The sequence below is a fragment of the Equus caballus genome, chromosome 7, assembly GCF_041296265.1.
Source record: "Equus caballus isolate H_3958 breed thoroughbred chromosome 7, TB-T2T, whole genome shotgun sequence".
NCBI classification, from domain to species: Eukaryota; Metazoa; Chordata; class Mammalia; order Perissodactyla; family Equidae; genus Equus; species Equus caballus.
In genome coordinates, this window is record NC_091690.1 from 1,648,744 (window position 1) to 1,874,284 (window position 225,541).

At 57.5% G+C, this 225,541-nt stretch overlaps 5 protein-coding genes across 12 annotated transcripts; 1 reads left to right on the forward strand and 4 right to left on the reverse strand.

The window, feature by feature from the left end:
- Window positions 1-19,768: 19,768 nt before the first annotated feature.
- Window positions 19,769-145,864, reverse strand: GNG7 (G protein subunit gamma 7). 4 transcript variants are annotated; one of them, XM_023644376.2, is made up of 5 exons: window positions 145,741-145,859; window positions 113,356-113,413; window positions 50,657-50,696; window positions 26,620-26,737; window positions 19,769-23,048 (listed from the first exon to the last, which is right to left on the reverse strand). In XM_023644376.2, exons 4-5 carry the CDS (start codon window positions 26,698-26,700, stop codon window positions 22,923-22,925), a joined length of 207 nt encoding a protein of 68 aa, XP_023500144.1. In that variant the 5' UTR covers window positions 26,701-26,737; window positions 50,657-50,696; window positions 113,356-113,413; window positions 145,741-145,859; the 3' UTR covers window positions 19,769-22,922. The 4 variants fall into 4 exon arrangements, with proteins under 4 accessions (XP_023500144.1, XP_070128539.1, XP_023500145.1 ...); XM_070272438.1 differs by lacking the exon at window positions 145,741-145,859 and adding an exon at window positions 138,398-138,469; XM_023644377.2 differs by lacking the exon at window positions 50,657-50,696 and having other exon boundaries at window positions 145,741-145,864.
- A 2,096-nt stretch (window positions 145,865-147,960) lies between these two features.
- On the reverse strand, window positions 147,961-156,828 carry DIRAS1 (DIRAS family GTPase 1). 4 transcript variants are annotated; one of them, XM_070272440.1, is made up of 2 exons: window positions 156,729-156,828; window positions 147,961-151,231 (listed from the first exon to the last, which is right to left on the reverse strand). In XM_070272440.1, exon 2 carries the CDS (start codon window positions 151,161-151,163, stop codon window positions 150,567-150,569), a length of 597 nt encoding a protein of 198 aa, XP_070128541.1. In that variant the 5' UTR covers window positions 151,164-151,231; window positions 156,729-156,828; the 3' UTR covers window positions 147,961-150,566. The 4 variants fall into 4 exon arrangements, with proteins under 4 accessions (XP_070128541.1, XP_070128542.1, XP_023500147.1 ...); XM_070272441.1 differs by lacking the exon at window positions 156,729-156,828 and adding an exon at window positions 155,014-155,154; XM_023644379.2 differs by lacking the exon at window positions 156,729-156,828 and adding an exon at window positions 154,285-154,389.
- Window positions 156,829-161,698: 4,870 nt separating this feature from the next.
- SLC39A3 (solute carrier family 39 member 3) lies at window positions 161,699-167,231 on the reverse strand. The gene is made up of 4 exons (XM_023644380.2): window positions 167,125-167,231; window positions 166,421-166,528; window positions 165,465-165,792; window positions 161,699-162,667 (listed from the first exon to the last, which is right to left on the reverse strand). Exons 3-4 carry the CDS (start codon window positions 165,669-165,671, stop codon window positions 161,933-161,935), a joined length of 942 nt encoding a protein of 313 aa, XP_023500148.1. The 5' UTR covers window positions 165,672-165,792; window positions 166,421-166,528; window positions 167,125-167,231; the 3' UTR covers window positions 161,699-161,932.
- Window positions 167,232-178,670: 11,439 nt separating this feature from the next.
- Window positions 178,671-196,213, reverse strand: SGTA (small glutamine rich tetratricopeptide repeat co-chaperone alpha). 2 transcript variants are annotated; one of them, XM_023644389.2, is made up of 12 exons: window positions 196,054-196,213; window positions 189,546-189,683; window positions 188,180-188,286; window positions 187,845-187,929; window positions 186,387-186,486; window positions 185,242-185,346; window positions 184,121-184,259; window positions 183,329-183,391; window positions 181,849-181,886; window positions 181,254-181,343; window positions 180,902-181,024; window positions 178,671-179,928 (listed from the first exon to the last, which is right to left on the reverse strand). In XM_023644389.2, the coding sequence occupies exons 2-11, from the start codon at window positions 189,643-189,645 to the stop codon at window positions 180,910-180,912; spliced, it is 942 nt and encodes a 313-aa protein (XP_023500157.1). In that variant the 5' UTR covers window positions 189,646-189,683; window positions 196,054-196,213; the 3' UTR covers window positions 178,671-179,928; window positions 180,902-180,909. The 2 variants fall into 2 exon arrangements, with proteins under 2 accessions (XP_023500157.1, XP_023500155.1); XM_023644387.2 differs by having other exon boundaries at window positions 187,845-187,953; window positions 196,054-196,210.
- Window positions 196,214-197,647: 1,434 nt separating this feature from the next.
- Window positions 197,648-217,993, forward strand: THOP1 (thimet oligopeptidase 1). Its single transcript, XM_001493535.6, has 13 exons — window positions 197,648-197,897; window positions 200,684-200,896; window positions 203,395-203,543; window positions 204,719-204,826; window positions 206,439-206,541; window positions 209,695-209,855; window positions 211,471-211,606; window positions 211,975-212,341; window positions 212,611-212,812; window positions 215,524-215,710; window positions 215,930-216,058; window positions 216,917-217,053; window positions 217,532-217,993. The coding sequence occupies exons 1-13, from the start codon at window positions 197,882-197,884 to the stop codon at window positions 217,685-217,687; spliced, it is 2,064 nt and encodes a 687-aa protein (XP_001493585.4). The 5' UTR covers window positions 197,648-197,881; the 3' UTR covers window positions 217,688-217,993.
- The last annotated feature ends 7,548 nt before the right edge of the window (window positions 217,994-225,541 follow it).

The window sequence follows — 225,541 nt, forward strand, 5'->3', positions numbered from 1 at the left end:
CGAGTGAATAAGGGACCACCCCATCCCCCCCCCCCGCCCCGGGGGGAGAGGGGGAGGGAATCCCTGGAAGGGTTGGGGGAGGGGGATTCGAAGTGGCGAGACCCAAGTCCCAGGGCTGGAGGGGGAGGTGAGGGGGAACCCAGACGGGCTGGGGGGGGCGGGGGAATTAGGTAGAAGGAATCCCCGTAGGGGTGGAGGGAGGGGAGAGAGGAGACCTGTGCCGCAGGGGGGCGATGAAGGGAGCCTAGGGTGGGGGGCGCCGACCCCTGCTGGGGTTGGGAGGTGAGTTGGGAACCCCGAGGGGGAGGAAGGGAGACTCCGAGGGAGCGGGGAGGGGAGAGACGGGGAGATGGGGAGAGGGATCCCTGAGATGGAGCCCAGAGGGGGAGGGGCCCTCCGGAGGGGGGGCCAGAGGCTATGGGATCCCCCCACTGGGGAAGGACCAGTGGTGACAAGGGTTGGCCCAGCGGTGGCCTGGCTCCTGCTCTTTCCCCGAGGCATCTCCCTGCCCGCTCCACCCCCGGGCATGGGCTGCTCTGTCCCCATGTGACCTTGGCCTTCCGGAAGGGCCACATGACCTCGAACCCTCTCCTCCCTATGTCCCCTGTGCCGTGGGGGTGAGACCCCAGGCTCTTGGGCCCCAAGGAGACCCAGGGCATGGGTAGGACTCCAGCTGTGTGACCCTCAGGGGGCACCTGAAGTGTGTGCCTCAGTTTCCCCCTCTGAAAAGCGGGGCTCCAAATGCTGCCTGTCTCATAGATTGTTGGGGAGGCTAGAGGAAACATATTCCTTAGATTAGTGCCTCCGACAGAAAAAGTCTAAAAACCATTAGCCACTATTATGCGGATGACTACTGTCACTGTCACAATGATTATGTCCCAGGCATTTCCAGAACCATCTCTCCTTTAATCCTCCCACAGCCACCCTGTGAATTAGCAGAACCCAGATGAGGGTGAGTCGGGCAAATTTCGGGAGCAGGCGCCCGAAAACTTAGCCAGATGAAGGATATTTTCAAGCAATATTTTTTAAAACTCGAATGCAAAAATAAATAAATCCATAAAATTCCCCGGTGAGCAAAATTGTCAATGACAAGATTCACATCTTATGTTTCCCTTCGCCTCGGCCGCCCTGGTCCAGCTCCTGTCTGATTTAAATGTTTGCTGTTTGGTTTGTTACCTTTGTGGGTGAAGGACTGAGGGCTCAGAGAGGGGCGTGGCTTCTGACGACTGCGGACCAGCCCGGGGCTGGATTCTGACCCGGCTCTCTCCACCGTCACCCGCGTGCACGTGGAGGGCCGTGGCTCCTATGTTCTGACAGTAGTTCTCTCATTACCATTATTATTTTGTTGTTGTTGTTGTTGCTGTCATTAATAAAAGTACCCGTAAGTCTTCCTGACCCAACACAAGGGTGTCCAGGAATTGGCTTCAAATGCTGTTGTCTTGTGAGTAAATAATAGCAGGTGGGTTTATCCGGGCTTCCCTGGGTATAAACACCCTTAACATCGACCTCGGACCTGCGAGGCTGACGCTGTCGTCCCGTTTTTCCAGAAGAGGAGCCTGAGGCCCAGAGCGGAGGACCCACAGCCTGGCGGAGTCTCGAGTCGTGGGCAGCCGGCTAGTGGGCCCCTGGGAGATGCTTGGGGTGGGGGCCAGGTTGCACCACCCCCAGCGCACACTCCTCCCACCCCCGGAGTTCACGCTGGGTCAGAGAAGGTCTCCAAGCCCCCTTTCCATGTCTGTGGGATGGACACACGGCCTCCCACACGCGTCTGTCCATCCGCGTACACACACGCGCCACAATGGACACAGAATCGTGCGCATGTTGATGGGTGTGTAAACATAGAAGTGCTCCCTGCCCCCTGGGCCTCGACAGGTGGTAGGATTCTAGCCATTTCCCTGAATCCTCCCTGCCCGGGGAAGGGGGGATGGCCTTGTGAGCATGTCATGAAGCACATAACATGTCCGGGGACTTGGGGACCAGACTGGGGGGCCGGGAGTGAGCCCGCCAAATATGGGCCGGCCCTTCCGCCCTCTGTTTCTTGTCATCCTCACAACGACTCCCACAAGGTAGGTACTGTTATTATCTGCTTTTTACAGAAAGGGGACACAAGGGCTCAGAGAGGTGCAGCGGCTTGCCCAAGGTCACACAGCTGCACAATGGCAGAGCCTGGGACCAGGCCAAGGCCTGTGTGATTCAGAGTTAGAACGTTCTATCTATTTCTATTTCTGTTTCTATGTAGTTGAGACAGAATTCACATACCATAAAACTCACCGCTTTAAAGTGTAATTCAGTGGGTTTTAGTGTTACACAAGGTTGTGCAACCATCACCACTATCTCGTGCTAGAACATTCCATCACCCTACAAGGAAACCCAGTCTCCGTGAGCACACTCCCCATCCTCCTGCCCCACCCCCTGACAGCCATGAGCCCACTTTCCGTCTCTGTGGATGTGCCTGTCCCGGACATTTCCCGTCAAGCGAATCACACGCCACGTGGCTTCCTTCCTTTGCACAGGGTTTGAAGGGCCCTCTGTTGTAGCACGTGTCACTGTCCAAGCCTGACCTCGTATCGCCCGCCCCGTGTCTGTACCCTCCCGTGTAGACGAGGACACTCAGGATGGCCCTTGGAGTTGCATGCTCAGTTCTGTTTAGCAAGCTCCCCTGAGCGTGGGCGGGCATTGCACACTCCCAGCCTGGACCCAGACGCCACTCGCACACCTGGCCCTCTCCCCTCCAGCTCGTGCACATGCTCGTGCCTCTGCCTGGAACCCTTCTTCGCCACCTTTCTCCAAGCTAACGCCTAGTCACTCTCGGTTCTCATCTCCGATGCCCCCTCCTCAGGGAAGCCGTCTGGATGGGACCCCTGGGAGCCTGTCTCCCGGCCCCATCCGGCTCCCTGTCCTGGCACCTGCCCTGTTTCTAATGACATCTTTAATGGCTCCTTGTCCGTCTCCTGTCTTAGGCTGCGGACTCCAAGCAGGCTGGGAGAGGATTGTTGTCCTCACCCGCAGGCCCCGCGTGGCTGAGCTCAGGGCCTGGGACCCAGCGGGCACTTCATCAATGCTGGACGCATAGACTCAAGCCGGAATCCCGAGTCGCGTATAACTAGACACTGACCCCTCAGTGACCTCCTTCTCCGGGACAGACTGTTTTGTCCCTAAGTGACACGCGTTGACCTGCCAAGTGCTGGCTCCTGGCAGGTACAATGACACCACCCAGCACAGGGAAGCAGGAACCCGTGGAGGCGGCCGCCCTGTGCCCTTGGGCTAGTTGCTCCCCCTCTCTGGGCTCAGTTTCCTTATCTGTACAAAGGGGTACTAACAGGAGTGCCCATCTCTCGGGGCTGTCACGAGCATCGAATTCGCGAAACTGTGTAAGGCTTTTTAGAACAGCCGAGAGCCTTCCAGAAGAGCTGTTATTGTGCGAGTCCGTGTGCGACCGTTTCCAGGATTCTTTCTCCCTGTACACACCTTGTCTGCCTCTCTGCCTGTGTCCCCGTGAGAAGGAGGTTGTCTCTGAAGCTGCACGCAGTGTGTGGGGGCTGGACGACCCGCGCTGGTACACAGGGGCGCAGCAGGACACGCGCACGTCTGGCTGGGCCTCGAATTCTTGGGGTCCCCTGTGGGAGCCCACCGGGGTCCCACGATGACACCTCACCCCAGCTCAGAGATGCTGATGCTGCAACATGGCTTTGTGTCTCCCTGAGAAGTAAGGTGGCCCCAGGCGGGGCATGACCTCTGGGGGGCTGGGGGTAGCAGATATGGCTGGTGGCCCGAGGCCTGTCTGTTCCATGTGGGCACCGATGGCCACATGGATGCACGCATGCACACACGTGAGCCTGCACATGCGGACCGCATGCACTCGTGCTCAGACATGCAAATGCACACGCACATCTTCGACATCCACACTCTCCTACAAAAATACCCAAAACTCCCAGTCACACATGCAGATGCTCGAGAGCCCAGGCTCACGTTCGGGAGACGGGCACACACACGCAGGTGCGCCGACAGACGCTCTCCCAACACTAGCCGGGCCCTGGGGCTCCGTGGGGGGTCCGATGAAGACTGAGTGTTCTCAGGAGACACAGGTGCGGGGACACACCCACCTCCAGGTCAACACTCGGGGCCAGGAGGGAGCGGGGCCCTCATCCAGTTCTCCACAGGCGCTCACTCTCCCCACTGCAGGCTTGTTCCTGGGGGGGGGGGGGGGGGCGCGGCAACTCCCTGGTACTGCCTGCCCACCCACAAGGGGTCTGGGAAAGCCCCCAGGAAAGCTGGCGGGTGTTGGCAATCACCCCAGGCGACCTCTGGGGTGGCCGAGGGGACATGGGGAGCATCTCAGGGGGCATTCCGGCCCATGGGCATGGCACACACCTCTGGGTCCCTGCATTTGGTAGGTAACATGGTGCCCCCCGGGGGGGGCGGGGACCCATGTGTGCGGGAGACTGGTCCCCCTTTCTAGGAAGCGGCTGAAGGAATTCAGGGCCCTCCTGGGCAAAGTGTCCGGCCTGGCTTCTGACTTACTTCTTCCCTCCTCGCTCCCAGGGGTCAGCCAGAGGTCCGGCCCCACTCTGGTCTGTCCCTTGACTCCACAAACCGCGCCAAGCCCTTCCCAGCTCTGCGGCTTGGGCCCCTGGTCCCCTCCGCTCGCCAGGGGTACCTCCCCGCGGCTCCTGTTTTCTGACCCCCACCCCCAGGCAGAGGGTGTGGCCTCTCTGCTAGATTGTCAGGGTCCCAGGAGCGCCCAACTCCAGGGGGTGGCGAGGCGGGGGAGGGGCGCGGCTTTATGTGTTGGAATTGAAAGTCTGGGGATGACGCCCCCAGAGTCGTGCAACAACCGAGCCTCCGCGACCGGCCCGCTGCCCCCCACCCCCCGCCCCGGGGGAGTGAACAAAGCCCCCGAGTGCACATGCATGCCAGTGACCACAACCTTGCAGATATCCAGGGACCCACGGTGACTCACAATGACCCAGGCTGACACACAGCGCGAGGGACACCCCCTCCCCAAGGACGCGCGCCCGGGAGCCGGCAGAGACACACTCACAGACCCGCTCAGAAGCTCCCTCTGGAGAGGGGCGGGGGGCGGTTTCCTCTCGCAGCCCCTCCCTGGCCTTTCCCTGCATTGTTCGTCCCTCCGCGTTCCCACCCCACCCCCTCCTCCCGGGCACCCGAGGTTCCCAGGCTCTGGGACTGGGGTGGGGTGGGACGAGGGGCGTCTCGGGGCAGCTGAGTCCCAGCCAAAAACCCTCGTGCACACGGGGGTGCGCCTGCCCCGTGCGGAGCACGAGCCTCCGATCACATGCGTGCACGCGCCTGACGGTGTTTCTGCCACGGCGTACACAGCAGGCGCGCCATAAACGCCTGTGGGCTGGCCGCCAGGGCGGGTGGAAGAGGGGCAGAGTTCAGGCCACACGGGGATGGACGGCCGCAAAGCTTTGGATTCGAATCTCACCACCGCAGCTTACTAGCTACCGCGGCGGCGCGCAGCAAGGGTGACTCAGTTTCCCCATCCATAACAGGGAAAGTCTAGTCGCCCTCCCACGTGGCGAGGACAAAAAGCAGGACGCTCGGTCCTGAGAACCCTTATTACGCCGTCCCTCCACCCCACCCTCCCGCCAGACGCTCAGCGGGTGGAGAGGGGCGCTGACCCAGGCCCCAGATGCCCCTCCCTCCGTCTTTAAATTGGATAATTGGAGACAGAGGCGGGTGCGCGAGAGACAGAGAAATCCCCGAGTGGGCGAAAGGCAGGGGCCTGTCCGGCTCTTTCCCCACGCCCGAGGCCCGGACCCTCACCAGCGCCCCCTCGGGTGCGCCCTAGGCGCGCAGCCCCTGCACACCGGAGCCCCCAGCGCCGGCCGCCGACCTCCTCCCGTGCCCGGCGGTGCCAGCCTCCCTCTGGTGCCCGCCAGGCGCGGTGTCTGCGGCCGCCCCCGGGGCGGGGGGTGTCCGCGCCGGCGGCGGCCCCGGTGGCGTCTCCCTGCCCCCAGCCGCTGGCGGCGGGCGGCCGGGCCGAGGGCGGGGCGTCTGCACAGACCCTCCTTTTGTGAGCGGCGCCTTCCCCGGGCGGCCTGGCGCGCAGGGCCCGGGCACCGCGCCAGCGCCCGGAATAGCCTCCTGCCCCGTCGGCCGCCCCACGCCCCGCCGGAGCCGCCTGACCTGCCCGGCCGGCCGGGCGCACGGGTGGGGAGGCCGACTTCGGGGACGCGGGCAGCAACCAGCGTGTGCCCGGCGGCACCGGGTGTGGCCGGCATGCAGCAAGTCCCACTGTGTGCAGCCCCTCTCCTGCGTGCAGACACCCACTGTGTGCAGACCACGGTCTGCATGCAAAGCCTGTGTGCAGACCCCCACCTGCGTGCAAACACTGTGTGCAGACGTGCGCCAGCATGCGAGACCCACTGTGCAGCCCCTCTCCTGTGTGCCCATTGTGTGCAGACCCCCGCCTGCATTCAAACACCTACAGAGAGCAGATACTCTTATGTGTGCCAATGCCCACTACGTACAGACACATTCAAACACCCACTGTGTGTTGCCCCTGAGTGTGCACACACTCACTGTGCACAGACACACTCACAAATATCCATTAGTGGAGACGTCCCATACTTTCCAATGCCCTCATCTGTGCATGCACTCCTTTGTGGTTAAACACCCTAGTGTGTGCACAGCTATTCTAACATGCACTGCGTGAGGTCATCAGGATGGTGCGAACATTTTCCCGGGTCGCAGGGTCACTGTGCAGAGCCCCTATGCCTGCAAACACCCACTGTGTGCAGAGATCCACATGGCGCGGGCGCCGAGGCCATGAAGGGTGCACACACCGACGTGGGGTGGGAGCGGCATGGGGTGCCCAGCAGAGAGCTGGGACCTTCTCCTCTGGTCCCTCGTGTATGCCTCAGCTGACCCCACTTGCAGAGACTCTGCTCTGCTGGAGTCTTCTCTGGTCTGGCCGTCAGGGGCTCGGAAGGTGTGGGAGGAAGTGGGTTGCACACCCCCCTGCAGTGTCTGGGTCTGTGCGGTGGACTCAGGCGTGCAGCACTGGGGGCGGGGCCTCCCGCGGCCTTCCTGGAAGCTCGGGGCACAGGTGCAAGGGCAGGCGAGCTCTGTGGGCAGGACGCCAGCGGGTGGCTTCCCTGAAACTGGGCACAGCAGCTGGGAGAGGTTTCCGGGCCTGCCCGGCCCCACCTGGCCCCGGGCACTCTCGGCAGATGGGCAGGGCGGGCGGGCAATGCCAAGGAGGGCCAGGCTGCAGCTTGCACATGCCCGCCCAGGAGGCACCTGTGGACCTGTGCACGCACGCTTGTGTGCATTCATGTTTGTGGGCCACGCGGGTGGGAACTCTGCACCCTGAGTACAAACGTGCATCCTCGTGCACACACAGGTTTACGCCTGCGTGCTGCACACGAACCACAGGACACATGCAGTGGCCCGGGGGGGCCTATATTCGTCCTGAGGCTACAGGACAGACATCTGTCGGCTTTGCTCACCGCCTTGCTTCAGTGCCTGACAGTTGGTTGGCGCTCCATAAATATTTGTGGAGTGAACAAAATGCACTAACGGACACATCATTTTGCAACTATGTACTGAGTGTGTAAGATGGGCTGGGCGCTGCTACATCCGGGAACAACAAAAACCTCCTTGGACCGGCATTCTAGACACGTACTCAGGGGTGTGAACAAGCTCACACCTGCACACACCTGTGGGAACACACGCGCATTGATCAGGAAACACCTGAGTCCGCTTGAATTCATTCACCTGCAGGAAGCAGGGCCAGGTGGATGCACACACATTTCTGTGCACACAATTTTCCCTCTTCCCTCTCTGCAATCTGCTTGTGCTATCCACTCGGCCACCCCCTCGGGGCCCCCCTTCAGAGGCCACTGGGTGTCCGTGCCTGACTTTGGAGGGGTTCCTCAGGGCGCGGCGAGCCCCACACCCCACTCCCCAGACTCTTACCAGGTGGCTTCATGGCCTGGGGTTCCCACCACTGGAGCTTCTCCTGGGGCCTTGACTGTCTGCCGAAGGCTCCAGAAAACATGCAGCCAGAGTTGGCAGGATCAGAGCCGTGCAGGATGCGGGCCTTGGAGCAGCGGCTTCCGGATCCCCCCCAGAAACCATCCTTTGATTTTGCAACATGGGAAACTGAGGCCCAGAGAGGGGCGGGCCTTCCTGTGGGAAGAGAGGGGGAGGCTGTGAGGAGCAGATGCCCCTGCGGGGCCCCCCTTCCTTCTCATCCCCTTGCAGCCAAAAACAGGAGGTTCCCACGGCCGGTGGCCGGCAGGGTGGGGACAGGATGGTGGAGGACAGAGCTGGGAGGAGGCGGCGGGGGGGGGGGGGGGGCGGGGAGGGGAGCCTGTCTGCGTCCTGGAGCCAGACACAGAGGCCCGAGGCCCAGAAACACCCACCCCGGCAGACAGACACACACGCGGCAGACAGACCCAATCTGGGACACACAGCCACTCGACACTCGCAGGCCCCTTCCTGTCACAGATGCTCCCTCCCCAGCCTCCAGATGGGGCTCTGGGAGCCTCTCCCCTGCCAGGGAGCACGTGTGTATGTGTGTGGGTGTAGGTGACACGCATTTGCGCCTGTGTATGTGTGAGTGTTGTATGCACAATTGTGTGTACGTGGGTATTTGTGCAGGTGTGGTGTCTATGTGTACGTGTTTTTGTGGGTGCCCATGGATGCACACACGTGCCTTTGGGTATATATACACATACGTGTGTATGTGTATAAATGTGCGCATGCATGTGTGTGAATGTGTTTTGTGCACGTGGATGAGCACACACATTTCTGTGCACATGTATTTCGTGTGCACACATGTGCTTGCGTGTATCCGTGTGTGTGTATGTGTGTGGTGTTTTGAGCATATGTATGTGTGTGTTGGGGAGGTGAGGCCAGTGCTCCAACTCTCCTTAGAATCCAGGCTCCACATTGGGCAGCTAGTTTCATGCCCTTGGGGCACACGCGCACACACACACACACACACACACACGACAACAACGACAACGGCAATAATAGTCACACTTATCGTCTCCTGTTTCTTTTCTATGTATGGGGCATTTTTCTAAACACCTCACATTTACTTTTTAGCGAGGTTTACTGAGGTATAATGCACAGAGAGCAAAGTCATGGTTTTTATGTGTAGAATTGATGCGTCCTGACAAACGGGTAGTCGTGGAACCCTTACACAGTCAGGACTAAGAGTGGGCGCCTCGTCCCAGGGCCCCCTCCCGCCCCTTTGTGCGGGCAATCCCCTCGCCCCATTACCAGCCTCTACAGCCCCTCATCAGCTCCGGCTCGATGGTTTCCAGAAGGTCACAGACATATGATCACACCGGACGCAGCCTCATGAGTCTGTTCCTTAAATTCACCGTAATGCTTCTGAGACCCACCCACGTCGGCGCATGCCTAAGTAAGTTCCTTTTTCTTAAATTGTGGTATAATTCACATACCATAAAAGTGACCCTTTTAAACCGTGTAATTCAGCGGTTTTTAGTGTATTCACAGTCATGCAATCACCACCTCTAATTCCAAAACATTTTTATCACCCAAAAAGCAACCTGTCCCCATCAGCAGTCACCCCTACGCCCTCCCCAGCCCCTGGCGCCCACGAGCCTGTTCTCTGTCTGTGCATCGGCCTGTTCCAGACGTTTCCCGGCAATGGGGTCACACGCCGTGTGTCCATCTGTGTCTGCTTCTCTCCCTGAGCATGGTACGTTCAGGGTTAGTTAGTTTCTCTTTCCTGCTGACCAGTCGTCCATCCTGTGGACTGACCCCCACTTGTCCTGGGTAGCTGGGTTTTGGCAGCTGTGGATGACTGGGAATAAAACTGCTGTTAGCATGCTCCTCGGGGGCTCGGTGTGCACCCAAGTTTCTGTTTCTCTTGGATAATACCTAGGGTGGGTCTCATGATGAGTAAATGCCTTACATTTATTAATTCATTTATTCCTCATAATCTGGGAGGTAAGTACTCGATGAGATCCATTTTATACAGAAAGAGAATACAGCTCCCACAGCTCGCTCTCTGCCCTACCCCCCCCCCCCCCACAGTAGACAGGGATGTTGCCCACATCGCCCACCCGAGGCCCTCCAGGACCCACACAAATGCCGAGGCTCCTCATGGCACACACAGCAGCACGGCTGTCACGCCCCACTCCCCCGGAACAGACGCCGGTGGGGCCTGCAGACCCAGACGTGCTGCAGACACTCTGCGATTTGTTCATCTTTCCAGCCAACCCGTCTCCTCCTGATAGTAATTAGCTCCCAGACTGGCGGAGAGACGGTGAACAGGCTCCGAGTCATCGCCGTGGCCCCACGCCCACAGGCCACGGGCTCCCGGCAGTGTGTGTGTGGGTCCAGGCTGGGTGCGCCCCCCACCACCCCAGATATTACAGACAGGCCCTGGAGAGTCAGGCCAGGGGTTCCCACCCACTTCCTAGAGCCAGCCAGGCTGGTGCATGCACGCCCACCGTGCGTTCCACGCGGGATCGCGCCCCGGGGGTTTCGGAGCATGCACACGCACGCACGCCCATGAGCTCGTGCACGCCTACACACCCCAGACATGCAAACGTGTCCGTGCACTGAAACGGTGTCGGCGCGGGGGCCCGGGGCACTCGGCGCCCGCGGAGTGTGCACATGCGCGGGTGGGCGCGCGTGGAGAGGGCGGCGCGCGCCCGGGCCGGCGGGGGGTGGGGCACCGTGCGAGACGCCCCGCCCCCAGCCTGCCGGGCTCGGGGGCCGGAAGACCTGCGGCGGCGGCGCGGCGCTGGCGTCACGGGTTTCCACTGGGGCCCCCGCGGGGGCCGGGATTCCCTGGCGCAGGAACGAACGCCCGTGACGGTGGCGCCGGCCTGCGTCGGCCGCGCTGGGAGGGAGGCTGGACCCGCCTGGGAATGACATCAGCCCTGCGTCTCTGGAACGTTTCTGGAGCGGGCCTGGGCGCGGAGGGGGCCCTGGAGAAATTAAAGTCACTCCGGCCGCCGCCGACACGTGGGCTGCGCTTGGTACCCGCGCTGAGCGCTGCGTTCCGGCGGATCCGGGTGCTGCTCGTGTCCCCATTGCACAGATGCGCAAACTGAGGCCCGCGGGCTCTCATCTGTGAAACTACTGTCAAGCGAGGGGCGCGTGCCTGGCGCATGGGCAGGCGGTTGCCAAGTCCCCATCTCGGGGTTCTCAGAGAGTCCCCCAGTCCAGAGTGAGGGGTTGGGGCTGGAAGCCCCCTTTGCCCAGCGCCGTCTGGTGTCCAGACCTCTTGCCCGCTTGTCTCCCTCTCTCTTCTGCAGCAAGCAGGCTCAGAGGGGGCGTGTGGATGCCCTGGCGCCACCCAGCAAGTCGGGCGCTCAAACCAGATCTGTCCACACTGTTGGTCTCTCCCCAGCTCTGGCCCCTGCAGTGGCCAGAGGCGGTGCCCGCGTCCGAGCCAGGGCGCCCAGGCTGCCCGGCGGGGTGTGCCCACCGGCTGGCTGCCTTTGTCCTGAGGCCTGGGCAAATGGACTCTAAAAATAGCCTGGGAGGAGGCGAGGGCTATTTTTAGCTTGAGTGGCTAGGGCCCTCCCAGTTCCCGGGTCAGCAGCCCTGGGGCCAGGGCCTAGGGAGGGGGAAGCGAGTCTCCGTTTTACAGAGTCCCCACCCTCCGGATCCCGGGGTCAGCCAGCGGGCCCTTCTGCCACAGCTAGCCCCGGAGAGGACAGCTGGGGAGAAGGGGCTTGGAGGGGGGCTGCCCGAGGCCACCTTTGCTCAAACCCCACCCCCATCTCTAGCAGCCGGCCCGCCCTGGCCTTTTGTTGGGCCGGGAGCCTGCTTTCTATTTGGGGAAGGTGTTGGAATAATTTCCCCGGCTATTTTTAGCTGGTTTGGGGATTCCTCCACCCAGGCTGGCCGCCCCGCCTCTCCGCCTTCTCGTCCTCTTCCTCCCTTCTGACCCAGGGCTTGCCGCACTCATAAAGGGCAGTCAAGGACACACAGCCCCCTGGAGCAGGAGGTCTCCCCCGGGGCAGCCCTGGAGTGGAGAGACCCCCATATTTCCTGGTTAGTGGGGGAAAGGGGACTCTGAGGGCGTTCCCGCGTTCCAGGTGAGCCAGCCATTCCGGTCTCAAGGAATCCGTGACATGTCGCATCTGAATTCCATCCCCAGGGCAGGGTGTGCTCCTGGACTCTGACCTTTCACCTCCTTTCAGGGTTGTGACAGGTCTGCCCTGCTGGGAACAGATCTTGACCCACCACACCCCTTGGCTGGAGGGCTCCCATGTCCCCAAGCAGAAGATCTGCTCCCTGGGAGGAAACTGAGGCCCAGAGAGGACGCAGGCGTGGGCCACATCTTAGGCTCATTCCTTGATGGTTTCATCTCCATCCACACACTTAACAGCTAGGTAACCCTGGGGTGGTGGCTTCAGCTCCCTTCTCAGCTGCCTCCTTCTGGAAAATGGTGTAATAATCGCAATGGAGTTATTGTAAAAATGTGAGTGCAGATATTCAAGATCTTAGAATAAGATTCTGGCAGGAGATGGAGCAGGTGGGCGCAGAAAGGATGCTGAGATGGGTCTGGCCGGAGCTGAGAGGAACATTTTGGGTTCTGGCTGGCTCCACACTGAGGCGACTCTCCTGTCACCTCCTTACCCCTCAGAGCCCATGAGGCTGGCAGGAGTGACCCCACGCTACAGAAGAGGAAACCGAGGCCCTGGAATAACTTCTTGGCCCAAGGGTCTCATGACTGGTGACATACGGGAGGCCAGCACAGTCTCCTGACTCTTGGCTCTGACACACACTGTATTCCACGGCTGCCTTCTGCATCCTTTCATCCGTTCCTTCACTCATTCAGCAAATATTTGTTGGGCACCGTATGAGTTTCCAGTAGCTCCTGTAAGAAGTCATCACACATTTAGTGCCTTAAAACAAACAAATTTGTTCCCTTACCGTTCTGGAGGTCAGAGGTCGGAAATCATTCCTACTGGGCTAGAACCAAGGTTCCCACAGGCTGTATTCCTTCCGGAGGCTCCCGGGAGAATTGGCATCCTGCCTTTTCCAGCTTCCAGAGGCACCTGGGCTCGTGGCTCCACACCACATGCCTTTTCTCTTGCTTCCATCTTCACATCACCTTCCCTTTCTGACAGATCCGCTTATAAGGACCCTGGTGATGAGAGTGGGGCCCCCCCCAGATAATCTAGGGTCACCCCCTGTCTCCAGATTTTCAATTTAATCCCATCAGAAAGTCTGGAAAATAGTCACAGGTTCTGGGTATCAGGCCATGGGATCTTGGGGGGCCATTATTCAGCCTACCACTGGTACCGCCTCAGGTCAGACCCTGCTGGGCACCAGACAGACAGGGAGGAACGAAAGCTGGCAGGTGCCTGTCCTGCTGGAGCTCACCGTCTGGGGTCCATGGCCACGTGGATCAGATGGTCACCATGATGAACAAAAAATTGTACATAGGGTTGCCCGATAAAATTTGAATTTTAGATAAATAACAAGTAACTTTTTAGTATAAATTTGTATTAATGTATAATATATATAAATTTATTATATTTATTATAAATATAAGATATATTTATAATATTTCTAAAATAAAAATATTATAAATATATAATACATAAATATACTATATAAAAATATAAATTATATATAATATATATAAACATAAACTATTTAGTATAAATTTGTATAAATAGTATAAGTTTAGTATAAACTTGTCCTATGTAATATTTGGGACATTTTAAGTATGGCTCATGTAATACTTGAGTCATGCTAAAAAAAATTAGCTGTATAGTACTCCCATGTGTGACTAGACCACAAGTTAAAATTCATCATGGATGGTTTAATCAGAGACAACTAATCAGCTGATACGTGTGTTAGATCACTCGGCCCTGGCAGAGAGAACACAAGAGTTCCATGTCCAGGTGCCCACTTTGTGTGTTTCTGGACGTGGCTTCCTGGATTTTATAGCTTCGGAGTGGGCGGGCCCTATGAAGGCTCCACCCCCTCATAACTGCGCATGCGCATCCGATCCTTCAGCATCCCCCACAGCCCCCTCCACCCGGGGAGACGCTTGGCCAATCAGAAGCCGAGCCTTAGCGTCAGGTTCTTAGGATGCGCTTGCCTGCGTTGCCCTGGCACCTTCTGCGCAGCCTGGAGGGGGCGGAGCTTCACTCTGGCACCTTCTGCGCAGCCTCGCGGGGGCGGGGCCTTCTAGTGGGCGGGGCCTCGCTCTGATTTCCCGCGCAAACGGCCCTGGAGACTGTCATGCACACAGAGCATCCCCGGGGCGCCAGGAGGAAGGAGCTACGGGCTCCCTTCCCGGGCTCCTGGAGACCCCCGGGTGTGGCCGAATGGGGATTAGGGCCCGTGGGGCCGCCCAGCTCCGCTCTGAATGCCCCGAGGCTGAGGACCCCCACCCCTGCCTCCCTGGCCTCGTCCTCCTTTTGCATCGCACCGCATCTCAGCCGCCCTGACAGCCGGCCGCGTCTTGAAGTTCATTTTCCGTCGGGCCAGTTGATTCCTGCGTCTCTCCAGGAGAGGACAGTCTGGGGAGACAAGGCCACGCGCAGAGAGTACCTGGGGGTTCAGCCTCCAGCAGGAAATGCGCTGGAGTCAGAGGATACGCTTGTCCCTTGTTTGTGCCCCAGTGAGATGTCGGCGACATTCACAGCATCTGAAGACCGTCCGTCGGTTTTACTGCTGAATGCTTATTCTGCACTTTGCGCCGATTAAACGTCTTCACGACAGCCCTGGTGCAACTAATTATCATCGATGACAGACGAGGAAACCGAGACGGGAGCCAGGAGATGCTGGAAGTCGCCCAGCCAAGATGGTGGCAGATCCTGCCTGGCCTGTTCCTTTTCCTTGCATTTCGCCTGCTGCCTCGTTGGAATGCTTTCAGAGGTCGTGCGAGAGAACCACTGCGGAGCCATCCTGCCAACTGTCACGGGAAGATGGTGGGTTCCACAGTCCGGGGCCTGAGCCGGCTGCAGCCCTCCGGATCTGAGTAAGGAGCCTGCAAGAGCCCGAGGAGGGAGCGCGTCACAAGGTGCTGGGCAGGAAAGAGACCAGACGTGGAGGGCATTTCCTTCCTCCCTCTGTCCCCAAGGTGGCCAGGATGAGGCTGGCGGATAGACGAGGCAGCAGGAGTGTGGGGAGGACAGCAGTGGCCACCGCTGCCTCCCAGGGCCGGATGTTGCTGGGAGCACTGCTCCATGACCCAGGGGTCTGGCCTGGGCTTTCTTTTACCCCTAAGCCAGCCCTTTTCATGCCTTCCACTAGACGGGTGTCTGTGGCTCTGACGCCATCGTTGTGCCCACATTCCCATGAAACTTTTAGACCCTGGTCTGAGAATTTCTCCTTTCCAGAGGCAGCTCCACGTGGCTTTGAGGATGGGGACGTGAAGATTTGCCAAACTCAGAACCGTTCTAGAGTCTTCTCATACTTAAGGAGTGTGTTGGGGGCAGATAAATTACCTGGCAGAGCAAGTCGGGCTTTTCTGGAATGTTCTCCAGGAATTGCCTTTCTCCAGCTTAAAGCTGATCTCTTGCCCAGGGTTTGAAGCTTGAGAAGGGGAAGTGTCACTACGACTTGCTCCAGAATCCGCATGCCACTCGATCTGTGGCTGTACATCTTCTTGATCCTGGAAGAGGGGAGTAAGGAGACATCACTGAGTCGTCTCTGGAAACCGAAGATCCGAGAAGGGATGTGTTTGCCATGTGAGATCACAGAGCAGATGAGGGGTGGAGCTGGGATTAAGAGCCCAGACACCTGTTGGCTAGCCCAGTTCTGCTCCTCGCCCTGGTCTACTTTTGTGTAGGCCGACCGACTGCATTCTGACCAGAGGAAAAATTCCTTTCTCAACCCTGGGCTTGGAGTTCTTCCCAGGGTGATAAATTTCGGTGAGAAAGAGGGCCACATTCTTCAGGCAGGCTCGCCAGCGAGGCCTTGCATCACTCTTTCCACTGTAAACGCTGCGCTGGCTTCTACGCATCAGCCACACGTGCGCTGCAGAAAGCGCTGAGCCTGCTGTGGCCACCCAGGGGGACGCCCCCGAGCCTGGAGACTTCGCTGCTGCCTCCGAGGCCCCTGATGTGGGTTTTTTCCCCTCATCTCTTTGGATCTCTGGAGGGACTGAATCCTGAGCCGCCTCATTGGCTGCCCGGACTTCAGAGCCCAGCGTTTGCTTGTGAAGGATTTTCTTGGAACCGCACGGACCAGCCAGGAGGGCTGGGGCGGGCTTCCAGAGGAGGGAAGGTCGCCGTGGGAGGCTTCTGCTGCTGGCAGCGGGTCAAAGGTGGAAGTCTTGATAGAGAGGATCAAAGTCATCACTGAGGTCCCCACTTTGGTTCTGCACCACGGCCTTAGAAGAGTCTCGTTTACCCCTCCTCTAGCACGAAATCCACCTTTCTGATTATTACAAATAAAACGTGTGCAACGCGAAGGGTGGCTGGCGGTGCTCCGTAATCCTCCTCTCGTTTGCGTCAGTCAATTTCGAAAGGGTTCCCCTTCGTGGAGCTGGTTGGTGCCAAATGTTTATGCCTAGAAGAAGGTTCAGCAGGAAAGCTAAAGATGGACGAGGCCGGCGGGCGTGGGGATGCGCTGCCCACGTCCCTTCGAGGGAGGCCGGGTCGCCCTGGCCTCTGGGAGTGTTGTCTGTGGACACCCTTCAGTGGCGAGCTCCTTGAGGAAATGCTTCGGCGAGCGGCAGAGAGCTGCGTGGCCCGGGTCACAGGCCTCTGGAGGCAGCCTGTCCGATGGCCGCTCAAGACGGAGATAGAAAGGCCTGCATTCGGGCCCCACAAGGGCTGTTCTAGCGGGGGCGGCCTGAGGTCCCTCCCTCTCCCTTCCACATGTTTTAATCCCCAAAGTCCCCTCTAATAAACATCCTGAACACAAGGCAGTCTGCTTCCTGGGCAACCGGACCTGCCCCTCCAGCACTGGGATACTGCACTCGCCTGTGTGCACCCTGCATTTCCTGTGCAGGGCGGTGCATCTGAAGTTACAGAAATGAGGAAAGAACGTTAGGACTGGTCTTCTAGAACTATTGCAGGATCCTTGCAGTTCCTACAGTTCTTGCTTTTGCTTTTTTTTTTTTGAGGAAGATTAGCCCTGAGTTAACATCTGCCAGCCATCCTCTTCTTTTTGCTGAGGAAGACTGGCCCTGAGCTCACATCCGTGCCCATCTTGCTCTACTTTATATGTGGGACGCCTGCCACGGCATGGCCTGCCAAGCGGTACCATGTCCGCACCCGGGATCCGAACCGGGGAACCCCGGGCCGCTGAAGCAGAACGTGTGCACTTAACCGCTGCGCCACCGGGCCAGCCCCGCTTTTGCTATTTGGACGCGGTGTTACTGGTGTGGCGCTTCCTCTAGGTTGTGACTGCTGCCTTTTCTCATTATCAGGAACCCCTGAAGGTCTCAGTAGATGCTTTTGACCTTGCTTTCAACTCTGAAATTAAACACCACTTGTTCGAGTGACTTGCCCAAGGTCACAGGGAGGCTGGGCTGTTTCCACTTGGTGAGGTTTTAAAATGTATTTAAAAGAAGAAGAAATACCAAAACAGGATAAAGACATTGCAGAAGAAGAAGAAAAACAAGATTGCAGAAGGAAAAATAGAAGACGCTATTCACAAACTGATGACGCGGTTTATAAAGAGATGAATTCGTCGTGCCCTGCAGGTGGTGGAGTCTGGTAACGGGACACAGATTTAAAATTGGAAGATGAATACGGTCTTTCAATCTGGTCAGTCCACGCCTCACACTTATCATTTCTTTGGGAGATAACACAAGAGTCTAAAGAGGCTCTGAGGGGCCGGCCCGGTGGGACAACGGTTAAGTGCATGCGTTCTGCTTCAGTGGCCCGGGGTTCGCCGGTTCGGATCCCGGGTGTGGACATGGCACCGCTTGGCAGGCCATGCTGTGGTAGGCGTCCCACATATAAAGTAGAGGAAGATGGGCACGGATGTGAGCTCAGGGCCAGTCTTCCTCAGCAAAAAGAGGAGGATTGGCAGCAGATGTCAGCTCAGGGCTAATCTTCCTCAAAAAAAAAAAAAGTAAATAAAGAGGCTCTGAGCTCAATTACTGAGCTGGATAGAGATCTGGCCTCTTAAGTCAGTGTTCTCGCTGCCACATTCATGTCCCTGTTGTGCACCGATCAGTATTTGGTGTCCATAAATTAAAAGAACGAATAAGCATGATGTGTTTGAACAGCCGTGGTGCTACGGACCTGGCTCTGGATACAGCTGTGACGTGAGTGTGGTATCTCCAGGCACCTTTAAAAAATGATTGATGGAGCCAGCCCCGTGGTTGAGTGGTTAAGTTCCCGTGCTCCGCTTCAGCAGCCTGGGGCTCGCAGGTTCAGATCCCGGGCACAGACCTAGCACCGCTCATCAAGCCACGCTGTGGCGGCGTCCCACATAAAGTAGAGGAAGATTGGCAACAGATATTAGCTCAGGGCCAATTGTCCTCACCAAAAAAAATTAAAAAGTGACTGATCCTGAGTTAAAGATTAGCCTCTTAATTTCATAAAATGCAGTCATTTTGATTTGAAAGGGATTCGGGACCTTTTTTTTTTTTTTTTTAAATTTACATTGTCTCCCGAGCAAAGAGGTTTTCGTGAAGGAGAACTCAAGGTCAGTGAACACTTTTGGCATTGCATTTCTTGAAAAGTTGGTTGCAAATGCAAAGAGGGTCCCAGGTTCCCTCGTTCTGAGCACACTGTCTTTGAAGTTCCTGCATGGGGAGGCAGGACATGTGGCCTGTGGGGCCTTTTTTCAGTGCACAGCTCAGCGGCGTGAAGCACATTCACACGGTTGTGCCACCGTCCCCTCCATCCGTCTCCAGAACCTTTCCATCTCCCCAAACGGAAGCTCTGTCCCCATGAAACACTGACTCCCACCCCTCCCCCAGCCCCTGGCCCCCCATCCACTTTCTGTCTCTGTGGATGTGGCTCCTCTGGGGACCTCCTGTGAGTGGCCCACACAGTGTGTGTCCCTCTGTGTCTGGCTCACGTCCCTGAGCATCACATCCTCCAGGTCCGTCCACGTGGGAGCAGGTGTCAGGACCTCCTTCCTTTTCACGGCTGCGTAATATTCCAGGGTGTGGACGGACCACATCTTGTTCATCTATTCACCTGCTGATGGACACTTGGGGTCTTTCCACTTTTCGGCTGCCGTGCAGTTGTCTGTTTGGGCCCCTGCTCTCGATTATTCTACAGGCTCAGAAGTGGAACTGCTGGGTCATGGAGCCGTTCGATCTTTAGGTTTCTGAACTGCCTTCTCATTTTATATTTTTTGATTCATAGGAGATAATGTTTACGTCATTGAATCTATAAATGCTTGACACAGAGAAAGCTCTTCTCTGCTCAGAGGTCAGAATCACCCATTTACAGATTTATTATTAAAAATGTAGCTTTTTTTCCTGGTACAGTATGAGTCAGGGCCCTGACTTGCTCGACATCTGGGGGTCAAGGGTAGTCTCTGGGCGATGGGAGGGCAGGGAACAAGCCCAAAGGGGTGAGATTAAGATCTTCCCAGGCTCCAGGCCCTTTCCCATGTCTGTACCTGACAGCAACGGTCCTGAACTGTGGGCCCTGTGGCGCGTGCGGATCCTGAAGTAGCTTTTCCCCCTGCAAATCAGAAAGCCATCAGAGCTAAAGCTTACTCATTTGGGCTACTGTCCGAGGCCCGGGTCCATCCATGTTGCCTCTTTCCCGGGTAGCCCCTCACCTCTGCCGGAGCCAAGCCAGGTCATCCCGCCCCACCCAGCAGCCAGAAGAGAAGGAAGGGCCCGGAGCCGGGAGAAAAGGAACACTGAGCTGCTTTATTGTGGATTAATTCACTTTGTATTAACGATTCCACACAATATTAAAACACTGCGAGAAACTGGGTGTGGCACACTTGGAATTTTTTTTTTTTTAAAAATCGGAAATAAAAACCACGGGACATCCAAATGCAGACGGGGTGGAACCTGCTGGAACCACAGATCTCTTGCGAAAACCAGGGACTGGTCTTTACAATGTTTGGCAATGGTTTCCACGGGGGACAGAGAAAGAGGGCGAGTGACCCGCATATGGCTTCTTGTCCAGGGACCCCGTGGCGGGCTGGCTTTTTATAAGAGTGACCTTGGTGGCCTCACCTCAGCCTGAAAACGGCCCTGGTTACTCGTGCTTGGGGCGGTGGTCCGATGGCCTTTTCCTGCCCGCCCCAGAGCTCGGGCAGGGCTGCAGCTGGTCACATATGGATGAGCTGCCTGGAGGCCTGCCACCGTCCCCACTCAGTGGCCGGGACCTCAGAAGAAAGACAGCACCTTCCGCCTGGTGTGGCCCAGCGGCTACTGTCCTGGGGCTGGAGGTCACAACCGAGTCCTTTAATTCTTGGCCTGGGGGTCACCTTGGGGGAGGGTGGCGGGGGGGGGGTGCACATTCTGGCTCCTTCCTGGAGTGGGGGAGGGGAGGGGAGGTGCCCCCACGGTCAGGGGCTGGGCGGGGCCCCCTGGAAACACTGAACAGGCTGCAGAAGAAAGGGGGGCTCCGTGTCTCCCACCCCTGCCCTTTTTTGGGGGTGCATGTGTATCCTTCATCACCCCCCCATGACATAGTTTCGATGGTGGTTTCCCCAAGGTCCGTGATGCTGCCACCACCGCCAGCCCGCTGCCTCGCTGGGCAGGTACAGTCCCAAAAACCCCGTTTGCACGCCAGCCGCTCTCGCCAGGACAGCACAAGTGCACTGGCGCTGAGATCGACTCTAAGGGGTGGGGCGGTCCTTTTTCTCAGCTAGAAGGAAACCCATGGTGTGGCTTCTGTCCATCGCCCCCTCCCTGGGGTCTGAGGCTGTGGGCATCTGGGCTCAGGGGGAGGCAGCTGAGCAGGTGTGGTGATGGGGCGGGGGCCCGCCAGTCCTTGTCCCTCGTGGGCCTCAGTTTACCCAGATGGCTCGGTCTCTGGGGTCTCTGACTGGGGAGCCTCCTCCCGCCCCCTGGCCTGGGTTCGAATTTGCTTCCGGCCTGGGGGGGTGGGCGATCATGCCCCCCCTCCCTCAGCCGGGGGTCCTAGGGGGCTTTGCTTCCTGCTGGCTTCTTCAGGGTCACTCGGCTGGGGACACACGGCGGGGCTTGGCACAGCTGGCACGGCAGGGGACGAAGAGAGGGGAGGGCTGGGCCCCTGGGGCGCTCCTGGCTGGAGTCAGGACCTCCCGTCCGCTTTGGGGCCCAGTGGCCGGAGGACGGGGATGCTGGGGGACGCAGGAGGAAGGACGGGCGTGCAAGGATCTGACGCGGGCTCAAGGCATTAAGGCTTCTTTCACGGAGCAAAGGGGGGGCACTGGCCACCAGTCACCAGACAGCAGGTGGGAAGGGCCGGGTGGCCGGGGTCACCCTCGCCGGCCGACGTGGCCTCCACGAGCCCGGCTCTGCCACCTGCCCCCCGGCCCCCAGGCGTCTGGGGGTTAATCCCCGCCGCGCCCCGGCCTCCCCCTGGGTGCGCCTGGGTTTCCAGAACAGTCTTTTGTTCCGTCCTGCTGCTCTGCAGGGGGTGGGGAGAGGCGCCCCCAGGCTGGCGGCTGCAGCCTCGGGGACCCTTGGTGGCGTCCCCATCCAAGCGCAGCTTTGCAGGAGCCGGGCTCCCCAAAGCCCCCTGGGGCTCCCGGACCTGCCGGAGAAGCTGGGCACTGGGGGCTCGGCCGTGCGGTCTGCGCCTGCGCAAGCCGGCCGGCGGGGGGGAGGGAGGGGCGCCCACCCGCGCGCACTGCATCCCACCCGACCCTCCCGGCGAGGTGAGTTCAGAGCCTGGCGCTGCCCCGGGGGCTCGGGTGAGCACGGGCACGAGGCTCTGGCCCCCGAAGGCGAGGATGGGGCCCTCAGACTCTGCAGAGCTGGACCAGTTTCTCGCCACCGGGCCCAGGGTGAGTGACAGGGCGGGTGGGGATGTTCAGGGCTGTGTGGGGTCCCCGCGGCCGCCGGCGGGGGAGGGGGTTGCTCCGCGGCTAACAGGGGAGAAGTCATTAAAACAGGTTCCCTGGCCCCAACTTGTCAACTCCAGGATGCTTAGCTTGCCGAGGCTGCCGGGATGCTGGAGAATTCTGCTCAGAACGCCCCTTGCCTCCTTCCAGACAATCGCACACCTTTTACCAGCCGCCCAGGCCCCAGCCTCCCCGGGGTGCATTTCTGTCTGAAAAACGCCCAGGGTGATGCTACAGCCACCTGGGTGACACGCGGGGTCCCCAGCAAAGGGCGGGGCCCACGGTGTGGCGGTCGAGCGACGCATGCCACAAAAACGCCACACAGCGGGGGTGCACTGGGCGACACGGGGTGCGTTTCGCAGACAAAGCCCCCCTGGCGGCCGCAGAAACCCACCTGTGCATGATTACGCGGCACAGTTAAGCCTCAGCTCAGCTGTCAAGGTCTGATTTGAGCAGTATGCAATCACAATTTTTTAAGAAGGAAGGAGAAATTTTCCCAGAAAAGTTCCTTATGTCCCTCCCCTGCCTCCCCCCACCCAATTTTACTCCGCTCAAGAGAAAAAAAAAAAAAAGCACAGCAGCATCGATCTGGCGAAAAGTCTTTTCACAAACGGCCGATCGTGCGAGAATCGCGCGGGCTGGTGGCAAACTCACCCGCCTGCGCCCCTTCCCGGCCCGGCCTGGCTCCGGGCCACCAGCTCAAAGGGCAACCAAGAGGCTTAAAAAATCGCTACCACATTGCCCGGCACGCCAGTGATTCCTGGTCGGAAGTGGCGGGAAGCCACCGTCCCATCCAGCCGGGCCGGGAGAGGCGCGTCGTTGGGTCTGGAAACCCCAATAAACCCAGAGGGTGCCTTTTACCCCATGTGGGTGGTGGCGATGCTGTGCATTTCTTTTGGAATTAAAAGTTTTGGGGACTCGAGCTCTTTGCTTGACTACGTGCTGAATGACACCCTGACGGAGACAGAGAGGGGCGGGGGACACACAGGAAAGCAGAGCTATAGGATAATACACGGCTTCTTGTCCTTAAAGGGATTCTCGGAGGCAGGGACGCCGACCAGCAGGGGGTCGTTGCGGGCGTGCTGCTCACAGTAGCTCATGAGTTCCGACGAGGCTTTGGAGACCTGGGTGTGGGGACAAGGACGAGAGAGCAAAGATAAGAAGGGTGACACACGCAGGTGCACAGCATCGTACACAATGGCCAAAAGGTGGACACAACCCCAGTGCCCATCGACAGCTGATGGATCCACACAATGTGTCCATCCACACACTGGAATATTACGCAGCCGTGAAGAGGAGCGAGGCCCTGACACAGCCGCACGTGGACGGACCTGCACACATGACGCTCAGAGAGATAAGCAGACACAGAAGGACACACGGCGTGTGACCCCATTGACATGAAACGTCCAGAACAGGCAGATCCACAGACAGAGAGCGGGCTTATGGGTGCCAGGGGCTGGGGAAGGGGTGGGGGTGTCTGCTGATGGGGACGGGGCTTCTTTGGGGTAATGGAATGTTCTGGAAATAGATCGTGGTGATGATTGTGCAACACTGTGAATGTCCTAAATATCACTAATCGCTAATTTTATGTTATGTGTATTTTGCCCCAATTTTTAAAAGATTTAAAAAGAACAATTCCTTCAGCAGGAGTTGCCCAGATTTTGAAGAAAAGGGTTGAGGGAGAGACGGATTTGGTCAAGGACCCCCTCCCGCCTGAGAGAGGTCCGGACAGACAGACCCTGCCTGGACCTCGGCAGGACCGAGGGGGACGAGACAGACGTGTTGCGTTTCATTTCTGTGTCGTCTGAGCCCTTCGGGGTCTTGGTGACCCCAGCGAGGGGGCTGACGCTCGGGACCACCTGCATCACGGTCCCCGAAAGAGGAGGGAGGAGATGCCGGGGGGTCCACCCCAGCCCCTGGGACAGCTGACGTGGGAAAAAGCGGTGCTTAGTGTCCAGGGAGCTCGGGGGTCATCCCTGGGTCACGTGCCCCATTCCTCCTGGGGGCGCGTTCAGGGTGCGGTAGGAGCCGCCCCCTCTGCTCACCCCGCAGGGCTAGGGGGCTGGGGCGCTGGTCTCGGGTGTCCCGGGCCGGGGTGCGTGGGGCGCCTGGATCTCACCCAGTGGTGGGAACTGTGTTGGTGGACTTGGATCGCCTTTCTCAGCCCCCACACTTTCTGACCTGTGAAGCGGTGGCTGTGCAGGGGAAGTCTGAGGGTAAGTCGAGGCAGGGCTGAGAAAAACGCTTTGAAACCTCTCTGTGAGCTGTGTCTGCACCCAAGACCCTGCGACCCTGGATGCCAGGACGGCCCCGCTGCGTCCCCTGCTGCCGAGAGCCCGCGGGCTTCTCTGGGTTTGCCCCGGGGACACTCCTGTCCTCAGAGACAATTGCCACTGTCGGGAGCCCACGGGGCCACTCCCGGCTGCCTTTGATGACCGCGGCGGCGCTGGGTTTCCAGAGTTCTGTCTGGAAAGCATTCCTCCTAGACGCCAAAAATAGTCTCCAGACCCTGGAAATAGCTGAGGTCGTGGGGCCGGCGTGGGGCCCCACCCGCCGCGTCCCCGGGGTGACAGCAGGCTGTGCCCAGGGCTCCGGGCTTTCCAGGCCGTGGGGACGCTTGCTGGCCGGGCCTCGGCTGGCTGGACTTGCAGACATGATGCCCTGTGGTTCCGGCCGCCAGGCTGGGGGCACCGGGAGGGAGAAGGGGTCCTGTGCTGACTCCCTCCTCGCGGCTTTCACGGCCGGCCCAGGCTCCTCCTGCACAGCAAACGGCGGGTGAATCATTGCCCTGCGCCACGGGCCTGGCTCTTTCTCCGGCCCCAAGGAATGCTTTGAATGTGCAGAGTTCTGGAACATTCAGACACCTTTTGGGGCAGCACCCTCCCCGGGGCAGGGGTTACCACAGCCCTCCTCCCCACCTGGCTGGGCCCATCACAACGGCTTCTGACTCCCTTCCGCTGTCTGGTCGTCAGGGGTGAGTCTGTCTGCACCGGGGGCCGGACCATCCCTCCCTGGTGAGTTCCCGAGACCAGCAGTGACTGGGAAATGACAGGTGCTCAGGAAATCCGGGTCTGAACAAACACATGGGGTGATGGGTGATTTTGCGTCCACTTGACTTGGCTGCGGTACCCAGATATCTGGTCAAATACCGGTCTATACGTCTCTAGGAAGGTATTTCTTAGATGAGATTAACATTTAAGTCAGTTGACTTTGAGTAAATGACCCTCTGTGAGTGGGTGGGCCGCATCTAATCAGTTGAAGGCCTTCAGAGAAGAGACTGAAGTCCCTCGAGGAGGAGGGAATTCTGCTTCCAGATTGCCTGGGGACTCAAGCTGCAACATTAGCTCTTCCCTAGGTCTCCGCCTGTGGTCTTGCCTTGCAGATTTGGGACTTGCCAGGCCCTACAATCTCATCAGCCAATTCCTCAAAATACGTTTACCTCTCTCTCTCTCTCTCTCTCTCTGTCTATATACACACACCCTGTTGCTTCTGTTTTTTTCTGGAGAACCTTGGCTACTCCAGTAGGGAGCTGGAGCAGGACTGATCTAGACATGTAAATGGCTCAGGTCTTCCAGATGGAGACTCCTTGGTCCTTACCTAGCCACAAAGGTGACTTTGAAAAGTGTCAGAAGCCATGACTGGCCCGCTGGTCCATGCCCTTTGAAAGGGGGAAACTTGTGAACCCTGGATGTTGTCCTGATGTCCCCTCGTGGGTTTAAAATTCATCTACATAAACACAACATTGTCCCCCCACACGCTGGAATATTACGCAGCCGTGAAGAGGAGCGAGGCCCTGACACAGCTGCATGTGGACGGACCTGAACACACGACACTCAGGGAGAGACGCAGACACAGAAGGACACATGGCCTGTGACCCCATTGACATGAAACGTCCAGAACAGACAGATCCACAGACAGTGGGCTTGTGGGTGCCAGGGGCTGGGGAGGGGGTGGGGAGTGACTGCTAAGGGGAACAGGGGTGCTTTTTGGGCTGATGGAATGTTCTGGAACTAGATGGTGCTGGCTGCACAGCCTTTTGAATTCACCAAATGCTGTTCAATTGTGCACTTTAAAAATGGCTAACTTCACGGGATGCGAATCGTAAAGAAAAAGCCAGTGTGCGGAGCTGGCCGCCCGGCCGTGCGGGATCTCATTTTGCTTTGCACGTTCCTGGTCTCCGACGGGCTAAGCGTCTGCAAGCAGGAACTGTTTGTCCTTTTTCTTTTTTTAGCCTAAAAATCAAACGTGCTTATTGCAAAAAATTCAGTCAGCACAGAAGTGAAGAAGGGAGCCCATGACCAGCCCTGCGTCCTTCCTTCCCCAGGGCCGGGTCTCTAACTTCTGTCCCCATCTGTCGTGACGAGGGAGCTGGACACAGCTCTGCAAATGAAGGGACAGAGAGAGAGAGCAGGGCCTGCTTCCCGCTGACCCTTCGCTGGGCCGTCCGGGGCAGGATCCCAAGGGCTGGGGGTCGGGTTCACAGAACTCTGGTCCCGCTGTGTTTATGAAGCATTGTGGCACATTGGATGGCACAACAACCCAGAATGAAGGTTTACGTCAACTGTGCCTTTCTGCTGAGAAAACTGAGACTCAGAGAGGTTAAGTCAGCGGCCCAAGGTCACACAGCAAGAGGCCCAGCCGGAGCTCTCACGCTGTGCCCGAGGGTCTCTCCCCTCCTCCGCCTGCCCGGCTCACCTTGATGCGCTCGATCCCGGCTTCGATCCGCAGCTGTTCCACCAGCTTCCGGGCCTGCGCTATGTTGTTAGTGGCTGACATTGTCTGCCATCAGCTCTGGGCCCCGGCGTCCAGAGAGCTGTGGGGAGAAGCAGACGGACGTGAGCCGGCTGGGGAGGCCCCGGGGCCGCGGGCCGAGGACGGAGCGGCAGCACGCCCCGCTCCTGGAAGCCTCGCCAGCCCGCCGCCCTGCAGCCACGCTGTCCGCGTCCCCAGTCCCCGCTTGCGGCCAGCTGGGGGTAAGTGCTCTCAGGCAGCGACCTTCGAGGGCCCCAGGAGAGCCCATGGAACAGCGGCCTCGGCTCCTGGCTGGCTCAGAGGGAGAGGCTCGGCAAGGAAGAGCTGGGGTCGTCTCTGATGGACGCTCCGCTCCGGGTCTCCCCCTTGCACTGTGACATCGGGGTTGGGTCACTCTCTGGGGGGCGTCCTGGGCACTGGGGGGAGTGGGCTGACCAGCATCCCTGGCCCCACCCACTCGATGCCAGGAGCACCCCCAGTGTGACAACCACAGATGTCCCCGAACATGGCCCAGGGTCCCCTGGGGGGCAGGACCACCCCGGGTGAGCTCCCTGGCTCCAGATCACCTGGGAGACGGCACACTGTGGCCCTGGGTACGTCACCCCTACTCTGGGGGGCCTGGCCCTATGTCCTTCCTTCCTTCCTTTGTCCGCTCGTCCAGCAAACTGTCACAGAGAACGTCCCTACCAGGTGCCCCACGCCGCTCTGAGAATCAAGCCGACGCACGGAGGCCGCGGGCCCCACGGGAGCCAGCTCCCCGGTTCAGACCCCCGGCCTGTGTCCGGGGCGTCCCCTCTGAGGACACAGCGGGAGCCCGGGGCAGGAAGGGCTGCACAGGAGCGGCTCTGGGTCGGGGGGCGGGGAACAGCACAGGGGAGGGGATCACGTCAGAAAGCCCGGGAGACTCAGGGACGGCGGTCGCCAGAGGGTGAGGGAGCCCAGTTGGTTTTGCAGGGTTTTCCAGAACTTTCCAAAGTCTGGGGCTAATGTTCCCTTATTAGTGTCCTGGGGTGGCCCGGACAAATGACCACAGGCGGGGCAGCAGGAAACAACAGGAATTTCTTCTCTCACATTCTGGAGCCTGCAAGTCCGAGATCCGGGCGGGCACGGCCGCGCTCGCTCCACAGGCTCCAGGGGGGGTCCCGCTCGCCCCTCCCAGCCTCTGGTGTGGCCGCCATCCTGGGCGCTCCTGGGCTGGGGCCGTGTCACCCCGCCCTCGGCTTCTCCCCCGTGCGGGCCTGTGTCCAGATTCCCCTCTTCTTATGAGGACACGAGCCATAGTGCACTGGGCCCCGACTCCAGGGTGACCCCATCTTCACTGATCACGTCTGCAGGGACCCTCTTTCCAGATCGGGTCCCATCCTGAGGTTCTGGGTGGACCTGAATTGGGGCAGACACTATGGTTTCCTTGAGTGAGGATGGTGAGCTTGGACGGGTGGATGGTTCGAGATAAACGCTCTCCCCACAAGCCCGGGTGGACCTCCAGCCACCTCAGTGCCAGGACGAGGAGGCGCCTGCTGTTTCTTCTGCACTGAATCCCACCATCGACCTCTTTACCTCCACGCGCCCTTGGGAACTGGGGGTCACACATCCCAGTGTCGTGGGGTCAGAGAAGGCCAATCCTGCATTGCACCAATAATTCCTACTTCGCTATCGTTTAGGATGATTTCTATTTTCTTTCCAAAATGTTTTAAGTGATTTGTTTTCAATGACATTTTAGACGCTGAGATGCCCATAGAGTCACACGCAGCTGTGGGAAATAACAGGGAGGGAGCCGCGATCCCTGGATGGGTCTCCCCCGGCGGCCACATCTTCCCAAACCGCAGTAAGGTCACGACCAGGACGTTGACACTGACACAGGGAAGATCTGGGGCATCTCCACCCCTGGCCCCTGGCGACCACCCAGAGGTTCTCCTTTTCGGTACTTCCGTCATTTTGAGAAAGTTATATAAACGGAACCATAGGTATGTAATGTTCCCCCCCCAACTATCTGGAGATCCACGCAGGTGGCTCACGTACGGCTGGTTTATCCTTTTTCACTGCCGAGTAGTATTCCACAGCACGGGTGGGCCAGAGGGTAACCTGGTGAAGGACATCTGTCTGGGCCGACTCCACTTTTTGGCTGTTGTGAAGAAGCCCGCTTCATTGTGTAAGCATTGAGCAGACACGAGTCTTTATAAACACCCAGGGATGAACGCCGAGGAGCAAGACTGCATGTTTAACATTTTAGAGAAAACACCAGACTGTTTTCCAGAGCGGCTGGGTCATTTTACTTCCCACCGGCAGTGTGCGAGTGATAAGTTATCATTCAGTTATGCAAATTTTTTATCTGTTCCTGGAGGCAGTGAAAATTCTACTTTTTCCACCCAATCTTCATTTAGTGGTCCCTCGTGGTTCTCACCCGGGGTGTCCCTGCCCCCAGGGGACAGTGGGTGACGTCCGGGGACATCTGTGGGTGTCACACTGTGGAGGCTTCTGGCATCGAGTGGGTGGGGCCAGGGATGCTGCTCAGCCCCCCACAGCGCCCAGGACGGCCCCCCAGAGAGTGACCGGGCCTGATGTCATCAGTGTTGAGGCTGAGGAAACCCCCATGAGGGTCAGTGCTGGGGGGCCGTGCAAGGCCCCAGTGCAAGCAGCCTGGGAAGCTGGGGACCCAGGGGGCCGACATTTAACTGGGTAACTAAGGAGCACTCAGCCTTCCGCGTGACACACTGTAGCTCTGTCTGTTCCATGATCAGAGCCAGGTAGCTCCAGAAAATCAAAGGCAGATTGCAGATTTTCAAAAAATGTCCTATTGATGGGGCTGGCCCGGTGGCGCAGCGGTTAAGTGCGCACGTTCTGCTTCAGCGGCCTGGGATTTGCCGGTTTGGATCCTGGGTGCGGACATGGCACCGCTTGGTGAACCATGCTGAGGCAGGCGTCCCACATATAAAGTAGAGGAAGATGGGCACGGGTGTGAGCTCAGGGCCAGTCTTCCTCAGCAAAAGGAGGAGGATTGGCAGCAGATGTTAGCTCAGGGCTAATCTTCCTCAAAAAAAAAAAAAAATTTCCTATTGAGCAGTAAAAAGGAACGGACTGTTGACGCACACAACCCCTTGGATGGCTCTTCGGGAGCTCTGCTGGGTGAACGAGGCCAATGCCCAAAGGTCACACTTAGAGAAGGTTTCAGAGAGGACCCGACTGTAGCGATGGGGGTAGATTCAAGGTTCCCGGGATCAGGGGCAGGTGGGGGGGTCTGGGGAGCGAAGGTGACAGGAGTGTCCTTGCGGCGCTGGAAACCTCGTGTCTGGACCGTGGCGGTGGATGCACGCGCCTGCACGTGGGATCAGCGTGCAGAGAACTTCACGCTCAGGCAGAGGAGTAACCTGCAGAAAGGGAAAGGGGCGGGAGGATGCACAGCGCCAACAGCCCGCCTGGGCTGCTGGCCGAGTTTGGACACAATGTTACCAGTGGGAGATGGACTGAAGGATGCAGGGAATGTCTCTCTGGGGCTTGTTACAAATCCCATGCACGGCGATCGACAGAGATCTCCACACAGGTTTCAATTAAAAACCAAACCCGGCCACACGGCTGGCTCCCCGCACCCCGGCAGACATCCAGACCCCCCCCCCCACCCCGGGGTCAGTAGGGGCCGGAGTGTGTCTGCCCTGGGCGCGCGGAGCCCACGTGTGGCCTTCCAGAAGGCTCTGATTCAGCAGACAGCTTCAAAGCAGCCACAAAACATCCAGCTCAGGGAAAACCGCCCTTGGTTCTGCTTAAAAATACTGAAATTACTCAGCGCTAAATATAGACGCGCACAGAGAACAAACGGGTGGGCCCCACGGCGTGTTTCCTTGGAAGGCGGGAGACCTGCTCAGGGCCGCACTCAGAGGTGTCCACCGGGGCCCTGGGGCCCGGCCACCCCGTGAGGCCACCCCAAACCGTGGCCGTCCCCGTAAGCTTGGAGCCCGAGCGCGGCTGGCTTTCTGCTCCAGGCACCAGACCCTCAGATGCTCCCTCTGAGCCTGGTCATAACCCAGACCCCGGGGAATGGCCAGAGGGCTGCAGGGTATGTGTGTGGGTGTTTGTGGGTGCATGTGTGCATGTGTTTGTGTGCATGTACATATGTGTGAATGCACGTGTGCACATGCGTGCATATCCGTAGGTGTGTTCGTGCATGTGCACATGTGCAGGCGTGTTTGTGCCCTTATATCCGTGTATGCATGTGTGTGTATGTGTGTCGCTGTGTGTGTTTGTGTGTGTACCTATGTGTGAGCGTGTGTGCATAGGGGTATGTGTGTGAGCATGCCGAGAGGCTGAGACCCAGACGCTGGCTGTGTCACCGCAGCCCATGCGGCAGACTGAAGCCCTGTGCCAGCCGGTGTCACCTCCAGGCACTGACTCAGGGCCCGGCCGTGCCCCCCGCTTCGGGCTGGAGCGGCAGCATCGCTGAGTCAGCCGAGAACATTCCTCACCGGCCGGCTCGCCGCAAGAGCACGTGACGGCGCCGGGCACCCCTCCTCGCCGGCCCGCCCAGGCCCTGCAGAGCGTCCGCCAGCCCCCGGAGCCGGCAGGGCCTGGGGAAGCTGGGGGGAGAGGGCGGAGGGGCAGCTCCAGGAGGCAGGGGCGGGTCACTTTCTGGACTCCGGGTTTGCCTAAAATAGAACCTGAACAGACGCGGCAGCATCAGGCTGGCCTCCAGGAGGGGCGGGGAGGTCACGGCAGGTCTCAGCCGGCTCCCGCAGACGGATCGGACAAGCGTGTCCGACGGGCAAGGATGGGAAGGCCCCCAGTGCAGACCAGTATGTACTGTGAAGCTGCGATCATTATCAAGGAGGGTATCGCCCCCGAATAGCACAGATCTGAGCTGAGACACGAGGCCTCAGTGCTGGGCTGCGGGGATGGCGAAATGGGGGACCTCGTTCAGAACAGGGTCTCCCCCCTCGGTACTGTGGATACTGGGGCCAGGTCACTCCTGGGTGCTGTGGGGGGCTGGGCTGCATCCCTGGCCCCCACCCACTTGATGCCTGGAGCTCCCCCAGTGTGACAGCCACAGATGTCCCCAGATGTCACCCGGTGTCCCCTGGGGGCAGGACTGCCCCCTGGGTGAGACCTTTGGGTTACATCAGACCTATTTCACACCCAAAGAGATTCCACATAAACAGCTATAGAATGACAACCTGCACGTCAAGAACCACAAGGCCGTCCTCTCCAATCCCTCCATCGGGTATTTATCCCGAGGAAAAAAATTAAAAGAAAGAAAACGCTCCATACAGGATGGCGTTTACAGCTGCATTATTTATAACAGTAAAAAAATGAGAAGGAAGCTGCACGTTCTGCACCAGGGGGGACGGCTGATTCGATGGGATGTTTCCCGGTGGAACATTATACAACTGTCATAAATGATGCGTAAAGATGTGGAGCAGAGAGGAGGCATTGTGTGAAGAAAAGGCGACGAGCCAGGTCCGAAGGTGTGATTATTTACCGTTGTATTGAAAAATACGTGGATAAAGGCGGAAAGGGAACCTCAAAGTGAGTTTTGTCAGTGACTGTTTTCATGATTTCCTTTACTGTTTTTTGTTAAGGTATAATTTGCAAACAGTAAAATTCGTGCTTTGGGGCATACAGTTGATGAGAATTTATAAACACAGACAGTCGCGAAGCCAATACCACCATCAAGATACGGAACGACTCTATCATCCTAAGAGACTCCCCCATATTGTTGCTCTGCAGCCAGCCCCTGCAACCCCCCGATCAGTTCTCTTTTCCGATAGTTTCGCCTTTTCGGGAAATCCTATAGATGGAGTCACCTGGTACGGAGTCTGGCTTCTTTCACTCAGCACGATGCCTGTGCGATGTGCTGTTGCACTGTGTTGTGTGTGTGGGGGGTCCATTGTTCCTTTTTCACTGCTGCGTAGTACTCCACTATGCGAACATCGCATGGTTTGTTGAGCCATTCGCGAATCGGGCGACATCCGGGTTGCTTCCAGTGAATGAAGCCACGATGAACATTCACACACAGGCTTCTGTGGGAGCCTGAGGTTCCATTTCTCTCGTGTTTATCAAATCCTAAAGGCGTGTGATCTCTGGTACCCAGGGCAGGTGTATGTTTAACTTCACAAGTTAAACATTTTCCAAAGTCCATGCGCTATTTCGTGTTTTTGAAATAACCACAGACTCACGCGCAGATGCAAAAATAGCACAGAGAGCCCCGTGCATCCTTCTCGCCCGATGGTGACCTTCTTGCATGACTGTGGGACAAGATCAAACTGGGACATTGGCGCTGGCCTGATGCTGTGACACGCTCGGATTTCCCAAGACTCATCTGTGGGCCGAAGGGACTTTCGTCAGCACTGATTGTCCCTCCAGGAAGGTCTGGCCTAAACATCGCCTGTCCCAACCACTGTCCCTGAGCGAGGGCCGAGCCCTGACCCCCTGCGCCCCTCATGGAGCCACACCACCTGCCCGCAGGCCGGCCCCCACGCTGCTATGAGCCCCACGGGGCGGACTGGGTCAGGGTCAATGTTTGCTGAGTGGCTGGATGGGCAGATCCAGGCGAGAAGTGTGACAAAAGTGGTGACAGGGTCAGGGAAGAAAGTCCAGGGCTCCAGTGTGTCAAGTGGCTCAACTCTTGTGTTCATCAAATCCTAAAGGTGCCTGATCAGCAGTGGGGGAAACAAGTCACCATGGTCCAGGCTCCCACCTCGCACTGTGACATCGGGGCCGGGTCATTCACTGTGGGGCTGTGGGGGGCTGAGCAGCATCCCTGGCCGCATACACTCGATGCCAGGAGCTCCCCCAGTGTGACAGCCACGGACATCCTCAGACATCGCCCAGTGTCCCCTGGCGGCAAGATTTAAGGCCTTCATGGGACTCCCTTATCAGAGGAAAGTCTGCAGCTCAAAGAGGTTCATTTTGGCAAAATGCAAACAGTTTGGATGGAAACGGTACTGAATGAAACAGAAGCCTGTCTCCAAAGGGGGTTCAATTTTCTCAGCATCCAACGACCCCGTGTGACTAGGAGAAGTCACACAGGGCCACAGCTTCTCCTTGAACTTGCCCAACAAGACGTTCGAAGAGGGTGAGACCGCGACTCCTGAGGAGGAGAGAACCTCAGGAGGCGGAGCTGCTGTGCAAGGCAGCAGACCTGGATTCTGCCCTGGCTCCCAAAGCTGTGTGGCTTTGGGAAAGTTACCTCCCCTCTCTGAGCTCCAGTGCACCCCACTGGAATGCTCAGAGGGGCACTCCCTCTTTGCCCTGAGCCTGACAGACCCCCAGGTCCCAAGTTCCTGTGCCAGGGAATGGGGGACCCCAGAAGCCAGCAGCCATGGAGAGGGCCCTTTTTCAGAGACTTGTGGCAACTGCCAAGTATAACACAGCTGTTGGAGAGAAAGAACGAGGGACAAGGTGACCCGGACATCCTGCACCCGGTGAATGTGGACGGGCCGGTTTGCTGGGAGCTGTTGAGAAATCCCACTCTCCACGGAGCTTACTGCACTGTGATGGCCACTCTCCCCACGTGGCCTGGGGAGACCTGGGCAGGGCCTGAAGTTAATCATCTTCAAAACAGGAATGGATGAAATGAGTGGGAGAGTCAGAAATGGAGAGGCCTAAATGGTCCATTTTGTGTCTGACGATGCCTGCAAATTCCTCCCCTTTCGGAGGCCATAAAGTCAAGGTGAGCTTGGATTCCTTTAAGCTCTGCCGTGAGCTCAGAGAGTCCACGATGTCCGGTCAGGCCCAGGTCACCTCTGTGACATCCGTGGACACGATTAGCGGCTTCTTGGCCTCTGGTGACCCTGAGTTGCATGAGGGTCCTGCTGAGCCCACTGTAATTTCCAGGGACCTCAGTGCAAGGGACAAAGGCTGCCACCCGTTCCTGCAGATCCAACAGACAGCACCACGTCTGGAGACGGGAAACCCAGATTCACACCCCGGCTTGGCCCTGACCTGGGTCTTGGCTTCCTCAATCAGGAAATCAGAGGTTTGTGCTAAAAGCTGAGGCTGGAGCCCAGCTGGTCGTTCTGTGCTTCTCAGATCAGGATGCTCTCTACACTGATGGCCTCCTCCTAGGCCACCTGGACGTCAGATAGAAATCTCTATGGGCGGATTTCGGCTTACACAATGGTGGGCCAGCTAAGATGGACAGATTCTCCCCCTGAGGGCAAAAGCTGGAGAGAATATAGAAGCATCTGGAGGGTTATTAAGAGAGTGAAGAGCTTCCAGCCAGGATCTGGGGGAGGATGGAAGCCCAGGAGTCTGGTTTTTGGGGTGACAGACCCTCCCAGCGACTGCAGCTGAGTTTTGAATAATCTCAGTTCCTAACTGGGGAGGGCGGTGACCCCGATGGCTATCAACCCTAGAGGTGGGGCAGAAGTAAACACAAATCCCCCTTGGCAAAAAAAATCAACATCATCTTAGGCTGCACATTATCTCTACAAACAAATCTGCAATCACAATGTCCAGCACACAACTGGAAATAACCAGGCATACAAGGAGACACGACCACATGAACAAAAATCAGCAGAAATAACGGGCAATACAGACAGACTCACGGGGCTTTTGTACACTTTAAAATCATCGTGTTAATTATGTTCAAGGAGATAAATAGGTGAAATCGGAATTTCAGCTGCGGATTGGAAGCTAAAGCAAAAGAGAACCAGCGGACATGTGGAAAGTGTCAATAACTGGAAGGTAAGAGCACGATGGAAGAAACAGCATCATTAAAGACAGCCAAAGGGGAAATTAGTGAACTGGAAGACGGGTCAGAGGAAACATCCAGAATGAAGCATGGAGACACAAAGAGAAAGAAATCGCAGAGTAAAAGACAGAGAAACTACAGTAATTCCTCATATGCATGTAATTGGAACTCCAGAAGGAGGGGAGAATGGGGCAGGAGCCAACTTCGAAGAGATAATGATGGATAAAACGGAGGATAAAACAGCCACTCTGGAAGATGGCTTAGCGGTTTCTTATTAAACTACGACCCAGCAATTCCACTCCTAGGGATTGACCCAAGATAAATAAAAACATATCGCCCCAAAAGGACTTGTGCAAGATGTTCGCACATCTGTATTTATATAGCAAAAACTGGAAACAAACCAAATGCCCGTCAACAGGAGAACGGATAAACAAACCGGTCATTCACACTGTGGACTACGATTAGGCAAGAGCAAGAACCACCTACTGATAGACGGGGCCCCATGTGCGGATCTCAAAAAGATTTTGCCAAGCAAAAGGACAGACTCTAGACATGTTCTGTATCTTCACTGAGGTGTTGGTGTACACAGGTGTGTGTGTTTGTCAAAATCCATCAAGCTGTATGTTTAAGATCTGTTCATTTTACTGAATATGAAGGATACCTTAATAAAATCAATTAATTGTAAAGCAAACAAACAAACGTAAGCTGCCAGAGGAAAAAGGACCAACAATTTGACCGCTCCAGTGGAAATCCTAGACCTGATGAAAGTAAACTTCAAGAATTAAGGTGAAATACAATAGCCAAGACATGGGGGCAACCCAAGTGCCCATCGATGGGTGAGCGGATAAAGCAGATGTGGTATATACAGAGATAATGGAATACTACTCAGCCATAAAAAAGACAGAAATCGTGCCATTTGCCACAACATGGATGGATCCTGAGGGCGTTATGCTAAGTCAGATAAGAAGAATGGAGAAAGACAGACACCGTAAGATTTCACTCATATGTGGAAGATAAACACACAGATAAAGAGAACAGACTAGTGGTGACCAGAGGGGAAGGGGGCTGGGGGCTGGGCGAAAGGGGTAAAGGGGCACATGCGTATGGTGACAGATAAAAACTAGGCTATTGGTGGCGAGCACGACACAGTCTACACAGAAACTGATAGATAATAATATTCACCTGAAATTACACTATGTTATAAGCCCATATGACCCCAATAAAAAAATTTAAAAATATATTTACAAGAATTAGGGTGAAATAAAGACATTTTCACACAAACAGAAACAGACTTTCTCACCAGCAGTCCTGCCTTCTTAAAGGTAAAATGAAAGGATATTCGAGAAAAATGACTCCAGATGAAGGGTGGGAAATGCGAGAAGGAGTAAAAAAACAAACAGATAAAAAAAAAAACTCCCAAAACATGTTGAGGAAGGGAAAGAATTTGATAAAATAATTAGAAAGTTCCAGAAAGAACTTGATAAAGTAATTAGAAGTTTCCTGTGGAAAAAACAACAGGAAGTGAAAATCCAGAAAGAGCCTCGGAACACACGAGAATCCTAAGAGACGTCAACTTGACAGTTGCCACCAGCCAGTCCGTTAACAGAATGGCCTAAGCTTCCGCCTTAAATTTACAGCAGTATTTTTTATTACGCTGTTTGGTTACTGGATTCCAGTGAGTGGGGTCCTTGGGATCATTTCGGGAGTTTGCTAGTGACATCTCATCGAATCGTGTGACCCTACACACAGGAAAAATGAAGTCAGCATCTGAAAAAATATATACCTGTCTCCATCTGCAGCGGCTGGTCCGGGGCCAGAGGGCGCAAGGCCAGCTGTCCCCTGGGGTTTCTGAGCCCAGCCAGCCCCTCCCTGCACGGCCACCACGCAGCCTCAGGCAGCTCCTGGGCCGTCCCACCAGGGGCATCTGCTCTCTCCGTCTCTCCTGCCAACAGCTGGAGCGAGCTTCTCAAAATGCACTTGAGTCCGTCCCTCCCCGACTCAGAAACCAGCAGAGGCCCCTGCCCCCCGGAAAAGGAAGTGCCAAGTCGAAGCTCGCATCCTGGGCCTCCCTGCCCGGGGCCACATCTCGTGTGGGGACGTGGGTCACACCCAGGTGGTTGGTGCACCTGTCTGCCTGCCTCTCCTGGGGAACAGGGTCACTGTCTTTCCCTTGGGATGTCTTTCTCCAAAATATCTTCCGCCCTGGGCCCCTGAATCATCTTTCTAGAAGAAATCTCACCATGTGACTTCTCTGCTTAAAACCATCCCAAGGCGAAATTTTAAAGAGAAATGGGACATTTCGCATCAATGGGATCACACACCGTGTGTCCTTCTGTGTCTGCTCCTCTCCCTGAGCGTCGTGTGTTCAAGGTCTGTCCACGTGCAGCTGTGTCAGGGCCTCACCCCTTTTCACGGCTGCATAATATTCCTCACGTGTACGGAGTAACACTTTTAAGCCAACGCTTTTTAAAAGAGGAAGGAAAAGACCTCATCTCGCTGTTGTTGAAACGGAAGCTATATGTTTCTTCCTGATCAGAACTAAACTGGAATATGAAAACAACCAATGGTTTGTCTGACTTGGAGCAAGAAAGGTGAGATTTGTGTTTTTGGCCCGTGGACAAGGACACTGGAGCGCTAATCTGTGTGTGTACTGAGCACATGATGGAGCGCAGGGGGCCAGCTCTCACTCGGGGCTGGGAGACCCAGTCCTGGGCACGTCCCCTGGACTCTCTGAGCCTCAACTTTCTCATCCGTATAATTCAGAACTAGAAAGTGGCTTCATTTCCATTTGTTATATATATAATTTTAAAAAACTTATAACAACTTCATACTATATAAATATAATCAATATGCAATAAACTGAGCTTACGTAAAGTGTAGAATCTGATGGCTTTGGAAATCATCCCCATAATCAAGACGATGGACGTACCCCTGACCCCCAGGAGTGGAGCACTGCGAGAGTCTCTTCCCGCTCAGAAGCCGAGGGTTTTCGCTCTGTTCTGTCTTCGTTTTGCAGGCGGGGAAACTGAGGCTCAGAGATGGCACTGGTTTGTTCAGCGATAAAGGTGCAGAAATGGCAGTAAAAATAGTCACAATAGTCCCGATCGTTGGTGAGGACCATGATGTCAGGCGTCACGACGGAATTATTGTGTCAATTTTCACAGACGAGGGGACGGAGGCTTGAAGATGTTAGTATGTTAACAACCTTCCCAAGATCACGCGGCTGCTGGAGGTCTGGCCAGGGTTTGAATCGAATTCCAAACCAGGGCTTATGGGAGACCCGACCCAGGGGCAGCCTGGCCATGTCCCGCCACACTGCCCTGTTCCCTGTGCACCCAGAGGCAGGCTGCGGCGGCCCAGGGTTCGCCAGTTCAGATCTTGGGTGCAGGCATGGCACCGCTTGGCAAGCCATGCTGTGGCAGGCGTCCCACATATAAAGTAGAGGAAGATGGGCACGGATGTTAGCTCAGGGCCAGTCTTCCTCAGCAAAAAGAGGAGGATTGGCAGCAGTTAGCTCAGGGCTAATCTTCCTCCAAAAAAAAAAAAAGTCTCAGCCTCGTGCCTCCTGTCTAGTGGTTTGTAAGCGATGCCAAGGTTCCTGGGAATTTTTTCCCAACGCCTGGAGCAGGCTTTCCCGCCAGCGAGGCAGGACAGGCCCAGACGTGGCCGGCTCCAAGACGTCACTCGGTTTCGCCAAGATGCTTTGGAGGATTGCACATCGGGACTGCCCACAGGGGACTCGAGGCAGAGAGGTCCCCGAGCCCCATAGGGGGCGGGCAGGCTGGACCTCGCTGCCCTACTGTGCAAAGCCAACATGCGCTCAGCAGGCCTGCGGTGGCCCCAGCCCCACAGGAAAGTGGGTCAGCTCCCTGCCGCCCTGGCCCACACCCTGGGCACCCAGGGAAGCTCCCGGCTGCCGGTGACCCAGAGACTGGCCCAGACACCGCGGGGGCCGGCGTCCCCCAGAGACCCAAAAAGCAGCCGCGGCTCCTCTGTGGGCGCCGTGGTCCCATCTCCGCTCAGAGGTGTTTTCCGGCTGCACAGGAAGCAATGACAGCAGGACCCAAAAATGCCCCATCCCGTGAATTCCTCACATAGCTCTCATAGCTGGGACAGCGCCCCTCCCCGCGAGCGCTCCAGAAACCCACACCCGGCCGGCTCTTTCCAGAAGGCAGCGAGCGGGATGCTTCCGAAAGTCGGCCAAAGTCGGCCAACGGGTGCGTAAAAGGAAAAGAATGTGAAAAATGCGCGGCGGGCCGGCTGGGCGGGAAGGGCCTTCGAGGAGCGGCTCCCGGTGCTGGTGGCCGCAGGGGACCCTCCTCCGGGTGAGAGGCCCCGCCCCTAGGGAAGTGGAGGGGGGGGACAGGGCTCCGTCCGGGCGGGCGCCCAGGCGCGGGCGGCCCGGCTGGCTGTTTCCTGATGTCACTTCCCTCCCATGAGGGTTTACCCACAGCCCTGGGGACTCAGGTGGGGACAGGTCGGACCCCGAGGCCACCCCCCGAGGCCGGAGCAGCAGCATCTCTTCTCCACTTCCATCCAGAGGCGCATGTTCTCGACGGTCGAGGTTTCCAGCAGCGGGCCCTGCGCTGCCTCCTAAGTTCATGAAAACCTGGGCTGGTGGTGCTGGAAGATGAGAGGACGGGGTCGGGGTCAGCGCCCCATTAACCCGCTGCTCCCGCATCCTGTGTCTCAGAGAGCAATGCCTCTTCCAGAAGCAGCTCGAGCCGCCAGGCCGGGGGTGAGAAGGGTCAGCGAGCCCCCGGCTTTCAGAGTCAAAAACGGGACCTCTGTCACAAGTGGGATGGACCACGGCAGGGTCCCCCCTCAGCACTGCTGACATGGGGGCTGGGTCCCATCCTGGGCGCTGTGGGGGGTTGGGCAGCATCCCTGGCCCCCACCCACTCAATGCCAGAAGCGCCCCCAGTGTGACAGCCACAGATGTCCCCAGGCATCACCCAGTGTCCCCTGGGGGCAGGACCGCCCCTCGGTTGAGGACCCCTGGATTAGAACCTCTCAACAGAGCCCTCAGATAACGCTTGTTTCCTGAATCTGCTGTTGCAGACGGTCAGGAGCCCCCAGGGAATGGGTACCAGGGTTTCTTCCTGTGCTGGGTTGCGGGCTTCAGGCCCCACCCCGAGTCAGGGCTGCTGCGCCCAATCTTGCCTTCAGCCTGTAGAGACCACCCTGGGGCATGCACTGGTGGCCCCTCCACCACCCCCCCCCCCATCTCCAGAGGGCTGTTTGGCCATTTACAAGGCATTTGTCACACCTGTTATGTCACAATGAACCTTCACCAGCAACCTAGCAAGGGCGCAACAGGGGCTATGTGCCCGTGAGAGAAATGAAACAAGGTGGGGCCCCCAGTGACCCTGTCGCATGGCCTCCCCTAGAGTGTGGGACCTGAGACTATGACGGGATATCGCTCCAGGCCAAGGCCATGTCACGCGGCCCAGGTTACTTTAAGAAGGGAGATTATTCTTGGTGGGCCTGACCTAATCAGGTGAGCCCGTAAAAGGGAGAAGCAGTCATTTGAACCTTGAAAGGGACTCCATGCAACGAAGACCCTCTGTTGTGGCTTTGAAGACGGAGGGGGCCAGGTGGCGAAGAATGGGGGCAGCCCCTAGCGTCTGACAGCAGCCCCTGGCACAGTGGACAAGGGAACGAGGACCCGAGTCCTGCAGCTGCAAGGAACTGAATTCTGGAACAATCTGAATGGGCTCGGATGACCTCGAGCTCCAGGTGAGACATCCCGACTTCAGCCTCGTGAGCCCCTGAGCAGAGAAGCCGGCCACACCACAGCCCGAATGTGGACCTCCAGAACCTCGAGCCGACACGTAGGCGCCGTTGGAAGCTGCTACGTTTGCAATACTTTGTTACGCGGCGCAGACAGCTGATACACAGGCCACGGTGAGGCCAGAACTGGGTCTCGGGACTGCTGGGCTGGCTTCTTTCTAGCACCCTCTGTGCCACACCTCGGTCACTCAGCTCAGGTGGTGTTCACTGCTGGCCGCTGGGTGTAGACGCTACATGGGCAGGCTGCACACACGGTTTCTGCCATTTGCCTTTGCAGCGGCACTGCCATTCGGGAACAGCATTAAAACCAGAGGGCTTTCCGGTGGCTCCTCCACGAGCGGGCCGAATCGTTCCCTGTGGTCCCCGTGAACTGGGACATGAGTGCCACGTGCGTTTAAGCTCCCGACGATGCAGGAAGTTGGCCTGAGTGAGCTCCTGCTCCGGGGGAGCCCTGGCCATTCCAGGCAGTACAGCTCTTTGCCATCGAGGCCGTGGGGCTCGAGTGGCTGGCCAGCGGGCTGCGTCAGGGCCGGAGGACGGTGGCCTTGGTGACGGGGGAGTGGCTGGACGGCCCGAGGGGAGGGGAGGCGGCTGGCGGCGGCTCCCTGTCTTCAGAGAGAACACAAACAGCCTTCGCTTCGCCTTGAAACTTCCGGAACCAGCAGCTTCACAGCTCCCGGAGCTGCTGAATTGTCCCCTCCGGGGCCCAGAAGCCCGCCCCCAGCCCTGCCTGCCGGTAAATAGGGAAGAAAAACATCCCGCAGACACACAGCTGCGGCCCGGCTCTGCCTGGCAGGATGACTGTTCCGGGGATGCCGCGTGCAGGAGAGACGGGCTGTATGTTGACAGGAAAGAATCCCAAAGCCAGACAAAAGGAGGCGCGGGTTGGGGGAAACAGGTCCCGTTGGAACAAGCCTCCCCCTTCAGGGCCCGGGGAGCCGGGTTTGCAGACGGCCGGGTCCACATGCACCTGCAACAACGTGCATTTCTGCACCCCTACTGTGTGCACGAGGCCTCGGCCCTGCACACCTCAGGTGGGGGGAGAGCTTTGCACTATTGTCCACATCACAGAAGCCCCTAGAACAGGGACTCCCACCCGGGGGTCCTGCTCTCTGGGGACCCCAGGTGATGTTGGGGACATCTGTGGGTGTCACACTGGGGGAGCTCCTGGCATCGAGTGGGTGGGGGCCAGGGACGCTGTTCAGCCCCCCACAGCGCCCAGGACGGCCCCCCAAGAGAGTGACCCGGCCCTGATGTCACAGTGCCTGGGGGGAGACGGCTGTAGACTCTACTGAAAGTGCACAGCGTGGACGGCACAGGCTGGACGTTGTGCTGAGAGAGTCAGAGGGAGGGTCTCGGCCGTGCCGTCTCCCGGCCGTGGGGATGGGGCCACCCCCCACGCGGGGCATCCACGGACAGCCAGGGGAGCCGCGCTGGCATCTGAACCCCAGTACGAGGCCGACGCAAACCTCGTGGAACCCCTCTGCCCCCTGCAGAGGCTGAGCCGGCACCCCGGCCTCGCTTGCCCCCCTGGGGGCCCCCCGGGGGCCAGACCTCGGCTCCGAGCCCTGGGCCTCCCGTGCCTGCAGCTCCCCCAGGGTCAAGGTCACCCTGGCCGGCGCGGGGAGGGGAGGCCACGTGGGGGCCTTCTCTGACCCTCCGTGGGTCCGTGACCTTGTGGTGGGACCGCGGGGACCGTGACACCCGAGCTGGCTTTCGCCAGGGGCTGTTCCCCGAGAGAGGGCACGTGCCCATGGGGGACCAGCGTCTTGTGACTGCCTGTCAGCCGCTCCTTTGTGTGCGGGCTAAATCGGGTCCCCAGTGGCTATATTTAGAAAGGGCCGGAGAAAAGGGAACGAAGGAGGTGCCCACAGAGTGAGGTCGCCTTTGGCTGGCAGCGCGGAGCCCCAGACCGAGCTGGCTCGTGGGCGCGGGCGGACGGCGACCCTGCGGTGACGAAGGGTGACGAGGGAGCAGAAGAAAAGACTCTCTCTGTGCTCCCAGAGGAGGACTGCGGTCATGTGAGCATTTGCAAGCCTGGGAGCCGGGCCGGGCCAGGACACCAAGCCCCTGTCACATGGCACCGGGGCTCCGGCTTCCCGGCACTAAGGAAATGCCCCGAGAAGGTGCAACTCAGGAGCCAAAGGGCAGGAGGGCTGGGAGAGAGGGGAGGGCAGATCCAGGCCTTCCTACCTCGGTTCAGGCAAGTCTTTCTCCACCTGGGCCCAGACAAACTCCTACACATCCTGCAAAGCCCTGTGAGACGTCATCCCCTCTGAGAAGCCCCTGGTCTTCTGTCTGTGCACAACCTGGCTGCACCAAACCCCGTTTTTGGGGTGTCTGCAACTTCTTGGGCACTGTATGTGTTTCCTCTGGCTGCCATCACAAATTACCACCGACTTAGTGACTTAAAACCACATACATTTATTATCTGTAGGTCCGACATCTAAAATGGGTCTCACTAGGCTAAAACCCAGGTGAGGCCAGGGCGGGTCCTCCCGGAGGCCCCAGGGCAGGAGCGTGTCCCGCCTCCTCCAGCTTCCAGAGGCGCCGCGTCCTGGGCTCGGGGGCCCATCCCTCGTCTGCACGGCCAGCAGCGCAGCGTCTCCATCTCAGCTTCTGACCCTCCTGCCTCCCTCTGCTCAGGACCCTGGGATGACCCTGGGCCCTGGAAACCCTGGGTCACCCTCGTCCCAGGGGCCTCGACTTAACCCGTCTGCAGAGTCCTTGAGCAAAACAGACCCACAGAGGCTCTTCCCCAGGGCTAGCTGCAGTTAGAGACATTTCTCATGCCAAAAATGAAAAAAAAAAAAGCCAACAATGTGATTTAACTGAACAGTTTATTTATTTTTATTTTTTTGCTGAGGAAGATTGGCCCTGAGCTAACATCTGTGCCCATCTTCCTCTATTTTGTAGGTGGGACGCTGCCACAGCACGGCTAGGTCCACGCCCACGGATCTGAATCAGTGAACCCCAGCCTGTCAAAGTGCAGCACATGAACTTAACTGCTGTGCCACGGGCTGGCTCCGTCTGAATAGCTTTAGAGAGGTGCCTGGTGTGGGGGGCCAGAGTCCAGAGCCGTGGTTCTCAACCAGGGGGGATTTGCCCCCCAGGGGACACTGGCTATGTCTGGGGACATCTGTGGCTGTCACACTGGGGGTGCTCCTGGCATCAAGTGGGTGGGGCCAGGGATGCTGCTCGACCCCCTGCAGTACCCAGGACGGCCTCCCAGAGAGTGACCCGGCCCTGATGTCACAGTGCCGGGTGGTCTGGCAGGAAGCTTGACCCTCCAACACGGCAACAGGGCCGGCAGAGTAGCAGTCTTGGTCCAGGATGCAAGTTTCGGCCTTGACTGAGGTGTCTCCGGGCTGCATCTTCACTGGGGGACCCGGACGGGGAGCGAAGGGTCCACATTAGCGCTGTGGTGCTAAGCGTGCAAGTTTGGTGCGTCCTGTGGAACTTTCCAGCGAGGGACAACGGCAGCTGCCCTGCTGAGGACCCACAGCACCCAAACCCCAGGGAGGGAGCTCAGTGCCCGGTGCCCACGGGGGGCGGCAGGGGCGTTGGGCCAGCGCTCGATCTGCAGACGACCCTCGTGAGACTGAGTTCATCGCGGCCTCCCAGCGGCCTCTGCCCAGGATGAGGTTTCGATGACCCGCACGGAATTTCTAACAATGAGCCCGAGTGTCTGCTTCTGCTCACGCTGACATCCCCCTTCTCGTCCGTCCAAATTCCATGACGCCTTTTCTTGTTAATGCAGAAACGCGGCCAAGCCCCGGGCTGCCCAGGAAGCGGGGAAATGTGGCCGCCTCGGGGGCGGGGGTGCCCCGACCCTCGGATCCTGGCAGGACCGAGGGAAGACGGCCGGGCGACTCCAGCCCTGGAGGTGGAGGGGACGCAGAGGAGGGAGCCCCCGGTGCACGCGCCCTCGTGGGATCCTCACGGGACTTCCGTGTGGCGGCCGTCCGTCCGGTCTCGGATTTTCAGAGAGGGCCGGGCAGAGCCCCCCGACTTCTAGACGCCTTCCTCGCCGGCCCGACGGTCAGCCTGTGTTTCAGAAGCCACACGAGGCAAGGAGCTGTGGGCAACCCTCAGCTGACAGGCAGGGAGCACCCAGGGGCGCCGTCCCACAGCCGCAAGTGAAGGAACCCTGCCAACGCCCCGAGGGACCCTGGAGCAGCCTCACCTCCAGCTGAGTCCCCGGGTAAGAATGCAGCTCCAGTGACCCCCGGATGGCGGCCTGGGGGGACCCTGAGCAGAGGCCCCTGCCTCACAGACACTGTGAGCTGATAAACGGGCAGAGCTTGGGGTGATTTCTCTCGCAGCGTCGCTGACTAATACAGCAGAGGAGCGCAACCAAGACAGAGAACTGGGGCCCAGAGGAGACGCAAGGGGATGCGGCCCCAGGTGGCCGGCCAAGACGTTCCCCACTTATTCCTATGATGTCACGTCCCCTGGGTCTTCTGCCCCTAAATTATCTACATGACTGTAAAAATAACACAGACAGAAAATATAAAAATAATGCAAAATAAATAATAACGTCTCCCTCCTGATCCCAAAATCTTGCACTAAAACGATCGTTCTAGGAAGACACAGCCGTGTGTCCTGCTTGGAGAAGCCAGCCCAAGGCCACGTGGCTGGGGAGTGGCAGGGCCCAGAGGGGAAGCCAGGGGCCCGGCCAGCATCAGCCCCGGTTCCCAAGGTGTGACAGGGAAGGAACAGCGGCCGGAATAAGGAGATGTGCCGGTCAACCACGCACTGAAGGGCCATCGCGTGACGAAAACACTTGCCACGGGCGGCAATCTGCTGCGTCTGAAGCCAAACCCAACGGCCTCCGACCACCGGGAGCCGTCCAGAGACTGGACTCCCCCATCTGGTCAGACACGCTGGCCTGTCCCCTCTGTGCCCTCTGTCCCCTGACCCTGCTGCGGACGTGCGGGCCCCACGCCCAGACACGGGAGGGCCAGCGTCTCCTTCTTGTCTACCGTGTCGCGGGCACAGAGGCGAGAGCTCCGACTGCGTCCTGACTCTGACGGCCCGCACCTGCCCCGTTTACGACCGTCTCTCCCCGTCCCCTCGGCTCATCCCCCAGAGGCTGTGGACGCGGGAGAGAACACGGAACCGGCCCCCGCCCCCCACCCCGCGGCTGTGCTCGCTCCTTGTCCCCCTCACCCATCATCATCTTAACAGCTTTACTGAGACACAGATTCCGAGACCGCACGGTTCACTCATTTAAAGTACTCCACGGTTTTTAAAAATTGTGGTGAAATATATATAACATGATATTTGCCATTCGAACCGTTTTTAAGTGTACAATTCAGTGGCATGAAGTACATTCACATTATTGTGCAAACAGCACCTCTGTGTAGTTCCAGAACATTCCATCACCCCAAAAAGAAGCCCCATCCTCATCAGCATCACCCCCACCCCCTCCCCAGCCCCTGGCCCCCACGAGCCCGCTCTCTGTCTGTGGATCTGCCTGTTCTGGACGTTTCATGTCCATGGGGTCACGCGCCGTGTGTCCTTCTGTGTCTGCTTCTCTCCCTGAGCGTCGCGTGTGCAGGTCCGTCCACGTGCAGCTGTGTCAGGGCCTCGCTCCTCTTCACGGCTGCGTCATATTCCAGCGTGTGGGTGGCCACATTTGTGTGTGTCCCTCACCCGTCGATGGCCGTTTGGGCCGCGTCCACCTTTTGGCCGTTGTGAATCGTGCTGCTGTGAACACGTGTGTACAAATATCTGTTCGAGAATTTGGCCTTTTAAAGCTGCCTCCTCAGTCACCTTCTCACCAAACGCCCAGCTGCTGTCCGTGCCCTGACTCTCCCAGGGAAACTGACGATACTCCCAGAGGGCTCTGAGGTGTCCCGTCCAGACGGACAACTGGCTGTGCAGCCTGGGAGACCCTGTGACAGTTAATTTGTGTGTCTACCTGGCTGGGCCATGGGACACCCAGATAGATGGTCACACAGTCTTCTGGATGTTCCGTGGGGGTGTCACTGGATGAGATGAACTTTGAGTAACGTGCTGGCCCTCTCCAATGTGGGTGGGCCTTGTCTGATCAGTTGAGGGTCTGGACAGAACAAAAGACAGGCCTCCCCTGAGCAGAAGAGAATTCTCCAGCCACGGCCTTGGTCTAGTACCACCCCGCTGGCCCTCCTGGGAATCCACCCTGCAGATTTTGGACTCGTCAGCCTCCGTAATCAATTCCTTAAAATAAATCTCTCTCTCTCTCTCCGCATCCTATTGGCTCTGTCTCTCTGGAGAACGTTGACTGATACAAACCGACCGCCAGGCGCTCTGTGCTCAGAGAGGAATGAGCTCAAATCCAGGCCCCGTCGTCCACCGGCCGCTGGGCCTCGCTGAGACCCTCTGCTGCTCAGCCTCAGTTTCCCCACTATAAAGTCTGGATAAGGAAGGCTGCTCCCTGGGTGCCTGACGGACGGCTGCTCCGTGGCCGAGGGGGTCTGCAGACGCGGGAGGAGGGGAGGGGAGGCAGCGGGCAGCAGCGTGGGCATGGGGGGCTGTCTGGGAGCCGGGGCTCAGCACCTGCTCACAGCCACGGCCCGATGTCACCGGCTGGGGCTCGTGTCCTCCCTGCTGGCGGCTACCGCAGGGCAGGGACCTAATCCCGCGGCCCGTGGCCACGCGCCTGCTCTCCTGGCCCCTGAGCCCCGCGAGGTGGTTCCGCTGTCATCCTCGTACACGTGTATGTGCGTCCCGGAGGACCAGATGCAGGTGAGCCCTGGGCTCCCCGCCAGGAGGATGGGTTGTGTGTCTGTGCCTCACTGACCGAGAGGGTGCGGGCCCCTGGTCATCACTCAGAAACGGCTGCGGGCCCAGCATCATGTCATTGGCGTCATCTGACTGTCGGCGGGGCCAGGGTGAGGCTGGGGAGCCACTCGCCTTGGGCACCGAAAACTGTCACCACGGGAACTCACATTTTCACGTAATATTTTCTGAAAAAGTCAAAATGGGGGCTGGCCCCAAGGCGTAGTAGTTAAGTCTGGCACGCTCCACTTTGGCGGCCCTTGTTTGGTTCCCAGGTGGGGACCTACACCACTCATCGGTGGCCACGTGGTGGTGGAGTCCCACGTACAGAACAGAGGAAGACTGGCACAGATGTTAGCTCAGGGCGAATCTTCCTCAGCAAAAAAAAAAAAAAAAAAAAAGTCAAAATGAAAGAAAAATATTCATGATAAACCAAATATCAAGCTTTTCAAAAGAGACAGGATCAGATAGGGCTGGGATTAGGGTAAGGTGATGGCCTCTGCAGGTAACATTTTGACCTTCAACTGTGGATTTTTTTTTCTTTTGCTGAGGAAGATTTGCCCTGAGCGAACATCTGTGCCCATCTTCCTCTACTTTGTATGTGGGACGCCACCACAGCACGGCTGACAAGTGGTATAGATCCACACCCGGGATCTGAACCGGTGAACCCTGGGTTGCTGAAGTATAGCATGCGAACCTAACAACCACGCCACCAGGCCGGCTCCTGGATTTTTCTTTTGGGCATTAATTTCGATTTTTAGGAAATATTGCTACATTAAGATACGACTTACCGTGATGACTAGGTATTTCAGCCCCCCTTGAGTTCTGTGCCCGGGGACAGTGCCCAGCTCTCCTTACTTGGGTCTCGGCTCTGCCTCCGACACTCACAGGCTACAGGGAGCAGAGGTCCGGCACCCTTGGGGCAAACGAGGCCAAGAGGCACCAGCCAGGGAGGTGAGCCCCCACTTACGAGCCTGCCGTGGGCCGGGGCGCCAGCCTCTGCAAGGCTCCTTAGGACTGCTGGGGGCTCTCATCCCCATCTCAGAGGTCCAGGTGACAGGGGCCACCCAAGCCACAGCCTGTGTTCCCCTAAAAGGTGTGTTCAAGTCCTAACCCCTTAACCCCCGGTACCCAGGAATGGGGCCTTATCTGGAAACAGGGTCACTGTAGATGTAATTAGTTCAGATGAGGTCACACTGGAGTAGGGTGGCCATAAATCCAATGACAAGTGTCCTTATAAGAGGAGAGGACACAGACACACAGGGAGACGGCCACGTGACGACAGAGGCAGAGATTGGAGTGACGTGTCCACAAGCCAAGGACGGCCAGCCACCACCAGAAGCTGGAAGAGGCAGGAAGGACCCTCCCCTGGGGTCTGTGGAGGGAGCGCGGCCCTGAGACACCTCGATCTCGGACTTCTGGCCTCCAGACTGCGAGGACGCATTTCTGTGGTTTTAAGGCCCCCTGTTTGTAGTACTTTGCTGTGGCAGCCCCAGGACCCTACTTCAGGGAGCGTTCTCTCTCAGCCCCCGCCAGCCGCCCCCCAGCCCTGGACCCTGCAGCCTCACTCCTGCTGCAGCCCCGTACCCTGGGGCCTCACACTGCGCCCCCGTCCCGTCTAGGAAGCAGGCAGTCCGGGTTCCTGGTGGCATTAAGAGAGGCTCAGAGAGGAAGTGGTGAAGCCGGGGTCCAGAGGATAGCGCCCCCCCAACTCCAAAACTAGCCCCCCTGCTACCTGACCAGCCAGCCCCCCGCAGGGTCCCGAGGTGACCCCGGGATGGGAGCCCGTTCGAGCCACACCGCCCCCCAACGCCCTCGACTGAGAAACACATCCGGATGCGCTTTCCTGCCCACACCGATTATGGAGCAGATGGACACTCAGCAACACCCTCTTAAGACAACCAGTGGGTCCAGGAAGAGACCGCAGGGGGAACCAGCAGAATGAAAACGCAAAACGCCAAAACTCGCCGGATGCCGCGAAGGCAGCGCCCGGAGGGAACCCGACGGCTGCGAATGTCTGCTTTGGGAAAGATCTCACATCCACACGACTCGACTTCACGCCCTAAAGGAACCAGAGCGGAAAGAGCGAAAGAAACAGGCCGGCAGGAGGAAGGGAATGACAAGGGCGTCGCGGAGACAAATGGAACAGACTCGAGAAACGAGAGCAGAACCAACGAAACCGAAAGTCGGTTCTTTGGAAAGATGGACGGCGCTGGCAAACCCTCAGCCAGAGGGATCGAGAAAAAAGGAGAGAGGATGCAAGGACCTGAAGGGGGGCAGGAGGGCAGGACGTTGCCATCGACTTTGGGAAACGCAAAGGATCATGGGAGAATCCGTGGATAATCGGATGCCAACAAATTAGGTAACTGACGTGAAATGGACACATTTCCTGGAAACACACACATCACCGCCCAGCCGCGGTTCCAGACCGGCCTCAACAGACGCCCGGCGCTGTGCAGTTTCATATCAACAGACTCGTTTAATCTTTGCGACCTTCTCGGGAAGCTGCAGGACGTTATTTCCGTGGCAGAGATGAAAGGGATCCGCCCAAACGTGACAAGAGCCGCCGAGAGGCGGACGGAGGATTTGAACCCAGGTTTCCTGGCTCTGAGCCCAGAGCTCTTTTCACGGTGACACAATTCCCAGCGTGTCATGTGGGCGTGAAACACTGTGGCTTGTTTGTTCCTTTTGCTAAAAAACAAGAGATTCCAAGCTCATGAAGTCAGATAAAACGCTACATACCTTTTTTTAGTTTTTTCTAATCAAGGAGCACCGCTTCCCCCTGTTTGAAAAAGGAGAGAGAGAGAGAGAAAAAAAAAAAAAAGCACGGTTACATATTTTTCACTTAACCATCTCCAGCTTCTCTCGGAGAAATACTTTGCTGTCGCCAAAAACGGGGCATGGTTATTGGAAACGGCCGTGTCCCGCCAAGAAACTGGGGGGGTGGGGGGGAGAATCCACTTTATTCTTTACAACCAGTCCATTCACGAGAGACAACCATGTTTCTTTGGGGTGGGATGCGGAGACAGCGAGGGGGGTCAAGTTTTTTTCTGGAACTTGTATTATTCCATCTCAGAACACGGGGACCCCAAGCCATCAGACACGCGGGTACTAGCAAAACACAATCTTCAGGAACTGAGCCCAAAATGAAATACACCGCATGGGGTTTTTCCATGTCTGGCTTTTGTTTTGATGGGAGCCACGTACCGGGCGAAACAGGGAGGATGCGAACTCAGGGCCGAACCAATTAACCTCGGTGGGGGGGGGGCAGAAGAGGTGACAGGTATACGGGCACAGGGAGGCAAGGGGTCTGAGGCCGGCCACCCGGGGCCCGGAGGTCAACGGGAAAGGAAGGAAGTCCCCGTGATGGAGGCCTGGGGCTGGGGGGGGGGGCTCGGGCACTTCGGAGCCGCTGTTTTCCGGGGAACGGGACCCTCTGCTCCAAGTGGAACCCTGGAAAGAGCATGCGTCTCTGATACTCGATGCAAACAGCATGGGGGTCCCTGGGGGCTGCCATGTCCAGCTCTTGGGGTGACCCCGAGACCAAAAAAGCCAGGCCACACCCGCCTCTCCACACCCCATTGGCTGCCCTGAGAATGCACGGCCCAGGGAGGCACGGAGGGAGAGGCGAGTGGAACCCCATCCCGTCCAGCAGCATCGCCATCTACACGGCCGGCGCCGGCCTCCTATTTGTGGAGGAAGAGGCTCCAGGCTACGAGGCCCTGCTGTGACTCTGCACGTCCACCTCGGCCAGCCGGGCCTCTGTCTGTCCTCCCACGGGGGACCCCTGCAGTGGCCGGGACATGGGCCACGCTCTGCAAAGCCGGCAGCCAGCCTGCCCTCCGGTTCGTGGGGAGGCCGGACCCTGGGGCTCGCGCTGCTGTGGGCTGGCCTGGGGAGGTCAACAGAAGCCCCCGCCCCGGCCAACGCAGGCCAGACTTCCTGAGCTGAAAGGCCGGCCTGCGGGCGGGGCTGTTTCCCTCTGGTTCCGAAGGCCCCCTATGGTCTCTGAGAGCCGGCCCCTCTTCCTTTGCAAACATCTGCTCTTTCCACAAACGAACGGGGTTTTTTCCACCTACACAAAGGGATACACCACTGCTGCCAAGCCCTGAGGGCCGGAGCCCTTCTCTGCAGCCCTGGGCCCTGGGGGGTGGGGCTGGCACTGGAGGCTGAGGGGGCCTGAGGATGGGCGGGAACCCCCCACCTCAGGGCTCAGCCTGAGGCTTAGGGCAGCTCCAGGGCAGACAGGAAGGAGGTGGCTGGGGTGGCTTTCTCTAAATTGGGGTCTCCCCCGGTGCCCCAGGCATTGCTGACATCGGGGTGGGTCACTCTCCTTGGGGGGGCCCATCCTGGGCAGCATCTTGGGCCCCACTCACTCAATGCCAGGAGCAGCCCCAGTCATGACACCCACAGATGTCCCCAGACAGGGCCCAGTGTCCCCTGGGGGCAGAAGCACCCCTGAGAGACGCCCTGCCTCGAGGAAGGGCTGCGTGAGACACAGAGAACTCAGGCACCTCCTGATGCCCTCCTGAAACGCCCTGACGCCCGTGGTCCCCATCGCCTGCTGGAGGGCAGCACTGGGGCTCCTGTGGCCTGGTGGGGGGACAGACCACTGCTGGGCTGGACCCCGGGGTGCTCAGGGGACGAGCATCAGAGGTGGCACCTCCCCGTCAGCCTCTCCTCCCGGCCACGGGCTGGGCCTCTGAGAAGGGCGTTGCTGGGGCTGTGACGTGCTTGTGACAGCAAACTCGCGTGGGCTCCAGGCTGGGGGTTAGAGACAGTCCCCATTTTCCGCGGATTCCAGATTTACAAATTTTCTCACTCTTGAAAATTTATCTCTAAGCACCGAAATGAGACACGGGGGTTTTCCCAGTGGACACACGCAGCGCCGAGGTGAGAAATCTGAGTCACCGACAAGCCCGTGCCCGGCTGAGCCAGAACGAGGGGACACTCTGCCTTCTTGTTTCAGCTCAGCCTGTAAACCAGGGTCCTGCTAACTATTTAGGGCCATGGCTGTTGCATTTCTGTTCTTTGCTGGGTGATTCTGCTGTTTCGAGGGGACCCCAAGCGCAGAGCAGAAGTGCCCTGGGGTGAGAAGGCGCGAGAAGGCCATGTACATACACAGCCCCCTACTGCTACCAATTCAGGTCCTTATGCTGTTTGATCACCTGCCTTTAAAATTCTTAACATTAAGTTGTGAGGGAAACGTCACTTTCCCACGACATCTCCAGTTCTCGTGACGCTTGACATTTTTAAAAAATACATTTTATTCTGTAACAATTTTAGATGGATGGAAAAGTGGCAAAAATACTCCAGACAATCCTCCCATGGCCTTGGCCCAGCTTGCCCCAAGGCGGACGTCTTGTCGAAAGGAAGCAGTGAAGGCGGCCCGGTACCGTGAACGGAACCCCACACTTTATCTGGATTTCAACAGTTTTTCCCCCAAACGTCCTGTCCAGGATGCTATATTGCATTTAGGAATGTGACTTTTTATGCCCGTGTTTTAAACGTTATGGATGTACTGTAATTTATATGGTTAAGTTCACGCACTCTGGTTTGGTGGCCCGGGGTTCACCGGTTCAGATCCTGAGCTCGGACCGACACACGAGCTAGAAGGATTTACAGGTAGGATATACAGGTATCTACTGGGTCTTTGGGGAGAAAAAAGAAAAAAAGAGGAAGAGTGGCAACAGATGTTAGCTCAGGGCCAATCTTCCTCAGCAAAAAAAAGCATAAAAAAACCAAAAACAAAACCCACACACAGAGAAGTGTACAGACCCATCCACATACAGCTCTGCATTTTAAAAGTGCACACACCTTGTCCACCTTGCCCGAGCCAGACACAACATTTCCAGCACCCGGAAGGCATCCCAGGGCCTCCTCCCCCGGTGACTCAAAGCTCTGAAGTTATTATTACTCCTATTTCCATTATTACTATCATCCTGACTTCCGCTCCCGAAGATGGGAAAGAGGGTACAGATTTGGACTGCAGGATGAGATGTTTAGGAGAGAAGGAAGCACTTCCTAGAAGATTCTAGAAGGTTCTAGAAGCCAGCCAGCCAGCATCTGCTCAGAGGCACTGAGGAGTCAGTCACCCTGGCCAGAGGTGCAGCAAGGGGATTTGGAGTGAGCGCCAGCCCCGGCTTTGGATGTTGGTCGGGACCAGCTGCCCACTCGCTCTCTGAATCTTGATGCTCTCGTCTGCAACATGAGGCCCCGAGGGTGGCAGTGAGGACCAAACGAGAGAAGCACAGACCTGGAAATTTGGAAGGCGGAAGGCGCCATCCAGGGCAACAAAGATGCAAATCATACAATATGTATCATATATAATAGACAACATCTATCATATATAATATGCATCATATATAATATATAACATGTATCATATATAATATATAACATGTATCATCTATATCACCTGTCATCTATAATATGGACGCCAACCCCGGTTGTTGCAAGTGGGTGGGTGTCGCAGGGTCCTGGGGTCGAGTTGAAAGGCCCTCTGGTTCTGGGGCTGACGCAGGCTGATCCTTGGTCCCCTCCCCTGATTTGATCCCAAGTTTATGGATGTCGGAGCCCCTGCAGGAGATGCGGCCGGTTGAGGTCACCAGGGCCGGGGTGGGGATGCCACGCTTACTGAGCGTTTATGACGGGTCACAAGTCTAATCTCCCTTCTTTCTCCTCCACACTCCTGGGGGCGGTGTTAGGAGGACTTCTGTGGGCCGGGCCAGGCCGGGTCCCCGAGGCTCTGGGAAGGAAGAGGGGAACATTCCAGAATGCCCGGTTACTCTGTGCTTTTGCATTAACAAGGCTCTGCTTTATATGAGGCGTGGGCAGAGGGGTGTGTGTGTGTGTGGGTAGGACAGGGGCAGGTCACTAGGTCAGGGGATCTCTCCTGAGGCCATCTCACTCCCCAGGGGACACGGGGTGATGCCTGGGGACATCTGTGGTTGTCACAGCTCCTGGCATCAAGTGTGTGGGGGCCAGGGCTGCTGCTCCATCCCCTACAGCGCCCAGGACGGCCCCAAAGAGAGTGACCCGGCCGTAGTCCAAGGTGTGGAACGGGGACCAGGCCTGGGTCCCTTCACACCCATCAGTGCGTCCTCCGGGCCCAGGATGCACGCCTGCCTCCCGGCCTGTGGCTGCGCCTCAAGCCGCCCCTCCTCGAAGAATTTACAAAGAGATCCTCAGCTTTTCGGCTTTTTGTTTCGAGTCTCAGAAACGTCCAGGGGGCCGGCCTGGTGGCGCAGTGGTTAAGTGCACACGTTCTGCTTCAGCGGCCCGGGGTTCGCCGGTTCAGATCCCAGGTGCGGACATGGCACCGCTTGGCAGGCCATGCTTTGGCAGGCGTCCCACATATAAAGTAGAGGAAGATGGGCACAGATGTGAGCTCAGGGCTAGTCTTCCTCAGCAAAAAAAAAGAGGAGGATTGGCAGCAGTTAGCTGAGGGCTAATCTTCCTCAAAAAAAAAAAAGAAAAGAAAAGAAAAGAAACGCCCAGGCGGCCCGCCCCGCAGAGGAAGCTGCCCGGGCGCCACCGAAACCGGAAGCGCTCTGTGACCGGTGCCAGCTCTTCTGGGAGCCGCCGGGTAATCCCCTCCCCGGGGCAGTTCTCTTCGAAGTTTCTCTGCTTTCCACTTCTCAGAACGAAACTGGGCCGGGGCAGGCGTTCACGCCCTCCGCCCCCTCGGGGCTTTGCCACCCAACCCAACGGAGCAGGCGACTCGGAGGGTCCAGATCAGAGCCAGGACCCTGAGGCGGGGGGTGGGGGGACCAGGAAGCCCCAGTGCAGCCGCCGTGGGGGTCCCCTTGTCCTCGGCCCCACAGCGGGCGGGGGGGGGGGGTGTCCCCAACTTGTCACAGCTGCAAGGAGACACAGCTGATTTTTCTTTCCTTCTTCCTTTTTTTTCAAATGACCAATAAACATTATTTCTGTTCAGTTGAAAGCTATTCTCACTTGATATCGACAACAGGGTCCCTGTTGGCACTGTGACATTGGGGCCAGGTCACTCTCTGGCGGACCGTCCTGGATGCTCTGGGGGGTTGAGCAGCATCCCTGGCCCCCACCTGCTCAATGCCAGGAGCTGTGACAACCAGAGATGTCCCCAGACGTGTCCCCTGGGGAACAGGCTTGCCCCCCCAGCCCTAGGATTATTCATAAGGTCTTTGAATGTCCTCAGTGTATTCATTTTAAGTCTGAATTTGTAATATAACCGTTAACCGTCAACTTATTTTTGAAAAAATGTATTCGTCCTGAGACATCACTGACATATGACACCGTGTGACTTTGAGGTGTACACTATCTTGATCTGGAACGTTTATACACTGCGCCGAGAGGACCCCCGTCCTGTCCACCGGCCTGAACGCTCGCCCCCACCCGCCACCCCGCCCTGGTCCTAGACGGATTTGAGGCGCTCACACAACCGCCGACAACACGAAGAAGTCCGTGCAGAGCGAGTCAGCGAGGAATCGAAGGTGGCGTCCGGGGTGGGGAGGGGATCGGGCAGTGGGGCGACGGCTCTGGGCAAGGCCATGTGTGCGTTCATCTCAAGGATGGGTATTTTTCAACCAGACAGAAAAAATGTCCACCGGTGGCAGAGTGTCCCTAAATATTCACGTTCCCTGGGAGGCTCAGTACGTGGCCTTATTTGGAGAAAGGGCCCCTTGCAGAGGAAAGAGGTTAAAAATCCCGAGATGAAATCATCCTGCATTTAGGGTGGGTCTTAAATCCCATGAGGGGTGTCTCTCCAAGAGAAAGTGGGGGGAGATGAGATCCTAAGACACACAGGGAGAAGCCACGTGAAGACGGAGGCAGAGACAGGAGGGAGGTGCTGACAAACCCAGGGACGCCGGGGGGGCCCCAGAAGCTGGAAGAGGCAGGAAGGACCCTCCCCTGGAGCCAGCCCTGCGACACCTTAATTCCTCCAGAACATGAGAATAAGTTTCTGTTTTAAGCTGCCAAGTCCGTGGTCATTTGTGACGGCCGCCCTAGGAAAAGAAGACATCAGTCATTCAGAAAAAGAATGGTTGAGGCCGGCCGGGTGGCGCAGTGGTTAAGTTCACACGTTCCGCTTCTCGGCGGCCCAGGGTTTGCCGGTTCGGATCCCGGGTGCGGACATGGCACCGCTTGGCACGCCATGCTGTGGCAGGCGTCCCACGTATAAAGTGGAGGAAGATGGGCATGGATGTGAGCTCAGGGCCAGTCTTCCTCAGCAAAAAAGAGGAGGATTAGCAGCAGTTAGCTCAGGGCTAATCTTCTTCAAAACAAGATAAATAAGTAAAAGATCTAATTCCTGCCCGGAAGGAGCTTTCTGGGCCAGGGAGCAGGGGAGGAATAGACAGATGACTACAGAGTGTGATAGAAGTGCTATTAATAACACACTTTTTACTGGAAAAGGCCAGAGAGTAAATAATTTCGGTTTTGTGGGCCACGTGGATTCTGTCACAACAATTCAACTGAGTTACCGTAATGGGCGTGCTGTGCGCCAATAAAACTTTATTCGCAACAACAGGCAGGGGGCCAGATTTGACCCCGTGGCTACAGTTTGCAGGCCCTGAGCTAGAGGGAGGAACGGCCTCTGAAGTTAAGGGATGGCAGCTCCTTGAAAGGTTAAAATAGAGTTAACCATCTGACCTAGCAATTCCACTCCTAGGTACGTGCCCAAGAGAAATGAAAGCACACGCTCACACAAAAACGTGTGCACTGACGTCCACAGCAGCACAAGCCATAACAGCCAAAGAGCAGACACAATCCAAACATCCACCAACCAGCGAAGGGATAAATAAAATGTGGTATAGATATATACGCACACATAATGGAATATTACGCAGCCATGAAAAGGCGTGAGGCCCTGACACGGCTGCATGGGGACGGACCTTGAACACATGACGCTCAGGGAGAGAAGCAGACACAGAAGGACACATGGTGTGTGATCCCATTGACGTGAAACGTCCAGAACAGGCAGATCCACAGACGGAGGGTGGGCTCATGGGTGCCAGGGGCTGGGGAGGGGGATGGGGTCTAGGGTTATTTTTGGGGGTGGTAAAAATGTCCTGGAATTGGACAGCAGTGATAATTCTAGAACCTTGTGAATGTACAAAAAACACTGAATTGTATACTTTAAATGGGTGAATATCATGGCATGTGAATTCTACCTCAATTTGTTTTTAAAAGGGACTTAAGCAAGGAAGGCTTCCTGGAGTAGACAGTGTCCACGTCCAGAGGGCAGGGATGGGTACTGGGGAGCCAACGTAATCCCACAATGCCTAAAATATTTACCCTCCACTTTTGCTGACCAGTGGAATATTATGCAGCTGTGAAAAAGAACAAGGCAGATCTCTATGTACTGATGGATCAAGCTCCTGGAAGGGATTATGTTGGGTCACAAGGAATGGATACCGTGGGGATCACGGCTCTGGGCACCCCTCCCCGGTCAGGTGTATGCACTGATGGAGGAGGCTGGGCTAGTCGGAGGGAAGCAACGGAAGACGTTGTTTGTGCCCCATCCCTTCACATCTGCACCCCCTTGGTCAATTCTCTTCTCCGTTCTCTGCGCAGAATCATCTACATGTGGAACTGATATCCACCTCCCGTGGTTTTGCTTGAGAGATTAAATGAGCGTCTGGAAGAAGCCGGAAAGTCATTGCACGAATGTGACAGACAGCGGGGGGCAGAGACCGGCTGCTGAGAGGCTGCAGCGTGCAGGAGCCGGGAGCTCTCCAAGATGGAGATGCTTCCTTCTCGCCTCCACGCCCGGGTCAAGCCGGGAGCCCATCGCACCTGTCCTGGGTGGAATCCAAGTGAAGCTCCCCTCCTGGGCTTCCCATCCCCCCTGCTGTGGTCCTCCCATCGCCTCTCGGGGGGTCCCCCCTGCACCTGCCCTGCCGCCCGGCCCCCAGGCTCCACGACGTGGCCGGCTGAGCACACACCTCGGTGTGGGCTGACCTGCAGCCAGAAGACCAGGACCAAGTTTGGGCCTGAGGCTCCTTTCTTTCCGGGAAAGCCTCGCTTTTTGTTTAAATTTAATTAAAAAAAAATTTTTAACTCTGGGAGGCCAGTGACCCAAGCAAAAGCTCAGAGATAGAAGTGTGCAGAGAGAGGGGTTGTGTGTGGGGGAGGGGTGTCTCAGAGGGCGGGGGGGCGGCGTCTGAGACCATTTTTTACTCCACATCCTCAATAACATCAATCTTTTAAATATACATTACAGGAAAGTTACCATTTTAACTTTTTTTTTTTTTTTTTTTTGCTGAGGAGGATTGCTGCTGAGCTAACATCTGCTCATCTTCCTCTATTTTGTATGTGGGACGCTGCCACAGCATGGCTTCATGAGCAGTGTGTAGGTCTGCGTCCGGGATCCGAACCCGTGAACCCCGGGCCGCTGAAGTGGAGCACATGAACTTAACCATCATGCCACCGGGTTGGTCCCCATTTTAACCATTTTTAAGTATATAATTCAGTGGTGTTACATACACTCACAATATCATACAACCGCCCCCACAAGCCATCTCCAGAACTTTCCATCTCCCCAAACGGAAGCTCTGTCCCCATGAAACACTGACTCCCACCCCTCCCCCAGCCCCTGGTCCCCCATCCACTTTCTGTGTCTGTGGATGTGGCTCCTCTGGGGACCCCCTGTGAGTGGACCACACAGTGTGTGTCCCTCTGTGTCTGGCTCACGTCACTGAGCATCACGTCCTCCAGGTCAGTCCACGTAGGAGCAGGTGTTAGGACCTCCTTCCTTTTCACGGCTGCGTAATATTCCAGGGTGTGGATGGACACACTCTGGCTATTGTGAAAAATGCCACCGTGAACGTGCACAGACAAATATCTCTTTGAGTCTTTTGGGTCTGTACCCAGAGACGGAACTGCGGGATCATATGTGGATACTGTTTTTAGCTGAGGAACCACCATCCTGGGTCCCCAGCTGCCTGTCTTACATTCCCACCAGCCGTGCATGAGGTCCCAATCTCTCCCCACCAGTACCAGTCCTAAGCCCCATTTTCAGCTGAGCCTCAGGAGCCCCATCTATTAATGGGGCCCACACTTCCTCCCACCTGCTGGGAGGCCCCACGACAGGGGTGTTTGTATGTCAGACTGCCTTTTGCTCAGGGGGGACAACAGAGGTCTCTGGGCTGCCGGGAACAGGGGAGGCGATGCTGGTTGGATTTTGTCCCATGTGTTTTTGGCTGTCCTTTGGGACCGATCTGGAAAGCCGCTGGGAGATGAACACACAGGAGAAGGGTGGCCACCCACCTGCCCGCACGCACACACACGCAGACACACGGACACACGTCGCAGGCATCCGTGTTCCCGGAGCACGGGTCGCGGGGCTGGCGGCCTCTGGGACCGAGTTTCCCAGCCGGTGGCCGGGCTGCCTTGGATGACGTGCGGGCCTGCAGCCCAGGGCGCAGGAGGCCGACAACAAAAACAAACACGCCGGGTCACTGACAGCGAGCGCTCAGCCGGCCTGCACGTGGGGCGCTGGGAATCCGCACAGGGCGGGGGGGCGCGGGGACGGGGGGGTCTGCCCCTTCCCGCAGGGCCGCGTGGCTCCGGGACACGCGCAAGCCCCCGGTGGACAGGGTCACCCGCTCGGGACCGGGAGAGGGGTGAGAAGCAGCCGCTGGCCATCCTCACACATCTGGAAAAGGGGGCGCCCAGGCACGCCCCTTGTTCTGGGCTCCTTCACTCTGCACACCGTCCCCCGGGCCCTCGTGGGCGCAAACCTCGCTAAGTCCTGGTGTCCTTGTCCACGGGCTCGCAGGCTGGGGCGCTAGGCCAGCGGATCTGTTTTCTGTGCTGTGTAATGAATCGCCACAAACGTGGTGACTTCAAACGCCACCCATTTAGTGTCTCACAGTTTCGGGCGCCAGGAGTTGGGGCACAGTCAAGCTGGGGTCTCTGCCCCGGGGCCCCACGAGGCTGCCGTCCAGGTACCGGCCGGGGCTGCCGTCTCATCAGAACCTCGCCCGGGGCCGGCCCCCCTCCTGGCTCCCGCGTGTTGCTGGTACAATTCGGCTCCCTGTGGCTGCACGACGGGGGTCCCCCATTTCTTGCTGGCTGTTGGCTGGGGGTCCCGCTCAGCTCCTAGGGGCACCCCGGGGCCCTAGCCATGTGGCCCCCTCCACAGGCCCTCTCGTGACGTGGCAGCTGACTTCTTCAAGGCTGGCAAGGCAGAGTGTGATTACGAGCCTGCCGAATGCGAGTCCTGTAGCTCATCCGTCACCTGAGCCACCTTCTGGTTAGAAGGAGCTCACAGGCCTCGCCCACGTGCGGGGAGAGGGGACCGCACGAGGCTTCCCGGGACGGGAGGGTGGAGATCCTCCAATTGAGTCCGGGATCATCTCTCCGGGCCCCAGAGCTGAGAAAAGACAGAAGGAGGGTCTGTGGTTGCCCGAGGCGGGCTGTGCGGGGCCCTGAGCGGGAAGACGGCTGCTGGGTGGGCCCTAAACTGGGGAGGGGCCTTCCGGGGGCGGATCGGGCCAATATGTATACTATATATACACATAACGTATACGTAACAAATGTATACATATAGACACATATGCATACATATATCCGAACGTATATATAATTATATGCATACATCATATCTTTACTTACATGCATATATACTATATACTATATACTTATATTTATGAATGAATCTAGAAAAATGTAGAGCTTGTCTATATAAAGCATTAGGGTCCCCGTACACAGAACCATGACCGCACAGAGGGGCAACCTGGAGCGACCTGCTGAGGTTCGGCGGGAGCAGAGCCGGGCCCCCTGGGGGAAGCCGGGCTGGAACCCCGGTGCAGCGGGCGGCCGCATGCACGCGCTGGCGCTCGCTTTCATAAAGCTGTGAGCCGGTTTCTATTTGATCGGATCCCTTCCTGCACGCACGATTCTTGGGGGAATGAGGCAGAATACAAATAAATGGGCACAAGGGTGCGCTCAGGCCGCAAGCAACAAACCGCCCGTCCTGCAGGGCAGAGCGTCGGTTGGGGCGGGTGGGGTGGGCTGAGGCCGCCACGTGCTCACAGGTCCCACCATCACAGGATCCTGAAGACACCCCATAAACCACCCCGGCACTGTGGATACCGGGGCCGGGTCATCTCTAGGGAGCTGTCCCGGGCGCTGTGGAGGGTTGAGCAGCATCCCTGGTCCCCACCTCCATCAAGAACCATCCGGCCCCAAATGCCAACAGCGTCGGATGGAGAAACACCGTGGTAAAGAATTTCCAAGTCACACGACCAGGAAGGGGCGGAGGGGGGCCTGGAGCCCACATCTCCTGCTTCCCAGGTCGTGGGGGCGTGGACCCCACACTGACCCCCCCACATGGAAAACAACCAGCCCTGGCTTCGTGCCAGCATCGCCCGTCTGCGAGGGGCCAGGAAACGGCCGGAGAGCCGGTGAAACGGAAAAACCCCCCGGAGAACGCAAACAGCTCCTCTCCACCCCTGGCCCTCGCCTGCCCCCACTGCCCGCTTCGAAGGGACCCATGACTCCCGGGTCCCGGCCCTGTCTGGACAGGTCCAGACGCAGAGGCCTGAGAGGCGGCCTCAGGACACGCCTGGCACGTGTCTTGTGGCTCCGTGTCGTTTTGAAACTTCCTGGCAAAGAGGCCACTTCCAGGAGCGCCGGCCGCTGTCCTGGGCCCTGGGGTCACCCTGTCCTCCAGGGCAGCCAGCCGGGCGGGCACCCAGAGCTCTGGCCGGTGACTCACCTAGAACCCTGCAGGGACCCAAACCCCGACCCTGGCCACCGGGGGAGACACAGCTGAGCGTCTGAGGGGCTGGAACCTGAGCACTCGAGTGGCTTCAGCTGGAGGCGCTGGGAGCATTTGCTCTCAAGTCCGGGAGCGTTTGTGGTGACGAGAGGGGGGACAGACAGCTCTTCCTGCCGGTCACCTGCTCGGGGACACATGAGGATGGGCCACCCATCTGAGGGGCTTCGCAGAAACGAGAGGGACGGAGAAGGATGCTTTTCTAGTCACCAAACTAGCAAACGACGGGCATGAACCCCAATTCGTCCTCACTCTGCGTGCGTCTCCTAGGCTGTCACAAATACCATCCATTTAGTAGCTTCAAACCGCACATTGATCATCTCACGTCCTGGGGTCAGGAGTCCTAAACCCAGGGCGGGCAGGGCAGGTCCCCCCGGAGGCCCCAGGGGAGGAGCGCATCCCGCCTCCTCCAGCTTCCAGAGGCGCCGCGTCCTGGGCTCGGGGCCCCTTCCTCCGTCCACACGGCCAGCAGCGCAGCGTCTCCATCTCGGCCTCTGACCCTCCCGCCTCCCTCTGCTCAGGACCCTGGGATGACCCTGGGCCCTGGGAATCCCGGGTCACCCCCATCCCTTAACCCATCTTGGGTTAAGTCAGGGCCCCGTCCTGGCCTGTCCCGGCTCGCTGAGCTGTAAGGCTGTGCATGTGCTCTTCCGGCTGAGGGTGGCGTCACGGGTTGAATCGTGTCTCCCCCTCATTCCTACGTTGACATCTGACCCCCTGTGTGATGCTCTCAGGAGCTGGGGCCTCTGCAAGGTGACTAGGTCTTGCGGGGGCACCGGGAAGCGGGCCCTCCTCTGACATGGAATCTGCCGGAGCCTTGATCCTGGTCCTCTGGCCTCCGGAACCGTGAGAAATGAATGCTCGTCGCTCGTGAGCCACCCCGTCTCTGGGATTCTGTCACAGCCGCCCAGACGGACCGAGACACCTGGAGATCGGGTCGTCACAGATGTCATAACTTAAGTGGAGATGATCATGCTGGAGCAGGTGGCTCTGATCAATGACGAGTGTCCTTACAAAAAGGGGACACTGGGACACACAGAGAAGCTGAAACAGATTCTCCCTCCCAGGGAGCCAGCCCTGCCGACACCCCGATCTCGGACTCCGGCCTCCAGAACTTCAGGGGAAGAAATCTCTGTTGTTCTCAGCCCCCCGGTCTGTGGTGCCTGTGAAGGGGCTCCAGGCAGCTCAGACAAGTATGGTCCCTATTTTATAGAAAAGAGAACCAAGGGGACAGACTGAAGCCCCCTTCCTGGGGCTGCAGAGCTGGTGAGGGCAATGACCCAGGAGACAACACGATTCCAATTATGGTTTTTTTTTTTTTTTTTTTGAGGAAGATTAGCCCTGAGCTAATATCTGCTGCCAATTCTCTTCTTTTTTGCTGAGGAAGACTGGCCCTGAGCTCACATCCGTGCCCATCTTCCTCTACTTTATATGTGGGACGCCTGCCAATGCATGGTCTGATGAGCGGTGCCATGTCCGCACCCGGGATCTGAACCAGCAAACCCTGGGCTGCTAAAGCAGAACGTGCGCACTTAACCGCTGCACCACTGGGCCGGCCCCACAATTCTAATCTTCTAAACGAGGTTCTGAGACACAGAGAAGCTTCCAACTTGCTGAACACTGCGACGCTCTGGGGCCCCCCCGCCTCCATGCCCCTCAATCTAAAGGCAGGACGCGCCCCAGCTCCCCTCTGCCCCATCTCTGTGGGCTCATCTTCTTTCTCTCCTCTTTGCCCCCGACCCCGTATCAGGCCACCTTGTAGGACAACCCGCTCCGTCCCCAACGTCCGAAGTACTTTCTTGCGACCCCAGCCTGACAAGTCATCAAGCTGTGGCTCGGCCCCTCCCGGCTCCCAGCCGAGTTTTCTTTAAGGACACAAAGTTCCCAATAATGAGACAAGAGAAAAAACAACAGAGGACAGTGGAGGTGACAGTGTGACGGGAGGGGGGCGGCCTGCCAGGCGTGAACTCCCTCACTTACAGATTGCCCAGGAGGGCTCCCCGGACGGGTTTGCCGAGTTCCCAAACCACAGGGGGGTGAGAACTGGCCCCTCGCTTGGGGGTGGGCGTGGGGACCACCCCACTCATCCCCGGCTTTGTGCTCTGCCCTTCAGGGGTGACGGTCCCCGCTCCGTATTTATAGGGACATGTATTTATAGGGAGCCCATGAGACACCCCCCCCAGTGCTTGGCGGGGTCCCGCTCACTCCTCACCACTTGCCAGTTGCTGGATCAGAGGGCAGCTCGATTCGGTACAGGACACAGCTCTGCCCAAGGCTGGCACAACTTTGTGTAGGAAAATACTGAGGTTTTCACGAGGCACCGTGTGGCTGGTTACTCAGCTTGTGCAGGGGAACAGCGGGTGTCTGGGAAAGGATGGGCCGGTGTGCGTGGGAACTGTTTGTGCAGGGCCCGGCAAGTGGCCTGTGCCCTGCTGGGTGGCTCATGTTCTGATGTTTGTTCCCATAACCTGAATGCAGGACACAGGCACATCGTCCTATGAGTCCTGTCCACCGTCTCTGGTTGGAATTAGAACTTTGGTCTATGGCATTTCTAATTCACCACCACAAAATGAAAAGGCAAAGTGGGAAATACTTTGCTACAGGTCTGAGGGACAAAACGTTCAGGTCCTTCATATACAAAGATCTCCAATAAATCAATAAAAGGTCAACAAACCAACTTAATGAATGTGGGCTTCTGGATAGGATGGCCAATGGAAAAGTTTCATTAGCGGAAAAACTGGTGAAATTCGAATCAGTTCTATGCTTTAGTCAACAGCATGGCAGTGAGGTTAGTTCCTTGGTTTTCTAACTGTTCTGTGGTTATGGGAGACATCGACCAGCGGGAAGCTGGATGAAAGGTGGAAGGGAACTTGGTACTGTTTCTGCACCTCTTCTGTAAGTCTCAAATTATCTCAAAACCTTAAAAATGAACTGCTAACAGTGAACATAAATAATCCACAAAAAGCACTATAAAGGACGATTATCAGAAATTTTCAACTCTCTAGCAATCAAAAAATGATAGATAATACAAGGAGATGTTACATTCAGGCTGTGATCCAAGGAGACCGACAAGCTGGGGCACCTGGATGCAGTGGGGGATCCTGGGGGGGAGGTGGCTGTGAATGATGACGCAGGGGACAAGTGACAGAACAGGGGTACGGACCGTGGGTTAGATGAGACCGTGTCATAGTGTGTGAGTCCCAGATTCTGACCACAGGATTGTGGTTACACAAAAGAATGTCAGTGGGGCATGTAGGGGTTAAGGGACACGATGTCTCCAACTGGATCCCAAATGGCTCAGGAAAAATTAATATTAATATGCACACATGTCTAATGACATATATTCAACCATACGTGTACAGATGACTACATTGCTATAAATGCTATAGGATGTACACACACACACGGCTATACACACAGGACATACGTGTGCACACACACACGTGAATACACCCACATATATATAGAGAGAGAATTATAAAGGATGTGAGGCCAATGTGACAGGTGGCACACCTGGATATAAGGGTATATGGCGCTCCTTGTCCTATTCTTGCAACTTTTCAGCCAGTTTGAAACTCTCTCGAAAACAAACCATTAGAAAAAGACAGTCTGGGGCCGGCCCCGTGGCCGAGTGGTTAAGTTCGCGTGCTCTGCTTCAGTGGCCCAGGGTTTCACCGGTTCGGATCCTGGGCGCAGACATGGCACCGCTCGTCAGGCCACGCTGAGGCGGCGTCCCACATGCCACAACTAGAAGAACCCACAACGAAGAATATACAACTATGTACTGGGGGGCTTTGGGGAGAAAAAGGAAAAAAAAAGAAGAAGATTGGCAACAGACGTTAGCTCAGGAGCCAATCTTTAAAAAAAAAAAAAAAAAAAGCTAAAAAAGAAAAAGACAGTCTGGAAGATATTTTTAACTTATCTCCAGGTAGGGACTGCAGGTGAACTTTTCCTAATTTTTTAAAAATTCGGATATCGTTCACCTATCATAAAATTTACCTTCTTAAAGTGTATAATTCAATGGTTTTTTTCAATATCCTTTTTTCTTTAAACCTTTGTGCGTTTTCTGAAAAAATTTTAAAAACAACGAGCACGTGTTCCTTTTATAAATAGGAAAAAAGTGCTATTTTTAAAAAAATCCCGACCTTTCGCCCCGTTTACAAACTGTGGACTAGGGGTCAGGCCAGGCGTCCGGAGGGCACGGGGACGGGCTGAGAATGACCTTGGGAGGGACGGGGAGGCTGGCCCTCTGCACGCCCGGCCCCCGCTGAGCCGTGGGGGGGACGGGCCCCTTGGTGCAGGTGCGCTGGCACCCTGCCTCCTAGACGGACGCTCTTGCCCTTATGACCTTCCCACCTGCTTGGCGGGCCCTTAAATTCCCAGCAAGGGCTGCACACGGGAGCCACCTGGGGTGGCGGGTCTGGCCTGGGAAGCCTCAAGCCAGAATGCGGGACATCCCACGTGAACCGGGTCCCCCAGGAGCCCAGCTGAGGCCAAGGACTGGGTGGGGTGGGAAGGACACACGGGCCCAGATGCAAATGCCAGCCTGCACACCTGCCCGCCAAGGGCCCTGGGTCTTTCTGAGCCTCGATTTCCTCAAATGACAAAAGGAGATGGAACTGATGGACACACGCCCCTCCGCGGGAACGCAGCATGAATGCCGCACGTGGATGCAACAGAATGTGACCTTAAACCAGACCCACGGGGGAGCGGCCTGACACCCACGACCTCGGCCAGGGGACCAAGGTCAACAGCCACAGTGAGAAGTCCTGTGGGCAGCACGACCCCGGATATGGTGGGGTCAGAAGGGCACTTCACCTCTGGGGTCTTTCTCCCAGAGCCCACGGCCGCGGCCCGACCACGAGAAAGTCACCAGGCCAACCCCGACAGACAGACCTCCTCCTCTTTAACTTCCCGCCTAACCCGCCCCCCGCTGTCCGGACCATCGGCAACGAGGACAGCCTGAGAAACCGCCACGGCCCAGAGGCGCCGACTGCATGTCAGGTGGGGCCCAGGGACAGAAAGAGGACACTAACGGGAGAGCTGGTGACATGGGAATAGACCGTGTTGTTCCGTTAACGCTAAGGCGCCATTGTGGTTTCTTGGTGGTGGCGATGCCCTGGGGCTGGGAGACGCCACCGCGAGGGGAGGTTGAGTGGCGGGTTGATGGGAACTCTGTGCTGTCTTTGCAACTTGCCTGTATGTCTAGAACTTTCCAAAAAGAAAAGGTTTACTTAAAAGATGACAATTGGGATTATTACAGCAAAGTGGTCTCGATGGCTCCCTTCGGTGGGATCCACACCACCCCTGTTTCCCACGGACGGGAAGCCGGTCTGAAAGCCAGAGCTGGGTCAGGTGACCATTCTTGGCAGGCGTGTCCCCGCTTCCCGAGGGGCACCCCCCCCGGGGGGTGACACAGAGAACCTGGATCCTCGCAGAGGGCTGGCCCCCACTTTGCAGCGAACAGGTCGTCTTGGGGTCCACGTGCGGTGCCCCCGACAATGTTCCCCTGATGGTGTCAGCCCCTGAGCTCAGCTGAACTGTCCCCCCCAAAACAGCTTCGAGTCCTAACCCCCCAACCCCGTGAATGCACCCCCATTGGGAAATGGGGTCAGTGTGGACGTGCTCAAGTTAACAAGAGGTCGTGGTGGAGGAGGGGGACCCTCAACCAATGTGATGGGGTCCTGATGAGAAGAAGGAGAGTGGGACATGGCGACACACACAGAGACAGCCATGTGATGATGGAGACAGAGACTAGAGGGACGTGGCCACAAGCCAAGGATGCCTGGAGACCCCAGGACCCTCCCCTGGAGCCTCCGGAGAAGCACGGTCCTGCCCCCCTGGATCTGGGACTTCCGGCCTCCAGAACTGGGGGCGGATGAATCTCCACGGAGTGAAGCCGCCCCGTGTACGGGGACCTGCCGCGGCGGCCCCAGGACATTGACTCGGCACGCGACGTGAGCTTCGCCCACAACGGTTCTTCCCATCACGATTGGGGAGGGGGTTTGCAGAGTCCCCCCCGCCTTCAGAGGAAAAGCCTCCAGCCCCCTCCTCTGTTACGGGCGGAATAAAAAACCCAGGAGGGGGCAAGCTCTACCAGACTCTCGGCTCGAGAAAAGGGGTCACTTTCATGCGAAAGAAACAGACACCAAAAGGTGCTGGTGGAGATTGCTCCTCGATGAACGGAGGCCCCAGGGATAAGCAACTGCAGCGAGGGGTCCTGACGGGGGCTCTGGGTCCGGGGGACCCACGATGACCAGCCCTAAAAGTGCATGTGAGGGCTGGGTGGAAAACCCTGAATTTAGACAGGATCCTGGTTCCATGTGGATGTGGAGGAATGTCCTTGTTCTCAGCAGGTGCACGCGGAGAAAGTTAGGGGTTACGGGCATGGTGCCTGCAAACCGCTTCCAGAAGGTTCACCCAAAAATGTGTGTGTAGGTAGACGGATAGATGACAGACAGATTGATGACAGATAGACAATAGATAAATAGAATAGATAGACAATAGATTGATAGAGACAGACGGATGGATGGATGAGACTGACAGATGATGGATAAATAGACAGATGATAGACAGGTGGCAGATACATAGATGGGTGACAGACAGGGGATGGACAGAAGAGTGAGAGACCCACACGCACCTTTCTGTATACACACACATCCTCGCACGTTTCCATACACACATTCCACGCAAAAGCACACGTCTCTCGCCATATACCACCTAGGACCTTTCCGATCTAAGTTCTAAGTTCTCTGAGGTTCCCCCTGAGCCTCTTCCTGTGTCCCCCTTTGTCCCTCCCTCTGTGTCCACAGCAAACCAGTCGCCGCGTCCTGCCAGCCCAGCTTGGCGGAGGGTCAGCCACCGGCCCCTGCCAGGCACTGTCCTGTGGCCTCTGTGTGTTCTCCAGAGCCGCCCCCGCCTCCCGTGTGGCCTCTCTGTGTCCTCAGCACACGGCTGCCATCCTTCTGAGACCTAAGCCTGACCGTGTAAATCCTTGGTGTCATCCTGGCTTTCTCCCCCCAGGGGACACTCCCTCCGTGGGCGGCCGTCCTGGGCGCTGTGGGGGGTTGAGCAGCATCCCTGGCCCCCACCCACTCGATGCCAGGAGCACCCCCAGTGTGACAACCACAGACGTCCCCAGACATGGCCCAGTGTCCCCTGGGGGGCAGGATGACCCCAGGCGAGGACCATACTGGGTTGGGGGCTTCACCATGGCCGACCTGCAGCCGTGAGAAGAGACTAGAAGGTGTTCCAATCGGATCTTTCCTGGATTTGGAAACTCTGCATGGACCAAACCCTTTCAGGTCGGGGTCCAGGGTCTCTCCTTCTCCTTAGACTCCCACCGCGCCCCGCTGTGCTCCACTTGTCCTCTCCCTGGGGACGGCTCTGACATGCTGACAGGCTGCCAGGGGTCCCTGGCAGATGGACGGATGCTCCTCAGGCGGCGATTTCTGCTGATGAGGATCCCAGCTGGCGCAGGTCTGGGAGAGTCCCCAGGACCCAGAGAGCTGTCAGATGTCGCGCCTGGCCCCCGCGTGGGAATGGGAGACGCAGGCTGCCACCACCGACCGGCCGGGGGTTGAAGGGCAGGGCTGGCCCCGGAGGGACGGGGCCCAGACTCGGCTGCTAAGTCATTTCGGGGCTTGTGCATTTTGCAAAAAAGTTATTAACCTGAGAGGCGGCTTCATGAAACAGAACTCAGAGCTCCATGGGATGGCCCCGAGGCTGGTCAGGGCAACCCACAGATCAGAGGTCTTCTTGGCCAGGGTCTCTTCCCCTCGGCACTGCTGACATGGGGGCCGGGTCCCATCCTGGGTGCTGTGGGGGGTTGGACAGCATCCCTGGCCCCGGCCACTCGATGCCAGGACCACCCCCAGTGTGACACCCACAGATATCCCCAGACATCATCCAATGGCCCCTGGAGGCAGAACTGCCCTGTGAGACCCCCGCTAGGAGACAACCAACCCTCACCCCCCCATGAATAGGGCCACCGTCGGGATGAAACCCTCCAGGGTCAGAGCAGGCCTGATGCTGGCCTCCCCCAGCCCGGGCTCTCGGCTCAGAAGGAAACAAGGTCATAGAGACCCGATGAGTCAGAAAACTCAAGGGGGGCGGAGGGCAGCCACTGACAGGCTCCGGCTGGCTTATCTCTGGGGAGCTGCTTGCTGGGTTTCCTTCCCAGGAAACAGAGAGGTGCAGATTCTGCCCCCCAGATAAGGACGGGGTCCCCGGCTGCAGGATTTCGTGGAAGGGAAGCGTGCTGAGATCTTTCCCTCCTCCTCCTTGGTGACCCCCCCACCTCCGCTATCTGCCTCAACGTGAAGCCACTCAGCTGCACCCTGCTCGCAGACACTTAGCAATGGCCCCTGGAGTACTTCTGCATCTGTGGCTTTGGTTCATGAGTGACGTTTAGGAAGGAAGGCACGTCCAGAACATACTCCCCCAGCCCCTACCATCTTTGCTTCCTGGCACGGTGCCGGGGACAGGGTCCCCCCACGTGGCAGTGACAGGGACGGGGAGCCTTGCTGGTCCCCAGGGCACGGAGCAGAGCGTGGGGGAGGCTGGCATCACTGAGCAAATAAGCACTTGAGATGAAGATGCTCAGAGCCTTGTTTCTTGTGGTTGGAGAAGGCATTCGAAAATGTGTAGACAGGGAGGCAAGAAAGGACTGGGGGTGCTGGATGGGAATTGGGGTGTCACTGTGGACGCACAGCTTCTTTAGCAGGTAGCGGGGTAGAAGGGAGAAGATAGATATGTACATAGAAGATACAAGTAGATACATATGTACACAGAAAATACAGATAGATACATACGTACATAGAAAATACAGATAGATAGATAGATACATCTCTACATAGAAGATACAGATGATAGATAGACAGGTGGCAGATGATCGATACATACAAACACAGACGATTGATACATGGATGATACATACATACATTGGTTCATAGAAAAATAGATGAGAGATGGATGGATGACAGATACATACACAGATCACAGATAAAAGGATGATAGGTAAGATAGGTAAGTAGGTAGGTAGGTAGATATAACGACCTAAAAACAGTCACAGATGCACACCCACCCACAAATCTTTATGTGCACATGCACGTGCATATCTCTACTTCCCAGCTCCGCCCCAGGACAGCACCTAGAAGCAAGGACACCCCAAAGCAAAGTGCACACGACGAAACAGGGCCCACCCTGAAACGAGGGAGGTGATGGTCTCTGTGAGGTTTATCTCATTTCGCACCGCAGGCCCCGAAAGAACTGCCTGCGGCTGGCAGACAGACATCGGCCATTCTCTAACACCCAGTTCGCAGTCCCCGAGGCCTCGAACTTATGGAAGCAATAGGAATTGCTGCTGATACACCAACATCCGGTAAAAGGAAAGACTCAGACGGTCGTTATGAAAATGCTCATTCCCAAGACCAAACCAGGCCAGCCACTACAGGTTCAATCAATCCGGCCCCCTGCTTGCTTTTATAAATAAAGTTTTATTGAAACCCAGCTGTGCACATTCACTTACAAACAGCTATGGAGACCCCCTGGCAGGGCTGAATAGTTGCAACAGAGGCTTCCTCATCTCCAAAGCCGAAAATATTTGCTACCTGGCCCTTTACGCAAAAAGTTTGCCAAACTCTGGATGTGACGACTTCAGGGTGGGCTGGCAGCTCTCAACAACATAGAAAACATCATAGTTCCTCTTTTGTTTAAAGGCTTCCAGCACTTCTCACGTTCAATTTTCAGCAACGGGCCGCAGAGCTCCTTGCTGCCACTGGGCCTTTGCACCTGCTGTTTGCTCTTCCCTGCATGTCTCTCCTCTCACAGAGCTGGCCCCCTTCATCCTTCTGATCTCACCCCCAGAGGCAGTTTATTGGAGAGGCCTCCTCAGCCCGCCCTACTCCAACCCATTTTTTTTTTTTTGAAACAAGAGAAAAGCCTAAGGGAACGGTTTTCCATGCTTTAGGTCAGTGGTTATCAACTGGGGGCGATTCTTCAACTGGGACGCTGGGTGACATCTGGGGATAGCTGTGGTCGGTCTTAGGCTGCCGTAACAAAACGCCATAGACTCGGGGGGTCTAAACCACAGGACATTTAGTTTGCCACAGCTCCGGAGGCTGGAGTCCACCATCAGGGCCAGCAGGGTCGGCTCCTCGTGAGGACTCTCTTCCCGGCCTGCAGACGGCTGCCCTCCCCGAGTCCTCACGTGGTGCAGAGCGAGCTCTGGTCTCTTCCTCTTCTTACAAGGACACTAATGCCATCGCGGGCCCCACCCCTATGACCTCGGTTAACCCGAATCACTCAAAGGCCCCGCCCCCTGACACCATCCCACTGGGGGTCAGGGCCTCAGCATGAGGATCTGGGGGGCCACGAGTACTCAGTCTATTACAACCAAACACTGACACTGATACAATCCACAGAGCTCATTCACGTGTCCCCGGTTTTACATGCATGCATTTGTGTGCATGTGTGTGTGTGTGTGTGTCATTCTATGCAACTTTAGGACGTGGGTAGATTCACGCCCCCACTACCGCTACCAGTCAAGATACAGGATGGTCCCAAGACTGCCTCGTGCTATTTCTTGCAGCCACACGCCCCTCTTTCTCACCCCCAATCCCTTCCCCAGGGCAACCATCAAACATCCACAAAATGCCAGCAACCCAAATCCAGCAACGTATCCAACAGATTCTAGGCCGAGGCCACGTGAGATGCATCCCAGGAATGCAAGGTTGGTCTAACGTCAGCCAGCGTGAACTCATCATCCCAAAAGGATAAAAGGGCGAAACGCGTGTGATCATCTCGACAGACGCCGACAAAGATCTGACCAATTTCTACCCTCCTTTGGATGAAAACAACTCAGCGAACAAGGAATAGAAGAGAACTTCCTCAAGCTGACGGAGGGTCTCTAGGAAACCCCCACAGCCACCATCATAGTCAACCGTGAAAGACCGCAGTGCCTTTGCACGAGACCAGGGATGAGACAAGGATGCCCACTCTCGCCACTTCTGCTCGATGTTGTCCTGGAAGCTCCAGCCAGGGCAGACGGGCAAGAAGAGGGACTGAAAGGTGTCCAGATGGGAGAGGAGGAAGGGAAACTCTGTCCCCACTTGGAAGTAACATGATCTGACATAAAACATGCATGGGTGTGAATTGTATGGCAAAGAAATGGCACAGTGCTCGATGGGCTGCTCAGAAAGCAAGAGGGCCTCTGGAGCCACAAGTCTTTTCCTAAGCTTGGCAGGGGAGGTGGGGGGACCGGAGGGGGTGACGGTGTCATTCGTGCCCCGGCAGGAACAGGAACTGCAAGTGGCCTTTTTACATCCTCATCGGCTCCCTCGGGGCAACCAGAAGGGGATCAGATCAAAAAGCCACATTGAGATAAACCCACGGCAAGGCAGAGAGAGAGGCAGTCAACAGACCTCTTAAAACACGTCATGAGGTTATTTTTTTAATTTATTTTTTAAGTCAGCAGCTGCCCCGAGCCCGGCAGGGCGGTCAAAGGGCCCGTTCCTTGGCCGGGAAGCGGGTGGAGACAGCGGCCGCTGGAGCTGGACGCCCGCCCTGCGGGAAGGCTCGCCCGCCACGGGCCATATTTCTTCCCCATCCTCCTCTGGCCTTTGTCCCAAGCTGCCTGCTGACGTATCTGCTGTCGGCCGCCTCGTGGGAACCCTAGACTCAGGGGGAGAAACTTATCCTGCTTTCCCACTTTTAAACCCTGCATCCTGGGGACCCCTCAGCCCTGGCAAACGGGGACAGCTGGTCACCCCACAAACTCCTCCAGCTGGCCCTCTTTCTCTCCCGCTGGGCTTTGTGGCACTGTTTTTCTCCCCCACTGAGACACTGGGGACCCCATGCTGTCCCCTGCTGCTGGCTGGCTCCCAGCTCTCCTTTCCCGTGACTCCTCAATTTCTCCTGCCTGCCCCTTGACCTTCCTGCATCGTCCCCACCTCTACTGCTGGAATTCGGTCCCCTCCTCCGTGTCTAGGCCATGAGAGCAACAAGGACAATAAATTAATGATTTGGTGGCCCTGGGCCCTGTGTGCAGAGTGTTGCAGAGTGTCTGTGATCATTTAAAACTTCACTGCATACATGCTACCTTATAACACGGATGAACCCCCAAAACACGACGCTCAGGGAGAGAAGCAGATGCAGAAGGACACACGGCGTGTGACCCCATGGACGGGAAACGTCCAGAACAGGCAGATCCACAGACAGAGAGCGGGCTCGTGGGGGCCAGGGGCTGGGGAGGGGGTGGGGGTGACTGCTGATGGGGCACAGGGTCTCCTTTGGGGGTGATGAGAATGTTCTGGAACTAGATAGTAGTGATGGTTGTAAATAATGTAAATACACTAAAAACTGTTGAATTGTACACTTAAAATGGATCAAGTTTATAGTATGCAAATTTTGAATAAAGTTGCTAGAAAAGAAATGATCGGTAACAACATTATCAAGAGGTTGGGCCCTTTATCCAAACGGATTTTTTGAACGCATCAGTTTTCAAAAGCATCATTTTACAAAGAGAGAGTTTGCAGGGTTTTTTTTTTAAGGTACAGTTGTTTTTTTTTTTTTTGGTGAGGAAGATTGGCCCTGAGTTAACATCTGTTGCCAATCTTCCTCTTCTTTTTTTTTTCTCCCCAAAGCATCAGTGCATAATGGTATCTATCCGAGTCATAAGTCATTCTAGTTCTTCTATGTGGGATGCAGCCACAGCCTGGCTTGATGAGTGGCGTGTAGGTCCATGCCCAGGATCCGAACCAGTGAACCCCAGGCTGCCAAAGTGGAGCATGTGAACTTAACCACTCAGCCACGGGGCCAGTCCCCAAAAGCATCATTTTAAAAGACGGATGAGAAGTGCTATGGAAAAAACAGAACCAGCAAGGGAGAACAGGAGGTCAGTTTTCCATTTACTTCATTGAGCACATAAGCATTGTCACGTATTTCATGGATGAGGAAACTGAGGCTTAGAAATGGTAGAATTATGTGAACTATATCTTGATAAAGCTGTCATATCTGTCTATCTATCCATCCACCCACTCATCCATCCATCCATCTATCCATCCACCCATCCACCCACTCAATCATCCATTTACCCACTCATCCATCCATCCATCCATCCACCATCCATCCATCTACCCACTCATCCATCCACCCATCCACCCACTCAATCATCCATTTACCCACTCATCCATCCATCCACCCATCCATCCATCCATCCATCCGTCCATTCATCCATCCATCCATTCATGTATCCATCCACTCATTCACCCATACACACAGACGTAATAGAAATGGCAGAATTGCAACTAGAATTCAGGACTTGCAAAACATGGTTCACACTATTCTTATCCTTTTTAAACGTCAATACCTATTTTATTTTTCCAAGTTGAGCAGGATTATAAGTACGTTGTTCCACAGACTCCTGATGCTCTCGGTATCCTAGCAACTCCACATCTCCAGGAGGACACACGGGAACACTCTCTCACACAACATGTTCGACCCGCAAACAAGCGTTCCATGCTCAGAGGGCTTGTGTGAACCGATGTTAAAAATAATCAACCCTCCTCGCCATTTCCTACAAGATTTGTAAGGAATACTCCCACGTGCCCATATTATTTGCCCACATGCTACCTGCCTCCACTCTGTCTTCTTTTGTCTCCTGTAGGATGCCAATGACACGCACAGCATTCGACTTCGGGCACAGCATTTGACTTCAGCACTCTACAGATCCAGGGACCGTCCAAGGCTGAGGGGCTGCTGCCCATCGCCTGACTCCAAGGAGAGGAGACATCGCAGCCACCCAGGTTGAGAGTCCAGGGGCTGCTGGTCTCGCCCACCACGAGCTTGATCCTGTCCTTGTTTTTTTTTTTTAATCACTCTTTCCCGTTAGTGGGAGATTTCAGCACACACTGAAGTGGAGACAGCAGGGTGCGGCTGTCCGCGCACCGTCCCCCACCTTCGACAGCGAAGAACTTGCCATTCCTGCCCCGTCTCTTCCTCCCTCCATCTTTGCCTGAGTATTTAAGCAAATCCAAACAGCACCCCCCCTTTTTTTTTTTTTGAGGAAGATTAGCCCTGAGCTAACATCTACTGCCAATCCTCCTCTTTTTTGCTGAGGAAGACTGGCCCTGAGCTCACATCCGTGCCCATCTTCCTCTACTTTATATGTGGGACGCCTACCACAGCATGGCTTGCCAAGGGGTGCTATGTCCACACCCGGGATCCGAACCGGTGAACCCCAGGCTGCCTAAGTGGAACGCACAAACTTAACCGCTGCACCACCGGGCCGGGCCCTAAACAGCACTTTACTCGGCTTGTACAGCTTCAGAACGTTCCTCTAACAGCTGATGCCCTTTTTTCCCCAACACAGAGCCACGATAGCGCTATTGCCCTCAACGACATGAGCAATAGCTTCCTATTATCTCAACACTCGGTCTGGGATCAGGGGTCTCCGACGACCAAACACGTCCTTTCCCGGCTGGTCTGTCCAAATCGGAAACAGCTGACACACCTGCGTTGCATTTGGTTGGTGTGTCTCATAAACTTCTTTCTCTTTTCCAACTGATTTTTAAAAAATAAATTTTAAGGGCTGGCCCCGTGGCCAAGTGGTTAAGTTCACGCGCTCCGCTTCGTCGGCCCGGGGTTTCATGGGTTCGGATCCTGAGTGTGGACATGGGACCGCTCGTCAGGCCACGCTGAGGCAGCGTCCCACACGCCACAGCTAGAAGGACCCACGGCTGGAATATACAACTGTGTACTGAGGGGATTTGGGGAGAAAAAAAAAAAAAAGAAGATTGATGACAGATGTGAGCTCGGGGCCAATCTTAAATAAATAAATACATAAATTTTAGTTTTCAGACTAGTTTTAGGTTTATAGAACAATCGTGAAGACAGCTCAGAATTCCCACATACCCCACGCCCAGTTTCCCTGATTATGCATTTCTTGCCTTCGTCCGGTACATTCGTCCCAATGAAGGAACCAATACTGATATATCATTATTAACTGAAATCGGAACTTATGCGGATTATTCCGATTTCCTTAGTATTTCCTCAACGTCCTTTTTCTGTCCTGGGATCTCATCCAGGACCCCACGTTATATTCAGTTGTTGCGATGGTTAATTTTCTGTGCCAACGTGTGCGGGCCATGGGGTGCCCAGACCTTTGGTCAAACGCTGTTTCTGGGTGTGTCTGTGAGGGGGTTTCTGGGGTGACCCTGACACATGAGTCAGTGAACTGAGTAAAGCAGATTGCCCTCCCTGGTGTGGGTGGGCCTCGTCCAATCAGTTGAAGGCCTGAGTAGACAAAAAGGCTGAGTACGGGAAAAATCCTTTCTCTCTGCCTGACTGTCCAGCTGGGACATCAGTCTTCTCCTGCCTGCAGACTCAGGCCTGGACTGACGCTTACACCATCACCTCGCCCGGGCCTCCAGCTTGCGGACCGCAGACCTTGGGACTTCTCCCCCTTTGTCACCACAGGAGCAATTCCTTAGAATAAATCTCTTTGTACATATATATCCTATGGGTTCTATTTCTTTGGAGAACCCAGACAATGCAGTTGTCACGTGTCTTAGGCTCCCTGGGGCTGTGACAGTTTCTTAGACTTTCCTTTTTTTTCATGACCTAGACAGTTTCGAAGAGGACTGGCCCGGAATTTTGTAAGAAGTCCCTCTCTTAGGGTTTGTCTGATGTTTTTCTCACAATTAGACCAGGGCAACGGGTTCTGGGGAGGAAGACCACCAAGACAGCGTCCTTTTCATCCCAGTATACAAAGGGGATATACCTCTTGGATAGGACACCAAATGCACAAGCAACGAGAGAAAAAACAAATTGGACTTAAGCAAAATTAAACACATTTCTGCATCAGAGGACACAATCCATAGAGTGGAAGGCAACCCACAGACCGGGAGAAAAAGTTTGCAAATCATAGATCTGAGCAGGGGTTAATATCCACAATATACAAAGAACTCCTATTATTAAATGACAATAAACTGATTTAAAAATGGGCCTCTGAATAGACACATCTCCAAACAGGACACACAAATGGCCGATGAGACATGAAAAGATGCTCCACATCGTGAGTCATTAGAGAACTGGAAGTCAAAACCACAGTGAGGGACCCCTTTGCGCCCATTAGCATGGCTATTACAAACGTAAAAGAGTAATAATAGAAAATAACAAGATTGGCGAGGATGTGGAGAAATTGGAACCCTGTGTGCTACTGGAAGGAATGTAGGATGGTGCAGCTGCTGTGGGAACCAGTATGAAACTTCCTGAAGAAACTGAACGTGGAATTGCCATATGGTCTAGCAATTCCATTTCTGGGCACAGACTCGAAAGAATGGAAAGCAGGGCCTCAAATGGATATTTGCATACCCACGTTCACAGCAGCCAAAAGGTGGAAACACCCCAACTATCCATGGACGGATGATGGAGAAACACAATGTGTCCATCCACACCCTGGAATATTATGCAGCCATGAAGAGGAAGGAGGTCCTGACACCTGCTCCCACGTGGACGGACCTGGAGGACGTGTTGCTCAGTGACATGAGCCAGACACAGAAGGACACACACTGTGTGGTCCACTCACAGGAGGTCCCCAGAGGAGCCACATCCATAGAGACAGAAAGAGGAGGGGGGGCCAGGGGCTGGGGGAGGGGTGGGAGTCAGTGTTTCCTGGGGACAGAGCTGCAGTTTGGGGAGATGGAAAGTTCTGGAGACGGATGGTGGGAATGGTTGCACAGCAATGTGAATGTGCTTCATGCCGCTGAGCTGTGCACTGAAAAATGGTGAGGACGGTGAATTTTATGTGATGTGTATTTTACCACAATAAGAAAAAAGTTACGTATATCTTTTAAAAGGCCAGGACCCTCATAGGGCTTCACCCTCTAGACAGAAGACCCACCCACTGTGGAGAGACGCAAGAAGGACGCCCCCCTCCCTGAGTTCATGGGGCTTCTCTGAGGACGGGTGGCCAGAGTCCTGTTCTCACCCCGTGTGGCTCAGAACCCGGAGCTAAGAAACCAACATAAAACGTGATCCCACACACCTGGGGAACCCACTAGAAACCAAACCTCTGTGAAGGGACATGCACTCAACCCAGGCCATCCCGGGGCCTCTCAGCTTTGGGAAGGCGAATTTGCAATGTGCTCAGCATTGTCATCCTGCACGCCCACACCCATAGGGGCGTGCGTGCCCGGGAAAAGTCTAGACACAGTTTCAGAGGGGGACGGGGGCGCTGCCGATGACAACGGCAAAACGGGCATTTATTTATTTAGCACCCACTCTCGTTGGGCCTACTATTTAGCTTTTTCCATAAATTATCGAACATCGTGCTCATGACAAGCCGGAGCTACAGGTGGTGATTATTCCACTAAACAAACGCAACGCCAGCTCTTTGCACAAACAAGGAAGCTGAAACATAGAAAAACCCGGAAACTTGCCCAAAGACTCATCATTAAAATTTGTGGGCAAATTTAGACCGGACAGCTCACCTCCTACCCACCGTGTTAACGATCGTTACCATCCACCCTGCCCACACTCTCCGTGGCCTTATTATTACATTTATTTATAAATATGCCCTCAGAGGAGGGGTGGAAATCAATTCTCGGGGAGGCGAAAAAAATCTTTCTCTTTCTACGCATCCAGCAGCATTGTACAGACACTCCACACACAGGTACCCAGTATACATGCTACGAACATTTCGTGGATCTCCCATCAAGAGACTTTTTCCTCGTCAACATTTGGACGATCTGAACTTCAATTTTTCCCAATAATGATTTGGTCACCCAGCCAACGATGAACAATCGAGGGGTTCTGCAAAGCCTCCTTATAAACTCGTCTTGCCCCGTTGCCGGCCGCATTCTTTCGGACGAGCAATTAGGAAAAGTTGGTCTAAAAAGTCTCCTTTAGAGAGAATGATCACAAAGAGAAAAAAAAAAGGCTGAGAAAACACTGATTTCTACTGAACTAGTCTCACTTCTGCCTTAATTTCTTTGTAAGTGAAGAAAAAAAAAATTGAAACTGAGTTAAAAGGTCACCTCGCTTCAGCTGGAAAGAAATCTAGTTCCTAGAAGTGTCTCTCCCAAAAAGAGAAGCTGAGTTTTACCTAGTGCGAGTAAGGAGGAGAGGCTGCAAGGAGGAGCGTGGGGGCAGCAGGAACCGGGGTGCCCCACGCGTGGCTGGAAAAACCAAATGCTCCCCAGTCCTGCCGTCTGCTTACAGGACGGATGGATGGACACACGGCCGCCCGGGGTGTGAGCAGGCACGGTGGCTGTGGGCGCTGGGCCGGGGCATAAACACCACGTGGCGTTTTCCTGGACGGCCGGCCCGCTGTCCTGGGCTGACCTCGGGAAGCTGCTCTTTGCCTCGCGGACTTGGGGAATGCCTGTCTTCTGGAATATCTGCGTGGAGATCTGAGGCTTCAATTCCACCAAAATAAACACTGTGCGGGGCCCACCCCTCCCTTGGAGCCGGGGCTCCAGGAATCCAAACCAACCAGGCTGGGTTCGGAGAGCATCTCTGGGGTTTCTAGGGGGCGAGCCCACCCGCCAGCCTCCGGCACGCAGACGGCAGCGGCTGCAAGAGTAGACCCCGGTGCAGTGTGACACCCAGGCACTCCCCTTCCCCGCTGGGACCAAAATTTGGGGGAAGTGTGGGCATTTCTCTAAGGTTGTTAAGTAATCATTTAAACCCGGGTTTGGTCCGTGACATCAAAGTTGGGAGGCAACATGGGAAACCTTGTATGTGGGGACCTTTAACACCTGAAGGAGCGTGACTTAAAAATCCAAGGGGCAAGGACCCCGGGGGGTCAGTGTGATCACCAGGCCTCATGTGCAAATCTCAGACCCCATGGAGAAGGAACTTTCTAGAACACCAAGTTTTCCTCCTTGACACTGCTGACACTGGAGCTGGGTCACTCTCTGTGAGGCCATCTTGGGCGCCGTGGGGGTTGGAGCAGCATCCCTGGCCCCCACCCACTCGATGCCAGGAGCGCCCCCAGTGTGACACCCACAGGTGTCCCCAGACATCACCCAGTGTCCCCTGGGGCCAGTCACCGCGGGTGAAAGACCTGGTCTAGAAGAATTCACGACACGAGCGACTGTCCTTTGTTGATTCAATTTAAGGAACATTCATGGTGCACCTGCTGGACGGCTCCCTCGTTGCTCGGCCCTGGGCAGGTCAGTCAACTCTTCGGACCCCTGCATCTCGCAGGGCTGTGTGGTCAGCACCCCACATGGGTGGAGCCACGGATGGAAGAAGGACAAATGAACAGAGTAGGAAAAAAAGACACGGTTTCGCAGGGAAGTCCAGCCAGCAATCATGTAAGTAATGAGCTACATCCTTTCTCTCAATCCCTGTCTCTCCAGAAAAAGTTCCATTTGCAGCCTCCCAACGACTTGGACAAACATAAGCAAGAAGTTTAGAAAAACGAGCAACGAGAGAGCTGAAATGTTGCCTCCGAGACGACGACGACACTGAAAATAGCCTTTCCTCTTTGGAATTGCCGGGCCTTCCAAGTTCTAGGCCAGCCTCCTCCGAGCCTTCAGGTTCGGCTGATCCCTAAACGAATGTTCCTCAAGCATTTAAAACAGGATCCGCTTTGCAAAACAATTCAGACGACTGACATCAGGAGCGCCCGTTGTGTTCTGTGGGGGGGAGTTAAGATGAGTCTCAATGTCTGAGCGTTCAGCATCCCCTTGTAAACAGGGCGGCAGGTGGGTTCCACCCACCATTCTGCGACAGCACCCACAGGGTACACGCCCAGAGGGAGATGGTTGACATCGACTCGCAGTTCCCTCCTTCCGTCACTGTTCCCCGTGCTCTCACGGTGACAAGCCTGGCGGCGTGTGCTGACTGTTTCCATTTTTAATTTTTAACAACATGGCCCCTGAATGCAAGCTATCTCCTTCCGTATGTAGGTGAAGGTACAGTAGGTTGTTCCAACGCCGGCAGAAAAACTGGTTGTGTTGGATTTACAGAGCGTGACAGCAGACCTGAAGGCCCTCTGGACCGGTCTGCCTTATCTCAGTTTTAATCTTTTGAAAGGTAATAATGAGAGGAGCACTTTCCTAGCAGCTGAGAGCACAAGCGTGGAGGCAGAAGGGCTGGTTCCCCAGGCCAAGCTCTCCCATCCACTGGCTGCACGATTCTCGGAAACTGAATTTGCATCAATTTCCTGGTTCCTCACCTAGAAAACGAGGCTGGCTTTTGCCCCAAAAGGAAGTTGAAGGGTCAGATGAGGCAAAGATCTCCTGGAACTATTATTTCAGGTCAGGGATTCTCAAACTTTCTGGTCTCAGGACCCATTTACACTCTTAAAAATGATGGAGGCGCCACGTTTGACAAAATTACGTAGAACGGCGCACACACAAATGAGAGTGTGTTAAGCTGGGGAAGTGCGGGCTGGACCAATGTCAGCCTCCCGGATTTATATCAGACTTTAGTTATTTGAGATGCTGACATGGGAGGAGGAAGGCGTCCACAGGACCACTTTTCTTTGCAACTTCCTGTAAATCTATGTTTCAAAAGAAAAAGGTAAGTAAAAAAAAAAAAACAAAACATACAGGCAAAGCCTTCTTAGCTATGACACCAAAAAGCACGAGTCACACAAGAAAAAAATAGATAAGTGGGGGGGACGTGACCCAAGTTAAAAAGGTTTGAGTTTCAAAGAACACCAGCAAGAAAGTGAACAGATAGGCCACAGAACGGGAGGAAATATTTGCAAATCATAGATCTGATAAGGGACTTATATCTCTAGAATATACACGGAACTCTTACAACTCAACAATAAAGAGAAACAGCCCGATTTAAACTCAGGCAAAGGATCTGAACAGACGTTTCTCCAGAGAAGATACACAAATGGCTAATGAGCACACGAAAAGATGCTCAACATCACTGACCACAGGGAAATGCAAATCAAAAAACCACAGCGAGATGCCGCTTCACACCCACGAGGACGGTTAAAATAAAAAAGACGGACAATGACAAGTGTTGACGAGGATCTGGAGAAACTGGAACCCTCACGTACTGTTGGTGGGAATGTAAAATGGTACAGCTGATGGGAGAACGGTCTGGCGGGTCCTTAAAAGGTTCGACAGAGTTTGATATGACCCAGCAGATCGACTCCTAGGTGTCTACCCAAGAGAAACGAAAACACATGTCCACACAAAAACTTGTACATGAACACACACAGCAGCATGATTCACAAGAGACAAAGAGTGGAAACAACTCAAATACCCATCAGAGGATGAATGGATAAACACAACATCCACACACTGGAGTACGACGCAGCCATGAAAAGGAGTGAGGCCCTGACACAGCCGTACATGGACAGACCCTGAACACACGATGCTCAGGGAGAGAAGCAGACACAGAAGGACACATGGCGTGTGACCCCATGGACGTGAAACGTCCAGAACAGGCAGATCCACAGACAGAGAGCGGGCTCGTGGGGGCCAGGGGCTGGGGAGGGGGTGGGGCTGATGCTGATGGGGATGGGGTTGCTTTTAGTGCGGGACAAAAACATTCTAAAATTTAATTGTGGTGATGGTTGCACAACTGAGAACATACTAAAAAGCACTGAATTGTATCTTTTAAATATGCAAATTGTATAGTATCTTAACATCTCAATAAATTTGCTATATAAAAAATACATTTGTGTACATAGTTATGATAAAACTTATAGGGCAGACAGCAGGCATGTGTGGGGGACGGAGCATATGGGAACTCTCTACTTTCCACTCAATTTTGCTGTGAACCTAAAACTGTTGTAAAAAATAAAGTCTATTAAAAACAATGATTGAGGACCCCAAACTAAGTGTGTTCAAAAATAACCGATTTCTCAAATTTTAGCAGGACTACATTTTTAAATGACAAGGAACAGTTTTTTCAAGAAAAAAAAAAATCCTTCTTAGAAGAGGAGAATGGTGGCGTTGTTTTGGATTTTTGCAAATCTCTTTCGCGTCTGGCTTAATAGGATGCAGCTGGATTCTCGTGTCAGCTTCTGCGTTCGATCTGCTGTGACGTCCGACTCCCGGAACCGGCGGAAAGCAAGCTCCACCACACTCGTGCGCGAAAATGCAACTGAAGGAGGCAGATAGCATCTCAGCCTTATCATGTCACCAGGGAGAACGCTGCTGAGTGGATTCCCTTCCCTCCATTGCACAGAAGGGAAAATGGGCTCTGAGCAGGTATGTGAGCTGCCCAGACCAACCCAGTTCAGCCGAAGGAGTGCTTCCCATCCTCTCCGTTCTGTCCGCGTGGTCCAGGGTGCATCGGGGACCTCTGTGTCCCCAAAGAACTTGGGCATCAATAGGTACCACCAGACCAACCTGCTTGACTCACTTCGACCGCCCTCCGTGGACCAGGCCCTGCGTTTCCATAGTGATGTGACTGCGTCCAGCTGAGGCGCAGGCTGACTCCCAGGGACACATGCGTGTCTGTCGCCCTGGCCCTGCCACCACTGTCCCCCTGCCTGGCCTGCAGGAAGGGGTCTGATGTCACCTCCCCGTGCGAGATTCTGTCGAGGAAGAGAAAAGGCGGTGGGATCTCAGACGCTCCTTATCGCTCCTCCCAGAAGCTGTCAGGAGCCTTTGGGAGGCATCTCCGGGAAGGAAGGCCGCTGGGTCCTGAGACCCGCTTCTGAGCAAGGCTTAACCATCCCGTAAGCTCTGGCTTTGCTCTCCCCGCCCCCTGCGCTGTCAGCACAGCCGCCGCCTCCCTTCTGGGCCCCGGGGAGAAGCTGCCAGCAGGAAAGAGGGAACAATCTGTGCGAGGGCCCCAGGCTACACTGGGCCCCCCCCAAATCAGCAGAGCAAGTGAACACAGATCTGCAGCCGGGGACACCTCAGCCGGGGCCCCTGGAGCATCTGAGCACGGGCTGCTACGCAATCCTAACAGCATGTGCTGCCTCCGATGGTATTCTGGGAATCTAAATTAATCCCAGACGCCGGGCTGTGAAGCAGAAGCTGAGCTCGGCCCGGGCAGCAGGCCACCCCGCTCCTCAAACTCGCTTTTCCTTAGATCAGAATTGCCTTTTATAGCCAGGCTGATATTTAACCACCAGAAGGGGTCAAAGGGCAAGAGGAGTAAGCACGAGAAGCGAGGGTTACGGGAGCAGGGAGCAGATCAAGGCTGGAACCCGGACCCTGGGCTCGGGGGGGCAGGTGCTGAGCACGGACGAGCCGAGAGGTGGCCGAAGGTCCAGGACTCAGAAGAGGGAAAGTGCAAAGCCTGGCCGGGCATCGTGCCACGCGCTCCCCCTGCTCTGCGAGGTGGGTGCATTGCCCACTTTCTCTAATTTTTACAGAGAAGTGAAATGCTTTGCCCTGTGTCCGCCAGGCTGGAGAGGGGACAGTGGTGGCTCTCTGGGTGGCAAATGCTAGAGGGAGACGCAGGAGAAACCCAACCGTCCAGGGCTTGGAAATGCAGCCTCAGGGCCGTGTTTTCAGAACCTGGACCAGAGACCGACCGAAACTATGCTGGGCTCACGCTTGTGGGGCGGCGGCTAAATTTAGGAAACCGAACTATCTGGAGAATGCAGGCAGGCGAAGCTGGCAGGAGCGGCCCCTGCGTTGGGGAGGAGAATGTAGGTTTGTTTTTATTCACTGTTCACAGGGGTTTTTTTTTTTGTTTTTTTTTTTTCAGTTTTTCTAGTTTTCGTCGAGCGTTAAGAGCTGGGAGGAATTTCAGTTTCTCTCACCTAGATTCATTTTACAGCCGGGGGAACTGAACTCGTGAGTCAGGGGTATTCTTTGCAGAGGAACCGAAAGTTCTCTGGCAGGTGCTTCCGAGCGAGGAGGTGAAGACCTTCCGCACGCCTCCATTCCTCGCCTGGAGGGTCTGCGTCTCCCACCACCCCGTGTTCTGGGACAAAGCGTGGGACAGCAGAAATTTACCCTCTGCAGTTCTGGAGGCCGGAAGTCCAAACTCAGTATCGTTGGGCTGAAATCAAGGTGTGGCAGGACCGTGCTCCCTCTGAAGGCTCCAGGGGAGGGTCCTTCCTGCCTCTTCCAGCTTCTGGGGGCCCCAGGTGTCCCTTGGCGTGTGGCCCCATCACTCCAGGCCCTGGCTCCATCTTCACGTGGCCGTCCTCTATGTGGGTGTGCATCCTGTCTCCTTCTGCCTCCCTCTTATAAGGACACACGATTGCATTTCGGGCCCATCAGAATAAGCTCTCCATCTCAAAACCCTTCATTTAATCCTATCTGGAGAATCTTGGCCCTATCAGGTAGCATATCCACAGGTTCCACGGATTTAGGATCTGACATCTCTGGGGGCGGTCCTTCAGCCAACCTTGAACTCTCTTTCGGGGGCAAATGTCTGTGCTTACGAGAAACGCCTCCAAGCCCGGCAGCCTGGGGAGCCGCCGTGGAGCAATCTGTTCCCGATAGCTGGGAAGAGAGAAGGCAGAGGAAGCAACCAGCGATGGTGGTGCAGACTTTCCATAGAACATCCCGAAACCAAGATGGGAAGGTTCCCATCTGGGCTGATAAGAAAGTTCCAGAACTAGATGTGGTGATGGTTGCACAACCCCGTGAATGTGTAAATGCCAATGAGTTGTCCGCTTCCAGGTTAAAAAGATGTAGATGGGAAATAAAATCTCCCCGGGGTGGGGAGTGGGGGGGTCAGCATCCCATCCAGGGCTCAGCCTGGCACGAGGGGACCACCCCCGCCCCCAGCGGCAAACCCCCTTCCACTCCCACTTAAGCAGCAGGTGAGGTACCAGGATGACCCGTGGTCACCACCAGAAAGGACCGAGGGGCTTTCTAGGGAGCGGCCACAACTGAGGGCAGCAGGACCTGCTCCTTCCTGGCTGCCGATCCCGGAGCGCACGTGCAGGGCGCATGCGCGCTCAGAACATCCTCCAGGATCCGGGATCAGCGCTGCAGGTCCCCCAGGGAGCTCGTCAGGGGGACATGGCATTTGAGAGAAAAGGTTAGGCGGAGCCTACTGGCTGCCACTCCATGACACACAGCAAACCGCATGGGTTTCAACACCGAAAAGTCAGAACGGGGTGCAGGTGGCGAGTAGGTGGGGAGGCGGAGGGGGGAGGACCGCGGAGGAGAAAAACCCCAAACGGGAGCTTGAGATCTGATTCAGCAAAGGTGCCGCCCACGCATGCTCTGCCCTGGGAAGATGAGAAACCTGAGCGCCACGCCAGGGCAGACCTGCAGCCTGAAATGACACATGGCACCAGGAAGGCTTTCTGGGCATGCGCGTGCAAACACACACACACACACACACACACACACACACACACACACACACACACACACGTGTCGTGGCGCGCACACGGGCTTGGGGAGGGGGGCGCATGGATATTCCAGCGGAGGCGGAAGGACCGGCCAGCACGCTGCGAGGACAGCACGTGAAGTTCCCCAAGTGACGCAGGTGTGTCATCCGGAGACGGGCGGCTGGCTCACCTGTCCTCAGGTGCAGGCTCACCTGTGCCGTCCTGAACTCACCCCAGAGGCATGAGCCAGGAGCCCTGGCCAAGCTTCCCCTACTTGTGCCGGATGTCCCTTGGCCTCCTCCAGCTCCTCCTCCTGCAAAGAGCTTTGCAGGGGGAGTTCCAGAGTCCCTCCTGGGGTGGGCAGAAGCGCAGAGCACGGTGGCCCCGGGACCTCCCGGGTCTGCGGTTTGCTATGGTGCCCTCTGGGCCAGCACCGAGGCGTCCATCAGATGCCTGCAGGCCTGTGCACGCAGCCGCGATCTGCATACCTGTTCCACAGCCACACTTCCTTCTGTCATTTTTTTTTTAAATTGAGGTGAGATTTGCATAAAATAAAATTAACCATTTTAAAGGGAACAATTCCGTGGCAGTGAGTGCCTCCACGCTTGTAACCGTCACCACTACGTACATACAGAACATTCCATCACCCCAAAAGGAAACCCTGTCCCCATCGGCATCACCCCCACCCCTCCCCAGCCCCTGGCGCCCACGAGCCGGCTCTCTGTCTGTGGATCTGCCTGTTCTGGACGTTTCCTGTCAATGGGGTCACACGCCGTGTGTCCTTCTGTGTCTGCTTCTCTCCCTGAGCATCGTGTGTTCAGGTTCATTGACGTGCAGCCATGTCGGGGCCTCGCTCCTCTTCACGGCTGCGTCATGTTCCAGTGTGTGGACGGACACGGGTGTGGATCCGTTCACCTGTGGATGGACATTTGGGTTCTTTCCACCTTTTGGCTGCTGTGAATTGTGCTGCCATGAACATATGTGTATGTATATTTGTTCGAATCTCCTCAATTCTTTTGGGTAAATCCCTAGGAACCAAACTGCTCTTCTGACTCACTTCTCACCTCTGCTGCCCCTGAAACACCCCAGACCAGGCCTCCATTCTGCACCTCTGCGGCTGGCTCTTTAGAAGTGTGACTCCTCATGGCAAGCAGGCTACATCCATCTGATGACCGGGCCTGGGGAATGGTTGATCCCGAAGGCCGGGGACCCACATTGGGCGAGCAAGCCACTCCTCTCGGGCACAAAACGGATGGGGATACCCAAAAACCCCAGCGATCGCGATAAATAATATCTCAACACGCTATTGTAAAAAGTCAAAATGAACAACAAACTCCTCGATGAACCAAATATCGGCATTTTAAATCTAGACAGGATCGGTTGCCGCCGTCCTGGAGCCCGAACCGAGAGGAGGAATCAGGACGGCCGATTCTGTCTTGACTTAAAATTCGGTTCACTGCGGATTTTCACATTGATTTTGGATTTTCAATGGAAATAATAAACAATGTCACAGAAAGATGTTTTACTTTTACATCAAATCAATTTAGAATAAATTAGATTACGTAAATAAGTAAAATGAATACGAATTAATTTTTATCTTATGCTAAAATATGATTTATCTTGATCACTGAGGTTCTTGACGCCCTTAGATTTTGTGCCCAAGGCCCCGCCTGCCTCTCCCTGGTCCTGGCCCTGGGAGGTGGGTCCCGATGGCTCTGGCGGGAAGCAGCCCCAACCCCTACTCGCTGGGGGTCCTCGGGCTCCCATATCTGAGCTGCGCTTTGGCCATTTCTAGAATCTCAATTGTGCACAGAAGCTAGAGAGTCAGAGCGATGCTTGCCCAGCCCATCCTGAGTGCCGGAAACATCAGCCTGGCTGCCTTGACCCGGAAGGGGCCAGCACACCCTGGGATGACCTAACGGGAATGGGGAGCCAGCGAGGGTTCCGCTTTTCACTTTCTGTTGATCCGGAGGTGCAAGGGAGTGAGTGGTGGCTGGCATTATCTTCTGAGCCCCAATTTCCTCATCGATAAACGTCCCCAATAAGAAGTGGGCTCCGGGCAGGTGGCAAGATGCAGGCATGTTCCACCCAAAATACTTGCGGCCGATGCACCGTGCTGGTGAGGGTCAATGTCCCTTGAGATGCTTCTGCAAACAGTTGTGGCGTGGAGAGGGGGGGAGGTAAGGAGGCCTCTGGCCTCTCCCCAAGTCAGCAGAGCCTCCCTCGGGGACCTTGCGCCACCCTGCGAGGCTTCAAGGAAGCGTGTCAGCACTTTCCTTAGGAAATTATTTATTCCGCAGACGACAGCAGCGGGCACTTCCCTTGGCCCTGCCTGGTCCCGAGCTGTGCTCGGTCAGCACAGCCAGGCCGGGTCTGCGTCCCGGGTCCCCCTTCCTGGGGCCGGGCAGGATTCCGGCTGCCACAGAGCAAGGCCGGAGGCGCCACCGGGCACTCCTCCCGGCCCCAGCCCCCAAAGGGCCGAAGGCCAGCGTCTGGGGTTAGGCGTTGAATTAGGTGGTGGCAGTCCTGACCCCTAGGACCTCAGAAGGGAAACTTAATTGGAAATGGGGTCATTGCAGGGGGAATTAGTGAAGGCGAGGTCACACAGGAGCAGGGTGGCCCTAATGCAATAGGACTGGTGTCCTTATAAAAAGGGACATTTGGACACAGACACACAGGGAAGGCGCCACGTGAAGACAGAGGCAGAGACGGGGTGATGCTTCTACAAGCCACAGGACGCCAAGGATGGCCAGTGACCCCCAGAAGCTGGGAGAGCATGGGACAGACTCTCCCTCCGAAGGACCCAGCCCTGCCGACACCCGGTTCCCGGACTCCCGGCCTCCAGATCCGGGAGACGATGAAGGGCTGTCGTTGGAGCCGCCCCGCAGTTCACAGCATCCTGCTACGGCGGTCCTAGCAAACCAACGCACTGGGTTAATAGGCCGGATGGCCCTCAGAGGCCCCGGCCGCAGACTGTCCACCCTGGAACGTTCGGGGGCACCCTGGCAGTGCCCCGGTCTCCACCCCAAGCTCTCTGAGGCTCACATCGTTGGATGAAGATGATGACACTTCAGGAGAAGCCCCTCGCGAGGGTCGCATTGACAGGGCGCGGGTGCAGACGGCTTAAGGAAATGTGACAGAGACCAGCTTGAACTTCTGCAAGATGCTGACCCATTTCAGAAGGGGCTGGGACCGAGGCGGGGCCGGGGGGACGCTTCCCCGGGTTTGTTTTCCGTGTGGTTGAGGGTGTACACACCTGTCTTCTGAGCGTTCAGGCTGAGATTCTCGGTTCCCAAAAGGCAGCAGAGAGAAGAAACTCAAAGCCAGACCCAGGGTGGGCAGCTGGGGCGGAGCCGAGGGCCAGATGGGAGGAAGGGGGGGCCTTCACCCCTGGGAAGCCATCACCCGTGGCTGAGCTGGTGGCGCTGGCCCTGGGGGTGTTGGGCGGGGGTGTGAAACTACTGCCTTCCCAGAAGCAGTGGCCCCCCTGGGTGCAGGGCCCCGGGGGCTGCCCCCCACCTAGACCCTTCCTAAGACACTCAGTCGGTGATCTGGCCCTGGCGAGACAGCCTCGAAAATGCACAGCGGGAAGTGATGACCGAGCGCTGGGATGGCGAATGTCTCGGCACAGGCTGACTTAAGGGGAGAGGAATTCGGCCGGTGGGTGTCTAGACTGCGGTGTTTCTGGGCTACAGGGACGGGCAGCCAGAAAGGTTAGCCAGCGGGAGGGCTGTGCTGCCCCCTGGTGGCCACGGCTGGATGGGCTGCACGGCGTGGGGCCCAGCTGCATGTCAGGGGGACCCCCCCCCAACCGCCCTGTGCTGCAGGGGGGTTCCGGCCCTCGCAGGGCCTGCAGCTGGCTGCGAAAAGCTGTGCAAAACCTGCGCTTATTTAGGGCAAGGTGAGCCCCCCCCAGGTCAGGGCACTCCACTGACCCCCAGGAGACTCTGTTCTGTAATCATCCGACTCCTGAGGCCCCAGGATGCTGCCCACACTCAAATCCACACACTGAGTGGGAGGGAGAGAGGAGGGGCTCACAGACGCCAGGGGGCCCCCCGGTTTATACCGACTGACCATCGGGGGTTTATTCTGGTGTCTACTGTGAGCTAAGGATCAGATTCAATATTTTTCCAAAAATTAACATCCCGTTTCTCAGCCTTGGCGCCATCAACATTTGGAGATGGATCATTTCTGGGGGGCAGAGGGCGTCCTGGGCGCTGTGCGGGGGCTGAGCAGCATCCCTGGCCCCCACCCACTCGATGCCAGGAGTTCCCCCAGTGTGACACCCACTGTCATGACTGCATTTTAAATTTCTCTAGAAATCAGTCAACAGAAAACAAATACTGTATGACAGAATATATAATCATGGACCCAGCCTGGTTTATCTCCCACTTGACACCAGTGCAATTGTGAGAGATAATTTTCCCCATGACAGTATGGAGGCGGCAGCCTATGCAGGTCGGGCCCCAGGCCGGCAAATGTCCTGACAAGTCCTGCAGCCGGGGTTGGGGGGGAGGGCAGACGGGAACAGATCATGTTAAAAGGCCATGAAAACAAATTCGGACATAGGATTTTGCCGTGAGAGGTTAACCCTCCTGGCTGGATGCAGCCCTATCCTGGGACGGGCCCCGGTCTCCAGGCCCTGACCCCCTTTGAACTAGCAAACCCCCCAAGCGTTGTCTGAGGGGCACACCGGGACCTCCACGCTCTCAGACTGTCCCCCTGGGTCCTGCCTCCCTGGCCGCCACTGAGCAGCTGGGGTTTCCTCTATCCCTCACTCTCCGGCCCCCAACACCATGGGCTCAGCCTCACCCCAGCCCTGAAGGGAGGGTCCCCAGGGGTGGGAGGACAAGGACCCCCTCTGAGGGTGCCCCTGGCATCCACTGCCTGGAAGGCTGCTGCTTAGCAAGAAGGGCATCTGGCCCTAATAACAAAAATAAGAATTATCTATGGCCGGTGTTCCTAACCTGGGCTATGTCTGGGGGCATCTGTACGTGTCACACTGGGGGAGCTCCTGACATCGAGTGGGTGGGGGCCAAGGATGCTGCTCAGCCCCCCAGAGCGCCCAGGACGGTCCCCCCACAGAGGATGACCCAGCCCTGAGATCACGGCCCTGGGCCATGCCAGTTAACTCCGACCACAGGGGCTTGTGAATTCCTTGTCGCCTGAACTAGGCTCGCAGCAGACACTCAGAGCTCTTGAGGCGGTTTGCTGAAAGCTGCAGACAGAGTGACTTCTCAAGGAGTGGCATTGCAGTCAAAAGGCCACGGGGAGCCACCTCCCAGGGCTGAGAGGGAGGGAGGTGCAGGAGCCCGGCCCTCGCAGGGGACCCACGCACGCGTCCCGCAGCCCGTGAAGGTCACAGCAGCCCAGGGAACCAGGTTTGGGGGCAGAGTCAGGGCTTGCAAGATGCAGGGAGGGCAGGAGGCGGTTCCTACGCTGCGGCCGGAGCAAGGTCACAGGACGAGCAAGTGAGCAATTACGAGTTTCCTGAACGCCCACTTCCTGCCCACCAGGTACTGCGTGTGCGCGCGTGCGTGCGTGTGTTAAAGTGTACATAACCGAAAGCTACTATTTTAACCTCTTCATTCAGTGGCATTTGTGCAACCATCACCTCTATTAATTCCAGAACATTCCACCATTCTACCATTCCCAAAAGAAACCCCGTCCCCATCAGCATCACCCCCATCCCCTCCCCGGCCCCTGGCACCCACGAGCCCGCTCTCTGTCTGTGGATCAGCCTGTTCTGGATGTTTCCCGTCCATGGGATCACACACCGTGTGTCCTTCTGTGTCTGCTTCTCTCCCTGAGCGTCGTGTGTGCAGGTCCGTCCACGTGCGGCTGTGTCGGGGCCTCGCTCCTCTTCACGGCTGCGTCGTGCTCCAGCGTGTGGGTGGGCACATGTGTGGATCCGTCTTCCACTGGTGGGCACTCGGGGTGTTTCCACCTTTTGGCAGCTGTGAATCACGCTGCTGAGAACACATATGTACGAGCATCTGCTCGAGGCCCTGCTTTCCATTATTTTGGGGAGACACCCAGGACTGGAATTCCTGGGTCACAGGGAAACTGTGTGTTTAACTTTTTGAGGAACTGCCTGCCTGCCTGTCTTCCACAGCGGCTGTACCATCTTACGTTGCACATTAGTTCTCGATTGCCAAGGCGTCCCCCACTTTTAAATGAGGAACTGAGGCAGGTGGCAGCACGTGGATTGCCCAAGGCCACGTGGGTGTGATCAGCAGAGTTGGTATTTGCAGCCATGATTTTTTTTTTTTTTTTTGGCTGAGGAAGATTGGCCCTGAGCTAACATCTGTGCCAATCTTTCTCTACTTTGTATGTGGGTCGTCGCCACAGCATGGCTGATGAGTGGTGTAGGCCCGCACCAGGTATCAGAACCTGTGAACCTGGGCCACTGAAGTGGAGCGTAGGAACTTGACCACTATGCCACAGGGCCGGCCCTGCAGCTATGATTTTTGCAGTGGCGCGAGGACTCGCTAAGATCACGTATGCTGGGAGCCCTGAGATGCGCCAGGCGCAGTGGAGGCCTCAACAGATGGGCGCTTCCTGTGCCGCCACATCCTTCCAGGCCACCCAGGATGGGGTTTACCTGGTACAACCCCAGGCCGGGCAGCAGTGAATCCCGCCACACCTTCCAGGTGGGCACTGCAGGGCGATCACGTGGTCCTCTGAGGGTCTCCGTGCCCCAGGCACCAGCAGGGGTGAGGGCAGGGCACAAAGAGAACCCCTCCCACGTGCCCTGCTGACGTCCTCAGCTGCAGGGCCCACGGCACCGGCTGGGGACTGACCTGAGCTGCTTCAATGTGTTTTTGGGGCAAAGACCAGTGACCAGACCCCACGCTGAGGATGAGGGGAAGCTCTGGGCCTGGGTGCCGCCGGCCTTTTCCCAGGCCTCAGTTTCCCCATCTGTCTTCACAGGATAAACCCACCCCGGCCTTGCTGGTCGTGAAGGTGGCTGTGAATGAAAACGTGTTGTAATTTGGAAATTTCTGGCAAGTGTGAACCTTTCACGGGTGGGCCACCCAATATTTCACCACCACGGAAACTTCGGCATGTGACGACCCAGCATGCATATAGTTCAGGCAGCGTCTCCCCCCAGCACAGTGGACACTGGGGCCGGGCCACTCTCTGGGGGGGCCGTCCTAGGCACTGTGGGGGGTCGAGCAGCATCCCTGGCCCCACCCGCTCGATGCCAGGAGCTGTGACAACCACAGATGTCCCCAGACATGGCCCAGTGCCCACTGGGGCCGGGATCGCCCTGGGTGAGACCCCTTGCCTTGGTCCAATAATAGAAATGACTTCAGAGGCGGCAGGTCAGACCCTGGGTCCCGTCCCTGGTGTGGGCCTGGGACGTGTCCAAGGTGCTGAGTGTGGAGATGGTGAGGTCCTTGTCCCTAGGGCTGGCGGACATCAAAGCTCCGAGCACAGATGCTGAACGTCCCGGTCGCCCAGTCCCTGGGAAGCACGGATCCCAGCCCGTCTGCTTCCCGGCAAAGCAATGTGGCAGGGCAGCCCTGGGTCGGGTTCTGGCTGCAGCAGCAGTGGCTCTGTGTGACCCCAGGCCCGACCCCAGCAGGTGCCGGGAAAGGGACCCCAGCTGCACCTGGGGGCAGGGACTCTGAAGCTTCTGCAGCACCCCGCCTCCCCATCCAAGAGCCTGGACTAACAGTCTCACTGGGGCGGTCCTGCCCCCAGGGGACACTGGGGGACATCTGGGGACATCTGTGGTTGTCACACTGGGGGAGCTCCTGGCATCGAGTGGGTGGGGGCCAGGGATGCTGCTCAAATCCCCACAGCGCCAGAGAGAACGACTCGGCCCTGACGTCCACAGTGCTGAGCGGGGAGACTCCGGGTTAATTATTTGGGGAAAAATATTGAGTCCGATCCCCACCCACACCAGATGCCAGGACAAATCCCTGATGGGCAGACGGTGTAAGCCAGGGTGGCACCAGCACCCCTGAGTCACTCCTCTGCCTGGCAGTGGGTGGCCCGGGGGGCGCACAGAGCCTGTCAGTCAATGGGACGGGGGCCACAGCCAGAGGACGACAGTGGGGTTCCGCTCAGGGGGTGGCCTGGCCTGGGTGTGACGGCCCTGGGGAGGGAGGGAGGGGCAGAGGGTCCTGGGGCCTGATGTCCAGCTGTCCTGCCAGAGGGCCCTCCCGTCCGCTGGCCTCAATCTCGGAGCTGACACCAGGGCCCTGTGCTCAGAGGGCGCAGCCTCAGTTTACCGCTCTCTGTCCACGCCTAGAATCTCCTGGAAATTTCTGAACAGGGGGCCCGAGTTGTCATTTTGCACCAGGCCCCGGAGATTCTGTGGCCGGGCCCGGGGCTGACAGAGGAGGCAGTTTCTGAGGCCTCTTTGCTCTGAGCCCCAGGTGGACCACCAGCAGCTCGGGGAGGCTCCGGATGGACAGGCGGGGGGCAGCGGGGCGTCTTAATTTCCAAGTGGAGAGCGATCGGGAGTCCCACCCGAGTTCACGCGGGCTGCACACCCGGGGAACAGCATGAGCAGCCATCTGACTCAATGCTTTTCCCAAATAATGAACACAGGGTCTGTCCCCCTCGGCACTGTGACATCAGGGCCGGGTCACTTCACTCTCTGGGGGGCCATCCTGGGCACTGTGGGGGGTCGAGCAGCATCCCTGTCCCCCACCCACTTGATGCCAGGAGCAGCCCCAGTGTGACAACCACAGATGTCCCCAGATGTCACCCAGTGTCCCCTGGGGGCAGAGCTGCTGCATTGAGCCCCCTGGCCTAGACGGGGAACTGGGCTCTTTGTGGGGGTCTGAGCTGACCCGCTATCGGGGGGCTGAGCCCAGATCTGCCAGTGCAGCTCGACTCTGCCTCGGGGGCTGCGAGCCTCAGGGCCCTGGTCGGTCTGATCAGCCAGACCGGGGCCACTCTACAGGTCACCTGGCCATCATTGCCTCCCACCCTGCAAGAGCAGCCTCGGCCCCCCCCAACGACTCCCCAAGCCCCTGCCTCCAGGGAGCCTGCAGAGCCTCAGGGTCAGAGCTCCTCCCGGACGGACTCCTCCTCATCCTCATCCTTCTGGGGTGGGCGTGGACGTCCCCCACCCCCGGACCCCTGGCGCACAGCCATCCCTCTTTGTGGCCCCCACCCACAGCACACTGCTTTATTTCCTTCTCAGGCACACAGGACTGTCCTTGTTTGCTGCGTGTCTGTGCCAGCACTGTCCCCGGAGGGCGCGGCCCTCTTCGGTCCCTCTGGCGGCCGTGTCCCCGGCACCTATGACCGTCCTGGGCATGTGCCAGGCGCTGGGTCAATATTTGCTGACCAGCGGCCTGACCTGCATTCACTCTCCTGCCATCTGGCCGCGACGTCGGGCACGGGGAAGAGGTCCCTCCTTGCCCTCTGACCGTGGTCAGCCACACCTTCCTTTGTTCCGTCCTGTTTTTTTTAAACAAACTTTTACTTTGGAATAATTCGGGATTTACAGAAAAGTTGCAGAGACAGTCGAGGCCAGTCTCCCCTTCGCCCAGCGCCCCCACGGGAGCGTCTTCATAACCAAGGTGCATCCATCCCAGCTGGGGAAGTGACACGGGGACACTTTACCCAGATTTCTCTAGTTTTTCCCCTAATGTCCTTTTTCTGTCCCAGGATCCCATGTTGCGTTTAGTTGTCACGTCTCTCTGATCTGCGACAATCTCCTGGTGTCTTCCGTGCCGTCTTCTCACTAGCTGTTTGTCTTGCAAAACAGAGTTACTCTCATTAAAAAACGTCATTTACAGTTTACTGCTGTGATATCTAAATGAATTAATAAATATTTAAAATTTTCCTCGGGTTCAATTTTGAATCTGGGAAATTTTGATAAATATAACCGGCATAAAACAAAAGCTCCCTGGAAACCTCGGGACCAGAAAGTTTGAGAATCTCTGCTCCAAAGAGGGGGTGAAGAGCTATGGCCCTAGGGCCACATCTGGCCCTCTGTACACTTTTGTCAATAAAGTTTTATTGGCACACGGCTCACATGCCCATTCGCTCACATATCGTCTCTGGTAGCTTTTTTTTTTTCTAACAAGGACAGGGCTGAGTAGTTACAAGAGACCCCCCTGGCCTGCAAACATTAAAATATGTAAGGTCTGGCCCTTTACAGAAAAAGTTTGCTATCTTTGGTCTAGATTATAGCAAGTCTGTGGCAAGTGCCTGCTTACAATCAGCCCAAAACATAATCAGGGTGTAGGGCCCCCAGACGCTGGAATACCATCGAAACGTCTGTCACGTAACGTCTTTGAAAAGCAAACCCCACTGTGGAATACAACGCAGCCATGAAGAGGAGTGAGGCCCTGACACGGCTCCACATGGATGGACCTTGAACACACGACGCTCTGGGAGAGAAGCAGACACAGAAGGACACACGGTGTGTGATCCCATTGACGGGAAACGTCCAGAACAGGCAGATCCACAGACAGAGAGCGGGCTCGTGGGGGCCAGGGGCTGGGGAGGGGGTGGGGGTGACTACTAATAAGAATGGGGTCTCTGTTTGGGGTGATGGAATATTCTGGAATTAGATAATACAATGGTTGCACAACTGTGTAAATATACTAAAACCCACTGACTTGTACGTTTTACAAGGGTGCGTCGTATGGTGTGTGAATTATATCTCAATAAAGCTGTTGTTATAAGATTATTTTTAATCTTGGGGAATTAAGAGAAAAGCGCCTCCTGCCTGAGCTTTGGCTCCAGGATGCCTTCCCGTTTCTCCTGTCCACAGGCCAGGTCTCCACGCTCACGGCTCCATCTTGCCATCCGCACGGCGGACACCGTGGGGGCCCTCGCCCCATCCCCCCACCACACCCAGAGCAGGGCCCACGCCCCGGGAAACCTGTCACCCGCAGGGGCTGCCCAAGCCCCAAGATTGACATGATCTAAAACAAGAGAAAAAATCTAAACCACCTCCCAGCTCAGCAAATTACCAAGATCTCGAGCAAGAAGGCAACATTTTCAAGCGACTAAAGCACAAGAGAAGATTTCACGGCAACGTCCCAGAGGCTGGTGGGCTTCTAGGGCCACGGTGCCGGCCACACTGGGGGGCACCCCGGGGGCGTCCCTGTGCCGCCAGCACCCATGTGGGCAGCTGGCGCCATGCAAAGCCCCGAGCGTGGGGTGCAAACGCCGGCTCTGCTCAAGGCCGTTTTGTGGCCTCGGATAACCTCCGCCAGCAGAGTTCCCAGTTTCGTTTATAAAAGAGGGTGAGGGCTCCAAGGTCGGAGATGACATCTCCGCTAAGTGACTCCCACCGGGCTTGCACGAACCCCATCTATGGCATCAATGACTGGCTTCAGGGCCCTCCCCTGGGGGGACCTACCCGCTTCCCCCCCCCACCCCAGTCCCTTACTGAGGACTGAGCTCAGCCCACCTCCCCGTGTTGGGGTGAACGGTGTCCCCCCAATTCAGGCGCACTGGAACCTCAGAAGGTGACCGGTATGAGCTGAACCGTGTTCCCCAATTCCTCTATTGAAGGCCTGACCCCAACGGGACTGGATTTGCAGAAGGGCCTTCAAAGAGGAAGTTAAGTTAGAATGAGGTCATCAGGGTGGACCCTAATCCAGCTGACTGGTGTCCTTTAAGAGGAGGTGAGGACACAGACACGCACAGCGGGACGACCACCTGAGGACACAGGAAGACGACGGCCTCCACACACCACGGAGAGAGGCCTCAGGAGGAACCAGCCCTGCTGACACCGGGACCCCAGACTCCAGCCTCCAGCGCTGGGGAGAGAACTCATTGTCGGAGCCGCCCGAGCAAAATTATCCGGCAACCTTATTTGGAAATAGGGTCTTTGCAGATGTAATTAGCTAAGATGAGGTCATGCTGGAATAGGACGGGCCCTAATCTAGGAGCTGGGGTCCTTCTAAGAAGAGGTGGGACGTGCAGAGACAGACGCCCAGGGAGAGGCCATGTCATGATGGAGACAGAGACGGGTGATGCGGTCACAAGCTGAGGGTGCCTGGAGACCCCCAGGAGCTGGAAGAGGCAGGAAGGACCCTCCCCTGGAGCCTCGGGAGGGAGTGTGGTCCTGCCCCCGTTGGTTTCAGACTTCCGGCCTCCAGAACAGAGAGACGATAAATTTCTGTAGTTTTAAGGCCCCAGGCTTGTGGTCCTTCATTACAGCGGCCCCAGGACGCTGATAGCCCCTCCCGGGTCTCCCACTCTGCACCCCCATCAAGGATTGAGAAGCCAGTTCAACCCACCCCACCGTCAAACCCCTCCGATCATCCATCATCGAGGGTCAGCTTCCCCCGCCCTCGTCCTCACAAGTGTTCACTCTGCCCTTCCAGGTCGCCCCCTTTGACACTGACTTTTGACGGGATGTGTTAGTCCCCTCGGGCTGCGCTCCCAGAACATCAAAGACGTAACAGACCTTTGTCCCTCACCGTCCTGGAGGCTGGAGTCCACTATCAGGGCCAGCAGGGTTGGCTCCTCGTGAGGACTCTCCTCCCGGCCTGCAGAAGGCCCCCCTCCCCGAGTCCTCACGTGGTGCAGAGCGAGCTCTGATCTCTTCCTCTTGTTGCAAGGACACTAATCCCATCGCGGGCCCCACCCCATGACCTCAGCTAACCCAAATCACTCAAAGGCCGCGCCCCCTGACACCGTCCCACCGGGGGTCAGGGCCTCAGCATGAGAATTTGGGGGGCCACAGACATTGGGTCCATAACACGGGGGTAAATTATTATTATTATCGACTACGCCCGGTCTGGGGCCAGGCACGCGGGACGGGTGCGTCCTCTGTGGCTCCATGGCGCCCGGCAGGTGAGCTGGCCTGAAGCTGATGCGCTCACGGCCCCCAGCGTCCCTCTGAGCCCCTCCTTCAGCGGCCTTAAGCCTACGAGGGATGCACGACTTTATCCTGTAAAAATTAATGGTCGGAATGTTGCCCGGGAGGCAGAGCATATCTAGGGAGAGACCCAGAAGTTGGTCATGGCAGTTGCCACCAGCAAGGGAGGCCGAGAGCTGGCAGCAGGGGTTGGGGAGACATCGGTCTCACCGTCTGCCACTGGCAGCTTCTGAATTTTTATACCAGGGCACAGTTATGGATGCAAAAATCTATTTCTCTTCCTAGAGGTGTGTGGGCCCAAGCGAGGGTGGGCGAGGGAGAAGCCAGCTCATGGTGCAGGTCCCTGATTCTGTGGCTCAGACTGGGCTCCCCCGTGACCTGCGGGTGGACGGGGACCTGCAGGCTGGGGCTGAGGTGTCAAAACCAGAACAAAAAGGTATTTCATACCCCAAGAAAATTGAAAGCAGGAACTCAGACAGATAATTGCACACCCATGTTCACAGTAGCCAAGAGGTGGACACACCCCTGGTGTTCATGGATGGGTGACAGACACACACAACATGTCCATCCACACCCTGGAATACTACACAGCCATGAAAAGGAAGGAGATCCTGACGCCTGCTCCAACATGGAGGGACCTGGAGGACGTGATGCTCAGTGACGTGAGCCAGACACAGAAGGACACACACTGTGTGGTCCACTCACAGGAGGTCCCCAGAGGAGCCACATCCACAGAGACAGAAAGTGGATGGGGGGCCAGGGGCTGGGGGAGGGGTGGGAGTCAGTGTTTCATGGGGACAGAGCTTCCGTTTGGGGAGATGGAAAGTTCTGGAGACGGATGGTGGGAACGGCTGCATAGCAACATGAATGTGCTCCATGCTACCGAGCTGTGCACTGAAAAACGGTTACGACAGTAAATTTTAAGTTATGTGTATTTTATCACAATAAAAAAAAAAAAACAAAGAAAAGAAGGTGCCCCAAACACAAACGAGGCCCCATGTGTCCTGCTCTTGCCATGTGTGGAACAATACAGCCAACGAGTAAACATGGCAACCCAGGTGGCCTCAGGACGCCGGTGACCGCCCCCAGCTGGCATCTCCACCGGGCTCCCCCCGGGAGGCAGCTGAGCGAATCTGAGTCTTCTGGGCAGGGAACCAGGCTCACCAGCCTTTCTGGAGAGTTCCCAAGGAGCAGCAGGCGGGTGGACAAGGAAACCCGTACCCTCCCAGCCCCCCATCCCCCGGTGTTTACTGAGCCTGGAGAGGTCTGCTCTGCGGCCGGGCTGTTCCCGCCCCGAGAACAGGAAAACAAGGTCAGCTCGGGACACAGAAGCACCGCCCAGCCGCCGGCTGACCTTCCTGGTGGACGCAGAGCTGGGACCCGCGGGCCTGCAGGGCGGAGGGTTGGGTGACCTCCAGGGGTGCGGGCTCTGGGCTGGGGGTCACGGTCAAGGGCAAGGGTGCCAGGGCCGCGAGCAGGGGTCCAGGGCTGCCACCAGCTCGCGGAGGGGCCTCGGGCCCTCACGCACATCCCAGCGTTTCCATGGATACCAGAGAAGCCAGCTGACTGGGGGTCTCGGGAAGGAGGAAGGCAGAGCTGGGAGACGAGAGGGAGAGGCAGCTGGCCAATGACAAGTGGATGAGGGACACACTCCGGTCCACGCAGAGCCCTCGCTGCACCCGGGCACGGGGACGAGGTCTCAGAACTGAAGATTTCATCTCCTTCTGTCACCCTGTACCCCTGCCCACTGTCCCGGGACCAGCCTCTGCTCCTAGGCATGCACAGCTCCCACCTCCCAGAGGGTTCCCCCCACCCCGGTCAGCTTCAGGGCATCGTCAACCTCAACCCAGATGTCACTTCCTCCAGGAAGGCCTCCCAGAGGCCCCAACGGGAGACCCCGGGGCCGGCACCTGCTCTCACTCTCGGGCAATGTTGTGACCATCAGTTCACTCGACCGGGGGCCCAGCCGGAGTGAGTCTGCCCCCAGGGGGCCACCGGGCAATGTCTGGGGACATTCGTGGTTGTCACAACTGGTGTCATAAACACCCACCCAGACCCGGCCCTCCCCGCTGCTCCTGGCTGGCGGGGCTGGGGGCGCCTGGCTGCGAGCCCGTCCCTGTGAATCAGAATATTTGTCAGGACGAGCCACATTCCAGGAGTCTCATGGGCTCAGACCTCAGCTCCGGGGCGTGACTCAGGCAGGGAAGCCCCGTATGAGCATCACTCCTTTTAGGGGATGACAACTACATTCTCCAGCATCCGTCCGCTGTCCCCCACGAGTCAGTCACCGGGCCAGGTCACAGGCTCAGCTGTCTGTCAAGGTCAGATGAGGATTCCTCCCCGAGCTCATTCTGTCCTTCCTTCTGTCAGTCACTCGCTAAACATCCAGCGAGGGGGTTGGACCAGATCCCGGAGCTGAAGGAGCTCACGGCCTGGCCCGGTGACAGATACAGCAGATTTGAATATCACAGAACGGTTACCTGGTGGCCCCGGGCAAGTTACTGAGCACCTCCCTGCTCCTGTTTTCTCATCGCTGAAGTGAAGATAATTGTCTTGAATCCACAGAGATGTGGGGGGTTTCAGAATGAGCGTCTGAGGCCGGCGTGGTAGGTGTCTCGGTCAGCTACTGCCGCCTGACGAACGGCCCCCAACTTAGCCATTTAAAACAACGCCCGTTTGTCGGCTCACGGCTTCCGTGGCAGGAAATGGGGCCCTGGGTCCTCAACTCGGGCTCTTGCGAGCTTGAAATCAAGGGACTGGACGGGCTGAGTTCTCCATCTGGAACTCGGGGTCCCCGTCCGAGCTCAGGCAAGTGCTTGGCAGATCCGTCACCTGCCGCTGGAGGACTGGGGTCCCCGTTTTCTTGCTGGCTGTTGGGTGGGGGTGTTCCCAGTCCCTCCAGGCCACGTGGGCTCCTCCACAGGCAGCTCACAAGGTGGCTGTCGGCTTTGGTCAAGGCCAGGAGCGCGTCTGCCGCTGCTTCTGGTCTCTCTCGCTCTCTTTATTATGGCAAAAATACATTACCAGCCTCATCATTTTTAAGCGCACAGCCCAGTGGCATGAAGCACATTCACGCTGTGCAACCATCCCCTCCATCCGTCTCCAGAACTTTCCATCTCCCCAAACGGAAGCTCTGTCCCCGTGAAACACTGACTCCCACCCCTCCCTCGGCCCCTGGCCCCCCATCCACTTTCTGTCTCTGTGGCTGTGGCTCCTCTAGACTTGCTTCTGGTCTCTTTTAAGAGCTCCCCTGATTAGGTCAGACCCACCCAGATAATCTCCCTCCAGATGAACTCAAAGTCAACTGATTGAGTCCTCGTGACAGCTGCAAAATCCCTTTTGCCGTATCGCATTATCCTAACCATCCCATCTATTCCCAGATTCTGCTCACCCCTAAGAGCAGGGCATCAGACGGGGCACGGACACCAGTGGGCAGGAGTCTGGGCGCCATCTTGGAATTCTGCCTCCCACCGGAGGTGTCCGAGAGGTGGCGGGCTTTGCTACCGTTAGTGCCGCCGTAAGGAATAAACACACAGCAGCCCCCCGGGGAACACCTCCTATGCATCAGGCTCTGTGCCCGGCGTGGAAGAGACAGAGGGGAACTTTGGGGAAAGTTGGGGGTTTATTCAAACAATGGGGCATCTTAGTTGGTCTCTGGAGGGGAGTGGAATGGATGGGGAAGAATGAGGGCCGGGTCCTCCACCCTGGAAAGAACTGGAGCCTCTCACAGTTAACTCTTGGCCCTCCCAGTCATCCATCCCTCCAGGGCATCACGGGGCAGTACTTGGTGGTCCTCCCACAGACGCCAGCCAGCCCACCCTCCGAGCTCAGAGAGGTCAGGTGAGCTGCCTGGGGCACCCGTGCGAGTGGGTTTGAACCTGGGCCTTCTGGTGCTGGCAGCTCCTGCAACCTTGCTGCCCTCCAGCCCCAAATAAACCCACTGGAAGGGCTGGCTGCCCGGAGAGGTGGCCACCGAGACCCCACCGAGCTGTGGGAGGACAGAGGAGGGGGCCGCCCTGAACGCCCAGCGAGGGGCCCACGGTGCCACGCGATTTAGACATTTACGTCTGTTCTGCCCCTGCCCCCCCCCCCGACCCCACACACACGCGCCCTCTCCACCTCGTGGTCGTGCGGTGGTCCCCCACGCTCACAAACGGGGCGAAGCTGGCACTGCACACGTGATAAGCGGTGCGGAACTCTGCACACACAGGCCCCGTGCCAATTTCCTGGACTCGCAACAGTTACACGAGATGCCAGCGCGGGGGAAGCCGGGGGAGGGGGCACGGGATCGCTCCGCGTGATTTTTTTGCAACTTCCTATGAATCTGGAACTATTTCAAAATAAAGGCATTTTTAAAAGTGAGGTGAGGGCCAGGCCAGTGGCACAGCGGTTAAGCATGCCCGTTCCGCTTCTCGGTGGCCCGGGGTTCACCGGTTCGGATCCCGGGTGCGGACACGGCACGACTTTGCAAGTCACGCTGTGGTAGGCATCCCACATATAAAGTAGAGGAAGATGGGCACAGATGTGAGCTCAGGGCCAGTCTTCCTCAGCAAAAAAGGAGGATTGGCAGTAGATGTTAGCTCAGGGCTAATCTTCCTCAAAAAAAAAAAAAAAAACTAAAAAATGAGGTGAAGCCGTGGGTACGTTTAGCCGTGACAGGGACAACGCAAGCCGAGCCGGCCCCAAACACCACCTGTCTCCCCCTAGAGTCCTGGTAAAACTCCTTGCAAGGATGCGTGGGAGTCAGAAGAGGAGGGTGAAGACGCCACCTGCTGGGCCCTGCCTGAGGCTTAGCGCTGGCTGTGTCTCGAAGGATTATGTCCTTTTCTTCCCCTCTGTGGCCAGCAGGATTTTAAAAGCCCCCGAATTCCTGCCCGCCCCCTGCCAAGGAACACACCCTGTCGACTAACCCCCGTGTGCGGACAGGACCTGTGAACACGGTAAGATGCTGCTCCCCTGATCAGATTACTTTGTACGGAAGGAGGGGTTTGGAGGATGTCACGAGGGCCCCATATCGGTTGACTTTGAGTTAATCAAAAGTGAATTCACAAGGGTGGGCCTGGACTAATCAGGTGATCCCCTGCAAAGGGCAGGGCCCACAGTGAAGTGAGAGGCTGGAGGTGTGAGGGGGCCTACGGAGGAGACCAAGCAGCCAGGACAAGACCGGAGAGCGGCCTCGTAAGGGCGGAGAGTGGTCCCCGACCGACAGCTACCAAGACCACGGGGAACTTCAGTCCGATGACCGCAAGGAACTGAATTCTGCCAACGACGTGAGTGAGTTTGGAAGCGGCTCCTTCCCCAGTTGAGCCTCAGATGAGAACGCAGCTCTGGCCAGCGCTCTGAGGGCAGTCCCATGAGACCCAGCCACGCCGCGTCCACACTTCTGGCTTGCAGAACCAGGCGCTGATAAACACCTGTGGCTTAAGCAGCTAGATCTATAGCGACTTGTTACGCAGCCACAGCTAGCTGCTACGCCCTTCACGTGACGGCAGGGCAGGGCGCCCTCGGGTTTCATAGTCACTCTCATATTCAGCTGCACACAAGGGGGTGCTCCCGTGGCCCAGGAAATTCCAAGGCTTTGGGGAGCTGTGAGCCAGGAAGCGCGGAGGAAGGCCAAAAGATGGATTTATTACAAACGACAATGTCACACCTCCCAGAGGCCCCACCTCCGATGACTATCACACTGGGGGTTAGGTTGTAACATTTGAACTTTGGGGGGACACCAGTGGAAATCAGAAGCAATTAGTGATTCACTCTATGGCAATCAGAGACAAGTTCCCAACATGCCAGCCACCAGTGGGCCCTGCCCTCAGCCCCCAGGTCTGTCCCCCAACTCCTGAGCACACCCCACCTGGGCCCTCCTAACCCCCACCTCCCACTGTCCTGGGGGCTTCTGCAGGCAGATGCAACAGCGTCAGCCTCCAGGGACCTGGCCCACGGGCGTTTGTTGACTGAAAGAATGAAGCAGGGCGGAAGGGCGAGGAGGAGCCGAGGCCATGGCCTCAACGCCCACGGGCTCAGTGGGATCAGGCCGGGGTGTTGCAGGGACCACCTGAATGAGCCCCCCTTGGCCTCATCACGGCCCCACCACTTCCCCCGGCCCACCACCGTCTTGTCATACGTGACTGTCACCCCTGTGTGCTTTGAGTCAAAGGAGGTCCTCAGTTCAATGACTCTCCGGATGAGCGTCTACGTGCCTCACCCGCATCCTCAGGGAGGCTGACTGTGCGAGCGGTTGCCTAGCAACAAGCACGTGCCTGGGGATGTGGTGGTCCAGGTGCCTCTAATGCCGGCCGGGCTCTTCCCCTTCCAGCTGCCCCGCCCACGGACCCCCTGCTCCAGAGATCTTGGACGGGAACTTCTCTGGGCCTCGATTTTCAAACAAGTAAAATGAGGCGGTGTTAGCGCTAACCAAGCCGGGAGAGGACGACCGAGCCCTCAGGGTCCGAAAGAGAGGGCTCGTGGATCGGGACTCAGGTGGGAAGCACAGAGACAACACAACACACAGAGTAAAGAGAATGATCTCAAGTCACCCTGGGAGCAAGAATCTCGCGGAGCCGGGTCTCTCCCCTCGGCACGGCTGAGGTTTGGAACCAAGCCATTCTCTGTCGGGGGGCCGTCCCGGGCGCTGTGGGGTGCGGAGCAGCATCCTTGCTCCTACACTCGATGCCAGGAGCACCCCCACAGTGTGACAAGCACAGATGTCCCCATACATTGCCCGGGGTCCCCTGGGGACAGGATCGCCCCGGGTGAGACTGTGCTGTAGGGGGCAGGGGGTCAAGCTTGTGTCTGAGACGCCCCTGCCGCCTTGGGAAGCCCCACACGGCCGGGTCTCCAGAATGGGAGGCCACAGGGCGAGGGCAAGGGTACTGTGGGCTGTGGTGGGGTCCCCCCCACCCTGGCCGGGTTCAGCATGGCACCCCGTATTCCCGCCCCGAGGGCACACATTTCTGCCGGGAAAGGCGGTGGGGCAGCCGTGACCTTCCGCCAGCAGAACTTTTAAAGGTTTGACTGCATATCTCGGCCTTGTTCTTACAGCAGAACAACTTGTCCATGGAAAGAACTGATAATAACGTGGATTTCAACACGCCCAGGACGCACTGAAGGCGGGCAACCCAGCAGGGGAAGGCGCACGCCCCGATTTCCAACGCTGGGGCTGGAGCTGGCCCCACACAAGGGCCACCCTCTCGAGATAAAGGGCGCTGGGAGCGCTTTCCGCAGAAACGCTCGAGAGCCCCTGGGAGCTATCAGAGAAGCACGCTCTGCCGCTCGGAGGTCACCGAGTTCTTCTGTGCTCGAGGCAGGGAGCCAGAGGGCTGGGCAAACGCTTGCCCCAGGCCAGGGGCCCTCTCAGCACTGTGACCTCGGGGCCGGGTCATCTCTGGGGGGCCGTCCTGGGGGATGCGGGGGTTTCAGCAGCATCCCTGGCCCCACCCACTCGATGCCAGGAGCACCCCCAGTGTGACAACCACAGATGTCCCCAGACATCACTCAGTGTCCCCTGGGGGCAAGATTGCCCTCAATTAAGAATCGTAGGTATAGCCCAATTTATGCAAAATATTATGATTTCCACTTGCGGCCCCATTTCAGGCGCCCAAGGGCCCCCATATAGAAAGGCACAGCTCTGGACACTGAGTTCAGCTCAACAGCGATGTCACATACGAAAGGAAAGCCGAGACCAGGTGACTCGCAAGGTGAAAGGTCAGTGTCCTCCAGGGACGGGGCATCAGAGGTGTCCTTCAGAAGCCCTTTGCACTGCATGGCCGCCACGCTATGGGGACACTCGCTAGCCACCCCATGAGGCAGCAGTCACCCGGCTGTGGTCCCAGCCCCTCAGAGCTTCTGAGCCGATGGGAAGACGCACACAGGGGAAACTGAACCACGTCCAAAAACTGAGAGTGAGAGGAGCCAGCAAGCAGGGGGCCCCCCTGGGTGGTCTTGCCCCCAGGGGACACTGGGCGATGTCTGGGGACATCTGTGATTGTCACACTGGGGGAGCTCCTGGCATCGAGTTGGTGGAGACCAGGGATGCTGCTCAACCCCCTACGGGACCCAGGACGGCTCTGTCCCAGGGAATGCCCAGCCCTGATGTCATAGAAGGTGAGACCCTACTACGGGTCCTCAGTCTCACTAGAACGTTAGCTCCATGAGAGCTGGGGTTTTGCTCATCCTGGTGACTGCTGTGTCGCCAGAGCCTGGCCCAGGCAGACACTCGGAAGTCCTTGCCGAGGGAACAAGTGAAGTCTTTTTTTTTTTTTTTTTTTTGGTGAGGAAGATTGGCCCTGAGCTAACATCTGTTGCCATTCTTCCTCTTTTTTTTTTTCCTCCCCAAAGTCTCAGTACATAGTTCTATGTCCTAGTTGTAGATCATTCTAGTTCTTCTACGTGGGACGCCACCACAGCATGGCTTGATGAGCGGTGCTAGGTCCACATCCAGGATCGGAAGTGGCGAGCCCTGGGGCCGCCAAAGCGGAGTGCATGAACTTAACCACTCGGCCCCAGGGCTCGCCCACCAAATGAAGTCTTTGAGAAGGTCACCACGTGTCCCACCGAGCCAGGCAGTAACGACCCACATCACTGTACTCGAAGGTGTGACACAGGCTGAGACAGGGGGACACAGAGCAGATTCCACACCAGGAGGCCCGAGGGGGCTTCCGAGGGGTGAGTCCCAAAGGAGGGGCTGCGTGGGGCCGGCCTGGGGGAGACTCCACGTGGCCAGAGCCACCAGCCCTCGCTCCAGGCGATGGAGGGAGAGTCCAGAGACAAGACCCCATCCTTTGGGGCGGCAGAGCGGCAGCCGGGCACCCCACCTCCACCCTTTGCATCTTCACTTCCCCGGCCACACGGCCATGCCCTGGTCCAGGGTGGGGTTGGGGGGTGTGGGCACCCTGAACCCCATAAGGTTGCAGAACCCGTGCTTTCCGTCTCCCTCCTACACCCAACAGTCGGGGCCGGCCGGCTGACGCTGGTCCTCACGGGCAGAGGCTCCAGGTCTGCGTGCGAGGCAGGGGGGCCCCCTGGAACAGGGGACTCTCGGGGCTGAACTGGAATGTTCCGGAGAACAGGGATGGGATGGTCACAGGGTTCTAAGAGGGGCGAGGGGTAGACTGGAGACACCTGGGGCGCCCACCTGCACCCACCCAGCATCTCCATCCACACCTGGCTCAGGGCCGGGCCCCGCTGGAGACCCATGGGCCTCCTCCGCCCCCTGGTGGCCGCCAGAGGGAACTGCAGTGCTCTGCCGCCCGTCCCCCAGGAGCCCCAGACTCCTGCTCATCTTTCAGCGCCCCGTCTGCAGACATTCAGAGCAGCGGATCAGAGCCTGGCCCTGTCACCGGGATGAGCGGCGTGGCCCCAGTCGGTGACACCCCAGTTCTCCTGGAGAGGTGGCCCGCCCCCCCCAGCCACGGGTGACCCCAGCTAGAGTCTTGCATGACTTGCGCAGCCTTCGTCTCGTCCCCTGTAGGGCAAAGAGGAGCGCCAAAGCCGCCCCGGGGCTGCCGGGGAGCCGAGCGCAAGGAGGCCTGCAGACACCCAACACGGTGCATGGAAAACAGGATGCACTTGTCGAGCGAGTATTAAACTGGAAAACAATCAGCAACAGCCTGGACTCCCGGCTTCGAGGATTTCCTCCGGGAGACAGTAGGCTCCTTTGGAAGGAGAACCCCAGCAAGACCCCCACGCAGCACGTGGGCCAGCTCAGCCCTCTCCCTCCAACAGGGTCTGTCCCCATCGGCACTGCCAAGTCATGGTCTGGGGGGCCGTCCTGGGCGCTGTGGGGGGTTGAGCAGCATCCTCGGTCCCCACCCACTCGATGCCAGGATGCCAGATGTCACCCCCAGTCGTGACAACCACAGGCGTCCCCAGACATGGCCCGGTGTCCCCTGGGTGGGCGTAGGGGGTCAGAATCACCCCCAGGTGAGACCCACCAGCACAGCTGAATTTCAAAACAGCTCAAAGATCGAGTGTAAAATGTGCCATCTGGAGCCAGCCCTGATGGCCCAGTGGTTAAAGTTCGGCGCTCTCTGCCTCGGCGGCCCGGATTCAGTTCCCGGTCACAGAACCACCCATCTGTCAGCAGCCGTGCCGTGGTGGCGGCTCTCAGAGAAGAACCAGGAGGACTTACACTATACACAAGTACATACTGGGGCTTTGGGGAGGGAAAAAACAAAAAAAAAGAGGAAGATTGGCAACAGATGTTAGCTCAGGGTGACTCTTCTCCAGCAAAAAAAAAAAAAAAAAAAAATGCAGTGTGAACAAAATACAGGTGAATTGTTTTTTATCATCTTGAAATTTGGAAGACGGCCACACAAAATACAAAGGAGGACGCAGGTGTACACAAAATGTTTAAAATCCCCTACGGCGAAACCGGCTGTAAGCCAGGCGCAAAGACGCACTCAGAGAGATGCTCACCGTGTGGGTGACAGACAGCAGACGGCGTCCCGACGGAGAACAGAGCAAGTTGAAGTTCACATGCAAGTGTGTGTGAAGAGCTCGAACGAATCCGTGAGGGAGGGAGACCCCAGTGGAAAGGTCAGTAGAGAGCACAGCCGGGCCGTTGGCAGGAGAAACACCCGAGAGAAAAGGCTGACACCACGAACAACCGCAAGACCCTGACAAAGCAGCTGAGATCGTCCTGGCCGGTCAGACTGGCAAAGACATCAAACTGTAGCTGGGAGGGTGGGGAACGGGCCTGGGGTGGGAAATGTGCATTTCTGGGGGTCCCGGTGGCTGCAAGTCAAAATGTCAATGAGAACACCCCGATATAAACACACACACCCCACAAACCCACTTACAGGAATTGACCCCAAACTACAACCAGCCAAGGATGAAAGATGTACAAAGTCTGTGCAAGGACGTTCATCCCAGGTCATAGCAAAAGAAAAACGAAAAGAAAAGAAAAGAAACATTTCCAAAAAACCCACAAAGAGACCAGTTAAATCAATTATAAAATTACTTAAGAAGAAATCACAATTCCCTTATAACGTGGAATGTTAAACCAGCGTAGGAAAGATGAAGGAATCCAGGTTTATTGACAAGGAAAGACGCGCATCAAGCAAATGGGCACATTAAAGAGAAAATCCAGTTTATCTAAAATCAAGTGTGTGTGTGTGTCTGTGAATGCACTTCACAGAGAGATTGGGGGGGGGACGCTCCCCAAGATGTCGGCAACCATCATTGTCGGGTGGGCATTTTGGGTGACTTCATCTTTCCTCTTTAATTGTCTGCATTTACTGTCTCTTCTTACGGGAAGTCCACCTGGCGTGGGCACTGAAGAGAACTGCTGAGCAGGGCTCGCTCGTCACGCACGCCACGCAGACACAGACGCCCTGCCCAACCTCGCTCGCCGGCCTCCCAGCGGTTTGCCAGACTCCCAATCTTGGTTGGCAACTTTGCAAACCAGAGTTCACGCTTGAAATCTATGTTGGACCCAGGCTCAGCATAAACAAGTCAGTCGGAGACCAGGGCTCCGATCTCAGCTTTTGGTCTCTGTCCCCGGGGACGGCTTCTCTCCCAAGCTTAGCTAAAATATGTGTATTTTAATTTCACTGCGGCGCACTTTACCTGTTACAAAATTCCCCGGTTTGAAGCGCACAGCTCAAAGATCCTTTAGCGAGTTCGCAGGGCTGTGTGGCCATACCCGCCACACCATTCTGGACCCGTTCCTTCACCCCACAAGCTTCCTGGTACGAATCCACAGCTAGTTGCCTTCACACCCCAGCACCTAGCAACCACCAATCACCTTTCTTGCCCTACAGATCGGCCTTTTCTAGAAATTTCATCTAAATGGAATCATACGACGGACGTGTTGTCTTTGGGGTCCGCCTTCTTTTCCGACATTTTTTCTTCCATGCACACGCACGCGGGATGGGAACATTCAACACTAGAAAGACATCAAATCTCCCTCCAACTTATCGATCAGCTAAGCACAACTCTGATCCAAGTTCCACCCGAATTTTTGTCAGAAACCGGAAGTTCATTCTAAAGATCACATGAAACAGAAGACTCCACCAGAACAGCAAAGACGTTTAGGAAACAAGAAGAAGGAGCAGGAGTTGGGATTCCCGGCCGGGCAGGAAGACACCCTGAGAGTGACAGTAAATCAGACAGCGAGGCGGGACACAGAGGCCCCTCTAACCGCTCGTCACATGGTTTCCTCCTCGTACGTTATAAAGGCCACTCATATCCAGCGACCCAGCTCTGCTCTTGGCGGTGGCCCTGGACGGGTCACCCTCCACACGCACGGGACACGGAGCGAAGGATCAGAGCTCCCTAAGGAAGCCTCTCCAGGACGAAGCTGAAAGCAGGCGGCACGGCTGGTTGCACACTCTCGGCCCCAACCCCGTCCCAGGGCACATTAGCACCGGCCCGCCAGCCCCCCCACCGTCCCTAGCTTCACGAGCCACCGGAGCCCAAGAACAGAGCCGTTCCCTGTCGCTCCTGTTGCTCCCGTGCACTCCTGGTGGACAAGACAAACCCTCAGACACGAGCAGAGCTGGGAAGATTCAGGCGTGCACGGTGAGCACGCAAACCGCCCTCTTAACTCTCCTCCTGGCTCAGAACGGCCAACCTCACGCCCGCGGGAACCGGGAACGTGGAGAAAAGACAGACATCATGACACCGACCTGTGTGCGAGGCCTGGCCGTCTCCAGCGCCGCGGTTCAGGAACCAGACGTCTGTCCCCTGGGAAGAAAAACGTAACACGTTAGTCGAGCATCACGTGGCCAGAGACGTGGGCATTCCGGCAGGCGTCAGACGACCCTGATGATCGTTTCCAGAGTCCTGCCTCTTGCTTCCTCTGCCAGACTCCGCGGACAGCACAGGTGGGGAGCCTCGCAAGGCAGAGACGTTAGATTTAAGAAGGCGGTTTGCCTCCTCAAAGAAAGAGTTCTCTCTCCTTCTTAAAGAAAGAAAGACTAGAGATTTACGACATTATCCCTTTAAATTTTCCACATCTTCCAAAACTAAGTTGAAGGGAAGATCGGGTGTCTATATGACGTTTTTTAGTTTATAAAAGATGTTTGCCTTCATTGTTTGACCCTCAAGGTCCCCTGGGAGGACGAGGAGGAGACCGCGTGAACCCTCTGCCCCCGGGGGGACCAACCCACCGAGCTTTGCCTAGGGAGACGTGAGGGCTAAGCGTGCTGTGGGGTCCTGGACCAGGTCCTGAGGCAGAAAAAGGGACATTCGGGGAAAACGAGTGAAATTCGAATACAGAACGGAGCTGGGTTCACGGAAACGTGCCCGTGTCCATCTCTCGGTCATCACAAATGCTCTAGGTCATAGAAAATATGACTATTAGGGGAAACTGGGGGACGAACAGACAGAACTCTCTGCCCTATCTTTGAAACTCTTCTGAAAATCTGAAATTGTTCTAAAATAAAAAAGTTTATTTAAAAATAACTCCATAAAAAGAAATGGAAACACTGGTTCCTTGTCTCCGAGTTCAGGCGGGTTTGTCAGGATGCCAGGATGGAGAACGGAAATCCCCACCATCACCTGCAGGTGGCGCCATTGTCTCGGGAACGCCCTGGACCACCTTTGGGATCCTGCAGCTTCTAGGATCTCGCAGGGTCTGCTCTACCGGGCCCATCACTTCGGACAGGAGCTGCTGGGACACTGAGGTGACAGGGGGCCCGGGATGAGGGATGAAAGGGCCGGATCAACACGCCCACGGACCTGGAGGCCAGGACTCGCCTCCACCTTGCAGCGACTGTCTACGCATTCGATCCTTCAACTTTTATTTCTGAATCAGTTAAAGACCCCCGAAAAGTTGCCAAACTATTACAGAGCCGTCTCATGCACCCTTCCCCCCCGCTCCACCAAGAGGGGTCCTCACACAACTGGGGGATGTTATCAAAACCAGAAAACACAGTGACTGATAACCTAGGAATCACCTTTTCAGAGTCTTACTGAGATGCAATTCTCAAGCCACACAATTCAACTATTCAAAGGGCACAGCTCAGTGGCTTTTAGGACATGCAAAGTGTTGTGTAACCATCACCATAATCTAGTTCCAGAACATTCCATCATCCCAAAATGAACCCCTCTCCCCAGCAGTCACCTCCACCCCCTCCCCAGCCCCTGACACCCACGAGCTCACTCTCTGTCTGTGGATCTGCCTGTTCTGGACGTTTCACGTCCGTAGGGTCACACACCGTGTGCCCTTCTGTCTGCTTCTCTCCCTGAGCGTCGTGTGTGCAGGTCCGTCCACGTGCAGCCGTGTCAGGGCCTCGCTCCTCTTCACAGCTGCATAATATTCCAGCCATAAAATTATAACAGATTTCAAGTCAGCGACAGCAGAGGCCCAGGGCTTCCAACCCCACAGACGCTGCCCCAGGAACAACTGACGAAGCGGGGCGGATGAACTCAGCCAGGAACGACGAAAACCCAGGTGGGAAGTGACAAGTGCCGAGAGGGAGAAATAAATCACATGCATGGGAAACAGACGTAACTCACAATGCTGGCTATCAGGGCCGCCCACGGGGGAAGGAGTAACCCTCACTCTTGTCACAGGCAGCTCCTCTTATGGCCTCGACCCCCACCCCATCCACTGGCTTTCTTCTTCTTTTTAAAATTGCGATATAATTCATACACCATAAAACCCACCCTCTGACAGTGTCCAAGGCAGTGGCTTTTAGGATATTCACAAGGTTGTGCAAACACCACACCATCTAATTCCAGGACACTGTCGTCGGCCCCCTGTAGAGACCCTGTGCCCATCGGCATCATGCGGGTCAAAGCTGTGTCTCCTCTGGGAATGGCGAGATCCCAAATAGCAAGAATCACGTGTGTTTTGCTTGCCATTGAGATTTACCTTTAGGGGAGCCTGGCCCACAGCAGGCGCTCAATAATTCTCGGGATTTTGCACAATCTGGTCGGGGCTAAGGAAACAGCCTGCAGAGCTGAGAGCATCTTGGGGGCACGGGGCCGACCCCACAGAACTGGGGGACATTGGGCACGTGGCCCTCCCGCCTCGCCTGTGAAGTGGGAACGCTGCCTGAGAAGCCCTGTCCATTCCTGCGGGCCGGGCGCACAGGCTGGGCTGGGGCAAGGCCTGTCACTCAGCCCCTGTTCTCAGCTGTGTCATCTGTCACCTTGAAAAAGGAAGACAAGAAACACGGATCGCAAAGCGAGAGGGCTCAAGGGTCTTCCACCGTCGATTTCCTGCTGGTTTCTCTGTCCCTTGTAATTCTGAAAGGTCTCCACGGACTTACAGCCTAATGTCACCAAGCGGTGGGCGGGGGACACAGCAGGCTGGACCCTCAGCTCCCAAACCCACAGGAGATTCGAAACAGCCAAACACAGGGCAGTGACACTGGATGCTTGGGGAGATGACAGGTCGATCCTTGACAAAGCAAGACGGGCCGGGAAGGAATCAGACCGCTCCGGACCCTTCAGAACCCATGGCCAGTGAAACGCAGGAACCAGCCCTGGCTGCCACGTGATGTCACATCTGGGAAGGAAGCAGGCAAGTCGAGTCCCACTTCGCTAGATCAGAGCTGCCCGAAGTTTTCAAAGGGTCTGCACAGCCGACACATATCTGCAGAGGCCTGGGGTGTGCGAACCCCACTGTCCCTCCAAAGTTCGAGGTCTGTCCCCCCTCGGCACTGTGGACATTGGGGCCGGGTCACTCTCTGGGGGGCCGTCCTGGGCGCTGTGGGGGGTCGAGCAGCATCCCTGGCCCCCACCCACTCAATGCCAGGACCACCTCCAGTTGTGACAACCACAAACATCCCCAGACGTCACCCAGTGTCCCCTGTGGGGAGGAGGGTGGAACTGCACTACAGCTTCCGGAAGCTTCTATTTGAGATTCTGTGCCCATCTCCACACAAGAGCTCATGAGCGGCTGCCACATCTGAGAGCCCTGTTCCCTTGTGAGGGGTAAATCCCTTTTGGGGCAGGACCCCGTGGGCCGGGAGAGGGGTGGGGCGGAGAGATAACCTGAATGTCAACTGTGGACTTTAGTTCATGAGGATGCATCAATGCTCCTCGATTGTTCGTTTTTTTTTTTTTTCTTGAGGAAGATCAGCCCTGAGGTAACATCTGCCACCAATCCTCCACTTTTTGCTGAGGAAGACTGGCCCTGAGCTAACATCCGTGCCCATCTTCCTCTACTTTATATGTGGGACGCCCACCACAGCATGGCTTGCCAAGCGGTGCCATGTCTGCACCCGGGATCCGAACCGGCGAACCCCAGGCCGCCAAGGCAGAATGCGTGCACTTAACTGCTGCACCACCAGGCCGGGCCCTGGCTCCTCAGTTGTAACAAAGGTCCCACAGGAACGCAAGATGGTAACACAGGGGAAAGTGTGTCTGCACGTGTCTGTGCGCGTGTGTCTGCACGTGTCTGTGCGTGTGCAGGGGGACGGGGGTGCATGGGAACTCTCTCTACTTTCTGCTCACTTTTTCTGTAACCCGAAAATTACTCTAAAAAGTCCTCTCTGAAAGGAGGGTCTTGCACACATAAATTAGGAGTTATGTCAAGAACCAAGAATTCTGATTTTAGAAAGAAAGAAAGAGGGAGGAGAGAGCCCATTGCGGACTCACATTTTCCGAGCTGATTCCGCTGACGAGCTGTTGTGAACGGGACTCAGGAGAAGCCAGTCAGTCTTGGCCAAAGGGGTTTCCGACGCTTCCCCAGGGCCCCCGCGCATCCTAACACAGGGCGAGGATCAGAATCTCTGGACCACTCGGGCCTGGATTAACGGGCACCGGAGCCACGCGCGGCCCGGGGACCTCGGCGGCCCCACGAGGAGATCGGAGAGCCCTAATGCCCTAATAGCATCAGCCCCGCACGCTCTCCTCAGATTACTCGCAAATCCCATTAGGCTAATGGAAAGCAGATTCTGGCCAGGAGGGAGCTGATTTCCGCAAAGAGAAACCAGCCTGAGCAAGAGACAACCTCATCTCCGTTCCCCAGTCACCGACGAGACTCCTCTGCAGTTCAGCCTGGCCCTCGACCGGCTCCCACCGCCACGCCCAGCCGTCCATCCCGGAGACTCGATCCGCCCCCCAGCTCGGGGGTGAGGCGCTCAGCGAGGTCCGGCACGCATCTTTCTGCTCCAACACCGCCCGGAAAGGGGGACCCGGACACGCCCCTCTCATCCACCCGCCATGCGTCCGTCCTCAAAGCTTTGTGGGGAGAAGCATGAAAGCAACGGAAGAAAGTGGACAAAAGCAATCCCAAGGAGGGGTTCCAGAAATCACAATTCTACCCAAAACGTCCTGAGAATGGACCGTGCTCAGGACTCTGAGACGGCTAACTCTCGGGGACATCGCTAAACCCATCACTTCACATAGGCATTGCTTTGTGAAGGCAGGTGGGGTCCCCTTTTTTTTTTTTTCTAGGGACATCGGGCAAATAAACTAATGTCCCCATTTTGACTGATTTTCAGAAATAAGTTTTCCCACCGTGGCAGCTGGTCTCCAGTGACCCCGAGTCCTGACATCCACACCCCTGTGCCCTGTTCTGTCCTCCCACTCTGTAGCAGGGTCGGTCCGTGAGATCAAGAGAATGTGCCAGAATTGACAGGGCATCCCTTCTAGGTCCTAAAAGACACGTGGCTTCCGTGTGCTCCCTCGGGGACCCCTCGCGGCACGGGGAGCCAGCCAGCCGCCACGTCGCGAGCAGGCTCGAGCAGCGCCACTGCAAAGATTCAGGTGCTGAGGAACAGAGGCCTCCTGCCAACAGCCACACAGGGCAGCCATCCCGGAAGTGGTCCCTCCGGCCCCAGTTGAGCCTTCAAACGATGCAGCCCCGGACGACGGGCTCTGCGACGTCCTGAGAGACAGCGAGTCCGACCCACCCAGTTCCCTCCCCCTTCCCGCCCCACAGAATCGGCGAGAGGATAAATGCTGGTTGTTTAAGTTTTGAGGGTGACTCGTTACGCGGCCCTGGATACTGATGCACCTGCCGTCTGGGCTGATGCGCCTGACCGCTCCACATGGGCGCTGAGCCAACCGCTCTGTTGTTGGAATGGCGAGCACGGAACAGCATCGGAGTTTTCATTTTCCTGTTTTCCCCACATCCATCGACCTGGTACTGGGGGGAGACACGAGAGCCCAACAGGACGCAGACAAATCAGTAGGGGAGAGGAGGACACCGGGGACAAGAAAATGAAGCCTTTGTGATTTTGCAAACACCACGATTCGAATGCCAGTGCCTGGTTTCTGAATCTGAACAAGCCCACTGCTCGTAGTGCTCCCCTCCTCTCCCGGCCCCCTCGGCGCTGTGACATCGGGGCCAGTCATTCTCTCTGGGGGGCCGTCCTGGACCCTGTAGGGGGTCGAGCAGGATCCCCGGCCCCACCCACTCGATGCCAGGAGCACCCCCAGTGTGACACCCACAGATGTTCCCAGACATGGCCTGGGGTCCCCCGGGGGGCAGGACCCCCCAGATGAGACCCACGGTTCCCAGCATGCCCCTCACGGGCAGGGACTGCAGGACCCAGCATTTGGGGACAGGCACATCTCCCGAGGCCCGGCTGCAGGTCCCTCCTCTGGGAACCAAGTGGGTGGGCCCGGGGCGCCCGAGCCCCCTCCCTTCCCACGCCACATCCCCCCGGGCGCGTGGCAGGAGCGCCTGGCCTCACGGCGGCTCGATATAGAAACGCAGCGCTGTCATTTATGCACCCGCTCCGGCGATCACCCCATCACCACGGCAACCATCTAAATCTGTCACCCTGACGAGCTCTGGCTGCAAGTGAAGCGGGAGGAGAAGGCTGGGGACACAGGGGACGGCCACCCGAGCTCTGAGACCCGTGGGGAGGCGCCCAGGGCCCCGGGCAGTCCGCTCCCAAGCCACACTCTGCAGGGACTGACCCAGAACAGGAGCCATCACACCCCTAGGCAGACAGAACAAAAGGGCGCGGCGTGCTTGACCCCAGGGGTTAAAGGTCTCTGGGAGCCGAGGAGGACGAGGGCAAAGAATGCTGCCCTCACATCTCTGATCTTGGTGCTCAGAGGCCGCCCACCTCTGTGTAACGTGGGGGTCACCCCGGTCTACACCGTCTGACCATCAGGAATTTATTCTGGTGTCTATGGAAGCAGGGATCGAATCAACTTTTTCCTACACACTTAATGGAGGGTCCCACCGTTCGGCACTGCGGACATCGGGGCTGAGTCATTCTCTGTGGGGAGCCATCCTGGGCGCTGTGGGGGGTCGAGCAGCATCCTTGGCCCCCACCCCCTCGATGCCAGGAGCTCCCTCAGTCGTGACACCCACAGATGTCCCCAGACATGGCCCAGTGTCCCCTGGGGGACAGAATTGCCCCACTGGGCTAGGCAGCGAGCATCGCACCCCCGCCACTTGGAACTGTAATATATGGAGGGACGAGCAACTGATTTGGGAAGACGACCAATTTCCGACCAAAAAAAAAAAAAAAAAGAAAGAAAAAATGTGTACAAACGGATTTCTTTTTCCACTCAAAATGAAAATAGCTACACTGAGTCCCACGGAACGGGGGTGGGTGGGGACACAGATTCGCACATCAGGGAGGCTGCACGGCGGCGTGCTGGCTGTCCCCACCTCTCGAGTCCTCCGTGCCTCAGTTTCCAAATCTGTAACACGGAGGGGACAGCAGCACCTACGTCCCGAGCTTGTTTTTTGGCTTAAATAAAGGAATATCTATACAACGCTTGAATCGGTGCCTGACGTATTGTTAATGGTACATAACTGTTTTATTATTTAGAGCTGCTCCCTGTTGTCTTGTTGACAAGATCAGGGTCCAGCAAAGTGCTTCTGCGAAGGGGCAGGGGGTAAACATTTCGGGCGTCGTGAGTCACACGGTCTCTGTTGCTACTATTCGACTCGGCTGTCATGGACTCATGGGCGTGGCCGTGTGCCAATAAAACTTTATTTACAAAAGCAGGTGGCTGGTATTCAGCCCCCAGGCGGTAGTTTGCGACCTCCGGACCAGAAGACCGTCAATGGGAAAATGGCACTATTTTACCATGAATGCTCATATCCAGGCACCAGGGCAGAGCCAGCCTCCCAATCTTCCATCCTGAAATCAGGTCCCAGGTCAGACGGAGGAGCTCCAAGCTGCCCTCACCGTCACCCGGCCAAAATGCTCACAGACCATCCAGCCACCCCAAACGCAACCCCAGAGGCCTCACTTATTCTATAGGCAGAAGATAGCCGGTGCCTTCCCATCACCTCGAAATATCCATCGCCCAACTTGTGTTCATAAATACCTCATCTTTATTAACTGGCCAGGAAACCCTGGCTGCAAAGGGTACCCAAAATATCTAGATTTGGCCAGCAAAATTTTCCCATTGTTCTGGACCGGGCATGTTATCACCTGCAAAATCATCGTGGGGAACGTCCCCTAATAATCCATCCGGAGAGTGGGAGATAGTTTCCTGTGTATGGAAAGTCTGAGAAACCATCACAGCCCAGAGGGGCCTGGGGCAATGTGACAAATGAATGTCACAGGGCGTCCCAGATGGGTCACAGGGGAGAAAAAGGGCGACAGGGCAAAGCTAAGGAAATCTGAATAAAGTGTGGACTTTGGTTAGTAAGAACAGATGCATGTGGGTTTCTTCATGGTGTCGAACGTGCCAGACCGAGGTAGGGTGCTCACGATGGCGGGAACTGGGTGTCAGGTACGTGGGGACTCTCTCTGTACCATCTTCCCAATTTTTCTCTGAATCTAAAACTATTCTAAAATAAAAGTTTATTAAAAAAAAAGAAAAAAGAAAAAGAAAAGGGAATAATGACAGGCAATTAGCTCCTTGTGCTGGAGAATGCTTTAAAATGTGACTGAGGGAACATTAAGTTCCCACGACAGCATCTAATAATGAGATGATTATATAAAGCCGACAAAAGAGAGATGCTATAAACAGGATATGCTAATTGGCAGGGAAGTTCGCTCTTAGGAAAGGAATGAGCAGGGGGAGAAAAGACAAGGGCGGGCTGAGTGGTTCCTGTGGGAGCCGTGTGGACCCGAAACAGGCGCTGCTGCTGGAGGAAGCCTCTGGAACATTCCAGAAAGATGCAAGCAACGTGGTGCATTCAGCCAGGAGGCCGTGGAGCCCAGCCTGGGTCTGGCCAAGGAGGCCCGCCTGGTTCCCGGGGCGCGTGCCATCGTAAGTGTGGGCTACTGCTGGGGTGCTGGGGGCTGGCGGCACACCAGCCCGCCGGCCTGTGAGGCCGGGGTGTGTGGACTGCGCTGTCATTGCAACCCCACGCTACATGGGACACAACGGAGGCTACTGCTCTGAGCTGGGCGCTCTCGGGAACCACGTTCACCCAACCAGGCAAGGTCAGCCTGCGGCCTGGGCACAGCTTGGGGTCCCCAGGCTGAGACCTACAGAACGTTTTCTAATTTGAAAGTCACCTTAGTCCACGCTTTCTGCCCCCCACCTCCGGCACTGCAGACATTGGTGGCCCTCCCGGGCGCTGTGGGGGGTTGAGCAGCATCCCTGACCCCCATCCACTCGATGCTAGGAGCTCCCCCAGTGTGACAACCACAGATGTCCCCACACGTGGCCCAGTGGCAAATATGGAAACCATTTGCTCTGCACAAGTAACTCCTGGGCGGTCAGCACTGGACTGCGCCCGACACTCAGAGACCACACCATGGTCACTGAGTGGTGCAATGAGACCAAAACGCAGGCCCAAGCGACCTGGACCCCACTGTGTCACGCCTTCAATGAGCTCCAAGCGTGTTCGAAATGCACGGTTTGCTGGGGGGGGGGGGGGGGTCTGTTTTTCTTTCCTGAAACCTGCTCACTTTGCTATGGGACCCTCACCCACTGCACTTACTCCCTGGGGCGGCCGGAACAAAGGACCCCAGATGGGTGGCTTAAGAACCCAGGAAATGATCCTCTCCCAGTTCTGGAGGCCGGAAGTGCAAGATCAAGAGGTTGCAGGGCTGGCTCCTTCTGCGGCCGGGAGGGCGAATCCGTCCCACGCCTCGCCCAGCGTGGGGGGTCTTCGGAAATCCTCGGCTTATAGAAGCATCACCCTAATCTTGTGTCTGTCTTCACATGACCGTCTCCCTGTGTGTCTGTGTCTTCACGTGGCTCTCTTATAAAGACACCAGTCACTGGATTGAGGGCCCACCCTAATCCGGTGGGAGTCATTTTAGCGAACTGCATCTGCAAAGACCCTCATTGCAAAGACCCCAGGCCCGGGTACTGGGGGGGGGGTCAAGACTTGACTGTCCCCCTTGGGAGACCACAACTCAACCCACAGCACCCCCTCTTCAGCCTCTTCAGCATCTCCCAGCTTCACCTTATCCCCCCCCCTCTCCTGACCCCGACATGCGCTCGACCCTGAGCCTGGGATCCCTGCCCTCCCTCCTTGTCCACCTGACCCCGGCCCTAGGGTCACCTGCTTTGTGGGGCCTTTTCTGGCCGGCCCAGGGGAATGATGGCCGTCTGGATGGAAGAAGGCCCGAGGGCCACTCCCCATTATCTGTGGACGCCGGTGGCTCTGAGCCTCACGTGGCTCGCAGTGGGCAGCGTGTCCTTCACACTAATCACAAAGGGCTCCGTAACCTTCGCCTGCCTGCATTCCAACATGCTTTTCTGATTTACAGCCGCCCCCCCGCGGACTCGGTGCTGCGAGCGAGCTCTGCATGGGGACATTCTCCCTCGAGGGCCGAGGAGGGGGCCCCGCTGAGCTCCGGTGCCCGTCCCGGGGTCACGAGTTTGAGGTGGCCCCCAGGGTGGGCAGGGGACAGCAATCTGGGGCCCTGGAGAGACAACACCTGGCTCGCTGGAAGGGGACGCAGCTCCCGGCCCCAGCTCTGTCACCACACGGGAAGATGTCATCAGCTCTTCCAATTATCCCGAGAAACTGGAGGGTTTTGATTGTATAATCTCCTGATGTTTACATACTGGCAATAATTCAAAGTTAAAAGCACGGGGTTCTGGCTCAGCTGGGGGATCAAGGTCAACACGGAGAGCGGTAAGTCACGCGGACAAGCACGTGCCCCGGGGGCAATGTGACGAGAAGGGCACCTCACCTCGGTGTCTTCCTCCCCAAACCCATAACCCTGGTCTGATCACGAGAAAGCACTCGACAAACCCAGACTGGGGGACGTCCTGCAGGACACCAGCCCAGTTGTCCTCAGGACCGTCAAGGTCATCAAAAACAAGGAAAGCGTGAGAAACCGCCCCAGCCCCGAGGAGCCTAGGCAGACGTGACAACTCACTGTCATGTGGGGTCCTGGGACAGAAAGGGGACATTACGGGGAAACTAAGAAAATCTAAATAGAGCGTGGACTTTAGTTAATCATAACGTATCGCTACGGGGTCAGTAATTGTGACAAATGTCCCACACTAACGTATGACCTTAACAACAGGAGAAAGTGGGTGTGGGGTATATGGGAACTCTCTGTACTGTCTTCGCAGCTTTTCTGTAAATCCAAAACTACCCCAAGATAAAAAGCTCATTTTAAAGAAAAGCTCGCAAACTATAAATTAGGTATTGTACTGTAACAAACAGCAGGGTGTTCACAATTTCCTTATAATTTGCTGTTAGAAGGTCTCAATTAGTCTTCCAAACATGGGCTTGTTCTCAAAAGAGACGCCAAATAAATATAAACACAGAGCCATGATAGATTTTTAGAAATTAAAAAACCACCGGGTGGGTCAAGCTCCTGTGCGTGTGGCCAGGATTTAGTCTATGACCCACCAGACCCACGTCGGGGAGAAGGTGGGAGCCCCTTCAAGCAGCCCGCCATGGCACAGAGGGGCACGGGGACCCCCAGCCCGCACCAGCCTCCAAGCCCAGGAGGACCACAGAGCCACGTCTGCGGCCACCACTCCTGAGCGGAGACAGTGACCACTGCGTGCCCGGCTCTGAGCTGGGGCCCTGGGGCATCTCGATGTCATTTCACCTCATGTCAATATGGCTGGAAGGTCAGGAACCACACCCTTTTGTGTTTCAGGGGAGGAAAAAGCTGTTTAAAAATAAAAAGCTAGGGCCGGCCCAGTGGCGCAGTGGTTAAGTGCGCACGTTCCGCTTCGGTGGCCCGGGGTTCGCCGGTTCGGATCCCGGGTGCAGACATGGCACCGCTTGGCAAGCCATGCTGTGGTGGGCGTCCCACATATAAAGTAGAGGAAGATGGGCACGGATGTGAGCTCAGGGCCAGTCTTCCTCAGCAAAAAAAAAAAAAAAAAAAAAAGAGGAGGATTGGCAGTAGTTAGCTCAGGGCTAATCTTCCTCAAAAAAAAAAAAAAAGAAAAGAAAGAAAAGAAAATACAATTTAAAGAAATGACCGCTGAAGAAGTGATGTGCTAAAGATGACTTCCGCAGAGAAGGCGGGCAGAGAAAGGGGGGACAGGAGGAAGCTTCACGACGAGGATGGAAAAACGAAGGCAATCACTAACGTAGACCAATATGAAAAACGGAAAGCCAGCCACGGCTGGGGACAGAGGGTGGCACTCAAGTTATGAAACCACACAAGGTGGCCGCTGTGGACACTCCCATGGGAAACACGAGGACAGACTTTAATTCTTTGAGAGCAGTTTTTTATGGCTGCTCATATATTTACATGGAATCGATATACCAATTGATGAACCAATTTCCTTACTATTTAGACCGTTGCCAATTTTTGCTTTATAAGTAACGCCGTAGCGAACATCTTCACGCCCACCTCCAATTCCTTCTCTAGTATACATTTTCAGAGATGGCGTTACGGGATCCGAGAGCATTAAATATTTTTAAGGTTCTTGAAAACATACTAAATTACCGTTGAGAAAGATTATGCCATTTTCTTTCATCCTTCTGTCCACACCCTTGTCAACACTGGTATTATCTTTTATTAATCGTCACCTATTATAAAGGTGAAAAATAGAATCTGCTTTTTTTTTTTAATAAGCTTATTTTGGAATAGTTTTAGATTTGCAGGAAAGTTCCAAAAATAGTAGACAGCTCCTGTACACCCGTCACCCGGCTTCCTCTAAGGCTGACGACTCACATAACCAGGGTGCATTGGTCACAACTAAGCCACCAACGTCACTATGTTGCTATTAACCAAACAGCACAGTTTATTCAGATTTCCCTGGTTGTCCGCTGATGGCCCTTTTCTGTTCCTGGATCCTGTCCCAGAATACCATATTGCATTTATTACACTTTCTATATGTTATCCTTGATCCTTAAAACAACCTTGCAAGCTAAGGTTTAACATTTCCATTTTGCTCATGTGAAGATGGAGGTTCAGAGAGGTTAAGCGACTTGCCAAAGTCACACAGCTGGCGAGTGGCACAGCCCGGATGCCACCCAAGCCTGAGAGACCCCAAGCCCAGGACTGCTCCTACCCTCTCGCCCCATCCGACGTACCCGCTCCAAATGCGCAAAGGCTGGTCTCTAATCCTCCATGAACACACGCGGGGATCCAAGTTGGGTGATTAACCAACAGAACAGAATTAAGTAGACATCCTTCCCTTTAAAGAGCCACCTTGAGAGACTATTTCAAAGTAGGGTGGCACCTCGGGACGTTTCCAGAGGCATCCTCAGAAATCACCTTCAGAGCCAGAGTAAAAATCTGACACCTAAGAAATACAGTCCCGTGACTTAGCAATGATAACGTCTCCCGTTCAACCAAAATGGACCCGGTACCCGCTGGGCCATCTACGTTATTCACCGGTGAACGACCTTTGGCCGGGTGGAAGGCACTCTAAGGCGGTCCCCCAGCATCGTCAACTCCTGGTACTCACTCCACGTGCCATCGCCTCCCCCTGAGTGTGGACACGACCTGGGACTTGCTTCTAGCCGCCAGAGTACGGCCAAGGCGACGGGACGTCACTTCCAAGATTATCTTATGTAAGAACATAACTGCCGTCTTGCTAGCAGCCTCTCCCCTTTGCTGCTGTGGGAAGCGGGCTTCCACGCTGGGGAGGCCCACCGGCCAGCAGCCAAAACACGGAGAGCGGCCTCCAGCCAACAGCCAAGGAGAAAGGAAACCACGCCAACGGCCACACGAGCGAGTGAGCTTGGGAGCGGATCCTGCCCCAGCAGAGACAAGACTACAGCCCAGACAGACAGCTCAGCTGCAGCCCAGGAGACCCCGAGCAAAAGACCCTGATCCCCGACCCCGGAAACTGGGAGACAATAAATGAGAGCTGTTTCGAGGCACTAAGTGCGGTGACTTGCTACGTGGCCTTTACGGATTCATACAGGCTGTTCCCCAAATTGCAATCTACCCTCGAAAGATAAAAATCTGAAATGCGTTTCAAACATACAAATCTGTGTCTGTGAAACGGACAAGAGCGGTGCGGCCACGCGTAAAGGCAATCTCGATGGCAGCACCGTCAGACAGACAGTCTCATGAGGTGACTGAAAACGGAGAGGACACCAGCTCCGAGGGGAAACCTGGGGGTGTTGCAGAAAATAGAGATATCCTTAGTCGACACTCCTAACTCGGATTTTCGCAGTCTACAGCATGCACGACATCGGGGGTTTTTCTATGTTACCGGGTTTGAAAGCAGTGCTGGTGCATATCACCAAACAGAAAAACGGATTCAGAAAACAATGCTGTGCATTATATATATCACACTCCTTTCCCTAAAACAGAACTGTTATCACGCCTCCCCCTCTGGCTGAGACGAAAATGGATAAAAAACCAGATTTTCAGACGTTTGGGACTGGCAATGTTTTAACACACGGAAAATGCTACACGGCTTGCAAACTGCTTTCTATTCTTCAAACGCATCATCTCCAACCGTGCCAACCGCCCCACGGGGGGACACTTTCGTCAATGAACCAAAACAGAGCACGGTCCCTGGAGACAGACGCACGGTGGAAACTAAAGGGCGTCTGGGCTGCGGAGGGAGAATTAGACCCCCGAACCATCACGGGAAACGGGAGTCCGGCTTCTATGAAAATCGAGGCTGGAGGAACACGTGGTGGGGGGGGGGAATGCCACGGCCAAGTTCAGCGTTATCTGCTAAAAGCTCGCAGCCCCGAAGATGAGGAAATGCTGGCCATCGAGGAGAAAGAGAGGTCGCTCAGAGGTCAAGACGCAGGCGACATTATTTAGCAAAGCGGGCTGGTGAGAGACTAGAGCTATCAGACGGCGTGGCCCCTCTCCGAGGACAGCCACAACCTAAATTTTTTCCTGTGTGGGGCCTCGATGTAGAACTATGGGGAAACACTTATCCAGGGTCCTATAGGGCAGGAAGAAAAACACATGAAAACATATATTCCTTGCATGGGAGTTCTCAACGGGGGAAGACAGACAATTTTCCCCCTGGGGGGGGGATGCTGGTGACATCTGTGACTGTCACACTGGGGGTGCTCCTGGCATCGAGTGGGTGGGGGCCAGGGATGCTGCTCAGCCCCCCACGGCGCCCAGGACGGCCCCACAGAGAGTGACCGGCCCCATGTCGGCTGTGCCGGGGGGGACCCTGCCCCCGTCTGGCCGTCAGGTCTAAAGGGACTCATTCGTCTTTATTACAGACTCAAATCCATGTCATCACCGCAGAGGAAAAGCGGCTGCTTAATTACATTTCCATAGGTGCCACCAAGAATTTTTCCAGAGAAGACGATCTTGGGAACATCATGTGGAGATAAAACATCCCAGGACAGACCCCCACAGGGAGTGACCGGCCCGATGTCACAGTGCCGAGGGGGGACCCTGCCTTATAGGAAACGAGTCTGGAGGAGAAGGCACGGTGTGGAGGGTCAGAGATGTGGAGCGCCGGGACCACACCTCCAAGATGACCTCGCCGATGACAACCCCGTGGGGCAGGTGACAGCACGCACAGCACTGGCAACCGTCTCACCTCGTCACCCCCGTAACTTGGAGCTGAGTTTCATTACGGCCCCGTTTCACAGGAGAGGAAAGGACGGAGCGGGGCCCCAGGGAAGCTGGGAAGGGCTTTGCCGTGGGCTGGCCCCTGACTGACACCTGGGGTCCCCACCCGCTCACTCTATGACCTGGCACACGTTTCACAACTGCTCAGCTTTCCAGCTGCTTTAAAATGGGGCCAGCGACACCCACCCTCAAATGCTTAAGGTGGGGTCTCTCCCCGTGGGAGCTGCGGACTTTTGGCACTAGCGTCTCGGGCACACACCGTCCGCTGCCGGACTGGGGCATGGAGTGGAAACACTGATAAAGGAGACGCCACAGGGTGCGACCCCCTCCCCGGGGATGACGCGGCTGCCACCTGGCGGGTCGTCTCCCCGGGTCCTCCTCCACCACGTCTGGCTCAGCTCCCTGGACAGTCACCTGTTGTGGGGGCAGAGCAGCCAACTGACCAGACCGAGTCCTTACTCTGCTCCCACCAGGGGCCCGACCTGGGACAGGGGGATGAGAGGCACATGCATCAGTTTCCCCACCTGCAACACAGATCAGGGGTCCAATGAGGGGTTAACATATCCTAATTTTAGCTATAATAAAAGATCAATAATCATATTAACAGTGATTACAGCAACCGCAGTGATCACCTGCCCGCCCCCACCCAGCTCACTGCCTCACACACCATCTCAACCCTAAGGATGATCCCGGGCGGTGAGTCCTATTCCATTTTGCCCACACAGACACAGAAGCAGAGAGGTTCAATGTTCTGCCCAAAATCACACAGAGAGGAAGTCATCCAATGGCTAAGAAAGGAATTCCAGCCCCAAAGCCTCACTATTCCACGTAAGGCTCTCTACATTCCAGAATGTTCCGGAATGTTCTGGAAGGTTCTGGAAAGTTCCATAATTCTCGACCTTTTACTTCTTACCTATCTTACTCCCTGGATCCCTCTTCCTCAAAGGAGGATAGATGTTTATCCTACATCTTCCCCTTACTGCTTTCTCCCGGGGACCCGGGAGCACCTTCCTTCCTTCCAAACCTAAGTCACACGCGTGGCCAGTTAAGGCCGGGGGCTGGCAAGACCTAAATCAAAGGTGTGACTGCTCAGCAGCCCCAGACACACAGAGGAATTCATGCCCTTGTGCCAGACTCACAAGGACACGAGACTTAAAACGAGCACATGACAGAGGTCACCGCTCCACCGGGGTTGATCTCAGGAGGGAGGGGCCCTCGCAGGGAGAAAAACAGGGCCGCGCCCCCACTTAGGACTGTCAACGGTCTCATGCCCTGAACTGTCACCGCTTAGACTAACAGATGCTTTTTCTGGTAAAACACACAAAATACAAAATTTATGACTTTAGCCGTTTTAAAGTGTACAATTCAATGGCATTTCATGTACTCACTATATTGTGCAACCATCACCTCTCTCTAGTTCCAGAACATTCCATCACCCCAAAAGAAGCCCCGTCCCCATCAGCAGTGACCCCCATGCCCTCCCCAGCCCCTGGCACCCACAAGCCCGCTCTCTGTCTCTGGATCAGTCTGTCCTGGACGTTTCACGTCAATGGGGTCACACACCGTGTCCTTCTGTGTCTGCTTCTCTCCCTGAGCGTCGTGTGTTCAGGTCCGTCCACGTGCGGCTGTGTCGGGGCTTCGCTCCTTTTCATGGCTGCGTCATATTCCAGTGTGTGGATGGACACGTTGTGCTTATCCACTTGTTTGTGGATGAACATTTGGGGCGTTTCCACCTTTTGGCAGCTGTGAATCAGGCTGCTATGAATGTGCACATACAGGTTTTTGTGTGGATGTATAGTCTCAATTTTTCTGGGTGGACACCTAGGAGCGGAAATGCTGGGTCAGACGGCAACTCCATGTTTAACCTTTCGAGGACCCACCAGACTATTCTCCACAGAGGCTGCACCGTCACCATCCCCACCGGCTGGGCACGAGGCGCTGGTCTCTCCCCATTCTCACCGACACTTGTAACAGTGTCGTTCCGATCCTTGCCGTCCTAGCGGATGTCAACTGGTGTCTCACCGTGGCTTTGATCTGCGTTTCTCTGAGGACTAACGACGCTGAGCATCTTTTCACGTGAGACCACCGGTCTGTAATACTAGGAGGCGGGTGCCCCAGAGCCAGCCTGGCACACGCAATTAAACGACCAGAAGGGAGGATGGCTGGTTCCGTCACCAACACAAAAAACCAGGCAGCCTGATCAGCAGCTTTGTCTCCTGCAAGAGCCACAAAGTGGAGGAGCCTGGGGCTGGGGACCCTCCCAGCTCAGCTCCCCTGTTTGGAGCCTCAGTTTCCTTAGCCGAAGACAGACACTCAGCGGGGCACCTGGGGGCACTGCTCTTGGGGCCACTGCCGCCCTGGGTGGGAATCATCACAAACAATGTGAAAATGCAAGACAGGAGCGAGCAGCACGTCACGGGAACCTTGACCTGGGTCGGGAGGGGGAGGGGGAGAAAGATGGAGCTGCGGCCACGGGGGAGGGAAGGCGTCATCACAGCCTCAGAACGTTCTAGCACATTCTGGGAGATTCCACCCTGGGCGGACGGAATAAGACCCCACTAAAGAAATGGAGCTGACGCAACGATAACGGGAAGCTCGTCCAAGAGGCATGGGGTGAGAACCCTGCGTGGTGGGCTCGGCCGTGGGCCGCCGTGCATTGTGCCGCTGGAAACTCCATCGGCACTAATGGTCCAGTGCAGCCCGCGAGCAGGGGGCACTGTGATGCCGTGTTACAACGAGAAAAAGAAGCTGGGAGGACGCAAATTTTATCTGTGATGCTGTTTCCTAAACTGTATAAGTTTCCTGCAGCGGCTGTAACAAATTACACAAACATAGTGGCTTCAAACCACACACATTGATCATCTCAGGCTCTGGGGTCAGGAGTCCTAAACCCAGGGCGGGTCCTCCCGAGGCCCCAGGGGAGGAGCGTGTCCCGCCTCCTCCAGCTTCCAGAGGTGCTGCGTCCTGGGCTCGGGGCCCCTTCCTCCGTCCGCACGGCCAGCAGCACAGCGTCTCCATCTCGGCCTCTGACCCTCCCGCCTCCCTCTGCTCAGGACCCTGGGCTGACCCTGGGCCCCGGGAATCCAGGGTCACCCCCATCCCAGGGGCCTCAACTTAACCCATCTGCAGAGTTCCCTCTGCCTCGTGAGGTGACACATCCACAGGGCCCTGGGACCAGGACGGGGACGTCTTTGGGGTCCATCACTCTGTCTACCACAGCTTGCTTCTGTTTCTTTCACCCCCCGTCATGCTTTTATCTGAAGAAAGCCATTTTTTCGGCACATTAACCCCTGCCAACTACTGTTCCTACATTCTATGTGGTCTTCCCAACTGCCCTTGACGCAGGAGCTTCTTCTAAAGATAAAGCAAACAAACCAACAGAAACTGAAACTCAGGCTAAAGAAAACCGGGCAGGTCCCCCAGCGACGGCAGAGCAGAGGTGGCCAGGAGTAGGGAGGTGAGAGACGTCCAGAAAATGCTGGACACGAGGGCAGGTGGAGGGCAGGGGAGATGAAGAGGTGGCCGTCGGAGGGGCGGGCACAGAGCTAGCAAGGAGAGTTTGTCAGGGAGCGAGCGGAGGGCATTCGAGGCCAGGGCACACAGGCGTGAGACCCCAGGGGCGCGAGGGAGAAAGATGGACTGTGCCGAACGTGCGACAGAAGCTGCCCGGGGCAGGCGGGTGGGCGGAAAGGCGCAGGGACGCCGAGCAGAGCCGAGGGTGGGGGCGGGGAGCCGACCAACGGAATCGGCCAGAGGAACACAGATTCTTCCAAGGCCCCTGAGGGCTGAGCTGGGAGAAAAGCTGCAAATGGACCGAAATCCCACCGGGCACAGAGGCACAAGCCATCTATGGGTCTAAAAATAGACGATGGGCGCCCGACGCCACTCCTGGTGTCCGCCCAGAACGGAAAGCGTCCGTCCACACAAAACCTGCACACGCATGTTCACAGCAGCACGATGCACGATGGCCAGAGGGTGGACAGATCAACACAATGCGATATGTTCACACAGTGGAATCTTATTCAGCCATAAAATAGGAACGTGGACAGACCTGCACACACGACACTCAGGGAGAGAAGCAGACACAGAAGGACACACGGCGTGTGACCCCATTGACGTGAAACGTCCAGAACAGGCAGATCCACAGACAGAGAGTGGGCTCGTGGGGGCCAGGGGGTGGAGGTGATGCTGATGGGGACGGGGCTTCTTTTCGGGGCAATGAGAATGTTCCAAAATTGCCTGTGGCGATGGTTGCCCACATCCGTGAATATTCTAAGAACCCACGAATGGTACCCTCTCAGTGGGTGAATTGTACGGTACGTGAATGATGGCTCCAGAAAGCTGCTAAAAGACACAAATTCTACCAGGCATAGAAGCAACCCACTCCTCGCTCCCTGGCGCCCCTCTTTCACCTACCCCCCTCCTTCATTCAACCAAGCAGCAAGCGATGGAAACACTTTGCAAACCACCCCTTGCGTGGGTCTCCCCAAATCGCGCCTCATCATCTCCCTCCTGACAGGCTGTCCTGTGACGTTCCCGTCCTCCGACCAGCTGACCCAGCTGAAAAAGTACCCACGGGACACGCAAATCAAAGCCACGTGAGACCCCGCCTCACCCCACCAGGGCCACTACACTCGGAGATGGACCATCAGAAGGACTGACGGGGGTGTGGAGAAACCGGAGCCCTTGGGCGCTGCCAGTGGGAGGGAAGACGGTCCGGGGGTTTCTTACTGTTACTAAGTTGATTAAATGACCCAGCAATTCCACTCCTAGGACTCCCCCCACGTGAAATGAAAACATACGTGTTATCTACACAAAGATTTACACATGAATGTCCACAGCAGCGTGATTCACAGAAGACTAAAGGTGGAAGAGACCCAAGTGTCCATGGATGGATGACAGATACACACAGTGTGGTCCATCTGGACACTGGAATATTACGCAGCCATGAAAAGGAAGGAGATCCTGATGCCTTCTCCAACGTGGAGGGACCTGAGGACGTGATGCTCAGGGACATGAGTCAGACACAGAAGGATACACACTGTGTGGTCCACTCACAGGAGGTCCCCGGAGGAGCCACATTCACAGAGACAGAAAGTGGAGGGGGGGCCAGGGGCTGGGGGAGGGGTGGGAGTCAGTGTTTCATGGGGACAGAGCTTCAGTTCGGGAAGATGGAAAGTTCTGGAGATGGATGGTGGGGACGGTTGCATAACCATGTGAATGTGCTTCACGCCGCTGAGCTGTGCAGTTAAAAACAGTTAAAATGGTGAATTTCATGTCATGTGTAATTCACCGCATTAAAACCAAACAAAGCGGAGCGGGGAGAAGCGGACGGGGGTAGGTGCGTGAGGGCGTCTGAGCTGTACTGGGCAGAGACTGACGGCTGGTGAGAAGCGAACGGGACGCCGTCTGGCATGTGGCAAATGCTGGATCCACAGTAACCACCATGACCGACAGGTCCCCTCCCCCTGGGGTGGGGGACACGGCAGAGGACACTGTTGTACACCCAGCACCTGGCAACATCCTGCCATTGTTTGCTGAGTAACAGGACGCCACGGAGGAAAAGGCCTCACTCGGTGCAACAAAGGGTGCCACGCGCTGTCCCAAAGGGGCTCAGAGGACATCCTGCCCTCCTTCTCTGGGGAGATCTCCCACTGCCACCCGTTTAAAGGACATGCCAGCCACCCCCGCCCCGCCGCTAAGCAGCCTGCTTTCCAGGAACCCTCTGCTCCCACCAGACACTCCATCGACATGTGAGCGGAGACCAGGGGGTCACTCCGCGAGGCAGGCGGACCCGGGCAGGAGGGCAGGGACACCAGCGCTGTCAGGAGCTCTCCGATCCTTGGGCCACCTGTGTGGCAACTATTCCCCTGGATCGAAAGCCCCTCTCCTTTTCTTAGAATGTGGCGCCTCACGCAAAGCTGCACCAAACACTCCGGGGCGGCTTATGCCGACTTCAGTCACGCGCACGGGACCGGCCGCGCCCCACCGCCCCCACCACGTGGATATGGGATGGATGGGACCCATGTGTCTCCCATCAGAAGGATGACATTTCTCCCAACAGCCTGCGGTGTCTGTGGCCACCACCTCTGAGACGATGAGTCTCGATCCCCAAAACCATCTCCAGGAGCACAGCCGTCGTCGAGCACGTTTACCCCACGCTGCGCAGAGCGAAGGCAAAGTTCGCAGCACAGAGGATGGCAAATTGGCTCGGGGAGCACAGGGGGTGTTCTGGGGGGGCCCGGGGTTCCCTCGGCAGGTTAGAGGCCAATGGAGACTAATCGCGGCCTCTGAGTACCTGGTGGGCGGGTCAACACTGCCCGGGCCAGGTGGTCAGGGTCAACCTCAGGGTGACGTCATGTGGGTGTCAGGGACTGCTGTGGGAAGCGACCAGAAGGGCATCTCACCTTGGTGTGTCCTTCCCCAAAACCCATAACCCTGGTCTGATGACGAGAAAACGCCAGACAAACCCAGATAGGGGGGCGTCCTGCAAAACTGAACGGTCCTGCTCAAGATGCCCAGGTGTGAAAGACAAGGGACGTCAGAGGGACTGTCACAGCCCAGAAGGGCCGGTGGAGACGGGAGAGCAATGTCTGTGCCATCCTGGATGGGGACCCCAGGCAGCAAAAAGACATGGGGAAAAGCAGTGACATCGAATAAAGTATGGAGTTGAGTGAACGGTCATTCACCGTGTGAATGTCAGAGTGTGGCGAATGCCTGGGGACGCGAGATGTTAGCATGGGGGGGAAGCTGGCGGAGGGGCACCCGTGGACTCGGTAGTGTCTTTGTGACTCTTCTGTGCATCTAAAATTAGTCCCAAGTAAAAAGTCAATCATGAAAAACCCAAACAGTTCTGGGAGCTCAGGCCACTGTCTTTCTCAGAGACGACACAGACGGGGGTTGTGCGGGGTCAGACGGAGCCGTGGGGATGGGAATGACGGTATTTCATGCCCCATTTCACGGCCCGGGAAGCGGAAGCTGAGGGGGAGAGGGGGCTTTGCCAATCTGGGAACGAGAGTCAGAGCGGAGACAGGAACAAAGGTTCTGGAACCGGGTTCCCGTCCTTCTGCGCCCCAAACCTGCGAGCACGTGTGTGAGGTGTGCGAACATCACTGATGCGATTTGGTTTTCTTTATGGAGCAACGGGGAGCGTCCTGGAACCCAGTGAGAGAGAGAGACAGAGACAGACGGAGAAAGAGATAGAGAGATAGAGAGAAGAGAGAGAGAGAGGGAGAGAGAGGGGGAGAGACAGACAGAGACAGAGACAGAGAAAAGAGAGGGAGAGACAGAGAGACAGAGACAGACAGAGACAGAGAAAAGAGAGGGAGAGACAGAGAGAAGAGAGAGGAGCCATCTATTTTTTTAAACAACAAAGGCCCAGCCCATCCACAAAGCCCCACCCAGCCTCATTTCCTCCCCATCACCTCCTGCTGACAGTCAAAATTCAAGTCAAAAATAGCCCATTTCCGAAGTAGCAAGTTACAAAAAAAAAAAAAAAAAATTTAAAAATCTTCCATTTCTCGCCCCAGCCTCAAATACGGAAAAACCAGCCTCCGTGAAGAGAAGGGCGTTTCTCAGTGGGGTGAGTGTCACCGAGCGGCAGCCTCGGCTCCGGGCCCAGGAGAGGAAGCCACCGTTGTCATTGAAGCCTCTCTGAGACTCCTGCTCAGGCAACAGCGACTCTTGGAACATCATTCTCAGAAACACACACCGCCTGGCGTCAGAGGTGTTCGTACGAATGTGCGTTTGGATTCACTGTGCTGCTGTCGTATTTATTTTCTGTGCTTTTTTGGGGGGTTATTGCATAAAGCTGTAAGCACAGACATTTAAACGGAGGTCCACGTTTGCGCATCTTTAAGCAACAAGGTGATAAACATGAGTGACATTGGACAGTGTGATCTATTTCTGAGTTTCGGATGCCACAGTTCATCAAATCCAGGGGCCCATTATTTCGAAGCTGTGCTGTTATGTCTCGTGACATGAAACAAAATAAATGGTCAATCATACTCCTCCCACAAAGGGCCAGAGAATCAATATTTTCAGCTTTGCCAGCCACACGGTCTCAAATGTTGCAGCGTGAAAGCTGCCACAGGTAACACGTCAATGAGTGCACATGGCTCCGTGCCGACAAAACTTTATTTCTGGACACCGAAATGTGGACTCTGCATGATTTTCACGTGTCAGGACATAACATGCTTCTTTTGATGTTTTTTCCAAACATTTAAAAATGTAAAAGCCATTCTCAGCTCAGGGGCGGTATAAAAACAGATCATGGGCTGGATTCGTCCTGACGGCTGTAGTTTGATGGCCCCCTGGACTGGATATTCTCGGGGGTCCTTCCGGAACTTTCTAAGATGCTCTGATCCTCAATCTGTTTTTTCAACCAGTCAGCTCAGTTCTGCCAGAACAAAGCCGTGTGTGACCTGAATTGTGCGTTGCAACAAAGCACCAATGTTCTTTTCAATTAATGAATTGTAAATCTCACAAGTCACACTCTAACCAGCGATGAGTAAGGTGTCTTTTCTTCTCCCTCGGGAAATCTTGTCACGGATGTCACGGGGGTCCGGCACCATTCGTTAGCAAAGCAGATACTTCTGTAGGTCTAAAAACGACCCACGACGCATCCAAACGCTAACCACCCCTCCATCGGCCTCCAGAGCTCTGATTTTCTCCTAAAATGTCCCCTATTCACTTCTGAGACCTGCCACGTTGGGTGTGGCGGCCACTGGCCACGCGTGGCCTTGAGCATTTGAAAGGCGGCTCCTTCTGACCCATAAAAATCTGTGAATGCAAAATCCACACCAGATTTCGAAGACTTCGTATGAAAGAAAGAATGGAAACGCTCCTTCACACCTCCTTTCCGTCGATGACAGGTGGAAATCGTAATACTGTGGCTATATGGGGTTAGGTAAAATTTATCATTAAAATCAGTTTCCCCTGTTTTGCTCTCTCGAGTGTGGCTGGTCGAACACAGGAAGTTCAAATCCTGGTTCTCCTGGAGAGCACCGTTTTTTGGAGTGGAGGCATGCAAGAATAATTCATAATAAACCCCACAGCAGCGAATAGTTAGATGCCTCCCAACATGCACTCAGGGTGGCCGCGCTCTTCTCGTCGATTTGCCCATAAAAGCAAAATGATGGGGAGGGAAGGACGAACGGGTGGGGCACAGAGGGTGTCTAGGGAGGTGACACTACTCTGTATGATGCTGTAACGGGGCATACGTGTCATTACGCATTCGTCCAAACCCACAGAACATCCAACACCAGGAGGGACCCCGACGTCAACTATGGATGCTCGGTGACGCTGACCTGTCCACGTAGCTTTATCGGTTGTAACCAGTGTCGCACTCTGGTGGGGGACATTGATAACGGGGGAGGTTGTGCTCACGTGGGGACGCGGGTATATGGGAAATCTCTACCTTCTGCTCAGTTTTGCTATGAAGCAAAAACTGCTCTAAAAAATAAAGTGTCTTAAAAAAAAATACCCAAACTTATCTTTTTACTTGAACGGAACCACAGAATCGTAAAATCTTCTAGAAATAATTCAGCCCAGTGGTTCCCAACCTGGGGTGATCCTGCCCCCAGGGGACACTGGGTGACATCTGGGGACGTCTGTGGGTGTCACACTGGGGGAGCTCCTGGCATCAAGTGGGTGGAGCCAGGGATGCTGCTCGACCCCCCACAGCACCTAGGACGGCCCCCCAGAGATGACCCGACCCCGATGTCACAGTGCCTGGGGGAGACCCCGGTTTACCGAACCCCCAACACGTTAACAACAAGAACACGTAATATTTACAGAGAGGTTTAGAATTCCCGCCGCATCCTTCGGGAGGGGCCTCATTTGATCCACATCCCGGAAGGCGGCCGAGGCGGGCACTCCTGCCCCATCTTACCGCTGACAAATGATCCACAGCTTCTCCCAGGCTACGGGTTAACCTCCTCCTCCACGCTCGTCCCCAACGATCGAGCCAACCCCCACTTCCTCCCACAGCCGGCACACCCAGGGGCCCCGTTGGGCACAGAGTTCTCCATTTTCTCTGAGATGGTGCAAATTTCTATTTTTCTGGGGGTGGAGAAAGTAGGAACAGAGCAGAAGGAAGCAGGGCATTTAGCAACCGGGACCACACGGCCCCGGAAAAAGCTGACTGTCACCCCACGAGTGACCGTTTGCTGGGTGGTGTGGGAGTCACTGGGTCCCCCCCAAAAAGAGATGTCTGTATCCTAACCCTGATACCTGGGATGGGACCTTTTTTGGAAATGGGGTCTGTGCAGACGTGAGCAAGCTAAGGCGAGGTCACCCTGGACTCAGGTGGCCCTAATCCAACGCCTGGTGTCTTCACAGGAAGAGGGAAATTTGGACACAGCGACATGACAAAGATTCTCTCCTTGGGGCCAGCCCAGCGGTGCAGTGGTTAAGGTCACACGTTCCGCTTCAGCGGCCCGGGGTTTGCCGGTTCGGATCCCGGGTGCAGACATGGCACCGCTTGGCAGGCCATGCTGTGGCAGGCGTCCCACGTATAAAGTAGAGGAAGATGGGCACGGATGTTAGCTCAGGGCCAGTCTTCCTCAGCAAAAAGAGGAGGATTGGCGGCAGATGTTAGCTCAGGGCTAATCTTCCTCACAAAAAAAAAAAAAAAGTGATTCTCTCCTTGACCCAACTCTATTCAGGCTGCCCTGAGCTTTTCAAACTGGGCCTCGAGGTTAGGGTTTCCGTGTTCATCTCTGTGTCATCCCATTTTAGCAAGAATCCGCTAAGTCGGTAGATGGAGAGTACCCCCTCCTCTATGTCTGATCACCCTCGAGACCCAACCGGGTTCCTCGCCCCCTCGCTCCCCCGGCCACGTCTGCACCAGGAATCCCGTCAGGTCAGACGGCCAGAATCCCCCTGGTGATGTTTCTTTTTAGCAATTCTCCATCCCTTGACCCCACCTGCTCCTCGGCCGTAAGCCCCCACTGGTCCATGCTGCCTAGGGGTCTACACAGAGGTCTCCTGCGCCCGCGGCAGTTCCTTATTACAATGTTTCCACCCCTCGAATAACGTCCACCTCTGGTTTTTCTTTGATACACCCAAGGAGATGACCCTGTGACGACAGAGACAGACGCAGAGACTGCAGCAAGGCGTCTACAAGCCAAGGACGGCTGGAGACCACCAGGAGCTGGAAGAGGCAGGAAGGACCCTCTCCCGGAGCCTCGGGAGGGAGCGCGGCCCCGAGACACCTCGATCTCAGACCTCAGAGAGGAGAGATCTCTGTTGTTTCAAGCCGCCTGGTTTGTGGTGGCTCCAGGCAAGTCATGCAATTAGACACAGAGCAGGCTGGTGGCACCGGGCCCGCCCGCCGACCCTCCCGGGCACAGCCGTCTGCTCCAGCACGGCGCCTGCCTGGACCCTGCCTTTCAGCTTGGCCGGATTCACCTCCTGTGCTGTGATTTCTCCTGACTCTTTTTCTCCATCAAATTAGGGAGATTCTTAAGAAGACAGGGGCAGCAGGGGCCTCGAGCGGCAAAGGGCAAAAGATCTGACGAGCGATAACCGTCCAGAAGCAGAGCCGGAGGGGCAGGTTTCAAACTCCCGTCACCCCCGACCGGCCTGGTCACCTCCTCCCATCAGCACAGGGAGAGTGGAAAACACACATGTGTGTGCGCACGCACGCCCACGGCTACGATGAGCAGACTCTCCACTAATTGATGCATATCAAAGACAGGTCATCTTTTTCTATTTTATCATCTCCAAACAGTTAACTTTCAGAGATTCCAAAAAAACGTAGCAATTTCTGCAAATCAGTTTCTCCCCATCCGCATTGAACCCGGGCATCGAGTGGGTGGGGGCCAGAGATGCTGCTCAAACCACCCCCCCCTCCGCCACCCAGTGCCCAGGATGGCCCCACAGAGAGGATGACCCGGCCCCGATGTCCTCAGTGTCTAGAGGGGAGACCCTGCAGGAGAGGACATGGACAGATCCGGCCCAGCCTCCGTGCTCACACAGGGCGGCTAGGCTCCCCCAACCTGTCCCCCGGCAAACTGGTCCTCAGGGCACAGCTTCTCCCGGCCTGTCCCCCAGACACCTGTGCGCAGGTGTCGTCTCCACCTCTCCGTCCCCTAAGAAACTGATGGTCATCGCGCCCGCGGAGCTCAAGGAAAGCACAGGCCTGGCCCCCATCCCTGCCACCCTGAGGGACCCGGACTCAGGGAGCCGGGCCGGGGACAGAATGGCCCCGTGTCCCCCGGTCTCCGTGCCTCCCCACGCGCACACACACAAGCATCTCATTCACGTGGCGCTCCCAGCGCCTGGCACCCGTTCTGACAGCTTAAAATAGGCACACAAGCAGCCTTTGTCGGGGAAAGGAAGGAAGGAAGCAAGCAAGGTTTGAAAGGAGACAGCAGACCACGCGGTCCAGGAAAGCTGGGGGCCTGTGGCGGGCGGTGGCAGGAGCTCAACGGGAGGCAACGTGAAGGTCACTGGGGACGGGGCAGGTGGGGCCCACTCCCACGGTGCCACGGAGGCCACGAGGGGGACTGCGACTTTGTCGAGTGGGTGATGAGTTGGGGACGGTGGCAGAGAAATGATGAACGGATCTGTGTGCTTCAGAGAGTGGATTCTGGTCGTGCGGGGTCAGCCCACTGGAGCAGGAGGGACTGGAGGCCAAACCGCCAGCCGGAATGCTCTGAGCAAGAGACAGCGAAGTGCTCAAATCAGGGGGAAAGAACCACAGAGGGGAGAGAGAGGGATGGAACCAGCACGGTGACACCTAACTCCCCCAAGCTCCAGTTTAGGGGGCTGTCAAATGCCCTGGAAAAGGCCATTTAAATAGCAGCACGATTCTTCACCGCCCTAGTGTGGGAGCAGCCCAGCTGTCCATCAGTGGATGATGGATCCACACAACGTGGTCCATCCACACACCGGAATATTATGCAGCCGTGAAGAGGAGCGAGGCCCTGACACAGCCGCACGAGTACGGACCTGAGCACACGACGCTCAGGGAGAGAAGCAGACACAGAAAGACACACGGTGTGTGACCCCATTGACGGGAAACCTCCAGAATAGGCAGATCCACAGACAGAGAGCAGGCTCATGGGTGCCAGGGGCTGGGGAGTGACTGATGGGGACGGGGGATCTTACTGGGGTGATGAACATGTTCTAAAATGAATTTATGGGGATGGTGGCACAACTTCACAAACTCCCCCCAAAACTGACCTGCATCCTTAAATGGCTAAGTTTTCTGATAAGGAAATTGTACCCCAAGTTAAAAAATAAAAAGCAGGAAAACATGCCCCTTCGCAAGGTTCCCAGGAGAAAGAGTAGCCGGTTCTGGAAGCGCGTCAGAGCTGCCCCCAGGGAGGAGGAGGCAGAAGTGACCACCCCTGAGAGGTGGCCCCAGCTCTTCAGTCCCCAGTCTGGTCTCTAAGTCTCCTGGGTGACATGTGGGACAAATTTCCTCCAGACTCTGAAACGAGAGGCCACAACAAACAGGAGCACGAGAACAGCGGTGACAATCCAGAGCTGTCTGGACGAACATCGCAACCGGAGGAAGGGTCCCCGACACCGCCAAGGATGCGGACGGCGGAGGCCAGCGGTTCAAGGACCACAGCAAACCTCACAGGACCCACACTAGGCCCGGGCGAACCCCAGAGGAGCAGCCCGCACGTTTGGGGCACAGAGGGAGGGGAAAGACGTCTGTGTCAACTCCCAGTGATTACGCCACCATCCTGCTCACCGTCCCCTCTAGAAGGCTCCAGAAAGTTCCACCATCATGGAAGTCAGGCACAGCCCTTGTGTAAGAAATCACAAAGGAGCTTCAAGAACACACGTAACCTAGTAAATAGCATCTTGAAGACTATTTGTCTCCAGATGCAAATGAGAAAACCTGTAATAACACCTTGAAGGGAAAAGGGAGTTTTCACACTACTGCAGGGTGTACAAAAAAAACCCCGCCTCCATTCAGTAAACAGGGGGCTGAGCGTCTGTGTGTTAGCGTAATGCTGTCTTCCCTCCGAACCACAGCGCTCCCGGCTTTACGAGACAAGAGCAGACGACGACGCGTCAGTCGCCGGATATTTTCCGTAGGACACCAAGAATTTCCCAAAGAATTCAGGCTTCTCTGCTCGGTGAAAACCACAGATGCCGACAGCAAACTTGGGTCTCTCTGTGCCCGCCGCCCGCCGGTCACTGAACCCCGGATACGAAATCGGGGTGAAAGCTGGGAAGCCACACAAAAGACTCGCCTAGAAAGAAGCTGGCATCTCCCAAATTCTCGAGGAGCAGTGTGATTTTAATCTGATTTTATTTTTTCCTCTCAAAATGAGAGCACTAGATGATTGACGACCAAAACCCAAATCTGGGCGAGATGTGGTCTTTAAATGAGAAAATAACTTGGTTTTGTCTATGATGGGGGGGTGGTGTCTCCGCCAGGGGCGGTCCTGCCCCCAGGGGACATCAGGTGACATCTGGGGACATCTGTGGTTGTCACACTGGGGGAGCTCCTGGCATCAAGTGGGTGGGGGCCAGGGATGCTGCTCAACACCCTACAGCGCCCAGGACGGCACCCCCAAGAGAGTGACCTGAACCCATGTCAGCCGTGCCGGGGGGGGGGGGGGGGGGGGGGGGGAGACCCAGGTCCCTCATATGAACTCAAGTTGTAAAGCTCATGTATTTAAAGAGCATACAATCGTGGTCCCTCGGGGGGACACATCCAAATGGCTCCTGGGGGCACATCTACATCAGAATGACCCCTACAGCCTCCTCTTACTTGGACACACTTGTTCCCTGACAAACATTCAGAATCTCCTGGCACCAGATCCAAGATCTTCCTCTTTTTTTTTTTTTTTTTTTTTTTGCTGAGGAAGATTAGTCCTAAGCTAACATCTGTTGCCAATCTCCCTCTTTTTGCCGAGGAAGACTGTCACTGAGCTAACATCTGTGCCCATCTTCCTCTATTTTGTATGTGGGATGCCACCACAGTGTGGCTTGATGGGCAGTGTGTAGGTCCATGTGGGGGGATCCGAACCGGTGAACCCTGGGCCACCAAATGGGAGCACAGGAACTTAACTACTGAGCCACAGGACCGGCCTCCATGGAATTCTTTTTGTTTGTTTGTTTTTTCCTCACTTTTAATAATATAGAAATTATTTTTTGCAGATTCTTTTTCAGACCTCCAGGGGTGATTCTCACGTGCACCCCAAGGTTGAAGGACTGGGGTCAGATGGCGCCTGACCCCTTTCCTCCCCTCTCTCACGACCTAGTAATTCCGCCTACCCACCTCCCCCCTCCCAAAGAACCCTCGATTTAGAACATCGTTATCCACGCCGCAGGCACGCACCCGTGCCACGTGCGCGCTCGGTGCTCCCCTTCCCTCCCCTGACCCTCGCAGCCATCCCACGGGGTCCCCACTCCCGTTCCTTCTATCAGTCCCATTTCACAGAGCAGGAAACTAAGGCCCCCAGAGGCCACGTGGGCACGCAAACAGCCAGGGCCGAGATGGGATCGCAGGGGGCGCATCCTCCAGATGCCACTGCGCCCTTCACCTCCGCATCCCAGCCAACGAGTTCGCGCCCCTGCGCTGCCTCGCCGCCACCTAGCAACAGCGGAAGGCTCTGCGCTGCTGTTCATCACGCCTGTCTTCTCCCGCCCACCTCCCGGCCCCGTGGCAGCCCCCGCTCCCCAGGAAAAATAAAGTGCCACCCACAGCCCTCAAGAGCACCGTCCCCAAAACTCCCACTTGGGTCCCTCCCCCCTGAGCCCAAAAATCCCTGAAAAATTCAGTCACTGAGTCAAGCTGTTCTGCGTCCCGAGACACCCTCCTTGGCACTGTCCATCCCAGCAACAGGCCCCACAAAGTCCACTGAACTCCGGGCTCCTCCAGCTCACGGTGGCCCCGGGGGGTTTCTGCCCTGTGCCCCCTTTTACAGAGAATGATTAGCCCCCCCAAACGAGGGGGCGAGTCCCCTCCACGAGCCGTATGACTTCTAACCCAGACCCCTCCACTTTCTCCAGAACAGTGACCCTCCGGCAGACACCTGTCCCCGCGTCTCCCAGCCCTCCACTCCCCTCCCATCTCTCCGCTCCCCTCCTACTTCCTCACCCCCCCACACACTCCTAACTCTCCATTTCGCCCCAAATCCCTCGGGCCCCTTCTGAAACAGGTCTGACCCCCACCTCCATCCCTCAGCCCTCCCCGTGTCTCTGCCCTCTGGCCCTGTGCCAGCTCAGCCTAACCCCGGGCTCTGCAATCAGGCTTCCCGGCCAGCTCGACCCCCAGCTCCAGCTCGACCCCCAGCTCCAGCCTCAACTCCAGCTGCAGCCTCCTCCCCAGCTAACCTCCACCTTCAACTCCTCTCCCAGCCCCCTCCTCAAATAAGTCCCACCCTCAACTCAACCCCTATGCCCCTCCCCAGCTAATCTAGACCCCCAACTCAGCCCCAGCCCCCTCCCCAGCTAACCTAGACCCCAGATCTCCAACTCCAACACCAGTCCCCAACTCCAGCCCCTCCCCAGCTGACTCCATCCTCCATCTCCACCCCCAGCCCCTTCTCCAACTAACCTTGACCCTCAGCTCCAGCCCTGATTCCTAATTCCAGCCCGGATCCGCAACTCCAGCCCCCTCCCCAGCTAACCTGGACCCCCAACTCCAGTCCAGATCCCCAGGCTCCACTCCCAGCCCCTCCCCAGCTAACCTCGACCTCAACTCCAGCCCCAGGCCCCTCTCCAGCTAACCTCGACCTCAACTCCAGCCCAGAACCCCAGGCTCCATCCCTAGCCCCCTCCCCAGCTAACCTCATCTCCCAGCTCCAGCCCCTCCCCAGACAACTTGACCTCAACTCCAGCCCCCTCCCCAGCTAACCTCCAGCCCCAGCCCCGCCCCCAGGCCCCTCTCCAGCAGACCCCGACCCGACTCCCAATTCCAGCCCGGATCCTCAACTCCAGCCCCCTCCCCAGCAGACCCCGACCCCCAGCTCCCGCCCTGACTTCCAATTCCAGCCCGGATCCTCAACTCCAGCCCCCTCCCCAGCAGACCCGACCCCCAGCTCCTGCCCTGACTCCCAGTTCCAGCCCGGATCCTCAACTCCAGCCCCCTCCCCAGCAGACCCCGACCCCCAGCTCGGTCTGCAGCCAGATCGGAGCCCTCGGAGTCCCGCTTCCCCCGGGACCCCGGGCCTGCCCTCCGCCCCGGCCACGCGCCGGCCCCCTGACCCCGGGGAGGACGGCGGACCTGGCCCGGACCCCGGCCGCACGCGCCCTTACCTGCGCCCGGGCCACCGCGGCCGCCTCAGCCCCGCCGCGCAGCCGAACCCGCCGCCTGGTAGCGACCGCGGCTCCCCTCCTCGGGGCGGGGCCGGCGCGCGGGGGGCGGGCCCTGGCGGCCGGCGCGGCCAATCGCGAGCCCGGACTGCGGGAGGCTCGGGCCGAGGGCGGGGCGCAGGGCAGGCAGCGGGGTAGGCTGCGCCCAGGAGAGGGGGCGGGGCGCGGGGCGCCGGCGCGGCCGGAGGAGGAGCGTTGAGTGGCACCGCCGCTGGCCACCCGCGAGCGGGGAACGCGCGGGGGGCGGGACTATGCTAATTTGCAAATCGGCTTGCAGGGGAGGCCTCCGCCGCGAGGCGGCGAGCGGAGTTTCAGAGGTGACTGGCGACGTCAAGGAAGCGCGTGGAGGTTCGCGAGTTCGAATCCCGGAGGGCCCATGGGTTCGAATTCCAAATCCTCGCTCCGGGGGTTCATTTTCCCGGGGCAGAATGTCCCCTCCTAATCGGTCGCCTGGCTAGCGGGACAAAAATAATAATAATTGCTCTCTCTCGTTGAACCCTCTGCATAAGGCTAGGAGAAACCATATCCCCATTTTACAGAGGGGGAAACTGAGTCTCAGAGAGGTTAAACCCACGGTCACTTGCCCAAGCCTGTCTCATAATTTCCAAGGTTTCTCAGTTTCCCAACTCCTGGGCTTTAAAAGCAGGTTCCTGGGCCCCCACCCAGATGGAATGATCCAGAATCCTGCAGGGGGTGGGTGGAGAGCTGGAATAGACCCCTGGAATGTGCATTTTTCACAAGCTCCCTGGCGATGTTGGGAAACATTTGCGATGTCTTTGAAAGCATCCAGCCCTGATGGAAGGAAGAATTTCTTACACAGAAGGATAGAGCCACCATATTCTGAGACATCAACTACCTTGTGCAACCAACACTTATATTCTGTGATCTGAGATGCTGGCCTCCCTGCTGGGCCCCCCAGGCCTCCTGTCATCCCCGCAGGAACTTCCTTGCTCATGCCCTCCATGCACAGAGAGAACCAGGTGCCTGGGGCGGGCAGGCATCTCACTCCCTGGCCCGTATCCCCCAAAGGAATTACTGTCTAAACAAGGGTCGCAAACTGGTGGCTTGTGGCCCAAAACTCCTTAAAAAATTTTAAATTCGTTGCCAACATTTGAAAATCTGGACGTTTTACAGAAAGAAATCCAGATTTCCAGGCACTCTTGGAAAAATCAGAAGGTTCGGGATTCCTGGAGCCATCGGTAGACGTGGCTGCCACGCTTCACTCGAGGACATCATCGTGTGGCCTCAACGACAGAGCAGGGTCGAGACTGGGGTGAGGCCAGTGAGGCCATGTTCTCAAATCCAAAACTTAAAGGGGAAAAAAAAAAAATCTTGCCTGCAAGATAAATGCTACATTAATGCAATATTTTAAAATTCAAAATAAATGCAGAAATAATCCGTGATGAATAAAATACCAAGATTTTAGAGAAAGACAAGATCTGGTTCTGCACGCGGGAGAACCACCTCTCTTGCTTTTCCCTAGCCCCGCCCCGCCCCCCAAGTCAGATACTGTCTCTAAAATAGGGATGTTTTGTTCACCACGGCTGCCTTTGCGTTGAAATATGTACCTTGATGGTTGAGTTTTTGGTGCCCTCCGCCGAGTTTTGCACCCATGGCAAGTGCCTGGCTCTCCTCACCCTAGACGGGCCCCTGCTTATAAGTTTGCAAACTCAACCCAGAGCCGGTTAATAGATGGGGAATCTGAGGCGCCGTGGGTTCCTCCCCGTGTAAAACGGGGCTCATAGCGTCTGTCCACTCCCCACAACTGGCTGCAGCTAAGTAACCGGGTCTGGCAGGACTCTCGAGGGGTCTTGTGGGGGACCACCCGGGGAAGGGCTGAAATGTTCCTGTGACTCGCCGGCGTGCTCATCCCCAAAGTGCAAACTCTTCCCACATCCCCATCACTCACCCCCCAGTTCTCACCTCCTCATGCCTCATCTCCATTCCTCACCTCCTCGTCCCTTACTTTCTCCATTTCTCACCTCCTTCATCCTTCATCCCTCACCTCCTCCATCCCTCATCCCCATCCCTCACCTCCTCATCTCTCACCTCCCCCGTCCCTCATCCCTTGTCCCCATCTCTCACCTCCCCATCCTTCACGTCCCTCATTCTTCGCAGGCGGTAAGCTGACCCCCCACCCCCACCCCAAAGAAGGCGCACCGGTGGGGAATGCAGGATCCACTTCTTTATTGCAGGAAAACTATTTCTAGAGCGAATGCTACACAGACCCCACGACAGGGGGCGGGGGCACCCACATGCGGGGCAGAGGGGGCAGGGCCGGGATTACAGCAAGCGTGGCCTGGTGCGGTCCGCAGACCCAGGGATGCCCAGGCAGGATGGGCAGCAGCGGGGGCAGGCTCCGGGGCCCCCTCCTGCTGCAGAACCCCTCTCTTGTCGGGGTGGGGCCTGGGGAGGGAGAGGCCTGGAGGCGGGCGGGGCCCCAGAGAGATTGTGCTATCAGGGTGTGTCCCTGAGAAAAGGGCCCAGACCCCTGCCCCAGCCCCACCCTCTCCGGCACCTTCAAGGCCCAGGAACCACTCCTGGAGCCGACAAGGGGCACCACCCGCTGCTGCTGGGCCCTGGGCCCCCCACGGGATAAGGGGGCTCAGCTGTGCTCAGACAGGAGGCTACTGTTCTTGCCGGGGCCTGTCCACGTGCAGGGCGGTGACCTCCCACAGACGTGCACGCACACACACTCCCTCTCTCTCACAGTGTGCCCAGTAAATGTTTGCGGAGCGAAGTCACAGGAACACAGAGAAGAACATCCATGCGGCTACCAAGGTGGACACAAACAGTCCCTCTTACCCACACAGAGTCCCCACATGGTCACATGACTTCTAGCCACACGGCCTCTCTCGCACATGCACACACACACACACAGTTCAGTCCCAGTGTGCACAAGCACACACACGTGCAGCCTCCTCATGCCCAATGACACCCAAGGTTGTGAGCAGCCTCAGGGAGACACCCATGTGACAGGGAGATGAGAGCAGCTCCAGCTGACAGCCACTGAGCCACCAAGCCCCTCGGTCCTGTGACCACAGAGACCTGAGGGCTGCCAACAACGAGACCCTTCCCCAGTCCGACCCTCGGATGAGACCGCAGCCGGGCCCGCACTCTGACCGCAGCCTCGTGAGATCCTGCACACAAGACCCGCTAAGCCGTGTCTGGACTCCTGACCCCCAGAATCCGGGAGATGATAAACGTGCGTTGTTGCAGGTGTCTGAGTCTGTGGTCCTCTGTTGGGCAGCCACGGCTGACGGGGACAGATTTTGAGCAGAGAGCCACCTTGCTACAGCGTGAAACAGGCTCGGTGTTCCCCAAACAGTCAGAGCAAACAGGTTTACAGATGCTCTCTGATAAATCACATCACCCGCTCCCGAAAAGACAGCTGCTTGTGGTCACACTCATGCTGTAGGAAGGTTCACACCTCGCAAATATCCTGTCCTGCTGACAACCACACTGCCCACTCCTGCATAGACCCTACACCGTTACGACACACAAAACACTGTCCCAGGCACGCACCATCCCCATGACAGCCACACACACACACACACACAGACACACGCCTGGACACAGCCATCCGCCCACCTGTGCACACCACACTGCACAGCTACACCATCCCATGGTCACCCCCAACCTAGGCCTGCAGGTCCCCTGTGCTTGTCAGACACAGCCCCACACGGCCCCAAGAGCGTGGAACCATCTAGATGCTCTCACGAAACACTCGGAATCTCACGTGGCAGACACACCCCGACCCCAGGACTCGCCTTCCTGGTGGGCCCCCTCTCTGGGGCACATTTGGCCGGAGGAAGCGGCTGCTCAGAGCTCTGCCTTGACCCCTCAGATCCTGCTGGTGCTGGGTCCGGTCGCCTGCCCCTAGACGGGCCCCAGGCACCCCTCTCCAGCACCCCGGATCCCCCTGCCGGGGCCTCGGTGGGGACACCCCGTGCCGATCTCTCTCTGCGGGCCGTGTCCATGAAGGCCCTCCGTATTCACGCCGGATGGTCCCCTGGAGTTGTGCTGTGGCCATCAGCCGGTCTCGGGCTTCCCCTGCCTGCACCCCAGAGCCAGGCCGTGCGAGGAGTGGGACTCAGGGCTGGTGGGGCGCTGCTCCGGGCCCTGTGGTTATTGCCTGGCGGGGCCTGAGACCCGTCCCGCGAGGCCGCCCCCCCCCCCCCAGGCTGTGGGGACAGGGGCGAGAGGGGTGGTCTGGGACCCGGGGTCGGGGGCACAGGCCAGAGGTCATGAGAGATGGAGGTGGTGGGGGGCGGGGTGTATGTTAATTAAACACCAAATAGGAGAAAACAAGATCTGAGGTCCATGTGCATTTCAACTCCCCCTCCAGCAAGGTCACAGTGATCTGACGGGGGAGGGGGCGCAGGTCTGGCGGGGGGGGAACCCAAGGGAAAGGGTCAGAGACGGGGGTCCTGGGAGACACGGAGACAGGCAGAGATGGGAAAAACCCAGCACCCTCAGTCCCGATGGGGACAGGCAGCTCCCCCATCTTCCCACGTGCAGATCAAGGGGGCCACCTCCAGCACTGAGCTTTGGGGGGTACAGACAGGATGGGGGGTGGGCAGTGAAGGGAAGGCAGAGTGATATGACAGCACCAGACCTGCCATGGGCTCGCTGGGGCCTTGGTTTCCCCAGCAGAGACGGTGGAGGAAGGAAGAGAAGTGGAAGAGGCGAGAGACAGGAGAGGAAGGCAGCTGCAGGGGGCGCCGGGAGAGGCACGGGGCAGGCGGGCGGGCGGGCGTCCCGTGGGCTCACATGAGGACGCACTTGCCCTTGATGCGGTCTGTCCTCTTCTGCTTGCTGGAGCGCTTACCGTCGATGTTCAGGCTCATGTTCCGGCGCGTCTCCAGCGTGAGCAGCTCCTGGAAGAGCTCCTTGACGTTGTAATTCATCTTGGCCGAGGTCTCCATGAAGGCGCATTTCCACTCCCGCGCCACGGCCTGGGCCTCGCGGGTGTCCACCTCCCGCTGCGTCTCGTCGCACTTGTTGCCCACCAGCATGACGGGGATGTCCTCCACGCTGCCCTTGATCTGCACGATGAGCTGGTAGATGGGCCCCAGCTCCTCCAGCGACTGCTTGCTGGTGACCGAGAAGACCAGGATGAAGGCGTGGCCCTTGGAGATGGACAGCCGCTGCATGGCGGGGAACTGGTGGCTGCCCGTGGTGTCGGTGATCTGCAGCGTGCACACGCTCTTGTCGCAGCTGATCACCTGCCGGTAGGTGTCCTCGATGGTGGGGATGTAGGTGTCCCGGAAAGTACCCTTCACGAAGCGTAGCACGAGAGAGCTCTTGCCCACTCCGCCCGCCCCGAACACCACCACTCGGTAGTCATTGCTCTGTTCGGGCATCTTCCACGCGGGGGGTGGGGGTCGGGGCCCGGAGGGCTCGCGCCGGCTGCTAGAACCCCACACCGACCCTGTACGGAGAGGAGTGTCAGAGGCAAAAGGCCGCTCAGTCGGGAGGGGACGGGTCCGGGCCCGGGGTGGGGAGGTGGGGGTATGGCTTCTCAAAGGAGATGGCATTTCTCCTGCGTCCTGGGCAGGCCCTTCTGGTGCACTTGGCCGCCTTTGCCATTCTGCCCTGCGTGCAGGCTGGGAGCCAGCCCCCTCTGCTTGCTTCCCGCCTCAAGATCTGGGGCCTGTGCGCCTTCCCAGGGGACTCTGGGCTGGGGGAGGCGTGGAGATGCCAGTGCGCTCTGCACACCAACCCCTTTCCCCACCGGCATGCCCCCTCTGCCCTCCCGCAAGCTGCACCTGCTTCCCCCTGCCTTCCCAGCACGGCTCCTGGAAGCCAGCAGCCCTGGCTCTGGGACCTGGGCAAGCCGCTTTGCCACCCTGAGCCTCAGTTTTCCTCCTCTGCAAAATGGGTGAAATGGTGCCTCTCTCTGGCAATCACAGCTCTTCCCCCAGCCCAGAGGCTCCTAACGTGGGAGCCACATGGTGGGGTGTTTTTAAAATGCAGATTGCAGGGCTTCAGCCCTGGCCCCGGAAGGGATGAATCAGTTGGCCCAGGACCCTGGGCCCGATGGCATAGTGGTTAAGTTCGTGCACTCTGCTTTGGCCGCTCGGCTTTGTGGGTTCGGATCCCAGGCGCAGACCTACGTACTGCTCATCAAACCATGCCGTCGTGGCGTCCCACGTACACGATAGAGGAAGACTGGCTCAGAGACAATCTTCCTCGAGCAAAAAGAGGAAGATTAGCAACAGAGGTTAGCTCAGGGCTAATCTTCCTCACCAAAAAAAGAAAAAAAAGGGAATTTGCATTTTAAAGCCACTTTCCTCCCCTCATCCCGTAAGTGTGATCCTGGAGCTGCAGGTCCAAGAGTCAGTTTGCAAATCATGACTGATTTCCAACAGCAGCCCAGGTTGGAGATGAGAAAAATGAAACTGAGCCCCGAGAAAAAATATCACTCCCTAAACTCTGTCCCCAGGCTATGCTCTGGCCTGCCCTGGCCTCCCACTCAGGTCTGACATATCTATTGGAACAGAACTCCCATGGAGGGGGTCTTCTTATCATTGCTCCCTTCTCCTGTGCACAGAGAAGTCCAGGGGCCTCAGGAGGTCACACAGCAATTCCTGAAATGACGGAGGGGAGGGAAGAACCTTGGGCTGTGGGCGGGAAGGCAGGAGGCCTGTCTCTAGCATCCGTGTGCTTATTTATAGAAAGCAGCAGAGACCCCTTTCCCTCCCTGCTCCCCAGCTGTCCCTGAGGGTCCCTCACCGTGGGGCTTGGCCTACAGGGGGAGAGACAAGGCAGGTAAGATTGCACCTCAGCCAAGTCACTTCCCTCTGGTGCATCTGGGGAAGGGGGTGGTGGAGCGAGACCCGATGGTGTGGACCTGGTGGTGAGAACCCAGGCAACAAGTCGGTCCTGGAGCCTCGGTCTCCACATCTGTGAAATGTGAGCCGTCACAGTGTCCCCGCCACGGAGTTGCTGGGACAAGCGGTGTCATAAGCTGGATAAAGCCCCTGGCCAGGTGCCTGGCACACGGAGCCCCCGAGAAGGATGGACTGTCCTGCTTATCGGTCCCAAGGGCTCAGGGTGGGAAGCACGTGGCTGGTGGTGGGGTGGGAAGGCACGTTCTGGATGAGCAGAGGTACCAGATCGTCAGAGAACGACAGATGATCAAGTAGGAGCTCACACATACCCCGCGAGTTCTGCGCCCGGCACTCTGAGGAGCTCTAACAGTGCTAACTAGAGTCGGCTGTCAGGCACATCGGTGACATGCGTGGCAATGCTCAGCACTGGGAGGAAGCTGGGGGGCTGGCTGGCAAAGCGTGCCGGCCGGCTGCTCTGCTGTCACTGCTGTTTTCCAGGTGGGCGCCCCAAGGAGCGGGCACACCGGTGTGCAGCCAGACACCGCCACGACTGGCCCGAAGTGGCGGGTGACAGTCGCTTGTGCTACCCCAGCCCCAGCCCTGGCTTTGCTCTGGGCACAGACCCTCTCGCAGGGCTCCGGGCCCGTCAGCAGGGGTGTCCTCCAGGAGGGGCCCCGTTGGGCCCTGGGATCCCTGACTAGGAGCCCCCATGCAATGCCCCCCAAGTCCACACCAGGCACTCACCTGGTGCTGTTTGAATCCCACCCCCACCTCCTGCGGTGTGGGGGGAGGGGGAGGAGGTCACAGCACCACGCTCAGAGGGGGAGCCACCGGCTCAAGGTCACAGAGCAGGGAGGTGGCAGAGCAGAGCAGGACTTGAACGGGGGCCCTGGTTGGCTGTTCAGCCCCTGAGCCTCCCGCTGTGCAAGGCAGCCCACCCTGAGACCCCCCCGGGGGGGGGCCAGGCGAATCGGCCCGGCCCCAGGTCCCCAAGCCCAGCCCTGGAGGTTGCAGCGACCTCAGGGGCAGGAAAGCAGGCCCCGACCCAGGGGAGGGCCTGGGGGGCGGGATGCTTGACCAAAGGGGTGGGGGTGGGGGTCAGGGTCTGACCTGGGGACCACCTGACCAACCAGGGGTTTGATGAGAGAGGGCCTGCTCCAGGGGGCCTGAGGGAGGGGAGGCACACTGGGGGGCCAGCCCAGGGGCTCCCCTTGGTCGAGGGAGGATCTCAGTGGTGAGGGAGGGGCTTCTGAGTGAGGGGCAGGAGGGCTGAGCGGGTGTCCGGCGGGGAGACGGGCCCAGGGTCCTACTCACTCCTCCGCGGGGGAGGGGGGGTGCTGACCGAACGCGCCCGACCAACCCAGGGAAGGGGCCCAGGGCCCGGGGAGGGGCTGGCCTGGCGGCGGGGCTCGCTGTGAGCACCCGGGGGAGGGGATGCAGAGAAGGCGCCGTCCGCGGTGGGCGCGCGGAGGGGGTCCCGGTGGAGCGGCCGCCCGGGGGAGGAGGAGGAGAAAGAGGAGGAGGAGGAAAGGGAGAAGGGAGGGGAGGGCCGGCCCGCGGCCCGAGGGTGGGGCTCGGACAAAGGAGGGCGCGGGGAGAGGCCGCGGGTGGGATGCTGCGGGCCCGGCCCCCGCCCCGCCCGGCCGCCTACCTGGGCGCTCGTCCTGCGGCGCCGCCGCGGCTGCTGCTGGCCGGCTCGTGTCCGCGCGGCCGCCGCCCCCCGCGCGCCGCCCGCCGCCCGCCGCCGCCGCGCCCGCGCCCGTCCCCGCCCGTCCCCGCCCGCCGCCCGCCGGGCCCGCGCTCCGCCCCTCCCCGGGGACCCGCGCCCGCCAAGGTCACCGCCGCCGGCGCCCCCGCCCCCGCCGCGCGCGCAGCCCCGCGCGGAGCCCGCCTGGCCCCCCCACCGGCCCTCCACCCGCACCCACCCCCCCCACCTCGACCTCCACTCGGACCCCCACCGGGCCCCCATCCAGCCCCCAACCCGGCCCTCCACTTAGACCCCCCACACGGACCCCCACCCGGACCTCCACTCAAACTCCCACCAGCCACCCCCCTACCTCCACTAGGCTCACCTCCCTGGACCTCCACCCGGACCTCCACCGAGCCCCCCATCCAGCCCCCCACCGGCCCCTCACCCAGCCCTCCATCCGACCTCCACTGGAACCCCCACAGGCCCTGCCCCCCACCTCCACCTGGCTCCCCCAACCTCCACCGGGACCAAGGCCTCCACACAGACCTCCACCTGGTCGCCCATCCAGCCCCCCACCCGCCCCCCACCCAGCCCTCCACTTGGACCTCTGCTTAGACCCCACCAGGACCCCCATCGGGCCCTCCACCCGGACCCCCACTGAGGACCTCCCCCAGGGACCCCCACCCTTACCCCCTGCCGTGCGCACACCAGCTCCTGCCTGGCCCTGGGAGGTGGCCAAGTCCCTGAGGAGGGCAGTGAGCGTGTGGTCTGCTTCCGCCGGAGCCCCAGGTGGGAGCTGGCACCCTCAGGGTCACCTCCATGAGCCAGGCGCTGCGAAAGAGTGGGGCAGAGTTGAGGTCCCCTGGGGGGCGCAGGGCAGGGGCAGAGGGAAGGGGCCATTGGCAGGACTGCAGATGAAGGGGCTCGGGGAGCAGAATGGGACTCCCAGGGCTGGTGTGGGGCGGTGGTCCACCGCAGGACCCTGCACCTGAGGAGGTGGGTGGGGGGGGAGTGCGGAATGGATAAACAACCAACCAACAGAGGAGGCTCCAGAGGATGGGGCAAGGGGGGGCGCACCTGGACACTCCTGCCGATGCCAGGGGCTTGGCCCTGGCCGGGGAGCGAGGGGAAGACTGAAGAAGGAAGCCAGTACTTGGTCCGGGTTGGTGCCCCTAAGGCAGCCCACCCAGCGGGAGATGGCAGGGGGCCCCTGGTGAGTCTGGGGGCCGGCAGGGAATGGGTTTGGGGTTTGCTGGTAGGAAATGCGTCTCTTCCTCCAGTAGGAGTTGTCTCTGAGAATAAACGTTTCCCTTTGGGAAGTGTGTGCGCATTGAACGCGTCTGTGTGTCCACGTTTAGGGCAGCAAGATACCCTCACCACCCCCGGGAGGTGACCCGAGGGGACACAGGCTCATGACAGAGGAGAGTGGATCCCGGGGTGCAGCAACCAGACCAGGCGTGGGTGTGAGACAGCCCCAGGCCCCAAGCCTGTTGGAGGAAGGCACCCCTTGAAGGGGAGGCTGTCCCTATGGTGCCATAAGGAGGGACTTTCTGGAGTCAGAGCAGATGGAGGGTGAAAGAGGCTCTTTGGGAGGTGGTGAGCTCCCCGTCATGAGATGTATGAGCAGATGAGCCCCTCTGGCTCTTGGCTGCTTGGTTCTTGCTGACACACCATCTCCGTGGCTCTGACTGAGGCAGATCCTTCCTGCACCCTTGGAGATATGGGTGGGCACTGCCCCCAGGACCACCCGGCTCCCCCAGAGGCTGGGCCACTGAGGCTTGTCCAGCTTCTGGGGCTTGAAGTGCCCCACTTCTCCCTGATTCGCCCCTCCGCTGCATCCCCAGGCCTCTCCCGCCTGGACCATCCCACCTGCCTCCTTCCTGGCCTCCCAGGATGGCCCCCTCCAGCCCTCCTTCTATTCCGGCCGGCATTCACCGCCCAGCCTCCGATGTGGGCCTCTGCTGCTCTAACGCCTCCCGTGGCTCCCTTCACCGCCGGCTCAAGGTCCAGCTTCCCAGCCTGGCGTTCAGGTTCCTCTGAGACCCATGGGAACTCTCCTATTGGTTCCCCATCCTCCCCCAGCCACCTGGAGCTGTTCCCAGGCCACTCCTCCCTCCTGCCCTGTCCTTGGCCCCGTGGGCACCTCAGAGTATGGCATGGCCCCAGCCCCTCATCCGCCAGAGATGGAGACAGCCCCGTGAGCAGACATCCTGGCTTCTGACTTGGGTCCTCACGTCATCCCTGGCCAAGCGCCCCTCTGAGCCTCAGTTTCCCCACTGATGAATGAGGATTGCTGTTGTCTCGCCTCAGAGGGTTGCTGGGGACAAACAGGTGTGACATCCACATCCGAGGGGCTGCGGGCCCACAAGCACTCAGGCAGCCCTGCTCCCTCCCACGCTGCCCACCTTGGTCTCCTGAGTGACGGGCCGGCGGCGCTGGGCCGGGCCTCTGGCCTCTGGCCGGCTCCCTGGCTCCTCCGGGCGCCAGCCCAGGCTGGGCCAGGCTGACTCATGCGTAGGAGCGTGGGCACAGGCGGCAGTTCCACTCTGCGGCGGCTATTTATAGCTCCCAGGCCCGGCTCTCGGCCTTGGGAGCCAGGGGAGGACAGTCCCCTCTTCAGCTTCCTGGAGGCACGGGGCCCAAACCACCACCAGAGCACCCCAAACTAAGTCGGTGGTACCCCTTCCCCATGGCCGGCTGGCAGAGCTTGGCCTTCGTGAGGGAGAGCGCCCGTGTGTGCGTGTTGGGAATCGCCAGCTCTGCCCACTCCAGAACCTGAGGCTCAGAGAAGGGAAGCAGCTCGTCGGAGGTGGCCCAGCTGGGAAGGGGCTGAGCTGAGGCTGGAACTCAGTCCACCAGGCTCTGAAGCCACAACCCAGCTTTCTGGCTGTCCCTGGCTGTCGGGGGGCCTGGCCTGGGGACCCGCACCTGGCCTCCAGCCGTCCCTGTCCCAGAGAAGTCCTCTCAAGTGCAAGGGGCAGCCATTCACCTGCACATCCGAGCTCCTCACCTGGCCCCACGGCCCATGGGACTTCTCCCCTCCCCAGTCGCCCCGGCGGGACCACCCCGGCCTCTCGAGTAGCGCCCGCCGCTCCCCCGGTCCAGCGCGGCTGCCTGGTGGGAGGAAGGCAGCTGGGTGGCATCGTCCACCCACTCTGTGCTCCGGGATCAGTGCCATCACTCTGGCCACGCAGACGCTGGACACAATGGCCTCTCACAGATGCAGTCCGGCCACCCAGGTTTTTGTTTGTTTGCTTTCAAGTTTGGTGTCAACATTTAAAAATAAGGAGATCACTTGTGGAAATCCAGTGTGCCTTGAAAAAACGAACGGGCTGACGTGTGCGAGCTGGAATCCTTCCTGCTGGCATCTGGGGGAGCTGGACCCCAGCCCAGGGTGGAAGACGCTGGTTCCCCATGGGAGCCACCTGCCTGGCCCCAGGAGGTGGCCTGGGACTTCCCCTCAACGGATACACCCCTGCAACCCATGGGGCTTTTCACAGAGAGACGGGGCAGCTTCGGGGGGGACCGTGCCATGCGGAGACCTCAGGGCCTTTGCAGGGGCCGCTCGCTCTGCCAGAAAAGCTCTTCCCCCGTCTTCTTGTGACTCACATGTGGCCCCCGGAGATTTCCTCTCTGACCACGCTGCTAAAGTAGTCCTTGTCTTCATTTGCTGTCCTGTCTTCAGGGCACTTGCTGCGACGTGATATTGCATTATGTGTTCACATATCACCTGTCATTAGGATGTGAGCTGTCTTGCCTTCTAGGGCAGCGGGTCTCACCCAGCGGTGACTCTGCCCCCAGGGGACACTGGGCCATGCCTGGGGACATCTGTGGCTGTCACACTGGGGGAGCTCCTGGTATCGAGTGGATGGGGGCTGAGGATGCTGCTCACCCAGGACGGGCCCCCTCCACCCCACAGATGGCCCCGATGTCAGCAGTGCTGGGGGAGAGAACTTGGAGCGAGGCAGTGGGTCTCCAACGTGCCCCCAGACCAGCAGAATCGGCATCACCTGGACACCTGGTAGAAATGCAGATTCCTGGCCCCTCGCCGGGCCCCAGCCGGGAATGCCGCTCCCATCCCACACGGCACAGGACGGCCCCGAATGTCCACAGGTCCGAGGTGGAGAGGCCCTGTTCTAGGGGCCAGCTCGTCAGGCCAGAGTGGCTGGACCTGAACCAGCTCCAAGGGAGGCCCAGCCGGTCCCTCGAGGCAGAGAGCCCGCCGACTGTGGCAGCTGTCCACTTTGGTCTCCACGCAGCGCCTCAGCTGTGCGTCCCATGCACTGAGGAAGTGGGGCCCTGACCTGCCCACCTGCCCACCTCAGTCCTCTGCGGCCAGGCTGGGCACACAGCGATCGCTCCGGCCCTTGGGCAGAACGCCGCAGCCTGCCATGCCGGCAGTTCCTGCCCCGGAAGCTGCAGACGCCTGGGGGGGCATGGACACAGCGGGTCTCCCAGCTCCAGCCAGCTCTGGCCTCAGCACCCTGGCAGCTGGAGAAGAGGTCTAGGGTCTTCACAGAACACCCCCCATGCTCTGCCGTGGCCCGCTCTGCCCTCGGGAGTCCAGTCCCCTCCCTGCCAGCTCTGGGAAGGTCAGCTGGGTTGTCACTGGCTTTGTCCCGAAGCTGACGGACAGCTGGGGTGCACGCCCCTCTCTCCCGGGCAGGGCCGAGGGTCTGAGCTGGTGGCCAGGGCAAGTCCAAAGGTGCTGTGGGCTGGGAGACACCATCCCGTCCGTCGCCTGCTTTTCGGGCCCGAAAGACACAGACAGGCCGGGAACTGCCGCTCCCCTCCCCGCCACGCGCTAGTAAGTTCTCCTGCAGAATCGCAAACACCAGACAACAGAAGCCCCGACACGCTGTTATTACGATTGATTCAACCCGAGGGGCCTGGGTGCCGCCTCCTAATTTTCTTCTCTTTTGTCTCCAGATGGAGGAGGGGAATCCGGTTGACTCCATCCAGCTGTCACCTGTGCTGAGAGTCCCCTCGCTGAGCAGACCGAGGAGGGTGGGGGGCTGGCATGGGGGCTTCCTGGTGAAGGTGACACTCCAGCAGGCTCGGCCCAGGATGGAGCACTCTGCACCCAGAGCTCTGAATGGCACCCTGCCCCGTGCACCCCCACAACCCTCCCCTCCAGGGAGCCTGCCGGTCAGGGCCAAGAGAAGCCTGGCTGAGCAGGTGGCTGGGGGTGGCCTTGACCCACCCAGACGCATGGGGACAAAGGTGCTGTTTGGTGTTAGTGGTCAGGGTTTTGTTTTTTAAACAAAGCTGATTGTGCTATTTGGGGACGGTGGCGTCCAAGCTGTGCCTGGTGGTGGCCGAGAGCGTTGGACAGTCCATCAGCAGGCGTCACCTCCCTCTCCTCTCTCTGTCTCTTTCACCTACAGACTTTCAAAGCCAACTGGCCCCTGTCTGTGACCCGCCATCACTCCATGTGAATTAGGGAGGATTTCTCCCCTTAGCATTGCGGACATGGGGGCCAGGTCACTCTCTGTGGGGGGCCGTCCTGGGCACTGTGGGAGGCTGAGCAGCATCCCTGGCGCCACCCACTCGATGCCAGGAGCACCCCCAGTGCGACAACCACAGACATCCCCACACATCACCAGTGTCCCTTGGGGGCAGAATCGCCTGGAAAGAGAACCACAGAGTTAGCAGAAGACCCCTGAGCAGGAGGAATCCACTTTCACTGGCCAGGTGACATTTCCTTGGTGTCGCAAAGTTGCAGAGTGGGATGAAGCCTTTTGGGGCCAACATCCATTTTTGTGGCGGGGGCTGGTCCAGGGCCCCAGGTGGTGACCAATCTGCAGGCTTATTCAAGGAAAAGCCCATCACCACCACCGGTGCCTCCACCCCGTCCCCACCCTGTCCCCCGCCCAGCCCCGTCCCACTGGCCACCGCCCCTGGTGAAGGCAGGCTCCGGAAACTGGCGGCTCCACAGCAACCCGCCCACCCGGGGCAAAGGCCGATGTGGTGGAACCTCCGGGTTCGCCGGCGGAGTGAAGGGGGGCAGGCGGAGGCCAGCCACACTGGGTTTAGGATGCAGCAGAGATGACGTTTCCACACCCACGGGGGTCATCTTCCAGGCCCGGGGGCCGGGTCAGGCCATGTGGGGTTCATGTGGGTCCCCGGTAAGAGATTCAGACAGAAGGTCCTGGAAATGGGGGCGTCTCAGACATACGTCCCTGCTCCCCCAGACTCTGGTAGCAACACTGATGGAGGCCAGGGCCATGGTGAAGGTCACGTCCCCTCGTGCCTCGTGCGCCTCGTGCCTGGCAGGGCCCACCCCTGGGGCGCCCACCCTTGGACAAGCAATTAGCCGCTCCTGGAACTCCCAACCTGGCCAGAGTGACGGAATGGAGGCCCCGCCGAGCCCAGGGCCCAGGGGCCCGTCCTTGTCGGGGGGGCTTAAACGGCCCCAGTGCAGCAGCCGGTGCTCCTGGCATGGGAGGGGCGGTGGGCCCTGAGCGAGGCACAGGAAGGATTTGGGATTCTCGAAGGGCGCGCACCGGGGGCCCCCCGCAGCTGCAGCCAAGTGAGGGAGCAGAGGCCCCACAGCCCGGGACAGAGCTGGGAGACGCCGGGGCTGCAAGAACGCCCAGGCCACGGAGCCGGTGCGCCCTCCCGCTGAGCCTGCCACGGCTGCGAGCCAGACACAGCAAAGTCCCCAGGGACAGGCTCGCCCCTGACTCGCTCCCGGAGGCAGCGGCCAGGTTGCCCCAACAACAGGCGGCTAACGAGAGGTTGCCACGGAGCCAGGCCGAAGGTTTGCGCCAGCCCGACACTCGACTGCGAGACTCCTGCGCCCTGAGGCCCAGAGCGCCAGGGAGTTTGTGTGTCCGGTGGGGGTAATCGCGTGGCGCAGCCCCTGCCCCTCAGCCTGGGGGAGTCCGTCCTGCTCTGGAGACCCTGGCCGCACCCAGGGCTGAGATCTGACGGCCAAGCTGCCCCTTGGCCCCACCCTACCCCCGTTCCCAGAGGAAACGAGATGCTCACCTGGCCCAGAGGCCCTCCCAGCCCCCACAGAGAGCAACCCCCCCATGCAGGGGCGCCGCACCAGAAGGCAGGGACAGGGTGGCCCTGAGGTACCCGGGAGCCCAGGAGGCACAGCCTCAAGGGGCCCGAGTTTCAGAGGCGCCACATCTCACTGTGGAATGGAGTGAAGCCGTCCGGGGCATCGCGTCACAGTGGCTGGAACCGCGGATAACCCTGGCCGCCACGTTCCCCACCTTCCATAGGGCTCAGAGGGGAGGCCGGGGGCGTGGAGGGTGTAAGGCGCCAGAGGACAGAGGCCTCGTCGTCGGTTGGGGGTGTGCGGGGGATGGGAAGGCTCGGCCTGACCCCATCTGGACGCCCGAGGTTGACACGGCCACACGGCTTTGGTAAATACTTTTAAGAGAAGTATTTTTAAAAGTAGTAATAGTCCCCCGAGGCTCAGGGGGTGGGATGTGGGGTGCGGCCTGGTGCCAGGCAGCCCTTCTGTGCTCAGGTGGCAGCCAGGGGCTGAACACCCCCTCGGGGGGATGTGGGGCTGGGGGACGGGGCTTGTGTCCGGCCTGGGGCTCCTGGCGAGCTCCAGCTGGGCGGGGCAACCACGACAGCGACAGGCCGCTCACCACTTGAGGAAGACCATGCCGGCCAGGACGGCATAGCCCAGCACCAGGAAGAGGACTTTGAGCAAGCGGTCGTTCTTCCCCTCCAGCTCCTTCGCCAGGATCTCGAAGAAGGTGACGAAGAGAAACGTGCCGCCCGCCAGGCCCTGCAGCAGGACTGAGGCCACGCTGCTGGGCATGCCCTGGGCGCTCTCGATGCCCAGCCCGATGCTGATGCCCAGCGGGATCATGGCGCTCACGGTGACGGCCAGCTTGGCCGCGTCCCTCAGGGACATGGAGCTCCTGGCCATGCTGATGCCCAGGGCCACGGCCACCAGCGTCTCGTGGACGGCCACCCCCACGAACAGGCTCGCCACCTTCTCGCCCTCCTCCTGCAGGCCCAGCGCCAGGCCCTCGAAGACGGAGTGGGCCGACAGGGCGAAGACCAGGCTGAGCAGGCGCAGGGGGCTGGAGCTCGACAGCTCCTGGACGCTCAGCCCGTGGCTGTGTGTGGGGGGTTCCACGTAGAGCGCGTGGCCCCGCGCGCCCCCCATGAAGGGGCTCTCGTACTCCGAGTCGCTGCCGGCGTCCGAGCCGGCGTTGAAGGTCTCCAGGTTGATGAAGGATGGCTTCTCCTTGCGGAAGGTCAGGACGAGCTGCTCGAGGAAGACGGTCAGGAAGAGGCCCAGCATCACGATGGTCTCGGCCAGCGGGTAGTCCGTGCTGATGTGCCCGAGACTCAGAACCTTCTGGAGCTGCAGCGGAGGGCGCGGGAGGCAGAGGGAGAGCAGAGAGAGGCTCAGAGGCGGGGCGGCCGGGACCCCCACCGTCCGTGCAACAGGGTTCGTCAGACATCACTGCTCTGTGAGCACAGCACAGAAATACCCAATTCCGGGAAAAAGTTTAAAAAAAGGGGAGGGGGAGGCGGGTCCATCCTTGATGAGTTAAAAAACAACCCTATTACGAAGGGAATCGTGAGGCCTCATTACAGCCACCACATCAACCACCAATTCTAAAATACCGTGGCTGAAGCGTGGCCCCCAAGAGGTACGTCCACCCGGAGCCTCAGAGCGGGGCTTGATTTGGAAGAAGGGTCTTTGCAGACACAGTTAAGGTGCTGCGGGCTGAATCGTGCCTCTCGTGAAAGAAAACTCATACACTGAATTCTCCCAGGCCCCAGTACCTCAAAACGAGCCACATTTGGAGACGAGGACTTTAAGAGGTGACTGAGTTAAGATGAGCCCGTCAGGATGGCCCCGGATCCCACAGGACTGGTGTCCTTCTAAGAGGAAGAGACACGGGGACCACCACGTGAAGAGGCAGCAAGAGCACGGCCGTCTGCAGGGCGAGGAGAGAGGAGCAGAAGGACCCAGCCCTGCGGGCACCCTGACCTCGACCCTGCCTGGCCTCCGCCACTGTCACAGCCGCCAGCTTTCCAGGCCCCGAGGCCTGTGTGGGCTCTGCTTCCGTATCACACAAGGCGGGCTCTTTGCCAGAGGTCTTCCCATCACTCGGACCTCCCGGGACAAGGTGCTGAGAAGGAATACAAGGCTCGCCGACCCCTTGGGCCACCCCCATCAGATCCCTGAGCCAGCGCCGTCCGACAGAACTTTCTGGATGATGGAAATGTTCTCTATCTGTGCTGTCGGATACGGAAGCCACGAGCCACACGTGGCTCATGAGGACTTGAAAAGCAGCCGGTGTGGCTGAGAACTGACTGGTGCTTCGGTTTAAGGCACTGAAAGGACCAGCCAGGACGGCGAGAGGCGGCCACCCTGGACAGCAGCGCGGCTCTGGAAGCGGTCCAGCAGAGCCGGGGTTAACTTGCCCTGGAGTCGAAGGATGCTTGCGCATGCCAGGCTCGGTCCAGCCCTGCGGCCTCAGAGCGTGCTGTGGGCTCTGTCCAGAATGTTCCTCCTTCAGTTTGACTCACAGCTGGTTGATGCTCACTCACGCTTCGGGTCTCGGCTTACAAGTAATGTCCGAGTGTCCTCCCTAAACTAGTGCCTCATCGCTCCGCTCACAGCCCCCTCTTCCTTCCTGTCACAGCCTGTGCGCGCGCGCGCGCACAACACACGCACACACACACACAGACACACACACACACACACACAGAGCACTTCTCAACCGGGGCGGTCCTGCTCCTCCAGGGGACACCTGCAATGTCTGGAGACATTTCGGTTGTCATGGCTTGTGAGGGAGTTGACATCGGGGCCGGGGCCTCTCTGGGGGGCTGTCCTGGGCGCTGGGGGGGTTGAGCAGCATCCCTGGCCCCACCCACTCGATGCGAGCTTCCCCGGGGTGACAGCCACAGATGTCCCCAGACATGGCCCAGTGTCCCCTGGGGGCAGAGTCACCCCCAGATGAGCCCCCGTGCTGCAGTGGAAGGCTGTGTTCCATGGAGAAGTCGTTTCATTCACTAAACATCTCACGGGGCCTCCAGGTGCCACCCGCAAAACGCCAGCTGGAGAAAAACACTAGCTCCTCCCGAAGGGATAAACACGGATCAGGAAAGACAAGCAGACACACTGAAGCCACAGACTGTGGGGCTGGTCTCCCAGGGGGACTGAGCCGGGGGCTGAGGCTGAGGCTGGGGGATGGGGTGGGAGGAGGGACCTGACCCCTGGAGGTGAGGGGCGCCCGAGGGCAGGGGTGCGGCACGGAGCAGGTTGGGAAGGACCCTGAGAGGGCCCCTCCCCAGAGACGGACACGGCCAAAGGTCAGCAGGGCCACGGCTGAGGGACCCGGCCCCGCGGTATCACCAGCACATGGTACGAATTTCCTGTGCCGCGTAACGAAGGAACACAAGCCAAGCAGCAGAAAACAACACAAGCATAAAACATCAGCTCACAGTTCCGAGTCCCAGAAACCAAGCACAGGTTCTGGCTCGCGGATGAAGCAAATGGCCACGCTGGGGAGGCCCACGTGGCAAGGAACCGAGGGTGGCCCCCAGACAACAGCCAGGCGGGAACCAGGCCCTTGGTGTGACAACCAACAAGGGACGGAACTGGATTCCACCACAGGCCCTCAGGAGCCACTCCATCCCCAGTCGAACCCTGAGCTGACACCACGGCCCAGCAGATACCTTGACAGCTGCCTCCTGAGAGCCTGGAGCAGGGGACCCAGCTCAGCAGTGCCCGGACTCCCGACCCACAGAGACTGTGAGATGACGAGCGTCTGTTGTTTTAAGATGCTAAATTTGTTCTAATTTGTCATGCAGCAGGAGCTAACTGATACGGGAGTTGCGGAAAGCCCACCGTCGCCAGCTTCAGGACAAAGTGTACACTATCCGTGGTGGCTGGTCTGGTTAGGGAACGACGGATGAGCCCACCGGCTGGGACCCCAGGTCTAGTTTAAACCCCTCGATTACCAGATCAGGCCCAGAGAGGAGAAGCAACCAACTCATGGTCACACAGCAAATTCATTTTCGATTTCCCGTCACCTTTATAGGATCGAGGCCCCCATTGAGCTCGGTGTCAGCGATGAAAAAGCATCAGAGACCCTTGGCCACAAGGGGCCAGGGGCTGCGGCCGCCGCCCAGGGAGCCCTCACCTTCTCCCTGACGGCGGGCAGCAAAGCATTGAAGCACGTGGCCAGAAAGACCCCGCCTCCGAAGGTGTTGCAGACCGAGAGGATCTTTTTGGAGCGATGGGCCTTCTCAAAATCCGCCTCGATGATCTTCACGGGGAGCAGGGAGCCCAGCAGCATGAAGAAGAACATGCCCACCATGCAGAGGACCTTGGCCACCAACAGCTTCATCACGGCGGCTCGAGCGGCGCCAGGCGCTGCGGGGCCAAACCATGTGTGGGAGACGCTCCCCTCCCGCGACGTGCTACCGGGCCCCACCTCGCAGTGAGGGGCTCATGCCTCAGTCCAGCCGCTGTGAACACACACCGGGGGCAACCGCGTCAGCTGCGGGGTTCTCCGACCAGTTCTAGTGACCGAGTTCGTGACCCACCCCCCCCCGACCCCGTCTGCCATCCCCTTCCAGGCCTGGCACACGTCACTGCCTCCTGCAGACGGCGCTGTCCGGTACAGCGGTCACCAGCCACAGGTCTCTGCTTAAATTCATTAAAATTAAAGAAAACGTAAAATTCACCTCATCACTCGCACTACCCATATTTCAAGCGTCCAGGGGCCACCGTATCGGACAGCACAGACAGAGAACATCTCCATCATTGCAGAACGTTCTAGAGGGTGGTGCCGCCTCACTGCTTTCCCCAAGGCCCCTACATGCAACCCAAACGCTTCACCCTGAGGCGAAGGCTCTGTAGCACGGCTCCTGCATCCCCTCAGCCCACTCGGGCCTCTGTGGTCCTTGAGGCCTTGAACATGCCAAGCCTCAGGGCCTTTGCACGGGTTGTTCTCTCCACCCAGAACCCTTCCCTCCCACGACCTTCCAACGATGTCTTGTCTTTCAGGTCGCTGCCTCTGGGAGCCCCCCCTCCCCGTCCGGGTAGGGCCTCCCCTGGCCGACCCCTGCCCTAAACCGCATCCCTTGTACCCACCGTACGACCTGGCCCAGAACAGATGCTCAGTAACCTGAACAGATGGAAGAGCTGAAGCATGTGGATACTTTACATGACTCGAGGGGCCCAAGTGGAGCCGGCTGCGCCCTGGACACAAGAATGTCACCGTTAGGACGAGGGACCTCGGCAGCTCCCGCCTTTAGGTCCCCCCACCCCACCCCGACCTCCTAGTTCTCACTGCCCATGCCCCCAGCACACTGAGCCCTTCAGATGCCACCTCCTTCCCTGCCATTATTTATGGAGAACCACATCATGGAAAGTCCCTGGATGTCCTCACTCGCTCGAGGCTGCGACCTCCGCGGGGGGCGGGAGTCTGTCTTCCCCAGGGCCAAAGCCAGGTACACAGCAGGCGCACAATAAGTACCTGCCGGGTGTCCGGATGCCCCAGTCTGCGGAGTGGGGGCGAGGGTGGCCTGGAGGCTCTCAAACCGGGGGCAGAGGGGGCCGGGCAGAGGCGGGGGCGGGCTCATGCATGCATGCATGTATTCATTCGTTCGTTCATTCATTCATTCATTCCCGGCACGCATTGAGCGCCTGCTGTGTGCCCCGCGCTGCACCCCGCGCCCCGCGGAGGGCGAGGCCCACCCGGTCCCGCCCGAGAGGGGACAGTCCGCGCTCGGCCGTGGCAGCCGGATGCAAACCTCGCCGACAACGGTCCCCGGCCCTGCCCGGCCCGCACCCACCTCAGCCGGGCCCCCGCCGGAGCAGCCCGCCGCTCAACCGCCGCGCGGTCTCGACCCCACCGCCGCGCTCCTGGTCGGCGCGCCGCGCCCACGCCCCGCCCACGGCCCTGCCCATTGGCCGCCCCGAGCCCCGCGGGGCGAGCGCGCCGCGCCATTGGCCGCTGCAGCTGCCACTCCTCCCGCGACCCCACCCCTCCTACCTGCACGGGAAAGGAGTTTCCTCCCGCTGAGCGGCGGGTCCAGCCACCAGGCGTTTCCGGCGGGAAACTCCGACCTTCGAGGAAGGATTCCGGAAGGGTTGGGCTTCCCAGAGCTGTCCAGGGGCCCCTGGTGCTGAATCCCGCTGGGATCCCGGCTTGGCCATGGACGGGAATCGAGCTCCTCCGGCAGCCCGACCTGGGAGCGTCCTCGCTGCTGATGCCCTGTCCGTCGGCTTCAGAAGCAGATTCATTGGTTCAGCATCCCTGCCTACTATGTGCCAGGACGTTTTCTAGGACAACATCTGTGAGCGAATCAAAGATCTCCTCCCTTTTGGACGTTCTAGGAGAAGACACGGAAAATAGTCGATAAACATAATAAGTGATGGGATTATGTCAGAAGGCGACAAGTGCTCTGGAATCATAGAGTCCCGTAGGGGCTATCAGGAGTGCTGGGTGGGGGGTTGCTATTTTAAGTAAGATGCTCGAATAGACCTCATAGAGAAAGAGATATTTGGGCAAAGACTTGAAGGTGGAGAAGTTGGTCAAGCCGATAGATGGAAGCAGAGAGCTCCACGCAGAAGCAAGTGAGGGTGCAAAGGCCCCGGCCCGAGGCAGGAGTGTGCAAGAATGCCAGTGTGGCCAACACACGGTGAGGCGGGAAGTGTATTTGGAGATAGATCATTAAGGGCTTTGAAAGGACTTTAAGGGAATGGAGACCCATTGCTGAGTCTGGATCAGAGATGTAACAGGTCTAGCATATTTTAACAGGATCATTTGGTTATTGTCTCAAGGCTGCCAATAGCTCAAGTAAGATGCAGACTGAAAATTGACTATTGATATATATATATATATATATATATATATATATATATATATATATATACATATTTTTAAAGATTGGCACCTGAGCTAACATCTGTTGCCAATCTTCTTTTTTAAAAAAGATTTAGGGGCCGGCCCCGCGGCCGAGTGGTTGTTTGCGGGCTCTGCTTCGGCGGCCCAGGGTTTCGCCAGTTCGAATCCTGGGCGCAGACATGGCACTGCTCATCAAGCCATGCTGGGGCGGCGTCCCACATGCCACAGCTGGAAAGACCCACCACTGAAAAGACACAACTATGTACATGGGGGGCTTTGGGAGAAAAAGGAAAAGTAAAATCTTTAAAAAAATTTTATTTTTTCTTCTTCTTCTCCCCAAAGCCCCCCAGTACATAGTTGTATATTCTAGTTGTAGGTCCTTCTGGTTGTGCTATGTGAGACGCCACCTCAGCATGATGAGCGGTGCCATGTCTGCGCCCAGGATCTGAACCAGTGAAAGCCTGGGCCGCCGAAGTGGAGCATGTGAACTTAACCACTATGCCACAAGGCCTGGCCCAACTATTGATATTTCTAAGATGGGAGAAAGGAACATTGGAAAAAAAAAAAAAAGCTTGCTCCACTTCCCCATAAAAGCAGTCAGATTTATGAAGGAGAAGATTGTATTCATTTATTAATTAAATCTTATTGTCAGCCTCCCACGAGCCAGGCGTGGGGAGAGATGCTGAGAATAAAGTAAAGACTGCTGCAGTTTGGATGAACCTTGAAGACATTATGCTCAGTGAAATAAGCCAGTCACAAGAGGACGAATATCATGGAATCATGCACATATGAGGAACCTAGAGGGATCAAATTCATAGGGACAGAAAGTAGAATGGCAGGTGCCAGGGGCCGGGGGAGGGATGGGAGTGGGTGTTTCATAGGGACAGAGCTTTAGTTTGGGAAGATGAGAAAGTTCTGGAGATGGATGGTGGGGATGGTTGCACAACAGTGTGAAGGTGCTTCATGCCACTGAGCTGTGCACTTAAAATGGGTAAAATGGTAAATTTAATGTTATGTATATTTCACCACAATTTAAGAATGTTTCTAAGAAAATGGAGCAAAAAACCAAAGCCCACGCCCTCACAGTTTACAGTCTAATGAGGGAGATGAGTATTCATGAAATAATAACGTACACAGTAGGCAGACTTCTCAGATGGTTCCAAATGGTCCCCACATCTGAGTACTCATGACCTTGTGTAATTCTCTCTCCTTGAGCGTGGGCTGGACCTGGTGACTTGATTCTAACAGATAGAATATTGCAAGCTGATGGGATGTCATTTCCGTGATTAGGTTACAAAAGACCGTGACTTCTGTCTTGCTTGCATGACTCTCTCTATTGCCTTTTCAACTTGCACACTTTGATGATGCAAGCTGCCATGCTGGAGAGGTCCACGTGGCAGGGAACTGAGGGTGACCTCCAGCCAACGTCAGCAAGAGACTGAGACCTTCAGTACAAAAGCCCATGAGGAACTGAATCCTGCCAACAACCACATGAGTGATCTTGGAAGGGATCCTGCCCCCGTCGGGCCTTCAGATAACTGATGCCGGGGGACACCGTCATTGCAGCGTTTGAAAGACCCTGAATCTAAGGACCCAGCCAAGTGCACATGGATTCCTGACCTGCAGAAACTTTGACATAATAATGTTGTGCTGCAAGCCGCTAAGCTTTGGGGTAATTTGTTATGCAGTCAAAGATAACGAATACACATCCTCAAAGGAGAAACTATAGGTTGTAGTAAGTGCCGTGAAGAAAAAAGGGAAAGAGAGTTCTACGGGAATCAGCTAAGTAAAGTGTGATGAGAAGTGGGGGCAGCAGAAAGGATGGTTGATACAAAGGGGAGAAAGAGCTTGCCATATCTGAGGAACTGGAAAGCCAGGCTGGCTGAACGTTAGCAAGCAATGTGGGAGGTGAGAGATCAGGGACAATCCTATAGCCTGTGTCAAGGAATTTGGATTCTACCAAAATTGCAATAATTCACAAAGGGTTTTAAGCAGGTGAGGGTTGTGATATAAGTTATGTTTTAAGGTTATTCTGACTCCTGTGCAAAGAAAGGCTGAATTATAGGGAGCCAGAGTGGAAGCTGGGAGACCAGTTCACAGTCGTTTGCGCAGGACTTGATGCAGGTTTAGACAAGGAGTGATCAAGGGCAGTGGGTGATTGTGAGAAGTATCTCGGAGCGCGGACTGACAGGGCCTGGCACTGCTTTGTCCGTGTGGGTTGCTGGAGTGGGAGGTGTCTGGATGACTTCTAGTTTTCTGGTTTGAGCAATTAGATGGATGCGGGTGTTGTTCTCTAAAATAGGAAAGGCTGGAGGAGGCACAGATATTGGAGGCGTCGAAAGACTGAGTTTGGTTTCGCAGAGGTCAAGCATGGGACGTCGGGGAGTTCTTAACATTTAATGCCACTGCCCGCCCGCTTCATTAGAAGCACGAAATATGCGGTAGCCATTTTTATTATTAGACTCAAAGTGACTTGACTCTTTTTCAGGTTTCCGTAATTCACAACAACGGCAAAAAAGATCACTTGTAATAACGGCACGACAGGTAAATGCCCACAGGACGACTCCCTCCTATAGTCCTATAGGAGAATTCATAATGTGCTGTATTTATTCATGATTATTTAGAGGATGAGAAGCAGTTGCATAAGCGTTGGGCTTTTATTCATTCGAGACATATTTTTGAAAGCCTCCTAGACGCCAAGACCTATGTATAAGCAGATATTTTCGGCGTATGAGAGAAAAAATACCAACAAATTTGACTGCATTGACTATTTCAGAAATCTCCCATAGTGAAAGGCACTATGAATGGGCTTAAGGGACAAGGGACAGATGGGGAGGAAATGTTGATAACAGATGAGACGGAGCCGTTGGTAGAGAACAGGCGTCCTAAAATAAAAATGGGAAGGCAGATGAATGACAGCTCATAGGAGAACAAACACAGGAGGTGAATAAATACAAGAAAACACGCTTGATCCATACAGGTTGTCATGGAAATATGAAATAAAATCATTTTAACAGCTTTATTGAGGTTTAATCGACATACAGTAGCTACAGATATTTAAAGTATACAATTTGACAGGTTTTGACGTACGTAGATACCGGTGAAACTCTCCTCACGATCAAGATAGCGAACATAACCTGCCCCTCACCCCCAAATTCCCTCCTGCCCCTTTCCACCCCCGAACTCCCATCGTGCTCCGTGCTCGTTCACTTGGGTAGATTCCAGTGTTGGCCATTGGGTGGTAATGAGCGGAGGGGGCGTAACAGGGGCTGGTCGGGTTTTGTTCTTGGTCTGGGCGCCAATGACATGGGCGCTCCTTTTGTGAAAATTCATCGAGCTGTTTGCTTACAATCTGTGCCCTTTCGTGCATGTATGTTACCCTTTGATAAAAAGTCTAAGCAGCACAATAATGAGAGAGAGAGAGAATAAAGAATGGACTCTCCGAGTCTACATGAGCTTGCAGAGAACTGGGAACAGCCATGCGCTGAGCAGAATCTGTAGGTTGCACCCTCCAACCTCACCACCGGAGGAATTCATTTTCTTTGCCCCTGTATCGAATCAGGCAACTCGGAACGTTGGCCCCATCGCAGCCCTGCGCCTAGCAGGACGTCTCCGGTCGGAAGGGTTTCTCATTCCGAAAGGAGAACCAGCTCAGAAAGCACAAGGCCAATCTGCAGGACCAGGCCGTTTCTACGCTCGAGCCCAGGCGCTTTCAGAATTAGATGCGGTTCTTCCTGGTCCTGATGCTGCGCGCAGGCCCCAGGGATGAAGGCGGCAGCGTCGAGGAGGCCCCGGCGCTGGTGCGCCACCTGGCGGCCACAGCTTCTCATCTCCGAGGGCTACGCCGGAGCCCCTGGTCTCTGCTCCAACTTTGAAATAATCGATTCTGCAAGAACGGGCGGAGGGGGTGTGGAGTGGGGAAGCCGATTCAGTTTGGGGTTTTCAAGTTCCCCATATTGGGGTGAAATCTTTGCTGCAAAGATTAGTTTTGCTGGTGGCAAAAGGGTTTGGGACATTCGCTCATGTGGCACGTTTATCTAGAGTCGACGGTGTGCTGGTAACACTGCAGGGTAGGGTCTGTCCCCCTCAGCACTACCGACGTTCGGGGCTGTCCTGGGCGCTGTGGGGAGTTGAGCACCTGGCCCACCCACTCGAAGCCAGGAGCACCCCCAGTAGTGAGGACCCCACACAATGTGGCCCAGGGTCCCCCGGGGGCACAACTGCCCCCAGTTGAGAGCCCTGCTTCTGTGACAGAGACACACTTTCTTTTTTCCTTGTTGCTTCCTGGTCTTAATCTGGTGGGGGTTGGGGTCTAGCCCCTGGGAAGATATGCCAAGGGTGTGCGGACGGAGAGAACAGAGTCTTCCTGACCGCGTCTACGGAGGCAGCAGCTGCCATACATCTCAAGGTTCATCCTCCTTCTGGAAGTTTTTCCAAGTCACGACTTATGCTAAATCCATGTTTAATTGCTGGTTTTTTTTGCTCAGTGCACCTCTGACAGGAATATTCAGAAATATCCTATTTCTGACTTGTGTGGGATCGAGCAGTAATTATCCATGACACACTTCTCATCAAGGCACATAGAGAAGTCACCAGCTTCTGGGGTGAGATGTTGACAGCTACTCCTGTTTTTTTCTTCTTCCCCACTCTGCTAGTGGTGCCAAGCCAGAAAGTTTCTGGATCTCTCCTGAACACTTAGGCTGGGTTTAGGGGAAATTTGGAAGACATGCCACAGGGTCTCCCAGTGATGGACACACAGGATGGGAGAGGAGCAATGGAGATCATCTTGGAAGATCTAGCAGGCACACAAAGATGGTTCTGTAATGTATGGCCCATAGTCACGTGTCCACCAGTGGGGCCATCAGTTTCTCAAAGTGGGGTTCTCCCAACAGGTGCGTCACGCTCACCTGAGCTGCTGGTTTAAAACGCAGAACCAATAGGAGCCGGCTAAATAAATCCAGGAGAGCTCAGAGACTGGACAGGAGTTCTCGAACCCTGCAGAGTGTTGAGCAGCATCCCTGGTCCCCACCCACTTGATGCGAGGAGCGCCCCTCAGTCGTGACACCCACAAATGTCCCCAGACATCACCCAGTGTCCCCTGGGGGCAGGATCACCCCTGCTGATGATTACCCCCCTAGATGAATTATCAGAGTCTGTGGAGGTGGGACACAGGTATCAGAGTTAAAGGTCCTCGGATGATTTCAACGGGCAGCCCAGGTGGGGACCACTTAATCCTCTCCTCTGAGCTGGGGCCACCAGTCCATCCTTGCTAATCGCAGACAAGAAGGAAACAGGCTTAACTGGCACCATGAGGCATTGAGATTTTGCCAAAAGCACTTTCTAGAAGGTTTGTAAAACCTTAGAATGATGCTGGAGTTTCTCTCATCGTTCTGAAGAATTCCTGCTAGAAGCAATTGATGGAAGTTGGGACCCACATGGAGAGTGAGACCGAAGACGCCGAGACCCCTGCCAGACCTGATGATTGACAACTGCTCCTCCATCTCGGACCCTTGAACATGCCATGGCCCCCTTCGTGGAGGCTGTAAGGCTGGCGATCAGGTCCCTTCCGGCTGATGGCAGGGACAGATGGCTGGAGGATTTGGCTAAGCTCAAGCCCGTGGCAGACAAGGTCTAAGGCACCCCCAAGGACCCCCACCTCCTGGTGGTCACCGTCTGCATAATCTCCTCCTGTTGGCTGTGGGCGGGCCGTGTGACTCACTTCTAACCAACAGGGTCAGGCAAAGGTGATGAAGGCCGCTCCCACGATTTCATGATGTTACAGAAGATTCTGTCGTGGGAGCAACTCCCTCCTGAGACTCCCTCACCGCTGCAGGCTTTGATGAAGTGGCCGTGTTGGGAGTCGTGGAGAGACAGCTAAATAATGACCCCAGAGATGTCCACGTCCTAATCTCCAGAACCTGCAGATATGTCACCTTGTGTGGCCAAAGGGACTTTGAAGATCCCACTAAGGATCCTGAGATGGCAGATGAGCCTGGATTACCTGGGTGAGCCCAGTATCATTATGAGGGTCTTTAGAAGAAGGAGGCAGAGGGAGATTTGACACAGAAAGCAAGAAGGCCATGTGAAGACGGAGGCAGAGACCAGAGTGATGCGGCCACAAGCCAAGGGGTGCTGGCACCACCAGATGCGGGACTAGGCAAAGGATGCATTCACCCCTAGGACCTCTGGAAGGGAGCATGGCCTTGCAGCACCTTGATTTGGGGCCATAGAAACTGATTTCACGCTTCTGGCTTCCAGAATGATGAGAGGATAAATGTATGTTTTTGTAAGCCACAGAATTTGTAGTGATTTGTTACAGGAGCCCCAGGAAATGAATAGAAGTGGCCTGGGCAGCAAGGAGCTGCAGGCTGCTTATAGGAGTGGAGGGAGGGCAGCCTCCGCCAATTGTCAGAAGGAAGCGGGGGCCCCCAATCCTACAACCGTAAGAATGGAACTCTGCCATGACCTAGGTGAGCTCTGAAGTGGAGCCTTCCCCAGTCGGGCCTCAGATGAGAATGCAGCCGCGGCTGGCACCTTGATAGCAGGCTAATGAGACCTGAGCAGAGGACCCGGCTGAGCCGCATGCAGATTTCAGACCCACAGAAACTGGGAAGTTATCAATGTGGGTTGTTTTAAGCCACTGAGGTTATGGTGATTTGCTACGCAGCGGAACATAACTAACACAGTCCCTTTAGTGGGATCGGATGTGAAGGCGGGCATATCAGAAAGCCGTCCAGAGTCAGGTACGTGACAAGCTCTCCACCTGGGCCTCTGGATTCAGGATAAAACGCTTATTACTCTGAAGAATGGGAGAAAAGGTACCAACACGCCTGGCACACAGAAGGTGTGCAATAAATGATCACTTTCATGAGGAAGACGTGGCTATTTGATGTCCCCGCCAGTTGCAATATTCTCTATACAACACTTTATTCTTATGAATAATCGTTGAGTTTCCCAGATGACTCAATGTTTGGCTAGGGTTAAGACCCACTTCCTATATTATTCAGCCTTGAAAAGGAGCAAGGCCCTGACACAGCTGCACGTGGACCGACCTGGAACACACGACACTCAGGGAGAGAAGCAGACACAGAAGGACACACGGCGTGTGACCCCATTGACGTGAAACGTCCAGAACAGGCAGATCCACAGACAGAGAGCGGGCTCGTGGGGGCCAGGGGCTGGGGAGGGGGTGGGGAGTGAGTGCTGTTGGGGACGGGGCTTCTTCTGGGGTGATGGAATGTTCTGGAATTAGTGGTGATGGTTGCACAACACTGTGAATGTACTGAAAACACTGAACGAACAGTTTCAAAGGGTGGGTTTTATGTTTTAAGTTGCGAATTACCTCAATTTAAAAATACTGAATCGTGTCCTTACACAAGTAGCTGGAGCTACGTATATGCCAGTTTACTGCGTTAATTCGGAGGTTCTCAAAGCTTAATGTGCATAGAAATCACTGAGAGAGTTTGTGTAAATGCAGGACGGGACCTCAGGGCCGCCCGGGGGATCCTGCTGCCCTGACCAGCTCCGGGCAGTGCCCACGCCGCTGGCCTGCGCGCTTGGCACCTGGAGCAACGTGGTGCGTGAGGGCAGCAGGAAGCTCTTGCAGCCGCCAGCAGCTCTGGGGACGGTTCCTCTCTCCTTGATGGTCCTTCTTTCCAACTGGCCATCGTCCAACAGGGAAGGGAAACAGCAAAGTAATCTGTGCAGGTCACGGCTGTTCAAGGTGGCTGGAGGCTGGAAATCTAACTGCACTGAAAGCCACAGCCGCAGGTGGGTAGGGTTTCGGCGCCCTGCTGAAGGGCCAAAGATGTTTCTAGCGCCCAGTGGCCGGCTGGGAGCCGAGTGCAGGTCCTGACGTCCCTTTCTGCCTACACCATACGTGGTGGCTTCCGGAAAGTGGAAAAGGCAAGGAATGGATTCTCCCCTCGGGCCTCCAGCTGGAACCAGCCCTGCCGACTGTGACTGCAGCCCAGTGAGACGCACGTCTGACTTGTGGCCTCCAGAACCGTGGGACACACGGTGTGTGGTGTTAAAAGCCACGGCACGTGCTGGAACGCTACAGCAGCCACGGGAAAGGCACACACCGCCTGATTCGGAGGCTCCAAGGGGACCCGAAGAGGGAGTTTCAGAAAATGAAAGACGGCGGCTCGGGCTTCTCCCTCCATCTTCTCAGCCACAACTGACCTTTACAAGGTTTTCAGCCACATACGCGTTCTCCCGTTAGGAGTGGAAATGGAAACTGTAGATGAGGAATGTCAACTGCCGTCAGCGTCTTGGAGGGGACTACGGCCACGTCAGAACGCGCGCTTCGTACGCACGCGGGTTCATTTCCCGTGGCTGCTTAACAAACTGCCGTCAATTTAGTGGATCACGACAGATTCACTGTCTGACAGTTCTGGGGTCAGAAGTTTGAAATGGGCCTCCCTTTGGCTAAATCCCAGGGGCGGTCAGGGCGGGTCCCCCCGGAGGCCCCAGGGGAGGAGCGTGTCCCGCCTCCTCCAGCTTCCAGAGGCGCCGCGTCCTGGGCTCGGGGCCCCTTCCTCCGTCCGCACGGCCAAAAGCGCAGCGTCTCCATCTCGGCCTCTGACCCTCCCGCCTCCCTCTGCTCAGGACCCTGGGATGACCCTGGGCCCCGGGAATCCAGGGTCACCCCCATCCCAGGGGCCTTGACTTAACCCATCCGCAAAGTCTCTTTAGCCATGGAAAGTCCTGAGATCTGGGTGTGTCTGAGAATGTTTCTGGATTTGAATGTTACAGGGAGTAAAGCAGACTGTGCTTCCCAATTTGGGTGGGCCTCATCCAATCAGTTGAAGGTCTGAATAGAGCAGAGAGGCTGAGTCAGAGGGCACTCCTGCCTGCTGAGCGAGAATGTCGGTCTTTTCCTGCCTTTGGACTTGAACTGAAACAGCTCCTCCCGGATCTTGAGCCTCCTGGCCTTTGAACTGGAACTAACATCACCTCTCCAGCTGGCTGACTGCAGGTGTGGGGACCTGTCAGCCTCCAGTCACGTGGGCCAGATCCTTAGCGTGCCTCTCTCTCGATACACGCATCCTGCTGGCTCTTTCTCTGGAGAAGGCTACCTGGCCCCCCACGCCCTTCTCGGTCCTTGGAGAAACTCGGTGCATGGGACAGAACTCCTCCTGAGGCCGTCTCTGCGGCTGTGCCCCAACTCCACCCTCTGGCACAGAGCCCCAGGCTCGAGCGGTCTCATCTGACCGGAGATCCCTGGTGCCCGGAGCAACAGGAGCCCACGACACGCTCAGGAGCAAGCACCACTGGGTTACCCTCGTGGGCTGTGTGGCCTGGGCTGTCGCCTCACACGTCTGTCCTCCAGCCGGTCTCAGCACACACTTCCCAAGACGGGACGCGGGGCCACGCTGATCTCCTGCACTGCCACCTTGGGATGGCTCGTGGGCCGTGACTCCTGCTCAATTGCCCGGCAGGCCCTCAACTCCTGGCCTTTGCTTGGACTCTTCTGCCCGGGATGCCCGCAGAGGGGGTCTCCCCCTTGGCACTGTGACATTGGGGCCAGGTCACTCTGGGGGGCCATCCTGGGTACTGTGGGGGGTCGAGCAGCATCCCAGGCCCCCACCCACTCAATGCCAGGAGCAACCTCAGTGCAACAGTAACAGACGCTCCCCAGTGTGCCCTGGGGGCAGGATGGCCCCGGGGAACCCCATCCACCCTGTAAGACCCGCGTTGGCCGCGCTCTCCACCTCCCTCATCTCGTCCTTACTGGAAGGCGGGCTCCCAGGGACCGCTGACTCCCTGTCCGTATCCTGTCATTTGCGGGCGCTGGGGAGTAAACTGCACAACCGGAAACTTCGTTCCTTCATCTTTCACCCTCACGCAGGGGTGGGGTCTCCAGCCAGCCTGTTGGGCTCCGGCTGTGTTGAGGGTCGGCTGCCCCAGGTCTGCTGCCCACAGGCTGGGTGACCAAGTTCAGCACCTCTGCCTGTGAACTGGGCATGAAGGTGCCACATGGCGGGCTGTGAACGGGGACTGGGCGTCAATGTAGTTTATCTAACATTTACAGAATGTTCTCTACGCCACAAGACCCCACCCAGCGCCAGAGGGTGGGGGCCGAGATGAGCCCGGAAAGTTCTCTGGCTCCTTGCTGCCTGGGACCACCTCTCCCCCAGAGTGGTTACTTGATTTGGGTTACAGAATGGGCAGTTTATGTGCTGTCAGAACATACTAGAAAAGCAACACAGACTGACCTTACTGCTCTGCCCCAGAACCTAGGGTCCAGGCCGAACCCTGGGCTCATCCTTTACACTGGGGTGGGGGAAGTGACTGCAGACAAACGTGAGGGAAGGCAGGAATAGAGAATGAGCCCAGATGTTTCCAGAACCATCTGTGACCCCTGGCCTAGGAAGTGCTTACGGTCGCGTGGCATCAGTGATTTCCGCCTAGCGTGTGCCTGGGTGGTGTGGAGGCTCTGGGCAGGGAGGTGAGGGGTGAAACCGAGAGGTCATGCAGAGACGGGCAGAGATCACGAGGTCTATTTATTCCCCACACGTTACGCTTATCACCATGGCTAGCACTCAAGTCAGGACACGTCTCGCGGATGTGTGACGGACTGCAGGGAGCCGGCAGCGGCCTGTCTTCCTACTAGTTACCTACGACACACATGGTTCTGGGTCTACCTTGCAGACAGCCGGAGGCCACTGGGAGCCTTGGCCGATGCAGCCAACGCTGCCGCTGCTGCAGTGGCGCCAGCCCTCTCCTGTCCCGGCCGGGCAGAGGCTATGGGGACATCTGCAGTGGCCACACAGTGGTCCTGGGCTGGCTTGCCCTCCCTACGAGCAGCTCTGATGGCTGCGTGGCAACCTCAGGCCACAGTGGATGGCATTAGGGGTGCCTGCCGGTCCCCAGCCCTGAACAGGACAGGAGAGGTCACCAAGGACCCAGATGCGCAGGGCGGGCAGGACCACCTGTGGGCGGGGCAGTGGGCCAGGACACAGACCGGCTGGGATGGGCTCGGGGGCCAGGCTGAAAGGTCATGATCATGCTCCTCAGGGTCTGTCGGCCATGTGCACTGGAAACAGGATCGGAGATCAGACAGGTGTCCATCAAAACGCTCGATTGGAAGCAAAGTCCCAGAAACCGCTCCTGGGCACCCCGGGCCGCCCCGGTTCCGCTCCCGGCTCCGCACGGGGCGCAGGGGAACGGGACTCGTCTTTTAGGAATCTGCAACTAAAGAGTTCCTCATGCAAAACCCGCGGTCCGAGGGCCGGGCGCACGCTGGTGCCCAGGCCGCGGCTGGCAGTGAGCTCGTCTGAGCGGAGTGCACCCGGGTCCACTCGGAAAGCCGCTTCTCACGGGGCTGCGGAGGCCCCTGCAGACTGACCGAGGGTGGCGGGGCGGCAGAAAGTGGCTTCGGGAGCTGCGGGTACCCCCGATGTGGACTGACATAAAACTCGCCTCTTCTCGGAGAGCTGTGCGAGGACTGGAATATTCCAGAAAATACTTTAGTGACTGGGTTTCAGGGGGCTAGGAGGGAGACTGGTGCTGGTCTGCATTTGCAGCTTGCTGGCTGGCTCTGTTTCGAGAAGGGCCCGGGGGGCGTGAGAGAGTACAAAAAGGGAGGCCGGGGCGGAGGGAAAAACTAAAAATAATAAAAATCCATCTTAACATGCAGGTCCAATTTCTTTGTCTTTTTTCTCTGCTGGGCAGTCCAACGGGAAAAAACGGCAAAACAGAAGGCTTCCAGTCGGCCGGGAAGGGCCCGATGGTACTGGGATGGCTGGAGGGAGAGGACACAGAGGCGGTCAGGCAGGGCAGGCGCGCTGGCAGGACCGGGGACCCACGCTGGCACCCAGGCTCGGGAACCAAGGGCCGCTGCTTAAGCTAAGTTAACTTCAGGCCCGTGCGCGGCCCCATGGCCACATTTCAAAGGGTCGGCAGCCCCTGCATGGCTGGGGGCCGCCGTGTTAGCACGGATACAGAACACGGCCGTCATCACAGGCGGTGCTGGTGGCGCAGACGAGAAAGTGTCGTGAGGATAATTTCGGGATAAGGGTTGCAACCGATAATGAACTGAAAAAAAAAAAGCTTAAAAAAAAATAAAAAAGGAAGAGCCCCCAAAATACTAACATTAGTTTCTCTAGGTGGAGAAATTAAAGTTATTTTTTTCTGCTTTCTTAAATTTTTCTCCTTTAAATTTTTCTATAAAAAAAATCACAATTAAAAACTCTCCCTGGGGGCAGGAAGGCTGCACCCAGGGCACACAGTCCACTGGGGACAGGATGGAGGTCCAAGGCCCTGGGATGCTAACCGAGCCAGCCAAGGCCGCCGGGGACCCTCCTGGGACCCCCGGGTGTATTTCTAAGCAAACGTACATGTAACATCTGTTCACAGAAAAAACCAAACCAACCAACAAAACCCAGCAGAACATCGGCCTGCAGCAGCTGCCCTCCCACTGCACTCTGCGTCATTGTTTCTGCACAGGTGTCGCCTGTCTGCACTCAGGCACCAGGCTTTCCAGGGAGCTGGGGGGTTTCAACCCTTGTCCGTCCATGGCCCCACCTGAGTGACAAGCCCACCGGCCCACCAGTAGATGGTCAGCAGGGGGAGGAGCAGAATTCGGGTGGAAACACCTGGGAAGGGGCCTGAGGACCGGAGACAAGGCCCCCTAGCTTCGGGGATGCACGGAGACCTTCCCGGCCTGGAGGACTCAGAGTTGTCCCCTCGGGGCTCCCAGAGTGGGGGGCACTCACATGGGCGGTCATTCCTGCTGGTCGTCGTTGCTGGCACTGGGGGTCCGACTTCGGATCTGACTGCGGAGCTGTTCTATCAACTCTGGGTTCTGCTGCTGCATCTGCTGAGCGAACTGCTGGCCCCTGCGGGAGGCGCCCAGGCTCAGGGGGAGGCCAGGCTCCTGCCCTGGCTGCTCCCCGCGCGGCTCACGCGGACATGTGTCCTGGGCGTTCGTTCTGTGCCCCCACGGGTGCCCGAGGGCGGTGTGGCCGCTCGCTGGAGGAGCCCAGGACACAGCACTTGCCTCTCCCTCTTCCCTGTCCTGGGGGCGTCCCCGCCACGCTCGTGCGCCCCCCTCAGCCGCCTACTCACGCCTGGATGAGGCTGGCCAGGTCGTTCTGCGAGGGGCTGGTGCCCGGAGTGCCCAGGGGGTTGTGGCCGCCAGAAATCATCCCGGACATACTGCAAGGAGGGAGCCCATGACGCCGGCAGCACAACCGCAGCCCGCCACCCCCGCGGCCCAAACCTGCCCACGGCCCACCCTCCTCTCTGACCACAGCCCCTGTGAACTTCCTCAGCTTTCCCGGGAACACTTTTTCCTGGCTTGAGGACAGTGACTCTCGACCGGGCAAGTCTGTCCCCTGGGGAACACCGGGCAATGTCTGTGATACAAGAGGCCACAGTGTGACTCCATTGACATAAAATGTCCAGAACAGGCAAATCCACAGACAGAAAGTGGGCTCGTGGGTGTCTGGGGCTGGGGGGTGGGTGACTGCTACAGTACGGGGCCTCCTTTAGGGGTGATGGAATATTCTAGAACTAGATAGTACTGATGGCTGCACAATGCTGGCAGTGTACTTCACGCCAATGACTTGCAAACTTTAAAATCTAAGTTTTATGTGTACTTTAGCACAATAAAAAAGAAACCTAGCCACAGGAAGACCCACAGGGCAGGGCTGTCACTTACAGCTGCTGAACTTGGGGATTGTTCATTAGGTTGGACGCCTGGAGAAAAGAAGGGATTTGTCAGAAAAAGAAAGCTCTGAAGACAGTGTTCGTTGACAACGTCTCCCATAACCTGCTGGGCTCTCTTGACCCGGCACGCCAGGCGCAGGGTCTTCCTGGCCCTTCTCTGCTTCTGGCCTCTGCACCCCACACGCTCTGGGAGCCACACGTTCACCCCTAGTCCCGCTCTGGACTCTCGTTTTAAGCGAGTCCAGCACGTCGCCCAGTGGTCGCCGGCTGCCGCGGCTTGGCTGTGGGGCGTCCTGGTCTTTCTTCCAGCTCCCGCGACTGCAGAAGAGTGAGCGAGTCTCCAGCTTTGCTCTACGGCGAAATCACGCGGCACCGCACCCTTCCGTGCCTTCACCTCCCCATTGAGGACACCGCCCTGGGGACCTATGCTGAGGGGTGGACGACCAGGAAAGTGAAGGGGCGCGCCCCAGGCTGCGGCTCACGGGCTGGCCAACTTTCCGTTAAAGGCCAGAGAGCACGTTTTCGGCTTTATGGGCCCCGGTCTCTGCTGTTGTTGCATGGAGAAAGCCGCCACAGACAGTACAGTACGCCACGGACAGTGTGTGGGCATGGCTGTGTGCCAGTCAACCCAGTGGCGGGTAGCAGTCTGCCACATCGGATGGACGAGGTCACAGGAGTGAGTGACTGCGTCAGGCCGAGTCCTCCTCCAGCTGGGACACTCTCTGGAGGGCTCGTGTGTCATCCTCTGCCCAGGGGCGCTCCTCGCTGCAGTCAGGACGTTTCTCTGACTGCCGGGGGTTCCAGACTTTTCTCCCCCTGACAGTTTGAGACCCTGCACCCTGAAGGCACCAGTGCGGGCCTGCAGCTGAGCAAGACCACCCGGGAATGACAGTCCTGACCCCTTGTGGGTCACAGCAGGGCAGCCTGCTCTCCAAGGACGTCCCTGCACAGAACAAGCACCTCTGGACTTAAGTGGCACTTCTGCCCTGGGGGCACCAAGCTCTCTGGTGTTTCGCCTGAACCCCAGGAAGCAAGTGCAGCTGCAGAGCCATCACGGTCCCCACACGTGACGAGGGAACCGAGCTGGTGGTCAGGGACATAGTTTTCCTGGGTCACTCGGCCGGGAGAGGCGGTTCACCCTTGTGTTCAATACTGGGGGGGGAGTGGGGGGTGGTGATGGTATGTGTGTGTGCGTGTGGTGTCCCACCCAGGGCAGTGCTGTCCCCAGGGAACACAGGGCAACATCTGGGGACATCTGTGGTTGTCACACTGAAGGAGCTCCTGGCAGTGAATGGGTGGGGACCAGGGATGCTGCCCACCCCCAACGGTGCCCAGGACGGACCCCCAGAGAGTGACCCAGCCCCGATACTGTGGTCGGGCAGCCCTGGCCTGTAGCAGGCAGCGACACGGCAGACGGGGCCCGGGTGGTGGAGAGGGACTCCGTGGGGCGGCAGAGACGGGAGGGCCCTCACCATGCTCATGAAGCTTGGGTTGTTCAGCAGGCCCGCGATGTCGAAGCTGCCGACACCTCCTGTCTGTGGGGAGGAGAGCAGCACCGTTTAGTAGCATCCGGACCGAGGGCCGCGACGGCTGGCCCCCAGGAACAGAGGTAAGATCCCATGTGGGGCCCGTCTGGAATCCAAGAGGCGCCCAGCTCGGACATTCTGCCAACCGGGGCAGCCAGGCCCTGAGGCCCAATGGGGCTCTGTAAAAGGCACAAACCACGGCGCTGCCGGCCGCTTGGGAAAAGCAATATATTGACCATGTCTTCCACGTTCTGAGGCTTGGACACCGGGGCCTCGCCGACCCTGGAGGGACAGCCAGTGCCAGGGGTGGCCACCTCCTAGAGACAGTAAACAGCTGGCCCTGGAGCATACCTTGCATATGCAGACCAGGCCCCCTCACACTCGGGCCACTGTCCCCTGCCCGTCACCCCAGGACCGGGTGCTGGACAACCACGGGCAGCCCTTACGCCCCAGAGCCCATGGAATTATCCAAGCAGCCCATCCTGGGTGTGCCTCACCGCTCCTTCCCGAGGGAACCACAGTACAGGCCCTGGTCCACGCCCCCTCCCTGCCCCACCCCGCGGCTTGCACGTGTGGCCCTGCGGGGCCAGCCCCCTCCTGCGTCTGGGGATCTGTGAAGATAAACTCCTCCCTTTGTGACTGGCATTTCCACGTGTGTGTCTTGCTGTGCCCCAGCCAACGAATGCCCGGCCGCCCTGTGCCCCCGCCGCCACACCCTCGTCCCCAGGGCTGACTCACGGGGCTGGGCGCCTCTCGCAGCTTCAGTTCCGCTATCTTGAGGTTCGACTTGTACGTCTCGTTGTCGGGGTCCAGCTCCAGGGCCTTTTTGTAGTAGGCTACGGCCTCGGTGTGCTTGTTCAGACTGGAAAGCGCCAGGCTGCGGGGGGGGGGGGGGAGGGGGGGCGGGGGCGGATGGCGGGATGTGGGGAGAGGACGGAGAGGCTGTGCACCCCGCCCTCGGCCCCCACCCGCAAACTGCCCCGGTGTCGTCACTCCTTGTCCAGTGTCTGGGGTCACGGGACAGGACACATGAGGGGCCAGGGGAGGCGCTGAGAGAACGGATGTGCGACAAGGATTTAAACCCGTAGTGCTGGCACCCTGGTGGGGCCAACACAAAGGGCTCTGAAGGCGCAGGCAGTGGTGGTCCTTGTCCCTGTTCCTGGCAGAGCTCCTAAACTCAGGAAATTTCCAGAGCCATAGGTGTGCCCTTTGTTATGCATAACGAGCCCCTCTGATCACACCTGAGTTTATGCTAACAAAGTGATGGCCTTGGTGGCCAGGAGGGTGGGACCTCGAAGCCCCTGACCTCTTAACCTCCCTAACCTCCAGGGAATGAGGGGGCTGCAGATGGTTATAAGGCTCCTGAGGCAAGAGATCAGAGAAAGTCCACATTAGCAATGGCATCCATGCACCGGGAGTCACGCCCGCAGACTCCACGGGGACAGAGGCTCCTGCGCCCAGGACCCTTCCGGACCTCGCCCCGTGTGCTGCTTCTCCTGGCTGTTCCCGAGCATCCTCGACAATTAACCAGGAAACGTGAGTGAAGCGCTTTCCTGAGTCCTGTGAGCCATTCTAGTGACTTATCAAACCTGAGGCTGAGCTGGGGAAAGCCCTGATTTCCAGCTGGTCGGCGAGAAGCACAGATGCCCCGCCCCCACCAACTGCGACTGGCATCTGAAGCGGGGACAGTCCCGTGTGGCTGGGTCCTGAACGTGCGGTGTCTGCACTAACTTTGGGGGTGTCCGAACTGAACGTGGCTGGTGCCGGAAAGTTGGCTGTTGGTGTGGAAAGACTACACAACAGGAGGAGGAATGTGCTGGACGCGGGGCAGCGGCCATCCGGCACCCGCCAGCACTCACCCCATCCTGCCATAGGCCTTGCTGTAGGATGGGTCTATGCAGATGGCCCGCTCGCAGTCCTGCACCGCACCGGCGTAGTTCCCCAGTTTGCTGTAGGCCGCGGCTCTGTGGACACAAAGCAGGGTGGTGAGAGAAGCCTCAGTTTCCCCATCTGCAAGGTGGGGCAGATACGGCGTTGCTAAGGGGTATGGCACACAGGCTTCCATCTGCTGGGCCCCTGTGCAGAGGCGGCGACAATCTGGGTGCTGCCCCCGTGTACCGGGGGAACTGAGGCTGAAAAATGCAGAGGAGCAGGGACCAACGCGACAGGCCCAGGGTCTGAACCCGGAGTCTCGGGGCTCTGTCGTCCAGATTGTTCCCACTGCAGGGGCCGCTCATGCCCCTTTTAGGTTGCCAAATATGTAAGTACTGTTTAAAATAACCGAGATCCAGCACATGCCAGCTCTGGAAGCGCCCAGCTCCCCAAATGCACTCGTTTTCCTCACCGTTGTCGTGTTTACTGTTCCCACTCTATGCTTCCTCGAATTCTGAACGACAGACAGGTGTTAGGGAGAAAACACCAAGGGGAAAGCAGCCGAGGCGAGTGAAGGAACTGGGGAATTCTGTGTACTGTCTCTGCAACTTTTCTGTAAACTGAGAATTACTCCCACAAAAAGTTAAAAGGAAAAAAACCAAAAAGCCAAATCAAAAAGCACATGGACCCTGGAGATTTGCATGATCTCTGGCACACCCCCTCTCGTTTTGTCTACAGTGTCTGTCTCCGCGGCTTCCACACGGGGCATCTGACGCTGTACCCTGGTTTCTACTCAGTGCCTCCTGTTGTTAAAAGCCCCTCAAAGCACAAAATTCCTCACTGAGAGGCGGCGAGAGAGGTTACTCAGCTTTTCCTTTAAAAGAGTGGGCCCCACGCAGCTCTTCACTGTCACTAAGGCCGCCGTGAACAAGTGCGTGAAACGCTATCCAAATCCTGGCTTCTTTTCCTGGCTCGAGAACGGGGCCACCTAATTTTACCGTCGCCCTCGGCTCTCGCTGACACCTCGCTGGCCGCCTGACTCTGGCGTGCTCTTTGGCACCGCGGCTGGGCACTCACTCCCCTACAGGACACACACTCGGGGCCGCGCGGCCAGCCCCCCGCCGGCCGGTACCTGTTACAGAAATAGACGGCGTTGGCCGGGTTCAGCTCGATGGCTTTTCCGTAGAAGTGCACGGCGGCTTCGAAGTTCTCTACCTTCATCTGCTCGTTCCCTAGAGAGAAAGGAAACAGACGCACCCCGGCTGTTCATGCGAGACCCGGGGGGTCCGAGAGCTCCCTGTAGCAGGTTCCCCGGCTCCGGGCTGAGGGTGTGAGTGGCTTTCGGGGGGCTGGTGGCGTGAGGTCGGGGGTGTGGTTTGCGTCGAGCGCTTTGCAGGGCCCGACTGGAGAGCACGCAGTGACAGCTGCTCTCACGGCTTTGGCTGTGCTGTTTGGGGACGGAAGTCTCAAATGCTGTCACTTTTGCCTCGTCCTTCAGAAACAGCCCAGTCTTAGTGAGAAATAATTCACCTACCACGAAACACACTTCACAAGTGTACAGGTCGGTGGTGTTCATTCCTTCAGAGGTATCTAACCATCCCCTCTATCCAGTTTAGAAACTTCCTCATCACCCCAGCAGAAGCCCGTCCCCATCAGCATCCCCCCTACCCCCTCCCAGCCCCTGGCCCCCACGAGCCCGCTCTCTGTCTGTGGATCTGCCTGTTTTGGATGTTTCCCGTCAATAGGATCACACGTCATGTGTCCTTCTGTATCTGCTTCTCTCCCTGAGCGTCGTGTCCTCAAGGTCCATCCAAGTTTTAGCTGTGTCAGGGCCTCGGTCCCCTTCACGGCTGCGTGATACTCCAGCACATGGATGTTTTATTTATCTGCCATCAGTCGATGGACATTTGGGTCATTTCCACTTTTCGGCTGCTACTAACCGTGCACCATGAGCATTTGTACACAACCATCTTGGTGGATGCGTGTCTGCATTTTGTGTGTCTGCATTTCTCCTGGGCACACAACGTCCCTAGGAGTGGAACTGCTAGGGTCATGCGTTCACTCCGTGCGTAACCAGGTGGGCGCGTCAGACCATCTTCCTAAGCGGCTGCAACACTTATGTTCCCACCTGCGGCATGCGAGGGTCCGATTTCTCCACTTTTTTTTTTATTTTTTAGGAAGATTAGCCCTGAGCTAACATCTGCTGCCAATCCTCCTCTTTTTGCTGAGGAAGAGTGGCCCTGAGCTCACATCCGTGCCCATCTTCCCTTACTTTATATGTGTGACGCCTACCACAGCACGGCTTGCCGAGCGGTGCCATGCCTGCACCCAAGATCTGAACCGGCGAACCCCGGGCGGCTGAAGCGGAACTGTAACCGCTGCACCATCTGGCCGGCCCCTCTCCACGTTCTTGTGTCTGTGTTCTTGAAAGCCGCCACCCTCGTCTCCAAAGGCCAGTCTGCCGTCCGCTGCTCCACATCACCCCTCCTGTCCGCTCCAGAGCCTGGGACCAGCCCGCATGCGCCCTGCAGCAGCCCCAGTCTGGGTGGGCGAGGTGCCAGCGGCGACGACGACGGCAGGCACTTCTTACCTTCGGTTTTGAGGCGCTCTGCCTCAGCTGAGTCCTCCTCTGAAGGTGGGGTTCGCTCGGGGGTCCTCAGGTCCTGTGGCATCTCCTGGCCCCACAGTAAAGATGAACTCTTTGAAGAGACGCGGGCGACCCTGCTGTGCCCCCTCCTGCAGGCTCTATAGCTCTCAGGCGACCCCCTCCCCCTGGGGGATGCTTGAGGGCAGCTGGGCTCGACAGGGAGAGGACAAGGCCCTGCACCTTGCTTCTCTTGCTCCTGAGGCAGGAGCCACACCTGGGTGCCCCGCCCAGGGGGATGCGGCCGTTCTGGGTGGTGGCTGGGGAAGCCCGAGGCTCACCTTGCCCGTGGCGGCTGCTTCGAATATTTCCGGGAGAGTCTGAGGGAGCGCGAGGTCACTGTCCTCCACGGTCACCCCGAAAGCTGTCTCCAGGCACTGGATGGCCACTGCGAGGGAGACAGGACCTACTGAGGGCGACCCTGAGTCCACGACCTCGCGGCTGGGGGCAGGGCTCCTGCCTCTCCTTCGAGAGTGTTCGTGAAGACCGCGGGCCGCGCTGCACAGCACGAGCCCCGGGTTTCACTCCTCCCATTCCCATCTGCCGACGGTCTCAGAAAACTCAGGACAGACGGACAAGCCCCGAGAGCAGGAAGCCCAGGGAAGACGCTGTCCCCACCCAGTGAGGCTCAGGAAGGTGACATCAGGGCTCTCTGTGGGGTCACGCTGCTCGGGCCGCCTGGCTGGGGGATGGTGGGGCTTAGCCCAGCCCAAGTACCACGTCGGGGGCCAGGTGCCCAGGCCACTCTGTGGGGCCCTATGTCTTCACAGGTGGGCTCCTTCCAGGGGCTGCACAATCCCATGCAGGACAGGAACAGTCCAGAGCCCAGAGACCACGCAGCTTGCCCACCCACAGACGTGGGCAGTCCATGGAGCCCGTGGGGGCCACCTGTGCAGAGGCTGCCCTGGCCACCCAGGCCTGCGCCCCCAGCTTTCCGACTGTGCTCCGCCCTGGGACACCACCACCTGCCTCCTCCATGAGTGGGGCCCTCTTGAGCCCCGGGGTCCTGACCCCAAGGTGGGAAGCAGAGCCACCTCCTCCCCACGCTGCGGTCCCACCCCCTCCTCAGGCAGCCCACAGCGAGGGTGCTCAGCCTGACCCCGGGCTTCTGCCTGCAGGGGGTGCCGAGGACACACAGGTGAGCGAGGCAGAGGCCCACCCTCCCCTCCACGGGGACCACGCGCACACGAGAGATCCGGGACAGGACGAGGGCATGAAGGACCCTCCCAGCCCAAGGCAAGGCAGCCCTGGGCCTGGCGGCCCCCACATCACATTAATTGCATGGCGGGGGCTGGGCTCCGGGGCAGGACTCTGGAGTGACTGGCAGCAGGGTCAGGGCAGATGGCTGCTGCTCAAGGGCCGGGTCTGGCCTGGGCTCTCCACCCCCAGCCTCGGGTGGCTTCTGGCCCCTGTGGCTGCTGCCTCCTCTCTCATGAGAGCCCTTCTCCTTTGACCAGTGAGGACACAGGTGGGTGGGCGGAGGGGAGTAGAGGATGTTCCAGAACCAGTTTGACAGAAGACGGGGAGGTTAACAGAATACCTGCCAGAGGCCCAGGCTGAAGTGACCGAGGGGCGGCACTGTGCAGCGGGAGGGAAGAAAGAGGGAGGGAGGGAGGGAAGCATGAGGGCGGGTGGGTGGCACAGTACCTTCCAGGCTCTCCTGGGCGTCGGACGAGAGCCCCCCGTGCCGGAGCTGGTCGTGCAGGAACCGGATGATGGCGTAGGCCAGGCGCTTCTTGTTGTCCATTTTGAGATGGGAAAAGACGACGTCAGGGGTCTTCAGATCTGCAGACCCATGTGAGGGCGTGAGGCCTGGGGACTGTGGCTCGGGCACTGCTGGACAGGTACCCCTCCACCCTGTGCCCGTCTCCAGGCCCCTCGGGAGCCGCTCTAAGCACCCTGGCTAATTCCATCTGCAGGACGGGGTGGGAGGAGCGTTAATTACCTGGACCCATGGATGGGCTGCCGAGGCCATTGCCCTTTCACCGTCCAGAGAGGGGCCTGCAGGGCTCCCTAGGGATACGGAGGCCCGCGGGTCTACCCTGCCCCGAGGTCTTGCCCCAGCACAGGGCAAACTGCAGCCCCGCCTGTCGCTTCTCTGTGCTCAGGACGAGAACTGGCCCAAGGACGCTTCAAGTGCCCACGCACCCAAGGGACACAAGTGGTCAGACAAGGATCACGAGGGCGTGCTGAGCAGTCTGAAAGACCCCAGAGGCACCGACCCCTTCCTGGCTGTCTGAGGGCCTGCCCTGGGGTCACTGGGCAACGTGTGGGGACATCTGTGGTTGTTACAACTTGGGGAGCTCCTGCATCACGTGGGTGGGGGCCAAGGATGCTGCTCAACCCCCCACAGCGCCCAGGATGGTCCCCCAGAAGATGACTGGGCCCCACAGTGCCGAGGGGAGGCCTCTGGAGCAGAATTCTAAGCAAGGGTGAGGGGTCTGCGATCTGAGGGCCTACGGGGTCAGGCACCTAACACAACACAGAGCTCACACAACGACCCCCGAGGCGCGTTTAGAGAGGAAACAGGCTTGGGATGGGGGGTCCACACATCTGCCCAGGGCTGCTCAGGCCTAACCGGCAGGCTGGGATCTGCGGTGCGAGGCGTCTTGGTCACACTAAAATGCCCCCAGTGGAGTCAGCAGCCTGTGCGCCCCCAGCATCGAGGCGCGGGCCCTCTGACCACATTATTGTGAGCCTGTCACCGGCCAGAGACGGTTCAGCTAAATCGGGACGAGCAGGCCATCACCCCCCAGGCTTCACAGGCCGCCTGACATCAGACTGAGACGATGCCAGGGCCCGGCGCCTCCAAGTCTCTGTGTGAGCGCAGTCAAGACGTGCGAGGCTGGCCAGGCTGGGCTTTGTTTCTGGTTCACGGAAAACTATTTCCCTGGACAAGTGCTTCTTAGAAAAATGGAGCGAGAGCACAGCAGACACAAAAGGCCCCGCGGTGTGCGATCCCATTGATGTGCAATGTCCAGAACAGGCACAGCCACAGACAGACAGTGGATTATTGGTTGCCAGGGGCTGGGGAGGAGGATGGAGAGGGACTGCTAATGGGGACGGGGGTGCTTTGTGGGGAGATGGAATGTTCTGGAATTAGCAGTGATGGTTCCAGAGCATTGTAAATATACTAAAACCTACTGACTTTTACGGTATGCGAATTATATCTCAATTTTTAAGAACAGAAAAACTTGAAGCAGTTGTGTTTTGTACAGCTGGACAGAGTTCCGGCCGCCCCTAGAACGCTCTTTGGTGATGGTAACAAGTTTTCCTCCCCCGTTTCTGGACACAGTGGCTCTTTACCAAGCAAGTGCCTTTGGTCCGAGAGCGTGCCTGGAACTGGGAAGTCTGGGATCGGGACATGCCTGGGCGGGAGGACAAACAGCCAGTCCCAGAGGCAGAGGATCTTTGGGGCGACACAGAGGGGCCCAGGGAGATCAACAGCCACAGCCCCCTAAGCCTTCCAGGCACAGCTTGAGAGCACGGTTCCCCTGCTGGGCCCACGGGAGCCAGCACTGGGTCACACAAGAGCCACACTGTGTGCGTGTGGTGGATCTTCTCTCCCTGGATCCTGGCGGTGACGGCTGCTTGCTTCAGAGTAAACAGGGAAAGCTGCTCTCCAGCGCCCTGTTTCCTGCCTTCTTGGACTAAGCTGTGAGGCCTGGAGGGGGTGATGACCCAGGGGGTCATCAATGGTTTAGAAAACTGAAAGGTGAAGCCACATGCATTTCTGGCATGCTTTCTGTTCTCCCAATGCCCCTGCCCTGTGCACCTCAGGGCCTTTGCACGTGTGGGTCCCGATCTTTCACCTGCACTGAACCTCTCATTTGAGGCGACTCTTGCCTGCCTTCCCTGGTATGAGCTCTCACTGCCCACATCAGGGGCTTCTCCTAGTCTGTTGATGCAATCTCCTCCCAAATGTCGGCCCCTCAACGTGACACGCTGAGTGTCAAGGAGTCAGGGCCACTTGGTGCCTGCCCTGGGCCTGGCGCATGGATGATGGGCAGGGAGCTCCCATTCCCCTGGAGGACAGGGTCTGGAGTCATAAGGCCTCAGGTTCAGACATTTCTGCCCAAGGCCCACCCTGCGTCTCCTTTCCCATCCCTGAGCTAAGGAATGCTCTGTGTCACATCTGAGCGTCCCAGTGATGCCCTCACTTTCCTCTTCTGTAAAATGGGGTAACAGAGGTGTCCTCACAGGCTGCTGTGAGGACTCAGGGCCTAATGCAGGCTATTTCCACCAGGAACCATCAACATCTGGGGCTGGATCCTTCTTTGCTGTGGGCACTGTCCAGAATGCTGCAGGATGTTTACCAGCATCCCTGGTCTCCATCCAGCGTCCCCCTGGGGAGTGGGGGCCAGAACCATCCCAGGGAGACTCCATAGTCACCTGGCCTGCTGAAGTCCCAAGACGCTGACCACATTCAAATACTCACACCAAGTGGGAGGGTGGGGAGGGGCTCACAGACACTGGGGGTGCCCTGGTTCATGCCGTCTGATCATTGGGGATTCATTCTGGTGTCTCCTGTGAGCAGGGGTCGGACTCAATTTTCCCCCAAATAATTAACACAGGCTCTCCCATTCCTCAGCACTGTGGACATTGGGGCCAGGTCATTCTCTGTGAGGGCCTATCCTGGGCACTGCGGGGTGTGGGGCAGCATCCCTGGCCCCCTCCCACTGAGCAGTGACAATCACAAATGTCTCCAGATATTGCCAAACCACGCCCAAGTGGAAACCACCAGAAGCCACTAAGTAGGAAAAATAAAGGCTCCAGGTCAGCACTAGTCAGATTTTCTGGCCAAACGACTTTGCTGCGAACCGTTGGAAAATCTTCCATCTGCAGAGTATTTCGGGTTTCAGATGTAGGGGAAAAGGGAGCCTGGGGCCACAGCAAAGGACCCAGCACAGTGTCGGACACGGGCGTCCTTAAAAAACTGTCGCCTTTCCTCCCTCCTCGGCGAGGCGGGAGGACACGGAAGTTTGCAAATCTTAGTGCACACGGCTTTGAGAGGAACGCCCTCTCTGCTCTTCCCAAAGCCGGGCCCGCCCAGCACGAGGACGGCACTGCTCCTCGACGGCTCCGTGGCACCAGTGTCTTCTGAACAATCACGGCTTGTAGGGCTCTGGCTGCTGGACAAAAGTCTCAAAGGCCTCCTCTTTCTGAACAGTGAGGGCGTTATGAGCTCTCGGAGAGCACCGCCGGGCGCTGGTCTAAAGGCGCAGGCGGCACGAGGGAGCTTGGGGAGGCCGGACCGACGCCGGTCCCCAAGAGTAGGGGGGCGTCCCGGGGCCACCTCCTCTGTGGTCTTCAGAATCCCCTCCAGTTCTCAGTTCACCTTTTCATTGTATCATTCAAATTTTAAAAAGTTCGGCCTCTTTTTACTATCCTGCCCAGAACTGATCACTCAAAGGGAAAAAATGGCACAACTTACGACAATGAGTGACCAGCCTGCCAAACCCCAGGAAGGAGAAGGACCCACTTTCTGCCTAATCCTGAATCCACAGCTTTTTTAAATTTTTTTTTTGGCTTCTTCTTTCCAAAGCCCCCACTACGTAGTTGTATATTCTAGTTGTAGGTCCCTCTGGTTGTGGCATGTGGGACGCTACCTCAGCATGGCTTGATGAGCGGTGCTGTGACCACGCCCAGAATCCGAACTGGCGAAACCCTGGGCCACCGAAGCTGAGCACGTGACCTCAACCACTCGGCCACGGGGCCGGCCCCTCACAGCTCTTATCATAGACACCAGCGTGTGTAAGCTGGCGCTCTGCTCCTCTCCCCCAACCTAGGACACCTCATGTCCCCAGGAAAGGGTGGTCCCAAGGGATAAAGCTCGGGTTCCAGCTGGGTCCCCCATCCACTCCCCACAGTGCAGCCCTGTTCTAAGATGCCGCCAGGATGTCCCACACACTTAAGACACCTTGATAGCTCCCTGAAACTTCACAAGTGTGCCCGTGAGGCCCCTCACTAAACCCTCTGTGCTACACTCAAACTCAATACTCATCTTTCCTCTGACCGCTATGGGAAATCTTTCCCTCCCCTCTACGCCAAGCTGCACGGTCGCCTCCTCGGCCAGAGCGGGACACCCTCTTTTCCCAGCAAAGCCCAATTAGTCCTGCCTCTTACCCAGCATCTGCTAACGGGCGCCCCAACCCTGTCCTGGCCTGTCTTCCCCCACTGCACTGTGAGCCGTCAGACAGAGCATCTTCCCTCTGAGCCTCAGCACTTGGGGGCATCTGACCTGTACGGACCCGGGAAAACGTTAGGTCACAGTCAGAACCACGGGCCCAAGTTCCTTGGGGAGGCCACTCCTCTTTGGGTCCTGGTTTCCTCAACAAACCCTGTGTGCTGCTTACCTGTCGACAATTCCCTTTATTCCTCCAACCCTCCCTGAGCGTTGCCCACCAGGGTCAGCGCTGGGTCTTGCCAAAAAAAATGTAGGATAAAGTAAGACTACAGAATGGGGGGCAGAGCTAAACCCCATTCAGAGTCACTCATCAGGTGAAATCCTTGGAGTGCTGAGAACTTTGCAGCCCCTGAGCTGAGTGTTATACGTGCAATGGGAGTATTTCAGGGGTCAGCAAACATTTTCCAACAAGGGCCAGAATAAGTGCCTTCAGCTTCTCAGGCGACAGGGTCTCTGTGGCCACTCCTCTGCCCTACTCTTGCCACGCAAAAGCAGCCACAGTTTCAGGGCTGTGCGACGCAGGCCCAGCTGGGTTCCCACAACACTTTGTTTACAAATACCGGCAGCAGCTGGATTTGGGCCCCTGACCACGGTTTGCTGAGATCCTGCGTTGTTTAACCTAACCTCGATTCTAAAGAAGAAAAAACAGGCTCAGAAAGACGGGGGTGCCACCCAAGGTCACCCGGCTAAGATACAAATCAGCAGTTTGGAGCCCAGGCAGTCTCATTCCAGACCTAAACTCCAAAGTACCCTTTCCTCACCCCACAAAAATGGGCACCCACACAAAACCTTGCACATGACTTCTTGGGGGTTCACACCCCCACCCGCCCCTGCCGTGGAGCCCTTGCTGGCAAAGAATCACTGGTCTAGGGTAGGGTTTAACTTTGGGACTGTGGACACAGGGGCCAGAATATTCTCTGTGTGGGGCCGTCCTGGGCACTGTGCGGGGCAGAGCAGCATCCCTGGCCCCCACCCACTCGATGCCAGGAGCACCCCCAGTGTGACAACCACGAATGTCCCCAGACATCATCCAATGGGGGGGACAAAACCACTGGTCTGGGGAGAGGAAAAGCAGACAAAACAAATAATCAGCTACAGAAGCAGAAGAAAGAGGAACATCATTGAACTTAGGAGATGGCACAGTGCATCCACGTTTTCTGGCATCTAAAAACAAAACGAGCCATTCTCTACAAGCACCAGGAACCGGATTAAAGAATGTTGTACGTGTATTTAACCTCACAATGGCCCTAGGTGCCAGATACTTCTACTGATCCTACTGTGGGAAGAAAGTGTGCCCCAGAGAGGAGAACTGACTCGTCCAAGCTCACACAGCCAGCGAGCGGTGGTGGAGCTGGCCCTCAGCCCAGATCCCTCCCACCTTTAGCACAATATGCAGAAAATCCTAAGGGTGAAATAAGACTGAACAATGGCTGACCCCTTGGAGCTCGCACTTCGCGCTGGGCCCCGCGGCTCTAAGCTCCCCCAAGAACCGCCCGAGGCAGGGACCGTGACGACACCCGTTTTACAGAGGGGGAAACTGAGGCTCGGAGAAGTCAAGAGGCCGGCTAAGGTCAGCCAGGTAGAGAGCGGCGGCGCTGGGACAAGGGTCCCGACCTGAGCCCCACGGACGGGACCTCCACGATTCAAAGGAGCCGTGTTTCCGGGCAGCAGCGGACACCCAGCGAGGGCTCACGACGTGTGGGGCGCTTTTACCTCCCGCTGTCCCCCGCGGGCCTGCGAACCAGCGTTTCCCGGGCCCGGGGTCCGGGAGAGGGAGATCAGGGCCGCCGAGGGCCTGCCCGACACCGTCTGGCCTCAGTTTCCCCTCCACGCCGCCCACTCACAGCACCCCACGGATCGCAGGGACTCCAACCCCAGAAAGACGCCCTGTGACGGACCCCGGAGCCCCGGGAGTCTCAAGCCGCGGACCCCAGGCCCGCCCGGCTCGGCTCCGAGCCCCCCACTCACCTCTCCGGTAGCCGTACCCCGACCCACCGACGGCAGCGCCTGCGCACCGCGGAGCCGCCCGGTCCCGCCCCCCGGGCGCGACGCCTGCGCAGAAGGAGCCGGCCCCTGTTGGCTCTCCTTCTGCGCAGGCGCGTCGATTAGTGTGGCGGGCGCGGGGGGAAGTGACGTAATTTAGAGGCGGGACGAGCTGGTCGTTAGGGCAACTGACCTCTGCGCCCGAAAGGAGGCCGGAAATCAGGGCTGACTCGTCCTCTAGAGCGGGGAATGGAGCGGTGCATGGTGGGACAGTGGCGGACTTCTGCAGGTATGCTCAGCCGGCCACGTGCTGCCCCGCCGGCCACGTGGTGCAGCTGCGTCTGGGCATCTGGCGCCCAGAGAGCATCACAGGCGCACTGTGAATGGGAGCAACTGTTATCGACCAGCCATCCTTGTTCATTTATTCACCCACCCATTCACCCACAAATGCATTCTTTCGTTCATTCCATCCGCGAGACGTGAAGGAGTACAGAGATATTTGTTTACAGCAGGTGCCTAATAGTCATTCACCAAATATTTGTTGCAAACCAACTATAAAGAACAGCAAAGTGTCTGCTCTCATTACCTTATATTGGGGTAAACAGACTATAAACTAGTAAACTAGTACATTAAAAAATCTCGCTAAAGGGCAAGCGCTATGAACAAAGAATGGGGTGTTGTGATTGTGACTGGGGAGGTAGTTGGCTGGATGGTGAAGAAGGACCTCTCTTTCAGATGCGGACTTAGAGGAGGAAAAAAGCACTGGCGGTACAGAGAACAGCAAAAGTGAGGGACTAGGTAGGATTAAGCTTGGTGTGCTTAATAGACTGAGTGATGAGAAATTCCGTAGAATGACTGAGAAATGACTACTATTTCTGTTAAGTCTTTTCCCGAATTCATTTTTATCCTGTTTAAAACGCGTGCACTTTTAACGCCCTGGGTTATTTTAATTTCTCTTGCAGAAATAAACGAGGTGGGTGTTTCGGCCAGTTTAATCCAGTAAAATATTTTTTTCCAGGTGTCTTAGATGCAAAACTTTGTTTTAACTGACAACACTAGATATAGGTCCCAAACACCTGTTGTTTGCAGTCCTGGATCCGTTTACTGAAGCTTTCTCCGTGATACGCAATTGCTTACGTTTCTGGGGTTTTTTTTGTGTGTGTTTAATTTAACTGATTAACCGGATTCCGTTGACATATGTGACGCATCTCCTCTATTCATTAGATCCCGGAAGCTGGGCAGGATGCTAGGAATGCCATAATCTACAAAAAGCCAAAAAGCGCCCGAAAACTTGCAAAACTAGCCCAATGCACGATTATAAGGTAGAAAGGATGGAAGTACAAATTCATACGGGAGCTAGAAGCCCAGGCGGAGTACGGGCAGAATGAGCGGAAAATTATAGGAAGCTCTGAGGCGCCAGCGGGGGTGGGGGTGGTGTGTGGGGGTGGTGTGTGTGTGTCTGTGTGTGCGTGCGTGTGTGTGTTTTATGTTTCCATGGAAACGCCCCTCCTCGGCCTCCCAAAGGCTCCGCCCTCTTGCGGCCGAGAGCCAATGATGGGCAGGGCGTGTCCCGGCGCGTGCGCAGAGAGCGTTAGCGCCGAGCCGAGCCGCTTCCGGTTGTGGGTGGAGCCTGGGCGCGCATGCGCCCTGGCCTTCGGCGCACGCGCCCTCCCAGCGTTCAGTGGGCGAGTGGGCGAGTGGGCGAGCGGGCGGAGGGCAGCTCGGTGTGGACGGCGGCGGCCACTGAGAGGACTCAGGCGGTCGGTTGCGGACCAGGTGGAGGAAGGCGTCCCCCGGGGCACGACCGCCCGCCATGAAGCCCCCCGCAGGTACCGGCCGCCCCTTGGTGCGGTGCCCGCTCCCCAGACCCGGGCGCCCCGCACCCTCGTGCCTCTCGGGGGCGCGACCTGGGCCTAAGAGCGGAGCCCGGTGACCCTCGAGTGACCGGGGCCGGGGAGGTGGGGGGGGCATCGGCGAGCCCGGGATCCCGCCCCGTCGGTGGCGGAACGAGTGAATGAACCAGCTTTTCCAGCGCTTCATTCATTCAACAAACTCTGGGTATCTCCTGCTAAGGACGGGTCTGGCCCTGGGGTGGACTCTGGGGGAAACCGAAAGTTCTGGGCGGAGTTCTAGAGCCGGAGACAGACGTTCAGCGGGCAAAGAGGCCGGCGAGGGCTGTAGAGAGTGGTTGCTGCTAGGGCTGGTAGCGCTTCCTTAGAGAGGGCGGTCCTGGAGGGCTTCCCGGAAGAGGTGGCATTTCAGCGAAGCAGCTGTACTGCCAAGACCTAGGGCAGGAACGTCCCAGCTGGCGGGAACCGTGAGGGCAAAGGTGGCAGGGAGACAGGAAGACGGGTAACGGGTTTGGAGAGCACCCAGTCGTTTTGGCTAGAACACAGTTTGGGGTCCCTTTTATTTTAAGGGCAAAGGGGCGCTATAGAAGGGTTTTATTGGGGGGAGTGATGCGACCCGTGTCCTGATCTTTAGAAAACCGCCCGGGTTGTCGCCAGCTGCCTCCTGGAATTTTCTCTTGCCTGCCTGTCCTCCCCTGGTTCTTTTTCCATCTGGTTGCAAGGATGTTGACGATAATTGTGTTCATGACAATAATCATAATTAGGGTTATTCGGGCCTCAGGAAGGCAGGAATGTTGTCAGCCTTGTTTGCAGCAGGGCTGTCAGCTCAGAGACCTCGCACATAGGTTGCAACCTGTAAATATCCCAGAAGGAGTGCGTCTGCTTAAGGTTTTCAAATCCTAGCTCCTGCAGGAGGTTTTTGTGATAATTCCAGCTTGCGCTGATGCCCCATGTTTCCTGAGCATTCTTGCAGCCTTTCTTGACCATCAAATTTAATGGAGACCCACAGTCCTTTGTCTGTAGTTCTGAAACCCAAAATAATCTGTAAACGGAAAGATTTTGCAGCAAAGTCATTTGGCTGGAAAATCTGACCTGTATTGAGTTAAGAGTCTTTCTTTTTCCCGCTTAGTTTATATTAGGGTTCCTCGGCTGGGGTGATTGTGCCCCTGCCACCCCACTCCCCCAGGGAACGCTGCGTGATGTCTGGGGACACCTGTGGCTGTCACACTGGGAGAGTTCCTGGCATTGAGTGGAGGCCAGGGGATGCTGCTCAACCCCCCACAGCGCCCAGGATGGCCCCCCAGAGAGTGATCCAGCCCCAAACGTTGATAATGCTGTTGAAAAACTCTGCTCTAGAGACACCAAATGTAGGTCTGAGCCTGCAGCACCTCCAAAGACACCCCCCCCCACCCCGTGTTCACAAAAGGGGGGAGTCCAGGACCGCTGTGGCCCTGCTCACTCCTGCCGTGCCAGAAGGGGAGAGTGAGGCACAGGTGGGTGTTCCCTGGGGCAACCACTTCTCATTTTTCCACATTCTGCACCCAGCGCGGGGAACGCGAGGCCTCCATTCATTAACTCGGTGAGGAATTCAGGAGATCTCCAGGTGCTACAGGAATGCCGCCGGGGGCCCCTCTCAGAAAGGGAGGTAGCAAGGAAGACTGGCAGAGTGGGGACTCAGGGCAGAGGGGGCAACCTTTGGGAAGGCCCGGGAGACTTCTGGAAGAAAGGCAGTGTGACTGGGCACAGAAAAGTTGGCAAACCAGCCAGCCAAACCCGCCGTGTGGAGCGTTGTAGACCAGGGGTCAGCAAACCGGGTGGTTTAGGCTGGGCCGGCCATGCCCCGTCTCGGTCTCATTGGAGATCTCGTACCTCGGGGGCTGTACAAAAACAGGTTTGCTGACTGGTGGTGTGGACTCTGAGAGGGGTTTGGACTTCAGTTCTTAGTGTGGGGTGAGCCCTGGAAAGGGGACAGGAAGTCCCGCCCACCAGAGGTGCAGGCAGACAAAGGTGGATGTGAGGGCAGCACCCTGGCGCACTGCGGAGGAGCCAGGGTCAGACTGCGGCGCGAAGCCTGCCTCTGCCCTGCTGGCTGCGGGGTCCTGGCAAGAGCCCTGAGCTCTCCTCATCTCAGCATCCCCGTCTGGAAGATGGGGCCAGCCCGGGACGCAGAGTCCAGGGCCATCAGAGGGCTCAGCGAGGGCACGAAAGCAAGCAGCTTACCCTGCAGCCCACGAGGAAGCTGGGAAGGGCTGGCTGTTGGTAAGACCACCGCCTCACCCAGAAACTCCTGGGCCAGGGGTGTTTCAGAGTCAGGATTTCCCCAGCTTTAGGACGGTAACACAGTATGCGTGTCACGTGTCACATCCGAGGAGCTCGGGGGCAGCACCCTGTCATTACACAGTGACTGTTTCAGTGAAATGCACGTGTACACCAAATGTCACCCCGGCACTGCTGACACTGGGGCCGGGTCACTCTCTTGGGGACCGTCCTGGCACTGGGGGGTGTGGAGCAGCATCCCTGACCCCACCCACTCGAGGCAGTAGCTTCACTCCCCAGTTGTGACAACCACGAACGTCCCCTGGTGGGCAGAGTCGCCTTCTGCTCTAGAGGACCGCTCAGCCTGTTGTCCCCACCACGCCCGTGGGCCTCGCCTGTCTGCTCGGAGAAGTGGTGGTCCTCTCCTGTCCCTCCACCCCCAGTGACTGCCCCTAATTCCGGGCTCCAAGCAGACGTGCGGGGTGCGGGCTTCTGTCTCCTCCGTCCAGCCTGTGCGGGAGACGGCCTGGCCGCGGCGGCCGCGTGCTCCGTGGTGAACTACCTGCGATGGGACCTGAGCGCCCAGCAGATCGGGGAGCGCACGGCGGAGCTCATCGAGCAGACCAAGCGGGTGTACGACCAGGTGGGCGCGCAGGCGTTCGAGGACGTGTCCTACGAGAGCACGCTCAAGGCGCTGGCCGACGTGGAGGTGTCCTACACGGGTGAGTCCGCGCGAGGCTCCGGCGGGGAGCCAGGGGTGGCTCGGGCCGTGAGCTCCTGGACCTGCTCGTGGTGAGGCCCCTGCTCCCCGGGGCCGTGCTGGGTAAGGTGCTGACGGGGTACAGGCATGTGACAGGTGCTGGCTGGCAAGTCCCTGAAGGTCCTACGCCACTGCGCCACCTGGCACACTCAGTCCCCAAGGGCTGTGTCATCTGAGGGCCGAGACTGCACGTGTCTAACAGGACGCCTCCAGGAGCCAGCTCAGGTGTTGGCCCTGAAGCTGAATCCCTGCTCAGCCCTCCCGTGTCCCGGGGTTGTTTGCTCTCTGAGCGACTGAACTTGGCCCCTTCGTCCTGGGTTGTCATCCTTCCCTGCCTTAGGGTAACCTGATGCCGCCTGGTGTCCTCGTCACCACCTGGCTGGCTCCTTCACTCCTGCTCCTTTTTGAGCAGCGAGGTGCTCGGGAAACAGATACAAAGCCCGCTTCTCGGAGCCCCCTCTGTAGCGGCTGACAGTGTGGGGATGAAAGACCCAGAGTCTGGACCCCGAGCCCAGGAAACCCCTGCCCCTGGGTCTCTAGCAGAAGTTGTTTTTCGAGGCCGCATCAGGAATCGCTGAATTCCAGCTCGGGGTTCTCGCGTGTCCCTGAGGCCCCACCATGTCGGGTGTGCCGACCCCCAGCTGCGCTGCTCAGACACCAGACGGTTGCTGCTGCTGAGTGGCTTGGTGTGCTGTGGGCTGCGGGGCGAGGGCCACACGGGAAGCAGGTCGAGAGCCTGCAGGCCTGGCTTTGCCTCCCACCCCTCCGGCCTCGGGATGGGCCTCAGTCTCCCCATCTCGTCTCACGGGAGCCTCTGAGGATTGAGGAGTGCCAGTTCCCACTTACAGGCGCGGTCCCGCCAGGCATTACTTGGTCTCCACCCCCGCCCCTTCGGCCTTTTATTTCTGTCCCCACCCGGGAGGCTGAGTCATTTTAAAGAAACTAAAACTGAATCTTGGTACCCCCTTGGCCAGCCATTCAGTGCCTTTCCACGGCCCTCTCGCTGGAGGCCAGAGTCCTCGAGGTGGCTCTCAGAGCCCTGCTGTCTGTCCCCTCTCACCCCCCGCTGGGCCGTCGTGTCCGGCCTCGCGGCCTCCTTGCCCTTCTCATGCTCGCCCGTCTCCGGGCTTCAGATGCAGCCTGGAGTCCTTCCCTCCTGCTGGTCACAGACGAGCTCTTCCCCCGGGAGCCCCTTCCCGCGCCCCCGTTCCCTCTCCATACTGTTTAGCTGTTCGACTCGGTGCCGTCGCAGTGGCTTGTCAGCCCAGACACACAGAAGCTGTCCTGTCCTGGTCACTGTCGCCTCTCGGGCAGCCAGTGTCGGGCCGTCCTGCAGCCCTACGTGCTCCATGGGAGTCGGCCGGGCGGGCAGTCCTGTCGCCGCCTTTACAGAGATCCCTGTGGGGCAGCCAAGTGCACCCAGACCTGGGGATGTTTTCCCCGGCCAAGGACTGCAGAAGTGACCAAACTGTGGTTTAAATTCAGTTCTCCATGATGCAAAGTATATGTTTTTTTTTCAGCCACACTGTTGAGATTTAATACACACACCATATAATCTGCCCATTTAAAGCGTACCTTTTAGTGGTTTTTCGTATACTCACACTGTTGTCCAACTATCACCACCATCTAATTCCAGAACATTCCATCTCCCCCAAAGAAACCCCTGTCCCCGTCAGCAGTCACTCCCCAGCCCCTGACCCCCACGAGCCTGCTCTCTGCCTGTGGATCTGCCTGTTCTGGACGTTTCACGTCCATGGGGTCACACACCATGTGTCCTTCTGTGTCTGCTTCTCTTTCTGAGCGTCGTGTGTTCAAGGTCTGTCCATGTGCGGCTGTGTCAGGGCCTCGCTTCTTTTCATGGCTGCATCGTGCTCCAGCATGTGGATGGACATGTTGTGTGGATCCATGATCCATGATGGACGTTTGTGTTGTGTCCACTATTTGGTTCTTACAAACCACGCTGCTGTGATGTGCATGTGTGTCCTGGGTGGACGGATGTCATTTCTCTGGGCAGACATCAAGGAGTGGGGTTGTTGGGTCGTGTGGTCACTCTGTTCAAACTTATGCCCTCATAGCCACCACACCGCCTCTGTTCAATGACGTGTGGACGTGCTCTGTAAACTTTGACTTCGTTTATGAATTTAAAATATGGTCATCAGCAGCCGTGGCTCCTTTTCTAGAATCTCGTCCCTTTGGCCTCTCCTGGGCTTGTCATCCTTCTCTGTTACGGTCCTTCTTGCCTTGGAGTGTCATGATTGAGCCTGTTTCTCTCGGGCCTGTGCGGTCCCCGAGGACGTGGATACCAGCGCCCATCTCTTGACCCCGGGGCCCTGTGTGGGGAGTGTTCGCTGAGTGAATCGGGAAACCCGATGAGTTCCACGCCCAGGGAGTGAGGCAGGCGCTTGCCGGTGTCCATCGGGGCCCGTTTTCACCCCTGTCTCCCATTGTCTCCGGTTTCAGTCCAGAGGAATATCCTCGACTTCCCCCAGCACGTTTCCCCCTCCAAGGCCATCCGGACGGCCAGCACGGAGGCGGACAAGAGGCTGTCGGAGTTTGACGTGGAGATGAGCATGCGGCAGGACGTGTACCAGAGGATCGTCTGGCTGCAGGTGAGGGGGCGGTAAGGGCGCAGCGTCCGCTCAGCCCCTGGGGACGCGGCCCCGGCACGCTGGAGCTAGAGAACCTGGGGCACAGCGGTCTCCCCACGGGCACCCGCTGCTCAGAGCCTCTTCAGACCCATCACCCTGCTTCCTCGAGTGCCAGAGGCGGAAAGCCGAAGAGACTGGGTGGGTGGGGGGTGGCTGCACAGCGCTGCCAGTGGGTTAACGCTCCTGGGCTGTGCGCTGCAGAACGGCTAAGGTGTCAGTTTCACTTTGTGTCTGTCTCACCATAATGAAAAACCTAAGACAACGACAGAGGCAAATGCAGAGGCACGAGAGAAAGGTCTGGAACACCTGGGCCTCCTTCCTCCTTTGCCACGTCTGCCATGTCGTTTCACCTTTCCGGCCCCACTGGGCGTGACTTAGGGATGACGTCCTGTCTCCTGTGGGTGGTGAGGGGGGTCGACTGACACGCGCAGGGTGACCTGCCTCGGTCGACGCTCCTCGCGGCACACCGGCCCAGAACCTTTGCTGCTGACGTCGGAGGGACCGCAGAGGTGGACCAGAGGCCCTTCTCCTGTCGCTTCTTGCTCATTCTCTTAGAGCTTTCTGCTGCCATGTCTCCCTCAGGATCAGGAAAACGCACCGCGTGCCTTGGGGCGACACAGGCAGGTGGCCTGTGAAAGCACAAGCAGCGTTTTTCTTAGTTGAAATTTCTGAGACAATAGTAGCTTCACATGCCTTGTAAGAAATGATTCAGGAAGGTCCTGTCTACACTCTGCCCATGTCTCCCCAGTGTAACATTTTGCAAAACTAAAGTCGGTATCACAACCGGGACACTGACCTTGACACAGCACCCCGTTCCTGGGTGACCTCTCGCCTGTCCGAGGCCCTCTGGGCTGGTTCCAGTTTGGGGCTGTTCCCATAAGGGAGCCTCCGTGTGCAGGTTTTGTGTGGACCGAAGTCTTTGTTTCTCTTGGATAAACGCCCACGTGCGCTTGCTGAGTCGTGTGGCAGTGGCACATTTTGCTTTTTCGGAAACCGCCAATGTGCTCTCCAGAGCGGCCGCACCATTTCACATTCCCTCCCCTGACATCCGAGAGGTCCGTTTTCTCGCTGCCTTGCCAGCGTTTGGCAGCGTCACGGTATTTCGTGTGAACAGGACTTGGATTTTCTTCTTCTAGGAAAAAGTTCAGAAGGACTCGCTGCGGCCAGAGGCCTCGCGGTACCTGGAGCGCCTGATCAAGCTGGGCAGGAGGAACGGCCTGCACCTGCCTGCAGAGACTCAGGAGGTGAGGGCCCGGCTCTCTGGGGCGCGGGGGGCCCTCACGTTCCTGTGCCCGTCTGGGGGCCCCGCCTCGGGCCTGAACCCCGAGAAGGATGGTCCCTCTGCCCTCGCTTCTGCACGGTTGCACATCGCACTTCGTTCGGTCCTCCCCGTGGCTTTGGTGCGGAGGTGTTAAGGAAAAAGTCACTTCCCCGTGGGCCTGCTGTAGTCTCAGTGCCCTGCAACAACACGGCTTCCCTTCTCCTTTTTTTTTTAAACATTGGCACCTGAGCTAACAACTGTTGTCCATCTTTTTTTTTTCCTTTCTGCTTTTTCTCCCCAAATTCCCCCAGTACATAGTTGTATATTCTAGTTGTGGGTCCTTCTAGTTGTGGCATGTGGGGCGCCGCCTCAGCATGGCCTGATGAGCGGTGCCGTGTCCGCGCCCAGGATCCGAACCAGCAAAACCCTGGGCCGCCACAGCGGAGCTCGAGAACTTAACCACTTGGCCACTGGCGGGCCCCATGGCTTCCCTTCTGACCCCACACGTGTGGGGTTCCCACATAGGTGACTGTGACCTACGATTTAACTCAGTTCTGACACTGTCTACCCAGAGATGGCATCAGTCCCCCAGGTTAAGGGCTCAGTCCCATGAGACTGTGCTCATTTCAGATGCCAATCGAAAGTCCAGGTTGTCACCTGTGCTTCTGTCCAGTTGGCTGTAAATCGGGGTTCCCACGACCCCCTCAGGTTCAATTAATTTGCTAGAGCGGCTCGCAGGACTCAGGAAACCAGTTTACTTGCTAGATTACTGTTTAAAAGATGCAACTCAGAAACAGCCAGATGGCCCCTCGGCCTCCCCATGCCTCCGCCTGGCCCCCCATCCCCTGGTTGGGGTTTTCATGGCGGCCTCATAACGTTGGCATGACAGATTGGATGCAGCCTCCGGCCCTGCTCCCCTCCCAGAGCAGCTGACGTAGCCACTGTCCTCTAGGTGTGGCTGGTTGCCCCCACCAGTCCCCATTCTTCGGTGCTTTCCAGAAGTCCCTGCGTCTGCGTACACTCAGGCGTGGTTGACGGGCTCTTCAGGAGAACAAGGTGCTGCCTCGCCTTTGTCGCTCAGGAGCTACTTCAGTTTTTTCTTATCACTTAAGAAATTCTAAGGGTTTTAGTGCACCAGGAGTGGGGACAAAGACCCGACATACATTTCTTGTTGTAAGTCACAATGTCCCAGGTGGCATCCCCTGCGCGTCCTGGCCCCGGCGCTGGGAGGGCTGCGCCTGCCCGGTTCCTGCGGCTCGTAGGCGGGGTCTGCGTTCCCCGCGCTCAGGCAGGTTTCCTGTCTCTAGCGATTGGCACCCCTGGGAAGGAGGGGCTGTCCCTCCAGGTCAGCAAGGCCGAGGCGTCAAAGCCTCAGGACCTGGGCCCCCACCCAGTTAGAATCCGGTCCATTTTCCACTGCCTCTAAAATCCAGCTTGACCCTGAAAGGACAGAAATTCAGTTTCAGTTCACGCCGCCGCGAACCAGTCTCAGGCCTTTGTGTTTGCGTCTGGCAGCCTCTGTTTCTGTCCCCGTCCCCCCTCCTCTTGCTCGTCCCCCCACCGCCGCCTCCTCTCACGGCTCTTCTCTCCTTCAGAAAATCAAGAGCATCAAGAAGAAGCTGAGCCTCCTGTGCATCGACTTTAATAAGAACCTGAACGAGGACACGACCTTCCTGCCCTTCACGCGGGACGAGCTGGGTAGGAGGCACTTCTGGGACCCATGGGGGCCTCCGCCTCCTCCCGCGGGCTTCTGAGGTTGAGGATGGTGGGAGGCCCATGCGTTTGGATCTAATACCACCCCCCTCAGTGGTTTGGAACCTGAGCTTCTAGATCCTTCCTTGGGGAGGGCCGTGGTCTGCCTACCGAGATTCCTCCTGGCCAGGAAGCACCCAGGGCAGCGGCAGGAGCCCACCGGTCTCAGCCTCTCCGGGTTAGCCGGGGGTGCCCTCTGAGAGCCAGGCCCCGCCCACCCGCCGCTCTCTGTGATGCTCATCTTCTTAGTCTTACAAAGTGAAGGGGACTGACAGGGTCCTGTTCTGACCTGCTGTGTGTGGGAATTGTGAGGGGGTGGGGCCTGGCCCTCCTTTCTAGTTTCCACTCTCTTCTCTCCCTCTCTTCCCCAAATGCTTTATTTCAAATGTTTCACGCCCGTAGGAAATTGGTGATGATAGCACAACGGAGAACCCGTGTGCCTCACTTAGACTGGGCCCTGGCCACTGCTCCTGCCCTCCTCTGTGTGGATCCCCGTGTAGGTGTGGCTTCTGAACCCTCCAGAAGTTGTCTGTAGGCCTCACGACACATCACCGAGAATGGGGACGTCCTCCCATGTCACCTCCTGCGGTTCACGCTCGGGAGACCGAGCAGCAGACAGCAGTGTTGCGAATGCAGGTGTCCCTGCCCAGCCGTCCCGACCACGCTCCCTGGACTCTTTCCTCAACCGGGTCCAGCCGGGGAGCACTCATGCCGTCCAGTCTTCGTGTCCCTTCAGGCTCTTTCCTGTCAAACGGTTCCTCAGCCTTTCGAAAATGTGTTTCCATCTTTCCTGGCATTGACAGTTGTGAAAACGCCGGGCCAGCTGTGGTGCCGCAGCCTCAGGGCTCTGCCAGGGGACTCAGGTGACCCTGGGTCTTCTGACCCATCCTGCCCACTGCGGTGGAGTGTAAGGTTACATGAGAGTGGAGCCTGTATTCCAGCAGCGTCTGCCCCCACCCGACGTGGCCCGTGACGCAGGGACCTCGTTGCCCGAGGCCTCCACGGGGGGCCTTGATCACAGACGTGCCCACAGACACAATTTTTCTCAACAAGTGCTTATGGGCCACTTGCCACCAAACTCCGCTGCCCTTTGTTCTCATTCAGTCCCACCCTGTGGCTCCTGACATTTAAGGACAGTGTTTCCTGGGCAAGGACAGTGACATTTAGGGCTGTGTTTCCTGGGCAAAGGGGGCCCGGGGCCTCTGGAATGAGCAGACAGGCCCTCTCACCCACCTATTTGCACAGTCTGGGGGGCCCTGCTGTCTCAGGCTGGCCTCAGACGCTGTCCCTTGGGGGCGGGGTTGGTGGCCAGGCCAGGACGTGTCCGGCCTGCCTGGCAGGGTCTGGCCCTGTCGCAGGTCCAGCTGAGCAAGAGCGTGGCGTTTGTTTATTTTCTCCCGATTGCGAAAGGGATTCTTGGTGTTATGTTACCGAAATGCGGAGGCTGTTTCTCTGTCCCCTTTTCTCTTTTCCTGAGTCTGCACCACTTGCTGAACCTAACCCTCCACCGTGCGTGCCCACTGTAGCGTTGCCACTTTCCCTTCGTGGTCAGTGATTTTTCCAGCGGTGCTCTGAGGCCGCTGCTCGTCACGTTTTGCCCACTAGCCGAGGCGTCCCTGCATGATGCTCTAAGGACAGCGTCCTCCCTGCGCGTCCTCTCTCCTGAGGTCAGGACATCCCCTCCGCCTGCTCACCGATGATCTGTGTCTGTATCGGTGGGCTTGCGGATCCTAGCTTGTTCCCTGAGGTAGAGTCCGTGCTGTCATCCTGTGTTTTAATGCTCAGATTGTCCCAGTGTGACCTCGAGGAGTCCCTTCAGGCTTGACGTGTCAGTTATCCTTTGAGCACCCTCTTTTTGACACAGGATGCCCCGGGCTCATTTCGTCCTTTGCCCACCTGGGCCCGGGCCTGATGCTTAGAAACTAAGATCTGGATGCTGGTGTGCTCGCTGCTGCTGGTGGCTGGTGTTTCTTGGCGTCTCCGCAGACAGGAAATAGATACGGTCCACGCAGGCGCACGCACGCACACGCCCTGAGCGCACGTTGATGCTGTCAGTTCCAGCACGGTACCCCCGGCTTGTCTGGTGTCACCCTGTCCGCGTTTTCACCGCTGTCTCCAGCAGGGAGAAAGCCATTGAGAGGGTATTTGGGGCTCTCACGATCCTAGGAGGGCAGGGGCCCTGTTCCGGCGCGAGGGCAGCTCTCTGGCCTGTTTCGTGCTGCCTGTTGGGCCCTGGGTCCACCGACACCAGCTCGATGTCCTCAGCTGGGCTTGGCGCAGTTCACTCGCCCGGCAGACGTTTGTCGGGCCTGCGCAAGTGCCGGAGCCCAGCCAGGAAGGACAGAAGCTTTGCCTGCCGTGGGGCCCGCCCCGAGCCGCAGCCTCGCAGGGATCCTCAAGGCTCCGTCGCCTCCCACGCCCCCAGGGCTGAGCCCGGCCGCTCAGGACCTCCCCAGTGGTGCCCCGTCCATCACTGCACCCTAGCCCAGCTCATCCCTGCTCACTGTACTGGGGGGAGGGTCCCGGGCCAGCTGGCCTCTGGGGGGCCATGGGCCAGGGCGCAGCCAGGGCGTGAGGTGTGGCCGTGGCGTCTCCTAAGCTGTGAGGCGGGAGCCCCTGAAGGAGGCAGTGTCCCTGGATCTCTGTCTCAGCAGGATGGTGCCGGTGCAGGAGACCAGGCGGGAGCTGTCACAGCACTGTGGGCCCGGGGACGGGGCGGAGACGCTGCCCGGGGGGGACACATGGGACACGGCGGGTTCTGTCTCCCATTGGTGCCACTTACAGAGAATGGCCACAGGAGGAGGCTGCGGCCCCTGAAAGCCCGCATCAGGCCGGGTGTGGCCTTGCCTTCCCGGGGGAGTCCTCATGGGGCGGCAGCGCGATTCCAAGGGGGCGCGTCCTCGACGTCTTCCCTCTGGGGCGGAGCAGGAAAGGCGCGGGCTGGAGTCACAGAGCTCCGAGGGGAGGCCGGCCTGGTGCTGCTGCCCCCACTGACTGCTGCGCCGGCCTCCCGAAGGAGCAGGCCTGCTCCCCTGCCACGTCTGTGCACCGTCCCAGCAGCTCGGTGGTCCTTCACAGCCCCCAACGGTGTCCCCACAGGAGGGCTCCCCGAGGACTTTTTGAACTCGCTGGAAAAGGCCGGGGGTGAGAAGCTGAAGGTCACCCTCAAGTACCCGCATTACTTCCCACTCCTGAAGAAGTGCCACGTGCCCGAGACCCGGAGGAAGGTGGAGGCGGCCTTCAACTGTCGCTGCAAGGAGGTGAGAGGCAGCGCCGGGGCACGCCTGCCCCTTCACCGACCTGTCCTGGGTGGCCGGTGCCACTGGGCCCGCAGAGCGTCACCCGTGTCAGCCAGGCCAGCTGTTGTGACGGGCAGAGGCCCCCTCAGCGAGCTTGGTCTGCCCTGTGGAGGTTTCCATATGGGTCTGGCTCTGTCCCCGGCCGCAACAGTGTCTGAGGCCTCTTTCCTGAGCTCGTCCTGCTCTGGTGGGCACTTGCTCTGTGTACATCACGATGCCCTCTTCCTCAGCTGTCCCCGTGCGCCTTCACTTGAGAGCGCCCTCTCTTCGGTGGCGCTGCCCGGACTCGAGCCTGGGTTTGCACAAGTGCCCTTTGCTGCTCTGCGTCTCGTGCCGTGCCCCGGGCCTCCAGCTCAGCCCTGGGCGTGGCCTCTGTGCCCAGGCGTCCGTTCCCATATGGCGCTTGTGCTCGTGTCCACACCCCGATATGTGGCCCTGTGGCCTCTGTCCGCGCTTCTCCCATGGAGCATCTCGAACAGGTGGGGCCGTGGGAGGGTGCCCTTCCCCTCCCTGTGGATGCGCCTGGTGCTCGTGTGGCCGGCAACGACGAGCCACCAGCGGGAGGTCTGAGCTGTTCCCTTGTGGGGCGGCAGGAAAAACCTGAGGTCTGGCTCTCTGCACTTTCTTGGGCTGATGACAGACCACGTTGGTCTGAAGGTAACGTGGGGGCTCCCCCACCGCAGAATTTGAGATGTGGCCCTGGAGAAGGCAGCGCCCACAGGTGCCCTCCTGTGGAGGTGGGTGGCTCAGTGATGAGGCGGCAGCAGTTCGGGTCCCGCTGGACGTCAGCAGTGAAGTGATACTGAAGAGGCCCCGAGGTGGCAGATGCAGGCTGATCAGGACTGGGGGGTGGTTGGCATCACCTCATCCTCCCATCCTGGCCCCCAGACCCGACCGAGGCAGAGCGCGGGGCAGATGGAGTTCTGGGTCCCAGGGTCCTGGCGTGTGGACCGGCGCTGTGGAGACAGCCCTGCTGGCCGCCAGCCCGAGCCCCCTCCTATGTGCGGGTCTCTGCTCACCTTCTCACTTGTAACTTGGTTTCCTGCGGATGGATCGGGCCGGCGGGAGTTCTGTTCCATTCTGCCCTGGCCTCTGTTTCTCCTTGTAAATGAATCAGAGGTGTTTCGTTTTGTGTTGGTCCCATGAGCTTGGTTGGCTGGGTCGACCCCTCAAGTGCTGGCAGAGACGCGACCAAGCCCTTGTACCCCAGGCCAGTCCCTGTGCAGTGGGGAGCGCGCAAGTTCACAGCGCCCCCAGGGCCTCTCCCAGAGCACCAGGCCTCGCATTGCCTCCACTCACAGCCTTAGAGCCGTTCATGGTTCCGGAAGGGACCTGAGGGCTTTTGAAGACTACGTGTTACGACAGGACCAAGTGCCTAGAAATCCAGGCCAACAGGAAGGGGAAGGGAGGCCAGACGCAGCTGGCTGAGTCCGCATGTTCTCAGATGTGCCCACCAGGGGGCCCGGGCAGCCCCTGCAGCTGCTGAGCCCCACAGAGTGGGGAGGCTGGCCCGGGAGCCCTCGGTGGGGAGGCAGCGGCGCCCGGCGCCCACAGAGCTGGTCGTTTGTCGTTCCAGGAGAACTGCGCGATCCTCAGGGAGCTGGTGGCCCTGCGGGCGCAGAAGTCCAGCCTGCTGGGATTCAGCACGCACGCCGACTACGTGCTGGAGATGAACATGGCGAAGACCAGCCAGGTGGTGGCCACTTTCTTAGGTAACCCCTGGCCTCCCCCAGCCTCCCGCCCCGCGTTCCGGGAGTGGGGTTCGGGGCTGTCCTTGACCGCAACATGATGCTGCCTCTGAGGCCCTTGAGGTGGGAGCCTAGCTGCCTCCCCTGACCCTTTTCTTTGGTCTTGAGGGACCCTAATCTGACAGCTGAGTTGGGGCCCTGGCGTGGGGCCCTGGCTTGAGGCCCTGGATACGTGTCCCCCCGTCCAGCTGTTCCCTGCTCCTTGTGATGCCTGAGAAAGCCAAGGCCTGTGGGCCGGAACCCCGGGCGTGTCGGGGGTGGCTGGGGTGGGGGAGCTGGGCGGCGTGGGGAGCCCGGCGCAGGGAGGTAGCCGCGCCTCTCCCCCCCCCCAGATGAGCTGGCCCAGAAGCTGAAGCCCCTCGGGGAGCAGGAGCGGGCGGTGATCCTGGAGCTGAAGAAGGCCGAGTGCGAGCAGCGCGGCCTGGAGTTTGACGGGCAGATCAACGCCTGGGACATGCGCTACTACATGAACCAGGTGGAGGAGACGCGCTACAGCGTGGACCAGAACCTGCTCAAGGAGTACTTCCCCATGCAGGTGGTCACGCGGGGGCTGCTGGGCATCTACCAGGAGCTGCTGGGCCTGACCTTTGACCTGGAGGAGAGCGCCACCGTGTGGCACGAGGACGTGAAGCTGTACTCCGTGAGGGACGTGGGCTCCGGGCAGGTCATCGGCAAGTTCTACCTGGATCTCTACCCGCGGTGGGTGCGAGCGGGCAGGGCCGGGGTGAGGGGCGGCGGGGGCACCGTTCGGGGAGGTGGGTGGGCCAGGTGGCAGGAGCCCTGCCCCTGGGCTCTCGCTCCTCTGCTGAGAAGGAAGTTAAGCCGCTCAGTGTGTCCACTTGCCCCAGTGGGCAGACAGGTTGCCCGAGGGACACAGAGTCAGCGAGTGGCAGCATCGGGGACCGTTCTGGGGCCAGGCTGTGGGCGGAGCAGCCCCCCAGCGGAGCCTGACCCTGCCTCCTCTGCAGGGAAGGCAAGTACGGGCATGCAGCCTGCTTCGGCCTGCAGCCCGGCTGCCTGCGGGAGGACGGGAGCCGCCAGATCGCCATCGCGGCCATGGTGGCCAACTTCACCAAGCCCACCCCTGACGCCCCCTCGCTGCTGCAGCACGACGAGGTGGAGACCTACTTCCACGAGTTCGGGCACGTGATGCACCAGCTCTGCTCTCAGGTGGGTGCAGGGGCCAGAGGCAGGTCCCCCCTGTCGGATCTTCCATCTGACGTCACCACAGATGGGGTGACACCCTTTTGTATCAGTTTCCATCACAAAGTCCCACAGCCACGGTGGGCCCACCCATGTGACTTGGTTTCCGTCTCTTTAATGACCCAGTCCCCAGATGTTGTCACCTTCTGAGGTCCTGGGGTCACAGCTTCAGCACGGGAATGTGCGGGGGGCGCATCTGAGCCCGTGGCAGCGCTCAGAGCTGCTGGGAGGATTAGGGAAAATGGTGCACGTGTGTGACTTGCTTGGGACAGTGCTTGGCGCCTCAGGCCCCATCCCGTCAGCTGACATGAAGAAGTGTGGCTGGAACGGTCCAGCGAAAGCTGGCAATGAAAACCGGAGAAGGCTCCGGATCCGGTGAGCTCCCCCGGGCCCCGCGAGGAGGTCGGGGTGCTGGGCTCTTGCTGGAAGCACGGAGGCTCAGAGAGTTGAAGTGATTGCCCCAAATGGGCCCTCAGCGGCAAGCACAGGGCTCACCCTGGGTTTTCTGGGCCCCCAGCCTGGTGTCCGTGCCCCAGGACCCCAGCTGTCCAAGTGCATTCGCTCTCTGCCTCTCACGTAGTCAGTGCTTTCTCCTGAGCAGGAGTGTTCTTAGGGGCTGAACCGGAGTGTGTGGGAACGGGGCGCTCCGTGATTTTTAGTCAGTTCTCCAAATTGTGCATCACCGCTGTCCAGTTTTGGAATGTTTTCATTCACCACCCCTCCCTCTACCCTCCCTGCCCCACTCCCAGCCCCTGGCCCCCACGAGCCCGCTATCTGTGGATCTGGCTGTTCTGGACATTTCCCATCAACGGGGTCACACGCCGTGTGTCCTTCTGTGTCTGCTTCTCTCCCTGAGCGTCGTGTGTGCAGGTCCGTCCACGTGTGGCTGTGTCAGGGCCTCGCTCCTCTTCACGGCTGCATAATATTCCAGCGTGTGGATGGACTACTTATCTTTAGATAAGCAGAAGATTTGACTTTGGTGAAGTTCAGTCTATTAAGCTTTTTTCTTTCAGTTTGCCTTTTTTTGTTTTTTGGGTTTTTTTTTGAGGAAGATTAGCCCTGAGCTAACATGTGCTGCCAATCCTCCTCTTTTTGCTGAGGAAGACTGGCCCTGAGCTCACATCCATGCCCATCTTCCTCTATTTTATACGTGGGACGCCCACCACAGCATGGCTTGACAAGCGGTGCCATGTCCGCACCCGGGATCCAACTGGCGAACCCCGGGCCGCAGAAGTGGAACATGCGCACTTAACCGCTGTGCCACTGGGCCGGCCTATCAGTTTGCCCTTTTTTATGTTCTGTTGAAGAAATCGTTTGCTCACCCCAAGCACTAAGACTTTCTCCTTATTGTTTTTTCTAGAAGTTTTATAGGGTTAGCTCTTTGCGTTGGCCTGTTGTCCATTGTGAGTTGATGTTGCCTGTGATGTCTGTGGTGTGAGGGTCACCCGCTCACCCGCCAGCAGTCCCCACGGCAAAGCCACCGTCTCTGCAGCACCCGGGGCGTGTGCGTCCCCTCTTGCTATTTCCTGTCTCTCTCTGCACACTCCACTCATGGATGATTTCTCATATCTGGAACATTCTTCTTCCAGCGACCCTCACAGCTCCCTCAGCTCCTTCAGGTCCTTCCTGACACACACGTCTGACTCCCGTTCTTCATGGCAGTTCTGTTCCCTAAAGCTTGCGTGAATGCGGAGCCCCTGTTCCTGGGGGGCGCAGGGCTAGGTTCCTGTGGGTGTCAGGCCACGACATTGTCATCAGCCGATCAGTACGTCATCTTGTGTCACGTGTGATTCTGTTTGAAGACGCCTCACTTAACACGCGCTGTTGGTTCATTAACACGGACTCTGGGCCAGCAGCCCGTGGCTCACCCCCATCCAAGCTCATGTCACACCCGCTTCCTCCTGGGGCACATCTCAGCCTTCACACCGGGAATGCCGGGCAGCACTTGAGCACGACATTTGGGGGCTATTTGAAACAGCAAAGTCGTCCGCAAAAATGCAAAGAATGGGGCACTCAGCAGATCCTGCAAAGGAGACTTGTCACAGTCAGAGCTCAACTCCCAAGGCGGCGCATCGAATGACCTGGCAGGCTCTGCAGGGGTCGAGTCGGGGTTGCAAATAAAGTTCAGCGTGTCACAGGTTCACAAATACGGAATCCAAGGAGGGCCCCCGCGTCCTCTCCCGCTTTCCCTGCCTCCCTCCGGCCCTTGAAGGAACCTGCCCAGGACCCCTCGGCGGCTTGTGTGACCAATCAGCCGCCAGACCCGGGTTCTAGCTGGACTGGGTCTGGCGCTGTGTTTTTCCGGAAAAATCTCAGCCACTCAAAAGTGGAGAGAACACAGTGTACCGTCCAGATTCGGTGTTTCCAGGCCTCTGCCGTTTGGGTGCAGGGCCTGTTGAGAGCGTTGGCCTCGTGGATGGGAGAGCGGGACGTGGGTGACCAGCAGGACAGGCTGCTCTCCGCCTCCCTGTGTGCTGGGCTGCTCCGGGAGCCTCGACTGTCCCCATCGGGAGCCTCGACTGTCCCCATCGGCAGCCAGGCTTCCAGGTCGGGGGGAGGCAGCCCAGCATGTGACCCGCCTGCCCAGCTGCGCTCAGGAGGGCGCCCAGGGAAGGCCAGGCGGAGGGCGCGGGCCGGCGGGGTCGGGGCCCTCCTGCAGCCCTGCCCCGTCCCCGCAGGCGGAGTTCGCCATGTTCAGCGGCACGCACGTGGAGCGCGACTTCGTGGAAGCGCCTTCGCAGATGCTGGAGAACTGGGTGTGGGAGAAGGAGCCGCTGCTCAGGATGTCCCAGCACTACCGGACGGGCAGCGCCATCCCCCCGGAGCTGCTCGAGAAGCTCATCAAGTCCCGGCAGGCCAACACAGGTGTGCGCCGCACCCCGCCGGGGGCCCTCTGCTCGGGGACCGCCCTCCCGCCCAGTCCCCGTTCTCCAGACCCCGAGGCCCGGGAAGGGAGGGGCGTCCCTGGTCCTCCTGTGGCACCCAGCCAGGCCCGCATGTGCCCTCGGGGGTTTCTGCCCCGCCTGGGCCACAGCGGCCAGGGCGGGCACAGAGCCAACCCCCCGTCTCCTTCCTCCCGCCCAGGCCTCTTCAACTTGCGCCAGATCGTCCTGGCCAAGGTGGACCAGGCCCTGCACACGCAGACGGCTGCAGACCCAGCCGAGGAGTACGCCCGCCTCTGCCAGGAGATCCTTGGGGTCCCAGCCACGCCAGGTAGCCGCTCGAGAGCCATGCCCTGCTTAGAGTTCGGGGTCTCGGCCATCCTGGGTCAGAAGGATCTGATAACGGGTCAGGGGGGTCGGGCCAGTCTGGGCTTCGGCTGAGGCCTGGAGGGAAGCAGGTGGCCTCTGGCCTCGTTTCTGCTCTGCATCCCTGGGCGTGTGCTGCCGCCGGGAGAGTGGGGGCAGCTGTCGGCACCCGAGGGTCCGTCCTTACCCACCCACTCGCCTTCTGCTCGCACTGCGGGCCGCTGCCATCGTCTCCGCACCCTCACTCCTCCCGCGGGCACCCTCCTGCACGTTGCTCTCTAGAAAGCCTGGAAGGCGCGTAGCAGACAGGTGCTTTCGTGCCCTGGAGATAATGAGTAGATAAGGTCTGGGTGCATGTCCTTCCGAGCGTGCGTGCGTGCGTGCATATGTATACACACGTCGGCTCAAACGCTTGACCCACGAACACATGGGTGAAGATAATTGGGATTTTAATGGAGGTGGTGGTGTGTTGATTTACTATCTCATAAGCAGTCAAAAGGTGCTTTAGCCCGCGCATGCTCTCCGTTGCGTGGACGAGCCTTGACTTGCCCTGTGCCCTCCCAGTGTCGAGCCTCGGCGCATGGCAGCTGACATCGTTAAATGCTTTGGTGTGAACCCTTTCGAGCTTCGGCAGATAGTGGGCAGATTCACTTCTCTCCTTCCGCCAATTGCCTGGCCCTGCTTTCCAGACATGTCAGGCCCCCCTCTTCCAGGCGGGGGGTCTCCTACAGGCTGCCTTGAGGGCCCCTCTCCAGGGAAGGGGTGCTGAGGGGGCTGGGGGTCCCGACGGGGCTGCAGTGAGAGCCTCCCCGGTCTGTCCCAGGGACCAACATGCCCGCGACCTTCGGCCACCTGGCGGGCGGCTACGACGCGCAGTACTACGGCTACCTGTGGAGCGAGGTGTACTCCATGGACATGTTCCACACGCGCTTCAAGCAGGAGGGTGTCCTGAACGGCAAGGTGAGGGACCCCCGCCTGATGGGAGGGGCCAGCGTGCGGAGCAGGTGGGTGACCTGTGAGCGTGCTCCCTGAGGCCCAGGACCAAACAGCCGTCCTTGGCCTCGGGCCTGAGTGTGCGCCCAGGCAGAAGGGGCACCTGCCCGTCTTCTTGGGGTGCCGGAGCCGGGCCGCCCTCCGCTCCACCGGGGACCCTCCTGGGCCCGAGGCTCAGCCTGGGGCTTCGACCTCTGTGCAGGTGAAGGCCCCCGGGAAGTTTCTGGAGGATGGGGCTCCTGCACACAGGTAGTCGTGCACAGTTATGTGCACACGCGTTCATGCCTGCTGGGAGACCCCTGTGCTTGGTGTCTGCACGCACGAGCCCTCCTGGTGTTGATGCAGGCACCTGCGGGCCTGCCTGGAGCGGGGAGGGGATGCGCAAGGACCGGTATGGAGGGGCTTGAAGACCCGCGCCCAGCCCCGCCCCTATGCCCCTCGGCAGGTCGGCATGGACTACAGAAGCTGCATCCTCAGACCCGGCGGCTCTCAGGACGCCAGCGCCATGTTGAAGCTCTTCCTGGGCCGCGACCCCAAGCAGGACGCCTTCCTCCTGAGCAAAGGGCTGCAGGTGGAGGGCAGCGAGCCCCCGGCCTGCTGACACATGGGCGTCCTGCCGGCCCTGGACTAGGGGACTCGGCCCCGCCAGGCTCCCGCCGGGACACAGGGCAGCCGGGCGAGGAGCGGGCTGCTGGCTCTGCCTGTTCGTTCCCACGTGTGGTCTCTGCAGCCCCGCTCAGTGGCCGGCCTGGGCCAGAACGACCTTGTCCTCCAGGCGGCTGCGGGCTCCCGGGCCCGCTCAGGGCCTGCCCCAGGCGGCGCCAATGCAGCCCCTACCTGGGGAGTTCTCCTGGTCAAGGGACGGCACCTCTTTCAAATGCAGGCATTAAAAAAGAAAGAAAGAAAAGATGGGCTCCTGGCCTGTGTCTCACACCCATTCTCCTGCACAGAATAGCGGACATTGGTTGTCACACTTGCGATCCAGTTGTTTGGTTTCTGTTAAGCCCTAAACTTGGCAGTCAGCCCTCCTGCTGGGAACGCTGGGCAGTTGAAGGCTGCTCTCTGTGCGCTGGAACATTCTGGACTGTGACACACTTGGGTCGCTGGGAGACAGCTGAGCTGTCGGAGCGACTGCAGCCAGGGGCCGTGGGCTGTGGGGCTGGGGTGCTGGGATCGCTCACCCAGAGGGGTCTGTTTCCTGCCAGCCTCCCACCTAGCACGTGTCTGGGGACATCCCCCGCCTGCCCCCAGTGCCGCGCTGACCCATGTGGGGCAGGCCCAGCTCCTCCGAGAAGCCTGCACACCAGCGACCAGGACGCGACAGCCGCCTGCCCTCGGCCCGGATGTGAGTCACCGGGCAGGCCGCCTCCTGGCTCCGGGCCGGAGGCTCTGGGAGGGCTTTGACAGGGGCTGGTTTCTGATTAATGAACACAGCTGTTGGAGCCTGGCCGTGACCTTTCTTGTCCACGTGACCCTGAAGACCAGAGGCAGACGTGGCCTGTCCTCCCGCTCAGGGCTCGGCTCCCTCTGGCCGTGAGGCTGTTGGCAGCGTGGCAAAGTCTGGGCTGCGGGAGGGCGGCCTCCCAGGGCCTCTGGCGAGTCTGCAGAAAGACCTTGGTGGTATTTTTTGGTCCTTCACTTGAGCAGGCGGGTGGCTGTCCCCCTGGCTCGTTTGGTCCAGACCGCCCGGTGTCTTCTTCCCTGGCCTTTGAGCTCCTCCGGAGCCTGCCTCCTGCCCCTGCGTCCTCCCCTCGCGTCCTTCGTCCCTGCAAAGGGTCAGTGGAGTGAGGGACCAGACAGCGCCCTGACCCATCTCCCCCAGGCTCAGGTGACTGGCCGCACCTCCCTGGGGACAATCTGTCTGCCCCTGACCATCCATCCTCACCAGCCCTGGGCCAGTCCAGCTGTGGAGCCTCATGGGGGCTTGCTCAGCTTCCTGCACCCACTTCTGTACCTTTTAAACTGGGGCAGGGGGGTGAGTGTTGTCGGCCGGTCACTTGTCCAGAGCTGGTGGGCGCCCTGTGGCCGGGAGGGCTGTGCCAAGAGGCGGAAGTTGATAGCGGGATTCGAGGCAGCTGTGGCTTATGCTTGAATTACCTGGGTCTCAAAAGAGGGGAAAAAATATACAGCAGAGACCACACCCAGGCAGCCATCTGGGCACCTCCTAATGGATGGAGGTGCCGTGTCAGGGGGCTGGGGGCTCTCCTCGCCTTCTCCTGCACTGAGCGCCCGCATGGCCTCCCTCTGGTCCCCATGCAAAGTCCAGCCGTGGGGTCAGCACCCCCAGTTGTGTGCTAGACAATTGGGGGCAGTGGGAGGTGGAGCCAGAGACCTCAGGCTCGTGGGCCGCAGGGTCCCCACGCGGGCAGGTCAGGACGCCAGCAGAGAGCGTGGCTGGTGGGTGCATCCAGGACAGCCGCGGTGCGCTTGAGGGAGGCCTCACCGGAAGTGTCCGTGTTTCTCCCAGCCGCTCTGGGACCTGTAGGTGGTTGGTCCCTGAGGCTGAAGTGACGGCTCTGACCCCTGGAGCAGCAGCACAGCTGGCACCTGTCGCCAGGGGCCGGGGGCCTGGGGCTGGGAACCTGCGGGCGCTCCAGGAGGCCCCGGTGCCGCGCAGTGTCTGCTCCTCCGCCCCGTCCCCTCCCGGGGTTCCCACAGGACTCCAAGGACAGCCTGGAGTCAGGATCCGCGCCAACCCCTGCCTCGCCCCTACGAGGGAAAAAGGGAAATAAAAACAAGAATGGAGCCTGTGTGTTCTGCCATCCTTGTAACATTTCTGCACAGACTTGCTTGTTGGATTTTGATGAGACCTGGACACTAAAGGGGGCCCCTGTGCACCCTGGCGGGCCGCCTCCGGCTGGGTCGGGCCTGAGGAGTCGGCCCGCGGCTTCCCATCCCTGCCCGCACCCCAGGCTTCACGGCTGCTCTTGCCGTCTGGAGACTTCAGCCAGAATCTCGAGGAGCCCCGTCACACACGAGACTCCGGGAAGAGCCGTGGGGCCTTTCTAGCTGGTGGCCTCCAGCAGCCCCACTCGCCACCCCCGAAGGGGCCCGTGGTGCCAGGGGACATCGTAGGACTCCTCACAGAGGGCTTGGGTTTGGCTGCCTCCCCACGGGCTTGTCACAGGCTGGGCATCTTCGGATCAAGGCCAGTGTCCACTCCTTCCCGGTGTCCTCATCCAGCAGCAACCTGGCAAGAGGTGGTCCGCGTGGGGCCTCACTGGCGAGGACGCCTCTCTCTTGGCCCGGGAATAAGCAACGTCGTCTCCTAAACTTGAGTTCAATGCAGACGTTGCTGGACGGCCCGGGGGCCGGCGGGGGACTGGGTTCAAGTCCCAGGGTTGGACTGTCGGGTGGTGGGGCCGTGGGGAGAGCTTCCAGCACGGCCTGGGCCAGGAGGGTCACCCAGCTCACCGTGGCTCCGGGCACAGTGCCACAGGCCAGTGCCATGCTCCCATGTTCACACCCCACCAAGCTCCTGTGGGCGCTCCGTGCAGCCCCCTGCGGCCCATGAGGCTGGGGTCAGCTCCGTCTCAAAGGTCGTGGGCCCCTGGTTAAGGCAGGCAGTGTGGGCCATCTCCCCGGCCAGAGGCCAGCTCACGGATGGACAAAGAGCCCAACTGGGGCTGGTGCTGACAGGCCTGTGTCTTGCTGAAACCGTGCAGACTTGAAACTTGGAGAATATAAGCAGTTGGGCAAATGCAGCCTCTCGAAGAGGCAGCCCCGAGGACACCAGAGCTCCAAGGGCCGCCTCCCCGGGACACCGTCTGTGCACCCGGTCCCAGCCCCGCAGACTTTGCACTTAGGAGCCATTGCATGCCCTTTTCTGCTTGAGCCACTCTGAGTGGCCATTTGTCACCTGCGACCCTGTGCTGGTCCTGAGTGGAGGTCCAGACCCAAGGTTCTTGCCTGGGGGGACCGTAGCGGTCCTCACGTCCCTGTAGCCACAGGAGACGGGGCAGGGGAGGGAGAGAGGCAGGACTTGCCCACGACGTGCTCACCACCCCGAAGTCCCCCGGGGCCTCTGCAGTCCCTCCCACCACTCCCCGCACATCCGTTCATCTGCTTCCGTCACTATCGATGCTGTGAACTTTCTAAAGTTTTATATAAATGAAACCACCCAGGACGGCCTCTGTATTGATTGATCGGCTCTAGGCTGGTTCCTGGTTTCATCTTTCTGGGGGAAACACCTAGAAGTGGATTCTAGCTTTTCTAAGAGGTGCGACGTGACATCTCCTTGTGGGTTGACTTTGCTTTTCCCTAAGGATGTTGAGCCTCTTTTCCTGTGCCTGTTTGCCATCCGCATGCCTTTGGCGAAGCCTTGGCATCTCTTACCCATTTCTTTTTTTTTTAAGTTTGGCACCTGAGCTAATAACTGTTGCCAATCTTCTTCTTTTTTCTTTATTCTTCTCCCCAAAGTCCCCCCGGTATATAGTTGTATATTTTTAGCTGTGGGTCCCTCTAGTTGTAGCATGTGGGACGCCACCTCAGCATGGCCTGACGACTGGTGCCATGTCCGTGCCCAGGATCCAAACCGGAGAAACCCTGGGCCGCTGAAGCGGAGCGCGCCAACTTAACCACTCGGCCACGGGGCCGGCCCCTCTTACCCATTTCGATATACTAGCGGTCAGTACTTGGAAAAGGAAGTATTTACGTGTTTAAAAGACACCATTTATAATAGCATCAGGCACCCAGCAATAAGTTGGACGTAGGATGTACAACTGCTCTACACCGGAACTCAAAATATTGTGGAGGGAAATGAGAGATGTAACATGTCCACGGAGGTGGAAGGTTCATAGGTCCTGTTCCCACCCAAGTGGATCTACAGATTTAGCACGATGCCAATTAAAATCCCTGCGGACTTTTTTTTTTTTTTTTGTAGGAACCGACTAGGTGATTCTAAAATTTGTATTAAAATGCAAAGAACCTAGGAGAGCCAAGGCAATCTTGAAGAAGAACATGAATTTGGAGTACGTACACTGTTAGACATCAAGAATTTCGTAAAGCTACAGTAATTAAGAAAGTTTGGTTCTGGCACAAGGATGGATGGGTTTACCGATGGAGGAAAACAAAGAGGCGCCCAGAAACAGGCCCCACGTGAAAGACCCCCTGATCTGCACCAGAGGCATCAGCACAGATTGGTGGGGAAGGACGACCTCTTCAGCAAATGGACCTGTCAATGGAGAATAGCGATCTCTGATCCCTACCTCACGCCATCCACAAAAATTAATTTAAATGGGCCACAAATCACAAATGTGAAAAGCAAAACCCTAAAGCTTTTAGAAACATGAAGAGGAATGTCCTCAAGACCCTGGAAGTTGGCAACGTTTTCTTCCTTTAAGTGAGGAACAAGGAGCAGTCAACATTGAAAGAAGATGGCCAGACTGCACTTGTAAAAATTAAGAACCTGCTTTCACCCAAATATTAGGAGAGAAAACGCAAGCCAGAGGGTGGAGAAGATTTTTGAAATATTCACCAGCAAAGGACTCGCCGCCTTGACGCTTAGAAAAATGCCAGACACGCCAATAAGAAAAAGACCTTTTTTAACGGGCAAAAGATGCTTCACCAAAGAACCAGTCCACACTGCCAACAGCCATATGAAGTGGTATTCAACATCAGCTGTCGTTAGAGAAATGAAAATTAAAACCACAGCGGAGGGGCCGGCCCAGTAGCACGGCAGTTAAGTTCATGTGTTCCACTTTGGCGGCCTGGGGTTCGCTAGTTCGGATCCAGGGCGTGGACCCATGCACTGCTTGTCAAGCCATGCCGTGGCAGGCATCCCACATATAAAATAGAGGAAGATGGGCATGGATGTTAACTCAGGGCCAATCTTCCTCAGCAAAAAAGAGGAGAATTGGTGGAGGATGTTAGCTCAGGGCCAATCTTCCTCAAAAACAAAAACAAAAAAACCCCAAAAAACCCCACAATGGAATACTCCTACACATCCACCGGGATGTCTAAAACTAGACAAGACTATGTGCTAAGGGAATAATTATACACTCCTGGCAGGAATGTAAATCAGTGCCACCAATTTACAAAACTCTGGCCACATCTACCAAAGATACTGTTCTGTTTATACAACGGAAGTCTACACAGCAGTAATGGAACTCATCTCCGCTGGGCTGTCAACACGGATGAATCTCACAGACGACATTAGGCGAAAGAAGCCGGACCAAAAAGAGTAGGTACCATAGGCTTACATTTCTACGAAGTTCAAGATCAGGCGAAAAGACTCATTTATAGGTTCGCCCAAAAGTTAAACATAGAATTACCATAAGACCTAGCAATTCCACTTCTGAATATATACCCAAAAGAATTGAGAGCATTTTCCCCATCAAATAGCAAGAGATCTCAAGATGGGCTGGTGGTGCCAACGCCCCAGCTCTTGGTGGCGTTTGTCCTCATGGTTGCATTCCGGTATTGCAGCCGCATTCCAGGGAGGAGGAGGATGGAAGGACACAGGCAACATGCACGTGCCAGATTTGTCTCTCCTTTTTTTTTAAAAAAAAGAAAAATCAGGAAAACCATCGCTTTCCCAGAAGCACCACCCATGAGGCATCTGCTGACTCAGCGTTGGCCGGAACTGGGCAATGTCAGCCCCTCAGTGGCGGGGTCTGTGCGTGAGAATGATTCAGCGACAGGGATGTCCCCAGTGGCCACTGTGGGGCAGTTTCAGCAAGACATGAGGAGGGAAGTCTGTTCGCCACGGGAAGCACAGTTAGCTCGAGCTGAAGAAGGGGAGAGAAGGAGGGCTGAGTAGTCTTGGCCGCCATCTTTCTGGGCCTCAGTTTCCTCCACTGTCCAATGCAGTTACAGAAGCTCTCTGTCCCGCTTCCCCAGGCCTCAGCAAGAAAAGGAAGAGGAAAGGGTTTTGGAAATACCCCAGGGCCTTTGCACTGGCTCTTCCTTTGGACATGCATATTCAGAGCTCACTCTCCCACCGAGCCTATTGGCAGCCCCTAGGAGGGATCCAATCAAGACTTGCAGAATCAGTGAATAGAGGAGGCAGACAGCAGTACTGGGTGTGTCCAGCGGGTGGCAAAACCTTACCACATGTAGCCATTCAAGGCTCACGCTAAGAGAAGGTCCCCGGATGGAAGCCATTCTAAGATGGATGACAGGTGTCTTGCTCTCCTACACCAGTCCAGAAAAAATACAATATAGGCCGTGTGTTGTTTTAAATCTTCCAGTAGCCATGTAAAAGGAAACAGGTGAAGTTAATGTTAATAATATATTTTATTTAACCCAATGTATCCAAAATATTATTTCAATATGTCATTGATAGAAAAAGCTATTCATGAGATATTTTATAGTCTTATTTTTCGAACAAAGTCTTGGGAATCTGGTATCCATTTTATAACACTCACAGCATATCTCAGCGTGGAATAGCTACCTTTCAAGATGCAATAGCGCCCACTGTATGGGACAGCGCGTTACTGGACCAGAAGATGGCAAAGGAAACCTCGGGCGTGAAGGCTGTCTGTGCTGATGCTGGGCCGCGCTAGGACACACAGAAATCTGCTAGTCGCTCCCGGTGAGGCCTCTCTGTGCCCCCTTCCCCTGTTATAACGTGGATCTGATGATAACACCTGTGTCTCCAGCCCAAAGTGTTGGAGAGGTCCCCTGTAATATGACCCATTTTTAGTGGGCTCCCCCCGCGTGACCTCACCAAGTCACCGAGATGGAAGACAGACTGGATGAACTTGTCGCATGGATGGTGTTGATGAATGCTTGAAACAAATGACCCTGGGAGCACGACTTCTCTCCGTTTTTTGTTAAGCGATAAAGAATTTCCTCCTTATGAAGGTAGTTTGAGCTGGGCATCCTGTTCCTTGTTGCAAACTGCAATCAAACAAACGATCTTGAATGTTTTATCCATCACCTAAAGGAATTGCCCCAGAATGATGCATCCAGAGAGAGTTAGAAAAAATCAGGGTCTCCGATTTGATAAAAGCTACGCAGAACGCCATTTATCCGCTGAATGAAAGACAGATGACGAAAAGACAGTTGATATGGTCATTACCAAAACAGTACATTTCTGAGGCATAGGACACCACATCGCCTTCAATGAAGCTGTGCACACCAAATGTGATTTAAAAGTTCAAAATATTCAATTAACTTTGAATCACTGCGTAATTTCACATTTATCCACATTTGGAATCGCAGGTTTGCTCTCCATCAATGAGTAAAGGAGACAAGGACTAAAGACAATTACTTAAGTAGAAAGATGAGACATTAGATTAATTTAATTAGACCTTGTGGTGAGTTTAAATAGTGTAGAGTTGTTCTCCGATAAAGGCTCTGTTCTCTTATGGATATGCAGGATGAATCTGCTGTGGGCTGAATGTTTTGTGTCCCCCCCAATTTGTATGTTGAAATTCTAATGCCCAATGTGATGGCATTACAAAGATAATTATATTTAATTATCATATTATATATTATAGTATAGTAAGAA

Excerpts from the sequence above, each read along its gene's own strand:
- GNG7 (XM_023644377.2), bottom strand. The coding sequence starts at position 26,700 with ATGTCAGCCACTAACAACATAGCGCAGGCCCGGAAGCTGGTGGAACAG. Across the intron at positions 23,049-26,619 it reads CCGGGATCGAGCGCATCAAG|GTCTCCAAAGCCTCGTCGGA; the intron begins GTGAGCCGGGCA and ends CCCCACACCCAG.
- DIRAS1 (XM_070272440.1), bottom strand. The coding sequence starts at position 151,163 with ATGCCCGAACAGAGCAATGACTACCGAGTGGTGGTGTTCGGGGCGGGC.
- SLC39A3 (XM_023644380.2), bottom strand. The coding sequence starts at position 165,671 with ATGAAGCTGTTGGTGGCCAAGGTCCTCTGCATGGTGGGCATGTTCTTC. Across the intron at positions 162,668-165,464 it reads TGCCCGCCGTCAGGGAGAAG|CTCCAGAAGGTTCTGAGTCT; the intron begins GTGAGGGCTCCC and ends CCTCCGCTGCAG.
- SGTA (XM_023644387.2), bottom strand. The coding sequence starts at position 189,645 with ATGGACAACAAGAAGCGCCTGGCCTACGCCATCATCCGGTTCCTGCAC. Across the intron at positions 187,954-188,179 it reads AAGCAGCCGCCACGGGCAAG|AGTTCATCTTTACTGTGGGG; the intron begins GTGAGCCTCGGG and ends GTCTCTTCAAAG. Across the intron at positions 183,392-184,120 it reads TGCGAGAGGCGCCCAGCCCC|ACAGGAGGTGTCGGCAGCTT; the intron begins GTGAGTCAGCCC and ends TCCTCCCCACAG.
- THOP1 (XM_001493535.6), top strand. Across the intron at positions 206,542-209,694 it reads CTTCACGCGGGACGAGCTGG|GAGGGCTCCCCGAGGACTTT; the intron begins GTAGGAGGCACT and ends GTGTCCCCACAG. Across the intron at positions 217,054-217,531 it reads AGGGTGTCCTGAACGGCAAG|GTCGGCATGGACTACAGAAG; the intron begins GTGAGGGACCCC and ends GCCCCTCGGCAG.